Here is a 249,165-nt window from a genome sequence, read left to right on the forward strand (position 1 = left end):
GCGGAGTGGGGAGCGGCGGCGGCTAGTGCCGATCTATCGAATGCGAGCAGGTAGGTTTCGGTCAACACGGAGCCGAACTCGAGTAACAGAGTATCATGGGCTGGATTGGGCTCCGGCTTCTTCACTTATGGGCTGGCCTGGGCTGCTTCTGTACTGTGCTTTCTCAGCTCGTTAAGCTCGCGAGCCGGCTCGAACTCGCTCGTTATACTAACGAGCGAAAAGTCCTGCTCGGCTCGTTAGGAAATTGCAGCGAGCCGAGCCGAGACAGCTAACGAGCCATGAGCTTTTTGTCCAGCTCTAGTCATGGATACTATGCTAAAAGAACAATTGAAGACTACCATGGGACCCTCAAATAAGCTACTCTTGGGCAGCTTATTTCAGATTATATGTGATCTCAAAATGGTTCCAAGATAGTTATTTATCCTATCACCTTGACTATAATCCAGCTTATATAACCTAGAGTCAAACAAATATGGTCTTACAATGTAGAAATTACAAATTTTTTGAAAGAGCTTTCATGAACATGTAGGAGTTTCACAAACAAGCCGTTCTATGCCTACCAAACAGGAAATTTCCTGTTACCAAAAAGGTGCATTGATGTGCTACTAATTCTAAATGTACAGGTACTACTACAGTACTAGCCATAAATGAGTGCACATATCCTCCCGTGCACACGTGTGTGCTAAAATCATTACCCATTTACTTCATGGGCACCATACATAAACGAAAAGCACGAAAATGAGGGATATGTTTTTGTCCGGATCAGATGTACTTTTGAGCGTTTGGAGATTCTTGCAAAGTCGTTTGATAGCGACCGCTGGTCTCACTTTCCTGAAATTCTCATATCTGAATCGGTAAAGTGCACCTGGAAGTTTAACCGCAAATCCGCAATCAACACGAGTAGCTGAATTTTTTACGAGAAAATAAATCGCTAGTACTATGGGAGTATCACTGTATCAGTGGTGCGATACCGTCAAAATAGAAGAACAGAGGGTCCCAGACGAGAAAACCGCCATTCCTTTTCCTTTCCGGCTCTCTCCCTTCCCAGCCTGCGCTGTCGCCGTCTGACGAGGCCGAGCCCGGAAAAGCGGAAGGCAGCTACGCAAACGCAAGGCAACCCCCCACCACCACCCCCGTTCACCGCAACCAAAGCAATTAAAAAGCCAGCCGGAGGAGGCGAACGGGGGCGGGGGGAAATCGGAAGCGATCAGAGCGAGAGCAGCAAGCTTGCTTGCTTCGTCTACCAGAATCCCTAATCCCCATCCCCCCTCCCTCTCTCCCCGCCGATGGACCAGCTGGTCAATTTCATCATCCGCCCGCCCAGGTGAGAGCTCCCTCCCCGTGCCCTGCCGCCTTCCGTTTCCGCCGCGCCGCCGCGATTCGGGTGTTGTGGGTTTGGATCTGGGCCGCGCCGGCTCGGAGGTTCTCCGGTGGGGCGGGTGGACGGGTGGCTCGGGCCCTCCCGGGGTTGGTTTGAGCGGTCGGAGTTGTACGGCCCAGGGAGTCGAATCGAATTCGCTGGTGGCAGTCCTCCGGTTGGCAACGAGGCCGCGCAATTGAGTTGTGATCTGTGGTTGGTCTTAGGTTTACGTGTGATAGTGGTAGTACTATGCGTGTGTATGAGGGACTAGCAATTCGGTTATTCAGGCCTCAGGGTGGTCGTAGCTTCGTATTGCTCCTAGTGTGAGTTACCAAATTAGGATGTTCTGGTAAACGTGAGTGTTTTTGTATCTGTTCAGCCCACTAATGGTTCGCTGAGCTAGTAGGATATCTGTGCTCTTATGATTATATTGTTTGCAATTTTTGGAAATGGGAGGGAGTGCCTGCTGTTTTGGTGAGTTTGGTAAAGTTAAAACAGTATATACATCGAACATGCTGTGAGTTGGTCTAATGTGTATTTTCTGTTGAGAACATACGTGTGAGGTTCCAGTAGACTGACCTCTTAAAGTGCTTATTACTATGGTCAGAATTTAATGTTGCAAATGTTACTAAACACATTCCTGTCTTTATGACATTTCTTTCGTGTCCTTATTGGCCTGTTGACTTCTTCATCAGTACTTAAATTTCAAAAACATAAACTGCTGTACTCAAATTGAAGGGCTTCTGGAAGTTCTGTTTACCACTAATACAGAAGTTATTCTTGTTTTGTAATTTTCAATAGCAGACAAGATACTTTTACGATCCTTTGAGTATCTTATTGTTACTGGGATCACTGACTGCTCTTCTATTTTCGTTGGATGACAGAGCTGACTACAGTCCAAATGACGATCTATTAGAGCAGGAGTTTATGCTGAAGGGGAGATGGTTCCAGAGGAAGGACTTGGAGGTCATATGTTTTTATATACTGCAATATGATGATAGCACACTAAAATTAGCCTGTGAACCTCTAAATCTCTTGGCACTGTAGGAGTAATTTTGCACAATTTTTCGGAATAGGGGTCCCCTGTGGATGAGATGACATGCTAGACAAAACAACAAATATGTTGCAAATGCAGGAGTAACTTAGAATCTCATTATACTTGCTTTTCTGGATATCCAGTATTAATCCATATTGTTTGAGGGATTATAAAATATACACATTCATACATTATAATATTATACGTACATGTGTAGCAATATAGGTACATATATCTATATGGGATTTCTCTGCTCTACCTGTTTAATCAGTAAAACTTGTTGACTGATATTAAGTTGTTCATATGTTTTAATTCCATGTTGGGCAAAGAACTTTAAGCTAATCGGGATAAATTTTTAGGTTCTTCTGCAGTTCTCCATGATTCTTTCTATATAATTAAATATGCTCTGTATTTCTTTTTCAGGTCAAAAATGGTCTGGGCAAGAAATTGCAGTGTAGTCACTATATGCCGGTTGTGATTCCTGAAGGAAAAGCTCTCCCCTGTGTCATATACTGTCATGGTAACAGGTAAGGCCACATGTATGTTCACATTAATGTGAGTTGTTTTTTTAGTCAAAATGGCTTCCCACCTATAACAAAGACAAAGCTCAGTTCTTACACATATCTGTTATGATATTCTATCTGTGTTGGCTTGGCATTAATTGATCTGCATTATTTATTTTCCAGTGGGTGCAGAGCTGATGCTAGTGAAGCCGCTATTATTCTTCTACCAACAAACATTACAGTCTTTACACTGGACTTTTCAGGGTCTGGACTCTCTGAAGGAGAACATGTCACCTTAGGCTGGAATGAGGTGAGAACTTGTTCTTATTCTGAAGTTTCAGTTTGCTTTGGGTTGTTTTTGCATTTCATGTTAGTAGGAGTATGGCCAGACAACCTGAAAAAGGAATCATACCAAATATTTTGGTATCTATTCTTTGTTTTCTATTCACAAGTATGTATAAGTTTTTGCGTCCAAGAGTAATCAAAGCTATAGGGCATTTTTGCATGGAGTTATTCTTGTTCTCCATCTGAGTATCTGTTTGATTAGCATGTTGAAACCTTCCCTGATCCCTTTGTCTCTCACTCTGTTTTGAACTAACATGTCTTAGCCACGTCATATTCTCATTATTAGTTTCATTGCCATCGAAGAGCGGCTGCTGATGAACTCTTTCTTGCTCAACAGAAAGAAGATCTGAAAGCTGTTGTTAACTATTTGCGTACAGATGGGAATGTATCTTGCATAGCTTTGTGGGGTCGCTCAATGGGTGCTGTCACAAGGTAAATTCCTTATGTTCAAACGAGTGTGGTCCTGAATGAGTAAATTACTACATCACATCACTCAGCTTATAGTAGAGTAATAAGACTATCGATTTGAGCCAGTTATTAGAGGTGGTAAATCTAATTGGCATGTTTGGCAGAAGTGCCCTGTTGGATGGGAATCGAAATGTAACCTGGCCACCATTCATAAAAAATAGAGCCTTTTCTGTCTCTGTCTACCTTGAAAAAATATATTAAGGGGAAACTATTGGAAATTTGTTTTCACAGTTCAGTTTTGCTGCCGCTGGCAAAAGGCATATGTGGCACATTGGCAGCCAGGTCATGCCATCTTAGCGGGTGGTGTGAAAGGACCGCTTGCTTTTTTTAAGTTTGTATTCCCTCCGTCCCAAATTACTATTTGTTTTGGCTTTTCTAGATACATAGCTTTTGATATGCACCTAAATATATACTACTCCCTTCATTCCAAATTGTAGGTCGTTTTGACTTTTATAGGTTCATAGATATTATTATGCACCTAGATATAGTGTATGTCTAGGTGCATAATAACATCTATGAACCTAAAAAATTTAAAATGACCTACAATTTGGAACGGAGGGAGTATGTCTAGATTCATAGAAAAAGCTATGTATTTAGAAAAGCCAAAACGAATAGTATTTTGGGACGGAGGGAGTACCTAACAGTTGCCTTTGGAAACATTTATGTGTTCAGTGCCCCTCTCCATGTGTGTTCATCTTTCTTATCTTTAAAGCCTATTCACCCTTTGACTTTTATCTTTATTATTTTTAGTCTAATGTATGGAGCGGAGGATCCATCAATTGCTGGAATGGTTCTTGATAGTCCATTCTCCAACTTGGTTGACTTGATGATGGAGCTAGTGGACACGTACAAATATCCACTGCCAAAATTCACGGTAAGCTTAATCTGGTGATATATACTTTGCCGCTTGTTAGTTTTTACTGTTAATGTTTAAATGGCCTTTTGCTGACTCAGGCAGTTGTGGTAGTTACTGTGTGCTTTTACTTTTACTTTACAATGTTGTTTGTGTCATCATGTCTTACACATACTCATTATTGTATCATGTGCATAGTCGTGCAACTGTTAGGATGTGGCACCAATAGATTAAAACAAGAGATACATAGACAAGACAAGAAGATCAAGATGAAATTGCGACTCACAATTTCCCTTTTTTTTTTCTTTGCATGAGCATAGTTGTCCAATAGTTTTTTTTTCCTTTTTTAAAAACTGTATTCACCAATAGTAGTTAGTAATTTTGATTATGAACTGAACTATAAAAAACATGAAAAGTCTTCACATATATATAGAGTTATAGACTGCACAGATCCAACTTGCTAGTAGCTGGAAAGGCTAGGTAAAAGTGGACAACTTAGCATTCAGACCATTAAGCTTCTTAGCCAAACAATTACTAAGACCATAGACTCAAATCTCCTATTGGACTCATGCGTGACCTCTGCATTTTTAAACTCCAATTTTTGTGCCCTGTATGAACTAGTGTTGGTTCCAGTGCTGTATGCCTGCATATCTTATTACTGTCGGCCCTTCTGTTTACTACCCAGATTCATGTTTTGACTTATGTTATTTTGTAATTATAATTGTGCTTTAGTTTCTGTTGACTGCTATACTATTTTCTCCTTTTTACAGTAAATATAACTGCAGCTTTTCTGCATACTTCCATAAAGTGATCGCATTTTATTTATCGCTGTGCTTCTGCTTTTTGCTTAGGTCAAACTTGCAATACAGCACATGCGAAAGATTGTCAAGAGGAAAGCTAATTTTGACATCATGGATCTTGATACTATTCAGGTTTGTTATCATCTTTATGTAAAGTTATTTACTTGTATTAAATGTTGATATTGTCAGGTTTTGAGCAAGGTTAGGTGGTCTTAAAACATCAAATTTACTGCTGTGACCATGAATTCACTTTCCTTTTTACTTTTATAAAGCTTTTAAACATTCCTTTAACTTTAACTTTTCTAGATTACTATCACAGAACCTTTACATTTGGGTCAGTATGTTGCACTTTTTTCTTTATTCGAACTTGCTACATTAAAATTTTATGTTTGTTGATTCTCTGCTCTTCCTCAAATAATGGTAGTTGCTATTAGCTGCTAGGAGATTTCTTCTTGTTCACCTTAACAGTAGTGTATGTCCTGCACTGCTAGGTTGGCATCACATACATGCTTTCTTCAATTCCCTCCTTGTTTTCTTCCCACCTTGACTAAACAAGGGACTATGCAGGCCTTTTCTCATAAAATGTATATTTTGTGTACCAGCTGCCTATTTACTATGCTGCAACAGATAATTGGAAACTTATAGGATGTTCAGTTTTGAGGAATGGGATGGTGATGGATCATCCGATCTTGTGTCCTAAACCTTACCCACTTGTTTTATTTGAGGAATGGAACGGGTTGATCCATAACCACCCCCTCCCTCATAAGCATGAGGAGCAGTGTCATCCCACAAAAATTGGGATGATCTCACGATGGACCATCTCAAACAACCCATTATTTCTGGCTCTGTTTTGATGGCATGCAAATGTGTACTTACTACTGGAAATGTAACCTTGCAGGTAGCAAAACGTTGTTTCGTTCCTGCCTTGTTTGGACATGCAACTGAGGATGATTTTATACTTCCCCACCATTCAGACAAGATATATGAATCATATATTGTAAGCTTCCATCTTTCCCATCAATGTAGACCACACACGACATTTTGTCTGCCAAGTTGGTTATGGTTGTTTCAAATTCTGCAGGGCGACAAAAACATCATAAAATTTGACGGGGATCACAATTCACCACGTCCTCAATTTTACTTTGACTCAATCACAATATTTTTCCATAATGTGCTAAACCCTCCTGAAGTGCCTGAGGATCATTATTTCATGACACCACATGGCAGCCTTGGTCAGGTAATACAGAACAATGTTCTTCACAGCCTATTGAAATATGTTGGCTTTACTTACCTTAGGTTCTGCTGATAGGGTCATTGGGATACAGAGCATGACATAGAATATAGGTTCGCTCAGTCACCCACAGGTATAATTTATAAACTTTGATGTTCACTTGGATTTGGTATATGAACTATAGCAATAACCTCTGTTTTTTTTTTCAGGAACAGCCCATGCAACTACCACAGAAGATGCCATTGCGCAGCTGCGTTCTAGAAGGCTCATGAGTAGAATGGAGGTGGGTGTTTCAATTGTTGATACTCTAAATGATTTCTTAGATAAACACTATGCTTCAGAACATTATCAATTAATTTGCTCCATCTATTTTCAAATACTTGATTAAATGCATATAACTATTAACTAGGCAGTCATTCCTTGTATAAAATGTGACCAGAAAATCCGTAAATTAACAAAAATATTGGGCGGACAATAGAGGAATGAAAGAGTTAAGAGGGCCATTTTGAGACAATTCTCAGAAATTGCAAGTCACCGAATATCATGAACATAGCTTTTAGTCACAAGTGTCCTAGCATTGTTATCTCTCATAATGAGTAGCAAGCATAGTTTTGGCTTCTTATGATGGTTTTGCAGGTCCCATCTGGTGCCACCACAGAAGACCGGGGCGACCGAACGGAGGTACTTCTTGGTGCTTCTTTGTTTCACTTCTTTTGTTCTGTTGCACTGAAGTTTCCTACTTGATCATAGCCTTCCGAACTGCGACACTGTGGTACAAAAGCAAATCTCCCTTAAGTCAATCCTAGAGAAACTGCAATTTGAAAAACAAGTATAACATGGTTAATTGCAATCAATTACTGGCATACTCGCTCTGATAGGGTGTTACAGAAAATACCTGACCGGAGGGCGTATCACGATTTCGGAACTTGTTGTATTATATACTGGAGTATTTAGGGCAGCTATGAGGTTGGTGTTCAAGTTGGTATTGGTAAACTTATGTATATTTTTCGATAAAGGAATAGTTCAATATTCCGGCCTCTACATCACAGTGCGAAATATCCAGCCAATTGATGTTGCATAGCAAATTGCGTTAATATGTTGTATCTAATGGTTAGAACATTATTTGATGTTGCACTATGTCCATATGCTGGGTGCCATGCACCATATTTTTGCTGACCGTAATATATCACACATTATAACCATAATAAAGTCCGCCTTTCCTTTGTTGTTTCTACCTTTTTCTATTATGTTCTTTGCTGACTGGCCTGAACATGTTCCCAGAACATGCACTTGAACAGCCAACATTTTACTGAATGAAATGTGCATTATATAGTGAGTATTGAGTGCAGTCCATGTAAAATTTGAACTGTGACATAGAACTTCAGGTATTGTTTGCTTCAGAATTGAATTTCAGATGTTTGCTTTTGAGTTATAGTTAGGAATGCAAGTGGTGACACCATGGGTGTTAGTGGTGCAGTTAGATAGTTCATTTTATCCCACTCCCTCTGCTTTGAAATCTGGATTAGAGTTCATTTTAATGAGTTCTGGGTCGACCCAATGATTCAGACAAAATCACAAAACAAGCTTCCCTAGTTGTAGTTGTAATCACAATGGGTTTTAGACCTCATTTGACTTGATACTGGTGTGCCAAGTACATCTTGTCCAAAAACATATGTTGACCTTTTTGGTACATCATATTTGATATATTTTGCTGATAAATTTCATTGATCTGTCTGAATGCTAATCTTAGCAAAGCTTACAGAAATTTACACCTATCCAGCATGACTATACAGATTTTTTACTTGCATTCTGTCTGAACAGGGATTGGATAGTGATGTTGGTCCCTCCTCATCTAGCGTATCAACAGCAACTCCTCCCAATGGCCGCAACGGAAGGCTGCTCACTCCAACCTCTGATGATGGCGAGTATGTGGAGTACTCATTTGATAGCTTATCAGATATGCCTTATACCATGGAAGATGAAGATAGAGTAAGTCACATCTCAAATTCCTTCAGCAATTTAAGTTAGAATTATGCTGTTATGGTGCACTATGTTTTGTAATAGTAGTGTCCAGCCAAGCTTCTCGTAGTGGAAGGTTTGAAGCGCACGGCACCCTGGTTGAGCTTGTAGTAATACTGTCTTAGGACCTTTATATAGCTATAGTTCTACAGAGGGTGAAAATAGGTTCTGGAGCTGGGTGCCTGGATCATTGATTATAAGATTGTGGAGATAAGTTCGTACTGATCTTTGGTTGTTGAGTGAGGAGAGTACACCTCCCTAAGGACTATTGGTGCAGATGAGCACTCCAATTTGAAATGGGGATCTTAACAACTTGAACTTGACTTGACCTGTAAGGTATGAGATAACTTTGATGGTAGCGCTTTTGTTAGTACCATATATCTCATGCATGTAGTTACGCCAAATCAATGTCGTAAGGATTACAAGGATGAATTATAATTATGTTGAATGTGCTTCTATTTTGTAAGATTCATCCCTTTTTTTGTTGCTGAGCTTATCAGTGGTGAATCTTGTGTTGCTGTGCTAAATGCAGATGCTGATGCGAGCAATTATGGAATCGCTGAAGGACTATGAACAGTCAAATACAAAAAATGCGCAATCAGTTTCATCAGATGCTGCATCCAAAGAGAACAATACTGTAAAAGACTGCAACGGTGTGGCTGGTGCAGCATTGGAGCCAGATGCATCCTTGGTGCCCACTGATGCTCCTGGCAAGCATACTGCTGTCTGCAACAGTGGAGCAAAAGCGGGTGAAGTACAAAGTGTGGATACCCAAGCTGTAAACAACACTGCTTCAGCTAATGCTTCTGGCTCTTCAGAGCCCCTGGCGTCAACACAGATCACCAACGGGAAGCTGGTCTCAGCGGAATCCCAGAAAACGACACAGAACGTCAGTGGAGAGGACGGCACGAGAGCAACTCTGGTAGTTCAAAAGAGCCGGACCGGTGGCCTAATAGATGGCCTGACACAAAAATGGGGTTCCTTCTTCAAGAACAATGACTGAGACGAGCACAGTACACAAATAACTCCCTTGACAATACATGTTCCGGTGTGTTAATAGTCATAGAGTTGCTGTTGGCTGATGTCCAGCTTGATTCGTTTTACGTGTAAAATGGAAAGGAAACAGATGGTTTCAGGATGTTTGTGTATATATAGAACTAGGAAATTGTAGCGCCCCCATTGGTTGTGTATCATGTCTCACACTCGCAACTTTGGTTCTGGTGAATTGGCAAGCCCTTATTCTTGCTCATGGGTTGTAACATAATTGGAAAGCTCATTATCTTGTAGTTGTATTTGTGATTTTTTTTTAAATTTCTTCATTTAAGGGTAGACCGGTAGAGTTAGCGCATCGCAATGTGGATTCGAATTGTGTTGCCCGTGTCATATTAAACTTTTGTACTCCTCCATATTTGTCGCTGTTGACTTTTTCGTACAAAGTTTGACCAGTTTGACCATTCGTCTTATTCAAAATTTGTTGCAAATATATTAGAAGATAAGCCACGCTTAAAATAGCTTTGATAACAAAGTAAGTTACAAATAAAAGAAATGGTATTTATATAATTTTTTGAATAAGACGAATGGTCAAATGTCGTGATCAAAAGTCAACAGTGATAAATAAATATTTTAATACGTAAGGAGCGTGTATTTGGGTCTGTGATGTCCAAAATCATCTTTTTGGATTCTTGAGATATTTATTATGATCTCTCCTCTACTTTTGTCTGTTTTGTTCTAGCACATGTTTAAACAAGACGGGAGGCCTGATCCATTGTGTTGTTAAGCTGGAAGTCTGATTTTAGTCGGCGGGTTCGAGCACAAGTAACTTTAACCAGCTGTGCTGCTAGATTCAGTTGATCCTCTACTTGATGTGTCCTGATGCAATGAGACTGAAAGCGATCGCCGCTCGGCCGGTTGTGCTGGCGTGTTGCAACGGGCCCATCATCTAGCTCCGACGACGTGGAGGAGTCCGGCTGCTTGCCGACACGACGGTGGACGTCGGAGCAGGGAGGTGGGCATGGGATTGTTCTCATCACTCGCTGGAAGACAGAATGTGCTGAGGTATGGCACTATCTGCCACAGGCCGCAGCCAGCAAGCCCGTGCCGCTCTTCCCCTCTTTCCTCGGTCGTCGCCTCGTCGGTAGCCGCTCACGATGCCACGCATCTCGCACTGTGCTGCCCTTACTCGACGTGGTGCCCACTCGTGGCGTTCATGCCTCGCCCATCCAACGGTGGATGCGATTGCAATGCATGTTGTTAGGCTCGAACCACGCGCGGGCGCGCGGTAGGAGCGCACGCACTCCTCCCTCGCAGTTAAGTTGAGCGCGTGCATGCGCGTACTGACTGGATCCGGACCCAACCGAATCCCAACGGACGGACCCGCCCGCCTCCTGCGAGTGGATGGAGCAATGGACCGACCGGCCCATGCCCACCACCACCAGGCGTCCTAGTTGAATCATACCCGTCCATCTCCCCCTCGCCGCATAAAACCCGCGGCTCGACTCGCCCCTGCTCACCGGCGACGGAGGGAGGACGCCGAGGAGGCTCAATCCGCTCCCGACTCCATTGCCGCGAGATCATCACCTCGCAGCCGCAGAAGCGCCGCGCCGCGGCCGCCTGGACCCGCGCGTCGACGGCCGCTACGCCCGCCCGCCCGCCCGCCCGCCGCCACCCTTTTTGACGAGTGTCGGTGACCTCGGGTTCCGCGGGGAAGGGGAGGTCGCTGCCGACGCGATGAGCGCCTCCGCCACCCTGATCCCGGCAGCGGTACGGCTCCTCCACCGCCACGCTCTCTCTTCCTCTTTCCCCGCTAGCCCTGCGCCCGCGCGCGTGAAAACCCGTCCTGGTGATCCGCGCGTGCTTCGTCCACCTTCGGATCGGATCGGCCTTGTTCGAATTGCTCGCCCTCCGCGTGCCGTTTCGAACGAGGCGGCCGGCCTTGCGCCCCCTGCATTCTAAGTTGCTGAGCTATTGCGTTGATGCGTGCGCTGATTGATCTCGGTGGTGCAGGGAGGGAAATCATCCTTCACGGGGTTCACCAAGCTGTGCAAGGGCCTCGCCGTCATCCTGTTCCTCGCCCACATTCTGGTCCAGCTCTTCCCTTCGGCCGCCGGCTATCTCGCGCTGATACCGGCCAGGTGCCCACTGGATTCCTGAACCCACCTGGTTAACTTAGTTAACGGTCTTCTGAAGTTCTGTACATGGGGGACTGCAATTTCATGTAATTTGCACTCCCATTAAGCTGCTGCTCGGTTGCGTTCAATTGTAATCTCACTAATTTGCACTCGCATTCAGTTACTGTTCAATTTGCGTTAATTGAAATGAGAAAAAAAAATATGTGGTAAGTGTTATGGGTAAGAGGTACCGTTATAGTTACTGCTCATCGTGTTTCATTCGATTCTGTTGTAAATTTGGATGTTGATTTATACCCATATATAACTACATCTATCTGCCACTAAGATCCTTATTGTACCATTTCTTCACAGTAGATTATCTGGACAACTGTTTCCAGGTGATTAACTAACTAGAGCTGATTTCTGCACAGGACGATCCCATTTGCTTGGAACCTGGTGACTGCTGGTTATATTGAGCAAACAATTCCAGGGGTATGTTTTCCTCAACACATCTCCAATACACCCATACACCATTCTATGATTATGCTGACCAAACATTGAAACAAAAGATGGACTCTTAGTATGTCAGAAGATCGTTAGGGATGCTATGATACTGCAATTCTGTTTTCTATAATATTGTCTGATGAGACATGGTGCTTGAAGCTTGATGTACTCACAAAGAGTGTTACCCTGCTGTGTGTTCGTCTTCAGTTCTCTAGGAAATCTCTGTCTCCCTAGTTCACTAAATCATTATGCTCTCTTACCTTGGATGCTGCAGCACACCCTTCAACGTCTCGAAGGCTCATTATATGTTACATTAGGCAATGGCAACTGTATCTGACATGGTTCGTGTGATTCCAGGTGATTGTCAGCATAGTTGGTCTTCTTCTATTTGGGAAGGTGTTGGAGCCTTTATGGGGCGCTAAGGAGTTGCTCAAGTTCATTTTTATTGTTAATCTCTCAACTTCAGCATGTGTCTTCGCAACTACTATTGTTTTGTACTACATAACACAGGAGGAGAGCTACCTGTAAGTGTCACATTTCTTTTATAGCTTACTAGTCACATAGTTTTTCTATTAGATATTACATGGCCACTTTGTTATATTCTTTAGTGAACTCGTAAAAGTAATAGTTGAACAGGCAGCCTGCAAACTCGGCCATTACCATGATATGTGATCTGTCTCCTATCGAGTCTTGTACCCTTTGAAGTGGATTGCTGACCTCGCTCATTTAAAAATGATATTTCTATCTCAAAGAACTAGATTTAGCCCATTGGGGGAGATGCAGCAACATATTCTTTTTCTGATTCTTTTGAATACCTGATATTCACGCTATTTCAACATGATCTAGTTGTACTTCACCATGAAAATTTACATTACGCTATTTCAACATGATCTAGTTGTACTTCACCATGAAAATTTACATTACACCTATCATTTGCAGCTACACACCTCTTTCTGGATTTTATGGAGTTCTTTCAGGACTACTGGTGGGCATCAAACAAATTTTACCTGATCAGGAGCTTAATCTTTTCGTGCTCAAGATTAGTGCAAAGGTAATTCACTTCAAAATGAAAATTTTCCAATTTCACATTCAATTTTCATTCCCTTACAAGGTTTGCTGACAATTTATTTTTTCTGTTTATTCAGTGGATTCCATCTATTGTTGCATTTATCTCTGTTGCTGTAAGCTTCTTCCTGAAGGAATCAATGGTATATCTTCCGATCATATTATTTGGTATCTATGTGAGTTGGATTTACTTGCGATACTTCCAAAAGAGACTAGAAGTAGGCCTAAAGGGGGACCCAAGTGATGAATTCTCATTTTCAAGCTTCTTCCCTGGATTTTTGAGGTACTTGATTTTCCCCAGTGATCTTGCTGTAACCCAGTGGGAAATGTAATGCAATAATTCTACAAAGTGCAAACATTTCAGAGGATCCCTTACAGTAACCTTGTTGATCCTTTTGTTAATCTCTGGCATAGAAAGTTGGAAGCAAGTTTTAGGTTACCCTTGCGATATCTCCATCTCCAAAATTATGCGTAAAGAAAAGAACTACAAAAATTTAACTGTTGACAAATAGGTGCTCATCCAACCTGCTGTTCACCAAGCTAGGGGCAACTCCTGGCTCCTGGTAATCAATCAGAAATGTAGCACAACAGTTTCATGTTAGTTTTCGCTAAGGGTTCTGCAAAGAGTTTTGTTTAGTATTTTTGTGAAGGTTATCAAACATTTTTGAACCAGCTATGTAGGATTCAGCAGTGCTAGAAAGAAATAGATTCAAATTTTATCTTTTGTTTCATAAGTTTATAGTATGGGTTTCCTTCTTGTCATCCTATTGTTTTGAGAATACATCACTACTGCTGATACATTAACATGTGCAGGCCTATTTTGGACCCGATAGCTTCTATCTTCCACAAAATTTTCTGTGGGCGATCTGCAAGATATGAAAGCACAGGCCAGGCATTGGATGGCTCACAGTTCCCTGGTTCAGGCTCCATTGAGGCGAACAGGAGGAGGTGCAAATCCCCTTTTCTCTCATTATCCTAGCCATCCATCATTGGAAACCCTTTCCTATCTGTTGAGCACCATCACGAACATGATTTCCTACCCATTGATTAGCGTGATGTTCTTACTGTAGAGCTTGAGCCTCCTTGACTATCCGGTGATACCAACTTCAGTCGGCATCTCATCTGATTTCACCGTTGTCCATTCCATGCAGAGAAAGGGGTCAGAGGGCGCTGGAGCAGAGGCTGGCAGAGAAGCTGGCCGCAGTCAGGAGCGCAGAGGGCACGGACCCGCCACCGCCGCCTCAGCAGCAGCCGGAGGAGGATGCTTCTGATAAAGTCTGAGTCCTCTGTTCGGTTGGTGGAATTCACAGCCTGCATTGTGCATTTGCTGAGTGTTTTTGCGCATGCCGTCGTGTGAGCGAGACTCTGGAAAGTGGAGTAGCTCACAGGCATGACTATGACTAGACTCATGAGTAGTGTAGCAAAGGGGGAGAGGTGCAAGAAGGCAAATGCGACGCGCATGCGCGAACCAATTGTTGCAAGACAGCGAGCAGTTTTTTGCACGGGTGTTTCGTGTCCAGTGGTCGAGCCTTTTTTTTTAAGGAGAAATATATATATTCTCACGATAACCCAGCTAAATCGCAAGACATCCACTTGTCAAGTCTTGCCAAACACTTTATTATGCTTCATGTGCGATCTGGCAGAAATGCTACGTGCCAAACAACCCTGTATCTTGTGTTGTCTTGCCTGATATGGTGTTTATCTAAGATCCTTGTGCTTCCTGCCTAAAAACGTCTCGACCAGAAATGTTCGGTGATCTATGAGTTGGGCGATCTGGGCAGAGGTGGTCAGGATATGGCATATCTGCTTAACTGAATAACATGGTCCATCAAGTCATGGAGCGTAATCTGGCCATAGACAAGCATAAGCACAAACCTTAAAACTATAATGCTTCACCAGTGTTACATAGTTTGCATCCGTGAAAAATCGCATAAGAGCAGGATGGGGAAGATGGTGGCTAGTTAATACAATCCCTACTTTACACAAGAAGGAAACAAGGGCACGATGAGCGTGAAGGTGAAAATCAGGGTAATATTACACGAATGTACTACAGACAAACAAAGATGCCTAAATGTTGCTACAACAGAATAAGCTTTGCAAGCGCTACTTCTCTGCAAGTGGGTGATGGATGAGATTAGATGACATAAGATCTATTTTTCAAGGGCCTTCTGGATGTCCTTCTGCGAATTCAAACAAACACCAACCATAGATAAATTATGCAGAACATGTATGTGTGTGTGTGTGTGTGGAGGGACAAAGAGAGAGGGAGGGAAAGATACCTCAATTGACATCGGAGTGGTCGAAGTTGCGTATCTATCAATGACCTTCCCATTTTTGTCGACGAGAAACTTAGTAAAATTCCATTTGATTCTTGACCCAAACAAACCAGGCTTGCTCGCTTTCAGAAACTTGTAGACCGGTGCAGCATCTGGGCCATTTACACGCACCTGCAAACCCAAGTTTTAAAAGGTGATCAGCCCTCTTGATAAAAATAATGCATAGTTTGCTGATGTCAAGTCTATCCAAAATACACCTTTCCAACAACAATCACAACTGATTAGCTGTATTTTTATTAGGTGAGACATAGATGCAGACTTCATCTCTAAAAACATTTGTGCAGAGCAACTTAAACTTCTCTGATTATGCCAGCAAAAACCAAGATAACAATGTATCATGATGTTTTGTTTCTACTGCATGAAGTTAGTTTCCAAATTGATGTACTCTACCATGTGACATATACATACCGTGCCATCATCTAGAAATTAGGAAATTGGTAAAAAGCTTCTTAGCAACCAAGCAAGTTCGACAAACAGTTTTTACCTTCTGAAAAACTGGGTATTCCGCTTTAAATCTGGTGCAAGCAAAGTCTTTTATCTGATCAGCAGTCCCTGGCTCTTGCCGCAAAAACTGATTGCAGGGGAATGCTAATATCTCAAAGTCTAGAAATTTTGGAAGCAACATTAGTTTATGTTAGATCCAGATAACAAAGACAGAACAGTTTAATGGAATGGCACACGCAAAATAATTTTGATGCAAGGTTGGATAAGACGATCGGTTTGATAGCCACCCACAATGAAGTTAATTCAATGCAAATGCGTAACAGGGTATAGTACTTGATGCATAAGTAACAACATATCAACATCATTCCGACTTCCGGGTGTCATTTGAACTCCTTGCAGTTTTGATAATTTGATTTAACTCCGCTGAACACAGGCCATAATTTGATGTTAGGTGGCTGATAACTAAGTGTCATGCTTTTCAATTTATGGAGTTGTTCAACAATTTTTGGAAAATAATTCTTATGGGAGCAAATATCTTCATTGGAAAACAGAGTTCCCATTGCCTTCAGAACCTTTCGTTCACCTTCAAAAGGTCTCTGAAAGTTAGGACCACTATCCAAGTGGTCCCTGAAATTGGTTTAAATTGAAATTTTCTCACAAAAAAATTGGAAAAATGATCCTTACTCCTCTTAGAATTGTTCAAGTCTAATCATCTCAAAATAGTTCCAAGACAAAGAGAGGCTATGAAAGCTGACAAGATTAATGACTCTTGAATGCAGTTATCAGCAACAGCACTCCAGAAAACGAAAGATCACCACTCCTATTTGATAAGCTAACTCAATGAAATTGTATGCATCATGTACCTACCACATAGCTAAAACTAATAAAGGCATGTTGAAGAACACTATATTTGCAAGCAGCCGCAGGTAAGGCCACTGCTAAGCTATGAGTTCTGTCTGCCAGACAATGTAGAATCTCCCTAGATTAATCATTAGGGATGCAAGTTATATATATTTTGGGTCATTGGGTCGACCCAAAAAGTTGATAAAATGAACTAGAATAGCATTCCACGTAAATAATTTGGGAAGATAAATAAACTAGAGTGGCATGCCATCGTAATTAATCAGCTGACCCAGAAAACACTGTTGGGTACCCACTTGCATCCCTACTAATCATACACCTTTTTCAGGTGGAAACTTAGGTGGTTATTTGCCATTCCACTTCGAATAGGATACTAAAGCCACTATTCGAACAAGCATCAACGTGTTAGTGTGTTACTACTCCAATTCCAACTAGAACCCTTCTTGAATTGAATCACTCGTCCACAAAGATCCATGAACAAGCACAAAAATACGTAAGAACAGCAGCAAGCAAAGCACTGACCTTTGTCCCTGTACTTCTGATAAAGCTCCGTCAGTTGCGTGTAATTGACCTCCGTGAACCCACTGGTGGCATCAAGAACACCAACCGTTTCAGCATCTCAGAAACTAAGATACCACCGAAAAAGAACAAATTCTACAAGCTGCCAGGGGGGAGAGATGATACCATTTGGAGGCGACGTTGACGACGAGGAGGACCTTCCCCTTGTAGGTCTCCAGGCTCACTTCCTTGCCGTTGCAATCCTGCTCCGGAAAGAAATCCCCAAAAATTTTATTTCGGCCAAAACCAGCGAGAGAAAATAAAAACACAAACAGGATTACGCAGAAGAAACTTGATCTCGGGAGGAGTCGCCGCACCTTGACGGTGAATTCGTGTATGGAGGTCTCCGGCACGGACTCGGCCGCCCCCATCCCGCCACGGCTCCTCCTCCCCTTCGCTCCCTCTTCCCTTCCCTACCGGGCGGAGCTCTCTCGAATCCCCCGTCTCCTGATTTGATTCTTCTCGTGTTCTTTATTTTTTCCCCCCTAGGTTGGAGAGAGAATGGGAGGGGAGAAGCGCGTGTTTATTTATAGCAGGATCAGATCATCAGAGCTCCGTGTGTGTGGGCCCCGCGGAGCAGTGGCACAGGCTGTCTGGTCTGGCTCAGCTCTGGCGAGGAAAATGTGAACGGCTTTTGCGGCATGTGGGCCCACCAACAGCATTTATGTGACGGCACAAGCCCGGTGTACCGGCCTACCGGGGAACATGGACTGCTGTATCGGTGATTGCGGAGGTTGTAGTAGCAGCATAGCAAAGTGAAAAACTGAAAATTACGAGTCAAACTTTACCTTTTCAAAATGGTACTCCTCCATCCGCTTATTTTTTAGGCGTAGTTTGACTGTATCAAATCAATCTTTGACAAAAGTTTTAGTTTAAACCGTGATCATTGCAAGCATTTCAAAATATGACATATTGACATCCATTTTTTTTTTGCACTTACGTATAATCGGATTGACGGTTGGTCAAAGTGTGAACTGCAACTGCATCTTATAAAAATAACAAGGTTGCCCTCGACAATTGTTTATTGTTAAAATATACTTCTTGGTACCGAGAGAATTTGCCTCTATTCACATCTTTATATGCCGTTTCCTTCTTCCATGCAATAACAAAGATTTTATTTCCTATTAAATCCCAATGTACACCATAACAAGTAGCATGGAAGTCTTAAGATCAAGCGGAGGAACTTTGGTGCTGGCATCTTAGGATGGTACGGTGCTATGGTTGGTTGTGCAACAATGATGCAACGATCTTGAGTTGAGCGGTGTGTGTACGTGAGATGCGGCATTACTATAGATGTGTGCGGCCGTGTCGATTGTTCAATTCAACCAGCCTACGTTGTTTGTTGAGTTGAATGGTGCGAGCGTTGTGTGACGCGTGCTGATATCTCAATCCAGCCGGGGATGGTGTTATTTGATGTTTTTTTATTTTTGCCCAGTTTGGACTTCATCTTCTTTTTAATACAATCGGCAGCTCTCCTGCCTGGTTCATTTAAAAAAATAAGATGGCGCTAATAGAGGGCCTATCAAACAAGCACCGAACTAATAACGTTAGTAGGAAATATTGCTCTTACGCACGTGCCTAAGGATGAATAAAAACATATATCGCAATCGATCGAATTGAAGTGAAAAGCAATCCCTCCTTTCGTTCTTCCTTTACTTGTCAATAGTTAAAAATGTGCATTAAGAATAAAGATCATCGGAAATGCTTCAAAACCTTAGCCAGGTATGAGCATTGGTTAGTTTTTCCATGGAGTTCTCTGTTCTTTTTTTTAATCATACAAATACGGTATGAAAATTGCAAGTAATAGAACATCACTTGCCTATAGAAATAAAATAATATGCATAATGTGTAGCTTATACGAAATTAGTGTGATTTTAATTGAAAGTGAAAATATTTTCGCTCCAGATAAAAACAGAAATAGTCTCTTATGGAAACTTGGAAAACTTATTTTAAAAATATTGTCATAAGTTTACATACAACCTTTGTTTCCCTTTAGAGTCATCATCTAGGTATTATCACGAATAGAAATGAAAAATCATCTTGCTGATATCTCTTATTAAGAAACACTATGCTCAGACAAGGTGTAATTCGTAATCGTTTTCAATTTTCCTTATTTTCTAATACCACTGGCATTTCGCCATTATACTAGTGAAACTTTTAGAGTTAGAACTTATATAAGGCTACCGCTTAGCATCCTTTTAACCTGCATCTAGCTTTGTCCACGGTTTATTGACCAACTAGCACCTACGGTATTTCAAAAAAAGAAGAAAACATATAATTATGATTAAGAAATAACTATGTAAATATATGAAAACATGTTTAAGAATAACTATTCTAACAAATTAAACAATATAACTATATAAATATGCATAAACCGCATCAAATCCTAAGATAACATAGGCCTTGCATTGTTTGTAGGCTTGTAGCATCAATGCGGTGTATTCGATTAGCATCAATAGTATCTTCAGCAAAATGATACTAAGCTCGCGAAAATAGCCAAAACCTACATGCGCCTTTACATGTATCTAGTATTCCCAACTATAAACAATAACCTACTTAAAATAATGTAGATAGTATTCCCAACTATAAACAATAACCTACTTAAAATAATGTAGATAGTGATAAAAAAATCAAATAAAATATTATGAGTATGTGAAAGTGGTCAGCAACACCGTTGTACAAACCTTGCCCTTAGCTAGCACCTAGTTTGCCTCATTCTTAGTTTCCATTGTCAAACAGCACTAGTGATGTATCGTACTTAAAGATGTGACGGTCTATCCTTTTGCGGAAACACTAACAAAATTAGAAGATATGCATAAACAAGCTAGCACCCGGTTGGTTTCCAGCCTTTTTGCCATCTACTAGTGCTATACCATAGCTAACCAATTAGTTAGCAATATCCCCTCCATCCCAAAAAGAATGCAATTCCAGTTTTATCCTAAGACAAACAATCATAAGTTTAACCAAGTTTATGCAAAAATATATAACGACTCATGATACAAAACAATTATCACTAGATTTGTTATGAAATATATTTTCATAATATACCTATTTTGTGCATTTAAAGTTGGCACCCTTCCTTATAAACTTGGTCAAACTTGAAAAAGTTCTAGTTTGACTTAGGACAAAACTAGAATTGCATTTTTTTTGGATGGAGGGAGTATATTACATGGATTTTAGCAACACGACGAATACAAGCATAGCAGTCTAACGTCACAATGACCTCATTGTGTCTCATGATCAGACTCTTTTTGCAAATATCTACACCATATCTTAGGTCTTGAAACAATATTAATAAATAGGATAACATCATCCGGACATGCTTTAGACCATGTTTGGATCCCTGTAGATTGTGGAATCTAGATTCTAAAAGCTAGATTCAAAAATCAAGATTGTAGAAGTTTTGATGGATGGGGTGTTTGGATTCTATTTGCGATAGATGGTGATCAAAGAGCTTCTTCTTGCAGCGGGGCAGCTTGGATCAGGCTTTCGCCCATTGAAGACCTTGTCTTGTTGTGGAGCCCGGGATAGAGGAGTTTTCTCTCTTTCTTGGAGTCACCAAGAGTGTGGGGAGAGGTGGATCTTCAATCAAAGGTAGGAAGTTAGTCTTGCTTGCCATCGTGCCTCTTTTGAGGGTTAATGGATTATTGCTTTACACTAGGAAATGTCTACAATACCCTTGCTGATTGTGGGTAGGTCATCATGGGGATGTGAGAAACGTAAAGGCAATATCGCCAATTGTAACCTAGAATCAACAAGAAGCTAGGTTTGTTCAGTTTCTAGGATTCCAGAATCTATAGCACCTGGAGTGGAGTGTTTGGATCCCTAGATGAATTCTAGAAGCTGGAATCTATAGAATCCGTAGGGATCCAAACATAGCCTTAGTGTTATGATTTATTTGTTGTTGAGCGCAAGAACCATGTATTATCGCTTACACGATAGTATTTGGTTTGCGCTAAGGTAACGTAAACGCAAAGGGAATCAAATTACATTGTATTTGGCGGTGGAATGGGTGATCACACTCTTTATTTGGTTGCACTACGATAACGTAATCAGATTTCGGTATGGGCGTGTATCTGATTATGGTGGGGGAGGAGGAATAACAAGCTTGTATAGATATTATTTAGGTAAATGATTCGATTACAATATCAATTAATTACAAACTACCACAACCAAATATATATAATGGGATTCGTTACCTTTAGTAATCATATTACGTTAAACACCGTCACACCTGATGCCAAAAACACCCAAAACCAAAAGTGGGGTCCAACCCATAAGGCCTAGGGGCTAGAGCCCTAGCGAGGACCGAAGGTTGATTTGGGCATGCGGCGGCAAGCCAGTAGCCACTCCGTCCACATAACCGCGGCCGCGTTGCTGACGCGCACCGCCACCCCCACCACTTCGCCCCCGTCCCACTCCCACGCCCTCCTTCCTTCCCCACCGAACTACCAACCCTCCTCTCCTTCCTCGCACACAGACAGCACAGCGCGAGCACAAGCGCAGTCGCACGCTCGACGGCTGAGTAATAAACTAATAAAAACGCGCAGAAAATAATACCGAGAGGAAGAGAAAAAAAAAATCCCCAAAGCCACTTCTCCTCCTGCTCCCCCCACCTCCCATGCCTCCTCCCCTCGCCTCCGCCGCCGCCGCAGCCGTCGAGGGACGTAGGGCCACCGGCGGGTGGAGCCGTGGCTTCCTCCGTAGCCGCCGCAGCTCCAGGGGCGCAGGCGGTAGCCGTCGCGGAGGCGCCCTGTGAGCCCTGACCGGTGGCTGGCGGGGGTGGGGGGCGCCGGCGGGCTGGTTGACGGGTGGGGCGCGGGCGGGCGATGGCGCCGGCGAAGAGGAAGCGCGCGGCGGCTGCTGCCGCGGCCGCCGCGGCGGCCGCGGCCAGGTGGAAGGTGGGCGACCTCGTGCTCGCCAAGATGAAGGGCTTCCCGGCGTGGCCGGCCATGGTGAGTGCGTCCTGTACCTCCTCTTTCTGCTCTGCTCGCTGATCTGTGGCCTCCTGGTGGCCTGGGGTCCGGGGATTCTGGCCTTCCGGGCCATGGGCGGGGGGTTTCTCGCTTAGGGTTTCCAGGGGGGTTGGAGACCCTGGTCCCTGGACTTGGGGCTGTGCTTCGGCCGGTTCGGTTAAATCTTAGGTTTTCCCATGGTCTCCCTACCCCGATTTGGCCATTTTAGCTGCTAATCTCTGCTAATTTTGCCGTCCTGTTGCTGCATAGCACAGGGGCTTTCTGCAGCTAGGGTTTCGGTTACCACACGCTCAATATAGATAGGATCTTTGATAAAACAAGCCCCCTTTCCGTTACTTTCTGCTGAGCTTTAGGTAGTGTAGGTGCTGATTTCTACTGCAATTTTTGACCTAGCTTGGTTCAATTCTTGGTGATTTGTTTGTTGCCGGTTTCTTGCCGAGATTTGGTGTTGCTGGTGATTTATGGCAGGGGGATTGGGTGGGATTTGGATGATTAGGTGCAATCTTACCTGTGTTTGGATGTGCCAGTAAGATTTCAGCCCATTTTGATCTATGGATTTCATTATACAGATATGGATTTGTTCTTAGTGATCTGCTCTTAGTACTTGCCTGGTTACAAACTTACAAGTATAGAGGCGAGATGCTCTGTTATTTGTGACAGAGTTGACAGGTTTCCTTGGTAGCTTCTACATGTGAAATTACTGATTGCCTGTTGCCTGCAAGGGAAAGGATGGTTTTTAGGGTAGATGCGAGAACTTTGTCGTCTTGATTTTTTTCCACCTAAATTTGCATATGATAATTTGTTTTTTTCTATACTCCATATAGTAGATATCGGCATGTGGAATGTATTATATATATGCTTGCTTTTGTTGGTACTAAAGAGCGTTATGCAATTAAAATGAGTCTTAAGTCTTAAGTGTTCTCTCACGTTTTGTTTTAACTTTGGATCAAGGCAGGTTAATGAACTAATAAAAGGTGGCATCTTATGTTAGTAGGCACACAAGCAGTGTCATGTTCAGTAACTTGATTTGGGTCTTCAGAGTTTGTAGAGTTCTTCTGACTCCTCTACTGATAGGATGTCTCTGTCTATTTGCTGATATAAAATATCTAATTTAATTTGCTAGCACACTATTGAGTTTTTTCACCTTTTCTAGTTTTGCTGCCCCTTTCTGTATAATTTCTTCTTTCACTTCAAAACTCTTCTCATTCTCATCACATCGTTGAACCACTGCACATGTATTCTCAATCCTTGTAAGCACAGTGCCTTAATTGAACGTATAAAGCTGATTTTATTTCAGTAAATCTTCTGTTTGGTTCCTGTGATGGAATGTTTGGTAATGTGTCATTCCTGTATTCCGTTTCATTGCATGAAAAATAAGTATACAATTTTTTCCATCACACAGAATAATTTTTGAAGTTAATTTAAACAAAAAATCTGGCCAGCCATGTGTTTTATTTAAATTGGCTAGTGCTTGTTGCTCATGTCAAAATATTGCACATCCAGGATTTTTAAAGACTACAAAAGCTGGTCCTGCATGTAATATTCTTTACTACTTGCTTGACGAGTAGGAGAAAATGTAGGGCCCTTATTGCTGTTACTTGGATGTATGGGTTTGGTTAGAAATGTGTTCGCAGAGAGTGCGGAAGGCCAAAACTCGGGGCAACATTGGTAATTCTTAGGCTCCATGCGTGATGTTTTTGGGCCATTGCCAGCTTTGCATTGGTTGGTACATGAATGTTGGGATGCATTTAAGCTGGTGTTTGCTGAAATGGTTGGTATTTGGGGTGGAATGAAGTGCATTGACTTTGTTCTGTATTTTGTTGCAAACCACAGCCTCCCACAATTTCTTACCTGAACAAATAGAATGGATTGAGAGGTTTGGTTGAACATCTGTACTTGCAATATGTTGGCCATTCTTTTGATGCATAGTGTGCTAATGATGACTTTGGATAATAAAACACTTACAAATACAATATTCTTCATTGTTGAGGTGATGATAGTTAGTTATCTTTTGTTTGCATTCTGCCCCCTATTACCTAAAATGCTTAGGGTGACTAGGTGCATCCCGTCAGGACTCCTGTTACATCGATACCCCCCTCATCCTGTATTCATTGAGGCATTCTGTTTACTTTCTGTCTGCTCTTCGGCTGATGTGGACATTTACCCAAGATTGATTAGGGCTCCTAATAAATTCATTTCCCTTGGGGGTTTTATTTTTAACTTTAGCTGGTATAGCAGACTTATTCTTTCTATTTTCCCATACTTTAGGTCTGGCCACTCTAGTAAGGGGCAGGTGCTCATGTCAGCATGAGATAGTTGCTTGTATGAAATTTGATTTAACATGTTTGTAAGTTACCTTTTCTTGAGGAAATATGGAGAAGTCTTTACATTTTGTGAATTTTCATACTGTTGCAGATAAGTGAACCAGAGCAGTGGGGCCAGTCTTCTGCTAAAAAGAAGCCGCTGGTCTATTTCTACGGTACTAAACAGATGTAAGTGCTATGTTGCTGAACCATTCTCATTTTTATTTGAATTTGTGAGTTACTTTTGTATCTTCTTAACATCATGCTTTAGAAACACGCAAGTGTCATTAGCTTATATTCATAGGTTTTTTTTATAGTTCTTAAATATTGATAATCAAGTGTTTTTTTGTGTGAATGGATCAAACATAATGTATTTATTTGTAATTGCTTTCTTGGGAGATTATGTAGTGATAACATTTTACTTGCATATACCGATATACTTCTTTCTTGAAATAAACTAAGTTGTTCATGAAGCTACAATTCACAGTTCAGACAGTATTTGGGATAGTTAGTGTGGATATTGAGGTTTCCAAATTTCATTCCCTTCCTGTGATTTGCATGTAAGCTGTGTATGGTTCTTGCTCCATGCCTCATCTGCATTTTCCTCTCTTTTTTTGTGTGTTCGGTGGGGGGTCGGGTTGCTGTCTTCCTAGCTAGGCGGCTAGGGGCCAATGCGGTTTGCTGCACAATTTATGTTGGGTACCTGCATTCCAAACAGGCCTTATAATTACCTCCCTCTAAATGAACACGCTGGATTTGTGTACTGTTATTCATTTAAATTACGAAAGTGCCCTAGTATCCGATGAAGTCCATGATCCTAAGGTGAAAAGTTCCTTGAGAGAGTTGACTTGGGCTATTTGGAAAATGCTGATCAAATGAAGCATCCAAGCTAATTGAGCTCACCTACTTTTGGCCTTGGAGATTCCATTTACAATAAGTAGAGGAAACAAACTGCCTAAAAGTCCACCCTCTTGTGTTGGTTCATTAATACGTTAAAAGTATCGAGGGAACCTGGTAAAGTAATTGGTTGCCTGTATATGGTCCTTGCTGTCTGCCAAGTGCTGAGAACCAATGTAGGAAATCTAAAAACTGTTTGTTGTCAAGATATTGCCTGGAATGACCTCATTACTACAATACCATTATAGTGCTTCAGAGGTGGTACTGCTTGGGGCTAGGAATTGAATACATACTAACATGGCTATATGAAACTGCAATTGTGTGGATATTGCTTTAGGAAACTCCCAAAGACCCTATATCATTATGGTTTTGTACTTTTAGTCAGCAATATCTGTTTTATTATTTTTTTCTCGAACGCGCATGAGAGCTGCATGTCATTTCATTAAAGAAGGAAGTACGCTGTACAACACCAAACACACACCCACATAGTTATATTTTTCTTATAGGATAGACAAGTATGCAGTGTGACAATATTACTAAAACAATCATTGGTCTCTCCCTCCATCACTTCTCTCTGTTGTTTGCGCTCTTCATGCTGCTGTGCGCAAAATTTGTAGTACGGAACTAGATTACCTTTATGAAGAAATCTGCAATTATGTATGACTCAGTACTTCTGTTGCAGTGCTTTCTGCAATTATGCTGATCTAGAGGCATTCACTGAAGAGAAAAAAAGGTCTCTACTTGCTAAGCGACATGGTAAAGGGGCTGACTTTCTGAGAGCAGTTGATGAAATAATTGAAGTTTATGATTCTTTGAAGGACAAAGATAATAATAAGCTTGACTTGGCTGCTGATGAAGTGAAGCCAGGTGTAGAAAAGCTCGCTGAAAATAATAGCTGCATGGATACTGAAAATCTGGTCAATAGCTCAAATGTGCATAGTGATAAAAAGATAGAAGATTATTCTATCACTACCAGGAGTGATGATATGGTCAGTTCTGATGGACCTTCTGTCACTGTGAAGGGTGACGAACCTTGTGTTGTAAATTCTGCTCCTGATGAGCCTACTGAAAATGTATCCATCCTTGATGAAATGAGGGATATTCCTCTGTGTACTAATTCATTTTCAAATAAGCCAAGGGATGCACAACCGAAAAATTGTTATACACGTAGTAGGGTTCCATCGCTGCGGAAGTCAAGAAGTTCAGTAAGTGTTGAATCAAGAAAGGCTCAAGGTTCTGGCAATCTTTCGGATCGTCATAAGCATCCAGAGGATGACAAAGCTAACTCAGGTTCTGTTTCTACATCAGATAATGTTTGGTTGCATTCTAGTGCAGGCACCTTCAACCAATCTGTAGCTTTGGGGACTATTAGCAGCAATGGAAAGTTGAATCCTCCTGCTAAGGCGGATAGTACCTGTAATAGTGAAGCATCTGAAAATGGAGCTTCAGAGACAGAATTGAAATCAAATGGTACATCAATTCTTCCAATAGACCCTGCAATAATTTTCAAGAGAAAAAGAAAAGCAGATAGAAAGCCACCTCATTATAAAGATTGTACAGCATCAAACAAAGATGAAGAATTGCAGGCTGAGTACAGTGAAATCCTTCCAGATTCTCCAAATTCGAAGAATGACGTGAATAAGTCAGATGGAGATGAGCACTTGCCACTGGTCAAAAGGGCAAGGGTCCGAATGGGAAGGTCTCAGTTGGAGGATTCACCAGTTGATGAGATTGATGTTTCTAAGAAGCCAGAGTTTGCTATAACTGCAAACCAATGTGATATGCATGGTACCCCTGCAATACCTGTCAATGATTACCCAGCTGATCAGGTGTCGGCAGTGGTAAATACTGTTTCTAATCCATCATCCAAATTTGATATGCCTATCCTGTCAGGGGACGGTCATCCTTCATGGAAGAATAAAGAATACCATCCAAAGATTTTGGCATTGGATGTGGAAGCTGCTTTGCCTCCATCAAAACGCCTTCATCGTGCCTTAGAAGCAATGTCTGCTAATGTTGCTGAAACTAACAATAGTATACCTGAAGTGACAGGACAGAATGGTATGCTTCTAAATGGTTCTTTGTCGAGAGGAAACAACCATTCTAATATATCCGCAGATGCAGAAGTCACAGTATCTAATAAATCTGGAATAGTTCAAAGCCCTGGACCTTCATTGGACACACAGTCTGTGCATAGTCCATCTGGCAAATATACCTCTGGATCAATTTTACAAAATAACGCTGATTCTGATTCTGCTTCAGTTCCTTCAAAAGCAAATGATCATGACAATCATATCATGACAAAAGGCGATATTTGTGAAGAAACCCACATGGATAGCAAAGCAGCCAATTGTTCCTTGGTTTGTAATGAACTAGATAATGATGTCCGTGTGAAAACTTCAGCTCTTTGTATGGAATTGAATGAGCATGCTCTTGATGTTACACAAACCACTTCTGTACCTGACCGGTTATCTTCGTCTTTGGAGAAAGCTAGTGAAAATGTGGTGACAATTGATGTGAAAGAGACAAGACCTTCTGGCTCAGCTGCCTGTAATGTTGACAGAACTGATGAGCCAGTTGACCATGCAAACAACAGTGTGATCACCAAAGCTATATGCCATGGTGAGATGGTTGTAGCTGAATCCATGAACAATGTGGGGGATACGGCAAGCAATTCTTCATTGGCTACTAAATCATCCAGTATACAATCCGATGCAGATACCCGGACATCTGAAGTGTAAGATCTTGATTTTTATGCTAATGTTACCATTTATCTGTTTGTTTACCGTCATGTATTTTCTATCTACATGTCTATCTTTTGCTCTTCTATACAATTTTAGTACTCACGACATTTCTATTTTCAACGTGCTTCTCTTTCAAAATTGTGTTACAATGAGCCTTTTTTTTTTGGATAATATTAAAGTTGATTATTTCGCTGTAGATGTCTACTTTTGAAATCGCATATGCAAAAATAGGTCTATGTGATGGGTAACCTAGGAGAGTACCATATATTCTTCATCGTTCTGCTGGCATGTAGGTAGGGTATTGATTGTAAAAACTAGGACATGGTGGGGGCAGCCAAACTCTCTTCATTTTCTATAGATTAATTATGGGGATGCGATATATCATTGTAGACTATTTCATTTATGCTGCACAATGCACAGTTCTTTCTTAAACATGTGACATACTCCCTCCATCGCAAAAATATAAGCATCTATGTGTTTGTCCTAAGTCAAACTATTCTAAGCCTGGCTGAGTTTATAGAGAAGAACAAATAATACTTACAATATCAAATGATCACTATTAGATTAGATCCATTATAAAGTATATTTTCATAATTTAGTTCTTTGATCTGCTATACGTTAATATTCTTCCCTATAAACCTGGTGAAACCAATGATAGTTTGACTTAGGACAACAGCAGAAATGCTTATATCTTGGAATGGAGGGAGTAGTTGGGGACTGTTTTTTTACCTCTTCGTGGACCTGATGGTCTAAATATAGGAAAAAATAATTGAAAGATGACCACAAATTTCCCTTTTAGATGATCGGTGCTATCAACCTACATGCTTTTGTCACAACATTAAAGCAGGGTCGGGGAGTGGAAATATTGTAATTATTGTACCTGTTTTAAAAACTACACCATCATTTTCATTGATGGACAGACATTTTGAAATGTTGCTTCCCAAGAAGTTGGACAAATATTGTGAAATATAATATGGAGGTTTTTTTTTTCTTCAGTCAAGTTGTGAAGCAGAAGTAAGAATGATGTTCTCCTATGTGAATTTGGATGCAAGATCTACAGTTTTTATGGAGTATTTATTAATATTGTAGATTAGCTTCCTGAACACATTGTTGCCTTGCTGTTCTGATCTTCTGTTATACCTTCCACCTTGATGTAAATTTACAAGGCAGCCTTCTGAGACGGTATGACTGTCCTTATTTTGTCTTGCAGGCATACGTTCTCGTCTTTGGCATTGAAAGAACTGAACCACACAAATCTAAAGGACAAGAACACTTCCCCAGATTCAATGCCAATGAAAGAACTTATAGCTGTTGCACAAGCTAGAAGGTTCTCTCGATCAACTTCCTTTCCAGATAACTTCCTAAATGCCAAGTATATTCCTGAAACATCAGTAAATACACCCCCCAAGGAAGGATCACAGGGGCAGTTGTCACCTTCAAATTGGATAATCAGGTCCACCTCTGCAAACGATAATGTTCATTCCAGGAGTCCTTTTGATTGTATTCAGCAGAAGAAATTAGCAGGGCATGATGAAGCCAATGCAGCACGAAGGTCTTTCAAAGATTTTCTCGGTACAATGACAAGAACAAAAGAAAGTATAGCACGTGCAACACGTCTTGCTATTGAGTGTGCTAAATTTGGCATTGCTGGTGAGGTTAGACCATGCACGTCCTCCTCATTTGTTTATATTGTTCTCAGAGAAACACTGTTTTTATTGTGACTCCTAGTTCTTCGTCCATGTTCTGAAACTTATTTTTTCTACGAATTATCTTTATTTGTTTGCTTCTGGATGAAATGTAGTTGCTGTCATTGATGTACTGGATTTTTGGTGGATTGATAAGCAAAGATTTGTTTTGTTATTCTTTTGGTGATTTGATGTTCTGTATGCCCACTGCTAGTTTGAGGAGCAAGCGTTTCATTTTGATGTATGTAGCTAATTACCAAAGAGAGGCATCTATTATAGTTCTCACTTTCTTGCATGGTATGAGAAGCCATATCATAAACTTGACGATTTGGAAATAACAAGTGATAATCCTTTCAGACATACTTCTGAATTCTAGTGCCACCTATCAACATTTTCTGATACCTTTTTTGTTTCATTGTCTAGGCAATTGATATTATTGTTGAACACCTGGAAAAGGAATCTAATTTATATAAGAGGGTGGACCTCTTCTTCCTTGTAGATTCAATAACACAGTGCTCTCGCAATCAGAAAGGTAAGCGTATAGTTTTCCTAAATTTGTCTCATTATTTTGTATGATGGTATTTATCCTACCATTACAAATCATGCAGGTGGAGCTGGAGATGTATATCCCTCTCTTATTCAGGCAGTTCTACCTCGAATACTCTATGCTGCTGCGCCTCCTGGAAACTCAGCATGGGAGAATCGAAAGCAATGCCTCAAGGTAAGTGCCTTTGATGGTCTGATAGAACAGATATCATGTGCAGCATTGCCTTTTCTTTTGCCTCTTACAAGTTTGCCATTTGATTATTAGGTTTTGAAACTTTGGCTTGAAAGAAAAACACTTTCAGAATATATCATCCGTCACCATATTAGGGAAATTGAGACTATCAATGAGGCGTCATTTGGAAGTTCTCGCCGTCCTTCAAGAACAGAGAGAGCTCTAAATGACCCTTTGCGTGACAATGAAGGAATGCTTGTTGATGAGTATGGGAGGTGCGGTGCTATTCCTTTTTTGTGTTCCTGAAATGTAGAATGGTTTGATCTATATGGAACAGTGTGATAGTGTTACATGTTTGTGTCGTTCGTATGTTACTGGGCTATAAACACTAGTGTTTTATTTTTTGTTTACCCAATACATAAGAGAATTGGAGGTATGGGGGTGTACCTCTTTCATGTATTGTAATTGGAGAATAGTTTTAAGTTATATGCTATAGTGTCATATGTTTCCATTTTTTTCTATTGTTTCTTGCTCTATGTGTGCCAATGCACAGTTAGCATGAGGACCATATGAACTGACTGGCCATAGCTCTTGGTACGCCTGATTAGGGTATCCCTATACCCCTCCCGCTCTCTCCCTCGCCCCCTCCCTCGCTCTCTCTCAAAAAAAAAAATTCCACCAGTGTTAAATTGATTTGCTGCCCCTTTTTTATTTGCCTATTGGATTCTACATCAGCTAAAAGATGTAACAGAACTATCAGTGGAATTTAGGGAAGGACTTAGAAAGTTGATTGATTAAAGAATCACCAGCGAACACCTTTTTATTATAGATATGGGACACATATGGTAGTAAAATATGTGATGATGTGTTCAGGTCCATGCATCTGTTACATCATTGTGTCAAGGACCTTTGCATTTTACCTTATTAGTTTGCAAATAAGTTATGCACATAGAACATGCAACACTATCTATCGTTTGGAGAGTTTTTCTTAATTTCTTCTATTTTCCTCATGGTTATGCGTTTTATTATTTTCAACAGCAATGCTGGTTTTCAGCTACCAAACTTAATTTGCACAAAGGTACTTGAAGAAGAAGAAGATGGAAACTCCTCTGAAGATAGGAGCTTTGAAGCTGTTACACCTGAACAGGATGCCCCAGATAATGATAACAATGAAGAACCTCAAATGCATTTGGAGAAGCATCGCCGCGTTCTTGAAGAAGTTGATGGTGAACTTGAGATGGAGGATGTATCTCCACCATCTGACATTGAAGTTACCACCAAATGCCGACCAGAGCAAAGTGGTACCAATTGTACGGCATCTGATCAGCGCCCTTCAGATGTTGGTCCTCCCCTTCCTGTGGATAGGCCTCCATCACCTCCACCTTTGCCATCATCTCCTCCACCCGTGCCACCTCCACCACCTGCCCCGCCTCAGAGTGCGCAAGCGCAAATGCAGTCAAAATTACAAATGACATCTGATCCCAATGGGGCGCATCCTCCAAGAGCTACATATGTATGTATATTTTGTTCCTGTGCAAGAGATTATGCAATCATAATATCATGTACTTAACAGGTGCTTCTTCCTTTTTTTTCAGAATGTTCAAAGTCAACAACCACATTCTATTTCAGAGCACCCAGGTAACATGAATCCTTCTGTTGCACCATTGCCGCCTCCACCATTTAATAATTCAGGATATGGAGGTCAATCAAATCAGATTCCACCTCCCCCACCGATGGCACCACATCCTCCTGGTCCCCACAGTAATTTCCCTGCACCCCCAGCACCTTACCATGGAAATAACTATCACCGGCCTCCAACTACTTCAATTCCTAATGAGGGATATCATCTGCAACCACCACCCCCTCCACCACCTCCAAATCAATTCCCTCCTGTGCCACCAGAACACCAACAAAGGCCACATCACTGGGGTCATAACTGTCCTCCGTATCCTGAGAGATATCGGTACAATGGACATGATCGAGGTCATCACAGACATGATAGAAGGCATCATGGGCATGACAGACACCATTTTGATGATAGAGGATACCACTACGATGATAGGGGATATCACTATGATGATAGAGGCCATTATTTTGATGATAGAAGACATCATTTAGACGATCGAGGACATCATTTTGATGAGAGAGCTATTAGGGGGCCAATGCACCATGAGGCTGCTGATAGGGGAAGATATCCTTTTCCACCAGGTACTCTTCTTGGCATGGTCATGAACCTTTCCTTCTTTATAATGTCTTTATGATGAAAGACAACCTAATAAAAATGTCCGTGCCACTGTCAATTACAATTTTGATATTTGCTATGCTTATGTAACATTTAGAATCTTGCCACCATTGCGTAAAACTTGTTCTGTTAATAATGCCACTGCCGTACCAATTCGAGTGGCATGAATCGAAAAAGTTTTGCCACATGAATACAGCAGTGGCACAATGGAACAAGGTTTTACACAGTGGCGACCTGATTCTAGTTTCTTGATATCACAAAAGCAATGGGATTTGCTAGTGCGTTTTGATGAATGAGCTGTTGTTTGTTGTATGATGTATGACCATCCACATCGAGCACTGAGATGATTTGGTTTGTTGTTGAGTCATATGCAGGACCTCCTCCGATTCCAGACCATTTTGAAGCTCCACCAGCCCCAATGCACTATGGGCGGCCATCAGATCCTCCGGCAGGCCCTTGTACGGGCTGGTCTAGGCCCCCTAGGATATCTAACTATTCTCCCTCCAGACATTCTATGGAGCCTCCAGTTTCACATGCAGCTGGAGGTATGTTACATGTTGCTTTGATATGTTTCCTGCTGCAAGTTGCATCCAATTTTATGAATTTTATTTCTGAGGAATCTGGTTTTCTTGTATGGAATTGCTATTATTTTGCTGCTCTGGTAGAAAACTTCAGGTTTAAATCACACGCTTCTGTTAAAAAAAAACAGATGGGGAACACATGAAAGAGTATCATAATTTTGTTGATTCATCTTGGCCTACATTACTTCGAAAGTAGCTTTTATCAGTAGTCCACTAATTCTTATTCCTGTTACTTAACAAAGATGCCTTCATACTATTCGAAAGTAGCTTCTGTCAGTACTCCACTAATTTTAATTCCTGTTACTTAACAAAGATGCATCTATATCATTTGTTTGGTGTGAGATGCTAATTCAAAAAAGGAAGTTTGTTTAAATTTTTTTGGCGTGTAAAAATTTTGGATGCTAAATGTATGTCATATTGCAGGACATGGTGGCTGGAGACCACGATAACTTTTTGCAAAATTGAAATGGTATGCTATTTCTTCCATCAGCATTGCCCGATTGACATAGCCTTCTCTGCTTCATCTGACCTCATGTTTCTTTCAGGTGCTGATGCTTTTTCTTAGTATATGGGCCTGGAAGACTGAGGTAACTCCACCTCAGGGTGGAGGCACCCGCCAGATTCTCCAGGAAGTCGGAGCTGATACCTGCTTCCTTGTACATATTGTATCCTATAGGGGTAGGATGTCCGACATCACGGAGGGCTGAATTGTAGGGATAGGGCGTCTTGTATCAAGCGATTGTAGCCTTAGATTGTATTTGTTAGTGCCGCGGTCTTCGATTTCTCTTTTGTCAGAAAGCAGCCAGCTACTCTGATGACTTACTGAAACTGTTTGATTACAGCGTACATAAGCCAAAGAGTGAATACAAATCATTTTGCCCTAGCCCTCGCACTTGCCGGAGACTCCTCCGTAGTCATTGCATCAGCTAAATACCGCATAAAACAGCTCCAGTTCTCTTTCGACATCACAATTTTCGTGTATAGCAACTATACCTAGGAACTAATGGCTTGCAATTGGTAGTTATTTCTTTGTTTTTTTAGAGTGGACTCTCGATCTTGTGTTACAGTCTTCCCTGTTATCACAAAATGCAATTCCATGTATCGATTGAGGTCAAGTGCACTGTTTTAAATGCAATGTCTAAAGTAGACTCATGAGCAACCAAGAGATTCCTAAGCTGACATGCGATACCAACTTTGACTTCAGTAGGTTGTCTGAGCAGACTAGCAAATCTGTTATTATAGAAGCCCTAGAATTCAAGCATCTACACAATACCAAACCCTTACATGCGTGACCAGAGAGCCACTAAACTCTCACCAGCCACCATTGCTGCATCCATGCATGTAAACAAGGTGGCCATGGCTGCTGAACAAGTTGGCCTGGCTTGATGCATGCCACCGGCATGGAGCACCTAATCCAGACCATGCACCGATGACCCCGGTCACTCCTACCCGTCTAGCAGCTATGCACGAAGCACCTAATCCAGACCGTGCAGGAGCTGACCCAACTACTACTCGAAATATTATATATATAAACATGTCGCACGCCGCCAGCGAGCTAGAGACGCCAGGCCACAACGACGGCTGAGTAGCAGCAGCTAACTAGGCCAGAGATGGCGGCCTCCGCCTCGGCGACTCACGCCGCGGTGCTCGCCGCCGTCGTCCTCCTCCTCCCGTCCCTCCTCGCGCCCGTCGCCGTCGCGCAGCCGCCCAAGGGCGCCAAGGCGTTCTGCATCAGCCAGTTCGCCATCGCCAGCCAGGCGTGCTCCATCCTGCCGCCGAGCCCTCCCGACGAGCACCACCACCACGATGACGATGACGAAGACGACGACGAGCATGAAGACGACGACGAGCACGAAGATGACCACCACGACGACGAGCATCATGACCGTGTCCGCGTCCGCGACCGCCATCATCACGGCCACCGCCGCGCGGCGGCGGTCAGCATCTCGGCCCTGATCGCGAGCAGCAACGGCACCCGCGGCGATGTCGTCGCCGGGAACCGCACCGGCGGCCACCACCACGGCAACCGCACCCGCGGCGGGCACGGGCGCGGTCGCCGCGGCCGCCTGCGGGACGGCGAGGACGACGACCACCACGACGCCGACGACCCGGATCACGACGACGACCATCACGAGGACGACGACGACCATCATGAGGACGACGACGACCACCACCACGACGCCGATGACCCTGACCACGACGACGACCACGATGACGACGACGACGACGACGATGACGACGACCACCACGACGAGGAGCTCCGGGCGTACCGCGACTGCTGCCGGTGGCTCAAGGAGGTGCAGAAGGACTGCGTCTGCGAGGCGCTGCTGCGGCTGCCGCCGTTCCTCGTGAAGCCGCAGCACACGTACGTGGTCAGGGTCGGCAGGACGTGCCAGATCACCTACCGCTGCGGCGGCGTCTAGCTAGCTCCATGTCGCCGGCCGGCCAGCCGCCGTTCACGCAGCTGCCGCGCTTGTGGCCGGAGTTTGATTAACTGGGCGGCGCGGCGCGGCGGCGTCGTCCGTGTTTGCTTTACGATTACATGTTTGGTCATTTTGTTCACTTAGGTGATATATTAGGTACAGTAGTGCTTATGGGGTATGTCGATCTATATACCTATGGTTGAAATGTTGGCTGTCCAGTAGTTTTGAAGGATAATGTAGTCCCTGGAAATTTTTCTACTACATGTCACCGGGCGTCTGCTAGTGCTAGACACTACTGATTATCTACCATCTATAACATGTGTTGATGCATTTAAATGGAAATGATATTAGCAAAGTGAGCGAAACTCATTTGTGGTGGAACCTGCCCATCCGGATTCTAGCCCTCGGCCTATCTCAAGTGCTCGTATTTTCCTATATATTGAAGGAATTGACAATATAATGTTGCATGTGGCCGTCAACATCAAAATGTTTGTGGTAGGTTCGTCAATATCAAATCCTGTCAGTTCAGGATCCCAGTAGGTGCCGACATGCATTTCAAATACAAATTTAAATAAAAATGTTCTTCTCAACTAGAAGAAATCCTCGCGGATGTCCTTTTTAATTCAAAAAAAGGTCCCCCGAAAATGTTCCGTCTCGGCCCGGGTGCAACTCCTCACGGCCCATCATCATCCTCATTATTTTGTGCTGGTCAGGAACAGGCCCACTAAAGTCGGCCCGCACGTCGGACAACGCGCAGCCTGATTCGGGCCCGCTGAATGGACACGAAATGCACAGCGCGACGCCCCCGCCGTCGAAATTTCTTCCCGCCGGTTGTGTGGTCCAGTGGAAACCACAAAAACGGGCACAAGGACAAAACCCCCACACATCTACCAGGAACCGGTGGCCTACGTCTACCTACCCCCATTGGGATGGAAAGGCGCCGAACCTGTAGCTGCGTGATAGGATCGAGCACTGTTCGTTAGATGTGCGCGTGTGTGGTCATGCATGCCTTTACTCGTCGTGTGTGTGTATGTTTTCGCTGCTTCACCTCACCTGTCGATCTCGATCTCGAGACAATTCAAATGCACGCAGCAGTAGACACCGAGACGTAACGCACGCAGCTTCACACGTATAATCTACAAATATTCATGTGCCAAAAAGCAACACCGTCGTCGTCACGGCATGTACTCCGTATACAAGAGAATAGGACGAGACCCCCTCTGGCAGATCAGCGCTACAAAAACGAAGGAAGGCGCAGCGGCAAAAGCTCGTCAGGTGAACGGAATTATTGCTAGCAATGGCGGAAGCAAGAACCACCGGGTCTCTCCCCGTGGCCAACGTGCAGGAGCTCGCAGCGGCCTTCAATGACGGCGGCGTCGAGCGCCAGGTGCCCGAGAGGTACCTCAGCAAGGACCCTAGCGCCGAGGAGGTCGTCGTCGCCGGCGGTGGCGGCGACGACAGCGCTTGCGCGATTCCGGTGATCGACCTCCGAAGGTTGATCGACCCGCGGTCGGAGGAGGAGGAGTGCGCCAAGCTGGCATCCGCGTGCCACCACTGGGGCTTCTTCCAGGTACATGTAAACCGGCCACCTTGTTAATAATTTGCTTATGGATTGTGTATATTGTCAGTAAATGTGAACCCTATGAGGTGAAGCGCAGCTCATCAACCATGGAGTTCCAGATGAGGTGATCGGGAACCTGATGAGCGACGTGGCCGGGTTCTTCAAGCAGCCGCTCGAGGCCAAGAAGGAATGCTCACAGAAAGCTGACAGCCTTGAGGGCTACGGCCAGGCCTTCGTCGTGTCTGACGATCAGAAGCTGGACTGGGCTGACATGCTCTACCTCCAGGTCCAGCCCACCGAGTCCAGGGACATGCGGTTCTGGCCTACACGCCCTGCATCCTTCCGGTGACTGACTATGAGGCTATATCATCCATGATTCAAACTTGAATTATCCCATAAACGACTTCATAGCCTAATGCTCCTGTAATTTATTTTTTTAATCTGAACACAGGCAGTCCGTAGACGCATACTCCTCGGAAGCAGCAAAGCTAGCGTACCGGTTGCTGGAGTTCATGGCCAAGGGCGTGGGCGCCGAGCCGGCGTCGCTGCGCGGCGTGTTCGAGGGGCAGGCCCAGGGCATGAGGGTGAACTACTACCCGCCGTGCCGGCAGGCGGCGGACCGGGTGCTGGGCCTGACGGCGCACACCGACCCCAACGGCCTGACGCTGCTGCTGCAGATGAACGACGACGTGCAGGGACTTCAGGTCAAGAAGGACGGCAAGTGGTTCGCCGTGCAGGCCCTCGCCGGCGCCTTCATCGTCAACGTCGGCGACGCGCTCGAGGTACTTGCATTGATCCCGTCATCGCCGGAGATGCCTCGGCCGATATCTTATGGTGAATCCAATTCCACTGACGAAGAATTGATGATGTTGTCCTTGGTTAATTTGCAGATCATGAGCAACGGAGTGTTCAGAAGCGTTGAGCACAGGGCCGTGATACACCCGACCAAGGAGCGGATTTCGGTGGCGCTGTTCCACTACCCGTACCAGGATCGGATGCTTGGTCCTCTGCCGGAGTTGGTGAAGAAAGGCGACAGGTTGCAGTACGGACCAACGGATTACCAGGACTTGTTGAAGCGATACTTCACGGCGAAGCTTGATGGGAGGAAGCACCTGGAGAGATTTATGTTAGAGCAGTAGTAGCTACGGCTCTGCAAACCGAAATAATTACCTCGAAACAATTCCACCATGAACTACGTACACTACATGAGGATATTGTTGTTTCCCTTCACAATTTTCTAAAATGATTAAGAGCTTTGTACTCAAATTTAGACATTTCCAAAGTCACGTGTACCCATGGAGGCTGTTGGGGTCGGGACTTATCTGGGTGGCCGGAGGTAGGAGATGACGGGTATAGTTGTCCATTTGGCCCGCGGCACGGTATTTTGGCCTGGTCCAGGCATGGCCCAGCCCGGCGGCCTTGCAGGCCGGGCCAGCCCAGCCTACACCATGGGCTGGGTCTGGGCTGCTGCCTCAGCCCGTGGGCTGGCCCAGCACGACCTGGTCCATTTGGCCCGTGGGCCAGCACGGCCTGTTTAGGCCTAATAGGCCTATTTTGGTCTGGCTAAGAGGCTGGCCCATATGAACTCTCTGGCCCAAACGGCTTGTTCCTGCGGCGTGCTCCTCTTCTACCAGGTTCCAGTCGCCTCCTCCCGAGTCCCAACCCTCCGCCTCCTCCCGACCCTTCGCCTTCGTCTCCCCCGCCTCCTCCTGACCCTCCGCTTTCTCCCAGCTCCCGCACGGCCGCGCCCCTTCGCCGTCGCCTCCTGGCCCTCCCGACTCCCGCCGCTCCCGCCGCCTCCTGGGCCTCTCGGCTGGCCGGCTCCCGTCGCGTCTCGGCCCTCCCCCGCACAGCCGCGCCCTCCGCGGCTCCGCCGCTTCCCCCGCCAAGCCGCACGCAATTCGGCTGGCACCAATGCCACCAGGACCAGTGACCAGCGCGGTGAGGAGGAGCTTCAGGGTGGAGGCGTCGATGGGCGGGAGGCGAGGCCGAGGGAGAGCGTGTAGACGGCAACCGGCGACAGGGGGTATTGTACGGCGCACGGAGCGGTAATGCGGGCCAGCATGAGCACGGCCAGCCTACTAAGGCCCGCTGGCCTAGCGGGCTAGCACGGCCTGCCTAAGAAGGCAGTAGGCTGGGCCTGGGCCGCTCCTTCGGCACGTGGGCTGGCCCGGCCTGGCACGGTTACTGTGCGGGCCTAAACAGGCCGGGCCTATTCGTGCCCGTGCCAGGCCGGGCCGGGCCGCTCGTTTGACCATCTATAATGATGGGTGGATCTGAGGTAGGAGATGACAGGTGGGTCCTACCGCCAGAGAGACAGTGAGAGGGGGAGAGAAGGGAAACTAGCTCTGTACAGATACGAGCAGGGTCATCACGGTCATTTTGCGTGGATAATCCAAGCTGGCATGATGACTTGGCTTGCCATGTCAGCAAAAATGGCAATTTTGTTGTCTATTTCGTTCAACGATGACAAATATGTAGGAGCCAGGATGGTTTCTCAAGGAGCACCATCCAAAAGGATAGCAAATAGTTAAATATCCCTACTAATTTTATTTCTAATAGGGATACTAGGAGGTGTGTTGATTGGCACATGCTGTATGTCTCGACGTCTCCTGCACTTCTTCCTCCCTTGTTATTAAGAGGAGCGCAGCTTTAGCTGATTCTGGCAGCTTCTCAGTGTGAAAAGTCAGAAGCTCAAATAAACAACGAACTTCTCGTGCAGCTTCCGGAAAGCTAGAAGCTCATAAAAGCTGAGTTTATATGGAAAGCTGAAAAGCTTATTTTTCTAAGCGTTTTGTAGCCTTTTAAATTCAGGAAGCTAAACACATCTTTTAAAAGTTAACATTAGTTTTTTAGAACAAAAGCCAATAGCAGCTTTTAGAAAAGCTCAAAAGCTACCCCTCAAACAAACGGAGTGTTAATTAACACGGTAGTGCAGCTCGAGATGCAACAGAGGTTCTCACTTCTCAAGCTGCTTGGTAGACAGTACACAGCAGGACGGCAAGAGATATAAGATCTGATCAGACGACGGGAAGGTAGGAGGAAGGTTAATTAGACAATGACAAGTGGGTCCCATTATATATGTAATTGTATTTTTTCTGACTGGACTGCCACTTGGGAGCAGAATCCATGACCTGGACACACTTACATGTCAAAACCAGTTTGAGGTCAATGCCATGTAGGAGAGGAAAGGAAACCAATGTAAGTGAGCCGACACAAAATCTTCCACCCGGCTGCTCAACCGCAACAAGTAACGTGGTCGATCGCAAGACATGATCCGAAAAACATGGGAAACTGCGTTGACTTCCCCTGGAGAATAACAGATCTCTTTCCCTGTGCTAAGGATCTCTCCAGATAATGCATTGATCTCCCTACTTGTCCACGCTTCATCTTTCTATCAGACAATCACTTTATTTTGCAGGGAAAGAGAAAGCTTCATGCATCTAGTTACCACCAGAGTTGTTTGGCAGTTTGAGCAATAGCTCAGGAACACACAAGAAGGCGTTTCATCGTTTGTGCGCGCTAAACAGCACATTGATGAGCGAGTTACCTATTGCTTTCAGTCTCTGTTAGCTAACTGAAGATCTTGAGGCCAACCTTTACTAGTAATATGGTTGGCATAGGAAAAACAACAGTAAAGCTAGCGCACATTCTCTGGAACTCGGCCAGTAGAGGTCACATCAGGCAGTTCCCGGAGCTGGTGTGGCGCGGGAGGTTGAGTGCAAGTGTCAGGCCCTCATTTCTGATTAGTGATCGAAGCCATCATCTGATAGCTCGCGGTGTAGATGTATCCAACGCGCCGCTTAATGAGAACTTGAGAAGGATGCATCTGAACCTAGCTTTGTGCCTCATGAAAGCACGCCCCATGCCGCGTGATATGGAGCACGTGTTGTGGGACTGTGTATAATGTTGTGTACTTAGCCAACACAAATGAATTGGTCAAAAGAGAAGGATGCGAGCCTTTTTAATTTGAGTGCTCCCTGGAACCAACACGCATCAAATGCTGCTGATGTTGACCTGCATCTAACCCAGCTGCCTGATCCCTACCGCTCCTTGCACTAAAAGAATATAACACGTTTCGGTTGTCTTTTAAGTCAAAATTCTTTGATTTGATTAAATTCATAAAAAAATACATCAAAATCTGAAACATCAAATGATTTTCATCAAATTCATCTCACCCTTCACCACGTGTATGGTCGTCCATCGCCTTCATTTTTCCTTCACCGTCTTGTCACCAATCACCAAACCACGCACTGCACCTACACACATCAAGAGCCAAGAGACATATTTGTCCACCATTGTAAACTCATCAACTTCATAAATCAATATGAACCATAAGCGTAATCATGCATTGCTCAATTGAAATATGCTTATGCATGCAATGCCAAAAGCTTCAAACCTTTAATACAACCATCAATCACTCTTCATACTGAGATATAGACCAAGACACATCTTAACTAAACCTCCTCAATCTACGTACAAACCACAAAGTTTTTAAGTTGTATTTAGTCTTGTTTGTAGATGACATGGAGATGCGTTGTAGATCATCATTATTGTTACGTGACACTACTTTTTGGCTGAACCTAACTATGGCCAGTGATGATCTAAAAAGAAAACTATGGCCAGTGATTTTCAGCTGGATGTCCAGACAGTACGCCAAAAGAGATTTGTGCTGACACATCGATTTATAATTGCTGGCGGGCCTAATTGCTACCTACTAGCACAAAAGATCCCGGGACTGGCACGTTAAAATCCACCAGCACAGATGCATTTGAGTCGGTGGGCACTTATGCCACCAGCCAGCATAAATGCTCTTTCAATTTGCATTGTTGGTAAGAACAAAATATATTTAACGAGTCAAAAACTTTACATTACATATTAGAATATATTTTTTTATATATTAGAAGACATATGTGTTATTGTGGAGGAGTTTCAAAAATTTTAAAAGTCATTTACTATTTTATAATGATTATAAGCATACTTATTGATATTAATTGATATTTGAACTAAATCTTTCAGATATAAGATACAAAAAATTTCAGAAAAATGTTGTTAAGGACAAATGTTCCATTTTAGCTCAAATTATGAAAGTAATGAAAGGTTCACAAAATATATTAGGTGTATTTATTATTTCTATTTAAATTTTTGTGAAACCAAATTCTAAAAATATCTAAATTTGATGTCATATAAATTGGTAAAGAACCATTTTATGAGTGCACAACATTGATGCAAAAGTTTCAACATGTTTTAAGAAAATTAGACTATACATTGTTAACAAATGGTTACATTACTTATAATGTTTCATAGGACTCAACTCAAACTCTCCAACTTGTGAACTAACTTGCCAAAAAAAATCATCCTATATATCTGAATATAATTTGTACATATATTAGACTACATATATACATTATTTTGTAGGAGTTTCAATAATTTTGAACACATTCACTTAGTTTAAAAAAATTAAAAAGAAAAGAAAAAGTTTAGAAGGATTTCTGCTGGCGGGTGACATTGTGCCCGCCAGCGCAAATGGCGTAAATGTGGTGCGGGAAACGAAAATTTGCATCAGTGAGCGCGAGCGCAACACACTCCCTCTCTCCTTTTTATCTGCATGCTCTCAGTCTCTCCTATCCTCACATATCTTTCCTATCTCTCCCCCCATATCCCTTTCATTCCTCTTATTCACAGCGGCGGAAGCGGATGCATAGCCGCGGCTGATGCGAGCAGCGACCGGCACGGGTGGCTGGAGCCACAGCTGGCGGAGGTGGGGCCGGCGCGGGCTGGAGGAGCCGCGGCCATCGCGAACCAGCAGCGGCCGGTGTGGGCGCACGGGCCACGACGACGGCGAGCAGCGGCCGGTGTGGGCGGCAACCTGTGGATAGAGGCCACACGCATGAAGCTGTGGGCGCCTGGGCGGCACGAGGGCCTGCAGTGATCAAGCAAACCGCGTCAGGCCATGAACACTCTCCTCTCCTATCTCTCTTTCTTGTCTCTGTGCTCCGGCCGGCCCAAGCAACGGTGAGCAGCACCGGCTGGTGGTTGAGCAGCTGCCATTGCGGGAAGCAGCAAGCATTAGCTGAGCAGCGGAGGAGCAGTTGCCGGCGAGCGCGATGGCGAGCAGTGGCCAGCCGGCGGAGGAGCGGTTGCCGGCGTTGGTCGAGCAGAGCTTGGCGTGCGCGGCTGCTTTTTTTTTCCTAAAAATATCTTTGCTGGTAGACAGCATAAGCACCTGCCAGCACAAAAACCATCTGTGCTGGCAGGTGGCTTAAGAGGCCTGCCAGTGCAAATAGCTATTTCTGGTGGCTTAAGGTTGCTAGCGGGTGCGGTACCCGCCAGCACAGACCTCTTCTAGCCACCGGCACAAAGTTTTTCTAGCGAAGAGAAATCTTGTGGCCCATTTGCTTTGTTAACAATCACTAGAAAAATGGAGTGGGGGTTCAGTGAGGTGGAACAAAATTATCTGCGGCGGTGCCGCACCGTGCCTGGTGTGCGACACCGCCCAGGATTCGGACGCGTGTCCCGTTGCCCCAATCCAGAGCAGGCTTCAAGCCGAACAGGCCGTAGAGTCCGCATGAGGAGAGCTGACGAGCTGAACAGACGAGCCGACAAACGCCTCCTTTCTATGCCCGCATGAGGAGAGCTGCTGCCTTGAGAGCTTCGCTTTTCATCTCGTATATGAAACTTGAGAGCTGCTGCCTGACCAACCCTTCCAGCTTGCACTTTTCATCTTGCCCACTGAGCCGAACAGGAAAAAAGTATGCAGACTGTATTTTTGTATTCATATGTGAGTTTTGGATAAGCAGCAATAAAATGGCTATGTGAAAAGAACAATTGAGTAGATAAAATTGTTTGTGCTACTGGCTTAGTGAAAAGTTCATAATCGTCGAAATAGTGCAATTGGACCATTATAGTCTTACGGTGGCTACAAAAATTATGAAAGCATGACTACTACTCAAATGTTGTCGGATTTGACACTTCATCAAAATGTAATTTTCGGACAGCAGATGCATCTTGATGAATGCCAGCTAAAAGACTTGTAAATCCTCCTTGAACTGAAGGAGGAACCATATATCCTCTTTGGATTGAAGGAGGAATTAAATATCCTCCTTGGACTGGAGGAACCATATATCCTCCTTGGACTGAAGGAGGAACCATATATCCTCTTTGCATTGAAGGAGCAAACATATATGCTCCTTGGTTTGAAAGAGCAACCATAGCCGAAAATTCACTATATGTATTGGTCGAGAAGTCTAGTGGTACAATATCAGCTCCACTGCTTGCATCAGAAGAACGCTGCACAGATTCAAGAGATAAATAGAACTTCATTCTCTTTCTTACAATCAATTCTTTTGGATGTTGTGCGATGTCCCTATTGTGTGTGGCATCCTTTTGACCTCTTCCTGTAGAATACAGATATATAAATATATTACTAGCTATAAATATGAGATGGTAAAATACATGTTTTAATTGGTGGCAGTACCAGTTTTCTTAGTAGTTTTCTTTTTCTTCCCTTTCTTCCTTCTCAAGTACATCTTCTCTTTTTTTCTTTGCACCTTTTATCACTTCAGGAACTCTAATAGATACTTTACCTTTTAATATGTTTGTATCATATTCATTACAACTTTGGGAAACTCCACAAGATTTTCCAAGTCTTTGGCTCAGTGTAGTATCTGCTTCCAAGTCCAATTGAAGAAGCTCTTTTGAAACTAAGCACTTCAATGCAATAGATGTTGCCTTTCGAGCGATATGTGCTACTTGTGCTTTTGAACTTTCATTTTCAATTATTTGTCTCTTCTCACAATAAAACTCTCTTTTTTGCATACTTTGTCCATCTATTTAGTATATACTGAGATGGCAAGATAAAAACCTCATTGATAGTAAAGACTTGGATAGCATGCTTGCACAAAATACCTGTAATATAGGTACACGGATTTGAGCAATATATACTATGAAGTAGTATTAATTTGAAATGTGATACATACCAATGCATTCATCCTTTCTGCAGGAACATGATATGGTCATATCCTTAGAGTTAAAGATAATTATTGCTTCATCTTGAAATTTGGTAGGCGTAATCTTGTAGGTGCTGATTTTCCCCTCAGACCGTAATAGTTTGCATGAGAAAGAAAATTGCTCTTTAAATTGCTCCTCAAAATCTGAATAAAGCTTCGTTGTATATGATTGAGCTGCAGTCTTCAATATTGCTAAATGTGACATATAAAGAATTGGGTTAGTGGATCGTGATTTATAGTTCGCATCCAACTCGTTCTCACGAAGTCCAGCAGCACATTTCTTGCATTCTTCTGTGAGCTTAGAAAGGCAGAGTCTTCTTTGAAACTTTTTCTTGAAAATATTATTCATACCTTCACTCCTTTGGGTTGAGGTCATATCGGCAGTAAAAGAGTCACGGAAGACAGCAGCCCAGTGCGCCCACCATGAGTTCTTCTCAAGTTTATATTTGATCAACATTTCATGCCATAACTCATCGAAGTATGCCACAGAACTCTCTTGGTAGACACATTTCTTAAATTTTGCAAGAAATTAGGGATGGTCCTCAATTACATGACCGAGATGTTTAGCGGCATTTTGGAAAATATGCCACAAACAAAGACGATGCCTCATGTTAGGGAATACAATTCTAATTGCAGCAGACATGGCAGCACACTGATCCGTGAAAATTGTGCTAGAATGCTTGTTGGACATTGCTGTTAGGAATGTTTTAAAGAGCCAAACAAATGATTCAATGGTTTCATTGTATAATAGTGCAGCCCCAAATATAATTGTTTGCTTGTGATAGTTGGTTCCAAGAAGTGGTGCAAAAGGCATCTCAAATTTGTTGGTTTGAAATGTTGTGTCAAATGACATTGCATCACCAAAATATGCATAATCCATGATAGCTTGGCCATCTGCCCAAAAGAAATTGGCTATCCGACCATCTTCCTCATCTACTTGTATGACATAAAAAAAATGTAGATCCTCTAATTGCTTATTCCTCAAATCTTCTAGTAGTGTTTGTGTATCATTGGATGGTAAGTACTTCTTCCGCTCACGATCAATCAAATTATTACAATCCATTTGCGAGAAAGGTACATTCTCAACTCCTCTGTACCACCGCTTAAAAAATTCATACGCTTTGGCTGGTTGTATTCCAACTCGTATATGAGCAATTAGTTGTTTATCTGCCTCTATAATATTTCTTTGAGACCTCAGCTTGTTTACCTTATTTGGGCTAGCAAGATAGTGATTGTGATCAAATACAACCTTTTGAACTGTCCAAATGCCCTCTTGACTTATACTAAACTGAACCTGAGCATTACAATTTGTTCTTGTAGTAGCATTTTCTTTTGAAGTCTCATGTGATGAATGCTTACCTCGTTGTCCTTGGTTGCTGCAAACTATGTGCTTCTGATATATACTTCCATCCGGTCTATGCCTTGTAGTGCTCTTTCTTATACTAAAACCAATAGTTCTGGCATATGCATTGTACATCTCATATGCATCATCCTTTGATTTGAAAGACATCCCAACTTGAGGTACAACTGCAGATTGGTGGTACAACTGCAGATTGGTCATGATTACTACCCTCCTGCAGTCCAATGAAATAGTAATTAAAATATAAAACTGTAATATTGAAAGATATGTCAAGACTCCATCTTGTTACTTTTGAACTACCTGGAGGTGCCACTTCTTCCGGCATCCGTGAAGCTGATATAGTTGAATTTGGTGGCATCACCGTCACCTCTGGGAGCATGGACGCACCAGTGACCGGCTCAATGGTGGGGCTCGATGATGATCTCGATGGTGAAGCACAATGAATTGTGATCTCAGCTGGTGCCTCGACTGCGAGGGTTGAAGAAATCACAGCGATTGTGTCCGTGTTGGTTGTGGGCATTGATGTTAGAATTGTCTGGACCATGTTCCTAGAAGCTGCACTTGATTGTCCGGCGGCAGAATCCTCCATCGGCTCGATCAGGTTTTTTTTTACGGAGGGGCCTTAATCTGCGGAAGAAAATTCTGTGATGGTGTCGCGCAGGGCTTGGAAGCTGCGTGGGGCCTGGAAGCTCGAGCTGGCGCCCGACCGCCGGCATGCGATGCGGGGGCGGGGTGCTGCGGTTGGTGTCTAGGGCGGCCAGCATCTAGGGCGAGGTGCCACGGGACGGCGTGTGGATCTCTGCAAAACCACGGGATGGCGTGTGGATTGTTTGTTCGGCTCGTCAGCTCTCCTCATGCGGACTCTACGGCCTGTTCGGCTCGAAGCTTGCTCTGGATTGGGGCAGCGGGACACGCGTCCGAATCCTTGGCGGTGTCGCACACCAGGCACGGTGCGGCACCACCGTAGATAATTTTATTCCCTGAGGTTTACACATAACGACATTATTACAAATCACATCTCATAGTATCTGTTTGCAGATGATCTTCTCAAAAAGAAATCTGATAAGACGCAATAGCTTTCTGAACCTGGTCATGAGCCCATGACTAATAGAGACACATGCACGTGGATGCTGGCATGCAGAATTGAAGGCACCTCCTGTAGCAATTCCACTAGTTCAATCTCTAACGAACTAAAAAACCTAACTAAAAAAACAATGAATTTAGCCTGTCGCCGACAAAAACAAGTTTGATTCAAACTCTTCTTCCTCGCGAGTCCGGCGTACCCGTAGGAACAGGAAGCCAGGATCAAATGGGTCCTCTTGTTATCAATTTCCAGCACCGAACCCAATCTTTGATGGCTGCAGGTACCTGCACGCTTAATGAGCAGTGCTTAGCTAAACATTTTATTTGGGCTGTGCATGCCTTTGTCGATGTACGTACATGAAAGGAATCAGACGGGGAAGGGGTGAATTAGGGAATTTAAAACCTGAACCTATATCTTTCATTACTTTTGTATCAAACTTAAACTAGATCATGCTATCAAGATGTGCAACTATGGTTGATCTACCGTGAAATTCTCATCCTAAAATAAGTTTTGCAACCTAAAGATAATCCTAACAAGATACTAAAGGCACACAAGTTGCAAGTATGAAATGTGGAAACGTAAAGGATGGGATGAGGGGAAGCAAACTCTTAACACGATGATTTATCCCGTGTATCGGTAGGCACTAAGCCACCACTAGTCCATGTTGTTGAAGCACTCACACAAGAGTATTGCTTCCTTGTCACCAAGTCTCTCCCAGGACATCCCTTCACTTGCCACAAAAGTTTGGCCACTAAAGCTCACACCAAGTTTCCCGATCACCTTGATGCCGTCTCCACTAAGGAAGGGGTCTCCACGTTTCCCGCACATGGTCGTCGATGCCGCTCCACACCAAGCTGGAGGGTTGAAGACTTGCCGGCGAGCCACCAAGGCTCCAAGGCGCCGACACACCTTGTACAACTATGGTTCATCCTAGAACCGATCAGAAGGTAGGCACACCTTGCACTCTCCCTTCCTCTAGGTCTATTCTAGCACTAATCACTCTCCTAAGCTTGTGCTAAGCCTTAGAATAATCACTTAAGAACTTTTGGTAGCTTGGATGTGTTCTTGATAAGTCTTGATCTCCAATGGATTCCTGCACACTCCAGCAACTTCAAATGGGTGAGTGGAGGGGGTATAAATAGCCAAAAGCCTCAAAGAGCCGTTGCTCCAACGACTAGTTTAAGTGTACCATCAAATGTTCCGATGGTGTCATTTTGGTAGCATCGGAATATTCAGTGCAACTAGCCGTTGGCCTCCTCGCGCCCAAGTTCTTCATTGACACATCAAAAATTCATCCGACGCCACATCCGATGGTACCGTCGGAACATCCGGTGCTGAAGGACTTCTGGCCAAAACCTCTCTGGAACTTCGCAAAGTAAATATGCTTTGCTTGACGCCTCGAACTTCTGACCATCGGATCATCCGGCGCTATAGAGTTTTCTTCGTCTTCCAAACCTTCTCCTCATAATTCATCCGACGCTACAAGAAATCAGGACCTCGGAACATCCGGTGGTCTTAACTTAGACAGCCGCCTGCAATTGTACCAATTTGTCCAATGGTTGCTTCGATGTTTCTCAGGTGGACCATTAGAACATCCGATTGTTCCTTTTTCTCTTCAACTCATCCAATGCAAGCACCAAAGATACCGTCACTTGGATGCAATACCATAGAATAATCCTAGATACCATGGCTTGGTCGTTTGAATACCGTAGCTTGGATACTTGAATACCATGATTTGGACCTTGCCATAGTTTGATTTCAATACTTGGGATCTAGAAAATCTACAAGATACATGCTAGACAATCCATTAATCCCAATAACTATGTTGTCACTCAATCACCAAAATTACAAACTATGGTCTAATGGGGCCATTTTCGCCGCGGTACAGAGCTTGCTGCCAACCACCTGATGCTAGCTTGCTATGAATGAATCAATTACGGTAACCCTGTGTTGTAGCTACTAATAAGCTCGCCGGTCATCAGATGTTCTCCGCACACAAACCAACCATACACACACTGCAGCGTGACAGTCTCTGGTTCTATAGCAAGAATGGGTGCCCATGGCGCCAGCCCCCTCGCTCCGCCGCCGCCGCTTTCGATAGACACTCGCCACCGAGCCGGGGCATTCGGAGACGCTGACGACGACGGCGGCGAGCCCCTGAGCCCTACCGCACGCATGTTCCACGACTTCTACATCGTCGCCGTCGTCGGCCTCGGCGCGCCCATCGACTTTGAGCCCGCCCGCGCCGGCCTCGAGGTCACCCTCGTTCGCCACCCCCGCTTCTCCAGCATCCGAGTACGTTGCTCTCAGTCCCCATTCTTTAGGAAATCGATCTGCAACAAAAGTAATGCTGCACAATGATGAGCACGAGCGATCGAGCACTGATGTGTGATGACGTGAACCGTGCACCCAACTTTGGGCGATCGAGCAGGTGATGGACGGGCCAGAGCCGCGATGGGTCCCGACGACGGTGAACCTGGACGACCACATCATCGTGCCGGACCTGGACCGCGCCGCCATCGCGGCCGACGCCGACAGGGCCCTGGAGGACTACGTGGCGTCCCTGTCCACGCTCCCCATGGACCAGTCGCGGCCGCTCTGGGAACTCCACGTCCTGGACTTCCCGACCTCCGAGGCGGCGTCCGCCGTGGCGTTCCGGATCCACCACGCGCTCGGCGACGGCGCGTCGCTGGTCTCCCTCCTCCTGGCGTGCACGCGGAGCGCCGCCGACCCCAAGGCCCTGCCGGCCATGCCGTCGCCCGCGCCGGCCCCGGCCCCGGGCGCGAGGAGGAGGGCGCGCCCCGTCTACGGCGCCCCGCCGCGGCCGGCGTGGTCGGCGGGCGCCCTGGCCCTCGCCGCCTGGGTCCTGTCGTGCGCCCTGCTGGCCTGGCACACCCTCGTGGACGTGGCGCGCTTCGTCGCCATGGCGCTGCAGCTCGTGCGCGACCCGCCCACGCTGTTCAAGGGGGTGAAAGGCGTCGAGTCCAGGCGCAAGCGCTTCGTCATGCGCACCTTCAGCCTCGACGACGTGAAGCTCATCAAGCACGCTCTAGGCTGCGTACGTGTCTTCTACACTAGTACGACTCGTTAATGGATAGCAAGACGTGGTCTCTGACAGATTTCTCATCTTTTTTTTTCCATGCATGCCTTGACGCACGCAGACGGTAAATGACGTGCTAGTTGGAGTGACATCTGCTGCCCTGTCACGGTATTACTTCCGTAAGCTTGGTAAGTGATGGAACCTAAGCTATACCTACCCGAGTTCACAGTCTTCCATGGTAGTGCCAAGGAGACGTCTTTCAACAATCCCTCCTGAGCCGAGTCTTTTTATTTATAGCTAAGAAAAGTGTGCAATGTTGGCTAACACACTTTTCGTCAATCTCAGGTGATGACCAGGACACAAACAACAGAAGCACATGCTTTAGATCAGTCCTTTTCGTCAATCTAAGGCCAACGCCCGGCATACAAGTAAGCCCATCGATAAACATAACACATTTTCCTAAGAAATTCAGATTTACATTTTGTCTTTTAAATTCCAATTAATATGTAGTACTCGATCATTACTAAATTTCTATATTGGCCATGCATGCAGCAACTGGCTAAGATGATGGAGTCCGGTAAGCACAATGACTTGAAATGGGGAAATCGGCTCGGCTACATCGTGCTCCCCTTCGAGATCGTGAAGCACGACGACCCTCTTGACTACGTCCGCAACGGAAAGAAGACCGTGGACAGGAAGAAGCATTCGTTCGAAGCGATCGCCACTCATCTCATCGCTGAAACGGTCACCAAACTTTTCGGCATTGAGGTTGGTTCCGTCTAACACCATCTCGTGTTTGTTCCAGTGATCTAAGTACAATATCTAACGATCTTAGATGTGCCTTTTCATTGCGTACGTCGATCAAAATCGCAGGTAGCAACTGGTCTCTTCCACCGTATGATATCCGGCACAACTGTGCTGTTCTCCAACATGATTGGTCCTGCTGAACCAATAGAGTTCTACGGCCACCCCGTCGTCTACATTGCACCAAGCAACTTTGGGCATCCATCGGTAGGTTTTTCGGAACGTGTCGAATTCTATAGTACAATTGTACGTAACACATAACAATAACATTTGATTATTGTATGTAGGCGCTGACAATACACTGGCAAAGTTACCTGGACACTATCAGGATCATACTTGCCGTGGATGATGCACAGTTTCTAGATTCTCACGACCTCCTGGATGATTTCGCCGAATCCCTGGAAAGTATAAGAAACGCAACATCAGCAGCGTTCAAAGCACAAGTCGTCAAAGGTTGATCGGAGTACACATTATTCCCAGATGTGTCTGCATTACTATATGTAAAGAAATGAATGGCTACTCGCGAATTACTACCTAATAATGCGCGAGTTAAGATACTCCCTGTGCGTGCAGAGGAAACGTCAATCCTAATCCTAACTGCGTTGGGTGGATTCCTTTGGTGTTGAGAGTTGAGACTCAGCTTTCTGGAAGCGTGTGAGCTCCATGAGGATGTGACAATTGTGATGTTGAAAAACGTTGTATCTTTGGTCCTGTTGCGATGTATCTTTGGCCTCGAACTCTGAAAAAGCAGTTAATGAATAAAATTTCAAATTTATAAATGGCATTGAGAGACTATTTTCTTATTTAGTTTTGCGTATTGTGTTCAATAGTGCACCTACGGCCACCTAGCCAGTCTAATAAGCCTGGTGGGTAAAACAGGAGGGTGATAGGATTAACGAGCCAATGGAAGAAAAAGAAATTTTCCTAGATGGCATTGTTTTGAACCGGTTTTGAGTAAAAAGTATTATATTGCAAGCAAAGAATAAAAAGGAAAATTAGTAGTATATTTTTACAACATTTGTACTAACTACTAAGTAAGATCAAAGAAGAAGAAGAAACCTAAGAACTTTCATGAACTAAGTGAAATCTAACAAGTAATTAAATATTGTAAAAAATTAAAGTAGCAACAAAAATAATCCAAAAAATTAGCTCAGCTCAAGAAATAGTAAAAAGAGCAACAAAAGTATCCTGCCCTTGAAGCACTTCCACATCCTATCAAAACAAGCAGTTTTATATTTTGAAACAATCAAAGACAACTTAACTAAAACTAAACGAAACAAGGAGAAAAACGGAAGAGCAGACCCACTACTTACTAATTAGTGAAGGCCCTGAAAAATCAGGCCCACAGTCGAGCGCTCGATTGAAACTGGCCGCAGACTGTTGGAGATTTTCGGTGAAAAGACACTGCCCGAGTTTACCGCACCAACCACCATGGGACTATTCGAGTTTTCACGGGTTTTCCTCTCGAGATTTAACACTCGTTCCTTATTTAACTTTCAAATTTTTTTTCTTTCTTATTTAACACTAACTTCAAATTACATTCCCAAATAAACCCTCAGCCAACCGCCGTTAAATTCCCAAACCATCAAGAACGTAGGCCCCGTCACACACCCCCTCCAACACCAACCGGGACAAAAGGGTGACCTTTAGTCCCGGTTGTTAACACCAACCGGTCCTCTACGGATGGTTGAAAAAGACTAAAGCCCTCAGACCCTTTAGTCTCGGTTTATGTTACCAACCGGGACTGTCTTTAGTCCTGGTGGGTAACACAAACCGAGACTAAAGGGTTCTCCACGAGTTAATACAAAAAGATTACATCCCCTATATAGTCAGATGTGTTGTGTAGGTGGAATGGTAAGGAAGCTACGTGCAAGGCTTGAGGTCGTGGGTTCAAATCACACGCACCACGCACGTGCATATTCACGTGAAAAATTGCGTGACTTGTCACTTGCGATGTGCACGTGTGTGTGTGTGTGGGGTGGGGGGGCTCCTTGCGGCACAAAATTCTTTAATCATGTTTGGTTTTACCAACCGGAACTAAAAGTATGTCTTTAGTCCCGGTTGAGTGACCCGGACTAAAGACCCCCCCTCCCCCCCTCCGATCTCGATTACTATATCCCGGATGGATTTTTGGGAGATTTGTTCCCTACCAACCGGGACTAAAGACGAGTTTTCCACTAGTAAATGTTTAAACAATTTAGCGCATATGTTTGACAGAGAAAATTCGATGTAGGCTAAAAACACATGTTTGTGCCATTGTAGTAACTAAGTGTAGCCTAGGATCCATAATCGAAGTTATTAATAAAATCAAACTAGGGTATGGAAAATGAGCTACACCAAACACTAGGTCTTCAATTTTACATGCATAAGGAATACAATTCTTACAAATTGTGGTAGGAACACAAAAAGGAAAGAATCGGACACTAATAACCGAAATATATCAATTATAATATAGGAAATTGCTAACCTGTGTGCATAAGTACGGGTTGATGGACTAGTCAAATTAAATGCCGAGCTGGTGGGCAGCTAGCTTGCCAACTGCCCCGCGGTGACTGGTGTCCTCGCCAGTCGCCAGCAAGCAATCCATTGTTGCCGGTGCCGCTCTACATTACTAGGATATGCACCTGGACAACTCAGACGCACGACGACATACACCAGGTGACCGACCAGAATAGCTAGTCTCTGGTGCTATAGCAAGAAAGAAGAAGAATGGGTCCCCACGGTGCTAGCCCCGTCGTCGCTCCGCCGCCGCCGCTTTCGATGGACACTCGCCGCCGAGCCGGGGCATTCGGAGACGCTGACGACGACACCGGCGAGCCCCTGAGCCCTACGGCACGCATGTTCCACGATTTCTGCATCGTCGCCGTCGTCGGCCTTTGCAAAGCCATCGACTCTGACCCTGTCCGCGCCGGCCTCGAGGTCACGCTCGTCAGGTGCTGGACGAGCACTGATGAGATCTCGTAATTCAAATAACCACTGGACGAGCAGGTGCTGGACGGGCCCGAGCCGCGATGGGTCCGCACCACGGTGAACCTGGACGACCACATCATCGTCCCCGACCTGGACCCCGCCGCCATCTCGGCCGACGCCGACAGGGTCCTGGAGGACTACGTGGCGTCCCTGTCCACGCTCCCCATGGACCAGTCGCGGCCGCTCTGGGAGGTCCACGTCCTGGACTTCCCCACCTCCGAGGCGGCGTCCGCCGCCGTGTTCCGCATCCACCACGCCCTCGGCGACGGCACGTCGCTGGTCTCCCTCCTCCTGGCGTGCACGCGCACGGAGCGCCGCGGACCCCCAAGGCCCTGCCGGCCATGCCGTCGCCCGCGCGGCGCAGGGCGCGCCCCGTCTACAGCGCCCCGCGGCGGCCGGCGTGGTCGGCGGGCGCCCTGGCCCTCGCCCGCGTGGGTCCTGTCGTGCGCCGTGCTCGCGTGGTACACGCTCGTGGACGTGGCGCGCTTCGTCGCCATGGCGCTGCGGCTCATGCGCGACCCGCCCACGGTGTTCACGGCCGTGGAGGGCGTCGAGTTCAGGCGCGAGCGCTTCGTCATGCGCACCCTCAGCCTCAAGGACGTCAAGCTCGTCAAGCACGCGCTAGGCTGCGTACGTGGAATCTCTTATCGATACTCTCGATCCGCCAGCCTCTCCTTTTTTTGTAGTAAGACGAACGTCGTTGTCGGCCCTCCTTGCATGATCTTTCATCTGTTTCCATGGATGCCTTGACGCACGCAGACGGTAAATGACGTGCTAGTTGGAGTGACAACTGCTGCTCTGTCACGGTATTACTTCCGAAAGCTGGATAAGTGACACTGCTCAACAGCTCCTCAGTACGTCGTTCGCTTTCAAGGCAAGAGTAGTGGAGCTATGCAAAGTCTGCAATGTTGTTAACGCATGCACTTGCTTTCAGGTGACCATGACGTTAAGAAAGGCACATGCATAAGATCGGCTCTTTTTGTCAATCTACGGCCAACGCCTGGAACACAAGTGTGGGTGTTTTATACCCGACAACCTACCGAGGGGTATTCTGAGGTAGTTGATTAGTTGGTGGGGAATCATCGGACCTGCAACTCGAAGGTAAAAGCGAGGACACAAGACACGGATTCATACAGGTTCAGACCACCAGAGTAGCGTAATACCCTACGTCCTGTTTGGGGTGTTGTATATTGCGTCCTACGCTTGGGTGTTGTTTAATGTTGAGGATTTGGTTCTATGTGATGGTTCTCTATATGCCGATCTAGGTACCCCTACTCTTCTTTATACACTCCAAGGGACAGGATTACAAGTCGGTTACAAGATAGGAGTTTAGTAGGATTACCTGGGAATCCTAGCAGGAGCCCGTTTTCTTTCTTCCTTGCGGGTACTGGGGATCTATCCCCGACAAATCCCCGAGCGCTCCATAGCCGAATGCAACAGTCTTCGAGTACTTTTCATATCCTCACCGAGTAGTTTAATGCTTTTCAAATACTTTATCTGGCTAAATCTTTCTTCAAAGGTTTTCAAAGCTACCATGAGGCTATAGTGTGCTCAAGCCCTTGCGTCGTCACCATGGCGCTGCGGCTCTTTCGCGACCCACCCACGGTGTTCACGGCCGTGGAGGGCGTCGAGTTCAGGCGCAAGCGCTTCATCGTGTTCACCCTCAGCCTCGAGGACGTCAAGCTCGTCAAGCACGCGCTAGGCTGCGTACGTGGAATCTCCTATCGATGCTCTCGATCCGCCAGCCTCTCCTTTTTTTAGTAAGACGAACATCGTTGTCGGCCCTCTTTGCATGATCTTTCATCTGTTTCCATGGATGCCTCGACGCACGCAGACATATCGGTTGGAGCCTCCAATTGGTACTAACTTCCCTCTTATAAATTAAGCGTCTTCTTTCTCCTGCCCGAACTATTTCCTCCAGCTCGAACTTCATCCATTCATGGTGAAATAGGAGAGGTGCTGCCGGATTTTTGACCATTTTATGAGAATTTCAGTCATTCAAGTGTCCTAAATGTTAGAAACTTTATCCTCCCTTGATACATGGTTAGTATACTAAGTTTTATGCTTTAGAGTTAGAGTAATTTGTGATTTTTAGAACAAGGTACAATGGAGAAAATTTTCATTTATATGCATGTGTTATTTAGAGCTCATATTTGTGATTTTTAGAATAAACTATAATTTTTTGGATGCTATGTTTTGTATTAGTCAAAGAAATTGATATGAGGTTAGAGGAATAATTTCATAGTTTAGTCCTTTACCAATATGAGCTAAATAAATTATGGGAGAAAATGTAATTTGTTCATATTTTAGTCATTTGCAAATATGAGTGAGATAAATTGTGGTACATAGAGATAATAAGATGAAATAGAGATATGTAATTAGTCAATTTTAGAATAAGAGAAAAATTTTATTTATACGTTATGTTTGAACTAAATAAATTGTGGGGGAAAATATAATTTGTTCATAGTTTAGTCATTTGCAAATATGAACTAAATAAATTGTGATATATAGAGATGGTTGTTGCTGCTAGAGGTAGTGGCGATGGTGGGGGCTTTTCAAAAGAAGAAGAAAAGTGGATCAAGTTTCCATAGTTCAAAATACAATCCAACCAATCGATTGCCCCACTTCAGGTGTTTTCGGAGTTTGATAAGAACATGCTTCCATTCACCAAAGATACAGATCTTACCGCAACTCAACTTCGAGGGGAGGATCACATCCTAAAGTATCCTGGGGCTGGTAATTGAAAATTTGAGTTAGGCAAACAGCTTGTGTGGCTGCAGTTGGTAGACCGTCTTCCAACAAAAATGTACAAATTGCACCAATAGTACATGGAGGTTTCAGCCACCAGTTTACTCCTGCTAGAAGTTCGGATTGGAGATCAGCATTATTTCCGTGGTGATACCATTATAAATGTGCCGCTTGAGAAACTTTATTTCCTTTACAATCAAGACACACTTGACAAATCACTCATCAGTTCCTGGGTTATGTAAGTGTTTAATTTACTCTAACTTCAAAATCCCCGCTCTAGTCATTGTAGGATGTCTTAACTCCTATTCTATTTTGTATAATGCATGATGAAGATTTCAAGCTTGCCGAAGGATAGAATTGTATGACGTTGGCTTCATGGATCCGAATGTTATAAACGAGGCAAATGTAAGAGATAAACCAAATCGGACCTTAAAGAATATATATAATTTCTTGGACAAACAACGTTACAAGAAGTACATACTTCTGCCATACAACTTCAAGTGAGCGTGTTTCCCATCTCTTTTATTTTTTGAACTAGTAGTTAAAAATAAGACTAAATAGCCTTTTCCTATGCATATATGTACATTTTCCATTAGACACTTCTTGTTATCGTGGTTGATCGAAGCATGATCTATATCCTGGACTCTGTGAGGAGATCAAGAAATCAATACACCGACCTCATAAATATGCTTAACAGAGCATGGGCTCGCTTCCATCAACATCACTCAGGTAAATACAAGGAGCAACTTCATATCCACTCTGAATTCCCGGTATGTATTGAATTTGCATATCTCGTGCCACTTCCTTGAACACAACAAATATTTCATAACTTCTTTTGCCATATATATAATGTTGGAGATAGAATCCGGGGAATAATTTATACGGATACTACGTATGTGAGTTCATCCATGGCTTTTTACATCCTAAGCTGACCATAAATTCAGAGTATGTGTACAAATTTCTTAACAATAAATTAGTTCTAATTGTGCAGATCCATTGATCTAATATAATAACCTTTGTTAATGACATAGATTATGCACATGAAGGAAAAACTCCTCAAGATGGAAAAATCAGGGCAATTCAAGAACAACTTAGTGGATTTTTTCTGGACGAGGTAGTAAATCCAGGGGAGAGTTCCATAATGATGGATCAAATCTGCATCACTGTTAGGACTCAGGTTCAGAATCGTTGATCCAAAATGTTGAACTTGGAGAGTTGATGCAATGTAATATTATTCATATATGTGTATGCACAATATGTCTATGTATAAATTATCTCAAATGTAATATTATAGATTAAATACAATTTTATATATATTGCGTATTAGAGCTAGTATTAACTAATATAGAATAAAGAAACAGAAAAGAAAATGAGAAAAGAAAAAAGAATTTAGTACCGATTGGGGGACCAACCGGTACTAAATTGACCTCGGCCACGCGCGATGTGGTAGCTAATTTAGTACCAGTTTGGCCGAGGCTAATTTAATACTGGCTGGTCTCCCCAACCGGTACTAAAGGATACTTTTAGTACCGATTATTTGAACTGGTACTAAAGGACTCCTTTAATACCGACTTAGCAATACCGGTTGCACAACCGGTATTAAAGGGAAACGGTACTGAAGGCATTTTCCTCAACAGAAATTGACTTGGGTACTCTTGACTACGTCCGCTATGCAAAGAAGACTGTTGATAGGAAGAAACATTCGCTAGAAGCAATCGTTACTCATGCAATTACAGCAGCGATCACCAAACTTTTCAACGTCAAGGTATATATATATCCCACTACAACTCTACAAGATTCTGTTGGCAAGAGTTTTCTTTTTAAATAATGGCTGAGGGGATTGGACTAGGCCTGAGCAAAATGTGGGTTGAGTTGGGCCAACAAAAAACCCGGAATATTTTGGGGCTAGAAAAACGTGACCAAGCCCACCCACGATCATCTTTTGAGCAACCGGTCTTTTTTTAGTTGAAAAATAAATCAAAAAATTAATCGGGCTGGGCTGGCCCGTCTAATTTTTTGAGCTGGCAAAATGCGCGCATGCTCGGCTCTATAAAAACCACGGGCCGGGCTTAGCCCGGTGGGCTGGAACCGGGCCAAATTGAACACATTATATTATTGTTTCCTGCTCTAGTAGCTGACGGTATTCAAGAATCATAGGACTAATTACCAAGAGTAAAAGATGAATCAGCCGCGCCTCAAACTAGCACAAACCAAGAATTTCTGACTAGTAGTGGATAAAAATACAAGCGATCTCTGTCGGCCACTTGCTATAACCACGTACACCCAGAAATTTTGTACACCTGTACACCTATATGTCGTAGTGTACATACACATACTACCTATATCCATCTATCGATACCTTTTGCTTCATGATTTTAACAAATCTTAGGGTATAGAAATAATCCTGGGTAGTTATAGCACGCCAAATTAATGGTAAGTGCTGTAAAAATGGCTAAAAGTCAGTTAGCTATACGTGTCGTTCCACCGGATATAATCTTGGAGTTATGTTGATCATTTTATCATCTGAGGGATTAATCGCAGGTATCGACTTCTCTCTTCCATCGTATGGTGTCGAGTACCACCGTGCACTTCTCCAACATGATTGGTCCCACTGAACCAATAGAGTTCCACGGCCACCCGGTCGCCTACGACATTGCACCCAGCGTCTTTGGGCATCCAACCGTGGGCAGAGCAGGCTTAAACCCGTAGCCAAGCCTGAGCGTCTGGTGCGGTGCCCAGCTCGATCCGGTTGTGCTCTCATGAACACGTACCCAAACCCAATCAAGTCTCGACGACCCAACCAGTGTGTTCTTTCGACGCACTGCATTACGGCATTGTACCTACAGATGAGCGCGAGGAAGCCTTTCTTCTATGCGTAGGCGGCGAGTTTGTGACTTGTGTGCGCTAGCTCTGGCCCGGCGAGCATAGAGGCAGCGTGCCAAGGAACAGGGTTCCTTTTCGTAGGTTTTCACGAGATCTGCAGCTTTGTTTTAGTTGAAATTTTCTTGTTTAAAGTGGTAAATGTTTAGATGATTGAATCATAGGAATACAACTCCTGGTCCCGTGGATGTTAAGTTGGTAGTACAAAGTCTCAAAATCGCACGCGAAAATACGCGAGAAATGGAACGCCCAATCGGGCAGGCAGCTCAAGGTGGCCTGCAGGTGTTTTGAAATTTTTTTTTACTAGTTTTAGTTCACGGAACACGGTTACAGAAAGAAGATAACCACATACGGACATATAGTAGTAGTATTGCAAGGAAAAAATATCAAGGGGACAGACAGCGTAACGTAGAGCATCGGCATCGGCCAACTGTGCGCCGGGCGGGCCGGCGCTGGTTCTCCCTTCCTGGACCGGGTCTTCCTGGACGCCTGCACTACGGAGGCGTGTGTCCTGTCCACAGCCACAGTGCAGCGCAGGCGGCAGGCCGGCCGTCGCGTACTCGCGTGGCTCGGTGGTACGTACGCCTACCTACGCTTATCCGGCGACGTTACCCACGATGCGAGGCCGAGACAGCTTGGGTGCTGGCTGCTGGGACCTGGTCCTCGCGTGTCCTGCTCTGGCTGCTCTACTAACCCTGACGCCACCTCGTGCGGTTGTGCTGCTCAAGAGTCAGTCGTCTCCACCGGATCCGCCTGATGAATCTTGAGGTGAGCATGCCTCTCTCGTCTTCCTGCTCCCCCTCCTGAAGAAGAAGTTGTGATTTCTCGATCTCCTACCTGATTCGATGCTTCTTGTACTACCGTTGAATCCGGGGCATGGCCGTGGTAAGCTCGGGCCCATCTCGTTAGGACCCATCCGTTGCTTCTTGTAGATTGATTCTTTTCCCCCTCTGAATGAGATTAGAATATTACATTTGGTTCCTCCTTGACCTGTAGTATATGGTAGATCTGTGGGTTGTTTGCTGTGGGTTCTGATGTAGTTTTCAGCCCATGATTTCTTCTCTCACGAGTAGCAAGCCGTCCTCTGAATTAATGGCCACAACTTGATACGACTGTTCGTTGTCTGCTTCCCGTGCTCGCCCAAAAGACTGATAGGTTGCCTATAACGTAGGTTATTCTCCTTTAATTAAGCACCTTTGCAGTTGTTTAGTGGAGCAATGAAGTGACTACATCATTCTTGTCTCTTGAATCGAAAAATATCGATTTAATTGATTGATGTGCAGTAGAGGTGGAGAAAGAGTTATTTTTTTATTCTTGGATGCGAATCGAAGTGCAAGTTCTAGGGCTATCCCATCCATAACTTTGTAAACTTGGAACTGGAGATCTTAGTTTCACTACTGCAAGTTTTGATTTTTACCGCATCACTTAAGTTTTGCTAATGCTATAATGTTTTCCCCATTTTCTTGGGAATTGGGACTCCAAGAAATGTAACCAAGGGTCCTAATTTTCAGCAACATACCATATGTTTTGTTTACAAAACAACATTTCACTAAATCAGATTTTGACATGCTAGATGACATTAAAGATTCGTTGATGTATATTTCAATTGGCATGCTGCGATATAACTGACTATTGCCCTATTTTCTTATGCAACAGCTGATTAGGTATCATCACTTTTAGCGGCAACGAAAAGAAGCTGTGATCATGGCATCACTGAGTGCCGACCTTTTCTATGATATACTCAAGCGTCTCGATGCTGCAGCTCTGGCAAGAGCAGGCTGTGCTTGTGCTGACTTCCGTGCCATATCAAATGAAGAGGACTTGTGGGAGAATGCTTGCACATCTCTGTGGCCATCAACAAGACGAGATGATGTTAGGAGCTTGATTGTTTCTGTTGGTGGATTCAGGAAGTTCTATGCCGATTGTTTCACTCTTATACTGAACAAAGATGTTCCTGTAGTTCAGACAAATGAAACTAATCCCTTTGCAGAGGAATGGGCTGAGTCTGACTATTACTATGATGACATGGATGAGCTTGAAAACTCCCTGCCTTCAGACTTTGTATCTCTAATCGATGTATGGTATAAAGACCATGCACTCTACTCGAAGGTCATATGGGGAATTCCGAACTCAGACGGTGCCAACGGATGGTTCTATAACTGCCCATTCCGGGTAGACTTGTTTCATCACTCAGCTGAAAACAACGAGAACAATAATGGAGAGGTATTCCTATCAACCATCAGTGACTTACCATCGGTGCCCTCAATGGAGCAAGAAAGGAAAGATGGGAAACTTTGGAGGGAGCTAAATGATGGTATAAAGTTGAGTTGGATCATTGTCAACAGAAAGATGAAGCGTGCAGTGAACCTGACAAGTTGGCACCCACTGGGTGGGCAGAGGCACTGGCCAACTGATACTGATTTTGTTCTACGGTTTGGATCTGTCCTTCCAGCAAAGGAGGTCCTGCCGTGCCAGGTAGCAGAATGCATCCTGCTGATGAAATTCCGCATGATAAGCATGGGGAGTGAGGAAGCTGGGGAATCTTCCACCCTTGCATTGACAGAACTGAGTATGCAGATCGAAGACATGGGTGGCGTTCATCTCAACGGGCGCTGCAGCCTTCTTCTTCTCAAGGAGGCATTGAGCTGCCATCGGAGCAGGAATTACGATGAGGTGCTGGAGTCTTGCAATTTGTATCTGAAGGCACAGAGCGAGCTGAAAGAAGAGAAGATACGCAGTGAATACCGGTTCGACACACTCTGTATTGTCAGTGGTATTACAATATTTGGTGCTATCTGCACCATGTGCTATAGAAGGTTTGAGAACTTTTAACTTAATAAGGGTAGTTGCAGAGTTGCTGAATCCTACATACATACAGCATTCTGTGTAGCGTGAATTTCAGAAATGTTGTAATGCATGCTTGAGAGCTGGTAAAACAGCCGAGTAATTGTTGGTTAGTTATTCACCTTTAGATCTTTCAGGGGGGAAATAACCTCATTTATGAAAATGGAAAATAATGAAAATTTCCTTGTAGCAATATTCAGTTACTACAATAGATAGCAGGAACTGTAGTTCTCTTTTTTAAGGGCAAAGGAAGTTTTATCATCACCATACATATATTCATACGTAGATAATATACAACATTTTGACTGCTATTGCATTATGTTAGATTAAAGAGCTGCAACTCTATGAGTAATGTGACACTTTTCGGGTGACCTTTCTAGATTATAAAACCCCTATGCTGCTTATCCAACTGTGACAATTAAAAATCATAGCAATATCTAGCCCTGGGCATTCGGTATTACCGAACCAATTCCTCGGTACTTCGGTTCCCAGATACATCGGTACCGATCGATTCTTTCAAAGAATCGGTACTGACCGAATTTAGTTTCGGTTAGTTCAGTTCGGTTCCGGTTCTGACCGAACTAACCGACCAAAAGTCTCAGTGAGCAGGCGAGTAGCGTAGGGGCAGCAGCCGTGCACGCCGGGGCAGCCGCGCGCGGCGGCGGCGCGGGTGGGGATGCGACGCGGGCAGGCCGGCCGGGACTCCAGGAGTGCGCGCCGAGTGGGGATGCCGGATGCGGCGGGAGGACGCGGTGGAGGGGCCGGGGGGAGCCGAGACTTCGGGAGGCGGGAGGGCGCGCCGGCTGGGGTCCTGGGGATGCGGCGGTCGGCGGGACTGTGGGAGGACGCAGGGGGGCGCCGGCCGCCGAGACTCCGGGAGGGCATGTCGGCTGGGGATGCGCCGGTCGCTGGGGATGTGCTATGGGTGGGGAGACGGCGCGGGTAAGGAGCTAGGAGGATTCAGGGGGGCGCCGACCGCCGGGACTCCGGGAGGGCGCGCCGGCTGGGGTCCTGGGGATGCGGCGGCCGGCGGGACTGTGGGAGGACGCAGGGGGGCGCCGGCCGCCGAGACTCCGGGAGGGCGTGTCGGCTGGGGATGCGCCGGTCGCTGGGGATGTGCTATGGGTGGGGAGACGGCGCGGGTAAGGAGCTAGGAGGATTCAGGGGGGCGCCGACCGCCGGGACTCCGGGAGGGCGCGCCGACTGGGGATGCGCCGGTCGTCGGGGATGTGCTATAGGTGGGGAGGCGGCACGGGTAAGGAGCTAGGAGGATTCAGGGGGGCGCCGGCCGCCAGGACTCCGGGAGGGCGCGCCGGCTAGGGATGCACCAGCCACCGGGGATGCGCTGCGGGTGAGGAGTCGGGAGGCGGCGCGGGTGGAACTGGAGACTCGGCGCTTGGCGTTACGCTCGGGGTCTCAAGCAGAAGCAGAAGTGGGCCTTATCAGGGCTCGGTTCCTCGGTTAGTTCGGTTAACCAAGGGGAGGAACCGATTTAACCGAACTTTGTTCGGTTCCTAGGAAATAAGAACTGAACAGGGAACCGAGATTTCAGTTCTCGGTAAATTCGGTTCGGTTCTCGATAAAATTTGCCAATATCTGCCTTTTAAGATAAAACTGTCTTAGCATATAGATCCTTGATGTGCCATGAGCACTGCTGCACTGCTCAGCGGTTAAGATGGTTAGACCAGTAGAGCAGCACCAGACCAACAGAGGCTTAAGTCTTAACGAAAATATGTTCCATACACATTGGTGCCAATGCATCATTACCTTACAAAAATCTCACTAGTAAGGCCATTTTGCACCAATTCGAAAAACAAAAAAGAAACACGTGAACGGGCAACACCCGAAACGAGCTCAGAATAATGGAGGGGCCCATGGACCTACATAATGCACCCAAACCATGTGCAAATAAAAAGAGTACCCTATACAACTCATAAAAACAGGATAAGAGAGAGCTGCTAGTGATCATCCTTGGAACATGATGAGAATGCTGGACATCGTGGGCGCTCTTGTGAAAAAACAAAGGGGTAGGAGTGTGCAACTCTGTAGTCTGTAGAATGGAAGGGCTTTATTCAGGGCCAGCCGTGTTTCAGAAAAGATCGGCTTTCTTTTTCTGCAATTCTTGCTTCCACCTTGGCTGCTCGTAGAATTCCTCCTTAGTCATACCAAATACGGTCTGGAATTCGCTTTCCGATAAATATGTCTGCAGGATCAAAATGAAGTTAGCCTTGGAAATTGATTAAAACTTGAGGGGCAGTAAATGTAGAAGAGGCTGCCATCAATTGCAATACATATTCCTATGAGAAACTATAACTATTCAAAAGCATCATCAATTTAGGTGCATATCTGGAAAAAGCCCCAGCTTTGTACTTCAATGAGAAACATGCACTGCTTCTGTTCCACAGAACTGCTGATTGTGCTACTCAGTGCTTATCATTACTAAGAGCATCACTATCTTGGCAAGTATATATAAATCGGCATGAACTGAAAGGATAGAAGGGTTCGATTTTCTGGAGGTCTAAAAACAAGAATTTGGCTGTGATTATGTTCAGGCCTTGTCGCCTTGACCTTACTATTGTTCTTCCTTTCTAGTTCAGTTCATTTATTTTCCCAATGACCTTCTATACTTCATGTTCTTCCTAACTAGCAGCAATTGCGGCAAAACACCTAAAATCCTAACTGGTATTTTCCAGATTATAAGTCTGAGAAATTAGTAACCAGCAGTTAACTGTGGGAAATAAGACCTTGAAGCAGAGTTCATAATGAATTACTAAAGCAAAGAAATTCTACTAGCATGTCTTATGGGACGAGGAAACAGGATCCGATAAATAAAAAATCTCATGTAAAATGCCCAAAAAACTCCTTTATAATTAAGACAAATACTCAACCCTTTCACAAGGAAATGAGGTAACAAAGCAGAAGAACATTTTTAAGATGCAGAAGATACAAACCTCTCTGCGCTTGTAGTCTATCCCACTAACAGGGTCAGTGGACTTTGATATCAAGCGTTCATAGCTAAAGGTTGTCTGGCCTCCATTTTCATTAGCAGTTTGTTCCTGTGAGACATCAGGCTCTGTTCGGGCATATTCTGGGGCATCAGGCTCTGTTTCTGATTGAGGAGTAGCAGGAGCTAATTCAGTCTTCTCAGCATCTGCATCGAGTGAAGGTGTCAACCTTTGGTATCAAGCCAAAAGGGGAGGAAACGAATGTAACTACAGAATTCTCCTGACTTCATCTACTTCTTGTAGTTACTCAGCGAATCATGCTCATTATTGATAAGTAAAACGCAAAGAAACACATATAGTACACTTCAACAGATTCCAGATCTCCTTTTACTCTTCCAGAGCAAACCAAAAAGGGCACGGCTTTGAATATTTCTAAAAAAATGGTGCAGAGAGCTAAATATATCCAATATATAATTATTGGAGTTGCTGGTGGTACAGGAATAATATCAGTGGGATCTTGAGACATGTTTCTAGTTGTATTATCTTCCTAAAAGTGCCAGAACATTTACCTGCTGTTGGGGATGGCCTACTGTGGGGGCTATGAGATCCCTCAGCAGTCAAAACATTGGACAGTGCTGCAACAGCAGCGGCTCTTTGAGACCCTTGTCCTGAATGAGACTGTGGCTGTGTGCTGCTGGATTTTGACGATGGGTTAAGGGCGGAGGACAAGGCAGCCATTGCTGATGCACGCTGAGTATGTCCGCCGTCACCTGAGCTTGTGGGCCTCTCATCCGACTGAAAAAAACACAGTATTGAGTGGTTAGCGGATAAGAAAAATTGGAAAGGAAATTATTAGCAATACCTGTTTTCCTTGGGAAGATGGATTCAGTGCAGATGAAAGAGCTGCCAGTGCTGATGCCCTTTGAGTTGGCCCACCATCACCTGAGCTCTTAGGTCCACCCTGCAAGCAATTAAAAATGGCTTGAATAAAAAAAAAAGAAAACATTATGACTCGCTTAGTAAATTGAAAAAGAAACATGGACTTACCTCTGAACGCACTCCAAAAAGAACTGAAAGTTTCTTCTCAAACGAATTCCCATGAATCTGTTTCAAGGATGAAATCTTTTATGACACAGCATAACAAGTGCAAGTAAAGAAAACACTATGGCCAGAAAATATAGCGTATTTAACAGGAAAGTCCATTTTATTCCCCAACAAATATTCAAGTAATGATGGTAATGCCACTAAATATCCTTTGTGTAGGTGCACAGTTTATTTCATATAGATAAAGATATATGTTCTCTATTCTCTTTCTGCTACTTTCGACTTTGAAATGTCAACATAACCCTGCCCAGCCTCCCAAGCCACAGAAATTACTTATATTGTGCAGTACAGATCAACCTCAATTAGTCAAAAGATAAATATGGAAGGCAATGGTATTCATAAATTCATCTACATCAAGCTGAGCCCAAAGGTATTCTTTACTATAAACATGGGAAAGCTTTCTGCTTATACAAGTTCAAGTTCCCATTAAGTAAAAATGTAAAACCTTCAAAATATCCTATACATATCAATGATAAATATAACAGAATTAGAAGGGAAAGCTGTAAAGGTAAATTTTAAAATACAGAAGTAAATATCTAAGAGCATACCACAGATCGTGTGTTATCCCAGGAGAAGTATGTCCTGAAGAAGCAAGGTTCATTCCCTTCAATGACTTTATATAGAGGCACATCAGGAGAAATACCTTCAAAGGCCACTGCATGTTCTACGTATTTCTGGGAGGGAAGCAATCATTGATAGGAGTTGGACGATAGTCAAAAAATTTTAAAACGGAAAGGTTAACACTTGATGTTGTACCTGGCCAATGTCAAATGCTTTCTGTTTCTCTTTTGTATCCACACACTGACCCATCCAAACAAAAACCTCGGAGTGTGTATCAAGTATCATTGTGTCTTCTGTCAACAAATCATCTTGTGAAAAATTGTAAACTTCAGTAACCTGCATAAAAGTAAGCTTTCAGAATTTAAAATATAAAGATTGCTGGAACATGATAAATTTGGATCAAATAGATACAGCGACAAACCTCCAGCTTCCCTGATAAATGGTGAAGATGTTATTGTAATGAAGCCAAAAGTTAAAAATTAGAGTCAGTATAGAGCATAACAAGCAGAACGTGATAGCAATAGGAGAAAATGTGGACATAAGGGTTTGACTACTACCAACCATTCCTAAGAGAGAAGGTGTACAAATGAGGCTCTCTGATAGCAACATCAGCTGCAACATTTTTGCTTGTATAACTCTGCTTTCCTCCAATAGCAGACCAGAAAGCAGAGCTCTCAGTTCCCTCCTTGCAATGTTTGACAGCAACACCAGGCTGTAAGATTAGGGGTACAGATAATCATAGTGAGCAATAGTGGCCAGGATAAGGAAATATAAATTACTTTCAGTGATGTGACATAGTGATGTGACAGTGTTGAAGTTGTCACGTATGCGACAAGATATTACCACATGAAATCAGAATAAGTTTTAGAATGATAACAACGAAAAATGGATACTCACTCATAAGCAATTGTGAATAACAATCATAATTCAAATATACTATTTATTTCACACATAAGCAGCGGGTTTATATCATGTAAATACTATTCCTAAAAAGGAGAAAACAAGCAGTAGAAAATGTTAACTATGTATCATATCTTAATGTTTTACTGCTTTTAGCTCATGTATACAGACCTCAACCCTGATCTAGGCTGAATGCATATTGCAAAACCAAAATTTCCGTATAGTTGGTAACTTCACATGGAAATATGCATTCAACAGAGTAGAGGTTTCTATTTATCATTGACCAATTGCATCCAGAAAATATGCTTTAAATTCTAATCAACAATTAGCACATTCAAAGTTTGTGAATCAATAATTAACCTTAAATAGTTTGTGGTGAAACCACTATTTGTGGATACAACTATTACCTGGCAGCAAGGTGAACTTTTATGCTAATTCCTAAAGGTGATCTTGGTAGCAGCTTTCAACAAAATCATGGTTGAGATTTGCTTTGTTGCAAACAGGTTCACCACTGACTCTTAGCAAACTTTCTAATAAAGAAGAAGGAACATGGTACTTCAAAGAAACTTGAAAAATATATTCTAATAAGTGGTAAAAAAAAGATTTTTTTTCCTTAGTGACAAGAGAAGTACCACTTCCACTACAAAATTTCTTCAGTCAAAATTCAAAAACTTTTACCATTGTTATATATTAAATTGCTAAGACTTGTCTCATGAAAGCAGTATTAGTAGTAGTAGATGTAGATTTACATCCAAGGTATTCTGATATCAAAATTGATTTATTTTTGGTAATGCATACTTAAAAAAATATGGAAATATCAAAGTCATAAATGGTGAAGAACAAGCACATTTGAACAGAGGGTACAATGAAAAATAGGAATATCAAAATTGGTTTGATTGCTCCTTACCTTCAAAAACTCAGCAACTTTAATAGCCCATTGTTGTTGTTCAAAAGAACTTGAGTTGCCAATCCATGCAAACATCAAGTTTTTGGATTGCAAAATGAAACAATCCGTGGAACTCAAGGATGTTGGGACCTAGAAATAGAAAGTAGGAATAACAATAAGTTCAAGGGAGCTGCAGTTTGTATCTTCTTATAGTTCTTTAGTTCAGGTTTGTAGTAGCTATACAACCAAGGATAAAGCTGCCTTTCCAACTTGCCAAGAAGAACATTGTAAAAACAATGAGAATGCTAGTATGCAGGACCAATATGAGAAGAATATATAGCAATTCCATCAAGTATATTTCAATATAGTTTTCAAAAAAAAGTATATTTCAATACTTCAGTAACAAAAAGTGATTGAAGTATATTTGCCCACTTCTAGCCCATGCTACAGGCCTAATGGAAGCTAGGCATGAAGGATAGCACTGAAGTATTATTGCCTACTTTTCCTCATTAGCTTAAGCTTTTAGGATGGGTAGGTGAATGGAAGTCAACAAAAAGTTTAATCCCATTTCAATATCTTTATAAGAACAGGTAGAGGTAATAATACCGCATCGACTTGAAGTGTCTTATTGTTATGAACTGATGTTCCAGAAACTCGAATGAGAGCAACACCATCAACGCAATATGTTTCATCAGTCAGACCCTTTTCTTCAACAAATTTCTTGTAACCAGAGCTAATGCCACCCTGCATTATTTGCCAAATACTTTTATCTGATAATTTTTAAATGACATTACAAATCATTCTTCAGCTCATTAGACTGCTCCATTAGTTCCTTGCGGAGCAGCACCATTTGTTACTAAGTATGGCATAGTCACAGTGAGATCGTACCTTAAGAATAACCATTGGCTGGAAAAGAGCAACAAATTGTGGTGGCTCTTTTCCTTGATAAACACGACCCTACAATAATAAAACCAAGAAATGAAACTCCTCCATATGAAATATTGTCACATCATCAAAATATGAGTACCATACCAGGACAGGTCTTCCTTTCAGCGAATTCCAAAGGGTACTAGCTAATTGAAAAGCCATATCTTGATCTTCCTATGTCAAAAGAACAAAGGGTTAAGTTCATACATTACAACATAGTCATATAAATATTGAGTCCATCATGAATCCTTATAGTACATATAAAGTACTATTACAATATGTAAGGGATAACCATAAACAAACTTGCACAAGAATAGCTTCTATTTGGACGTGAGAAGAATTCATGAATACTGGTGCGCCATATGGAAACGATAATTACCCGAACACTATGTTTCCCAATCCAATAAGTTAGATAAAACTCTTCTTTTTTGTCACCAGAATGATATGTGTAAAGAACAACATAACAGTCTCCACTGTAGAATTTTCCTAGTTCCTCCTTTGGAAGAGCAGTCTTTGCACTGCCATTAATACACCAAACCTGAAATATGCAGAGACTGTTCTTACGGTTCCATTGCCATAAATGTGTTACCTATTGTACTTGATAAGAAAATACAACTTATAAAGTATGAAGCAGTCAGCTAAACCTCAAGCTTTCCACCACCCTCTAGCAAAGGAGGAACTTCATCATTTACTGGCGCGCTACTTTTTGAGATTCCTTTGACATCGACACCTTTCTGCTTCAGTAGCGCTAGATAAAAACATATATGCTATTAATAATGATGAAAGATCGATTTTAAGATACCAATAAATAAATATAGTACCTGTAACTTTCCCCCGGCCTTCGTCCGTGCTGGCATTCCCTGCCATGTTACTTACTGGCCATGACTCAAACTTAGACTTGAATGTATGATTCTCATAGCCTTGAATCACTTGAGTTATTCTTGTTGTCTTTGGCCTATTTTCTTTTATAATGAATTTCTACAGGAGGTAATCTTTCAATAAGGATACATTTTTTAACAAGGCAGCAAACCCAGAAATGTGGGTTCAAGGTTTTACCTCAACTGACGCACTGGCAGTTTTCCTGTCCTCCACTTGTGTTACCCGGCCAACCCACACAAACAGTTCAGCCCCACAGTCAAGTAAAAAGCATTTAGTGTTCTCCAGAATTGATTTTGTAAGAACAGTGTCTTCTAACTTCAATTGGCCGTTATTGATACTGCAAACATACAATTAACAGTATGGATTAAAACAGTTGGATTAATAAAAATAAGATGAATAATTGAAGAATAGTAAGGCAAACATACACAGGGCCATCAGACCTAAAGATAAAGTAATAGGCTTTATGAACCAAGTGAAGTCTTCAATTATGCTGAGCAACTTAGTATGGTAAAGTTGTGAAAACATCTTAATGGACCTATATAAAGCACTAGCAAACCGGCAAACTTCTGTACTGAATTGTTGAAAAGAATTCATTTGTGATTATGAAAGGAAATTATGTAGAAGTAAGCTGTAAATTCAGCAGAACATAATATATCTTACTAATTTTGATCCTAGCATCGAAATGTTCACCAGAAAGTTACAAGCAGTGACTGAACAAACCAAATACATTTTTTAACAATTCTCTTTGGGTTTCATATCCATAAGAATGGTCTGGTTTTACATTGGATTGCCAAACCTATCAGTACCCTCCTCCTTTACATGAGCATGGGCATTATAAAAATAGATTCACACACTTTCAGTTCACAGAAGTCATTATACGTGATGTCAAGTAATTTGTATAAGCCCCATCCCAACCATCCAACCCACAACTCAGTCCAGTGATCTCTTGCTGCCGACATTCATTGGGAGTCGTGTAAGCAATGCATTAGGCAAAATTCGACTCAGATATTTGATTGTCCTTCTTAAGTGTCACCATAAAAACATTTACATTTGGTACTCTTTCTTCTTCATAGAATGACACACAGCTCCCTTTCATGTTCAGGGGAAAAAAACTAACTGTGCATTCATAAAAGGTACATACCTGTAAAGCTTTGGTGGCGTAGTTTCAAGAACAATATCGTCATCACATACAGCCTTTTTCCCTATTGGTGCAAAACCTCCAAAAAGGACCCAGAATTCACCAGAATCTGATTCTGCTTGCAATTTCCCATCATCTATTATTAAGAAAAGAGGTATAAGTCAAGTGTGTGGACTTGCTGAGGTTTGGCATGTATGAAATTTATGTGATTCTTGTCTCACCAACAATTGCAACAGCACATACTCCGTCATGGTATTTCTCCTTTAAATGTTGAATCACTTCCAAAGCTTTGGCTCTTTCTTGAATATTGGAGTTTGCACCATTGAATTGATATATTTTCTTGTCAGTATCCAAGATAAAGACATCATCATGGTTCAATGATGAACGAGAAAAGGGGACCTGAATAAAGAATCCATTTAGTTGTAAATATCACAAGTTGACTTAAATAGTTTATTAAAGATATATGAAGCAAAGAGGTGGAACACAATGCACCTCTTTAACTCTGATAGCTCTCTTCCCTTTGCAAATGTACAGCCGTGTTTCAAACTTGTCCTCTTCTGGCTTTTTAAACCCAGAAGCAAATCCTCCCTCCATCGGTATGATGCATGGCTTAAAGTATGACAGGAATTTATCAGATTCATAGCCTTGTGGTTCCCTGTGCTGTACTGCGCGACCCCCAAGCATGGTGTCAAGCTCGACTGTCTTGATTGCTGCAGTTCCAGCTTCATCCTGCATAACATCAATTCAAGAAGTGGGCATGGAATGCCATTTCTAACATAGAAATTCTGAGGGGTTATAGAAAAGCTACCTGGCTAGAATCTTTTCCAATCCAGAAGTGGATGTCAAAAAGATAAGCACCTCCTTTGTTACAACTCGTCTAAAAAATGGACAGATGCATTAAAAACTTGTTTATGAAGAGAAACATAAATATGCCACTTAAAAAGGAAGGGAAATAAAAATTACCTGTAGAACTATATATGAATCTCCACAGTAGAATTTACCATAGTCTGATTTTGGTAAAGGAACTGGCTTAAAATCTTCAATCCTCCATATTTCTGTCCCTCTGCATTTAAGTTAAGGGGCATACAAAATAAAGAGAACAGAGAAGTCTTGCTTGGAAAGAGAAAAAAAGGCTAAAATCAACTGGAAACTTTTTTCAGGACATGTAAGTAAGGGTACGGTTTATGGCCAGCTCCTTGAAATGCAGGATCAAGCACCACTTTTGCATTTGACATTGTGCAGAAATCTTATAGAAGTTATTTGAAGACTACAGAGAGGCTCCCACCATCAAACAAGACCACAGAACACTAGAAACTCATGAACTGCAAAAGTGCATAGGATGAAATTAGAAACCATTAGGAACAATGGGATCCAGAACTTTTAGATACAGAGAACCTTACAAAGTCATGTTTGCAAACAGATTTGTTTTCAGTACAGAAATCAAAACATATAGCTAATTGGCCTTTTTTCCCCATCTTCTGATTAATATTTTACTCTTGGGCAAACATGGTGTGTCCAGTTAGATAGGCTTTCTTAATTACTTTAAAAAAATAAGATTATGATGTAAGGTTGAGAGATATCCCAGTGCTTCTGTAGGGCAGACCGGATGACATGCAGCAAAACTTATCCAAGCTATGAACGAGCAAATTAGAGGTCGTGTACTGATTTCACAGTGTTAGATACTCAGATCTGAAAGCATGTGATGCGTAGAGGGGATGCCTTTCCGGTAACACAATCGGTGCACAGTGACTCGGTCAGTGAGAAATGGTGGATTTCATGTAAGAATAGCAATCACAGCACTCTGCATTTCGATCGTGTTCCGTCGATGGCAACACGCTAAGGGCAGATCAACACGCCCATACCACTCAGCATGCATGGTATGGGCGTGTTGTGAGTGCGCAGGGACGCAACTCTAGGCATGAATGCAGCTACCGCCGTGCCGTGGAGCAGAGACACGTTAAATACACGTGCTAGATGTGTAGCCGGTGGCGGCCCAGGCCCCAGTGCACAATTAATAATGCACGCCATGAATCTGGCTGACGAGCGAGTGACGACGGGAACGGAGAAAATTAAGGAACATCCGTGACGCCGTCGACCGCGGCCTGAAATCGTGGAAAAACAGAGAACAACCCAACACCCGTGTCCGTGGGAGCGGTACCTGGGCGAAGAGCTGGGAGCTCGATCAGATCGCCGATGAGGAAGATCGAGGAGCCGGCCGGAGAGGGAGGTGGCAGGCGACGCTAGCTGCGGAAGAGAGGAAGCGAGGGCGTATCGCTGGCTGTCTCCGGACCGAGTTGGGATGGAATGGAATGGGAGGGATGGGGTCATGGGTGTTACGCGACGCCGCGCACTTTGCGCCTGCCCGGTTTTAGAATGGCCCCTATTTATACGCGGCAGGGGAGGACGGGTGGCCGCCGGTGGGACTATGGGAAGGGGCGCCGGGGCCGCGGGCGAGCTTGTACTCTTCTCGGTATGGTCTCTGGGAGAGAGGAGGAAGTCCGCCCAACTCGTAGGAGAAATGTTTGGTGGCGGTCCACGTGCCACCAGATGCCAACGGAATTCGACGTACTGTGAACGCTGCAAGCCCAGCGCACACGGTGGCACAGATGATGTTTTGTTCTTGTATTATTGCCTGACCGTCGCTTCCACTAAAAACAGCACACGGGCTCGGCCTCCGAGCTCGATCCTGCTGAGCGCCTGAGCCTCAGCATGCCGACGACGAAATACGAGAACACGCCGAATCGTTTCAAAACCTTGAACCAGGCCAACGAATCACGGATCAGCCTGCCGATTGCTTGATGATGCATAACAAGGCCGGCATAGCTCTCGGGTCTCGGCTCAGCTGCGCGCGCGTGGGACGACGGCCGGGCGACGCCAGCCGCGTCCGGGGACCGTGGACGTAACCGTACACCCTGAACCCTGAGCACCGGAGCAATCGCTAGAGCTTGATCGGCCAGCGGTGACTCCGTGACTGTACACAAGATTCTCTTCTAGCGCCGCATGATGATGATCAGACCGGCGGCGGCCATCAGGGGCCCAGCGGGTTCGCACGGCATGATCCCAGGCGCGCGATAATTGCGAGCTTTCGGTCGGTCTGGGCACCCATCAGGCGGCATCTGGAATCTGCAGGCGGCGTACGGGTTCACGCACGGGCGCCAGCTGATGGATGCCCACATGCCACCGGCGATCCGTGGTGACACGGCAGGCTGGGTCACTCGTGTGGGTGGACCGCAAGGCCGTTGGTGAAGAAAGGGGAAATCAGAGGGCCGTTCATGGCGGAGGACCCGAGTGTAGCCGCCGGCGAAGGTGTCGGCCTTGCCGGTTGAATTCAGCAACGCCATGCGTACGTGTCTGAGTTCTTGCGCCCCCACTGTACTCGGTGGAAGCCTCCTTCGCCGTCCTTGTGATGGCTGTGAGCAGTCCATGCGTTGGCGCCAGTGCCCTTGCCGAGGCATCCGAATCAACGTCGTTGCCGCCGTCCAAACGGGGCGCCAGAGGTGCTCGCGAGCGCTCGTCGGCGGTATTGAAAGTCGTGCCGCGGAACATCGGACCTCAACGCGTCGTGGAGGAGAACGGCAGTCGAGCGTGGGAGAGGGCAAGGGCTTTCGGCCTCGTGGGAGCGTGGGAGCATCGGTACTCCCAGTGGTGGAATGGTTGTCATGGGCTCATGGCCCTCGGGCTCTCGGTGCGGATCACGCCCGTCGCCCGGGGAGGACGGTAAATCAGAGTGGCTTTTTTCGAACTGGCCCTTTCAGAAAACAATTTTTACAAATAGAGTCTCGATAGAACTATTTCCAAAAATGGACAAAAACTCGGCGTGCTGTCTGTTAACGCCGAGGTACCACAAACTCACGCCAACTATTCCACCCACATCAACACCAGCGTGGGTTGCCTGAGCCCGTAGCTCAGCGTGGTGAGGCTTAACGCCGACCTGCCTTACCGTGGCGTCCCACAACGTAATGCCGAGCTGCCTTACCGTGGCATTCCACATCCTAACACCAAGATCTTAGCCTTAGGAAGCAACAATTGAACACGCTTTTGATGTCTTATGTAGCCGCTCAATGCAAAGAAGATATTGGACTCTAGAACTTCCTTTTGCTCAAATTGTCAAGGTATTAGCTGCTAGCCTGCTAAGTGCCTTTAATTTATCGAGAATGAACAAAGTCTACAAATTGTGGCCGAAGGAAAACTAGTAAGATGTGAAGAATTTTTTTTTTAAAAGGCAAAGCTAGTAGCTGACTAGATGGATTAACATATATATGAACTCCACAAAATCAACACCTCACAAACCTGAATGTTGAATCTGAACGGATTGAAACTTCATACAAGCCAAACATTCACCCATCTACATAGCAAGAACTCATCATCACTTTTCAGTACATTAAGAAATTCAACACACGATCGGATGCAAGCAAGTGTTTTTATTGCTTCATGCACACCGCGATGTGGAAACAGAAGTCAAAGAAATAATTCAGAATTCAATACATCTCATGAACGGAATCACACAAACAAAACTACACACGGAGCTCACTACGATGTCGGGCTTAGCTATGTCGACGCCGGCCTTGATGTCGCCTAGCTGGTCAGTGCGCAGTAGTTGTCTAACCCACCTTGTGTGCCCAGTTCACCACAGGAGGCAGCCAGGCCATCGTCGACTGTAGATTCTCGATTCCAAATACTCTGCATCGTGCGCAGTTGAGCCATCATGAGAACCTGCACCACCGAGCCTGCTCCATGACTCCATCGCCTTCGCTCTGGTTGTGTTCATGCTGTAGCACAGTTGGACAGGATCAGCTTGAACATAATCCCACAGTGTGTGTTCCATTTTGAACATTTGGCCATCGACATATTAAGAAATTTGGATTTAACATCTTGAAAGCACCTCCTGGCAGGACTCTTGTAAGGCCCGAGTTACTGTTAAGGTTCTAATAAGATAGCAGCAACATTGCCAAACCTACGAGTAGACAACTTTTGTAAGGTAAGGAATCTTTGATGTCAATAAAAAAATAAACATGGTTCACATCATAGAGACGTTGTTCACATAGCAGATAAATTATATAAGCCAACAGAAATGCCAAGTTTGCCAACACAAATGAGCAACAAGCTTAATCGGAGTCAGCAGAAGTGATGCAAGTTTTTGTTTAGAATTCCGGGGACAGAACCCTAGCTTGATTGCATAGCAAGGAACGTGAAGCGTCTCACGTAAGTAGAGACTAAATGTGATACAAATATCAGGTTCAGGAGGCTGATAACACATTTATTCAACAGATGGTTCATAAACCGTACAACTCCCGAGGGAGTGGGCGCAAAAGCCACGCCGAAACGATAAGTAAATAAACAACAGCAACGAGCCAAGCTACTGTCAAGAGTCAGCACTCGGGACTGCACGGCATCGGAAGCATTCTGCAAAGGCCAACACCACAGGCAACGTTGGGTGTAGAAGCAACCTCCTACTCGAAATTCTCGGCGATGAAGTCCGGGTCTTCCTCAGAAGCAACAAAATAAGGGTGAGTACAAAAGTACTCAACAAGTCCAACCCCATCCACGGAGAGGGATACAATCAAGAATATGCACAAGATATATCAATGATAAGGCTAAGGTTTATTTGCAATAAAGTTAGATTTTCAACACATGCAAGGATTCATTTTCAAGAGGGTTTTTGCAAAGCATTTCTTTTAGTAATCGAATTATTAAGTGGGGTTGATCCTATATAAAAGATCCAAGTTTTAATGCTACTGGACTCCCCGTCCGCAGTAGCTCACGGCACAGCTGCCGGACACTTCCAAAATCCAACACACACCATGAAAATCATCCATCTCCAAGCACTAGTTATGTGACCAAACCGTAACTCATCCAATGCCATGGGCACGGCTACCCGGATAGGTTTTAACTCTGCAGAGGTTGTACAGTTTACCCACAAGTAGGGTACCGCAGCACAATCACCTTAGTGCCGGTGCAGATCCTATCAAAGCCATTACCCACCTTAGCTAAGACTAACTAGCCAACACGGAAGCAACCAAGGGGTTAATGACCTACCAACAAGGTCTTAACCGGGACCTAAGTCACAAAGATCTTGCTCCTTCTCCATGGTGTCCCGTTGCTCACCAGCTCTCTTGATGACTAACAAACTAGCTAGTGGGATTTATGCTAAGCCGTTGCTGCATACAACGGTCGAGTGGTTGCATGATGGTTGGGTTAGGCAAGATGGCACATCAACTCGGTCCTTAATTTGTGACAAGATGGATATCTCCCAACCTTGCTCAACCACCAAGGTATGAGCCCAACTTATTGGCATATCACACATGAAACACCCATCCATCTCATCTAAGCATTTCTTTCCTTTATTTCCGAAAACCCATTTTCCCTTTAAAAAACACTCACACATTTATTATTTAACAAAACACATTGTAGTCATGATTGAATTGAGTAATAAGATCCTAAGCATTCTAGCAGTAATTATCATCCAAATAGAGCAAATCATATTTAGAGATAATTATAGGACAATCAACAAATAATCATAACAATCAAGGGGTGGCTATCCAACCATGTTTCAGCAGTAAAACAATATGCAATTTTATAAAATAGGTCAATAGGTTGTGTTTGAAAAATTAGGATAAATATGCATCAAAGGATGAGATTGGACTTGCCGTCCTCAAAGCCTTTCGAGAGTTCTTGCTCGCGGTGCTGGTCTCGGACCTGGGCTCACGGTCAAACTCCTCCTCGAGCTCCTCCTCGAGCACTCCGTGATCTATGGCACACACAATCGAGCACACAATAAATAAAAGAAAAAATAACGCTTTACCCATTGAGCTCGAACAGAGAACACGAACGAAAATTAGGAGGAATGGGTATTTTCATGGAATTTGGAGATGACTCGGCGGGAATATGTTGGAGGATACCGTGGTCGAATTTGGGATTAATTAGAGGAAGTTTGGCGCATGAAATGACGAGATAACCATGTATTAGGGGCTTAAAACAAGGCTTAGGACTAAACTATGAGAACCAGGGACCGCTGTCGGTGTTTTGTACCGGCAACCCGCCTAGGGAGTACGGTGTTTTGTACCGCCAACCCGCCTAGAGAGTACCCGAGGTGGTGTTTTGTGCGGTGGGTGTCGCCAAGAATCAAGGAGTCGATGGTGACGCAGGGAACACAATTTAGACAGGTTCGGACCTCTAGATCGCGTAATACCCTACGTCCTGTGTGTGGATTGTATTGATGAGTTGTGTTGCGTTGTGCTTAGTTGAGCTGCCGATCTAGGTACTCCTACCATCCTTTATATACTCCAGGGGGCAGGAGAACTAGTTGGATTACAAGGAGTCCTAGTAGGAGTACTCGTTAGGAGTTCTAGTCAGATTATAGGGGAATCCTAGTAGGAGTCCGACTTCTTCCTTCCTTGCGGGTACTGGGGATCTATCCCCATCAAGCACCCGAGCACTTCATAGTCGAATGCAACAGTCTTCGAGTAGTCTTAAGATATTCGACGAGTAATCTTGGTGCTCTTCGAGTACTTCGTCAGAATCTTCAAAGTTTCTCAAAGCTGTCATGAGGCTATGGTGTGCTCAAATCCTTTGATCATCTTGATATTGTAGTCTTCATATATGGAGGGTGGTGAAAGTCGCACTCCATATGGAGTAGCCCCCGAGCCTTAGGTTGAATCGAAGAATCAGGCTGAGATTCAAAATCTTGAATCTTCTTCTTTCGGCTTTGAAAGAAATCTTGGGTGTAGCTTATTAGCCCCCGAGCCTTAAATTGATTGAGTAATCAACTCAAGGATCTTGAATCTTCACTCAGGTCATCATCTGAGTAGTCTCGCGGTGTCCAGCCCCTAAGCATATGCACCAGGTGAGTCGTAGGAACCACGTCGAGTACTTGTTGGCGCTAAGCCCCCGAGCTTTGGAAGCTAAGCCATTGGAGATATTCCGAATACTGATTGGCGCTTAGCCCCCGAGTTTGGGAACTAGTCTGCGCTTTTGGAGGTACGCTGAGCGTAATGGAGTGTCGTCGCCAAAGTTTGATCTGAAAGAAAAGATGCATACATTATGTAGCATATTTGCAGAGTATTGAAGCTACTGAAATTTATTCAGTGATCAATATGAATATTGTGTGTCCAGCTCTTGTTTTGGCCATATTCTTCCCGAGTAGTTAGCCTGTTACGTTTAGGCTCTCAGTCTCTGCGTAGCCGTCGCCACTACGTGTGTGAGATCTTTGTCTCGTATACGCGTATGGGCACTTAGGCATGACAGATGCGCCTGAGGCTTTCACGAGTGAAGGTGTGTTGTGCTCGAGAAGAGTACTGACCTTAAGAGAAGACAAAAATGAGTAGTCGGCATTGTGACAAAAAGAGCATGCAATTACACGAAAGAATTTGCTGCCCTTCGACGAGTAGAGTGCAATTTATGCGCAAGCGGAAAGCAAGCTAAAAAATAATTAAAAAAGTGACTTAGCTTGATTCGTGGATGATTGTCAACAAAGCTGTGTCGATTGCCAATGAAGCCAACTAGCCGGAGTTGATTCCGACTAGTTGTCGAGGGTGCAAGACCCGCCCTCGACTAGTTTTCTAGTCGAGATGGGGAGTCAAAGTTGTCGTCGATGAAACCGTGAAGGTTGCTGGTGAACTCAGCTAGTTGGAGTCAATTCCGACTAGTTGTTGACGGTGTGAAGTCTGTCCTGACTAGCTTTCTAGTCGAGATGAGTAGTCGAAATAGTCGCCGGCGAGTCGTCTGTTGAAGTAGTCGTCGGCGAGCATCGCGACGTAGTCGGAGTAGTTGTCGGCAAGCGTCGCGACGTAGTCGGAGTAGTCATCTTCGACTAGTAACTAGTCGAGATGATTAGTCGAAGTTGTCGCCGGATAGTTGTATCCAACTTGTCAACTGACTATAGTTCGGATTGGACTCGAGTAAGGATTGCTTGATGGACCACGGTTGCATTGCGGAGTCTAAACCGAACACGACTTGGAGTTGTAGTCGGTCTGCGGGGTGACTTGATTGCCAGCTCACGCGGACTAATCCGAGCCGTGGTCGAGTTCGAGTTGTACTCGAAGTCGGTGTTTGAACAGATCGAAATTGTTGATTTCTTGACGAGATCTTCTCCTTCTTGTCGAAGAGAATTTTCATAGAGATGCTTCTTCTCCTGGTTGTTGATGATGCAGCATCGGAAGGATCCAGCACCGTAAGCAATGCAAAGCCAGGAGCCGAAGACGAAGGTTGCGCCCGCTTCGAAAAGCGAATGCCGGCTTGATGATGGTTGGTGCCATCGATCTCGCATGGAGAAATTCGGCGACTTCCCCTACCTAGCGCGCCAGCTGTCAGTGTTTTGTACCGGCAACCCACCTAGGGAGTACCCGAGGTGGTGTTTTGTGCGGTGGGTGTCGTCGAGAATCAAGGAGTCGATAGTGACGTAGGGAACACGATTTAGAGAGGTTCAAGCCGCTAGATCGCGTAATACCCTACATCCTGTGTGTGGATTGTATTGATAAGTTGTGTTGCGTTGTGCATAGTTGAGCTACCGATCTAGGTACCCCTGCCCTCCTTTATATACTCCAGGGGGTAGGAGAACTAGTCGGATTACAAGGAGTCCTAGTAGGAGTACTTATTATAAGTCCTAGTCGGATTATAGGGGAATCCTAGTAAGAGTCTGACTTCTTCCTTCCTTGCGGGTACTGAGGATCTATCCCTATCATGCTAGTGGGAGGGCGCCGGTCGGGGAGAAGGGAGGCGCCGGGAAGAAAGGAGAAGGAGGAAGAAAGAAGAAGAAAGAAGGAAGAAGGAAGAAAGGAAGAAAGAGAAGGAAGAAAAAGAAAAAAGAAAAAGAAAAGGGAAAAAGGAAGACAAAAGAAAGGGAGAATCGGCAAAAAATACGGAAAACGGTCGGGCACGCGTGACGGTTTCTGGTCAGGCACGCGGCGGAATTTGCAGAGGATGAAAATGATGGTTGTAGGCGTTGAGTGCCTGGACGACGAAATCGTTGGGAAGAAAAGGATTTTTGGGAGCTCAACGGTCAAAAGATTTTGAAAACGAATTTTAGCGGATGATTTGAGTTGGTAAATTTTACGGATGTTACAGAACCAAATTCATAGTTTTACAGTACAGTACTCATCTTTAAGTATCTCCTAGGAGCCTGCTGCTGTCACACAGTGAGGATTACAGACAACACCATCAGTGGCTGATCAATATCACAATCAAAAGTACACAAAGCACATACACCTAACGCAGATCAATTTTAATTCATTGATAGTATGTTGGCTAATTAAGTCCAGCTCAACGTATATGGCCAAATTACATGGAAAAAAATTTAGCGAACTTGAAAGTTAACCACGGCCTAGAAATCACAATTTGGTAGTTGGAAGAAGAGTAATTCTCGGCATTGATATTTGAGAAGATCAGAACATAGTTTGCTGCCAATCATATATCACATAGGAAACTGAGGGATATGGGTACCCCATAAGTCCCTACCGATCAGGATACTGGCTAGACCTGACAAGTGGGTCCGCCCGATCAAGACGTGCGGGCCAAGGACATGAAGATGCTTGAAGTACACGTCAAGGCAACTAGATAGTTCAAATCTGCCCGGATATCGTGGAACGCGTATTGTAGTCCGACTCAGATTACTTTCCATGTAACTACCAAGTAGATTAGATTCAAACCGACTTGTAACCCTAGGTCATCAGCCTATATAAGGTGGCCAAGGGAGCCCCCGAGGGTACCTCATGTCATACCAGCAATACAATCCACGCATACACGACGTAGGGTATTACTCTCCGGAGGCCCGAACCTGTCTAAAACACTCGTGTCCCTTGTGTTCTCGCGATCACCTTCGAGTTCTTGGTTTCACAATCGCCCTCACCTACAAACCAACCACTCTGGGTAACCCCTGGTGGGCTGCCGGGCTTATAAATCCGACATAAACCAAAGTCAAGAACCGGATAGATAGACGGATCGATCCTAGTATTGCAACCAGAGCTAAATCCAGATGACAAGAATGAAGAAATTGAGGGTAGGCGTGGTGACAAGGATGAAACTCACCGAGGTCTTGCGCTGCTTCGCGTGTTGGATGTCGAGGTGACATGTGGTGGCTGTGCGTGGTAGCGGAGATGACGCCGAGGAGCATCCTGAGGTCGTTCCGTGCGGCGTTGGCAACGACGGCATCGAGGACAGGGGCGCTCGTGAACTGGGGGCGCACCCCGCTGTCCCACCCTTCATTCCTCCCACGCGCTCCTCCTCATCTGTAGCCGCAGTCCCGCCGCCGAAATCCAGATTGGGTCCCTCCATTTGCAGTACCGACACCTCATTGCACACGCCGCCGGTGAACCTCAACTTTACCCGATTTGGGAGCCTAGGGTTTGATGGAGGAGAAGAGGAACTGAGGGGGCGGCCGCTTGCAAGAAAGAGAGGGGAAGAGGAGCTCCGGCGGGTTTAAATCCCCAGACGTCGGCGTGCGGCGCGACCACCCCGAGCCTGGGCGAGGGCTTAATCCGACGACATGCTAGCTCTAACGTGGCATGCCTCGGTGCAAGATTCTGTAACGCTGAGCCACATATCTGGGTGTACACACGTTGCATGCCGAGCTAAAGTCCATTTTCAGAAATTGTTTTGCCAAGGGTCTACTTGTAAAAAATGTTTCTTAGAAGGGCCATAATGAAAAAAACCCACGTAAATCAGATACCGTCCAGATCACCTACCGTCCACCTAGGTCTCTTTAGACCATCAGATCTCACATGGACGACAGAGATCGAGTCAAGTAGCAGGACTTTTACGGTTTCCTCACTTCACTATGGCCCTCCTTGATGATGCGCTGGGCTCCTGTGTGTGAAGCATCGCCCAAGGAGGCGGATGTCGGCGGCGTGAGAATTCTCCTGCAACGGTCGACAGACTTGTAATTGTCGGTGTGCTGCTAGCCGGCGTTTCCATCGATCACCTCCGGTGCCTTCGATGGCGCAAGTGGTCGTGCCGAGGCATCCGAATCAGCACCGCCATCATCCAAAGGGCATCAAAGGCCCCCACCACTGCTCACTCGCACGCGCTCGAGCTCGACGGCACTAGGTTGTGTCCTTTCTTTCCTGATCTGATCGCATGCGGACGTCTTGGCAAAGCCGAAGCCGACAGTTGGATGGGAGAGCAGAGAAGGTCGTTAGGACTTGGTGGGCGCTCCAAAACTTGCCAAGCAGCAGCATTGTATCTGCAGCCGTGGCGTCCAAGTCAACGTCGCGGCCGAAGCTAGCCACGGTGCCGCGCGCCCAACACTCTCTAGCAGCCTTCTACTCGTACTTTGTGACGGCCCTCGGCCCCTCGCCGTTGCCGGAGGCAGACATGCCGTAGAACGTCAAAACGTCTCTAAGCGCAGCTGGCCATCGTTGAGGAGAATGGTGGTCGAGCAAGGAAGGCAGAAGGCAGGAGCCTTCACAACCTTGAAAATATTCTAAGGTGATCGTGGCTGCACATGCTCGATTTAACAGTCGCGAGAGACTTGGGGTGGATGGTATTTCATTTACCCTTCACCCCCGAGTCAGACGGCTCGCGCCGCTGCCCCCTGGACTAGATCGTTGACCACAACCACACCGCCATGGCCACGACGACGAGCTCAAACCTGCTAATTGCACGTTCTAGGCCCCGTACACCATGCTGCTACATGGGCCGGCGTGGCTCATCGGCGCCATCGATGACCTCCACCATGAGCTACTGAGCTCCACAGCAACTGGATCGAGCTCCTCTACTACACATGCAGTACAGTCGCGCGCGCTTGGCGTCATCACTCATCGGCAATCCTATCCGCTGATGCCGGCTAGGCTGCATTTCCCGCCATCCTGGACTACTAGGCTGCTCGTGGATGCAGCTGCAGTGGCTGGTTTATGATGATCGATGAACATGAGGGTTGGGGGACACGGTCGCTGGCCCCGCCAAGGCCGCAAGTGTCGTCGTGTAACATCGGCACCGCCTTTGAAATGGTTCCACGGAAAGATAAGCGGCATCAAAAGTGGTTGTAAAGGTGAGTTGATGGATTGCCGAGGAGCATCCCAGTTTGCTGGTCATGACATTCTGCTGCCGCATTCAGTTTTTCCATGCTCATTTGCGGTCGCCATCCCTTATCCAGGCCGATGAGATGTGCATATGTCAGCAGATCAAACATATATTTGTCAAATATGTAGTAAGAAAAGCACTAATCAAGAGATGACGAGTATTATAAGTACAACTTTGGACTCAACTAATTGGTTGGTTACATATTGGGTTTACTAGGCCGATTCGCCCGCTACATCCAACTCATCCAGTCCAATTTCTCATAACCACTGTAGTGATATTGTGCATCACTGTGTGTCAAAACATAAATCAAGATAAAAATAAATTGCAAAAGAGGAGCAGTAAGAGGAGGAAAAAAAAGTGGTTCCCCCACTTACTCCGCCTCACTATAGTACTGCTACGTAGTCGAGGATGGAGCCGTCGGAGCCTGCCCAAAGGGTCCTTAGCTTCTCAAACCACTAATTGTCCAAAAGCATGTAGAATTTTAGAAGGGAGAGTCATAGTAAGTTTTATCAAGGAGCTCAATGAAGCGAACTAACAAGACACGAGTTTATTCATTTTTGAACACCATGAGTTTTGTCAAAGATGTAAGGTAGCATTTGATTGAGAGGATGTGTTGGGATGGAACCATTCCATCCCAATTTTTGTAGTGTTTGGTTGAAGAGCAATTGGGATGGAGCCGTCCCTCGCAGAGAATATTCTGCGAAATTCTGGATGGGCTTGCTCTAGAAAAAAAAAACCGGATGAGTTCATCCCATACTGACGTCGTATCTTTCCATCTTCTTCCTGCGCGCGCTTCGCCGTGTCACTGATGGCCGCCACTCGCCCACTCCGTAGATCTGCTGGCTTCCGCTAGCCCCGCTCCCCAGATACACCGCTATTAGCACTAGAAGAGGCGTCTCCAGCTGGGCCACGTACGAGTACCAGGCCGAAGAAGCCCAACAACAAGGTGTGTGGGCTAGAATGGATATGAGTACTTGCATGCACTGGTTTGGGCTCAGCCCGTGTAAGAGTGGTGTGAGAGAGAGTTGCGCTCTGGAGTATAACAGAGATGAGAGAGGGGGGAAGGACACAATTCATGTATGAACAATTATATCCAGAAATCTAATCCTTCCTTTGCCTCAGAAATCCTATTGTTCTTCTCTAGATTACTCAAATTCCTTTCTCCTTCCTATCTCCGCTGTTAACAATTGGTATCAGAGCCACCGATTTGTGGGATTTTAGATCGGATCGAGTTTGTACTCCATCGATTGGATTTGGCAACGAATTTGGTCTAGCATTTCCGGATCTGTGTGCTCACATGGATTTTGTAAGCCTGTAATTCCGGTTCACACTAGTCCAATTTGTGGGAGCTCGTCGATCTAGAGTTGATTCCTTGCCACGACCACTTCACAAGACTTCAGCGCTGCCGAGGAGCCATGAACCTGGAGACAAAAATCATCATCGACACCCTCACCAAGCGCTTCGAAAATCTAGAGTCCAAGTAGGAGACACACTTCACCGAGACTAATGACAAGTGGGAGGCGCGCTTCTCCGAGTCCGACGACAAGTGGGAGCGCAAGTTCGCCGACCTCAAGATCTCGCAGGACGCGCAGGTTGACATGTTGGAGCATGTGCCCACATCCTTCGAAGACTGGAAGCCGGAAGTCAAGGGTACTGTCGACGACATCCACTTGGAGGTGGGCAAGTTGTCCAAGCATTAGGAGTGAGCGGTGCTTGATCACCCTCCTCTACTCGTGGCTTCTACTCCCCTAGATGCCGAGCGCCCATCTGCTACGAGCACAGTCGACAAGCCCCATGGGCACCGTGGCGACAACTTCCACTGGGAGGATGGATTCGGGTCTGTGATGACTCTGGTTCATTCCCCAGTCAAGGGTGCGTGTCGTCTCCCTACTCCTCCTGTTTTCCGTGATTCCCAATGTCCTAGCCTTGGTAATCGTCGGAGATCTACTAGTCCTAGGGGTTCCAGTTCGGGGAGGCTACCTAAAGTTAATTTTCCAGTGTTTGATGGTGATAACCCCAAGCTATGGCTTAGTAGATCTGTTGATTATTTTGAGCTCTATGAGGTCGATCAGCCCCGCTGGATCATGTTTGCTTCTATGCACTTTGCTGTTCCTACGTCTCGTTGGCTGCAATCCGTTCAAACGAAACTTAAAACTTGTTCCTGGAAGGAATTCTCTGTTATGGTTTTACATTGGTTTGGTGAAGAACAACATGAGTTGTTGGTGTGTCAGTTGTTCCATATTAGGCAAACTAGTAGTGTTGCAGAGTATGTAGATCGCTTTGCAGAGTTAGTAGATCAACTGGCTTCTCACGAAAATAATCCTAATCCTCTCCATTATACTATGCGCTTTATTGATGGGCTTAGAGAGGATTTGTGTGCTGCTGTGCTTATTCAGCGTCCTTCGGATTTGGATACTGGCTTTGTTCTGGCCAAATTACAGGAGGAGGTGTCGTTGCCAAGCAAGAGGAAGGACATTTAGAGGAATGACTTTTCTTATCCTCACAAGCAAGATGTACCTGTTATGCGCTGATAAGCTATCCTAGTCATCAGCTGAAGACCGACGAGCACAAGATATAGCTAAGTCTCATTCAGCGGGTGAGCGTTGGACCGCTCTGAAGGCTTACCGTCGTGCGCAGGGTTTGTGTCAGAATTGTGCGAAGAAATGGTCCAAGGACCACATATGTGCTGACAAAATACAATTACATGCTCTACAAGAGTTGCTTGAGGTTTTTCATTCTGAAGACCAATCACAAATGATAGAAGGTGATTCTTCATAGTCTCAAGATCAGTTGTTTCTAACCCTTTCAGTGGTTGTTGTTTCTGGTATTTCAGCACCCAGGACCATATGTATGTTAGGTATAATTCAAGGGAAAGATACCAGAATTTTGGTGGATTCCGGAAGCTCTCACACATTCATTAGCTCTCAGTTGTCTGATCAGCTTCAAGGAGTTCTTCCTCTTGCCGCTTCTGTACACGTGCAAGTAGCCAATGGGCAGACATTATGATGCTCTCAATAGTTGTCTATGATAGATTGGTACATGGGTGGTTATCTGTTTCAAAGTGACCTGAAGGTACTTCCCTTTATCTTCATATAATATGATTTTGGGCTTAGATTGGCTAGAACACTATAGTCCTATGAAAGTTCATTGGAAGCACAAGTGGATGTCTATACCATACAATCATACATCTATCTTGCTGTGTGGGGAGTCGGCTGATCTGCCAGAAGGGTCAGTTGTACAAGTATGTTCTGTCCAAATATCTGTTGGTGATTCTGTTGAAGTGGACATTCCTGATGAAGTGAGACAAATGATAGAAGAATTTGAAGTACCAACTGAGCTGCCCCCACCTAGATCTTGTGATCATACTATTCCTTTAGTGAAGGGTGCTGCTCCTGTTAACATCAGACCATACAGGTTTGCTCCAATTATTAAGGATGAAATTGAGAAACAGGTTCACAAAATGCTCAAAAATGGTCTCATACAAAAGTTCCAGTCCTTTTTCATCTTAAGTCCTATTGGTTAAGAAGAAGGACAGTTGCTGGTGGTTTTGTGTCGATTACATGCATTTGAACAATGAAGATCGGAGAGACAGTTTGATGTCGGGATGTGGTGTTTTTGAAGCTTCGGCCATATGTTCAGTCTTCATTAGTTGCTAGATCCAATCAAAAGCTGGCATTTAAGTATTATGGTCCGTACAAGATTATGGCTAAAATAGGGTCGGTGGCGTACAAGCTGGACCTGCCTGCATCTTCCTCTGTCCACCCTGTGTTTCATGTTTCTCAATTGAAGAAGGCTATTACTAATGATGTGGAGGTCATTTCTGATGTCCCTACTGACATTGATCTTCCTAGAATCCCTAAGGTTGTTCTGTAGAGGAAGTCTGTCACTCGGGGTCTTCATCCAGTCTCACAAGTACTGATCAAGTAGTCTAAATGGCCCAAGTCGATGGCCACCTGGGACGATCTGGAAAGCCTGCAACAGAAGTTCCCATTTGCGTCGGCTTAGGGTCAAGCGGCATCTTAAGGAAGAGGGGATGTTAGCACAAGCAGAGAGGCGTCTCTAGCTGGGCCGCGTACGAGTACCAAGCCGAAGAAGCCCAACAACAAGGTGTATGGGCCAAAATAGATATGAGTGCTTGCATGCACTGGTTTGGGATCAACCCTTGTAAGAGTGGCGTGAGAGAGCTGTACTCTGGAGTACAACAGAGACAAGAGAGAGGGGGAAGGACACCATTCATGTATGAACAATTATATCTAGAAATCTAATCCTTCCTCTGCCTCCGGAATCCTGTTGTTCTTCTCTAGATTACCCAAGTTCTTTTCTCCTTCCTATCAGCCGTGTAGCTCCACATGCTCCTTTGATGCGGCGGAGGTGTCCTCCCCTCATCGCAGCGACCAGCGGCTCGAGTGAGCGTAGGTGGCAGCAGCTCTCTCCTCTCTGCTCCTTCTTATCCACGACACCAAGCAGCAGAAGACCCTCTGTATGCGAGCAACAAGCTAATCCAAAAGTAGTTGTTTGTCTTCTCTTCTCTCCCTAAGCAAGTACAGGAATGAGCTCCTTCCTTCTTTCGTTTTGCCATCTTAGGCACACACATCGGAGCTGCTTGTCTTCATGGAACGGTAGTGCTGCGCGGCGCAAGCGGCGTCCCGCCGCTCATTTTGCCATCTCAGGCACACACATCGGAGCTGCTTGTCTTTATGCAGCGGTAGTGCTGCGCGGCGCAAGCGGCATCCGGCGGCGAGACGCAGGCATTTGGGTTGCGGGGCATCTAGAGGGGGAAGGGAGGGTGATGTTTGAATGACAAGCGGGCCCCACATGCGATGGCTAACGGAAGCTGTTATCCCATCTGTTCTCGTTAGGATATTTAACTATTTGCTATCATTACGGATGGCACCTCTTCAAAGTCATCCTTAAAATGACAATACATATATGAGCATTCTTGCGTATGTGACGTGGCAACTCATCAAGACAGCGTGGATCGAGTTTACCATGATGCCCCTGCCACGCTCAAGTTAGTTGTCCCTTTCCTTCTCTCCCGCAGCTGCCGTGTTGGACCCGCACGTCAGGGTCATCTCCAACCTCTCGGAGGAGCCTCGCGTGCGTCCATCGCTGCCAGCGCGGCCCTGCGTGTCCTCGCCTGCCGTGCTCCGGTCGGCCCCCACGCGCCCCGCGTGTCCTGCGCCCTCCGCTCCCCTTCTCTCTCCCCGTCCCCGGCACTCCAGTGGCCGCCGCTCCAACGCTGCCCCCGCCGCGGCCCGCCTGGTCGTCCCTGCTCCCTCCAGTCGCCCGCGCGCCGCTTCAGGTGATGAGCTGCCTCCTGTTCAGGCGCGCGAGGGTGCTTCGGTTGATGGGCTTGCTCAAGCTCCGTTTGACTTGTAATGGTCGAGCTTCGGTTGATGGCCTGGCTCAAGCTCCTGAACATCTCTCCTTCTCTCGTCTCTCTCTTGCTGGCCACGCTCGAGCTCCGATTGATTTGTTTCACTTGCTTAACACGATGCATATCAATACAAGCTTCTTGAGCCAGACATCAAATGCGCTTGGAATTTTTATCCTTTTCCGGCATATGGATGTGTCTGGGGAACGCTTGAGCGTGGCCTTGCGGAAGTGGCGTCCATCTCCAACAGGATCCTGACGAGCGGCGGCATCTCCTCCCGGCGTGCCGGCATGCGGTCCACGCCGCCTGCGTCGACGCCTGGCTCCGCACCACCCCGTCGTGCCAGCTCTGCCGCGCCGCCGTCTCGCTCCCGCACCCGCCGCCGCCGCCACGGGCCCGGGCGCTCAGGAGCCGCTCGACTCGCGGGTCGGCAGCAGCAACAACAACTCGAGGAGCTTCCGCGTCGAGATCGGCAGCGTCAGCAACCGCGGGCGACGACCGCCGCCTACTCGCTGGGCTCCTCTGACTACCGCGTCGACGATGGGATCGGAAGCCACGAGAAGGGGCCCATGTCCCGCAGCGTGGAAAAGGACGGTGGGTGGGGGCCATTTGTCATAGAGAGGAGGAAGGGAGAGTGTGGCGCACTTACAGGTGGGGTGCAGCTGTCGGAATAGCTTGCACTAAACAAAAAGAGAATGGGACGGGGGCAATGTTGTCCTTACATGTCATTGCCACGCTGTACATCTGAGCTGGGGTGCCACGTAGGCTATTTTGGCAAATATATAAGAATCTTTTCTCTTCGATAGTAAATATGTGGGAGCATTTGTAAAAAGGGCAAATATAGTTGCGGAGAGGTGATATCCGTAAGAACAACAAATAGTTAAATATCAGTTTCGTCCTCCTAACCAAACATCAATGTGGAATCAATGTGGAACCGTTCCATTCCTCCAACCAAACGTACCTCCAGCACGCGAAACCGTTCCATCCCTAAAATCATGGATGAGAACACATCCTAAGAGCAACTTCAAGAGTTCTTAAAAAATTCTTCCATAAAACGAGATATTGGGAGCTATACTAAAAAACTTTTTCCCCCAAAACATATCAGGTCACAGCAGAACGCTAAAAACTACTCCCCAATATTTGCCACGTCATCATAATTGGGCCTACCTTCAGAACAGACCCCTCTACCTCTAGAACAGAGCTCCATCGCTCCTTCGAGCAGAGCTCGCCGCCGGCTCTGCCGCCATGGATCCTTGCCTCCTCCTGCTGCTCCTCCTCGCCGCCACCGCCTCGTCGCAGTCACCGGCCGCCACGCCATCCGTCTCCGGCACCGCCGCTCAGTCTCCCACATCCTCTTCCTCCTCCTCTACCGCTGCCGCACCAGGCCCCTCCTCATCCTCCTCATCCTCTTCCCCCACATCCAGCAACACTCCTATTTCCATCTCCATCGCCACCATGCTCTCCCTCTCCCACCCGCGCGCGCACCCCGCCGCGGTGCCGCGGCACCAGCGCGCGCCCCGTCCCGCTATCACCGCCACCCCTTCGTCGTGCTGTCGCCACGCCAGCCACATCGCCGCAAGCGCAATCCTGCTCCCCGACGGCGGCAGCACGGGCAGCCGCGGCGACCGGAAGCTCCCCTTCACCCCTCCTCCAATGGCTCCGCCAGGCCAGCTCTACCAACCCTTCCACCCGCCGTCGTCCCCACTTCCGTCCAAGTTCTGCACCCTCGACCTCACCTAGCGCCTCGAGGTCCTCCACGACCGCCTAGGCCAGTGGCACGAGTACGCGCCCCTCATCTCCGCGCTCTCCCGCGACGGCTTCACCCTATCCTCCATCAAGGAGGCCACGGGCATCACCGGCGTCGAGCAGAACTGCCTTGTCGTCACGTCCCAGGTCCGCGACTCACTCCTCAACGAGACGGCCGCGTTCCCTCCATCTCCACGTCTAGCAGGCATGTGGCGAGCGGCGCGGGGCAACCGACGCGCTACAGACGGCGTGCGCATGGAAAAAAAATGAGCGTGGGAGCGGGATTGGGGAAGATCGCATATCGCGAAAATATGCGGGGTGAGGGGGCGTTTGTTCGTGTCGCCAATCTTTTGGGGAGTTTTGGGTGGACTGTTGGAGTTCGTTTTTTCTATTTTTTTCCCTAAAGAAGGTATTGGGGTAATATTATCAGCTTTTAAAATTTCTGTAATGGGCGGAGAAAAGTCCGAATCGGCCGTTAACCCCTCGCCTGCCAGTGCCTCGTCCAAATGGAAGAAGATTCCAAGTCTTCGGTGATAAACACAAAAAACTCGGCCGACTGCGTTCCGCAGGCGGTCCAAATCGCCGCCGCTCCGCTCCATCATCCACGCTCGCATTATCCATCGCTTCTGATTAATTAATTCCCCGTGACGCAATCGCCGTGGATTCTTCAGTCCTCACTGCTCCCGCTTCAATCCTCATTGCTCCTGCAAGTCCACACTGCTCGGTGCTGTGTGCGCGGTAAGGCGGAGCGAGAAGCCACCGGCCGGAACTCGCCATGGGGCCACCACCGCCTCTTCCTCTCCTCCTCTTCGTTCTGCTGCTCGCGATTCTCCCGTCGCCTCCAGCGGCGGCGGCGGCGGCGGCGGGCGGGCCGTCCGCGTGGGGGGCGCTCCGCGGGGCGGCGGGCAGCCGCAGGGCGTCGCCGGCGGAGCAGGAGCGGGCGGCGGCCGGGGTGCTGCTTCGGCTCCTCCCCTCCCACGCGCGCAGCTTCAACTTCCAGATCGACTCCAAGGTTGGAGGATCGTGGTGCTCGTACTTTTGAAGTTGCTCCCTGCTTGTTTGGAGGCGGAATTCGTTGACTCCTTTCTGGTGCGCCCCGTTTTGCTCTCGTCGCTGCAGGGAAGCGTGTGCGGTGAATCGAGCTGCTTCAGGATAAGCAACGTCGTTGACAATTCGGGCAAAGGCGGAGCGGAGATTCTGTATGTTGCTCTTTGACCACTTGTTTGTCACACGCAATTGTAGCTTGCTTGCGACGACAGTAGTAGCCCGGTCCTTGCCATGAACTTTGGCCGTTTAGTACAAGCAGTTTTGAAATGGTCCATCTGATAGCAATTCTTCCTGTCTGCATTAATGAGCTTGATATGCAGATATAGTGAAACATGATGATCATCAGTCCTGTTCTAGTTCTAGATTTTGCTGTCCAGTGATCATTCATTGTCTACCATCATGTTGGTGCAGTGGTTTGCTTAAAATTCAAAAAATTATCTTCGATTTTGATTCCTTAATTTAGAATTAGGAATGCATGTAATGCAAGAATTGACAAAGCTGACCCTTTGCTCTGGCTCTGTTATGAAGGTTAATGCAATCACCTTATATGTTTATGGTGTACAGGATCCAGGGAACCACAGGTGTTGAGCTCGTTTCCGGCCTCCACTGGTACTTGAAATACTGGTGCGGCGTGCATATCTCTTGGGATAAGACTGGGGGCGCACAATTGGCGTCGGTCCCTTCACCTGGGTCTCTGCCTCGTGTGAAGGGCGAGGGTGTGAAGATTGAGCGTCCTGTTCCTTGGAATTACTATCAGAATGTCGTCACCTCTAGCTGTGAGTCATTTCTTGCTTAGATTTCTGTTTTGATAACCCTATTTTTTATTTATTCAAAAGCTATTCATTTCTTCAACATCAAGCTCTGAGTCCCTCATCATAGTCGGCACCCTACTGTCCTGAACTCCTGGTGCCTGGAGAGTACATATGCTTATAGTTTTCAAAATATGATCATGCCATGTTTTGTATTGATCAGTATCAATCTACTATTTCTACTGCCATACCAAATCATTGTATCAGCATCTAGTCTCGTACATCCAATTCTACTGACTTTTGGCCAACATTGTTCTTGTTAACCTGTAAATTGCAAACATATAACATTTCTATTGAAAATTAAGTTATAAATCCTAATTTTGAAAGAAATATCTTTGAAACCTTCCCACTATTTACAAAGATTCCAACATTTTTATCTCGCTAAAATTCATGTAGTGTTTCTATAGACTCTTTTGTGTGGTGGGACTGGAAAAGATGGGAGAAAGAAATTGACTGGATGGCACTTCAAGGAATTAACTTGCCTTTAGCATTTACGGGACAGGAGGCTATCTGGCAAAAGGTTTTTAAGGTAGTGTAACAGACATCTACAATGCTGAAATGTTCTAAGTATTGCAACTTATTTTTCAAAACATTTTCCTACTTGTGTTTACACTTTAGAACAGTACAGTATTATGAATTATTCAGAATAATGTCAATGATTAAGCATATGTTTAGATCTGAGAAAAGTCTGCACCAGCGTAAAAACCAGTTCTATTCACATGTGTTGCCTAATTGTAGCCCACTAGGCTACTTCGGAAAGTAAAGCTAGGTTGCATGCCCTATTATTAGGAATTGACCGTTGAATACATAAAATTTACATGCTGTTCTAGAAAACTAGAATCCAAGTGATTTAATAACAGAACAGCTCAAAAGATAATGATATACATTGAACCGATTTAGTTCTGTATGCGTCAAACTATTGAGAGTTGGGATAATAATGTGACAAATTTCAGTGTTTTTCTCCTTTGCCTTATATAACTAGACATCAATATTGTCTTAACACCAGAACAATGAGGAATCCTCATGTATATTGCAGACTTGGACTTATTGCAAAATTACCATCTCTACCAATTTGGACCATCTGTAATCATCAAAAACCTAAATGTTACTTTCTTCCTTCTGTTGGGTACTGTCACTGTTTTCCTTTTCTTGTCCTTGTCATTTTGAACCTTTGCTATGATTTTGAGTTTCTTTCTAACCTCTTGTTGCAATCAGGGCCTTACTAATTATTGAGTGTTATTCCAGAGTTTTAATGTCACCGACAGAGATTTAGATGATTTTTTCGGTGGACCAGCTTTCCTTGCTTGGGCCAGAATGGGGAACTTGCATGGGTAAGTGAGGACTAAAATTTATTGTCTATTCCTGAACTTGGCAGAAATTGTGAGAATGTGAGATAAACAGTATATTGACTATAAAATGAACAAGGCTATATTGTCTGATGTAGATGTTTGGTTATTAGTTCAGATAGGATGATTTTTTTATCCTTATGCATAAGAAAAAGAGGACCTCTTGTTCAAACGTGTCGACATCATGACATCACCACCCTGATTGGTTGTTTGAGGTTTTGGTTCAATGAAATTTCGTTCATGTTGCTACATTGTATATAGTTTATTAAGGATTTCTCTACCTGCTTGATTCTTTTCTCTCTGGAAATCAGGTGTTACCATACCACGTGACCAATGATTCATTTAACCATTATTGCACTGACTAAACCATTGCAGTTCCATAGTTAAAATTGAAAAATGAGGCTTTTTGGAGATAGGATCATTTGGTGGTATGTATTTGTTGGTCTGACATTAAAGAGCAATGAATTTTATTTTTATTTTTTTTCCAATCTCTTAGATGGGGTGGACCACTCTCACAAAATTGGTTGGATCAACAATTGGCACTGCAAAAGAAAATACTATCCCGTATGATTGAGTTTGGGATGGTCCCTGGTATGGTTTGTTTTACTATTCTTATATATTTAACATATGCCATCACATTTGTACCACCTTGCCACCTATCTTTCAAGATTCTCACATTTGCAATTCTGTTTATCTTTTTTTATGTGTTTATAAAATTGAAAGACCATTGCACTTTTAGTTCTCTCTTAATGAAATGACACGCAATTCTCCTACGTCGTTCAAGAAAAAAAAAGACCAATGCACCTTTTACTAGTGATAATCTATTACTACAATGCGGTAAATACTGTTTCAAGCTTTTTACTTACCGTGCACTACTATTTTGCAGTTCTTCCATCGTTCTCAGGAAATGTTCCAGCTGTGTTCTCAAAATTATTTCCATCTGCTAACATTACCCAGCTTGGTGACTGGTAACATACTTTCTTATAGAATTCATAATGTCTCTTGAAAAGTAACACGTGACATGTTAGCTTATATATTTTATTGCCTACGTGATATTTTCTGCTTCAGGAATACTGTTGATGCTGATCCTAGGTGGTGCTGCACTTATCTTCTTGGTCCGTCTGATGCATTGTTTATAGAAGTTGGGCAGGCTTTTATCAAGCAACAAATAAAAGGTATATACCTGTCATTTGTTTCCTTGCAACATATGAAACTTGATTTTTTTCCCCTGAAGTTTCTGAATCAAATAACTCAAGTACCAAGAGTGGACTTTTGGTTTATGTTTCCATGACCTTAATATAGAGATTCACTTTTTCTTTTGTGTTTTTGGATGTATGCAGAATACGGCGATGTAACTAACATCTATAACTGGTACAGCCTACTAATCTGCTTCTTTGGAATTTCTCCTGAATATGGTGTGATTACTCTGTTTCCTTTGCATGTTGGGTCACAAGGCTTTGCTGTGGTGCTATTAGTGGGGATATTTTGTCTTTCCTTGTTAACAAAGAATGTGTATGTAAGAACATTCTGACTCTTGGTGCAGGAAAGTTTTAGTGCAAAACAGTTCAATGTCTTAAGATATTTGACATGAGTACAACTTGAATGTTAAAACTATGAAGGGAAAATCTCAACAACACAGCACTACGATTATTCCTAAGTTGTAAATGAAGTAATGCTTTAGCCATGGAAGATGTCACAGCACATACTATATTCTTATAGGTCCAGTTTGAATATTATGTGTTTTTTTTAAATGGGAATATTCTGTGTTTTTAGTATAGAGTACATGAGGAATTACGATTCTAGACCAAAAATTAGCATGGTGGTAAACTTAACTAACATGTCTGCTCGTTCTTCCCTCAGTTCATTCTTTGTTTAACTTGCAAGTGTAAACTTGCTATCCCGAGGAAAAAATGGTTCTTGATTCTGTTTGAAGTATTGATATAATATACATATCATCTGGTTTAAGGTACTAATAGTGGATAGTTCAAAATTCTTGATTCATTGGTGGTTCATTATGCCACTCTGGTCATATCTCATTGGTTTACAGCTTAGCACGCTGTTAGACATTCCGTGTATATATGTTATTTGCTCACTTGCTGTTTTTACCTTTTACTTTCTACATCCTGTACACATTGCACATTTTACAATTATGGCTGCTACTTTCAGTGACACGTTCAATGAGAATACCCCACCCACAAATGAACCAGCATATATTTCATCACTTGGTTCTGCTATTTATGAAGCAATGTCAAGAGGTAACAAGAATGCAGTGTGGTTAATGCAGGTGTGCTCACATCCTCCTTTTACCTTTAAAATGTAAATATTTCTGCATTTTCTGTTGCATGGCAGCCATATGTCCTATAGATGGTAGTAAATTGTCCAATTAAGAAGATGGAGCAGAGTCATTGGGCAGGAAAAGGAATGTGAATCCATAGGAAGTACTATATATGAAGTATCATTATAAATAGTGACTCCTGTCCGAGTTTGTTAAAAATAAAGCTATGTCTTAAATGGTGTCTGTTAATATTGTTGCATACTTGCATTAAGCTACCGTTTGTTATCAGTCACCATCTAATGACTGGAAACTTTGAGCATAATTAAGTGTGCTTGATGCAGGGTTGGTTATTCTATTCAGATGCTGCGTTCTGGAAGGAACCTCAAATGAAAGTAAGCTCCTGTCTTGATTTTGATCGGCATCACTTTGAGCTCTAAAATAAATGTGATAACTCATAGAATAAATGTTCATGCAGAATTTCTTTGCCCCTTTAGAACCTACATGCAAATAGGTTAATCCCCTTTAACTTTCAGGCACTACTTCACTCTGTTCCAATTGGTAAGATGATAGTCCTTGATTTATTTGCTGATGTCAAGCCCATTTGGAAAATGTCTTCTCAATTCTACGGCGTACCATACATCTGGTATGTCTTCTTTAAACCTCCCTTCGCATCCTGTTATTCCAAACCATCATTTTTTTTGTTCTCATTTCTATTTTTAAAATCCACATGGAATTCCCCTTTCCTCAACCTTATTTATGTATTAATTTGCTTAATCTAGGTGCTTGCTACACAACTTTGGTGGGAATATTGAAATGTATGGCATACTTGATTCAATTGCATCTGGCCCTATTGATGCCCGTACGAGTTACAATTCGACAATGGTATGTACACCCTTTTCTCTAATGGAGCAAATATACCAATTTTGGCATTTTCATGTCTGAGTTAAAAACATTTATTGTCTGCTGGATCAATTTTGAAGTGAATCAATGTTATTCTGTCATATATGCTCATTATTCTGATTAGTTGGTCGTTCATCTTTCATGATACGGATGTAGATTTTCGAAACTAATGCATTTTCTATGATGCTTCTAATGAATACTTATGGAGTTATGTTTGGCACTTAAATCTTTTTTTAGATTGGCGTTGGCATGTGCATGGAGGGAATAGAGCAGAATCCAGTTGTTTATGAACTTACGTCTGAAATGGCATTTCGTAATAAGAAGGTTGAAGTTGAGGTAAATAGTACAAATGCAAACCTAGCCTTTTTGAATTATGTTTCACTGCTCTTCTCACTTCTTTATTTTGAAACTACTATAGTTGTATAAAGTATGACGTGCCACTCTATAGAAAGTTTGCACTTTAATAACCAATGTGCCACTACACAAGGTTTTTATTTGAAATGCTGAAGAAAACCAATATGATCAAAAGGTTACCTCAGCCTTCTGCTAATAGTTCTTCCTTTTCCCTCATTTGATTTTAGAAAGACAAGGGAATTAGTTGAAATTTCCTGTCTTGAGTAAAACATTGACAGGTGTAGTACCAGAAAAGGATTATAAAAAAGTACCAAAATTTTATTTTTGTAGTTTCTTGGTTGACATCCTTTATGCGGTCCTGTTAACATGGGGTGAATGAAGTACACACGGTGCTGTCTTAATACAGATCATATATGTCTCTTTTCTTTTGTGGCAAACTCACTATGGCTTTGTTCAATATTACTGCTTTAGATATTGTCTTACATCTTTAAATTTGACCATATATTTTGCTTTGATAGTAGGTTGATTACCATCTAACATTTGTCCATAACCTTCCAGGATTGGTTAAAAACCTACTCAAATAGGCGATATGGTCAAGCAAATGCTGAAATAGAGAAAGCTTGGAGATATTTGTATCATACAATATACAATTGCACTGATGGAATTGCGGTTTGATTTCAAACATGCTTCTTTGTTGCAACTATCCAGTGCCTCTCCCTAGAGTAATATGCCCTTCCATATGTTGGTTGCAGGATCATAATAAGGACTACATAGTTGAATTTCCGGACATAAGTCCAAGTTCATTCAGCACTCAGCTTTCTAAACGAAGGGGTATGTCAATTTCGAGTAACCATAGGAGGTTTTTCTTAAGTGAGGTCTCTGGAAGCCTACCACATCCACATCTATGGTATTCCACAAAGGAGGCCATCAAAGCCCTTGAACTATTCCTCAATGCAGGAAATGATTTTTCAAAAAGTCTCACATATAGGTACGATATCTTGGGGTCAGTTTGTTCTTTTTCAGCTGTTGCCAATTTTGTTCCTGCAGTAACAGTAGTTGATATGTTCCATGCCCAATTCAGGGTACCAAATTAACGCTCAGTTTTTCATTTATTTCAGTTTAGTGAAAACAACTAGTTTATGCTACTTAGGCGTGATTTTGCTTTAACTGAGTATTACTGATAAATTGTGACTTTTACCTCAGGTACGACCTTGTTGACCTAACTAGGCAGTGCCTATCAAAACTAGCAAATGAAGTGTACCTTGATGCAATGCGCTCGTACCAAAAGAAAGACTCGAATGGCTTGAATTCTCACGCAAGGAAATTTCTCGAAATCATCGCGGATATTGATACACTACTAGCTGCTGATGATAATTTTCTGCTGGGCCCCTGGTTGGAAAGTGCAAAAAGTCTTGCTATGACTGAAAGTGAACGAAAGCAGGTATGCTCAATGTTCTTCATCAAATATTTGGATCTGGATCCTAAACCAACCCTTTTTTTCCTGTTAATGAGGACTGAATCGAAACTCTTTCTATCAGTACGAGTGGAATGCCAGAACACAGGTGACGATGTGGTATGACAACACGGAGACCGAGCAGAGTAAATTGCATGACTACGGTAATTCCAAGCGCAATACTCCTAGTTTGCAAGTTGTTACCCACCAGTTGTATGGTCCAGCTCTGCATTACTAATCCTCCTCTTCCTTGTTAATGCCAAATTACCAGCCAATAAGTTCTGGAGCGGGCTGCTGAAGAGCTATTACCTTCCAAGGGCGTCAAAATACTTCGCATACTTGACGAGAAGCCTGCAAGAGAACCGGAGCTTCCAGCTGGAGGAATGGAGGAAGGACTGGATCTCGTATTCCAACGAGTGGCAGTCCGGGAAGGAGCTGTACGCCGTGAAGGCCACGGGTGACGCTCTGGCGATCGCCAGGTCACTGTACAGAAAATACTTCAGCTAGTCGCGGCCGCAGCGTTGCTGCTTTGGTGTCTCTGTTGCCGGGGGGAAATAATGCACTCGTGTGAGAAATTGACCTGTATTCTGTGTAATCCTTTCAATTCACCCTTGCTTGGTTCAGGAGTGCTTCCGAACAATGCGGATTGCAACGTAAATGTGATGCGAAAGGCAGACGCATATCGCTGTACATACATGCGTAGTGGCCGTAGGTTCTCATGGTTGTTCGTCGAGAGGGTTTCCAATCGAAAGCCGGGGAGAAAGTGTACGTTTGCCTGTCGCGTTGAATCGCGAGTCACGCCTCCGCCCAACTCCATCTTCTACAGCAGAAGATCGAACCGCGAGCCCACGTATCCAACCGCGTACAGAAACCGGGGCAAAGCAAACCAACGGCCCGGATGGCTTCGTGGCACGAGCGGACCCCACCAAGGAGTTTAAAGCCATCTCCAACGCAAACACCGCGACGCAAATGCAGCTTGGTCGGACCCGGCCGCCCGCAAAACCCCGACTCGTAACGGCCAAGTAAAACCCAAACCCCCTTCGCTTCCTTCCCGCGGAAGTTTGCAATTGCTCTCCACGCCGCAGTCGCCACCGCCACCCCCCGACCACCGCGGCCGCATTGGAGGGGTAGAGGCCCGATGGAGTGCGTCAAGTCGGTCCAGCGCGCGGCGCTGGCGGCGCTCCCGCCGGACGGCCGGGCCCTACCTGGCGGTGGGCACGGTGGCGGGCGCCGTGGACGCGGACTTCTCCTCCGCCTCCACGGTCGAGCTCTTCGGCCTGGATTTCCGCTCCGACGCCGCCGACATCCCGCTCCTCGCCTCCACGCCCGCCCCCGACCGCTTCCACCGCATCCGCTGGTCCAGGCCGCTCGCGCCGGGGGCGGGCTCCCTCGGCCTCGGCCTCCTCGCCGGGGGACTCGGGGACGGCACCGTCGCGCTCTGGAACCCACGCGCCATGATCAGGCAAATTCCGCCGCCTCCCAACGAAAACCGCCCGTGAGGTTGGGCTCGGTTACGTACGGCGGTGTCTGATATGTAATATGTTTGTCGTGTCTGCAGCTCGGAGGGGGAAGGAGCGGACGACGCAATGGTTGCTCGCCTCGAGAAGCACAAGGGGCCGGTGAGCGCTGCGGCACTGTCCATTTGCTGATTCGAATGGTGGGGTTGAGGTCCTGGGCTTCGGTTTAACGATTTTATGCTGGGGATTTGTAGGTGCGCGGGCTGGACTTCAGCGAGTTCAGGCCGCACATGCTCGCGACTGGTGCTGACGACGGAGAGGTGATCGTCTGGGATCTGAAGAACCCTGCCATGCCCGCCGTGTGTTGCCAGCTCAAGGTACACAAAGCATTCTCGCCCACACCTCACTGTGTACCATCAGTCCCATTGCTGTTATACTTTTAGGATCAACTGTATATACGAATGATGCTTGCTATTCTGCCTTTGAAGAATCACACTCTATAGTCAGTATGTGTAGCTTTTGGTATCACAGTAAGATGAAATTTACATCGCTTTGTGTGGTTGAACTACAATAATTTGCCTTTTTTACCTTAACCAGAAATTTTTTATTTACTGTTTGTCCTATGTTTTTCTTTTCTCTTTTACTTGTTATCGCGCAACTTAAGTTTGATGATTGCCACTATTTATGTAGAACACTGGCTCAATTGCGCAAAGTGAAATCTCTTGCAGATCCTGGAATCCACGGCATTCCCACATTTTGGCATCCACTTCTTATAATGGGATCACAGGTAAAGCATACTGTATCTTGTTTGCCTGTTGAAATTGTTCAGCATTTACTCTAATTCTTTTTTCTTATAATCTTTTATCAATTATGCTGTGTGGGACGTGGATAGTAAGAGGCCGGTGATTAAGTAATTTTGTCTGCTGTTTGAGTTATTCTCTAATTGTTATATTTGTCAATGCAATATTTACTTTTTATTAACTTTGTAATCCATTCTCCATTGTCTTAAACAACTTATCTGATTCCGAAAGCAATTAGGGTTGCATGGAATAATAGATTGAAATTTGAATTGATAGGAGATAGAGGTTACAATATATAGGGGTGAGGAGATCTTAGGGCTTATAGAAACAGAGCCGGATAAGATCTTCTCATTTCTCTAATCAATCAACAGGGGCCGGCCGGGCTGAAAGCCATGGGGCACAGGCTCATATACACGCAGGACATATATCTGCTAACACGCCCCCACAGTCAAATCATCGATGCGTCGAACATTCAGACTAGACCTGAACTCCGAGAAGACCGAAGAAGGCAGCCCCTTTGTGAAGACATCAACAAACTGAGAAGTGGTGGGAACATGAAGGACTCGCACTTCTCCAAGCGCAACACGCTCCCGAACGAAATGAAGATAGATCTCCACATGTTTGGTGCACTGATGCTGAACAGGGTTGGAGGATATGTAGACCGTGCTGATATTGTCACAATACACCAGGGTAGCCCGACGCAATGGTGTGTGCAGCTCACCCAGTAGCTGACGTAGTCATGTGGCCTCGTCAACTGCGTTGGCGACAGCTCGATACTCAGCCTCTGCACTAAAGCGGGAAACTGTATTCTGACGCTTGGAAGACTAGGAGACCAGGTTGTCGCTAAAAAAACTCAGCATGGCCCGAGGTGAATTTGGGCGTGTCAGGACAGCGCCCCATCAACATCATAGTAAACTAGACTTTTGCCATTTTTATGTACATTAGTCAGGCTGACATTTGCATGACTGTATTCTTCTGTTATACTTCAGAATTACTGTGTCACCAGTACCTAATGAGCAACTCCCCAAAAAAAATAATGAATAAGGGTTGCTGCATTCTAGGACTGCAGATAGTAGGATGCCTTTTTATTGGAAACGTGTCTTTGTAAACAGATTTGATTTTCGGTGCCACTCTTCGTGGGTGTTGGCAGCTAAGCCTTGATTGATTGATTCCCTTGCTTTGAGCTTCGTTCCGTGTTACCAAGTGTTTCAGTGTATATTGTCAGTGTAGCCTGAACGGCAATTGCACAATTCTATTCTCTCTTCCATTTTCTTTCTAATCTGGGCACCGGCTCCTGTACAATTGCAGGTGGTCCTGACGACAAGTGACTGGGATGAGTGCTTCATTGTGTTTGGATCTTTAGTCCAAACTAAAATTCATATCACATCGAATATTCGGAGGCTAATTAGGAGGATTAAATATGAGTTAATTATAAAACTAATTACACAGACGGAGGCTAATTCGCAAGACGAGTCTATTAAGCCTAACTAATCCATCATTAGCACATGTTTACTGTAGCATCACATTATCAAATCATGAAGTAATTAGGCTTAATAGATTCGTCTCGCAAATTAGTCTCCATCTATGCAATTGGTTTTGTAATTAATCTATATTTAATACTCCTAATTAGTATCTAAACATTCAAGTGACATAAATGTTTAGGAGATTTTAAAGAACCAAACACCCTCTAATTATTTGGCTAGCAGCATTGAGCGGCTGATCAAGGCAAGGCAGAACTTGAAAACATAAAGCAAAGCCTACCTTTCTGCGGCTGCTATTGTATACATATCATGGCCTTTCCCCGTCGAATGTGAATGCTGGTAGTATAGATCCTTGACCTCGAGCTCCACTTGCACGGAAGCCACGGCCGTATCAAAAGCTTGACTCGAATCATTCGGCTGTGACTGGTTTCAAAACTAAATTTAGTAGATCGGTAAACTGACCAATGTATGTGGACTGAATGGACAGTACCCTATCAAAGTAGCTACAGCAGTGACTTCTGTTTTTACATAGTACACACACTAATCCTTGCATCTGTTCGCACAGAAAGAGATCGATAAACTGAGCAGGAGTCATATTGTGATTACGAGCACTTTACATCGTGCCCACCTGAGGTGACATTTGCCTTCTCAAGGGATTAATTGTAAAGTGGTATCACGTGTAAAACTGTACATTGTGCCATGTACAATACCGTGCATTCTTGAAAGAAATCCTTTGCAAGAGGTCCAGGGCAGGCAGCAAATACCGGGACATAACCTCCACTGATTTCCAAATACCGGGACATGTTTGGTAGTTCGAGTGACGACCTTGTAAAACAAATACCCTCGCCAACCATAGATCACTGTTGTCACCAGGGCACTTGGGCACGAACCTTCGAGCTTGCCCCCTGCAAAGATCATAAATTCAACTGAAATGCTCAAAAGTCTTGCAGTTGCAGGTGGGCATGGAAAGGAGAAACACTTCACATGTCCAAGCGTGAGTGTGCTTGCTGGTCCCTTGTCCGGGCCGGGTTTGAGACGGCTGACTTTGCTACAGGGCCTCAAACCCGCTCGGCACGGCCCGGCAAACCCAAGGCCGGCCGGTGCCTGATGGTACAGTGTAATAATAACTCCACCCGGCAAACGAGAAGAACTCCAGCATGCCACGCCTGACCTCGCCTAATCCACCCACCCCTCTCGCCCTCCCATAAATTCTCTCTTCCCCTCCGCGGATCAATCCCTCCACCTCCCCCCACCGCGTCTCCTCTCTCTCCTCCCCGGCTCCCCCCGCCTTCCCTCGGGACCTCCGGCCGCGCGCCTCTCCTCGTCACCCGCGGCCCCAGCTCTGCCCGGCGCCGTCTCGGCCGCGGCTGAGGAGACCGCCCCCCGTTGCCGATCCGATCGGGAGCCGGAGGTTAAGGGGGCGACATGGCAGCGGCCGGCGCCGACTCCGATCCCGCCTCGGCTGTCCCCGCCGTCTCCACCTGCGCGCACTGGTTCGTGGCCGCCCCCCGTTTCCGATTTTTGCCTCCCTTTTGCTCCGTCCCTCGCGGCTCCCGGTGTCTTGGCGGGTGCACGTGTGTCATGTGTCGGTGATGCGGTTGGTCTCGTGGGCTCGGATCTGGACTTGGGAAGAGTCCGATTGGATCGAGGGGAAGGAATTTACGTGGTGGCGGGAGGAGCTGTCGGCGTATCGCGTGATCAGGATGTTAATTATATTGGTGTTTCAGCTGTTAATGATATTGGTGTTCCAGGTGATAGGAACATGAAATTTAGAGGCGTCCTACTCGTAGCGACATACTTAGATATGCGCATATGCTTTTGCATTTCAAGCAAGCAAAACAATAACAAATTGGAATGAAAAATGACTTGTTTGATTATTAGCAAATATGTATCTTTACACAAATTGTAGAATTTAACAGAAGAGATGGCATTGTGTTTTTTATCATCAATTACCAGGGCACTTTTTATGCATTTACGTAAGGTTAGGACAAACTGCATTTTACATGTTTATTCTTTTTGGGCTCATTTGTTGATTATTAGGTTGAATCAGATGTGGGAGAGATTCAGTCTCTGAACAGGCTTAAATCACTTAGCCATTCTTTCACCTGGGATCAGCTATTTTTCATTCTACAATGCGACCAAAGACCATCGCTAGTCAAATTTATGCAATTTGTGACTACTTTTTCCATTGTAGTTTGATGAGCACCGTGTTTCATGCGCTTATGCAGTTATGCTCTATTTGTGAAATCAGATGTCAGCCATCATTCGTTATAAGTTTCTTTATCTTTGTTTTCATCAGTCAGCGTGAGATCCCATCTTCCAACATCGACTTGCATTCTGTACACTGTGCCCGTAACCTCCAAAAGTGCCAGCACTGTGGAGAAATGGTTCCAAGGAAGCTTATGGATGAACATTATGATGAAAACCATGCACCGGTATGTTTGCTACCATCCCAAGTGTAATGTTTTAGACTCTTATATCATCATGCCTGTTTCTCGTTGTATGATGAGCAAAATGTGTTTCCATTTTAATGCTGCCATTGTCTTATCTCGCATCATTGTAGATACTCCCTCCATTTTTATATATATGATGTTTGTGAACTAATTAATTAGCTCATCCTCAAAAGGAGGTAGTAGAAACATATGCTTAGTTGCATAAGTTTTAGTTAATTGCAGAATGCACAGAATTAGAATCAATGCTATTGTCAGTTACGGCACTGTTTCTTAATATTACCATGGTAGTGTGGTAGCTTCTTTTTATACTCAGGAACTGTATAGTGTATTTCATTTTTGTGTTCCGTTGGCCAAAGTGAAACACTTGTGATCTATAGTGACTAGAGGAGTAAGGTGCATTTTGTTCCCAAGATATAGGACATCTGCTTTAGTATTCCTTAGTGCATTTCCTTAAAATATCTTCTTGCATACAGATGAATTGCACTCTTTGCAAAGAAACAATAGAACGTGAAAGTTGGGATCTTCATAAAAGTGAAAAGTGCCCACAAAGAATGGTTGCCTGTGAATATTGCGAGTTCGAACTGCCTGCAGTTGATCTGAAAGAACATCAGGTATAATTTGTACCTTTGAAACCATGTAATCTTGAAATTTCATTTTAGATGTTCAGTTCACATCATTTTGAGATGCAGGATGTATGTGGAAACCGAACGGAATATTGTCAAACATGCAGAAAGTATATTAGACTGCGTGAGTGGATAGGGCACGAAATACAGTGCCATACAAACTCAAATGGCTCTGCAGAAACGTCTAGGTATGGACAGACATCTTTATTTTAACTATATACGAACTTTTTGCATTCATATATATAAAATTTATATGATCCAACATGTAACGTACTCTAACTCTGTCTAATGGACCTAGATTTTCTTACCAAGCCATATTCATGAATTTATCATTATACAAATAATATACTAGCCTTCCTGACTGTATGTTCAATCATTCTTGGGTGATCTTATCAAGATGATAATGTAACTCGAAGGTAATTAAGTTTGACCCCTTGTCAAGATGATAATTTGTTCCCCACCCCACCCACCCACACACACACCCTGCCGCACCAAAATAAAAATGACCCTCCATTTTGAAATAGTTTGATGCCAACTCGTGTCCAATTATGAAGTACTATGACACTTTTGTGAAGTAATAAAGCTCTTGAGCTAATCAGACACTTCTTTGAAGTGCCAGAACGATTCCAGAGAGAGAAGTACGACCTCCGCCACCAGTACGGCCAGCGCGTCCTGCTCACGGTTCACAACACAAGCGGCTCCTCTTCACAATTGCGGTAACTGGAATAGCAGTCATGGTTGGCTCTATACTGTTCCAAAGGGACGAGGGTTTCTAGCTCCAGTAGCCACAGGCATCCTTTGTCGAGTTGTATTTTGACAGGGAGAGATCTGTTGATGTATTTCAACAGGGTTACCATAAGAGATCTGTTGATGTATAATAACCCCTTGTAATCAGTGGATAAATCGTATTTGTTTGAGAGTATAGTCCCAGGGTAATGGATTTGTCAGAAAAGCAGAATAACCATGGATATATCTGTTCTCAGTTCTGAAACTTATATTTTGTTTTCAAACTTTTGCTGATCGTCTGTAAGTTGAGGTGAGTTGTACAATCCGGGTTATCACATCTGAACTTGTAACACGGAGCAGCAGTTAATTTTTTTTTTATTGTGGTTGGGGGGGTGGGTCGTCCTTTCGCGGTGTGGAGGCTGGAAACTTTGCGGTGGGAAGCTGCTCCTTGTATTAGTTGGATATATATTGCTTTATTCTGTGCGAAACCAGACTATTTTGGAACGCTTGGTTTTGACTGCTGGAACTGTATGGACGTCATAATATCCGAATCTACTATAGTCACAGTAACTTGTGGTTTCCATGTGATAAAGAAGCAACCATTGCCAAAACTTGAAATGCATGCACTTCATGCCTTGCAGCCCTACCATGTACTGCTCGGCTTGGACATCTAGATGGCCCCAAGCTACAAGCCGGTCCAAGGGCAACGGACCAGAGACAGGCAAACATGTTACATGCATCTTCGTGCAGTGGCAGCTGCTCATTCATGGCGTACTGTACCTTTTGTTTGTGGAGAGGTTTACTGTGTGTGGGCCATTTGGCATCGACCAGATGGAGGTATACAGTTGCCCCTACTGCTACCAAGGTAGCAAGGGGTGTTTGGATCATGAAATTTTATTAATTCGGGTCACATCAGATGTTTGGATACGGATGAGAAGGATTAAACTAAACGTGAACTAATTATAAAACTAATTGCATAAGTCGTGGCTAATTTGCGAGACGAATCTATTAAGCCTAATTAATTCATTATTAGCATATATTTACTTAGCATCACATGATCAAATCATGGACTAATTAGGTTTAATAGATTCGTAACGCGAATTAGCCTTCATCTATGCAATTGATTTTGTAATTAACATATATTTAATACTTCTAATTAGTACCGAAACATTCGATGTGACAGAAACTAATGGGGTGTTTGGTTCCTCGAGCTAAAGTTTAGTCCGTGTCACATCGAATATTCAGAGGCTAATTAGTAGGACTAAATATGAGTTAATTATAAAGCTAATTGTACAGATGGAGGCTAAATGGCGAGACGAATCTATTAAGCCTAATTAATCCATCATTAGCAATGTTTACCGTAGCAGCACATTGTTAAATCATGGACTAATTAGGCTTAATAGATTTGTCTCGCCGTTTAGCCTCCATCTGTGCAATGGGTTTTGTAAATAGTCTATGTTTAATACTCCTAATTAATATTTAAATATTCGATGTGATAGGTGCTAAAAATAAGGGTGAACCAAACGGGACCTAAATCCTGTCTCCAAACGGGGCATAACTTACCGTCTTGGCCTTGACGGGAATGGTTAAATCTACTGCTGCGATCTCCTTTGCAAAAGCTGCCTGGGTCTGACGCTTCCTGAGCAGGTCGTCGAGATTGGCTGCGACGATCATGAGTCCATGAGGGTTGCAGCATGTGATGCTTTACTGTTACGATTGTCTAGTGCTGCTACTTCCAGCATGTGATGCTTACTGTTTACAACTGTCTAGTGGAAAGGGAGTAACTAATATTGCGCATATACATAACTACCAGGGGACCAAAGGGAGGCACAAAAAGTTTCAAGCGGGGTGTGCAACTTTAAATACCAGCTTTCTGGTGGATGGAGGCCTAGGATGATCCAGATCTGCTAGGCAATCCCCGATCAGGCCGTATTCCACATGCGCCGTACAGATACACAACCTCGTGCCCTCGTCTACACACCTCGTATATACGGCGAGGACATACGTACGTGCCCGAACAAAAGTACGTTCAACGTGCCGATCGACGGTTCTCAATTTCTCATGCTCCGCCGCGCAGTGGATGCCCACCAGAAATGGACGCCGGAGAGAGCGCTCCGCTGCGGCTGTGGTCCCACGCGGGCCGTTGTGGCCGGACACAGCAGGGCGCGGAGGTCGCGAGACGGTCCGTTCCGTTCGCCCGCACCGCACGCCCGCACCACCCAGCACCGCATCGCCGGCTACTGAAGCAGGTAAGGTAAGCAAGCGAACAAACCAAAGGGAAAGCGAAAGGGCTCGGGGGGCCACACTTCTCAACGGCCCACCAGGCAGGCAGGCAGCCCACCACCCCCACACTAGTAACACACGCATTAACTAATACGCCCTTGGCTGTTTAAAAAATGGCGAGGCACTGACCACGAGCTAAAGCACTGTATTTTCTTTTTGTATGTTATTACTGTCGCCCCCACTTGTACTCCCTCCGTCCAAAAAAGAATGCAACTCTCGCTTCTCCTTAAGCAGTCATCAGTTTCAAATTTAATCAAATTTATAAAAAATACTAACATTCACGTCTTCAAATACATTTAGTATGATAATGTATTACATGATTAATCTATTGATATTTATTTTGTACCATAAATATTAGTATTTATTTTGTATAAATCTAGTTAAATTGAAAACTGGTTCACTTTTCAGAAAGTGAGAGTTGCATTAAGGATTTTAGTTACACCCACTTGTTACTACTGACGAAGGACACGGTGAAGTCCACTGTAAAAGGGTACATCTGAGTAAATAAAGGTCACGGGCATGTACTTGCATGCTACTACACACGGGATTCCGGTAGGAGTAACCATCAAACGATTGTATTTTGCATGCAGAGATGTGTGCCACTAATGAATCAAGCTACGTACGTAACTTGACGGGCCTAATGCTACCCATCACTCACCAGTAGAAACGTTTGAATAAGGGATTTCTTTCACTCCTATTATATGATACTGCCTTTATTTTACTCGTCATTTCTGGCCGACAGTCATTAATGACCATGCTAAATTGCTAATATAAGTTTATGCAACATCTTCAGTTTTCTCTCTTCTGATATCCCATTCTTGATCTTTTTATGTGTCATAGATGAATGTAGTTTGACATAATAAAGATCACATCATGTGTGCTACCACTCGCTTCTTTCTTCTTTTCTTAAACTTCTTCCTCTCCTTCATTTTTCAGAAACACCTCTGCTGTCACGCCCCCACCTCTGCATCCCTTAACCTTACCATATTCATTGGCTCCACGGTCGCTAATGCTGTCACTTCCTTACTGCCACTAGTGATCGCTGCTTCCTAATCCTAATCCTGTGCTACCGCTGCCACTTGATGGATGCTGGCGTGGAACACGAGTACACGACAACAGTGCGGGAGCAAATCTACCCATTCCCGGTTTCAAACCAGGCGAAAAAGAAAAGATTGGAGAATGGAGAGGGCCCAATATACATGGGCCAGGGGGCTTAACCGAAAAATTAACACGCATCACCTACTCCGAGCGCTGGCTTAGCTTACGGAGAGAGAAAGCAAGCGTAGAGAGCAAGCCCCCGCACCACCGCCCGGGAGGCTCCAAAGCGGCCAGCCCGTAGCTGGACCTGGACGAGACGAGAGAGAGGGGTGGAAAAGACGGACAGCGCCATTGCTGCCATCGCATTCACAGCGCCACCACCTCTGTCGCTTTCCTCTCCTCCCCCCTTCCCTCGCCGTACCACCACCACCACCACCACCACCTCCTCCCTCCTCCTCCGTCTCCGCCTCCGCGTCCTCCCCGCGGAAGCCGCCGCCCAAAACCCAAACCCTAGCCGCCGCGCCCCCTCCGAGGCGCGCCAGATCGGCGGCGGCGGCCGCCCGCTGCGGCCGCCCCGGATCCAATGCCGCGGCTGCCGTAGCGCGGGGGCGGCCGATCTGAGGCGGCGGACGCGGGGATGTCTTCCGCGCCGGTGGTGGGGGCGGCGTTCGAGCGGTACCAGCAGCAGCGCGGAGGTGGCGGCGCCGCGGCGGCCAACGGCAGCACGGTGCGTTCCGCGCGGTTCCTTGCGTGTGCGTGTGTGCCGGGGTTGGGAGGGGGGTTTGGTGCGGTTTTGGTATCCGATGCTGATGGTTTCGTGTGTCGGGTGGGTGGCCGGTAGCTTGCTTTGCTTGTTGAGTCTCTCATGGCTTGAGCTTCAAGGATGCGCTCCTCCACTGTGCTGTTGGCCTGGAGGGGTTGCTGCTTCAATTACTATTAATAGGTCGGGTTGGACCTATGTTGGATTGTGTTGGAGGTGACAGCTCGTAGAGTTTCTGCCCCTTTGGTCCTCACTCCTCAGCACCTACGCTCGTCTGGATTGGTGATGATACTGGTGGATTACTGGCAATGCAGCTCAGGTTCGGATTGCGTGTAGGTGAATTTACCATCGGGGTGTGGCAACAAATACAACATAGAAGTGCATTTCTAGAAGGGGTTTTGTTGGTTGCACGATGGCGAGAGGAGCACTGTGGGTGTGATTCTGCCTGGAGAACTGATATGCACTGTCATTCCAGTTGAATGGTGTGACTGCGCTAAGGATGCCATAAGGTTTTCGACGTGTTGTTGAGATAAGTGATATTAATAAAGTTGGCAGGCTGGGAAAGGCAGAACAGGCATTCGGGTTAGGGTATTCGTGGTATGCAATGTGGAGCAAAAAAAATGGTAAGAATATATGATAAAGTATATGGAAAATGAAGCAGTGTGCGATGCTGTGGTTGGAAGAAGCAACAGTACAGGGAGGGGGGGGATTTATGGGTTGATATGAAAATACACTTACCGCTGCAGACCTGCCATCAATCATCTAAAATGTGTACATTCTTTATGGATCAATGGGCTTATAGATGCAAAACATGCAGGCTTCATGGAAATACGAAAAAAGACATTTGGCGTTAATGTGCCAGCTAAGATACTTAATACAACAATTTCTTTTGAAGAAGCACATACTAGAGTCCACTTCAGTTACTCCTAAGACCTAAAAACCTGTTCTTGCTTGCCACATTTAGCATAAAGCAGGACGTTTCCCGTTATTACTAGATCTCAAGTAAAAATAATTAACTGAGCAGGACGTTTTCTTTATTGCTCTGGCCATGCTACTTACACTGGATTGGCCTTTGATGGTACATGATTAAATACTAGGATTTTGGGGTGGGCTGCACATTGCAGTCTTGTTAACTCTATTCATCATTTGCTGTTTGTATTACTACATGTCTGATGCTGTAACCATTCCAATTTCCAACCAGGTTTTCAAGAGTGGGCCTCTCTTCATATCATCCAAAGGTAAACCTTTATCCCCTATCTGTCTCTCTCAACAGTGTTTCGCACACAGAGCTCATGTCAGGTTATTTCCTTGATGGAGCAACCGGGTTTAAGTATTTTATCAATCACATGTGCACCATGAACTAATTTTTTTTCCCTGAATGGCACGTAAAAGGCTACTTCACGCATGAAAAGGAATCACTAATGCTTGTATCAAGATTTTTTTTCCTCCTGTTCTTCTCCTAAGTCATTTTAGCAACTTAAGTGGGAAATAAAAATGGAAATCTGTTATCATGGATTAGACACTAATTCTTTGAATTGTTTTTTGCTTGACTGCAAATCAACCAACTAAATGACCCTTCCATCTATTTGCTCAAGCAAATTGATGTCTTGAAATAATTACTTAGGTAAATCATGTGAGCAAAACTTGCTCTAAAATTTTTAATACATGCTGTGAGACACTAGTTTCTTTGGCTCAGTTCCACTTGGTTTGTTGTGCTCTTGTATGAAATATTTACTTCTATCGATACTTCTTAGTGTTTATTGAGAAAGAGAACTCATGCATCTGTGCTTTTTAGGGATTGGATGGAAATCATGGAAGAAGCGTTGGTTCATCCTCACACGAACATCATTGGTTTTCTTCAAGAGTGATCCTGTTAGTACCTCTTTACTTAACTTTATTTATTGACAGAATTTTATACTTGGCCTGATTGGAACTTCTATATTACTCATTTCAAAGAGAAATTCCCGTGACATGCAACATCTTAGTTCTTGCAAGCGTACAACTTAAAACATAATTTGAGGGTAAATGTCATAGACTTCCAAAACTGGTACAATGATACTACTTATTGATCTGGTAGGTTAGGACTTGGATACTTCTCTCCACATTGCATCCTTGAAATTCATTTTTTGTCTGCATGCATGCAGAAATTAACAATACGCAAGATTCTCCTTGTAGCAGACTGCTTAGTGATTGCACTAGTTGATATCTTTATAAGTTGAGGTCTTTTGCGCTATGTATCTTCCACGCAGCAAATAATTTTATCATGTGCCACAGCTTCTTTTGTACTGTGCTTCTTCCTTGCTTTAGATGTATAATAATTCTCTTATGTTTTCGGATTTGATAGTTCTGCATATTCATTACATCAAATGCCCAGTTATCTGGGAATTATAAACCACATGCTATTATAATACAGCAGCAAGTCCACAATGAGGATTTGTTTATTGCCTATTAAGTTAGCTAAATTAGATGAGGAAGCTAGAAATTTAATTCTTTAATTAGACTTGCATTCAATTGATCAGTTCCAGATTCTTTAAAGAGAGGACGATGATTGAAACAGAATAAGCAGAAGTTAGAAGTACATCTCCTCGCCTCAGCCAGACAACACCACCCTCATGACTGCTAGCCTTCACCCTTGGCCTGCAACCACACCCTCTGCTCCAATTCCACTCTAGCCCATGGAGCATGATTCTTAGCTGTCCCGAGCATGGAGCAGTTTGTTCTTGTTCCCTAACATTCTTATTGGAATTTAGTTGAGCTATGTGATAACCATTCCCTTTTTCTTCTCTTGTTATTCTACCCATCCAATTTGTATCTTGTGTAAGAACACCTTATGTCACTTGATAAGTAACTTACTGTTGGAATTGTAGAATACCTTGCCCCAGAGAGGTGGTGAAGTGAATGTTACTCTAGGAGGAATTGATTTGAATAATTCTGGGAGGTATTTATCTCATTCTTGTTCTTCCTTTTTTATCTTACTTTTAGTCGGGGTTGTGCATCAGTAATATTGTATTAAGAACACTTCTAATTCGCAGTGTGGTAGTCAGAGAAGACAAGAAGTTGTTAACTGTCCTTTTCCCAGATGGCCGTGATGGTCGTGCATTCACTCTTAAGGTACTCGGCATTTCTTTTTCAACTTGATAATTAAATTCCTCCGATGAAAAATGAGAGTTTAAATAACAAAACATACTTTATTGCCTTTGTATATCTTTTCAAAATGTTCACCGCTGCGTAAATCGTAAAACAGGCTGAAACTTCTGAAGATTTATTTGAGTGGAAAACAGCATTGGAAGAAGCTCTTGCACAAGCTCCAAATGCAGCTCTTGTGATGGGACATAATGGGATATTCCGTAATGACACAGCTGACACATATGAAGGATCTATTCCAAATTGTTGGTGTCTTAATCTGTCTCATTTAGTCCTTCTCAAGTTTGGACTTTCAATGATGCCTTTCCCCGTTGTCCGCAGGGAGAGAGAAGAGACCAATCAAGTCATTGGTGACAGGCAGGCCAATTCTGCTTGCACTTGAGGATATTGATGGCAGTCCTTCTTTTTTAGAAAAAGCCCTGCGCTTTCTTGAGAAACATGGTGGGTGACAAAAACTATCTTGAGCCTGAAACCTTTACATGTTGCTATGTTAATTTCTTTGTCATGAATTTTGATTGGTTTTGCAAATCTTCTCTTGCAGGAATAAAAGTGGAAGGAATTTTGCGGCAGGCTGCAGATGTGGAAGAGGTTGACAGGAGGTTGCAGGAATATGAGCAAGGTTGGCATCAATTTATTTTGAATCGTATTATCAAACAGTGTTCCTAAGGTGTTGCTAGGCGACAAGGTGGTCATGAGGTCTTTGGCGTCCTTGACGCCTTGCCAAATTCAGTGAGAGTGAAGGAGGGAGGGAGGGAAGGGAGAAGAGAGGAAGGTAACTGGCCAGCAAATCGAAGCTGCCTGTCCCTGCTGACTCCCCGTGGGCAGAGGTGGGCCCAGGATTTTCGGAATGGACATTCAAGATTTTCAAAGGGTGGAATTTTTTTTTGACAGCTTAAAGTACTGATTCGTAACGAATAATTGATTCATAACACAAACTAGAAATTGACATGATATAGATGAACTAAATGATCAATACGGCATCATCTCAAATCAGTAGTGGCACTATCTTCATCTTCATGTTTCAGACCTAATAAAACAAACAATCGCAAATTGCTCAATCAATATATCAATATATTGCTGAAGTCCCGCAGTTTGTAGAAGTGTTGAACTGTTGATGGTTCGATGCCGTGGCTTGCTTTGCCAAATTGCCGAAGCTCGGAGAAGAGAAGAGAGAAGGCAAAGGTGCAGATTGGTAAAGGAATGGAGCGCTCCCTGCTCCGTCACTGGTAGTCCTGCTGCCGCCGCTGCTAGCGGCCGCCCACGGGCTGCGGCCTGCCGCTGTTGCGCGGACGCGCGGAGTTCACCGTGCGCTTGGCCTCTGGCCCGTGCAGCGGTGTCGGATTCCCCTTGCTGTCCGGCCGTCGTCGCTAGGCGAAGGGCATGCTGCATGCCTCCGGGCTCTGGCAGTCCGGCCTCCCCGCCGCCACCAGCATTAGGAGATGAGCACTCTGTGTGGGTGTGGATGTCTGTGTGTGACTGTGTGAGTGCCTGGCTGTGACAGTCAGGGGGAAGGGGAATGGCTGGATGGGCCAATTGAGGATGCGAGAAAATGGGCCATTGGGCCAGCAGGAGTGGGGTAGTAGAGAGGAGGGAAGCAGGTGCCCCGATGGGCTTTTTCGGTTTGGATGGAACGTTAGCCTGCTTTTTTTTATTTTTTATACATATACACATGGATATACTATATATACAAAATCTTTTTGCAAAAATAATGGGTATTCAGTTGAATACCCTTGAATACATGTAGGCCCGCCCCTGCCCGTGGGGCTAGGCAGCATACTTTCTAGTCAACCGCAGCTGCAGTTTCTCGAGGGGAGTGGTGGTGGAAGTTAACCTGAAAGGGAGCTGTGGTGGTATCGTTTTTTTGGGGGGTGGGTGGTGGTGGTGGGGGGGGGGGGGGGGTTGGCGTCGCAGGCGTTATCCGCATGGGGAGTGACAAGGAGGAGCTGTTGCATGAGAGGGAGATAACAGCAAGCTAGCATTTGGCACTGCTCTGCAGAGGAATGGGGAAAGAGTGGCGGCAAAGGTACAGAGAGGTATCGAGCGATTATCGTTATGAGAGTGGATGAACTAAAGAGAGATGGGGTAGATATGGGCTGTCTTAGGACTTTGGCGTTGACAGCTCCTTATTGTTGTAAGACAACTTTTTATTGATTAGCCTGTATATCATTTCAATTCTGTACCAGGAAGGACTGAGTTTTCAGCAGATGAGGATGCTCACATTGTCGGTGACTGCGTTAAGGTACCTATGCCATTGTAGTTTCAACATTTTTGGTGCTCCGAAGACCACGAATTGCTTCTCACTAATTGTGTTGGTTGGAATGCCTCTACAGCATGTTCTCCGAGAGCTACCTTCATCCCCTGTGCCTGCTTCTTGCTGTACAGCATTATTGGAAGCTTTTCGTAAGTATTTTGTTTAGAAGCCAATTGTTCTTGACTATGTATATGTTCTGGCATGTGATGTATGTCTTAAATTTCGTTATGGATGGTGTGGTGGTGCTGATGATTGTCTATGCATTATGTTCTTTATTACTGTAGTTAATAGGTACTCCCTCTAGTGACATGAGTGACGGTTTAGGTTGTGTGCAGTCAGCCTATCAAAATTTGATGATCATTACTTTTTATACGTTAACATGAACATTTGAAAGGGTATTGGGTAGATTTGTCTCAAAAAGTTATATTCTTAATCATATATTTTGCTATGGTTTGTAAACATATTATAGTAGAAATTAGTAGTCAAAATCCATGTAAACAACACTTGTGACTGGAGGGAGTAGTTCATACCAGATACTACCACCCTTGTATTCATAAAAAAGATATTAGGGAAGGGAGCCTCTGTGTAATTTTTTGGTATGAAAATAAGGTAGCTCTCTTCATAGTCAACTCGAGTGTGGGTGTTGGGCACATCAAATTTATTTGGGACATGCTATCTACCATTTGGAAGTTGGAACCCAACGTTGGTGTGGCTGTCCAACTTGGCACAATTATTTAGGACTCACGTATCTGAATCACTGGTTACTGTGGCCATGGGTGAAATATAATTATAGGAACCCACGCCTATGGATTTCTCTATGATGGTGGTTCATGTTTGGTTCATTGCTAGCCTACCCCAACTTGCTTGGGACTAAAACTCCGTTGTTGCATCTATAGATTTCTCAAGGCTGTTAATTTTTCCTAAAGCATTTAGTAACTCAATATGGACGTAGCCAAGATTCTACACGCATTCCTATTCTTTTGATGGTTTCTTTATGGCTAACTGTTCGTACCCTTATTTACTTGCCTAGGCCTGGAAACTAAGGATGCTAAGATAAATGCTATGCGTTCAGCTATATCTGAGACATTTCCTGAACCCAATAGGAGGTTGCTGCAGAGGTTAGTTTTACTATCATAACAATATCTTTAAGCACTGATATAACATCTATATTCTTTCTCTTTTTTTTTTTGGGGGGGGGGGGTGCAAGCTATCTTATCATTAGACTTCTCTTGGTCAGCCAACTTATGCTAAATTCACTACGGAACACATTTATGTGTGGCATCCAGTTACTGAGGAAAAAAAAAGAAAAAAAAAGACATCCAGTTACTGAGCCTGAGCATGCTATCATTATCTTGCAGATGCCATTTGCACTCAAAATAATCACCAATACTCCTATTCTTCCCAATATTTGTCTAGTTTATTCAAAGTAACAGTTTCACAATGTTTCTTTGTTGTAGTTGTTTCATTTTTGTTCATCCCTGCTGTTAATGATGAAAAGCATGTTTTAAGTTGTAATACTTTCTTTTTTTCTTTTGCTGTAGAATTTTGAAAATGATGCACACTATTGCATCTCATACTTCTGAAAATCGAATGACTGCATCAGCAGTTGCTGCCTGTATGGCACCTCTTCTGCTGCGTCCACTTCTGGCTGGTGAGTGTGAGATGGATGAGGTATTTGATATGGATGGTGACGATTCTGCCCAGCTTCTTGCTGCTGCAAATGCTGCTAACAGCGCTCAAGGCATCATCGCAACTCTCTTAGAGGAATATGAGGGCATTTTTCATGTAAGATTCTTCCACTCTACAGTATTGTTGCCCCCTTGGGTTTAACCTTTGCAATTATCCGCATTGAATTTAGCTCTAAAAAATCGAATCTATTCCATTTGAGCATAAATCTTGTTAACAGCGCTTACAAATTCGCACATGAGAGATAGAAAGAAAGCATCACTCTTTATAATCCCTATTGATCATCTGTGATAATCATTTTTACAGGATGAACACCTCAGATGTTCCTTGTCACCCGAGTCTCAAATTGAAGATAGTGGCACTGAAGCATCAACTGATGATGGGAATTTGGATGCCAAGGGCAATGGATACCATGATGCAGAAAATGATGCAGATCAAGAAATGGATGATGACAATGGTGCGGAACGTATACTTAGTGGAAAATTGAGTGAAAGCAGTGGTTATGCTGGCAGTGACCTCTATGACTATAAGGTTTGGTTTTGTCCCCTTCATTCTTGTGATTTTTCTGATGCTTGGTGTTCGGTAGCTTTGGTACTACTGCAACTGAGTCCTTAATCTGATTTTGCACTGGTGTATGTTATGAATTGAGCGAAAGGGTCTAGCTGAATTGGTTAGATGGCCTCAGTAGCACTCCTCAGGTCCTGGGTTCAACTCCCCGTGGGAGCAAATTTAAGGCTGGGGTTAAAAAAATCCCCTCATCTGTCACCATAACCAAAGCATAGGTCAAGGCCCAGCCCAGGTCGTAGCTGTGGTTGGTTTGGGCCCTCCTACTTGGGGGTAGTTGTAGTGGTCGCCAGCCCAGTGGTAGTCTCACAAGGGTTACGGGCCCCTGTGTAAGGGTGGGGCAGAGGTTCGGGGGGTTTTCTCGGCCTGCGTGAGAAGGTCTTCTTAGCAAAAAACCCAGGGGCTGTCTTACCCCTGCAGGTCGAGTTTTTTTTATGTTATGAATTGACTTTTGTGTGGTGGAAGGGAAGGAGAGAGATGGCTGGGCGGGGGCATTAGCCCATGGCACAGCAAGAAGTTACTTTTCCTTCTTTAAATAGAGAATTTACTTAAAATTACCAATTAACTAATAGAAACCTATTTAAAAGGAAATTAATCCCTAACAATCTCTAACTTTAATAGGCAAGCTAACTGATCGTATCTTTGGTGTGGGCACTGCTACATGGATTTTGCTAGTGCTCATGTGCTTTGTCTTCTTCTTGGGCCTTTTGTAACAAAGGTTATGTGTCCTATTGGTATCGATCCATATAAATACAAACGACTTGAGTGAAATTGTTGTCAAATTTTCTTATTGCCTTTGCCTAGCAGCATCTAGTGTGCATGCAAATAAATGACAGTTTGTGCTAGAAGCTTCATTTTATTGTGTTAAATTTTGGATATATCCGTGGACGAATTGTGTTCAAGGTTTGACAGTGGATTTCCGAGTTTTATGATAGCACGTTTGCTTGTTAGATTCCTTTCCGGCTCCAAAATTCCCTTGTGTTCACTGTTGATATTTCTAGTTATTTTTAGCAATTTCTAATACATTCCAATATTTAATGCTTTATTTGGCCACTTGCTAGTTTCCATGCTGTATCTTGTCTGTAGCTTACTTTCTCCTTTTCTTGATTGATCAACAGGCAGTAAATGCTGACGAGTCAGATGCTGAACGCCCTGTAGACGTGTTGGAAGGAAATGTGGATTTGAGCAAAGTACAAAATAGTCGTTCAGTTGAAAATGGTTCAGCAAATGTGAACCCATTACTCAGTGAAAACAATCCTTCTAATCCACCATCTGGTCATGAGACTCCTTTGTCTATGGGCGAGATCCTTTCTTCTTTTGATCCTGGAATTTCTGTACCTAGTCAAACTTCTGAATATTCTGTAGAGAGACAGTCAAACAAAATTAATGGATCTCACCCACATGTGAAGCGGAGCAACTTTTGGGGACGTAATAATGTAAGCAAGAAATCTAGTTTATTTTTTTTTGTCTGTTTCCCTTCGTTTGCCTTATTTTTAGCATGAATAAAGCCTCTCTCTAGCTCACTGAATTCCATTTTGTTCTTGGGGTTTTTGTAAGTATAGTCTGGTTTGAAATTCTGATTCACATGCATGATTCATGCAGGCAAGAAAGAGCCAACACTCAGAATCAGTTGATTCATCTGGTGAAGAAGAGTAAGCTCTTTGCCGCTAAAAGCACTAACCATATGTGTTTACACTAGTTTTCATGGAGTAGGTTTTGTTGGTATTTGCAACTATGAGAAGTAGTATTGCATTGAGGGCATTTTATACCACCATATATGACAGTTCTTGTCCTGTAGCATCTATATTGTCCCTGCTTACTACTTTGTTAGAAAGATGGAAAATATTGTTTGTATTTGAAGATCTTTACTTGATAATGAAGGTAATTGTATCTTAGCTTTCTGATCATGTTGCCACAACTTTCTAAAGAAATTTACAAACAAAGCACACTTTCTTTTGGTAGTTTCCTGGTCTTTTCTCGAATGCATGTAACCATAATTCATTTTATTTACTTCAACGCTAATAAACATTTCAGGCTTGCTATTCAAAGGCTTGAGATTGCGAAGAATGATCTGCAAAACAGAATTGCCAAAGAGGTAAGTGAGGAAAGTGCCCCATGTGCTCATTAACCTTGGTCTAGTGGCTTCCTGTAGTCTAATAGTAAGTGCCTCTCAGGCTAGGGGGAATGCAATTCTACAAGCGAGTTTGGAAAGAAGGAAACAAGCGCTGCATGAACGCAGATTGGCTTTGGAACAGGATGTATGCCCTCCATTCCCTTGCCTTGTCAATTATGTGTTTTTAGGATGAAAGTATAGTTTGGTCCCTCAGCCCTATGGTTAGGTCATGTTTACCTTGAACTCTTAGGTATAGACCCCCATCTCTAGGAGCGCAGGATATTCAAACACTCAAGAGCTTTTACTATGAACTTGTTTGTTGGCAGATGAGATGCCTGATGTCTTATTCATTTTCCTGCTGCTTTCATTTGGTTTGCCTTTTTCATCTTCTTTTTTAGTTTTGTATCACTCTACCTATGATACCATAATCAATTTCTATGATTCTTTTGAGTAGCGTGCAAACACTCAGGTCTCACTGATTTTAGATTTCTCAGTCCTAGCTAGGATTTCTGGTAACTACTAACCAGAAGGAACCAGGTTCAGGCTGGGTTTCGATCCTTTCTGGTCCTCCCTATAGATGAAAATTATAGATGGGCATAGTTTGTTGGTAACTTATAAGCTAGCTATATGGAAGGTTTGGATCAGACAACTCAAAAGTTAAGGGGTAAAAAATATTGCCTGTGCTAAATTCAAGGCTTCAGCTACACATTCTAAAGTTAGGGGTCAAATTGGTACTTTCCCCTTTATTTTTTTCTGATGCTATTATTGTTGAATAGTTCAGATCTATAAATGGTTTTATAATTGTTCTGAAAAGTACTTTCTGCAACTGTTTATAACTGTAGGTGTCCAGGTTGCAAGAACAGCTACAAGCTGAGAGAGATCTTCGAGCTGCATTGGAGGTTGGCTTGAGCATGTCTTCTGGACAGTTTTCAAGTGCGCGTTCGATGGATGTGAAGGTACCTTTCTACCTTGAACTGTTCCTACACTTTCTGGCTTTATTTGATGGAGTCTTATTTTCTTCCCTGTTGACCTTAGACAAGGGCAGAGCTTGAGGAGATTGCTCTTGCTGAAGCTGATGTTGCAAGGTTAAAACAGAAGGTTGCGGAGCTTCACCTACAACTAAATCAACAACGCCAGCACCAGCATAGCTCCACAGTGGATGCAAATGATCGTCATCACCGCCTTCCTGGTCACTTCTCGCAGCAGTAAGATACAAATTCTATTACTTTAAGTTCCTTTGAGATGTTTCTTGATCTCTGGCATTGTTAGCTTTTGGTTTCTTGCAACTTTCTGAATCCAAAGGGACCTGCCAATAGTTTTATGCCATATAAGAAAATTCCCTTCTTACGTATCAGTGAATTATGCCAAACCTGGTTGTAAGGTGTAACATAGACTCTATGCATGCACTCTCATGGACATTATTTTTCATAATTAACAGTTCGATGCTTGTAGGCATCTGTTATACATGCCATGTTCCCTAGATATATTTCCATTTTGACATACTACTTTTGTCCTGCCAGGAACTTTGTTCAACATGGATTTGATATGAACCTTGCTTTCTGCAATCAAGAGAAGCAGAGAAACGAGGTACATTATGAAATTCTCTTTTGCACCCTGTTCTGAATGATAGTAACCTGTTGAAATCTCAATCCCAACATCTTGGCTTGTCCAGTTATCTGCATCCATGATTCAGTGCACTGTTGAAATGCTATGTCGATTACAAACTTTCAGTTTGAGCGGTACTGTTGTTCGTGCCTGGTAAGCAGAAAATTAAAAACTGTCCAGCTGGCAGCGTGCCTTGATTGATTAAAGCTTTTAGTGGTCAAATATCCCAGAAGCAGCCATTGGAGTTTCATGCTTGTAATTCTAAAATTAACTTCAACAGGTTTGCAATGTTTTTGAGCATTAACTTGGTCTTCACAACATGTTACTCTACGTATCCATTCATTATCAACTGACTGGTTCTAACTATTGAAAATTTCAATATGATAAATGACTGGTTATATGTGCCATTCCCTTTTAAATCTGATGAAAAGTTGGTAGATTATACAGCATCTAGCAATAGTTACATTGGATCATGTTTGCAGGAGAGTTTGATGGAGTCATCACAGTGGAGAAACATCAAGCAGCACGTGCTACCTTATGGTTCTTCAAGGCCACTGACCCGTAAGCTTTCATTTGATGCCTCTTCGAGTGAATCAAGAGGCACAGAAGCCTCAACAAGCATGTCAACAGAGAACACCTCTGTGTCCATCAATGTCCCAAAGTTAGCTGAGGTAGGTGAACTCACAGCCCCCTTTTGTTAAATATAGTGCCTAAATTTTAAGGTGACTTACATTTTTGTATGCCAGGGCATTGAATTTGGGAGGCAACCAATGGTGGCATCCTCCACTTTGGTAGAACTAACAACTAGACTAGATTTCTTCAAAGAGCGGAGGTCGCAACTGATGGAACAACTCCATAGTCTTGATTTAGGGCATGGATCTGCTTCTCAGGGTTTTCCATTCAAGCCACCCTCTCCTTGGAACCACCCAAGGTAGGATGAGCATTCAATTCCATGATTGTATATTCTTCGGTAGTGGTTCTTTTCCCCGTCTATCAATTGTAGAAAACTGCCTATGCGAGTGTAAATCTGTTTTTTTCTTCAATATGATTTTGCTGTCGTGGTGCGAGAGATGTGATGCAGTATTCTGTATGTAATGTTGTCATGGAGGTACCTTTTAGACAAGTTTTTCCAGTGTCGTGGCGGTGTATATGTATTTTCTGCGTCTTCTCATAGAAACTGGATAGGCTGACTCCTTGTATGGCGGTTTGATTCATACCTAGTGCAAAAGGATGAGGAAAACAGGAATCACATGAGAATAGGTTCCCAGCATGAGTTTATAAATAATTTGGTGAAGGCTTGAAGCTGTGTTCTCCTCATAATTATTGTCCATCCCATGTAGCATGGTTCTGTGACAATTCTATCTTCCGTGCCGATTTATGTACACGTTCCAGTATGTGTGTTGGCAAATGGTATGTATACTGGTTCCTATTTATGAGTTTAAATCCAATGTCATGGAAGGCAGGGCAAAATGTATTGACGGGAAAAAAAGGAACGATGTTCACGAACAAAACTGAATGAAATGTTCTCTTTCCCTTAGGAACACAGATGAATATAGATGCAAGCATACACATACACAAACGCATCGGAGGCTGGAATGGTATATCTTTAAGATTGAGAAAGTCGCATGTGTCGAGTTGGGTGAAGTCAATACCATGGATGCGTGTCGTTGCTATCTTGCTGATGAATACGGAGACTTAAAACTTAGGTGAATAGGTTTAACCATAGAAACCTATCTGAGCAGCTGGATAAATGTTTTTTTTTTGAAACTAGCAGCTGGATAAAATGTTGATTCACACAATAAAATTTGGATAATGAAATTTGCGAATCAATCATTACCGACGAGGCGACGACGTTCATTATGCGCTGGGCTGAGGCTGTTACCGTCAAATGGGTGCAGGTGCTATGCTACCCTAGCCCCAGGGTCCAAGAACTGCCGCACGAAGAAATGTGGCCACAGCAACCAGGTAGATGTTAGTTCATTATTCCATCAGGCTCAAGAGTGATTTGGGTCCATGTTTGACAGTCTTTTTTCTTTATTGGCGTCAATGTGCTCTAGATTGTTCTCGAAAAAGAAAACTGCGCTCTAGGTTCTCACGCTCACACGTAGACCTCGATCTATGTTTTACAGTCTCATCTTTTTATGTTATGCCTGCTTTAGATTTAAGTTTATGGTGGATAATATCTTACATTTTAAATTTTGGGTACCTTCTAAGTTTCGGGTTGTGGCGCGGTACCTCGACAGAAAGGCTCTTCTCATTCAATATATGCTCGGAGTTTCCCATTGTTGGTAACCGCTATGCAAACAATAACAGTATTACTCCTTCTCATTGTTTGATCTAATGCCCAAATCTATTCTTCTCAGCTGAGGCGAAAGAAGCTGGGACGCTTCAAGTACTGTTTCAAGTCCTACACCTGATGATCCACCAGTTGAACCATCTGTCTCGGTTCGACATCAGAGTATCAGTCTTTTAAAGCTTTGCTGCGGCATAAAGTTCCTCCTGGATACTGAACAGCGATTACTCGTCTGAATGCATTGGTTATCTTGAAGGCACCCTTAATTCTAGTTGATATGGTAGCTTAATTCTCTTGACTGGAATGAGCACTTCCCTGCTTTGTATCCTGCTCCTTTTTCTGTCTTTTGAAGTTCCTGCTTCCGTGCCATGCTTCGGACGGTAGAATGATGTGTGTTTGGCTGCGGTGAATGATGTTATCACTAAAACTGTGCTATAGTCAAGTACTCGAGTCAGTATGGTTGCATGGTATGTAATTATCATGTTACTCCTAGTCCTCTTATATTTAAATAACCTGGTGCGAAGTAGAAATATTGCATTATTTCCATGGGTTACGCAAATGCTACCAGTTAACATGCCATGTCACTCAGCAACCTCTCAGGAGCTTGAATTCACAAGAGAACTGAATCATGAAAACTTCCGGGTTTCAGGCACCTGCAGGATCACCACTTATCAGAAAGTTGAGAAAAAAGAAATTGGGGGGACCAGCTGGCTGCCTTATAATCCAGATGCTGTGACATTAGTGTGAGAACTTGAGTAGTGGATTAAGAAGGCTGGAATGGCAACAATTACCATTGGCCACCGTCACATTACAGAGATCAAATGAATACCCCAGGCGAAACACAAAACTACACAGAAAGGCAGGGACATGCATGCACCAAGCAAGAGGACCAGCAAACTTCTTATAGACTCAATCCATGAATAGATTGCTTGATGCAGTGAGAGATTTATCCTAGGCATATATGCCGGATAATTTCATTCTTCAAGGCAGCCTGACAGACTTGGCGTTTTTCCTTCAAATATTGCATTATTTCGCTGATTCCAGATGCACCGAGCTGCCATGATAAAAAGTTCCACAAAAATGTTCAGGCCAAAGGATTCTTTTCCTTGTTGGATCATTGAAAAGAAGTCACTCCCATTTTGTGCCAATGGTAAACCAATAGGATATACTTGTAGTGCCATGGAAACATAAATGCTCCCTGGTTTCCTCCTCATTGCACCTGGTATTAAGTCTAACTTGCATCAGTAACAAAGCACAAAAAAAAAAAAGTCTTAGTATACATTTGCTTTTCCATATGAGCTGCAAAGGCTTGGAAGCATGTCATGAGGTAAATGAAAAGGCTCAGGCAAATGCACGGTTTTTTCCTGATAAACAGACAGCAATTACACTAAAGACTCTGCAGACGTCTCTCCACCAAAGAGAGCCTTTTTCCTTAGCCATATGAGGTACTTCCGAAGAATAATATGTATTCCAAATTAGCTGTACCCATTGGATGTCTCTCTGATTATAAAATTTAACAGATGTTTCAAGAGTAATGCTTTATTCTAAGTGGTTAGCTTGCTTACACCTGCCTGATATTGTCCTTTCCTGTTAATTTCAGAACCCCTCCATAGGCATTTTTTCCTATAAATGTCAACTTCCTTGATGATTGCATCTGGTAACTTGAAAATGCAAGAGACATGAGTTTACTGAGCAGTAATTACTGAGTTAACCAATTGAAGTATGCCTGAATAGGTCAGGAACATAGAACTTTTTTGAAATAACAGGAACATAGAACTAATGAACATGATGGCTATAGTTCCTTCCAGCAGCCATAGAAACTTTGTTCATGAAACAATCACTGGATAACAATATCGATCAACCGCAAGATTACCATTCCGAGCAGAACATCATGCTGCCCATGGGCTATGGCTGCTGCCTGCTGCTTGTCAACCGAAGTCTGACGAGAGAGTTCTCTCTAGGCGGAGCAGAGCACTCTTCCATTCCGCGCCAATCGCCTATAGGCGGCGCTTGCCGCTTGGTGGTGGCGGCGGCGGCGGCGGCCGGCGTCGTCGAACAAGCTCTGTCCGAGGCGGAGCGGCACAACCACGTCCCGGAGCCGCCACCGCGCTACCTGCGGAGCTGGCCCATGCCCCGCCTGTGCAAGATCAGTCGTGCAGCGAACGGCGCGCGCCTCCGGGGGGCGAGGTGGGTAGGGACGACGGCGGCAGCGGCAGGCCATGGCGGCGGCGGCGCTGGACGGGTGACGAGAAGACGACCCGAACCAGGGACTTTTCTGAAAATAATCGGATCGCGATCGATAATTGCGATCCCATTTAGGGGGTTATTTGAAAATATTAGGGGGTATTATGAAAATATTAGGATCGAGATCATTAATCGCGATCCATATGAGGGGGTTATTTGAAAATGTACAGGGGTGCGTTCTGTAACTATGGATCGCGATTCCATCCCTCCGCCGCGGCTCGCCGGAGCGCCGCCTATCGCCGGCCGTCCCTCGGGTACCTCTTCCTCCTTCCGCACGGTTCGCCCCCCGCACCGTCTCTCGTCGACGAACGATCTCCGGAGCCCTAAGAGGAACCTTCCGCCTGCGCCGTGGTGGCTGTCAGGTCTGGACTCTTGACTCTCAAGCCTGAACTAACTGAAGATGGCAGACGTGATGCTGACCTGGAAGAAAATGGCCTCGCTGTGGCCGTAGGCCGCACGGCGGACGGACAGAGTGGGGGCGGAGGCGACGCCTCGAGCGTGAACTCGCCGGCGGTATGGTCCACCACGCCCTCCAGGCAGCAGAGTGCCAGGCAGAGCTTCAGACAGGTGCTTGTGCTCGCACGGCCATCGCAAGTTCAGAACGAGAAAGCTGAGTGCCTGCCGTTAACTTCAGATGCTGTAGTTCCTTTTGCAGAATTTAGAAGATGATTTCAAATCTTTGAGCGAATAATGGAATTCAGGAGAAGGTAAATGTGGAGAATCAGTAAACCTGATCTCCCTATCTTCCTTGGGATGCGTGCCGAATCGAAAAGAGAGCTTGCTCATGAACCAATCTGCCGATATGATAGTTCATAGGCTAATTCAGATATTATCAATGGTCATTAGTGTGAGAACGTGAGTCGTGGATTAGGAAGGCCGGAATGGCAACAGTCACCATTGGCCACCGTCATATGGTTCCAAAAAAAAAGCCATTGGCCACCGTCACAGTAGTGAAACCTGGAGCATTTTGCATTAGATCACCTAAAGAATTCGTGTGACAGTATGGACAGGATTTCCTACTGCTTTCAAGATCCTGTCCTATGGAATTCACAAGAGAACCGAACCATGCAATTGCAAACATCAGAAAGATAGGCCAAGCAAGCACGGTTCCAACAAAAATTATCACGTCAGAGATAACAAGATACGAATACCCATTGATGTGCCATCTGACTCTACTTCATCTTCAAGAATTACTGTCCGTTACTGCAACTAACTTCGGCCGAATTTGTGAAATTTTGATCTTTTCGATGGTGACCAAAATCACTGTTTGCTTGAAATTCCATTCTCTTCGTCGAAAGATTCACTTATTAGATCAAATTTCGGCCAAAATTTCGCGAAATTCGGTGTTTTCGCAGCGATCGAAAAAATTTGAAAAACGAAATCCTAATCCCTGTTGATAGTCCTAAAGTAGAGAATTTTCTCCTGTTATTGGTGCGTCTACTACTTTCGTTAAGTCCTTACATCAAACATACGTCATATTGGTATTTCCATTTCTCAAGTGAACGAGACAACCAAGACTGCATCTTCAAGAAGCGGCTGCAGAGAGAAGCCGTTGTGGGGTTTCAGGCACCTGCAGAGCATCACCACTTATCAGAAAGTTAAGAAAAAAAAAATATTGTGGAGACTGGAGAGCAGCTGGCTGCCCTATGATTCAGATGCTCTGGAGCAACAGCAAAATAATCTTCGCGATTTTAAAAGACACTTTGAAAACTTCTAGTGGTAAATTATAGAAGAAGGAAATGTACATGTGGAGAACCAGTTCAGACAAATTCTCTGCCATCTCAAACTTTCAGAATTGAAAACCCCAGCATTTTGGCGGGTTTCATCTTCAGCGTCACTACACGATAACTCCTGGTTGAATTCATCTTGAGCAGCCTCTAAGTTGGGGTCACCTCACCAGTGTATGTTGCTTTGACCAGGCCAACATGCAGACGCTGAACCTCGCAATGCTCTAGAGTCCAGAGGAACGATCTCTATCTCGCCAAGTCGCCATGATTGGTTTGGTTGCTTGCCTCGCCGGATCAGGAGCAACCCGACGGGACGACGATGGCAACGGCTAGTTCCACGAGGGAGTTCCAAAGCTCCAGGACACCAAGCCTGACGGCGGCGGCGTTCCGCAGCGCGTAGCGGAGCACTCTGCCGTTCTGCCCCTCTTGGCGGCGCTTCGTGGCGGCGGCGGCGGACGGCATCCAAACCAGCTCTGTCGCAGTCCGAGCGGCACAATCACGTCTCGGAGCCGCCACCGTGCCACCTTCGGACCTCGACCATGCCCCACCTGAGTGCCGCTGGGGTCCGGCGAGATACAGCTGGAGGTGCAGATGGATTGAGAGCTTAGATGGGGCTTTTCGGCTTTGAATGGCGAGGCGGGCAGGGACGACGGAGGCAGCGGCGGGCGGCGCTGGACGGGCGGGAAGAAGACGACCCGAATTAGGGTATTTTTTGCAAATAATCGGATCACGATCAATAATCACGATTTAAGTTAGTGGGCTATTTGAAATTATGGGGGTAGATCCAAACGAGAGGGTATTTGAAAATATTTAGGGGTGCATTTTGAAATTCTGGATCACGATCCGATCCGCAACGCTGCTCACCGGAGCGCCGCCTGACACCGGCCGTCCCTCGAGTGCCTCTTCTTCCTTCTGCCCGGCTCTCATCCGCCCCAGCTCGCGTCGACGACCAACGGGGTTCCGAGCCCTAAAAGGACCACACTGCCTACGCCATGGTCACTGTCAGGTCTGGAGGACTGAAGTCTGAACTAAGTGAAGAAGACAAACATGATGCTAACCTCCACCTAGATGAAGACGGCCTTCACTGTGGCTGTAGGCAGCGCGGCGGATGGACAACGTGGGGGAGGAGGAGCGTTATTATCCTTATTACGCCAGCGGCGCACCGACGAGCTTGGACGGAGTTACGCCGCCGCCGCCGCCGGCTTGGACGGGAGGAAGAAGAGGAACAATAGGGTTCGGAGTTTTTAGTTCTTCTCTAATTGCCTTCACCCCACAGGCGTTCGGGTCCTCAAACCGCGACACAGGCCACCGTGGTAGCTCAATCATGGGCTTAGCCCAATTCGATACATGGCCTCGGGCCCAAGCATAGGCCCATACGAAGGTCTTGACATCCCCTCTCCATAAGAACCAACTCGTCCTCGAGTTGTCAATGTAACTGCTTACTTGGTGATATTGATGTTGTTGATAGCTTCCCATGTTGTCCAGGCTTCTGGTAAGTTGTCCCATTTGATCTTGCCGAAGACTTACATAGGCGAGTCTCCATTACCTGTACAGGAACTGATAGAACAGTAAATGTTATGCTGTGTAAATCATCATTTGTGCTCACCACAGTATTGGATGGAATGGCCTGTTTTAGTTGAGACACATGAATGACTGGATGAATTTGGCTGGATAGTGGAAGTTGTGATTTATAAGCCACTGGACCCACTTTCTAGATAATCAAATATGGCCCAAAGAACTTGTAACTTAACTTCTGACTGGAGCACTTGGCAACTGACGTTTGCACAAGCAGTTGAAGCTTAAGATACACCCAATCACCAACTTGGAATTCTCGCTTTTGCCTATGTCTGTCCGCTTAATTTTTCATTCGCTGTTGAGCTCTCAGGAGATTATGTTTGATCACTGTCTGCATCTCTGCTCTGTCTTGCGACCATTGCTCTAGATCAGGAACAGTGCACTGAGAAGTTGCAGAAATTCCAAAGTATCTAGGTGGATATCCATATAACACTTCAAATGGTGTTTTCCCATGAGCTGAATGTGGTGTTGTGTTGTACCAGAATTCAAGTAGTGCTAGCAACTGTGACCATTTGCTTAGACACGATTGAACCATACATCTGAGATAGGTTTCCAGCATTGGTTGAATCTCTCTGTCTGGCCATTGGTTTGAGGGTGGTAAGATGAGCTCATGTTTAATGTGGTTTCAGAGAGTTTAAAGAGTTCCTGCCATAGTGCACTAGTGAAGATTCAATCCCTATCAGATATTATAACTTGTGGCATTCCATGATAATGGTAGACATTGTTAAGGAAAAGCTGGGCCACTGAGAGTGCTGTGTAGGGATGTTTCAGTGAAACGAAATGACCATACTTTGTGAGTTTATCGACCACTACTAGTATAGTATCAAATGTTTGAGATTTAGGCAGACCTTCTATGAAATCTAGGCTTATGATCTTCCAGGCTTGATCTGGTATGGGTAGAGGTTGCAGTAGTCCTGATGTTCTTGTCTTGTTGAGACATACTCCTTCACCGTTTGTTTCATATGTTTCCAGGCAAATAATGACTTCACTTTATTGTAGGTGACTGTAATGCCACTACGGCCTCCCAGTCCATTAGAGTGCAAGGCCTTGAGCACAGCCTCATGAGCTTCCTTATGATTGCCCAACCAAATTCTGCCTTTATATCTGATAAGCCCATCAGTTAATGAGAACCCCTTGTCATTAGAACCTGACACACAGAGCTCAGTTAACAATTGTTTTGTCTGTTCATCTTGTTGGTAACCCTCAATCACAATCTCCAACCATCTTGGTGTGCTTGTTGAAATGGCACACACTTCTGTTAAGTGTTCTCTTCTTGACAGTGCATTGGCTGCAGAATTCTCACTGCCCTTCTTATATTTCACTTGATATTGTATACCCAGAAGTTTGACAGAGGCCTTGTGCTGAATGCCATTTACTAACTTTTGTTCCCCCAAGTGAACCAAACTTCTTTGATCAGTGAGGATGGTGAATGGTTGGTGTTGCAAGTATGACTTCCATTTGTCAACTGCCACGAGTATTGCTAAATATTTCTTCTCATAAGTGGATAAGGTTTGGGATTTTGAACTCAAGGCTTTACTTAGATATGCTACAAGATGCCCATTTTTCATTAACACTACTCCCACTCCTTTATCACATGTACCAGTTTCAATAGTGAATTCTTTAGTGAAGTTAGGTAGTGCCAAAACTGGAGCTGTTACTAAAGCATCCTTCAAAGTGTCAAAGCATTGCTGTAATTGTGGTGTCCACATAAAGGTTGTGTTCTTTTTCAGTAAGTCAGTTAAAGATCTGCTGATCATTCCATAATTCTTGATGAATTTTCTGTAATATCCTGCCAGTCCCAGGAATGATCTCAATTGCTTGCAATCAACAAGCGCTGGCCATTGCTGTACTGCTTTGATCTTTTCTAGATCAGTGGATACCCCTTGTGCACTAATGATGTGACCCAGGTACTCCAACTTGGTTTGAGCAAAGGAACATTTGGACTTCTTCAAGTATAACTGATGTTGTTGTAGTAGTTGAAACACCTCGTTGAGATGTGCTTTGTGTTCTTAGAGTGACTTGCTGTAAATGAGTATGTCATCCACAAACACCAGGACACATTTACAGGATAGTAGAGCAAAGATAGTGTTCATGGCAGATTGAAAGGTTGCATGTGCGTTTGTGAGGCCAAAAGGCATCACTTTAAACTCCCAATGCCCATTATGTGTCTTGAAGGCCGTCTTATGCTCATCAGTTGGGGCTAATCTTATCTGATGGTACCCTGACCTCATATCAAGCTTGGTGAACCACTGAGCATCATGAAGTTCATCCAACAATTCATCCACAATTGGCAACGGGTACTTGTTTTTGATTGTCGGTGCATTAAGTTTTCTGTAATCTACACAGAACCTTCATAAGCCATCTTTCTTTTTGACTAGCAGTACTGGAGAGGCAAAGGGACTAGTACTGGAGAGGATTTGGACAGCAGCGCGTCGTAAGCGACACGGCCTGCAGAACAACGATGATTGCACGCTTTGCAGCCAAGAATCAGAGACAGCGGAGCACCTTCTTGCTCGCTCGCTGCAGTTATGCCCAACAGGTTTGGTTTGCTGTTGGTCAGGTGATTGGCATACCCCAGATGGCTCCGACAGCAAACGTCTCTCTGCTGGATTGGTGGCTGCTGAAAAGAGAAAGGCTTAATAGCACCAGAAGAAAGGGGATTGACTCCACCTTCATGCTAGTTTCTTGGATGATTTGGAAGGAACGTAATAGCAGGGTATTCAATAGAGGAGAAACGAAGACGCCACATCAGCTGATAGAGACAATTGCGGCTGAAGCAAGGATGTTGTGCTCGGCCGGGGCAACTAGTATGGCGGCCATAGGTTGGCCAGGGTGTGCAATGACAACCTAATATTAAGAATCTAGTTGTTGTGGGATGTCTAAGTTGGTCGTGTAATCCTTATTCGTAATCTTAATCCGTGTGCGTGCGCTCAATTAGCCCGTGTTGTAAAACAACTTTTTTTCCTCTACTTAATTTAATTGAATGATATGTAACTCTCCTGCGTATTGTAGAAAGAAAAAAAGAGAACAGCACCAGGGCCAGGAGGAAATCAGAGGAAGCGCCGGCGCCGGCGCCGGTGATGATGACCGGGACGCGCCCGAAGTCCTCCCTGTACTCGTTCAGGTCGATCGGGGGCACCAGGTGGAGCTTCTCCTCTCGGGTGTCGTGGACCAGGTAGTGACCGGACGAGGCGAAATCGTGTAGCTTGGGGCCGGTGTTGGGGACGATGAAGTGGTGGTCGGCGCCAACCACGGTCACGCCCTCGAGATGACAGGCAATCTCGGCGGGGGTCGCCCGAAGGTGGAGGGACACGGTGAGGATGTCCGGGAGGCGGGTGGGCTCGTCGACGGTGACCCTAACCAGGCCCTCCCGGACCCACCTCACCAGGCCGCCCTCCGGCTCGGCGTCGTCTTGGACATGGAAGGAGTTGCCGGTGAGGCTAACGAGGCTGCAAGGGGGAACGGGAAGGGGTAGGAAGAAACTCTAGTTCGGGTGAAGCCGGTGGATGGTTGGATGTCCAGGGACGGGCGCAGGTCGTGGTCTTGTACTATCTTGGAGTTGAATTGAATCGATCAAGAGTTCAAGATTCCGTCTCGCGCGCGCGAGAGAGTTTGCAAAGATTGGGTACTTTCCGCTAAGAGGACTTCCTCCAATCACAGATGAAGTCTATATTTAGAAGTTCGTCATAAATCCAATATTTTCACACTGATTAGAAATATATATCAAATTATTTAAAAAAGTAACAATATAATATAATATATTTGTATGATGAATTTAATAATGCTAGTTACGTGTGTTGTCATTTGCCAATTTATTTAAAGTTTTTTAGATATTAATGGAGTTAAGAAAAATGATTTAAGGAGACTTCTCCATGCCGTCAATAATTCGGCGTTTGTCAAGGTAATTAAGAATCTATATGTCAATATTCCTCTTCTTGACGCGATGCGGGTCTGGACACACCAAGTAGCAGAAGAACATCCTCAGAAACAAATAGCTAATGTCTCTACCACGGAGGTACTCCATCCGTTCTAGATTGTACGTCGTTTTGGCTTTTCCAGGTTTATAGATATTATATGTCTAGATGCATAATAATATCTATAAATTTGGAAAAGCCAAAACGACAACGGAGGGAGTAGTACAGTTGATGGAGGAGCTCAACACTCTCTCTGAAAAGGAGGATCCAGGGTGCACTATGATGTTCTGTGGGTTAAAATCATCCAACCCGACAATTCCATTAGAATATAGATTCCATGTACATATTTACTAGCAAGTACTATACCAGATAAGCAGAACAACTGTGACCTGTCCGCCTCATGTAAAAAAGATTTACATCCCTGAACTGTCATTACAAATTTCTCTGTAGGTTGTCAGCGTCTACACTAATATCAGTGATTTCTATATGCATGTATACTTTGTCTTAGGCATAGCTTGGCACCGCTGCGCTATGCTACATTGCTATACAGTGCAGTGTAACATAGCAGCTGTAGAAATGCAGCAGAGCTGAAGCAGTTTGCCAAGCAACTATTTTATGAAAAAAATACTGTTGAACCTGCTTAATTTGAAATGCACCGATATCTCGAGTTGGAGCCTTATTTCTACATGAGAGCCAACTGAATCCCCCCAGAGTCCGCAAGCAAGGGGCTTCATCAACCTGACGCCTTCTGCTGAAGCTTCTGTCCTGCGCTGCAGTCTGGTGTTGAAGTAGCAAGCAAGGTCACCAAAAGCTCTGCTACAATGCGAGCAGCACCATGTTTGTATCTATTTCAAGCTGGTTGTATCCATGTCAGCAGCAACGGTGGCTCCTGAGCTACCATGTGTTTTCACAAGTCAAACTTGTCTTCCTGGAACGCTTTGAATACAAAGTCTCTGAAGCGTCTCGCGTACTGTTTTGGATCGACTGCTGAAATGGATGTTGGGTCATATTGGAAAGACTTGTATGCATGCTCAAGCTTCTTGCTGATATCATAATCCTGAAGTATGTCTATGATCCCGAAATATAGTACAACATCGTAGAACTCCCCAGTAGGCTCTCCAATAATCTGCGGCTCAATGTCGGTCTTTCTTACTGTCCGTTCAGCTCTTATCGGCATGTTTGACCCAAGTTTTATCTTGGCAAACCTGTCCAAACAAACAGTCTTTGTTACATTAAGATTACAAGGCATTAACGCAGCCAAAATTAGCAACTAGAGCCAAATCAGCCAGCAAACATGAAGGGAATGCAAAAATGTTGGCCTCGATGTTTTGACATATGGGTAGGATCTGTGGGAGCATACCAAGCAGATTTACTCGGGAAATAGATCAAGGCACGATGAACCAAAGGGTGCAAATGCTGTTACATCTAGCAAGTGCTTCAATTGGTACCTTCTTTTACTAAAGTCAAGAATAATTGAGTGTCTTGTGTTACCTGTTTGGATCCGTATCTCCTCTAGACAAGTGAGGTGATGATCCTCTGCTGCTGTCACTATCAAATGAACCTTCAAGTAATGCGGCAATGCACTTTGTAAGGTACATGTACATGATAACCATGTAAAAGATTATTAAAAAGTAGTTTTGTTTCAACCAACCTCCGGTCAATAGCCTATCCCTAGTATCCCTAAAATGTACACCAACCAAGAGACTATAATCCATGATATTTTCCTGCTCAAGAAACTCGCAGTCCCTGTCGACTTGCCTGCTTCAACAGTTTTAACATCCACGTTAATATCTGTAAAGTTGTTATGATTTCTTGTCAGCTCTAGCATCTCTCACCTTTGGAACTCTTGGTACCAATGTTTTTGCAATCGAAATATAAAGTTGAGGTCAAGATCCTTCAGAGTAGTGTACTCATCAATCTCTGTCTGTGGCTTATCAGTTGTACGTCCAAGGGATGAACCTTTCAGGTCAAATCGCCTATGAATAGAGTACTCAGAGCAAAACAGATTTCCCATTATGACAAAACGGACCTGGGTGATAGTACAACAGCAAACAGACAATCAGGATTCAGCAAACATAAGTAAGGTAAGAAAGCGTAAGTCTACTAATCATCGCAGCTAACTAGCTATACCGTGATACCTATGTAAATAATAATTTCTGACCTTCTTTTGGTTTGCTCCAGCTAATTTGACACAGTGAAGACCGAAAAACTTTGTGACTAGAGTGTTCTCAAATGCCCTGACATGATTATAATAAGCTCGAAGCATCTTCAAAAATATCTATATGATATTATGACAACAAATGTTCAGTTGATTAAGAACAAAATCACTGCAGAGCTTGGAAGTTAAGAGCTTAGACAAACACAACAGACAAACCTTTACTTCAGCTTTCTTCATTGTCTTTATCATGTACTGGTCATTGCTCGTGAGATAAAAGAAGCTTCCACTCTTACCAGGAGATGAGAGCTCCCGGAGAGCCTGGTCTCCACAAAGGGATAACATATAGTCTGCAGCATCAACCTTGAACAACTTGCGCAATGTCCTGAGATTCAGTCCAGAACAAATTAACTGCAATGATCATGCATGCCACCACAAGGATGGTGTAACATATATATTATGGCTGGGAGTGATGACCAACCGGAATACTTGTGGGCAGTAATCCTTCCATTTGAAATCGCAAGAACTGTGCGGAGGGGTGTACTTTGAGCCTTCCGGAGGGAACCTCGTCCATACTTTCTCCTTTGGGTCAAAAGCTGATGATTTAAGATCAAGCGTAATTGGACCTTGCTTTCCTACCGCATGCCTGTTATGCAGCAAAGATGATTGGGCACATACTTACATTCAGATACTAAAAGGCGTACATCATTCTTAATGTGAAATAATATGCATGTCTACATGACAACTGAACTATCAAATAGCAAATAACAAATATTCTCTTCTGCCACATGGTAGCCCATATTTCTTATTATGCTACACCACTTAGGCCCTGTTTGGAACTGCGGCCAGGAGAAGCGGTTCTCAGATAGTATAAATATTGAAATAGTGCTTATTTGAGAAGCGGGTCTGAATCAGCTTCTGCGTTTTAGTACAAATGGAGGTGGTGGGGAGAAGCACGGCCAAAAAAAGCTGCAAAAAAGCGCACCATTTGGCTTCTAATTTCAGCTTATTTTGGCCATAAGCTGGATTTAAGCTGTTCTAAACAGGGCCTTAATGTTCTCAGCAAAAATTATGCTGTTGAAAACTAGAGTGCAGAAGGGCTGATCTCTTGTACTATTTATCAGCTAGCTGCTGCGCTAAGCTGAAATGCCAAATTAAAGAGCATGGCGCCATTATAGATCATGTTGTAGTCTCCTTCCATCTGGACTTCTCTTTGTACAATCTGCTAAACTCTTATGTTTTCAAGTTATATGATTGAAAAATGGGGGCTCCCTCATATAAAAATGACTTTCCAGCCATGAGCGTCCAACCAAAAATCATGTGCCAAGCTCTGAAGTACTTGTCTGCATTCATCCCTGCCAGTTAATTTTCAGTAAAAAGGCACACGGTGTTATCATTCATGCCCTCCGAATCAATGCTCTCTTCTACGTCATCAATGTCCGGGACATTAGTGATTAGCCACCATTATTATAGCTCTCAACAGTTGCAAGATACCGCATCGGCCACAAGGTTATATATACTTGAAATCCCATATCGATGACTGGATGGGGAAAACAAAGCGTTCATCAATCGTTGCTTGCCATTGTTTAGGAACCGCACATGTTCTGTTCAGCAATCATATATGTTCTCATAAAAAAAGGGGGGAAATCTGTCAACTTTTGCATTGCCATTGAACCAGGATGATCTGATTCTCCAATGATAAACGTTGGATCACAAACCAAATGCAAATTCCTCGGCCCTCATGGCAATGGCATTGCATTGCATATCAATAATCAAATGTAAGAACAATTTCCCAAGTCGAACATTGACATTGGATACCTGACGAGGTGAACCAAGAAACATTGCCTTTTTGCTTTGGAAGGGATCATCAGCAAGAACCAATGAGACACGGGTGAGGTGGGCACCTACCTGATGCCGAGCTGCAGATTGAGCATGAGCTCGTAGTTCTTGTGGCCCTTGGCGATGGTCTCTCCCTGCCGCCGCGGGCCGCGCGACCTGCCGCCGGCGTAGGGCCCCGTCGCCGGCGACGGCGGCGGCAGCCCCCTCCCATCGCCGGCGTCCTCCACCCTCACCGTCGCGGCGCGCCCCCTCGTCGTCGTCGTCGTCCTCGTCCTCCCCCCGCGTGGCCCTCGCACCTCCTCTCCGCAATGCCGCACGTGTTGTTCCCATCCAGACCCGCGGCCCCGCAAAACCGGATCTTTTCATAGTTTCTCTCTCCTCCCCCGCCCCCGGAAGTTTTGCTCCGCCACGACGCCGAGCTCGCGCGCCCGCTCGCTGCCCGCCCCGCCGAGCTGTGTGCTCTCCCGGGTTCGTCTCCCCACCACGTGCCCGCCCAGCACCCACGCACGTCACCCTGCTCCAGCTTACTGGAAAAGCCTCGGATTTTGCATGATTCCGGCCACTTTCGACCCTTTTTTCTAGACTCCAACCATGTGTCTATTCTAAATTCCCAAGACAATGCATCACCAGCAGCGTCAGTTCATTGAGCGTTCGGGCTGGACTTATAAGCCGGGTGAAAAGCTAAAACGGCTGGTTTATTATGAGAAAAACTCTATTCGGTGGTTGCGTTCCAAATTATATGTCGTTTTAGCATTTTTAGATTTGTAGCTTTTGCTATGCACCATAGCAAAAGCTACGAATCTATTTAAAGCTACGAATCTATTTAAGTGCATAGAAAAACTACGAATCTAAAAATGCTAAAACGACCTACAATTTGGGACGGAGGGAGTACATATGAACATCAATATTATTGCACTAAGTTGTTCGCATTCTTTCATTTTGATGAATAAAGGAACCTGGTTGGTATTAACCAATTTTTATCACCTCATTAGGTTTTATATGGTTTTTTTAATTATCAAGAATGGCATTTCCTTTTGTCTTTTCATTTTCTAAGGATGACAAAGGTGTTGTGATTTTTCTGATTTAAGGGTCTTTTATGCTTGTAGATGATTGACCTACACAATACCACATCTGACCTTTTACTAAATTTCCTAATTGTCTGACTATTCTATGTGTTCCTTCTTTTTATTGAGAAAACATTTTTCCCTAAAACTTATCGAATCTCTCATTGTTCTTTACTGCCTTTCCTTTGCATTAAATTCGCATAATATAATACATGTATCTTGTGTCTTTATATATTTTTAACTCAAAGAAACAATCTTTTGGTGTCAGCAAACCTACATTCTCGGCCCTTAATTAATTTGATTTTTGGTAATGGGACATAGTTTCTTAAGCTCATTGCTGGTTAATTGTTTTCGATACGATTCAAACACACACCTGCAATGTAGTCCGCACGAGAATACATTTAGACCACTGAACACATACATGTTTAGACGTCCTATTCCTTTCCATAATAAATGAGTGTCTACGGTGTGTTTGGATCCTGAAGCTAAAGTTTAGTCCGTGTCACATCGAATATTCGGAGGCTAATTAGGAGACTAAATATGAGTTAATTATAAAACTAATCGAATATTCGGAGGCTAATTAGGAGACTAAATATGAGTTAATTATAAAACTAATTACACAGATGGAGGCTAAACGGCGAGACGAATCTATTAAGCCTAATTAATCCATCATTAGCAAATGGTTACTGTAGCAGCACATTGTCAAATCATGGACTAATTAGGCTTAATAGATTCGTCTCGCCGTTTAGCCTTCATATGTGCAATAAGTTTTGTAAATAGTCTATGTTTAATACTTCTAATTAGTATCTAAACATTCGATGGGACAGGAACTAAAGTTTAGCCCGGGGATCCAAACACCCCGGGCTATGCTGTGGTCATCGTTAAATGATTTTCATCATTGATTGTGGTTCATTCTTAATTAGTGACAATAAGATAAAAAAAGGGGGGATAGACGATTCCCTTTTATTAGTTTCAAGATATTATTTCTCTTTTCTTGACAACCATGGAGGGCAAATTATTAACTGAGTGTTGAGGCTATATCTTCTCTTTTCCCTTAGAACAGCTATAATTATCAGCTCATAGTATACAGTTCCACTGTATTCTTTTCTTTTTGTGCTTTGCAAGTTATTTTCCTCTATTGTTCAACAATTTGCTAGTATGTTCCACCTTGACACTAACTGATCGATGAATCTGACAGCCTTCTCACTCTTAGACTCACAAAAACCAGTATAGATCCTCGCTCTTGGAAGCATCCAGACATTCAGATAATAACTGAATGGATACATTCATATTACTGGAGCTACAAATACTTAACGCAATGCAATGTTATGCAGTTCCCCAGTGTGTTCCGGGGGGGGGGGGGGGGGGGGGGGGGGGGGGGGGGGACAGAGTAAAGTGTGGAGCGCAAAACTGAGAATCTCAAAATTTTCCCCTCAATCTATTGGAAGGTCCCCAAACAAGAAAAGAATTCACGAGGCAAAGAACATTTACAACCCCTGAATTGCTTTGCACTTTTGGTTGCATTTTTCTATGTATAACTTCATTCTGTCAGTTACATTTCCTACTGTTCGTGAATATTGCTGAACTCCGTATCTGTGCACATTGCTTGTATTTACATGACAGCCAGTCCGATTCCTGGAAACCGAGGGTCCACCATGAGCATCAGTAAATATGATATTTTTGCCTTGTAAGGAAGCTGCTGAACTGCTGTATGGTGCAGTAAATCAGTAATGTACAAGCCTATCAAGAAAATGTCGCATTGCACTGTTCTCAGCCTGATCTCTCTCCTTTTGGAGTCACAGACAATATCAACCACAAGGTCTGAAAATGCTTTCAGCTGTCTACTTTATCCTCTTGAAAAGCTTTGTATATGAAATCTTTGAAGCGCCTGGAATACTGTTTTGGATCGACTGCTGAGATGGATGCTGAATCATACTGAAAAGATTTGTACGCATGCTCTAGCCTTTTGCCAATGTCATAGTCCTGAAGTATGTCAATAATCCCGAAATACAATATAACATCACAGTACTCCCCAGTTGGCTCTCCAAAAACATCACCATCATTCTTTCGGATTGTCAGCTCAGCCCTTGACAGCATGTTTGCCCCAAGTTTAATTTTCGACCACCTGCTCAACCAAAGAAAATTAATAACCTTACTGTTAGAATGCATGAACATAACCAATTATCACATTAGAAGCTGAAGAACAAATTAGCTGAATGGTTACTTGAGTTCTGGTACCTTATACAAATTGACTAGATAAAAATGGATCAATAATTGCAATTTTTCTATAGCTTAGGATCATTACCTGTTTGGATCAGAACGAAAGTGATCCCTGTCCCATCTTGAAACACGAGGTGTTGCAAGTTTTTCACCATCAACGTCAATGGCACCTTCAATGAACACACATAACCAAGTCAGGATTTGAGTTTTCAACCCACCTGCAGAAGCAGATATGTCTTTCTTACCTCTAAAATGTACACCCACCAATAGACTGTAATCCATAATCTTCTCCTGCTCAAGGAACTCGCAATCCTTGTCCACTTGCCTGCTTCAAGATATTTAACATCTACATTAGCACAAGGGTAAAAGTAACAAGGTTACTGACCATGCACATGTCATAATGATATGAGAATCAGGGATAAGATGTTCACACCTTTGAAACTCTTGGTACCATTGTTTCTGTAACCGAAAGGTAAAGTTAAGATCAAGGTCCTTCAGAGTTGTATACTCGTCAATCTCAGCCGGTGGCTTGTCAGTTATACGGCCAAGAGATGATCCTTTCAGATCAAATCGCCTATGGATAGGATGATCAGAGCAGAACAAATTTCCCATTATGACAAAACGAACCTGAGTAGTAAGTATGAAGGACACATACAATCAGCCACAGAAATGATGCTTCAATACTAACATGTTCAGTTCATAGACAAATGACAAGAATAAAGCTTTGGTATTTGACTCTGTGTTTCCAGTGTTTAGGTGTTGGTGTGAAATTGGTGTGTCAGTGTTTATCCGCCTGGCAAAACCACTTGTTGTCAGTTTTATACCTTTAAAACTCTGTTTTTATTTTGAGTGAATAGTAGCTCCTGCCATTCGTTTCCCAAAAAAAAAAGAAAGAAACTAGGATAAATGAAGAGGATGAACTGGACAATAATATAGTTTTCTAACCTTCTTCTGGTGTGTTCCAGATTTTACACAATGTAGACCAAAGAACTTTGTCACTAAGGTATCCTCAAATGCGCGGACATGATTGTAGTAAGCTGGAAGCATCTTCAGAAGCATCTGTATGGTAATATGTGATCCAAGCATTTAGAACAAAACTTCTGCCAATCTAAGAAGCTTAGAAAGCGTTTGGAAAAAGACAGCAAAAGATATACCTTCACTTCAGCTTTCTTCATTGTCTTTATCATGTAGCGATCATCATTCGTCAAGTAAAAGAAACTTCCACTCTTGCCAGGGGATGAGAGCTCACGAAGAGCATCATCTCCGCAGAGGGACAACATATAGTCAGCTGGGTCAACCTTGAACAATTTACGGAGTGTCCTGCAATCGGACAGATGTGTGCTTTGATGAGCATAACACTATCCACTGATTAAGAACAAATACTATGCATCTTTATTATGGGGATGATGACCAACCGGAACACCTTTGGGCAGTAATCCTTCCATTTGAAATCACAAGAATTGTGTGGAGGGGTATATTTTGAGCCTTCAGGAGGGAATTTTGTCCACACTTTCTCCTTTGGATCAAATGCTGATGATTTGAGGTCTAATATAGCTTGACCTTGTCTTCCTACTGCATGCCTATTCAGGAAACAAGAAATTTATTTCTGTTGTCAGAAAGAAGTATGACATTCTGAAGATAAGAACAAATCCCCTCTCCTAGAGAATATATGAAAAAGGAATCTGTTGCGCTTACGTAATATGTAGTAAAAAGGTATGACTATAATAAAGTAAATTAGGTAAGGTATATTTCATTGTCATCTTGATATAGAATTTCTTCACAAAGCAGAACCAGTACCAACTACCGAGTCAATCTAAATATAATTTCATTCAGGTTTGAACTAATGATGACAATTCTGAAGGCAGTACTATGCTGATGAAAATACAACGACCAAGCCCCTCTGCTTACTCATCAAAATCTGGAACATGCAATGTTGTTCCTGTTTGAAGCCATTACTCTACACTACAAGGCTTTAGACCTTTCTTTAGAAAAGTTTCGCATTCACAATGCAAGATGGAAAAAATTCAAGGCTTGATACTCATGGTTGGAACTGTTCAGAGAGAAGTGCTTCATTTGGCTCCTCCACTATCAGCTTGAGCTGCAGTTCATACCAAAAAGATAAAGCAGATAATCATCAAGGCCAAGAAATGCACCTGATACCGAGCTGCAGGTTGAGCATTAGCTCGTAGTTCTTGTGCCCCTTGGCAATGGTCACCCCCTGCCGCTTGAACACCCGCAGGGGGGCGCCGTTGGTCAGGTGCGGCACTGGGGCCAGCGATGGTGGCAACCCCCTCCCTTCCCTGACGCTCCGCCGCCTCCAGTCGTCCCCAAGGTCACACTTTACCTCGCCATCGGACCCCCAGAAGTGCACGAGGCTGCCTGCCGAGCCATTGCTCCGGCCGGAGGAGCTGCTTCCGCGCCCGCTGACAGACCGCATCAGCCATTTGAGCGATCTAAGAGACGTGAGCGCCGATTGAGCCTCGGTGCCGGAGCGCACGCACTCCGGCAGCTCCCGCGCGAACACCTCCCTCGGGTCTCGCGCCCGGGGGGAGCCGCTCGCCGCCGCCGGGGACGGGTAGTACACGCCCTTCTGGTGGACGGCGCCACCGGGCGCCTCGCGGCCCCAGAAGCCAACATAGAGGCTGCCGTCGGCCCAGCGGAACGTGCCCTGCCCGCGCGGGCGGCCGCCCTCCCAGCCGCCGTCGTAGCGGTTGCCATTGGCCCAGACGAGCGCGCCGCGGCCGTGGATGAGCCCCGCGTGCCAGCCGCCGGCGTACTCGGTGCCGTCGCGCCAGGCGTAGTGTCCGCAGCCGTCGGGGAGCCCCGCGCGCCACTCGCCGTCGTAGCGGTCGCCGTTGGCGTAGCGCTTCTCGCCGGCGCCGTGCTCGAGGTTCTTGGCCCAGGCGCCGCGGTAGGTGTCCCCCGCGGCGCCGACGTAGGTGCCGGCGCCGTGCATGAAGCCGTCGAGGAACTCGCCCTCGTAGGTGGCGCCGGACGGCCAGGAGAACCTGCCGCGGCCGGTGGCCTTGCCGCGCCGCCACTCGCCCTCGTACATGCACCCGTCCGCCCAGAGGTACTTGCCCGCGCCATGGGGCACGGCGCCGCGCCACTGGCCCGTGTACATGTCGCCGTTGGGGAGCGACCGCTCCTGCGGGTCGCCCTCGTCGGCGGAGCCGCTGCAGGAGGGCGCCGCGTCGGCGTCGGGGTCGTCGCCACCCGCGGGCGGCGGCATCGGTGACACGCGGGTCGCGTGCCGGGCGCGCTCGCGCATTGGTCGGCCTGGGCCCGCCGGGATGGTGGTCGGGGGCCTCTCCTCCGGCCGCGGCGCGGCGTGGGGTCGCGCGGGGATCCTAGCAACGCCGGCGGCCGCGCGCCCGCGCGCGGCGCGGCGGCATTGTCGGTGGGGGTGAGATCGGGAGGCGGCCCACTTCCACCAGGGAGGAGGGAAAAAAAAATTGGGCGGCGTCGGAGGGTCAGGAGTGGAGGAGGAGAGGGAGGTGGAACGTGCAACGAGGTGCCTGCTTTTTTTTTTCTGTTTTCCTCGTGATTTTTTAGGTTTTCTATTCTGGAATATTATCTCCGGATCTGTAATATCCCTACAAATAATTCCATTCCATCAAGGCGTCAACAACTAATATTTTGGCGTGTACATCAATCAATGAAAATGTTTCTAGACGCTGGACGATGGTTTATATGGGCCGAAGATTTGCTTCAATTACACTAGAATGATGATGCTTCACTTCCACAATATAATAAGAACAATAATGGATAATAATAATTTGTATAAGTATTTTATATAGCATTTGATAAGATGGATAAGATTTTGTATTTGCAGACCCCAACATGCACTCTATTTGCAGGCCTCATTTGCCGATGAACATAATTTGAGTCACTCCTTTTCTCAAAAAAAAAAATAATCTGAGCCATTACCAAGGAAGGTTTGACTACTGGCAGCGTGGCAGCGCGAGAGAAGGTTTGACACGTTGGAAAAAAACTAAAATGTTGGAGAGAACTAGGCAACAAGACGTAGAACTAACAAAGCCCCAAAAAGATAGCGCGACGTAGTGGGCAAAACTCAAAAAAGTATTATTTGAAAACAATTTTTCTATAAGCAAGAGGTATAAACTATAAGCATGATTTCTTTTTATCGAATAAGCCATTGTAGGATTATAGAGATTGTTATTCATGCTCTATGGAGCAAAAAGTAGCGAACCTACAGAGGAGCAAGTGCCTATATAAACCTTTGCCACAGCATAGCCTAATTTCTCCTGAACGGAGTTAGCAGAAATGCTCCCAATATAGTATATTGGTTGGGAAAGAGGAAACCAAATTGCTGGGTAAAAACGCCAAGGCAGCACTAAAAGAAGGCTAGTTTCTTGATTCCCACCAAAGTCCATACCAAGGCGAAGTTTATTGGCACTTGGAAAGGGAAAAGGAAAACTTTGGCCTAGTGCTCCAATGTCTTCACGTCTCCCCTCTTCCCATTCTTAAACCCCGTGATGTGTTTCTCCAGCCGATCTTGATATGAAACATGCCATGTTTTTACTTGGAGTTCAAAGATAGAGATTTACAATTTGATCGCACATCCTCTGTCCTGTAACACGCGGTGCGTATAAATCTTCCATGGGAGGAGGAAGGACAAGAGTACATCATGTGCCATGTGAACGGGACGGGACGGGACGGCGCGTAGCAAAGCCTAGCAGCAGACACGGTCGGTTGGCCTCCATTAATCCACCAGCTCGCAGCTGTGCCCGGGAACGGACGGCCATTGGCATGGCATGGCGCGGAAAAGGGAGAGAGGGGAGCGGGCCGTCGCTGGTTAATTGCCGCCGGGACGGGAGACACGGTGGCCGGCCGGGGCCCCGCCGGGTGCTCCACCACCCCGACCCGGTGCCCCCTCGCTGTCCCCGCCCTGCCCCGCCTTGCGCCGGCCGGCCTCCCCTCGCTCTCGGCGATGCTGGGACTGGGACGGCGGCGATCCTCATCGTCATCGATTGCGTTGCGTTGCTAAATTATTTTCGTAGCAACTGTCTCCAGCCCTGCTTGGTCGCTCGTATGATTGATTAGATTAGTGTCTGATTAACCAGAGCAGGATTCTGTGCCGTTCGTCGTGTTCAGAATTTACACGGCGCCATCACAGGTAGCCTTCAACTGTCACGCCACAAAGCTGTGCCGATTTTGTGATTGAGAGGGACATTAGGCCTAGGTATTTAGGATAATGCCGCATACGGAGTATATAGCTTGACTAGGACCGGTATGTTTGGGGTTCAGATAACAATGCAAGGTTTGTTACCTTATCCTAACCTGGACAGCCTAGCTAGGTTGATAGTACCATTTTCGTTTTTGACCATAGACCACCTTTTTCGGTTTTGCTAAATCTAAGAGCAAGATCAATAATAGAGATAAGTTGTTATACTGCACTCACTCCATTCTCTTTTCATAGTCCTATTTCATCTTGACACAATGACTAAGGAAAACTATTCTACTTATCATCCATTTAATTATACCATTAGCTATTCATCGTAAACAAGCGATTAATAAAGGTCTGGACTTCTAGATGCTCACATAGCCAATCTCGTGTGGAAGAATGAAGAATTACGCACTAGGCACGAGACAATCATTAAGTGGACGTGACTATCAAAACAAAAATTTTCTGATTTGGAAATATCCCTATTATAAGAGAATGAAGGAAGGATAAGACTAGCCACGTTAGGCCACCTATAATGGCTAGAGATCGATGGTTTTAGCTCTAAGATTGTACATATCATCTAAAAATTTTTACTCTATATATATATATATATATATATATATTACTGTTTTATTGATGATGCATGTGTCAAACTAAAAGACGGTGAATAGTTGAGTCAGCAGTCGACAATTTTGTAGTCTCATTTACTAGGCGAGATTAGCATGGGGACTAAGAGATAACTTGATTGTTCTTTTTGTTGTGAAATATTTTAATTAGTGATCAATTAATATTAGATAATTGTAGAGGATCTGGGTGTGGACCTTTTATGAAGGGGCCAACTCCCAAGGGACATGATGCCCTTTAGCCATGCCATTTCCCCTCGTATAAATATGTAACCAGACCATTCATTCAATCCTTAGATTCATTCTCTATGTTTCTCTTTCTACTTTCAACACGTTATCAGACATGTATGCTCTCCATTGGGCACGAAGAAGGAGACAGGGCCAGAAGGCCTCAACACCATGGGGTAAGATGAATCCCGGAGACTTTCGTTTCGTTCCACTGTACGGTCCTGGTGTCGGAGCATTGGACGTTGGTTCTTGTCTTCGTAGAAGGGGTGGCTGATCTTTACAACGCCATGGTCGTTGTCCTACAGGACGTCACGGAGGCATGGTCACTGCTTCTATGGTTGCTGCAGACGTCACTGTTTTCGCCCGAAGGGATTGATGGGGACCTCGCCATTAGACTTCACATCATGGATGCCAACTCCTCTCTCTCCACCAATGGGACAGGTCTAGCAACCTGGCCCAACAACGCTGGTACCATAGAGAATGCTGACGACCACCAGCAGCGGAGGAGTTCCTCACCGTCCTCTGGTGCTAAGGACTTGCCACCTAGGGGCACCACGTCGCTCTTCCAAGGTTGTATCAGCGGCGACACTCCCGCTCGACCGAATCGTCGGGCACGCGGCGGCCATGGCCTAGGCGACGGCGCCCACGGCAAACCCCAGCCATAGCCTAGTCGTCGCCACCCTCGGCGGCCAGGCCCCTCGGCCACGTTGCAGCCGTAGACCAATGTCCGGGTATCCGCTGCGGACCTGGCCTCTCCAAACAGCCGGCCTAGGCCAACGGCCGGCAAAGGCCAGCAACCGGCGGCCGATGCATGGGAGCGGCACAACACAATGGCTCATACAAAATATTATTTTTTTCTTAAAAGTAACCATAATGACAAATCCCACGTTTATCTAGTGGTTGTACATTTCAGTACACATTATTTCCAAATTAAATATTTGGTTCAACAATACCTCCACTTCTTTGGAGGCAAGCGAATTCATGGGATCAATTTGAAACTCACTTCAAAAATGAGACATCCAAAAATCTCCATATTATCCCTAGAATTATCATCATTAGTTGAATATTATACTACTATATATGTGTAGTATATTATCCATCATTAATATCATATATCTCCTACATAGTATTCATTTTGGATCAAACCAAAAAGAAAAGGAATTTCATTTAGTGGATCATATAACCACTATCACAATTATGAAAGATATATACTCTCCTTATGGGTATTCAATTATTAAGTAGATGCACTCATGTATTCTACAAATACCCAATATGATTTCATGACATACATTTGTATGGTTTCATACAAAATCTATTACTAAGAGTAATGATGAAATATCAGCACTCTACTTGGTACAATAGATATGGAAATTAAATATTCATAAAATTCCTTTCTGGGGTATGTTATATGTACATACATCAATCCTGTATGACATGTTGCATATAAAACAATTTTTCAATCTTGGTTATATCAAGAATTGGCATGATAGCCCTGATCATTCTAACTCATAGATGATAAGAAAAATTATTATCAATTCTATTGGTTATAGCATACATTCACAAAATCCTCAGATTTTGTGCACCGCATGTGACACAAGAAAAATAATTTTAAGACCCTCTTACCTTAAAATTTTAAATAATCAGCCACTAAATTTCTTGAACACATTCAAGATAATTTGGCCATATTCAGTCATTTATGAACTATCTAGGCACTCTAAAGTGCTCATGAATGCATGAGCAAATAGTCCCAAGTGTGTCCCTTATTGATCATAAAGCACCACAATTTTTACCAAATTAATTGCTCGGATTTTTCAACTTAGAGCAAATTTTCCTGGACACATGATCAAATTCATTCATATGAAATTATTTGGTTTTGGGAACTAAATCACTAAGTCCCTATGTTCATACCAATTATGGCTTAATTGAATCTCTTATTGAGATAACTCATTTGTATGACCATCCAAATAGAATTGAATTTATTAACATTAAGTTGATAATATGCGGACTTACACACCGCATAATATAAAATCATAATACTGCAATCATAGGGCTCCCTTCGTTGCAGTAGCCACAGCTAAATATTTCTCATCCGCATGTTGGTTACGTTTTACACATAACAATATCACCACCTCAACATACATCATGGGAATTAGAGACCTACAAAAGGTATTATTATCCGTCATTCATATAATACCGTATCTTATGGGGATTTACATACAAGCCCGTATGTTGATAACACTTTGAGAATTATTCTAAGCATTAGGGAGAGATTAATACTACACATAGAATACCATGAATCCAAAATGAATACTACATACATTCAGTCCTCACATCTATGTACATACCAAAGAATATCTGAACCAACAGTTCGGAACATCTTTTATTTGTAACACATTACAAATAACCTGCCAAATGCATTTGCGTCATCTTATACAATCCCTATAATTAATGTGCCAGAAAGAGTGATAATATATCTAACAGAATCACTCAACTCCCAGATTAAAATAAGAGGGAGGAGAAGTATGGTCACTAGGGATATAGCTTATTACAAGCATCCGCGGAAATAGGGGAGACATTCTCCAAGATAGTAAATGCAAATTAACATCATACATATTGTTAGACACTTTATGGATATTGAAATCCAAAGCCTATGAATGTTCATCATTCAAAAACCCAGTACATGTGCACATAAATTTAGGCACTGGATCATTGGAACACCCTAACTCTATCGTAGTGGGACATGAGATAAGAGTTCTAAAGCATGCTATATTGGTTCCATTGTATCAATTATACAAATACTACAAATTGTCGATATAAACTCCTCAAAATTGCTATACACCTTAAACTGGATCCATACCAAAAGTCTTAGACAGAGTGTATCAACACTCAAATTGGGTCAAAGCAAAGATCGCAATTATGGATAATTTCTCTTGTTCACTGATGAGAGGTATTTACCACAGTAATATCATCTTCTCACAAATACATTCTTTTGAAAGCATGGTGGTGAGATAATGAGAGATTGTAGCAATGGTTTCACGCAGAGACCGAGCAATATACCTTCGTGGTATATGTGAAAATCACGTTCCTATATGTAATCATTGGCGGATCAAACAACTTTGATAGATTTGGATATACAAGTCTTCAACAGACTTCACATTCTAAATCTAAATAGAAATCACAACATATATTGTATATAACTCAATACATGGTTTGAAATAGTCAAGTTGATTGTGGTACAACTCACTAAGAGAGTATCTTCCATAGAAGGAGTACTCCAACTATGATCCGACTTGGATTTTCCATCATCTCAACACACAAACAAACAAGCAAACATTTTATGATGGAATTTGAGATGGAAATTTGGGTAAAACTAAACTATGCATATATATATATATATCAGTTTATCAATATTCAATTCATATTGTATACCAATATTCAAATTATATTAGACAAGCATATCCATCAATACTTATGGTCATTCACTCCCTAATGATGGATCAATATCCATTTAGACCCTGGGATGATAAACTTAGTGCCAACAAAATGCTTGTGTATTATACAAATTGCAACAGGCCTGATATTGCATTTGTAGATACCTTACTATAGCACAAATTAGTGCAACTCCAACAACACCATACTGGTGGGAGTCAAAAAAGGATATCCACAGATATCTAAATGGTACTAAAAAGTCTTGATTCATTATTTCGAGACATGACAAAGTAGGACATCAAGATACTGGCTAACTGATCCCCATATTGCCAGATCATAGACTGATATTGATAATAAAGTTTTCATATGAGTCATTAAAATTGACTCTAATAGAAACTTTTATCTATCATTCTGAAGCATCACATGTATATGTATTACTTCAGTGAATGATAAAACGTGATTCCATCAAATCACTAAACATTATCCATAAATGATAATGCAACTTGTATTGCTCGGATGAAACCATATTACATATGAGCAATATCATTAACTGATTGTCCAAAATGTTTATCCTCATTTTTTACAAAGTGAGGGAATAAACATCAAAATATATTCACTAATGTACTTATCCACCTCTACATCGTAGAATGGTGTTTATGGTAAGTGGTGGGTGACAACTTTAAATTTTGCAAGGCTCAGGGGGAGACTCTCCTAAAATTCTAATCTATCCAAACATCATATTATACTCTTTTACCTATATGAGTTTTTCCTCACAAAGGTTTCTCATAAAAGGTTTTAATAAGGCAATATCAATACAAGAATATATGTCATATCACCTATTTTCCCCACCGAGGTTTTTAAAGGTGGTATTCAAGACATATTATGTCCTATCTTATGTTTTCTCTACAAGAGTTTTTAAGGAGATATAAAAGATATACAATTCCTTCTGATATTTTCCCATTGTGTTTTGGGGAAGGTGATTCGAATATGATCCTCAGATTATAATATGATTGATCTCAAACTTACTTATGAGTTTTCCTTTTCAAAAGGTTTCTCATATGAGTTTGCAATGAGATAATAATCTAAATATGCTATATCATTTTCTCCTTATATTTTTCCCACTGAGTTTTCAAAGAGTTTTAGTGGCATATGGACATACAAATTGGATTCTCCTCAATATTTTTCTGATAGGATTTTTGGAGGAGTTTTTCCCATATGATAATCAAAGATGATTGAACAAGGATTACATGAAGCTTACAAGGAGCTAATTGATCATGGGGAGTGTTGTGAAACATTTTAATTAGTGATCAATTAATATTAGATAATTGTAGATGACCTTTAATGAAAGGGTGTGGACCTTTCATGAAGGAGCTAACTCCCAAGGGACATTTTGCCCTTTGGGCATGCCCTTTCCTCTTGTATAAATATGTAACCAGACAATTCATTCAATCAATGAAGAGAATCCTCAGGTTCGTTCTGTGTCTCTCTCTACTCTTAACACTCTTTTTCCTTTCTCGTTGATCCACATAAGACTTTCTTATTTCATCTTTTTCTTATTAGAGCTCTGTGCTCAATCTGTCAATCATATATTAGATCTTTTATTACATGCACCGCCCACTCTCATCTACTAAGAGATCTTTTACCAATATATGTATGTAAGTATATATGTTCTTCTGTTCGTTCCTAATCACTACTATACTAGCTAGCTAGTATATATCGATCATGATTGACAATAAAATTAAACTTTGGCAGCATGCACTACGGTCACGAGTCCGGTTTGTGTGCTTTTGTCTGTGATCCCAGTGTTGGCCGTCCCTCCGACCATACTATCCATGTTGGTGGCCGTCGTCTGTCAAAAAGAGACTGCCAATTAAGCTGTGCGTGGGCCCCACCCTCCTTCCTAGGATTCTCATTATCATCGGAGCCCGGGTGAATCAGATTCCTGTACCAAATTAATCTATTATTCTTCGTTTTATAAGCCAACTAATTAGTGAACCCGCAGAAACTAACGGTACTATCTTTATTACCGTGGCAGTACCGTGCCGCTGCCGGACCAGGATTTTACATCAAAATAGGTATACATATTTAAAATACACAACAAGGTACAAAAAAATTGAACAGTTTCATTGGTAAATATAAAATAAAGGCACTCGCAAAAAAATATAATAAATAAAGGCGACGTCGTGACAAACCGATCGATCGATTGCCGCTTTGTGGGTTTTGCGTTGTGGCACACGAAGCATAATAAACGACGACAATGGGCTCCCTTCGTGGTAAACAATGCAAGGAACCGGCCCGGTCCGGGCGGGGTAGGCCACGCGTGGCCTTCTTCAGTCAGGCCCATTCCAAGTAAGTTGCAGTTGGAGCACGAACTGATCTCGCTGACAAAGAAGGGAAAGGAAGGAAAACCTGAAGGAGAGATACTTGCGGGGTTCGTGCTCGTGCATGCATGCGGTGACCACAATCCTTCCTTGCACGTACTTCTTCTGTATATGAGATATGACGATGGGCTTAAATTAGCTTACACCTGGGCGGACGGATGAGAGGAAATTAGTAAACTAATAATTAATTAATAGGAAGAAGCTAGACTGGGCAGCTAGTTCTCGTACCCTGGCATATGCATGCATATATCGATCACTACACGCCGACAACCGCGACGTTACGTGACAGAGCTCTTGTCTGCTCGATCCATGGTCTCTCATGCATTGCATCCCCTGTCGTCCGTCGATGCCCGATGGTGTACGTAATACCAGCCAGGTGCGATGCACCACCCAACAAAGTCAACGTTATATCTGTGCATTCACTCGAATGATCTGGTGACCGGCCCACCGACGATACGGTGCCGTACCGACTCCAGACTCACATCGCATTGCATGCATGCATGCAGGATTCGCATGCTCTTGGAGGGAAGAACGAAGAAGAGAGCCTAAGGACACGTACGGTTAGTTTGGTTTGGTACGCCTCTCTCACTTGTCGTCTTAGCTGCTCTTGGGCTAGATGGGTGCCATGATGATGGTGGGCTTTATCCACATAAATTTTGGGCCGTATACTTTATTCTCGGCCCCGTTTCAACCAACCCATCATCCCTCCCTCTTGCATGCCGCGCGGCCGCCGACCAACGACGACCGCCAAGGCAGCCCCCGCGCGCGCCGTCGCGTTCCCGTGCTTCGCTTCGACCGCAAGTATGCAAACCGCGCCGCTCGCACCACACGATCTGGAGAGCCCCGCGAGCCCGCAACGCGGACGCTCCAGTGCACGCCGCTCGTGATCGCCTCGCCGGCCGGCGGCCACCGCTAGGGCGCGGGCGCGGCGAGCTAGGCATGACCGCGGTGGCGGGAGGCTTCGAGCGAGTCCCGCCGACGCGCTGGTACTACATGCTAGTATTAGTCCCACATCTCATCGTTGTATTCTGAAAGGTTTCGGAGCGCCAGCCGATAAGGTACAGCGCTTGTACTCCGATCCGATGTTCTTTCCTCACGAGCTTTCGACTTGCGCCGTACTAACCTTGAACAGCAGCCGTGCGGCATGCACGGTCACTAGCAATATATCAAATGGCCAAAATGCAGGTTTGTGTCCGGGTAAATTTAGGCTTATCTCCACTATACGGTAAGCTACACATTCCAACATCCTCACCGGTTCTTACCAATTTCGTCACATTTTAGTTCTAGTTGAGAGTATGCTTGCATAACTAAATTGACATGTCACTTTTCCATCCAAATAAAGCTGCAAAAGGCTATGCTGGCTCTCACTCACTGACACATATTTTGGGCAGAATTATTTTGGATGCTTCTACTTATTCCAATCATCAAGCCATCAATTTTTTTTTTCATTCAAACCGAGATGGAGCTGACGAGGGGCTGGGGCGCAGGGCAGGGGGATGGCAAGACGACGCACGTACAATGCCATGACCCAACCACCGGGCACCAGCACCGTTCCGGCCGCTGCCATCACGCCCAAGGCATTGCCTTGCATGCACCGCCCGCCGCGCGCGCACGTACAAATCAATCCCTCCATCGTCTCGCGCCAAATCAAGCCCGCCATCTTCCCACCGCTGGTCGTCGTCTCCCCCGGCGACCGCGTGCCTCCTATGGGCCATACATGCTGGCCGGCGGCCGGCGGCGCCGCCGTGAAGGCGGAAGCGGTAATAATCTGCGTGCTGCTGCTGCTCCTGCCGGCGGCCGCCGCGCAGCAGTCCCCGACGGCGGAGGGCGCGGCTGCGATCGACGCGGAAGCCGACGGCAACGGCACCACGCGAAGCGGCGGCGGCGGCGGCGGCGGGCGAGGCGGTGGCGGGCGAGGCGGGGGCGACGGCGCGCGGAGTAAGCTGGTGAGCAGCATCGACTGCCAGATCTGCGAGGCGACGTGCCGCGTCAAGTGCCTCATCAACAACCTCTTCCAGTGGGGCGTGTGCTACCAGCGCTGCAAGTCCGACAACTGCAACGACTGGTGCAGGTAGCTAGCACAGCAACACGTACGTGCTTTCGATCGATCGGGTTGATCGGACGGTTCAGAGCATGCCACGTACCAAGCCTTCTTCTGCAATCTAGCTAGCTAGATCCAAAGTATATATATACTGGTATATACATACACACATAAATGTGCCGCTGCACACTCATACCTACATGTATTTTGTCATTACCCAAAGTTTGTACTTGTAATTTTGTACTGCTATTTTTTGAATAACGGGTCGAGAATTTTATGCACACGTGCAACGATTTCTACGTGCTATTAGTGAGTCAACTTGTTCTCATCTCAAAGAAAAGAGAGATCAATTCATTATGCCTTTTATTATCAACAACCGCAGCTACGTACTCCGTATACTACTATTTTAATTAGGAGATCAAGATGATCCACATGCGTCCCAAATGCAAGTAGAGAGTACTAATCTACCGATCAAGAACCGTACGTAGACCAGCCTCCCTAAATTAATTACGACAAGCTGCAGATTGTTTATTAATTGAACCACACGTATGGCGATCGCTGAGCCACATCTAGCACTAGCAGGTAGCCTGCTGCAGTAGTCTACTACCAGTACGAAACTGTCGCAAGGAGTCCGTGGTAGCTGCAGGCGAGCTGCATTGTGCATGCTCAATCCATGCATGGTTCATGTATCCATCATATCGGACTTTTCCAAGACTGGAGTCTACACTAAATTTTTCTAGACTTTTTGCATTTTGCACATTAAAATACACATGAATTCGGACAAATAATCATCCGTGCAGCGCAAAAAAGTCTAAAACGCTTACGAACCACTTAATCTTGAATAATGGATTGGTTGATGAACAGACGCCAAATTAAAAGCAGATCTGGACCGACGACGAGGTCATAATTAAACAAATGGAGAGCCGCTAGGCACACGGATCATGGATGATCCAGACGAGAGACAGATAGATAGATGTCGCTACTCCAAAACGTACCAGCTGCTGCAAGGTCAAAGTTAGTAAGCAACTGACACGTACAGAGCAATTAGCATAGATGCCAACGCAAAGAGAGATTGCGAGGACTGACCGTTGAAAAATCGCACACTTGTTTTGTCAGTGCGTATGAGCTCATTGTCTGAAAGGGAAATGCAGTTAATGGCCGTGGTGTTTCTTCTCCTTCTTCTTCTTCCGATCCCTTTTCCAAAGGGGCTGACGTGGCGTGCACATTCTTCACTAATCATCATGGACGCGAAGGATGCTTTGCAACTGGTCGATCTATACACTGTCACATTCCCGTGTCTTACTTGGAAGCTAGGGGCCTGTCGCTGCTCGAGAACCTGGACTCGAACTTGTGGCTAGAAATTAAGAGAATCCTTAGATGTTTTTATAGTACGCAAAAATTAAGTTCATTTGCAAATTTCTCCGATCCGATCCGATCCCCACTCGTTTTCCTACCGAGATACGCAATTAAGGTAGCGTTTGGTCCATGCGCGAGTAACATAAACGTTAACGTAATTTGATTGTGCTCGGATTTGAGTTGTCACGCAACTACTTCCACACATGAATTGTTTGGTTCCTGCTGCGTAAGTGGTAACGGAATCGGAACAGAGCTAGGAATGAAGATCTTCTGTTAACGCCAGGTGTGAAGCAAATAACGGCCAAACAGTAAGAAAGCAGGTGGACAGATCTACCCAATTGCGCCATGATCCATTTCCACCCCACGAAAAACAAACAGGTGTATCGTTAATAGAATGCACTGTAAATAGATATTCATTCCATGTGAATTCAACTGCAATTTGGTTGACTGAGCATGCATGAAAATGAATAAGAGCTGTTTCTAAATTATGAACAAGATTATATTTCGCCTTGGGAAAAAGCTCATTAAAAGGCTCGATAGTTTCGATGTGGGGTTTCAAAATTAAAGCTTCAACTGAAAAAGAACAATAACCTACACGCATAGACCATCAGTGCGAGGTTTATTTCTGATTAGTCTGATTTAATACGCATGAACTTTAAAATTGACGGAACCTGTGGAAATGCGTGATCATGAATTTGACCAAATAATGTCGAGTCCCATGTGTTCCTCGTTGGAACATATAAATGCTCTCCTAATCTTCTTCTCTCTTTTTTAATCTAGCTCCCATCCTTGTAAATTAAGCAAGAATAATTCGTTTTCCGTCTGAACTGAGACTTTTTGTCCAACCACCATGTGAAGACTTGGGACCCCGGCCCGTGCTGTTTCTTTTGTTCTTGTGACGGCTCTGACGTATCACTCGTGACCTCACTGATCGTGACGTCTGACCAAAAACAGCCAATCGGGGTAATTAGTTTTGACTAATACTGTTTAATTTTTCCGGGTACTTTACGGACCTGGCTGGCCTGATCAAAATCTTATGAGACTGACCATTGATCGTTTCAGCTCAAATAAAACATGCAGAGTTGAGTAAGTTTCTAAGTTGATTGGCGGTTGAGTTTACCTAAGTTTGCCTTTACTTTCAGGTCGTTTAACTAGTCCTGGAGTGACAATGTAGACAAATACCGATTCGTAACAACTAGCTACTGTCAACGGATATCAAGTGATTAATAAAAATAGAGGTGGCAGGGATTGCAATTCCAGTGAAATTTTGCTGAAATTCTGTGAAACTTGGTGCTTCTAGCCATGAACGGAAAATATGCTTTCTACAAAAAAAAATGTTTCGTTTGAATTCTTTTGGCCAGCAAGTGTCTGTATGACAGAAAACACCCTTCCGCGCGCAAACATAAATGCCATGTGCTAGGATTTTTTATCCCAGCCATATGTATTCGGCTATTCCCATTTTTCCTTTTTGATGATTGGTGGTTCCACGGTTTAAGGAAAAAAATTATGACTATTTCAGGTTAGAGCAACTCCAAGAGTTCCTCAAAAAATTCTTCCCAAAACGAGGTATTGGGGCTTATGCTAAAAAATTTTTCCCCTAAAAATATATCAGCCCACAACATCATTAAAAATTACTCTCAATAATTCAAAATAGGTCACGTCATCGTAGCTGGGCCCAGCCCGGGCCGCCCCGCTCTCTCCCCGTCTAGCCTCCCGCAGGCGCACGCGAGGCCGAGCGACGGCGGCGTGCGGCAAGGCAGGCGGGCACGAGGCCAAAGTGGCGTCTGCGAGGCAAGGCAAGCGGCCGCAGGGAAGAGTTGCTTCGGCGAGAGTTGCTCCCAAAATTGAATTAAAAAATAATGGTAAATTAGCCATTGTTTGTTGCGTGGGAGTTCAATTTGTGTGTTACTGAGAGAAAACAACTTCGATTTGCTTTTGCTTCTGCCGCAGCCACTTCCAATTGCGATGCCGCCAGCCACCTCCGCACGCGAGGCAAGCTTCGACAGCGCTGCGCTGCAGGGGATCTGCTTCGCCGCCATCAGCAGCGCCGGCATGTAGGTAGATGCGCTCGCCTTGCCCAGCGCCGGCCTTGGGTGGAGTAGGCCCAGGCAGAGCAGCGGAGCAGTACGCGGGGGAAGGAATCGCTCGGGAGGTCGATTGGGGAAGAGCGGGGGGCTGCGAAAATATGCGGGATGATGATACCCTTTTTCGCGTCCCCGCAAAAATGCGGACAGTTTGAGAGAGCGGTTGGAGTGTCTGATTTATTCCTCATCTCCCTAATTGAGGTATTGGGGTTGATAAAAGGGAGCTCTTGGGTTGCTCTTATAGACCCAAATTACATACCACAAAAAGTAGGACTATTCTCATTCTTTTTGCGAAACATACAGTACACATGTCAAATTTGATTAAACCACAACCAAAATTCAAAACAAAATTCCAGAAATAATCCATGCATGAATCTTATACTACTTCCCAGATATGAAAGGGAAAAAATTCGGAACTGAAACCCTGGAGGTGAGGGCTATGTGTACTTTGAACCATGGATGCGTACATTTGCCAATCAATTACTTTTTTCCCCTTTATTTCCCTTCTCCAGCGTATCGTCATTTTTTTTTTTTGCAAATCACAGAACAGATGCAAACGCTCACAAACGCATGCACGCTCATCCCTATGAATACACACATGTAGCCTTACTCCCATGAGCACTTTCGGGAGACTGAGCTGGCAGATCTTTCAGCATATCGTCATGGGAGAGGTGCAGAGGCCAGAACGATTTTTCTTTACCTATAAAAAAATATCATCATGGGAGAAACATTTATTAAACCCAAGAACTGTTGACACATGAATGCTTTATTTTAATAGAATATCTGAACCACGAAAGTGAGATCGCGTGAGATAAAAAAAATCCTTTACAAAATAGTGTGCTGTGAAAGCCAGTAGTTGATCAATCGCAAGCATGCACATGGATGTCTATTTATTTCAGTTTTTTTTTATCTCGCTTGTGGTCAGCATACACAATGAACCGGATCTGGCTATTTTGGTTCAAGTTTCGTTCAGGGAGCTCAAATAGTGTATCTCAAAACTCAAATGGGACTGGATAGGAAATGGGCAAAAACTTTGGCCAAGGATAAAAAAAAAGAATCGAAGACCGATTGGTTTAATATATTTTCTTCAGGTGTTTTTTTTATTGAATTTCCATTGTGAGGAGGGGGGGAAGCACCGGAGTTCACCGTCACAAAAAAGAAAAAGGGAAAAACACCACTAGAAGTCCAGAACCGAAAGGAGCAAAAGCTACCCAAGATGTAGCCCTGTTAATTGGGTTGTAACCCATGTTGTAACCACACCAATCTATTCTCATAAGAAAATAAATATAACCCACCCTAAACCAAACCTCCACTATCACACACCACACCACCCCAAACTTACCATTGCATAAGTTATACAAATTACTTGTCAAATATGGTTACAATCCAATAAGAACCCATTAGGTACCCAATAAAAACCCATTAGTTAACTTTTTTTTTTGAGTTTGTATGTGACTCTCAACGTGGGGCCCACATGTAAGTCTAGCCATACTACTTTGCACAAAGTAGCGGACTGTCAAGCTAATTCATCTGCAACAAGTTTCGGTCAATTCATCCAAAATTTTAAGGTGTGAACACGAGGTTTTAGTTTTAGGGTCCGACTCTTGACGCGGGCCCCACATGTAAGTCCAGCCGTACTACTTTGCATACAGTAGCGGACTGTTAAACTAATTCATCTGTAACAAGTTTCGATCAATTTATCCAAAATTTTAAGGTGTGAACGCGAGGTTTTATTTTTAGGGTCCGACTCTTGATAGATGAGGCTCCAGGCTTTTGAGTTCTTAATGGGTCTCAACCCACGGGTTGAGAGTCTTTTAGATCCAAAAATAATACCACACACCCCAAACACCTTCCAAACTATTTATTTGTAAAACCCAAACCAAACCAAACCATCTAGCAGGCCAACTCATTATAAACCAATTCAAATGAACTTATTATATAAACCAAACCATTAAAACCAATAAACCCAACCCAATTAACAGGGCTACCAAGATGTACGCAAGGAGTCATGAGCTAGTAACCGTGATATGCGGCAACTTGGCTAGAAATGTCAAAGGAAGATCTCGTCTTAAACCCAGCTAGTTACGCATAGACTACTCGAGTAATCCACACTAGTACGGCATCTGCGAGTAGATGGAAGCACCATACAAGTTACAATGATGTCTGATTAATTTATCCATCTACCCTACACTTGACACGTTTGGGGACCCAAAACACCGAAATAATATGTGGATCACTTCTGAATCAATAACCAACCAATGCATAATTTAAGGTTGCTGTTTCATAGGATCCACTCGCATTTAGTTAATAATTCATCAAGATTCAAGAGTTGGTATCAATTTTTCTACGTGCTTTCATCTAGACGATCTTCCTTCTCTTTTTTCCGATTCGATTCGAAATATAAGCATGCTAATTACTTATTCTGTCCGTTTCAAATTGTAGATGCATAGTTTTTCTATGCAGCTAAATACAGTGTGTATGTATAAAAGTAACGAGAACGAACCTTCCAAGCCTATAGAAATCACACATCCCTGCTCGATCGATCGCATTAAAGGCGCAAATACGACCTTGCTCGGACCGGGCCGACCGACGAGTCATCACACATTCACACTCACGCAAACAGTACGCCTGGTTAAAAAGGGTTTCCTTGGACTTTTTCTCGCGAGAAAGCAACGCAAAACGGGCGAGAGGCACGCGCGCCGAACGCCGTCGACTTTGACCGCCGACGAGCTGCGGCCCGGCTGTTTTTGCTCCCGTACATGCACTGCGCCGGTCAAACCTACCCCTTCCGCTTCCGGCCATGTCCACACCCATAGCAGATATATGCAGCAACCAGCCCGGCCGAACAAGCTAGCTAGTGTACAGATCGACCCATCCATAATCCATCCATCGCCAGCAATATAAACCCTACTGCCTGCCGGCGGCAGCTACTGTTCATCGCCGATCACCTCTAGCTAGCTGCCGGATATAATAATGGCCAATGGCGGCGGCTGCCTCCTGGCGCCGTACTTTTGCGCGGCGCTGCTGTCCCGTCGCGGGCGGCGGGCGGCGCGGCTGGTGCTGTGGGGCGGGGAGTCCCGGGCGGCGAGGCACGGGAAGCTGGCGGGGCAGGTGATGCTGGACTTCGCGGGCACCGTGGTGTGCCGCGCCGACGCCTTCTACCTGGGCCGCCCCGCGCCCGTGCTGGCCATCGAGGACCGGCTCCTCGCCGGCGGCACCTACCTGGTGCTCCCCGTCGAGCGCCTCCCGCAGGGCTACGACGCGCTGACTGCGGCGTCCCTCGCCGCGCTCTCCTACGACAGGGCCGCGGCAGCCGGCGGGGGGCCGTCCATCGCGGGCGGGCCGAAGAGCCCCTTCGAGTACGTCAAGGGCGACGACGGCCGCACCGTGATCAAGGTCACGCCGGAGTTCCTCATTGGGGCCATCACGTCGTCCAGGGCCGCCGGAGCAGACAGAGAGGGCGGCGGCGAGGAGGCGTGCGCCGGGACGCTGTGCAGCACCCCCGAGCTGCGGAAGCACTACGAGCAGCTGGTGGGCGCCGGCAGGGGCGCCCGCGCGTGGTCGCCGCGGCTGGACACCATCAAGGAGCGCAAGGGCAGGCGGGGATTCGCGGCGGTCAGCCCCGGGAGGCTCTCCCCCGTCGCCGTCAGGCTCCTCAGCCGCCTCGACGGCAAAGGAGATAGATAGTAGCTGCTAGCGTGCGGCGGAGCTGCACGTATCTAGCAGCATGGCCATGGAGGTGCAGTGGGAAGCTTGCTCGATCGAGAACAGCTAGCAAGCTTGGTGATCCGTGCCCGTGGTACTTGGTCGCCGGTGAAGCAATTGGATCCGGAGGGAGCGATCAGCAGCAGCAGCTGCTGCTGCTAGATGATTAGGTAGTTTAGTGTGGAGTATGTGCAAAGTGCAGGCCGGCAATCTCTCTTGTTTTGTCGGAGGAAATCAGCTGTATAGATGCCGATCCGAATTCCATCATGAATACACATACAGTACAGGCATGCACGCATGTGGGCGTGTCTCTGCTGCGACCGGATCGGAATCCCAACTTGGCTGGCGTCGTTGATGTCCATCGAGCCCAAGTAAGCAGCTTCCTCGTATGTCTGAGGCGGCGCTCCTCGGCCGGTCGCGCGCGCTGCTGATTGAACGAGGGCCGGGCAACGCACGAAACGCCCGCGCGGATCGGATCAACCCAGTGGATGGGACGTACGGGTTCCACTTCCAGCAGGGAGGGGAGCCCTGGGCGGGCCAAGCACGCCCGCCATCGATCAGCAGGCGCCCAGGGAGAGGATCCTCTCACGCGGCCGGGCCGGGCCAGCGCCACTCGCGCGGGCGGCGACGAGACGTGCGGAGCGCGGTGGGGGGGCGCCAGCCGGCCTCGAAATGCATTGTCGTAGCACGACACAAAATTGAAGGCTTGCTGTCACCGTTACCATTTCGGATGCGACGGCACAAGTAGACAACAAACAGTGGCAATGCGCACGGGACTGTCCCGTGCGTCTCGCTCGCTCTAGCTGCCTAGCGTGCGGCCGGATCATAGGAACGAGGTGCACAAAACCGAAGACCAAACGCGATACGCATGCATCTGCATGCACGTACTCCATCTGCTCACCCGGATCGGAGCATGAAACTGCCAAGCAACAATTCATCAAGACAAGATCTGACTTAGCTTTCTCGTTCTGGAGTAAATTCAACCAGCGGCTACTACGTTATCAGACACCGTCATAGTAATCTTTGTACGTGCTCAGTGCCTCGCGCTGACACAGCCAGGCCCTTTAAGCCAGGCAACTAACCCTCTTCTTCTCTTCCGATAATCCATGCTTATTAGTCAGCGCGGTGGTTCCAAGCACGCACGCACGTACGTGCAGTGCGTCGTGGAGACGACCGACGAGATCGATCCGGTCTACAGTTTATTATTATATATAAGGCTGAATTAATTAACCAGCCGCTTGTTGGTTGCATTGCGGCTGTATTTGACATACATGTCTGGATTAGTTAGTAGGACCAGTAAGCTGTGTGGTGCTGCTAGTCAATCTCTTGTGGAGCGACGACATTATTTGGGGTTCCAGTTTGACATAGCTATCGTGTTTTGTTACGTCGTGAGCTTCATTCGCGTATGTATATGCTTTTCACACGTGCGACGCATGCTCTATATACGGAGTGTGGTATATAAGAACGAGAACGTAATATAAGAATGAGAACGTGCTGTTCCAAATATATATAAATCATCGTTTTCATTTTATCATAATTCAAACTTCTCTAATCTGACCAAACCTATACGGAAATACACTAATATCCATAACACAAAATTGGCCCAGTTAAATCCACCACAAAATGAATCTTGTTATTGCATTCCTTTGTTGTTGTATATGCGAGTAGATACTTGTTAATTTGATTAAAATCAGAGAAGTTTAATTAATTTAGAACAAAGGTGGAATGACATAGTGCATATATTACATATCTCGGAATGTATATGCAGTAACAAGTGATATCAAAACGTACCACATGCATGTATGTTCATCTTGCACGCTCAAGTGGAACTGCTAGTACCGTATACACGCAGCAGTACAGCACACGTCATTTTTATCGGAGGACGGTTGTTACCTCCTCCGTTCCAAATTGAGAATATTTGAACTTTTTATACATCTAAATAGCTAAAATGATCTATAATTTGAAATGAAACGAAGGAAGTACGGATTGGTCAGCACGTTTCTGATTATACATGTGCGCACCGCAAGTCAGAAACAAGCAGGTTGATGAACTACACCAGCAAATTGAATTTGCTTCCTCATTACTAATAAATTAAGTAGTGGCTAGCTCGAGCGACGCGATGGCGGACAAATTAAAGACGCACGCGGCGGTTGCTCAGTGCCTTTCCCTTCCCAACGTCGATTCGTGCTTTGTCGTACGCCAAACCGGACATGTACGTAGCGTACGTAGGCATCTGCATGCCGGCGCGACAGGTGCTGCTGGCTGGCCCCTCCTTTTGGAATCGTCGTTTGACTTGTACGTTGGCACACGCACGTTGTACACGTGCAGGGATATGGTATCGACCCTCGTGCGCCACGCGCGCACGGATGATCTCATATCGCCTCGATCGTATGAGTGTCCATATGGTCGAGGTCGGATAACTAAACGACCTAGCTCATGTGAACGGAAGAACCACGCCGCCGGCAGGAAGCTCAACTGAAGAACGACGTGCTTTGTGCAGTACGTTGTGCTTGCTTCCGCAATGGTATAACTGTCGCCAAGTTGGTCACCTTCCAAAGAATCGGTAGAGGTTGTCGTAGCATGCATGTTTCCAACAGACATCGACTGGGAAATAGTCCATATGTTTGTCGTAGCGCGCACCGGCTAGTCGGCGGCTACAGCAGACTCGCAGTAATTAGGCAGAGAACGCAACGGGCAGGTGCTCCATGCGTGCACGGGCCGTCTTTTTTGTTTTTTTTCTTTTTTGAAAGATTCTCACAAATACGTCTCTCACGAAACCATTTCAAAATCTAGACCCTTAGCTTGGCATCAAGCTTACACGTCTCGGCGCCAGCCATCCTGACGTTAAGGTCCATGCGCAGCTGCTGACGCGGATGACGGGTGGCGGGGCTTGGCGCCATCCATCATGGCGCCGAGCAATTTACCCATACCTCTTCGCGTTTCGAACGAAACAAGTATAATTATTCCGAGGAGTGTACAACAAACTACATTGCAGTTCAACTGGTTAGGACATGGGCTTTTTATCCCAGGGGTTTGAACTCAAGTCTCTGAGATAATAAGCCCATGTCCTAACCAGTTGAACTGCAGCATAGTTTGTTGCACACTTCTCGGAATAATTATACTTGTTTCGTTCGAAACGCGAAGAGGTATGGGTAAATTGCTCGGCGCCAAGATTTACGGCGCCAAGGCTTGGTGTCATGATGGATGACACTAAGCTCCCGCCACGTCGGCATCCGCGTCAGCAGCTGCGCATGGACCTTGGCGTCAGGATGGCTGGCGTCGAGATGTCTAAGCTTGGTACCAGCTGGATGGTGCCAGCTAAGAGTCCAGATTTTGAAATGGTTCCGCTAGGGACGTATTCGTGAGAATTAAAAAAAAAAGGCTAAAAAAACAAAAAAATCGGCGTGCACTGGCGCCAAAGGGGAAATGCCTGGCCGCGTGCGTCACGGCCCGACCGTCATCCTGAGCCTGCGGGTGAGGACGAACGGCCCACGTGATGGAGCTGGTGATATGGGCTGTGACCGAGAGCAAGAAAGACGAGGACAGAGCATGTCTCGGCCCGCGGCCTGCCCCGCCGCCAATCCTATCCTCTCCTCTCCTCTCTGGCCCGCCACTGACCTCCCCACGCCGCCTCCGCCTCCCGCGCCGTCGAGGAATCCAAGCCCAGTGAAGCGGGCGGGAGGTGGGGAGCGACCGGCGGCGAGGTCGCCGGCGGCCGGGGTGGTGGTGGAGGCGGCGGCGGGGTTAGGGTTAGGATTCGGGGTTGCTGGGGTGGGGACTCCAATGGCCGGCGACTATAGAAGAGGAGGAGGGTGGGGACGCCGAAGGACCGGCGGTGGCGGCGGTTCAGCCGGCGACGGAGGCGAGGCGGCGCGGTAGCGCCGCGGGCCGGGCGGGGTGGACGGCCGGTGGGCTGGTGACCGACGGCGGGAGCGAGGATGCCCATGGGATTAGGAAGGGCGGGCGAGCGGGCAGCGGTAGTTGGTGAGGGGCGGCGCGGCAGCCGCCGGCCAGGATGGAGGAGGAGAGAACGGGGGTGGGGGAGGAAGAAGATGAGGTAGCTGGCTTCCGTGCTCCACATAGGAGCCCCCCTGCCCCGCGCCCGCGCCGGAGCTTCGTCCACCACTCCACCACACCACTACTGTGGGCAGTCGCGGCGGGATGTCGAGCATCTTGCTTGTGTGTAAAACTAATAAAAATTGGAGACTAGGGTAGTGTTTGGTTAATAATCTGATTATGATTACTGAAGGTAACGAATCCCATTACATATGTTTGGTTGTGGTAATCGAATCCCTTACTTAAATAATATCTATACAAGTTTGTTACCCCTCTTCCCTCACCGTAATCAGATATAGCACCCATACAGTAATCTGATTATGTTACTAGAGTGCAACCAAACAAAAAAGGCAATCACATATTCCACCTCCAAATACACTGTAATTTGATTCCCTTTGCGTTTACATTACCTTAGCATGAACCAATCACTATCTAGGTATCAGCCCGGTAATCCTGCAAGAGAACAGTCTGGCATCTGCACGGCTGCGCCATCACCAAACATGGCTCCAGAGTTGGAGGACCACGAGATAATAGTACCACCAGAGTTTTACATGTTCCATTCCAGAGAACTTGTATGGGTCAATCCACTCTCTATCCTATGTACATCGTCATCTCCACGACCGCGCTCCTGGGTGCTGTACTGTACTCTACTCGTCGCTGCCAAGCGGGCAGCACCACCGGTGGATTGGAATTGGATCACTTGTCCTTGGTCACCTCAACGCCGATCCGCTCAGCCACCTGCACACCGAGACAGCAAGCGGGCACAGGTATCAGACGCCTTGCTTTGCGGCAAACTGCTGCTTCTCATCTGAAAACTACAACGTTGTACCCCCAAAAAACGAGCCAACATTTGAAGATGTAAGTGTGGGGAATAAATGTTTAATTCTTGCATATCCAGTTATCCACAATTTCACATGCCGGTCGCATCTGGACTATTCTTCAGACCGTGATGACAAATGGTACTCACTCGGCCACAAATGCAGCCATCCATCATTTCCCACTAGTGCGTGGCAGTCTGACGGAGCTGCCGTTACCCATTCATCAACAATCAGAGCAGCCAGCACAGCCCAGTGAGCCGTACCGGCAATAATCCTACTGTCACTAGACCAACCAACGAACGAACGATCCAGGCATGTGCTCCGATGGTGGAATTTATTAGCTCGCCAAGGGATGAAACCTCTCTCTACCCATGCCACCAGCATAGTGATACCAACACCAATTACCAAACCACTCTGCATTCTCGCAAGTTGCAACCAACATAACAAGAAAAGCGAGCTACTTTGCCCAGATAAAAGAAAATGGTAAATGCTTGGGGGTAAAGTGTACAGAAAAAATAGAAATACCTCCTTGAAGGAGTGAACGTCGCTACCCCAGAGCCAGGCATCACAGCCTGCATCTCTAGCTCCCCATATATCATTTCTGCGATCGTCGCCAACATGCACAGCTTCTTCAGGCTTCACACGTAAAAACTCACAGGCCTTCAAGAATATTGTTGGATTTGGCTTCTCTGCTGCAACCTGTTTGTAGAGTATACAGAAACAAGAGTTTTCAATACAGTACATTTCCTGTAAATAATAAATATACAGCAATAAAATGAAGCTGAAGAATGACAATATAAGTCAATAGACCTCTGCAGAGACAGCAACTGCATCAAACCAGTGGTCACATTTCAGGGTCTGCAGAAGTGGCCGTAGGCGGGTATCAAAATTGGAGACTACGGCAGTTTTAACACCAGCTTTCCTTAAAGCTTTAAATACATTTTCAGCATCAGGATCACAAAGCTTCCAAGCCTAGCGAGCATAAAAGGCTTCTATTAGACTGGCCCAAGTCAGAGACAACAAAGACAATATTCTAAGTTATTTTTGTTTGCTGACTACTCCCTCCATCCCAAAAGACAAGTCATTTTAGGATTGTCCTAAGTCAAAACTTTTTTAAGTTTGACCAAGATTATTGAAAAAACTACATATATTTATGGTACTCCCTCCGTCCCAGAATATAGCTACGTTAAGACATTTTCAGACAGATTAAGAAGTCTGACAAAAAGACTCAATTGCCCTTAGTCAACTTCCAAAGCTTCTTTATAGGATAATGATGTGCTAATTTGGTGGTGCATACATGGCATCAGATGTGGATGAGCCATGCACACCAGAGTTTCTTTGGCGTCTGATTTGATGGAGGCTAAAAAAGCGCTTGGGATTCTGATTTATTTGACACCATGCAAGCAATTGCGACATGCAAACATTGTTTCAGCATGGAAAATCTTACCGCCAGCCCATACCAAATTGATGCCAATCAACGTATTAACGCTAATTACCGTGGCCTAAGTCGAGGGACGATGCATGCGGAGAGGACCGTCAATTCGTTATGCGCGTGGGGAGATGTGGTTTGAGGGTATTTTGGTCCCTTCATATGTAAAATGTGGTGTTGTAACTCTAAATGTAGTTATATTTGGGACAAAATTTGAACGCTTAATGTAGCTATATTCTGGGACAGAGGGAGTATGAAATAAGTGACATTAGATTTATCATAAGATATATTTTTATAATATACCTATTTGATGCCATAAACATTGATATTCTTCTCTATAAATTTGGTCAAAGTTAAGAAAGTTTGACTTAAGACAACTCTAGAATGACTTGTTTTTTGGGACGGAGGGAGTACATAGTTAATGTAACCTTTTCTGTCATAAAGTATTGATACAGTTCCTCAAAGTACTGTGCATCTGAACAGCCTGTAGAAGAAGTTACTATGTGCTGCCAAAAAGGTCTCCCATCATCCACATACCTGGTCCATGTTGGTATAATAACTTAATCTCAAAATGGATCAATGATAATATATAGAATAGGCAGTACACAAAAAAAAGAAGATAATTTAGAGAAAAGAAGGAGCATGAAGTACTACAGCACAACGGGTACAGCACTAATAGGGAATGGGTTTGCAAAGACAACATAAACAAATGAGTGAATAAATAAAAGGCCAGCAATGATCAGCCCTGACCCACATCCAAACATGTCCAGAAATAACATTATCTCTGGATGGTTTCCCTAAATGGGTGCTGCCAGTAAGTAATCATGAAAAAACAAATGAGTGCAAGAAAAAAAGTGAACTTAACAGCTTACTGGATGTCTATAACAGGGAAGCTCTCATGGTAGTTCTGAAGAGGGCCCATTTAGCAACAAAAAACAATCAATGTATATAAGTAGAGCTACTGTACTAAGTAATGGAAAAGCAGAAGAGCATGAAGTCAGATTAAATGTGTCAGGGTGCACCTTCAAGGTAAGGTTCTGATCACACTATCTGATTAGGGAAAGAAACAAATTAATGTGTTTACATGAATTATGAGATCATGAAACTATAACATTAGAAAGTAAAGAAATGAACAAAATGATAACTTAGGATGCAAATAATAAATAAATAATCGAACTGTAATTCCCTTCTAATTTTAGAGCACTCAATAAGATTAAATAACACTGCAGTCTTGTTCTAATACACAAGCATTGGCTTCTCCGCTAACTATACAACTTCTTTTGAAACAAAATAATTTTGCATAGTTTGTTATCTGAGCATGCATAAAAGACATGCCTAACAATATGCGCCTGGGAACGTAAGGATATGGAAGCCTTAAGCAGAAACCTGTTTGGTGAAAATCTATTTTAAGGTTGAAGCTTGAATGCTTGATGCTCAAATAAATGGACTGAAAAAAATGGCAAAGCAATGCAATAGTATGCCTCATCTAAACACGTCACTATTTTTAAATCTTCCCTTTTCTTTCCCAATTTGTTTTGCGAATCTAGGGTTGCCAATAAGTACCAGCTGAACTGAGAGCCGTTATGCATACAAGTGATTCTGATTTGTCGTTCAGCGTGTTCGAACGGCTGCCGCTGCCGCTGCACGCTGCCTGCTGCTGCTGCTGCTGCAGCTGCGCTGCTCTCACCCAAGCAGCAGCAGGTAGCTGCAAAGCAGCGCCCCGAACACGCTGGTTATTTGCGAATCTAGGGCTGCTAATAAATAACAGCTGAACTGAGAGCCGTTATGAGTGATTTTCCCAATTTGTCGTTTTTGCAAATCTAGGGCTGCTGAAAGTAACAGCTGAACTGAGAGCCCTTATGCGTACAACTGGCAAGGCTGTCGTGTACTAGGAGTCCTTAATCCTTGTATGGACCGAGCACTGTTAAATGTCGTTTTACGCAACATGCATGGCACCACACACCAATTCTCATGCAGGTTCATGGAGTTGACAACATAGAAAACTTGCATGAAATCAAATAACTGAAAAAGGAAGAAGAGTAATCCTCAACGTCAGCAAATTGACCTTTGAGCTAATCAACTTGCATCACACCAACGAACACTCACTAAGTCTAACCAAAAAGAATATGCAGACAGGAAACAGGGCAGTACGGCATAACAATATCTAAGGGATTACTGTCAATAACCAGGTCTTCCTGCACAGGCATCAGGCAGAGTGAGACAAATTTTCAGCAAATGGCATGTATATGCATCAGAAGTCCGCACCTGAGACGAGATCCGCCCCATGGTTGCTCATATGCCCGCCTGTACCTCATTAAGATCTCATCTTCTGAGTATTTCACTCCATACTTCTCACCAATGCTCTTATACACCTAAACAGAGGCAACAAACAACACGATTCAGAAAACATACTTTTTCAGGCAAATTCCATCATGAATACCAGGAGCCATATTAAGCCAGACAGGCAGTGCAAAACTGAGACCCAACAATTCAATCCGAGCAGCATTGATCAGAAGGCAACCCTATCGTGCTACAGGAGCGCAGCGCAATCGCCACCCAGACTGCACATCACAGTATCACACTACTCCCTGAGGTAAAGATCACTAACGCAGCAAGTCGCTAGAACCTGAAGAAGAGGGCTGGAAGAGGAAGGGAACGGCGAGTCGCACTGACCTGTGCCGTGGGCTGGGCAGGGACGATGAGGGTGCCGACGGCGTCGACGAGGAGGGCGCGGTGCGTGACGTCGCCGTAGATGGACTTGCGGTAGTCGTAGTACTCCCTCGCCACCGAGAGCTCCCACCCGGCCCCACCCTCCTCCTTCTCCTTCCCCCTCTCCCTATCCCTCTCCGTCTCCGCCGCGGACGACGTGCCCAGCCACCGCCCTCCCGAGAACGCCGCCGCGCGCGCCCTCGCCGCCGCCGAGCGCAGCGCCGGCGCCGCCATTTCCGCGGGTGCGGTTGTGGAGGACTGGAGCTGGGGGCCCAGCCGGGCACCAGGAAATGTGATGGGCGGCGGCGCTGGGGGTGGAGATGTGATGTGAGAGATGTGCGCGGCGAGGCGAGGGAGGTCAGAGGTGCGGGCGTGTGGCGGCAGGCGGTGGCTTTTCTGTTGCTCTTTCCTTGCTGGGTGCCTGGGTGTGGTGTCTGGTGTGTGCTGCTTCGGTTTCTTTTCTTTTCGGGAAGGGTTTTCGGTTGGTTTTGGACCACTTCGCCACTTGGGTTCGGGACTCTCTGGAGAATGTTCACCCGGACCTCTTGAATGCTTGCCTCTTTGGTAAGCTTGTGGCATGACCACGATGATAGACCAATTTTAGATTTAAGCCTAAATCCTATCTAGATTCTGTTTGGATCCACCGTCTAAAATTTAGCTAGCTAAATTTAGTAGTTATGGATCCAAACAGATCCAGCTAAATTTTAGCTAGCTAAAGATTCATTTAGCTACTCCAACCCAACTAAATTAGTAAATGACTGAACTACCCCTCCACTTCTCCTCGGGAAAATCTCCTCCCGCACAGCATGTCCTGCTGCCCGCCACTCCCTCACTGGGGGAATGCTGCTTGTTGGGCTCACCACCGCCCGCTCTGGCCACCGCCCCCTCCCCTTCGGCACCACCTCCCCGCGCGCCTCCCTTCCCTGCATGCACTGCCTTCCCCGCGCCCTTGGGCTTGCCGATGCTGGCCCGGTCGCCACCCCTCCCCGCGCCCCCTCCCCTCTGGCGCCACCTCCCCGTGCGCCGCCCCTCCCCGCACGTGCCGCCTCTCCCCACGCGCTGCCCCCACCCCGCCGGCCACCGTTGCCACGGGGAAGCGGCCACGACTGCCATGAGGTGGTAGCCACCAGAGGAGGAGGACGAGCCACCGCCGCTAGGTGCGGTGGAGGAGGATGGCGACGGGCTAGGGCTACAGGCCATGTTGCCGACCTCCTCGCCGGGTGCGGTAGTGATGGGGGCAAGGACCGGGATCGGGACTGCGACTTGGAGAAGAAGGGCAGCGAAGTTCCGTCGAGGAGCGGGCAGGAGTGGCGGCGGCCACGGCGACCCGGTCGGCGGAGGTGAGGTCCTCCCGGCCGACAGCGAGGCGGTACGCCATGTAGGTGGCGGTGGGCGTACGCAGGCGGCGGTGGGCGGCAGCGCCAACCGCTCACTCGGTTCTTGGCTCAGGCGGGCGAAGAGGAACAAGGATGAAGGGTGAGCTAAGGGAGATGATAAGCCCACCAGAGGGTAGTATGGTAACAAGTAGCATTTAGTATTTAGCTAGAAACAACCCTACTAAAGTTTAGACGTAGCCAGTAAAAATAAACTTCAATAAACTTCTAAACTTTAGATGGGTGGATCCAAACATGCCTTTAGCTTAAGAGTTTATTTAAATATTATCTAAAAACAACATTTTGATTTTGTTATGAGGAATATTATATTTTCATATAGATTCATTTCTCATAAAAGAAAGCTTGAACGGAAGATAAGAATTTAGTATAGTTCGTTCGAAAATACATATATTTTTCATGTAAGCATGTTGTAGTTAGCAAGTTTTATAGTTCTTAGAAATTCTATAGTAGAATACAGATGTACAAATCAACATCTTGATTTGTGATCAAATTCTCTAGAAACGGACTGCATGAATTATGGTTGGCATTGTTTTAGGTGTAGTTTTCAAGACCACGCACAATGTAGAAGTAGGACGTGTTATCCTACCATTTTGATGGTGATGTTTAGATTTAAAATGACTATACGTCGCACTCAATAAATATGAAGATTCGACTACGTCACATATCATTTATCTACTTTTATAGTTATTACATTGATACGGTTAGTAATTAATTTTATTTACAGTAATTTAGGATAGTACATCTCAAAAAAATTTATTAATAAATATACCTCTAAAGTATAAGAAATTGATAGAGTATACACCAATTTCACAAAAAGGTAAAAAATAAGTTAATATACAATGTTCTAATGGATGGAAACAAAGGTCTCTGTAAAGTTGTCGGGTAGATGACTATGTAGCATATGATAAAGGATGGAACGCAAGATTTTCTATAGAAATCATCAAAAAGATGACCCACCATCAGAGAGCAACCACTCTCTGATACAAGCAATAATATACATAGCATAAAAAATGAAATTCCTCTATAGGTCACTTCCTCTTAGTTAGTACAAATTGAAGGAGTATAACATTGGCAAGATAGTCAAGAACTATAGCTACAACAATAGAACCCAAAAATAGCAAAGGCTGCACTATATTTGCTCATGATGAAGAAAAATGGCAAATGCATACCCAAAATAAAAAATGTAGATGGAATATATATCTTGCAAAAGTTGTTAGCAGGAGACAAAGGGCAATGGTGGTTTATGCCAAAAAAAAATTGTTATAAATAGATATTATGAGAGCAATCTGCTTAATACAAATAACTATCCTTTTTTAGTGGACACTCATCTTAGCTCCTACTGAAGGTTGTCGAAGAAATAGTTGTTAGAGGAGGTATATACAGTACAGCTCAGAAAGAATTAAACACATCTCCATGATCACTCGTTCATTATTAAAAGAGAGAGTAAATTGGGTGGGTTGTTCAGTCATACCACCACCTATTTCTTTTGGTATTACTTCTCGACTCTGTTCATGGGAGTTTTAGGATGGCTAACGATAGGATTGTAACATTTTCTTTACGGGAAGACATCAACACACCTTGCAGTAAATCTACGAATTTAACTCTCCACTAATTAAAGTTTTTTCTAATACAGTCTGACTAATTTAAGGTTAGCCATGATGCAATTGAGGTCTTAAAATCATTCCACTGCCACTTCTCTTTATCATGTTTCAACTCATATTATATTTGCAGCAAAGTAATATAGAATATATTACAAAATAAAACATGACAGACGGACCAATTATAATTTTTCTCTGATTTCTTTAACATGAAGAATAATCTATCTCTAACACTTAATATACCGTGAATAAAGTTATATTTGCTGAACATTATAGTATGGTTAGTAGTTACCTCCATTCTTTTTTGATAAACCTATGTCACATTAGCACAATGATCAAGGTGAATATTCTTGCTTATTATCCAATTAATCATAACATCCAATTTTCCACGAGCACTCATCGATATCATCCAATATTTTTCTACAGAAGTTACTCTGCGTGCGAACTGAAAAGTTATTGGTGCCATGCTCCAGACGGCGACTCAAATATCACTATAAAAAAAAAGAGAATCTATCCAAAGAGAATAGAGGAAGTAATATCGGCATAAGCATAATCATTGTTTGTGTCGTACGATTATAAAAATTTCTAGTGTTCACACGGCAGATCGTCGTTAAGGGGTGTTTGGTAGCACTCCACCTCACAAAAATCAACTCCACTTCACCAACTCCACACTTTCCGAGCTCCACTTCACCAACTTCAGAAAAACATGGAGCTGATGTACGTGTTTGGCTGATTGCAGTGCTCCAGCTCCAAAAACACGAAGACTTGTTGTGAATAATCTATTTTACCCATTGTAAATAGATCAACATGTCATCCTCTTTTCTTTTCTCCCCTTCTCTTCCTCTCTCTTCCTCTGCTCGTGCTCGCCTTGGTCGCCTCCCCGCCAATCTACTCCACTCGGCGGTGACGGCGTTAGGGCTACAGCGTGGGGCGGCGGTGGCGGCGAGGCCACAGCGCAAGGGCAGCTTTGGAGGGGCCAACGCCCGGCGCGCGGTGGCAGATGGTGCGGCAGTGCCGGGCGGCGGCGGCCGCCCCGATGAGCGGTAGTGGAGGGGGCGACGGGCGGGCGCCCGTGCCGGGCGGTAGGCGAGCGACAACGTCAATTCTTTTGTTCTGCGAACCGGTAAGTTGTGTAACAAGTGACAATGGTGGGTAAATAACCCACAACTCCCCCAGGATGTCTAAAACGAGTATTTTTGGAGCACTCCTTGAGGTACTCCACAAAAAACGTGGATATGACCCTAGCTCCACTTTTTTTTCTGGAGCTGGAGTTGGTGAAGCTAGACGTATTTAGCCATGTTTGGCATGGCTCCACTCCACAACTCCTGCAACTCCAGTAAAAAATCCAGCCAAACACCTCAACTCCAAAACTCCATGGAGCTGTAGTGCAAATAGGGGTGGAGTTTTGGAGCACCTCTTTTGCTACTCCAAAACCCCCTCTTTTGAACCTCCTCGTGGAGTTGGTGGGTAATTACCCACCAATGCCACTGATTACACAGAAAAACGATTCGTTCTTTTCTCCTTCGAGACCCCCCGCGCCTCCGTTTCTTGCCGCGTCGCCCGCGCCTCCGTTTCTTGCCGCGCCGCCCGCTAGGGTTCTGGCGACCCTAGCCCCGCCGCCGCCCTACCTCCGCCGGCGGCCGGAGGCCCGCCGCCGCCCACCCTAGCCCCTTCGCCGGCCCCATTTCCCCGCCCACCCATCGAGCTCCACCGTCCGCCACTTTTCCGCGGTCACCCGCGCGCCACAGCCGCCCTACCCGCCGCCGGTGGCCGGAGGCCCGCCGCCGCCCGCCCTAGCCCCTTCGTCGGCCCCTTTCCCCGCCCGCCCCCCGCCCTAGCCCCTTCGCCGGCCTCCTTTACCCGCCCGCCCGCCGAGCCCCGCCGTCTGCCGCTGGCGCGCAGTCACCCGCGCGCCACAACCGCCCAACCCCCCGCCGGTGACCGGAGGCCCACCACCGCCGTCAAAAGAGATCCACTGACGGTCGCCTAAGCTCCGCCGTCCTCCCCATCAGGAGGAGATCCCCGCCGTCCGCCCGCGCAGGAGGAGTTCCGCCGGCCACAGGTATGGCAGAAACTTGTTTTTTTTTCATTAACCGAAAATCATGTCAAACCAATGTAGAACTCGATCGTGTTATTGGAATTGGAGTACACATTTGATTGTGCCTTTGCATCAGGAGTTTCGCCGCCATCCACCTCTACTGTGAAGTGCAATTTTTATAAGCACGAGTGAATCCTGAGAAAGTAAGGTATAGTAGTGCTAATAGTAGCATATATTTGCAGATTTGGCATTTAATTCATGCAAGAATACAAGTATCTATGGAGATCTTCACAACCAGTACATTATTTTTTTTTTGTACAATTCAATGGAACAGCTAGAGACAAACATGTATGGTTTGCTGTAGCTAAAAAGATGCCATTTTATTAAGTGCTGGAAAACGACGATCTAGAGAAAGAGAGGTTCATAAAGTAGTGCTACTATCTGTATATCTTTATAGGTACGGCATTCAGTTTATGCAAATAAATATGCATATATCAGCAAGATTTTGTAAGCCAACCATCACATTCGATTTTTTCCCCTACAATTCATTGACATACACGGTCTGCTATATTGCTATAGCTAGGCTGATGTCCTTTAAGTGCTGAAAATAGGATTCATAGAGTAGTGCTATTATTTGAATACATTCACAAGCCTAATATTCGATTCACTCAAATAAAGAAACGTATATCTACGAAGAGTTTTCAAACCAAACCATTATGTTCATTTTTTATACACAATTCATTACCGATTTTCCACTGCTACAGATAGAAATAAATGAATGGTCTGCTATATAGCTACAGTATATTTGTCATAATAATGTCAAGTGCATGGTAAAATGAATGGTCTGCTATATAGCTACACTATATTCGAAGGTGATTGATTATGATTATGCTTGTGGGTTGTGCAGGGGCTGGGGACTGGCGCCGTGATCCTATTCGCATTGAGCGGGAAGTACTTGCGCGTGCTGGTGTTCAGCAAGGATCTCTTCTTCATATACCTGCTGCCACCGATCATATTTATGCAGGGTATGGTGTTTATGCAAGCGATTGCTATGCGCTGCGATTGTTTTATGTCGTTACTTGGTAATTTTCCTCTGTGCCCATAAACGAAAATAAGATAGAAAGAGCACAACAATTAATAAGAAGTTGAGTTGGGAGACATACTGGTGGTTAAGGAAACTGTGGTACAATTGTAAGAACTGTGTCCCCTTTCCCCCTTTTAATTAAGATAACAGCAGACATCAGATGCTTTTGCATGACGCATATAATCATCATTACATCTATATTTGGTTCTTTATATTGCTATTTTAGGACCTGTTTGGATAAAGGATGTTTTTTGGAGGTTGCTTAAAGTAATAAAATCTCAAAAATATTTACTCAGTTAAACACTTCAATAGCAAAAACAACTATTGTTTACTGACCTAGGTGGTGTGTAACTCATAATTGTCCTTTTTTTATTCCATAATTCAGGTTCCAAGTGAAGAAGAAACAGTTGTTCCGAAACTTCAATACTATTACGTTGTTTGGTGCAGTTGGGACCTTGATCTCTTTCACTGTAATATCCCTTGGTAGGGGTTTATTCCTACATTATTTTTTTTGTGATTTATATCTGTTTCCGGTTGCTTCACTCACATGTTTGATCACAGGAAATACATATACAATGGGATAAAGGATTGGTGCATAAGCGAGAAGCTGAGGCTAGAATAAAAGAGATTGAAGTGTGTATGAAATTGATATACTCTATTGCTGTGTGTATGAAATTGATATACTCTATTGTTGTGTGTGTATGAAATTGATATACTCGAGGCCTTCTAATATGAAATTTGTGAGTTCGATAGATGCCTGAAATTGATTGGAATTCGGAGAACACTCGAGTGCTGTGTGTGTTGTTTGCCGAACAAGTTGAAAAAGGAAATCGGCCAAACACACACTTGAATGCCCTTGGTTATGCTGAGGTTGAGAAGGGGTTCAAGGAAAGGACTGGAATTGTGGCTACCAAGGGTTAGATCAAGAACAAATGGGACAAGTTGAAGGAAGATTTCAAAGCATGGAAGAAACTAATGCTAAGGCAAACAGGAACTGGTTGGGATCCTATAAAGAAGACTATTGCTATGGATGATGAATGGTGGAAAAAAGCTAGAGATGTAAGTTGGTTAAAAAATTTTGCTATATTTTTTTTGCATATGTCAAACCTGTTGGTAATACTTATAATAATATTATGTGCTTATTTCAGGACATTCCGGGTTGTGGCAAGTTCAAAAAGAAGGGTCTTGAGAATGAAGATGAATTAGCCAAGTGTTTTGCTAACATTACTACTATTGGTATTGATCATTGGTCTCCTCATGTTGTGAATGTTGAAGCAACCGAAAATGTTGATGTGACACAAGATGAGGCAACCAATTTTGAGCCAGAAGGTGATGATTTCATTCCTGAAACACAAGAGGAGGATATTGGTATTTCTCCTTCACCTGCGAGTGGCAAGAGACTGGCAAGGCTTGTTGACAGGAGTGGTAAAAAAGCGAAGTCTGAAAATGCACTCCTAATTCAAGAAGCAGTAACAAGTATGGCAAGTTCAGCCAATGAATATGTTTCGAAGAGACATGGAAAATATTCTATTGAGGAAGTGATGGAGGCTGTGATTGCTTGTGGGGCCGGCTATGATAGCAATGAACATTACATGGCGTCTGAACTGTTTGTGAAGAAGGAGCAAAGGGAGATGTCCATGACCTTGCCTACTAATGAGATTAGGTTCAATTGGCTTAGGAGGAAGTACAATGATAAATATGAAAAATAGAAATTGGCTTAGTGAGAGTGATGTCATTTGTGTATGCTACTATTTTATTTTTGTCGCATGTGTGGTACATTTTATTTTATTGCATTTTATTTATGTATGACAGTTGTATCTTACATTTCATTTATGTTAATGTTCACAGATGTCTTCAAGTGAGTCTGATGAATCTAGTGATTCTGATGGTGAATATTTCTTTAAAATGGTTGAGAGCTGTGGTAAGCTAGCACAAAGTTATCATGATTCATATATGGATAAGGCACCGCCGAGATTTATGTTTTCACAACAAAGTGGAATGGGATGGCTGATGGAGACGGTAAACACTCCAGGAGAGTGCCATCGAATGCTTCGGATGAATGAGGTTATTTTTCAGGATCTTCATGATGTGTTGGTTGAGAGGTACGGATTAAAACGATCGAAGCACGTGAATACTTATGAAATGTTGGCCATTTTCCTATTCACATGTGGTGGGTGTGAGTTAAATAGAAGAGGACAAAATAAGTTTAAACACTCAGGTGAAACCATTAGTAGAAAATTTCATGAAGTTCTAAATTGTGTGGTTGCCATGGCACAAGATTTCTTGAGACCAACAGATCCTAATTTTCGCAATGTGCACAAAAGGATTAGGAATGATAAGAGAGCATACCCACACTTTAAGGATTGCATTGGTGCACTTGATGGAGTCCATATTCGTGTGTATTTATCACCTGAAGAACAAGTGAGATATATTGGTAAGACTGGAATTGCAACTCAAAATGTGCTTGCCGTTTGTGATTTTGATATGCGCTTCACCTATGTGGCTGCGGGTCAACCGGGATCTTTGCATGACACTAGTGTATTGTACCATGCATTGGAAGCAGATGTAAATATCTTCCCACATCCTCCTCAAGGTAAAGATTTTTCCTTATGTTCCTTTTCATATTTGTATGCACAAACTTATCTTATTTTACATATGTGTAGGCAAGTACTATGTTGTAGATGCGGGCTATCCTAATCGTCCGGGGTATCTGGCTCCATACAAGGGTGAAAGGTACCACTTACCCGAGTGGCATCGAGGTATGGAACCAAATACTCCAAAAGAGAAGTTCAACCGTATACACTCATCTGTTTGTAATGTTATTGAGGGATCATTTGGAGTATTAAAAATGAAATGGCAAATCCTTTACAAGATGCCCGGTTATTCAATGGTCACACAAAAGAAGATTGTTGCTGCTACTATGGTTCTACACAATTTCACACGTGAACATGCTAGCGTTGATGTAGACTTTGCTAATTTTGATAGAGATCCTACATACATGCCTACTATTCCGGAAAGATACAACAAGTATGCCGTGTCTCAACATGCCTCCGATGGATCAACTTCGGAATCAAGCTTTGTGACTATGGACACTTTTCGTGATAGTATAGCTACATCAATTGCCCTAACATGGAATTAGTGCAATGATTATTGTAAAGACCTTATTTTAGAACTATAAATTTATTTCGAAATTTTAAATTTTTGGAACATGTAATTTATTATTATTTTGGACTTCAATGCATGTGCTTTCATTTTATATTTGTGATAAGTAGTTCAAGTCGAACCAGGGGCAAGAAAGACAATCTACCCTCAAACTCCTCTTTTCTGGAGCTAGGGACACCCTCTCAGCCAAACACCCTCACCAGACAACTTCAACTCCACCCAGAGCTGGCTCCACCTGGAGTTCTGGAGTGGAGCAGCTCCATCTAAAGTTGGAGTCATGCCAAATAGGACCTTAACTACGAGTTTTTTTAGAGTTAGTGAAATGGAACTAATTTTCCGGAAAAAAGTGCTACCTTTCGTCGCACGACCACTGATTCGGTGCCTCAGCTCGCTAACGGCTTCCTTTCTTTGCTTAGCCTCCAAGGTTACCTCGGTCCATTCCTCCGCCGCACCGAAAACCCCGTATAAAAGCTCGCACCGTCTTCCAACGGATCAAACCACCCCTCGAAAAACCTCGGAAAAGGGAAGGAAAAAGAAGGGAGGGCCGCGGCATGGACACGCACATCGGCAAGTTCATGGACTCGGTGGGCTCCATCTTCCGCGGCGGCGACGTCCTCCCCTGGTGCGACAGCGACATCATCGCCGTAAGCGCCCTTTCCCCAGCTCCTCGCTCCCCCTCTTTCCTCCTCGCTTCTCACCGAGTTACCATGTCTCGGCCTCCGATGTATCCCTGGGGAGGCCTGGTGGTGTTCTTTCTCCGCCTTCTTGCCAATTCGTCGTGGTGGCGAATTTGGGGTGGAATGCGCGCGAGGGGCGAGGGGTTGACGAATCGGCTCGGGGTTCGTGCCTTTGCTGCTGACTTGCCGAGTCGCTGGTTCCGGGCAATTATGTGGACAGATTCCGTGCCGTCATGGGAATTCACTAAAACTACGTTAGATGTCTGCTGTTGAATCAACGAATCAGCTTCCATTCCGCTGTCGCGCAACTGCGACTGCCGAGGAAAACGAAACTATTATCCGATTGTATCATGTTATCCGGTCAATTCGTGTGTAATCATTCCGTATTGAGGCATAATCCGTGCCATGCATTCTTATCATCAATTTTTTTTCTTATCAGGGTTTTGAGAGGGAGATTGCTGACGCCACAAATGAAGAACAGAAAAATGATAGCCTTATGAGGTTCTCATGGGCGCTTGTTCACTCTAGACAGCCTGAAGATGTCAACCGGGGCATCGCAATGCTTCAAGGTGATATATCCATATCCTGTTAACCTCCCAAAGCATTAGTAGTTGGGAGTTTGTTTGTGAAATATGACTTGAGATTTGAGAACATATAGATATGGAAATCTACTGCTCTCAACATATGAATATTTGCCCTGTTTCCTGATTATGTTCATGAAAAATTGTTAGTATTCTCAGGTGAACAATACAGAATTTAGTTATTACACAGTTGTTTGACCTGAATAAAAAAGCTCCACTAATGGCACAAGAAATTGTTTGCATTCCATGCTTGTTTTCTTTATTTCTCTGGTTTCGGACCATTTACCCATGTTTCAATAATCGGACCTCACAAGTCACACCTTTTCATTAGCGTGCTTAGAACATTAAAACTTGTGTAAACATCATCATTATCATGTTGAAACGTGGTGCTAATGTAGAAGGAAGGGCCTACATGCCATGTTATACGAAATGTCTTACTCGACTTCCTACACACTCCACTGGAGAGACCCAGTTGGCACTGTCATGAACATGGGGTCTATATTGCTGGGGAAGCTGCAAAATTTAAAGGAACTAGTACAAAAGAGTTACAAACAACGAAAACTGCTATTCTTTTCAATCTAGGCTAGTCTCATCCTAGGCTCAGAGCCATGCACAATTCACTTAAATTAAGCCACTCTTGACTCTTGTTCACTGCAACATATTTTTTCTCTGTTGGCCCTCTAAATTTTCAGTCTGACCTTTCTCCTTTCACTCACTGGGAGCTCATGATTGTATCTGTTGCCAGCTTCATTGGACAGGCCTAGCAGCCCGCTGCAAACAAGGGAGAAGCTCTATTTGTTGGCTGTTGGACATTACAGAACTGGGGATTATACAAGAAGCCGACAGCTTTTGGAAAGATGCTTAGAGGTTTGATCACAAAATTCATTCTCTGTTGTTGTTTGCTTGAGATCTTCCAAATCTGTTTTTGTCTACTCATGTACCGTTAACCAAGACGCTCTTGAATTTGATGCCCGCATGTTGACTAAGGCATTTTCATGTTTTCTTCAGATTCAACCTGACTGGAGGCAAGCCCTGACTTTGCAGCGGCTTGTTGAAGAAAAAACCAGAAGAGGTGTGTATATAGTATTTATGCTGTCCATTTTCAGGGTAGGAAAATGATTGTCCGTGCATTTTTCCCCATTCCCTCCTATAATGGCCACTATCAAGGTAGGAAAATGAATGCCCAATAAGTTACCATTTCCTACTTTAGCGCCCATTGACAGGAGATCAAGTGTATTGATCAGGAGAGAAGTTTCACATGTACCCCAATCTGGGACCTCCCCACCCACTGTTGTCAGCTAGGGACCCATAAAAGTTGAGATCAAGACAGAATAACTTGAACATATCTTAAAATTGTATCTTCCATGTTTGACATATAGAAAAGTTAAAATTTTTGAATTGTTTATTGTTCGTCTGACTTGGGTTAACATTACTTGGTGGTGCTTGAATGCAGATGGTATGATTGGCATGGCTATCATCACTGGCGCCTTTGGACTTGTGGGGCTTGTTGCTGGTGGTATAATTGCTGCTGCCTCGTCCTCGTCATCTTCATCCAGGAAGAAATGAGGATCTCTTGTGTGAAGTGATAAGAAATCAAGATGGGCAAAAACTTGATGACAAGTCGGACATCACTTTTGTGCTTCTTGTGAAGGGACGTTTTTTGGTAGTGTGAGACCAGCCTTGCATTGTGTGTTCAAACGAGAGTTATGTATTGTTAATAACATGATAGTTGTCAGTAGAGGGTGAGGCACTGTGAATCGGAGTATCGGATTGTTGTACACTTGCTGCAGAACATGCTGTCACCATATAATAAGAGAATTCATAATAACCTGAAGGAGATTACTTCATTCCTCGTTGCAAATCACAAATTTCTGTAATTTATACTTGTTGCAAATTGTTGTATGGCCGCATTACATTCTGCTTATTGCCCTTTCGAGCGGAAAAGGAGCTTTTTGGAACTATCAAATAGCTACACAAAAAAAGGTAGTTTTGGTTGATCTGAACGACTGAACATTATATGGTCCTTTTGAAATCTTGAAAAGAGCAATGTTGTGTTTTTGTACATCTTCAACACAGTTCCATGTTTCCAGTGCAAGATAAATCCTTAACACACAGCATGAACAATTAAAGATGCATTCTGGATCTCTGACGAAACCTTTTTATTTTGTGGCTGCGGATACACATTGTCATCCTGTGCGGCTATGCCCAAGTGCCCAACAGAAGCAGGCTGTCTACTCTTCACTCCCCACCAAGGTCAGCAAGAAGTCCTTGTAATACCCGGAGGTGTCGCCGACGATATCGCTGGTCACCGTGGTCTTGAACCTGACTTTGTACTCCTCTTTGATCTTCTCCATGCCGATGTCGGCCCCGGACACGATCGCCCTGGTAAGTGTGTCCTCGTCCGTTCCAAATCCTAAGATGGAGTATCTGATAGCCTGACGAACAACAAAGGACACACACAAGATCCAGTCCAGTCACAACATTTCACCCAATAAGCCTATCTATCAGCAAGGTCTATAATCTTTCCATCGCGAGTTTACCTCTGCAAAGTGCTTTTCCGGCGATGTCAGGCACCAGATGGCGCTCCTGAGGATCTTGGAGAACTGGCTGCTGCTATGCTTGGCGATGTCCTGGCAGCAGGGCAACAAGGAGTCCAGAGTTCAGTGGCTGCTGTTTATCGCCGGCGAGTGGCTCACGGATTGGGTAACGGCAGGTACGTACCTCGTCGATGTCGGCGCCGTGGTCTCGCTCGTACCGCTGGAACGTGGCCCGCAGCTGGCGCTTGCTCCTCGTGCTGACGATCCGTATCACCTCGTCGGCGTGCGGCTGCTTCCTCTTCCTGATGGCCTCGGCCAGCTGCGCCGCCTCGAGCCCCGCGACGTCGCCGTCGACGAGCTCCGTCTCGCAGCGGTACGACCTCACCAGGCTCACCAGCAGCTTCCCAAGCGGGTCCTGGAGCGCCGGGCAGGCGGCGACGTCCTCCTCGAGGGAGCAGCCGAAGAGGGAGCGGTACGCGCGGCGGACGGCGACGAGGTGGTCCGGTGCGGAGGCGCAGGCGACCTCGACCAGCGCCCAGGCGTGCTGGTCGCCGATGGTCTTCTTGCCGGCGGCGAGCGCGCCGTTGGCCAGACGCGCGCCCCGCTCCGCCGGGTCCATCGTCCACAGCATCATGGCGTTCTGAGTTCGTTGGGGAGGAGGAGAAAACACGTTGACCCGGACAGAATAAGCCATGGATCATCGACAGGTGAGTAGGTGCCGCATTCCGAGGAGGAAGGAAATGAAGCTTCGTGCTGTTGCGCGTGTGTACCCGGAAGTCGCCGGAGAGCTCGGAGCGGAGACGGTCGAGGAGCGACTCCCTGTAGAGCTCGGCATAGGCGCGGCGTACCTCGGCGCGCTGCGCGGCGGTCCGCCGGCCGAGGATCTCGATCAGCGCCTGCTCGTCCGTGCCCCACCCTGCACCGGAGACCGGGCCGCGCGCGCAGCAGCAGCCAGAGAGCTCGATCAGAGGCTAAGAACGAACGATGAGAGATCGAGGCGAATGCGCGTGCAGATCGACGGGCGTTACCCTGCACGGCCTTCCGGAGGCTCTCGGCGTCGGCCGCCGCGGCCTGCGCGGGGCTCGGGATGGCGGCGGCCGCGATGGGCGCCATCTCTTTGCTGTCGCGGGATCGAACGGCCGCGCCGGACGTGGAGGAGGGAGGCGATCGGTGAGGGTAGGTAACGTGCAAACGTGGAAGGAATGAAGGATGAACAATAATGCAGGGAATTAGGCAGTCGAGCAACGTGAGTCACGACCCTGCACCAGACCAGAGCAGAGTGCTCGTGCCGGTAGGTCTCTCCAGGCTGGACTTGCACCAGACCAGAGCAGAGCATCAAGGAGCTGCCGCCTGCCGGGAGGACTCTGTTTCCTTGCCCTCCGTGACCATGGCCGGTGGAAGCTGGTAGAGTCGTGGAGACACAGGGAAAGGCCGTATCGTAAGGGGGTTCAAAGGACGCCAGCGGGACGCGGCGGCTCTCCGGCGAGCCACCCGGGGTGGACGGTAAATGAAATACCGTCCACCCCCTGGGTACCTTCCTGGGATTCCTTCCTGGCTTGCGAAGGAAGGTCCACGGCACGCCGCCGGGGTTAAGCGAAGGTCGGCGGCGGCATTGCCGGCTTGCCGTGTGGCCGGCCGAGCATAATTTGTAGAAAGCCCCTTAGATTGGATAGTTGCGACCCGGAATTTTACGAATAACCCCCTAATTTGGATCGCGATTATTGATCGCGATCCGATTATTTACATATTGTCCCCTATATTGGATAGCAATTATTGATCGCGATCCAAATATTTGCACACAGCCCCCTGTAACTTTTCAAACAAAACCCTGGATTGGATTGTCTCCTCCTCCCGCCCGTCCGCCGCCGCCGTCCACCCACGCCGGAACCACAACCTCATCCGCTGCCGCTGACATGAGAGGACACCGGAGGCGCACGGCGCCATTCGCCGCATCGAAGCCGCGCGACTGAGCTGGGCAAGCGCGATGGACCGCGCCGGAGTGGCCCCTCACTCATCAGCTAAGCAAACGCGCGTGCAGGCGCATCGCGAAACGCTCCCTGGCCGCGTGTTGCCAACCTGGCCAACGCGAATTTAATAGACGCCATGAAACTTTCATTAAATTCTGCAGCGTTTCTGTATGTGAATTGACTCGGTGGCGTGCAATGCAATGCATCAAGTTATTTAAATTGCTGCAGAACATATGGAGGAACCATACCGGCCTGGAGAACCACCCAGCCCGAACCCGATGCCGCAGCAGGTCCTCGCGCAAGCCAGCAGCAACAGTTCGCCGCCGGCGTCGCCCCAGCCGCCGCGTCTCAGGCCGGCGCCGAGGAAGCAGGAGAGGGACCCGCAGCAAAGGGAGATCAGGGAGGCGCCGCCGCCCACCATGGCCGCCGACGAGCAGCAGGACCTCACCAGGGCCTTCGCAGGTACGTATACATATATACTTCTTGTCCTGTGTCGCGCATGGAGATATGTTCGTGCGCATACGCGCGCGAAATGCTGACACGAGTGCACGTGTCCATGCACGGTCAACAACAAAGGCCTGGGCGGGCTGGGCGTGGACGAGGCGGCGCTGGTGTCGGCGCTGGGGCGGTGGCGGCGGCAGCCGGAGCGGCGCGCGCAGTTCCGCCGCGGCTTCCCGGGCTTCTTCTCCGCGAGCGCCGGCGCCGCCGCGGGGATCGAGCGTTGCGAGGACGAGTACCTGCGCCACCTGGAGGACGAGTTCGCCCGCCTCAAGGACGCCGCCGTGCTGTGGGCGCTGCACCCGTGGGAGCGCGACGCCCGGTGGGCGCACCACGTCCTGCACGGCGGCGACGGCCACCCGCCGGGGGTCCTCGTGGAGGTCGCCTGCACCCGCGCCGCCGACGACCTGCTCGGCGCCCGCCGCGCGTACCAGGCGCTCTACCACCGCTCGCTCGAGGAGGACGTCGCATACCGCGTCAACGACGCCACCGCCGCCGTGCGTGCTTCTGCTTGCTGCTTGCCCTTCCGCCAGCACTCGCCATTGTTGGTCGGTGACACACTGACAAGTCGCAACTGCTTTGCCTGGCTGCAGCTGCTGGTTGGGCTGGTGACCGCGTACCGGTACGAGGGCGCGCGCGTGAGCGACGAGCTGGCCGCGGAGGAGGCCAAGGCGCTGGCGGCCGCCGTCAGGGCCGCGCCGGCGGCGAGGCTGGTGCAGAACGAGCAGGTGGTGAGGATACTCGCCACCAGGAGCAAGCCCCAGCTCAGGGCCACATTCAAGATCTACAAGGAGCTCCACGGCAAACCACTGGAAGAGGTCTCTCTGCTCCATTCTCAATTCCTTTCTTCTTCTTTTTGTTCCGGAACAAATGTTTACATGCTCTTTATTTCCTACATTAATTTCTCGCTCGCACATAAATCTGACCAGGACTTCGCCGGCGAGCCGTGTCTGCAAGAGACCGTCAGGTGCCTGGACTCGCCGCCCAAGTTCTTCGCCGAGGTGATCGGCAGGGCGTTGAGGGGCGACGCGGACAAGCAGGCCAAGGCGGCGCTCACCCGCGTCGTGGTGTCCCGCGCCGACGTGGACATGGAGGAGATGAAGGAAACCTACGCCAAGCAGCACGGGGCCAAGCTCGCCGACGCGGTGGCCAAGAACACCCACGGCCACTACAAGGACGCGCTGCTCGCCATGATCGGCAAGTGAAGGACACCCAGGGCGGCGGCGCTGTGGCCGCTAGCGCCTCACAAGAATAAGAGATGCTATACATTTGGATACCACATTGCGGAGGCTTCTCAGGTCGGTCCGTTCATGGCGATGGCCTCGGCTGATCGTGTGTCTAGAGGTTTCGTTTGAGGCGGCCACATCAGATCATCCAGCGTTGGAACGGCCTGCGTTGCCATCATCAATTAGTCATCATATATATTTGCTGAAATTTTCTCCATTCATGACTAATAATCTCTAAAACTCGGACTAGATGCTCCAATAGCCGCGGTTAGCATTAATAAGGAGATAATGCGTGAACGTTGGAGCCTCGTAATTTGAGTTTTACGTGCCACTGCATATGACTCATTGTACTTCTTCTTTGCTTTGCTACAAACACCTTTTCATATATTGTTTATATTATCTGTCATCCTTTTGTTGGCACAGATTGATGAATGAAATACCAGGGAAGTAAGGTTAAGGTTAGGTTTTTGCCGGCCCTTCTCCAATTTTGATCAATTGTTTTACCATTCATTTATAAAATCTTGCTCACAAGATGTTCATTTCACTATCCATTTATGAATGAACACCACTTATAAAAAGGAAGTAAGGTCATGTTTCTGTAAGATTAGGATTCACCGGTCCTTCTCAGATTTTGATTTCACTCGGAGACGTCACAAAGACATGCAATCGTCGTTCCGGTCGGAATCTTAAGAGCCAAACACCAGCCCCGGCCCGCAGGATGAAGGCAAAATTGTGATCCTGCTGTCCAGTGCCAGCAACGTGGTATCTCATCGTAACTTTATTTTCATGTGGTCCTTTTGTCTCCAAGTCGCGTTGTAACTGTCTACAATTCAGAGTGTTTTTTGCTGATGGAGAGCTTGCTCAGAGACTCAGAGGGAACGTAAGCGGCAAAAGGCATCGTCGGAAGGCCGAAAGACGAGCATCCAACTTGAATCAGGAAACGTGGGGTACTACTTCGTCAATAATTGCCCAAACAAACAACCCAGCTCCCACCACAGGTACGTGTGTGAGTTAAATTTTACTATGTTTATTTGTTCTGTATATGTGTGCATGCTCTTTATAGCAAGTACCAGTCTACTGCACCACTGAACTACTAATTGTTATGTTATATAGTAGGAGAAGAAAGGAATGGAACTTTCTATGTGCCAAAATGTGCTTCACTCTTCCAATCTGCTTGGTCGTTAACTCTTCCAATGTAGCATGCTTATTTGAAAACCTCATTCACTTTCAGAAAGCATTGATCACGTTTGTCCTTTTGCATTTTGATGACTATAGAGCAGAGACGATGGTTAATGAAAGGCATTCTATTTCATTTTTAAGTATCTAAAGGCATATTGTTAGCTCTGTCAGAAGTTTCCATATGCTGAGAAGGGATAACTTATTTCATGGCCGATGGTTATTAAGAACAATCATGTGCATATCTTATTCACCAATTTGTTGAAGTTCCAGTAAGTGCGCATATCTTTTTCGTTGATTCCTTGAAGTTTCAGTCAGCCTTTGTTTTTATCTCTAGGGGCTTTGCATTTATGTGGTTCACTTATGCGATATCCTATAAGACCTTATTCTTATATATATTTGTTAGGTTATTTTCTGTAGTCGCATGTCGTGTCTATGTTGGTAATACCCCCAACAAAGCTTAGTAGTTCCAAAATTTTGGCTATGCTCGTTTTAATAATATTTTGTTAGTATTTCTGAAAGATATTCCAGGTTTTCACAATGTATATTTCATATCCTCAGTAAGACGGAAGAACCTGTCACAAGTGATCCCAGCTATGGTTGCCATGACAATAAACAGTTAGGACACCCTATTGAAGATATAACAAAACAAATTTCATGGTTTACTGAATGAGGAGGTGGATGAATGTACCAACAAAATGGTTGCAATTATCCTGATCACTACCCAATGCCCATGAATCAGACATCTCTTTTCTCGTAGAATTTTAGGGGACAAAGTGTGAGAACTGCAGAATTAGGAATGGGACTGCAGAGAATTTAGGGAAAAAGACCGACAACTCAGGAATTAGGAAGGGAAAATCAGTGCAGTAGAAAAGATAGAACCATATTTCAAGCACTAGCCTACTAATTTATTGATTTTCATTCATTAGAACTTTAGTAGATTAGTAGATGAATTGCTTCTTAAAAAATTTCTTGATGATAATTTAGATATGATAAAGGTTTGCACTTCCTGGATATTTGGTTTCTCATAATTGGCTTTATTATTTTAGATGGATCTTGAGATATGAGGGTGGCCTCGGGTTCATAATGGAACCGGCTAGGTAGCCTTGTTGAGAGTACCGCTATTCAGGATTGGTATGTGAGAATTTGAAACCGATCTGTGCTGTGATGCGAGAATTTGAAGCCAATCTATGATGTGAGTATTTGGAGCCAATTGGAAACCGTAAACTCAATTAATTCACTGAGTTGCTGGTTGGTTTTTCATTGTTTGACTATGGGCATCTTTCTTCTTTCAGAACTATTGAACAATTATGAGAAAACAAATGATAAGTCAATTGGACTACATACTGAAGCACATTTGTGCTTATCTCACTCTCTCCAATTGTTCACCTTGAGCAGAAAGAAAAATTAAACCCTGTTGTGGTTCTTGGACTTACTACTCTAATGCAGTACAGCCTTGCATCCACAAAATGCAGAACTTGCAGTGGAAAAAAACGAAGATTGCTTAGATTTTTTAATTTAAATCAACATTACACTAAATAGTGCTTCTCTCTGACCAAGCGTCTAGCTGTTTTAACAAACCAAGCGAACAAAACAAGCCACCTTTTCTTCCCTGTAACTTCATACTCCAGTTTGCCCAAGTTCCTAAATTCCAATCATTGAACTGAGCAACTTGCAGTTCCCTCCACATTTTTTGATCTAGGCTTGGGACTGGCAAAGATAGTGTTCAATAGCAAATAAACAAGCAAATTAAACCACAAGAAAAACATGGAGTTGGATAGAATGAGAGGGAATGAGAGAAAGAGAGAAAAATCTCTAGCGGATTAAGGCCCCGTTCGGATACCTCATCCTAAAGTTTAGCATCTGTCACATCGGATGTTTGGATGCTAATTAGAAGTATTAAATATAGGCTAATTAAAAAACTAATTGCATAGATGGAGTCTAATTTGCGAGACGAATCTATTAAGCCTAATTAGTCCATGATTTGACAATGTGGTGCTACAGTAACCATTTGCTAATGATGGATTAATTAGGCTTAATAGATTCGTCTCGCGAATTAGCACAGGGTTCTGTAATTAGTTTTATAATTAGCTCATGTTTAGTCCTCCTAATTAGTATCCGAACATCCGATGTGACACTACTAAAGTTTAGCAACTAGTATCGAAACGCACAAGTAGCAGGTCTAAAAGCTAGGCTACGATATGATATGCTGAAATTAGTTTTTTTTTCCAACACACAGAAGAACTGCATATCTTTGTATTGAAAGGTTCAATTACAAAAACAATCTCACCTTGGACCAGAGTGAGGGATGTGAGGTTTGAGCATATAGGAACCTTACAGAAACACAGCTAAAGGATATGATATGCTGAATTGGGTTTGATTGTTCCTCTCTGAATTTAAGGTTGAACCACTCCGTAGAATCGAATGCTCAATATCAAAGTCAATCAGATTTGTTTTCTTACTATAAAAAGAAAGGATATGTAGGATATACATAATTAGGCCCCGTTTGTATCCGCTTATAAGCGGCTTATCGGTGGAAATAAGCGAGAATCCCGCCAAACGCTTTGCTTATTTCCACCGATTCTCGCTTATGTGGTAAGCCGCTTCAACGATTTGAACTACGAGAAGCGAAAAGCGAGAAGCGAGAAAATCTTCGCTTAGATTATAATCCAAGCGTGGCTAGGAAAAGCGTATACAAACAGGGCCTTAATGTTACAAAGGTGGACAGATTCTCTAAGGAATGTAGAGGAATTTATGGATTCCTTTCCGAAAAGAAAATCAAGACATGGCACCTGAAATTTCATGAAAACCCTACAAATGATCCGGGCTGGAAATTGGATCCAGACAATTTTGCCAATATGATTTTCTTACATGCACCTCAACGATTATATTCCTAACTCTTGACATGTGGCACGTGCATCTCCACTAGTTTATACAAAACATCACGTGTGTCCAAGAGAACCATTCTTCCGTCACAACGCACAAGGGCCAGCAAACCTCCCAGGTTCTTTGTTAAAATTGACCTACTCAATCCCGTAGTAATCTACTGTAGAACTAACGCACAGAGTGGCCAAAACAAAAGGCGTGACGTTCAGCTCGCCACACAAGAAAACTAGAGACGCGGCAAACGGCTCGATGAGAATGGAAGCAAGCAGTTATACATCCACTTCAGGCGTGACACGACGATCATCTTGTCTGGCATTCCCATGTTGAGCTTTGCCAGATCAAAAATGTCTTCTCTCAAGCTGCATTGCAAACAGTTCCATAAACATCAGATCAGAACTAAGCTAGAAGAGAGGTGAAGGGCTTTGTACGGATAGACTGACCTTAACCATTCCCCTGTTTCTTTTGCGTGTGACTCAACAGCTTTGCACAGCCTATCAAGGGTGTAAAGTACTAATCCAAACTTGTACCGTGCCTCTTCCTCCTAGAAGACAAAATTCAAGGAATTCTCGTATGATGATATCAACAATCACAAGGCTTACAAATTGGTTCAAAAATTTTGGTGCCTACTGGATTAGTAAACACGCAAAACACTAAATGGTGGTTTTGGACTTTTGGCACTTTATATGGTGATAGAACAAGATGAGGCAGAGGAAACTCTGAAGTCTTAAGTGTTATAAGTATAGTAAAGACAATCACAAATAGAAGGCTAAGTGCGCCCTAACACTGAGCAATAAATATGTTAAACTCACAAGAACAATGAGAGTAGGACTGATTTTCAGATGTAGATGAAATTACCATTCCGTTATCCCTGTAATGCTGAAACTCCATAAGCCTTCTCTCTACATCGACAAGGAGCAGCCTCCGTTGACATCGTGCAATATTACCTCTTCCCTCTGCGCCATGGTCCTGTTGAACAAGTACATGATTAGTTAATCAAATTTAACATACTTGCCTTTCTAGTTCCTACCCTCCATATCCACTTTCACACAACATAAACCGTAAAGAGAAGACTAACAGTTTAAAGAAAAAAAGTCCCAAAATCTAGTAGGCCTACAGCTCCTACAAATATCCCAGAAGTGAAATTGTAAACGACAAAATGTTTTTAATGGTCTATATACATATATACATACACGCTGAATCCATGTTCGCAGTAACATGAGCAGCAGAAGCGAAAGACCAAAAGCAGGAAGAGCTGCAAGAACGGCAAAGTTTATAGCATTTGCCCTAAGAATCTGATCCATTTCCAGAAGTCCCCTGTGTAAGATCACTTCAAGTATCAGTAACAGTGAATGATAGACAGGACAAAATATATCCTTATTTAATAGACAGCAAATTTTCAGCGATTAGTTAAACTTACGATTCAAGATCCAGTTTAAGCTTTTGAATCTGAAATTTCAAAATTGAAGGTCAGTGAAACACTCAATTTCAATGAATGCACCTGAAAACAGTAAGAAGAAAAGGAACCTGAATAAGCATGGCACGGGCTAATTCTCCACTGAACAGATTTTTCATTGGGTGTATCAATTCCTTTTCATATCTGCATAATGCACATATAAATATAATACACTTCAATGCTTAAAGAAAATGATCAAAAGATACTAGCGAAAACGAGCGTGGTCCCTAATTTCATCACTCAACAGGTTAATAAAATGTGAACGTTCACCTCTGAACGAAAGGAGACTACCAAACTTAATGCATTACTAATTTCCCAAAACCAGAGAAACTCACATATCAGCCAGTTGACTCAGTAGAAGTACAGCAGCTATAAAAACATACATTTATAAATAATCTCAATCTTGTGGGTGCAATACCAGATTATGTCATGCAACAATGCTAATTAGTCATAACAAGTGGCATGACTAGGACTAAAATTTGATATTTATCCCCGAATCATAGAAGCGATTGCCTATATGGCAATGTTGGTTCCTAGTTACTGAAGCATGTGGCAACCAGCAGTGGGAAGTTTCCTCAGGATTTTTACATGTAACCAAATGTAAACAAAAAACTAATGTTGGATAAAAGTCAACTTTTTTCTGCTACTCACTATTCACATATGGGATCAAATCTGCTCCAAATTGATTTTCAGAACATGTTGAGGTCATGCCCATTTTGAATTTTGAGATCTCCGACATTAATTTAAATCCACTGTGAACTTGTAACTTTCAGAAGGAACCTATTTGATCACCAGTTAAAATTGGAGGGCTGATAGTGTCCAGGTCAGATAGTATTAGAATGAGTCAACCATGAAGTTGAAAGGGGCAAATTGTGTATACGAGTTTCTGGTCGATTATTTGCTTTAGTTCCTGGAACAATACAACATAGGTTCATAAAGCTACTAAAAACTTCAATAAGATATATAACGTACCACACGCCAAGTTTTCCTTTTGTAAACAAAGAAGAATATATTCCTTTAAATGCGGTAGAATTTATAATTTGTTAAACGGATGTATGGAACAGAAAAAATTGCTCTCTTGAGAACAAGGAAATCATTATAAAAAAACTGGAGCATATGAAATATTACTGAGATTAGAAACGGCAACAGCTACAGCTAGTGAGACGGGTGTCAAGTTTGTCAAACAACAGTTGGCATAGTTCAAACATTTCTACCTCTTCGTGAGAATCTCCAACATTGCCTGCACAGATGAATCTTCTGGCAACTTTTGACCTTCTGTTTGCTCACAGAAGGCTACTAGCATCCTACAAATGACAAACCCAACATGTACAATGTAACTATTGGGGTTAAACAATGCAAAACATACTTTATGAGAAGCAATAGTTCACAGACAAGGAAAAAAGACATTACTTCAGGAGCACATGTTTATATGAACATTGTGCAAATAGGTATACTTGGCGTGAAACTGTTACACACATACATGCTAGTGTTTGAATTATAAACCAAAAGTACCTCACAACAGCAAATAAGACCAATTAAACGAAGGGAAATGACCTAATAACCAAAACATTACAGAAGAGTATGATAGTTGCATACAATCAGGTGTGGTAAAGGGCCCAAAAATTTAGCCTAGAAATTTGAAGGATTGGACTCAAAAAGGGCCGGGCAGAAATTTTATATGTTTGTGAGATAAAAATGGTTAAGGCCTGAGTTGGATTGTGAAAGGGAATTAGGGCCATTTGTCATTTTCCCCACTGTATTTGCTTAAGTCAGTTACGTTTGGTACAACATTGAAACGACATATACTGATAAATAGACATACCCATTTCTAAAATCATAAAACAGGTATATAAAGCTATCCTGAATTTGTTCAAATAAAACATTTGAAGCTTAAAGTAGGCCAAATAGATAGAAATTCAACAATATTGCTGTATTTATTTGATGGTTAAGTAAAAGCAGACATTGGCTTCAAGAAATCAGCATGTCGGTAGAAATTAGAGAGATAGCATTTGATGGATAACCTGCGCAATGAATCTTCAGTTAGTTGGACCTCTTGATTTTCCATTACACCTTTATCTCTTTGCTTGAATGTCTCGAAAAGCTCATCTCTAATGGAAATGATCTAATGAGTGACAAATGCAGAGCAAACAGTCACACAGTGAGCACAGTAGTAAAACTAAGTTCAAAATTTTAGAACTCCATAAATCATGATTAATCGAGCGATTTGAAAACACTCTCACATAACTTCTTATATGGGTACTAGGGGAAAAGCATGTATAGACAATCAGAAAAGCATCTTACTATCTTCCCACTTCTGATTTACTTCAGTGACTTACACTAGAATACTAGGGGGAAAATGTAGAAGTGCATATATATATACAAAGTATCTTACAGGTTTTTCAACATGCTCATCCCAAAATCCAGCCACAGACTCCTTAGCGTCTTGAATCCAATTATCAATATCAGGACTTCCCATCAAGCTGCTATGGCGTAAAAGCCATAGAGAACATACAGAGAGACCCAATGCCCCACATGTGTAGGGTAACCAGTATACGGTCAATTTGTTTGGTCTTTTATGGCTTGTGAGCTGCAATTACAGAACTTCTTTTCAGATAGTTAATCAACACATTACTTTAAATAGATTCATAAGGAACAAACATATCTAAATTGTCAGCACTATAAGAGAAAAAGGAACTACGGCAGCCAATTTAGCGATCAAGCCAAATTTATTTTTCTAGCAAATAGCCAAGTACCACAGAATAATTACCTGTAACAGCACTAAAAGAGCAGGAGAAAGTGCCAATTAAAAAGGTTCATAAAATGGTACACTAGTATTCCAATAATGAGATACAACTATAGAAATCCGACTCAAACGCATGATCGTCAGCTTATATAGGTGATGAATTTTGGTTTTCATTACTTGTACATTGTGCTTGCTGGTAGCTTTCGCTTTGATCCTACCAATGTTTCTAATCAGCTAAGTCAGTGGCTGTTGTGTGCATTTAAACATTATTTACAGGCAGCACGAACAGGTGGCGTCAAAAGTCAAACTTTGTTAGTATAACCATAGATCAAATATATTGCATTGCACTCTAAATGGTTTTCAACAATAAAGATCACTGGTCTTGAACCTAAGCAGAAATTTCACATGTGTGGTTATCTTAGGAATATAGAGTTGCTTACCTGAGAGGACAGAAAACTATCTAACTTCTGCAGGTTTTGATAGATTAAACTTATACCATCTGTTGATAAGGCCTCTGTCCATTCTGGACTCTCTACATCAACTTCTGGCAATTTCTCAAACAGTTCATATGAGTTTCCATCATATGTAAATAGTTCATCTTGCCCCTGAAAGCACCTAGTCAAAAACAACAAAAAGTCTGTTGTGCATAAAACATCAGAAGATACGAAACATAAGCATTGCATACCTCGCCAGCATTTCTAAGTGATACCTCCAGCTTGGAGAATGTGGTATTTAAGACAATGAATAATGTATGCAGTGATTTATCTGAGTTTGCAGTTAACCCTTCTCTGCATCTATCAACTTCAGAATGAATCTACAGAAGAGGCAAGTTAGAGTTAAAATTAATGTGTGTGAAATGTATATGCCTGTAACACAATGCATTATAATCCACGATGAAAACTGTGAGTTTGAATTTTGAGCAGAGCAGCACATCAGTTATGTTTGAAAGTACCCAAAAAGTTAACACTGAATGTAAGATAAAATTTTACTCTACTAGGCATAAGCAGAGCTACCGCAATTACAGGATTACTACTGGTCTGTTATAATAATTGCAATTAATGAAGTGAAGTAAATGAACTCGAAGTATAGTAAACAAACCTCTGCAAGAAAAGCAGCCAAGCAGTGTTGCATACTTGTCAGGGCAGCAAGTTTTATTGACACCATATCAGATGCAGAATGCAGAATGTATTGGACTGGACGTCCATTGCTCCCAAGTCTAGTGAGTGTTTGATATGTTGTGTCAACAAAGGCCCTCGGACCTCTCTCAAAGATCATAAAGTACACTTTCTGAGAATTTGTTCCCTGAGAAGAAGTATTCCACAGGTAAAAGTAAATAATACAAAGAATAAGATGCATCTCCCTAAATACTTAGATCTTAAAATTACTTCAAAGGCCAATGAATTAACTCAATACCTCAGCTTTGGCCTGCCAAAATAGTAAGCTTTTGTGAATACTGTGCAAATTAGTCAGGGTGTGTTGCACAACATCATCTAAGATGACAAACGCTTTGGGCATCTCTCCAGCAATCCTAAAAAAAATAAATAGTCATATACAACTTAAGTAATCATGCTTTATCACGGTTACCAATTGCATACGAAAAATATTAGACCATAGTAAATAGGTCAACAAACTATTAGCTAAAGAAAAATCATGGGTTGGGTTGGCCTTTGCTTTTACTGAACAATTTCTAAGCAATAATACCCCGTTCTAAGAACCCCACAACTTGTAATAGCCCAAAACTCGCACAAGTTTGAGAGCCTAGTCGACACTCTGCAGTTTAACATAAGAACACAAGCAAAGCTATATCCCACAGAAGGACCTGGGCGACATTGTTCCAACAAAAGTTCGTAGTGACACTTCCTAAATGATCGACCTCAGTGACTTTCCTAGGTCAGCTAACAATTCAGAGTTCGAATCCCAAGCACGCGGGTAGCTAGGAACAGCATCAAGCGCAAACCAATCGTAGCAGGGAATTCTCACCGAGCGGAGTGTGCGGCCGCAGGGCGTAGCGGGAGAGGCAGAGCTGCGCGCCTGCGCCGGCGGCGGCGGCGGACGCCGAAGTAGCGGCGCTGGAGGTCGGAGACGGCGGCAAGGAGGCCGGAGGTGTCCGGGAGGTGAGGGATGCGCGCGACGAGGGATCTCCATGCGCGCGCGGACACGTCGAGCGCGGTGGCGGCGAGGCTCGAGGGGTCGGAGGGGTCGCCGGAGCTAGGGTTCTGCGGCGGCGATGTCGCCATCGGGGTCGGGAATTCGGGGGGACGGCAGTGGTGGGTTTCGGGTTCGAAAATTTTTCCTTGGGGTTTTGAGTTTGACTTTTTGTTTCTGATTCAAGAGGATGTCTACAGTTCTTCTTGCTGAACAAGTTTTTTTGTTCGTTAAAAAGTTTTTTTAGCAAATGTATGAAACAATCCCGTAATAAAAAAGAAGCCCACAGCAGCTGAGTCCATTTAAAATTTACTCTCTCCAGTCATAATTAGATTATTGCATTTTGGACAGCAAAAAGTAACTAATCACGAGTCAAATATCCAAAACGTTATAAGATTAAGACCGGAGGTAGTACTCTGCAAATATTTCATGCAAATTAGTTATATTCTGTCACTTTTCAAAAAAAAAAATAGTTGCATTTGTATTGTTGTTCAAATATGCAAGTTCTCAGTATTTGTGTGTGGAGTTGGATTTCACTCTTTGACAAAGCAATACAAACCAAAGTCAGACACTACAAAGTAAATAAAATTTTGAAAAAATAAATCTAGATAGAATTACGAGACCATTGAATTTTTTATAGCCTGATTGCCTGAATATTAATATTTATCAATCTTATGAAAAGTGAGAGTAGCACAAGCAACAAGCCGTGAAGTGTCCAAGTCACATTTTCTGTATGTGCCTGTATACCAACTTCACAAAAGGATTGTTACTGATAATGCATAGTGTCTGAGCGATTATTCATGCAAGATTGACAATTGGAGGACGTACGTCTTTTTAGCAACCGCCGCCAAGTAGCATATTTCTTTTTAGCCCAATTGCATATTTCTTTCCCATTCCTTATTTTCTTTTCTTTCTATACTTTTCTTTTACCTATATGAAGCTCTGTGTAATATATTGTTCCAAGCTATCATCCCGAAAAGCAGGTGGTTCATGTTCTAAAAAGTCTCGATCCATCATGTCGAAAAGATATACCCCTTGTACTAAGAATTTAAAATGTGTCGACCCACGCTCTGCATATCCATTCTTGAGCTTAGTTGTACGGGGAACACGATGACATCACAATTTGGCAAGTATAAGAAATTTTTTGCCATAATTTTTTAAGTCATGAACATATGAAAATTAGTGTCAGATTTATAAGTTCGGCAGTCCATCAGAGAGTTACCCAAGTGGTTGATTTGATTGTGAATCCAAGAACTCGAAGGTGATCGCGAGAACATGAGGGACACGAGAGTTTTAGACAGGTTCGAGCCTCCGGAGAGTAATACACTACGTCCTGTATATTGGATTGTATTGCTTTGCGCTGGTGCGTGGAATAGTTCGGATACCCTCGGTGCCCTAGGCCGCCTTATATAGACTGACGATCTAGGGTTACAAGTCGGTTTGAATCTAATCTACTTAGTAGTTACGTGGAAGGTAATATGAGTCGAACTACCATACGTATTCCACAATATCCGGGATGGTTTGAACTGCCCGATCTCCTTGGCGTGTACTCCAAGTATCTTCATATCCTTGGCCCGCACGTCCTGGTTGGGTGGGCCCACTTGTCAAGTCCGGCCAGTATCCTAGTCGGTAGGGACCCATGGGGTACCCATATCCCTCAAGCCCCCGAGCGATGTGTAGGCGAACAGGAACTTGAGGTCATCACAGTGAAGTTTGAAATGAAGTCGACTGAAGCTACGATGATGTCATGGTGACGAAGAGGTTGCACAGTGCTCCAAAAAGAAGAAAATCCGAGCGAACACAGAGCCATCGCACAGAGCGAAATTGAGTGCCGAGTTGATGGATGCTGGGCATCTAGCAAGTCGAAACGAAGGATATAGACGGCGTCGCAAGACGCACTCCATAGGAGTAGCCTTCAAGCATTGAAGCGATTAGTATAATCGATCCAATGGTCAAAAACGAAAAAGTTGATCACAAGTCCAAGTGCCTGAACACAAGGAAGGGTGAAGCCGCGGAGGCATGCCAACCATAAGTAAGCGCCTAACCCCCGAGGACGAGGACTGACAGGGCCACGGAGGCACGCCGACCTGAAACTAGCATCCAGCCCCCGAGGATGAGGCCTGGCGGAGCCACGGAGGCACACCGACCTGAAATAGGCGTCCAACCCTCGAGGACTAGGACTAGCGGAGTCGCGGAGGCACGCCGAGTCGTCCGCGGCGCCCAGCCCCCAAGCCTGGGAGCCGGATAAGTCGAGGAAGCACGTCGAGTCGCTTCCCACCCCGAGCCATAGAGGTCGGCCGGGCGACGGGAGGCACGCCGAGTCATCTGCGGTGCCCAGCCCCCGAGCATGGGAGTCGGCCAAGCCACAGAAGCATGCTAAGTCGCCTCCCTTCCGGAGCCAAAAAGGTCGGTCGAGCGACGGGAGGCACGCTGAGTCATCTGTGGCGCCCAACCCCCGAGCCTGGGAGCCGGCCGAACCACAGAAGCACGTCAAGTCGGAAAACGTCGTTAAGGAGCTGGACCTGTAAAATGAAATTTGTAGTGTATCAAACTATATGATAAGACATGTGATGTAATTGATTTAATCGTATGCGGAGAAAAAAGAGGTCTCCTTTGGTGTATATGACAGGACAGCGTGTAGCTGAGGCCTGTAGCCCCTAAGCACCTATCGTTGCCTGAATAGCATCCTGCTGAGAGCGGATCTCGAGCTTGTAGGAGGGGTGAACACAAGGTTGTCTAGATTTCGTGAGCTAGAACGCTAACCACACGAGTTAGTCGTATTGCCTTGAGAGGGGGAGGAGATGGATGCAAGACCCAGAGGTTAGCGCCTAGGGGAAGCCTCCGAGCTTGAAAGCGAGTGGTCTGTCGAACAGGTCGGACAACCCTCGAGCGCTAGGAATAGCTCGATAGAGGAACAGTAAGGCAGTAGGTATGTAAAGAACCTCAAGTTTTATTCATTCAATAAAAAGGAAAAAAAACACATAGCTTTTAAGTCCAAAGGGTAGAAGCATCGTAGGTGCTCGATGTTCTATGGATTGGATGCCTCAGCCGTCCACTCGACAGGTGCCTGGCTGGATGACTTCTTTGACGACGCGATCTAGCCCCGCAATCAGGTCGGAGGGCACAGGTGAGCGGGTTGCCACGAGAATGTGTGGGACCCTCTCTGAGAGAGAGATCGTCGACCTGCTGGGCAAGCGGCGTGATGATCCTTGGGTATAGACCTTGCTCCGTCGAAGTAGATTCGATGGATGCTGAACTGGCGGTGGACGCCGATCATCGAAGAAGGTGGTGGAGTCGGAGTCCACCGGCATGCTTCCGAAGTGAAACTGGATCGGATTGGCGAGGATGTCTTTCATGCTCTCGGGGAACACAACGCCGGGGCGAGATGCTATCGAGCTCGCTGGGGAGGATCTCACAATGACCCCTACCTGGCGCACCAACTATCAGATTTATAAGCCTGACATTCCACCAGGAGATTACCCAAGTGGTTGATTTGTAGGTGAGGGCGATTGTGAAACCAAAAACTTGAAGGTGATCGCGAGAACACGAGGGACACGAGGATTTTAGACAAGTTCGGACCTCCGGAGAGTAATACCCTACGTCATGTATATTGGATTGTATTGCTTTGCGCTGGTGCGTTGAATAGTTCGGATACCCTCGGGGGTGCCTAGGCCGCCTTATATAGGTTGACGACCTAGGGTTACAAGTCGGTTTGAATCTAATCTACTTGGTAGTTACGTGGAAAGTAATCTGAGTCGGACTACCATACGCGTTCCACAATATCCGGACTGGTTTGAACTGCCTGATCTCCTTGGCGTGTACTCCAAGTATCTTCATATCCTTAACCCGCACACCCTGATCGGATGGGCCCACTTGTCAGGTTCGGCCAGTATCCTGATCGATAGAGACTCATAGGGTACCCATATCCCTCGCTTAGTTTGCTGATGAGAAATCTTATCATAACTATTGGTGTAACCAAACCGCTACCTAAACTTGTCAAACTTTGTCAAACTTTGCTGATTTTAGACATGGCCAGGGAGCCAACAGAGGCTGGCAGGGCCGCGGAGACCATTGCCCCTTCCTGGTCCAATATTTTCATTAAAATTCTTTACATAGAGAAAATGTTAATTATATTTAAACCATGAAACAATTTTAATTGACTTCCACATATTTCACATGACAAACCAAATACGGAGTAATCCCTAAATTAACCACAAAGGCACAGAGTAGGAGAGTTGTGGACATAAATCAAGAGAATGGATCAAGCGATTTTGATGCACTTCATTTCATACTGCATTGGAAAGAAATATATCATTTAATGAGATGATAGAATTTATATTTAAAAAGGATAAAATAGAAAGACGAGAGAAGTGCCTAGAAATTATAAAAGAGAAAATTCCTTACTTGACACCAGACAAATGACTGGTTCCTTCCTTGACCCTCAAAATTTTTTCCTTCCTTATTTGACACTGACTTCAACTTTCGTTCCCAAATTGACGCTCCGTTTGATTTTCTGTCAAGCTACTGTTAGATGCCATGTGAAAAGACCATTTTGCCCTCCCCTCTCTCATGGCTTGAACAACCCCGGCCGTCCCTGCGACTCTTTGTACTCACGCTCCTCATGTCGGAGCTTCCCTCCTCGGTGGCCGTGCCTCCCTGCGACGCCGCGCCGACGGTGCCGAGACGCGCGAGGGCCTGGTGCACGGAGGCGACTTGCTGCGCAGGACAAGGCAAGCCTGGCAGCATGGACGCGCTTCCCCAGAAGCCACCGGCGTCGTCCCTGTGCAGCGCCGCCATCCGCCGCCTGCAGCCGCAGCGCCGGGGCCGGCCGCACGCTTGCAGCGCCGCCGCCGCCGGCCGTGCCCAGCCCGAACCCCGTTCGCCTCGGCACCACCTGCCTCCCGCCGCTAGGCCTCGGGACGGAGCCTCCCGTGCGGCAGGCCCCTTCTTGCTCGACCGCCAGCACTCCAAGTCGGAGCCCGGGCGGGCTGGGGAGAGACCGCCGGAGGCGAGCGAGTAGCGCGGCGCTGCGGACTCGGCGCCTGCGTGTGCGAGGCACACCGTGGTGGCCAGGAGCGCGAGGAGGAGGAGCGTCGAGGACCTGTGCGGTGTGGAGCAGAGGAGGGAGAAGAGTGGTGGGGCCTATAGGGTCAAAATCATCTTTTCGCAAAGGCATTTAACGGTTCTTCGGACGGAAAATCCATCAGAGTGTTAATTTGGGAACGAAAGTTGAAATCAGTGTTAAATAAGGAAGGAAGAAATTTCGAGGGCTAATAAAGGAACGAGTCATTTGTCTGGTGTCAAATAAGGAATTATCTTATTATAGAATGACATGCACTTCAGAAGTCTAAAATGACATGGTAGTATATTTTTATACGGGGAGTATTTTTTTCTTTTATTTTTGTTATAGTAATGCTTCTTGTTCGTTTGGACGGGCAAAAAATAATGGGGCCCTCGTAGCTACCAGGTGCCTATCACCCAGGTAAGCTGGCAATTTCAATCTTTGCCGTCGGGCGTGGGCGACGCCTTTTACAGGGTTGGCGAGAAGGATAAGCGGTCAAGGAGGCCGGCTACATCGCTGAAATAAACACTTGGATCATGACGCAAAATTAGTCAAAGTTTTCCCAAGAGAGGGGTCAAATTGACTGTTTGCAGACCATACTAGTACCAATTTGTTTATGGCTCTTTCTTTAAATTAAAAAACTATTTATTTTAATAATAAATATGGCTGAATAAATGGAAGGGCGAGTCCCGAGGCGCCGGAGGATCCAAACAAGCAGCGCACGGAACGAAAAAGCTTCACGACTTTCACGAGACAACAACCAGAGGAAGGAAACAAAAACAACCAGAGGGCAGAGGGGACAGGGAGTGAGAGAGAGGGGAGCATTCATTCGAAATCCCTCGCCTCTCTCTCATCTCGGCCGCCGCCTCCTCACCTCGCCAGCCATCCGCCGCCAAGCGGGCGAGATCAGGGCGGCCGAGCAGACCCATTCCGCATTTCCGTCCCCTCTTCCGCCGAGGTAAACCCCTGCTCTAAGACTTTGCTGCTTCATTTTTCTTGGGGAATTTTTTATGGTTTTCCGGGCGAAAGATTGGGTTTTTAGGGAAGGAGGGTAGGGAGGAGTTGCCGAGGTGACTCCGCCTCTGCTCGAGCGATTCGAATGCGGCCGAGTGGATGGAAGCGAAGGGGTTTAAGATTAACTGCGTGTTTGCCAGGGTTTGAGCAGGGTTTGTTTTGGGGTTTAGTTTCTCGATCTGATGCGATTTCGTGCCGCTTCGATGCGCTTCTTCCCTTTGTAAATCTCCTTGCTTCCTCACCAGGATGCGATTTTTTTATCAATAGGAGATCAGAAAAGAATAAAGCTTTGGTTGTTAACCACAGTGTTCAATTCGAAGGAACTGAGATTACACGCAAACGAATGAAAAATGACTAGCACTGTACACCTTTTCTTCTTGTGAAAGGCATACTAATAAAAGCTCGATATGAGGTCTACCCGGAAACTTTGAACAAGTCCATGGGACTTGTGAGATATTTGTTGCGTAAGTAGGAAAACCTGCCTGGTCAACACTTGAAAGCGTCACTTAGACCCTATAGACCGTTCTCCATCTATTTCAAAATCTTTTCTTTTTTATAATTTATTTCAAAATATTTTAACAGTGCCCGGTCATGTAAAATTATGCTTATACTCAAGAGATGGTAATGAAATGATACAGACTGCTGACTGACTGAATGTATCTTTCCCGTGCTTTTTAAATAGTATTGTGTAATGTAATATACTAATATATCTGTCCTTTTCTCTTAGCAGGATATATAATTCCAAGACCCTGATGATGGCTACAGCTGGTTATATTGATGATTCCTGTTCTGAGGTTATTGATCCCCCAAAGACTGAGGTACTAGACGTTACAGAACTCGCTGGCGACCATATTCAGCATCCACCAAAACCGAATGTGGTGGTGTCTAGCAGTGTGCGTGAACTTCTGGAATGTCCAGTCTGCTTGAGTGCCATGTATCCTCCTATTCATCAGGTGCACATGCGTACCGATCCATTGCATGTTTACATATATGCCTGTATTAAATTAACCCTCTTCAAATCTAGTCATTTGGATGGAAATTATGGTTTACTGGTTCAAGAGTTGCTTTCAGTATTATGAACTGCTATCACATTTTTAGTCTGGTCCATCTCAATTCCTGGAGATGTTCAATCTACAGTGTTTAGAAACCACAAATGTGTTTTCTGTTAGGTATATGGTGCGGAACAGAAAGATGTTCTGCTGTATATCTCCTATTAACCTAGTAAAATCTTATTTCATATGATAGTAATGTCATGTTTTCTCTGTGCAGTGCTCCAATGGTCATACATTGTGCTCTGGATGCAAACCAAGGGTTCATAATCGCTGTCCAACATGTAGGCATGAATTGGGTAACATAAGATGCCTTGCTCTCGAGAAGGTGGCTGCATCTCTTGAACTTCCATGCAAGTACCAGACCTTTGGGTGCTCAGGCATATATCCTTACTACAGCAAACTGAAGCATGAGTCACAGTGCCAATATAGGCCCTATAGTTGTCCATATGCTGGATCTGAATGCACGGTTGCTGGTGACATTCCATACTTGGTAAATCACTTGAAAGATGACCACAAAGTTGACATGCACAATGGCTGCACCTTCAACCATCGTTATGTCAAGCCAAACCCTCATGAAGTCGAAAATGCCACCTGGATGCTTACGGTATTACTCGTTTCATCAATGTGTTGATTAACAATTTCTATTAGGTGTTTTTTTCGAAACTTGTTTTCCTTCCGCAAAGATTGAAGTTCAATTTTCTATAGCTTTTTGTGGACATTTCTGAAGTGAAACTTTCTGCATATTTGTCAAATATTAGTGTGGCATGTGTTTATCAACCTGCAACTAGTTGTCACACATATAGAAATACAATAAAGGTGCTGATCATCACACACTTTTTGGGTTGAAAATAATTTTCTTATACAAAGGCACTGCTTGTACAGATCCATGTTCATCTAATTTTGATGAACAGTCTTTGACTGTTTCAAGTCAAGAGCGCAAAACATTTCAAATTGCTTCTTTATCTGAAACCTTCTCTCATGGATTTCTTCCAGTGCAACAAAAATGTGATGTCTATTAATTTTGTCATTACCATTGAATGAATGATGAAGTAAACAAACTAATTATAATTATCTCATGCAGGTGTTTAGCTGCTTTGGCCAATACTTCTGCTTACACTTTGAAGCCTTTCAGCTGGGCATGGCACCTGTCTACATTGCCTTCCTGAGGTTCATGGGAGACGACGTGGAAGCGAAGAACTACAGCTACAGCCTGGAGGTGGGAGGCACTGGGCGCAAGATGATCTGGCAAGGAGTGCCCCGTAGCATCAGAGACAGCCATCGGAAGGTCCGTGACAGCTATGACGGGCTGATCATCCAGCGGAACATGGCCCTGTTTTTCTCAGGCGGTGACAGGAAGGAGCTCAAGCTGCGGGTCACCGGGAGAATCTGGAAGGAGCAGTAGGATAATCAGGAGCCCACCCTCCTCGTGCTGTCCTGACCTCTTGAGGTCATGAATCACATTAGCAAGAGCTGTAGCTGCGTGCAGGAACTGACAATTCGTAATTTTTTTAGCCTGCTCTAGTTTGCTATTTGTCTTCTGGCTTCTGTAGCCTCCTGGTTCTGGTGGATGTAGCTCATCTCATGTAAACCAGCACGGTACTGATGTAGAATTCGTAGAGATCTCTTCAGCTTGAACTGTCTAGGAGCTGCCATTCTGTGGTATAGGAGAATCTAATGGCAACTCATGAGATGCGAATGATATATGCTAGAGAATTAAGTATTGTGAAATGCTAGAAAGGACCCCTTCTGGAGTGCCACCTGTTCAAGATTTTTTTTAAAAAAGGAGGGTTCAACACATCTCATGCCATCTTCCAGAGCAGATAGGAAATGAAGTGCTAAGTAAACTGAAAAAAAAAGGAGAAAGGTTTCAAACAGGTAGGCTCCAGATGTCAAGATTTTGAAATGTATATTGCAAAAAGTTTGAATTATGCATCGCGGGAGACAAACCCCTGGAGAAACAAATAGCTGTACTACGAGCAATTACTCAGCACCGGGCATTCAGACTTCCGTTCGAACTCTTTATTGACCTTTACATCCATCACATACTGACGTACACAATGAAGTTTGTCTCAGCAACATGATTTGATCCTTCTACAGATCTTGTTCGTGTGAATAGTGGGATAGTTCAGAAACTGAGCATGTGTCCCAAAAGCGTAATCACAGTTACAAGGGAAAAAAAATAAAACATGTACTTTTCTATATGATGTCATAACAACTACGCAATTGTTAAATCCAAACTTTCAGTTTATTCACATATAAAAGACAAGCAATGCCCCTATAAGAAATATCATCTGAAGTTCGTGATTTCTTTTCTGTACAATCGGAAATTATAAATCTTCAACAGGAGCAGCCATTACAGACAAATATGAAAGAAACAGACAAGCTTTTTATTTCACACAATGACCATATCTTTACAAGTTAAGAACTCCTTCCATGTACAAGACATGAGCTCACACGCTCAGGTTACTCAAGCTCATCCAAAGTTTCAGTTGAAGATTGCTCGAAAAAAAAAACTTTCAGTTGAAGAGTCACTACAATTTAGTTACTGGTTTCCTTCCTGTGAATTGCAATAAAACACCACCTTAAATGATGATGAAATTATCGGTTCATTCTATCAATATGATTAGTGGGTCGCTCTGTCTACTTCATACATTTCACCAACTCGAATTAGTATTCTGGGAACAAAGACTCACAATACTGATCTTCTACTAGTTTAACTTTCTGAAATGTTGAGCCATCTATATATTGCCCCCCTCCCCGCCGCCACCCCAGCTGTCATGTGGAAAGACTTCTATCAGGCTAAAGGGCTGGCTCCATCACAACTCACTACACAGCAGATTCTTCAAGACAAAAGTGCGGATTGCAGACTTTGTGGTTACAGATGAGGTTCTTGAATATATAACTTGACTATTGACCTGCATGATCATAGTATTGCAAACCACAGCACTAGGGTTCTTCAAGACAAGCGATGCTTCATTTTTTTGTGTAAAATAATGTGTCACTACTAATCTAGGAATAACATAAGCGTAAAATCATATGCACATGGTTTTAGAAGAAAAAAATGATGCACATCACATCTTTCAGAATTCAGAGCACAACAAATGCTTACCTAGGAGCCAAGCAAACGTCTAAGACAGAACAGCAAAATAGGGGGATATATATACAATGAATAATGTTTAGCACAGCCTCCATTACCTACATTGATCAAACCCACTCCAGACATCAATTTTCAATGTACATTTCATAGACACACAAATATACATCAGATGGCACCTTAATCACCACTTGTGATTCCCCATTCCACAGATTTTATACAACTATACAGCCAATAACCCTATTGGCATATTGGTATCTTACCGAAACACTAACGCCATTCACCACACCCAATCTCCAACTCTGTACACAACCACAAGGTTTACAATATACAACAGGCAACGGAAACAAGGAAGGCTCCACCTTTCTTCTATGTACATCCTCTAAATCTCTAATCCTCTGGTTCATCTTCTACTACATGAAGAAGGTTCCCCGACACATTTCATAGACACAACACATGTATAGTATTTTGAGATGGCACCTTAATCACCAGGTGCGATCATCGCGCTGCAGATTTCACAAGTGCAGGGCCAAGAAACCATTCGTTCTCCTCCCAAACACTAACAGCACACCCAATCTTCAAATGTGTGCAGGGCCAAGGAAACAAGGAATTCTTTGTTTCTCTCCGCATGTCTAACTTTGGTTCTCGTACTACTGTTAACATGGTGGATTCATCTACTGAGCGATCAAGAACAGCAATTGGGGCAGCGTACCAAGCCATTCTCGTTGCACTCGATGCAGCGGCGGGCGCGCCCCTCCGCCTCCACGAACACCTTGCGGGAGCCGTCGCAGGCGTTGCAGGGCACAAACCGGAAGCCCCCGCAGGCGCCGCAGACGAAGGCCGGGTCCTGGCCGGGTGCGCCCTCGAGGACGCGGCGGAGCTCGCCGGATTCGTGCAGGTGGCGGACCTCGTCGGCGCCGCCGACGAGCACGCCCCCGACGAGGAGCTGCGGGAGCGAGAAGCCGCGGCCCCGCGCGGCGAGGATCCCCTGGAGCTCCCGCCGGAGCGCGGCGTCCATGGAGACGTCGCGCTCGTCGACGGCGACGCGGAGCCCCCGCAGCGCGGCGCGCACCGCGCAGCAGTCCGCGAACGTGCGGCGCACGCCGCGGAGCGACGTCGTGTAGAGGACCACCGACTGCGGGCGCTGCGGGTTGGGCGCCGGCGACGGCGGCGTTGGCGGCAGGTGGCGCCCCTGGTACGGGTGGTGGTAGGTGAGCGACCGGGCCAGGTGCCGCGACTTCTTGTTCTTGGAGCACGCCCCCGGTGCGCCGCCGCTGACGTCGTCCATCTCCGGCTGCCTCCTCCCGTGAAGTGTACTGTGTAGGGTTCCGAGCTCCGACGGGAGGAAAGGGAAGACGAAGTGTGGGGAACGAGAGGATTGCTGGTTTGGTGCCTTCGTGTTTGTGACTTCTGACTTGGGTTATTGGTGACGAACTGACGATGACAACGAAGCTTTCCGCTAACGATATTGCTCCTGGGGTCCTTAAAAAAACCCATACACACAAGGTTGACAAAAGGTTGACAACTAATCTCTTCCCTCCATTTTAAATTTTAGATCATCCGTCATACGTAGTTTCTTCTATATATCTGAACATAATATACATATATACTTGTATAATAAAATCTATAGACAAAGAAGTTAAAACGACCGATAATTTAAAATAAAATGGAGGTAATAATTGCCTTACTTTTTTTTAATGTACCGTGATCGTGATGTATTGAGCGTCGAGAGAGAAGCTTTTGCGAATGTGAAAAGATCTCCTCTCATATTCTATTGAATTTAGGAGCCATTGCCCTTCTTATAGGTTAGTTATCTCAATCCTCTTTTCAATGTTTTTATAGAGCCAAGATTAACGTCTTACATCATAAGATGTTCCAATCTGATATAACTTTTAACTTTTCCCTCCCAACAAATCCACCTGTACCCATATCCATCTGTACTCTCTCTTTTTTATTTTTATTTTTTAAAAAAACTTCTATAGAAATCTTAACGGGCTGTTTAACCTTGGCGCATTAACGGGCTGAGCCCATATCTATGTCGGGCCTGGTCTGAGCCCACCCAGTACCCAGAGTTGTGTTCTACCTGGATAATAGAACAAGGCAACCGGTTGTGTGCTATCTCCCACCGAGCGTCAGGATAAGAAAACAGCGCGGCCCTGCACGGAGGGCGACCGACCGACCGACCGAGCGGAGGCAGCTCCTCCGGCGACTGCGAGCGCCCGAGCATGGCGTCCCTATCCCCTTCCCTCCACCTCCCTTGGTACGCCCCTCCTCGCCGTCTCTTCTCCTTCCTGTCAGTGCCCCTCGCTGCCTCGGGCTCGTAGGACAGAGTGGTTTTCTTCTCGGCCCTCCACTGACACGCGCCAAGTGCTGCGGTTCCAGCATCGTGGGTCAAGGATTGCTGCGTGGCGTATGTCCTCGTTGCCCTGGATGGATTTTCCGGGCTTCTTGTTTTCAAGAACCGACATTTTCTTGGTTACTGTCTTGCTGCTCCGCCATCTAAAGGAGAAGGGTGGACTACTGGACTGTTGGAGTGCTGGTGGTGAATCCAGACATTCTTTATCCTGATGCAGTTGGAGTGGGCGCCTGCCAACAATCGGACTAGTTTTGTAGGGAAATTCCGTTAAATGCAGTCAGCCACATCTTCCTGCATTACCGCAGGAGGTCGCAGGCTCCTGATGGAAGCGCTGTATCTCGAATGGGACAGCAATTTGGATGGGTTTAGTGTTCTGTCTTACAGAAATGTTACCTATTAGTTCAGTGCCTATAGCTTGGATGTAGGACCTTGTTTTGCTTCCAGGGCTCACTGATTGATAATCTACTGCTATATGATCCTCATTAGCACTAGCACATATGACATGGTGCCTTGGATTTGCACTTACAAAGTTCAAGGTGAAGGCACAGTTTAGCAACCGGTTTTGGGTTGGTAGCTTTTACTGTTTGGTCTTTAGAAGTAGAAGATCCCATGTTTCTAGTTAGTAGCAAACGTTGTGCTGAGCATTCATGTTCTTAATTCATTTTGGTCTAATAAAGTGTCTAAATCAAATTGATCCATTATTGTCTAATAGGAAGGATTGTTTTTCTAAAATATAATATAGAAATTTTAGTGGGGTTCTTACTTTCTCTGAAATAAACCAGCAATTCAAGAACTGGCTTCCTTGGAAAGACACAAGGGATTCGTCCTCGTGTTATCCCTGCTGGCAGAGTTGGATTTGTCAGAACAGTAGTGGAGTGCAAGGAATCTAGAATTGGAAAGAAGCCCATCGATGTTCCATCAAATGTTACTCTCACATTAGAGGAACAGTTTGTCAAAGCTAAGGGTCCGCTGGGGGAGTTATCACTGAGCTATCCAGGTGAAGTGAAAGTTGTGAAAGAAGAATCTGGTAAGCTAAGACTTTATAAGACTGCGGAGACTAAGAGGGCGAACCAGATGCATGGACTTTTCAGGTAAATGGCAACTGGAAACTAAAAATGAGTTTTCCCATATCATTTTTTGCTGATTTACTTCCCATAATGTGTTTCACTACATTTATTCTTGTGTTATATATCTTCTCCCGGTATTCCTAAATTTAGCTGCCAAATCATGAGCTCTCTGTTCTTGTCACAACTCTTATAGTCGAGCTATCACTTTGTATAGTCTGGAGCTGAGGAGCAGTACTGATTCTCATGAATATTTCATTGTGATACCACCAGTGCCTTGAATAATTTGTATAACACATGCTATTTTCAGTATATGCGTAGATAAACAGTCCTACAATGTTATTAGCTCTTACAAGGATTCAGATTCTAGATAGCGATATTGTGCTTCATGTATTTATTTTTTTCTCTGACCTCTTGTCTTGCCAATAACCAGTAAATGTGATGGCTTTGCTTTGTTCTAGACCTGAGAAAAAACACTTAAACGATCTGCTTTAAGCAAAATAGCCGCATTCTAGTTGGTCTGAAAAAGATTTGCATACAGATGTCTATCTTCTTGCATTCACCATTCTCTGTCCAGTATTGGTGCCAAGGAAATAGACTATGCTATTGCTTCTTTCTGGTATTCAGGAACTGTGAAATCTCTTTTATCTATAACAAACATCATCAAGTGTCTGTACCACTTGGGCTATAATTTATCTTGGCATTATCTTAATGAATAAAAGGAGCAGAGATATCGTGGGGAAAGTACCCACCTTGGCTAAGATACACACATAAGAGTACTTTATGTACGGTCAATAATTGAATGTAAAGGTGTGATACATCACCATATTCTCTATCTGTTTTATCCTTTGTGCTTCGTTTAATCTTTTGCTAGTTCACTCAGAGTATGTACATTTTGTTTGCCTTAAGCATCAATGATCTCCTTACCGAGTGATCTTTGAAAGTTTCTTAGAGAAATCATATTATGGATTCTTTATCTTGTCTGTCCTTCACGTCTTCCTCTAAATACTTGGGTGCAAATTTTCAATGCAGAACATTGACCGACAACATCATCATTGGTGTGTCAAAAGGATTCGATAAGAAGCTTCAATTAGTGGGTGTTGGATATCGTGCTGCGGTGGAGGGCAACGATCTCGTGATGAATCTGGGATTCTCGCACCCTGTCCGGATGGCTGTTCCAGAAGGCCTGCAGGTCAAGGTGGAAGAGAACACCAGGATCATTGTGAGCGGCTATGACAAGAGCGCAATCGGTCAGTTTGCTGCTACCATAAAGAAGTGGAGACCACCTGAGCCATACAAGGGAAAGGGTATCCGATATGCTGATGAGGTTGTCAGAAGGAAGGAGGGCAAAGCTGGGAAGAAGAAATGAAAGTGTTTCTTTGTTTTTTTTGTGGTTTTACACTGTAATGATCATCACGTACTAAGGCCGCCCTTAGAAAATCCCGTCCTTTTCTTATCTTGGCATGTAGATCTACACTTTCACCATCCCACGATTTCCTGGCCTTCCAAGCATTTTATGCTACTCCACTGAAAAGAAAGAACAGCAGCATTGATGATACTTGACCTGCAATGCCTGGGACCCTGATCAATGTGCAAGTGGTAACCAAAGGCTAAGATGGGTAGGAATATCCTTTAGGCACCTTTTGGAAGCAAGGAGGAGCAAAATTCAGGGATGGAAAAACTCCCACTAAGAACTAAGATGATAATTAAAATTATATCCTCATGAATTACCTATCCAGTGAAAAGTCCGGGATCCTAGAGGGATTGGAGTTTTCAAATTAGACCTTATTGTAATGTGATACCTGTTTCCTGTTTCCATGGGTTTAAGGCCTTGTTTAGTTCACCCCCAAATCCTAATTTTGACACTATGTAAAAAGAAGATTCCCCATCACATCAAACTTGCGGTACATGTATGGAGTACTAAATGTAGACGAAATTAAAAACTAATTGCACAGTTTTGTTGTACTTTGCGAGACGAATCTTTTGAGCCTAATTAGTCAATATTTGGATAATAATTCACAAATACAAACGAAACGCTACAGTGTTGCTACAGTAATTTTGGCACCCCAAGGTTGGGCAACTAAACAAGGCCTAACAAGTTTGATTAATTCCAGAGGCTGTTCCAGAAGTTCTAGGGAAGGAGGGCTGAAAGTTGAAGTGAAAGGGAACAGCGGGATCACTGTGACAGGTTGTGAGCGGGGGCGACGAGAGTGCGCTCAGAGCATGGCTTACTTGTGTCCATATTTGTTCTTATTCACAAGCCTGATCGATCTGTGTCAACTGAGCCCAGAACGTACCGACTGAGCCACTTCAAGACTGAAAGCGGTCTGGCTAGGTGACTGGCTGAACCGGGCGTCCTCTCTCATCATCCTAGATTTGTGAATCGCTAGAAAGTCGTGCCGATCACAGAAGCTTCATTGGTTTGGATGCTCTGGCAAGCCTAGAGTGTGATGAATAGCATGGGTCTATTTCAGGGTTTGCTAGCTGAGGAAGTAGGAACCCAGTATGTGAGGGGTGCTTTCGATGCTAGGCTCTACCAGGAAAATGGTAAACAAGATACTCCGATTATCTTTATTTACGCTGCGCCTTGTATTGATCGATTGCTTCCAACCAATGCGGAAGCTGCAGTGGAGAACAGCCCCACGTTGAATCAATTGATGCCCAAGTCGCTGTGCACATTGGATTAATCGATGATCAGCGGCAGGACGCGAACGACACGGGTGGCCCATATCGGAGCCCTGAAAGCTTTTATATAAATGTAAGCGCAATTGGCAATTGGTCGGATGAGGGGGTTTTTTTTTTCCAAACGCTACCAAAGCAAGAAGTAGAGAACTGGTTTCTATGTTTCTTATGGCTTTCATATATTTATTTTATTTTTCTTTGATGTAAAGCCTACAATTTGATCTATGATGCTAGATCTATAACATAAAATTTGTTAGAATCCAGAAAGCTAAAAAAGGCTTGATTTGGAATGGAGAAATTGTTCATTTGTATATGTTGTGGCTTCCATATATCATTTCAATTTTTTATTGAAGTTGTGCAATTTGCAGCATCTATGCTCCATAACATGAAAAATGACAAGGAGTATTAAGGATTATCCTGACTACGATTTTGAATTGTGAGAATGAAAAATGCATGAATAGGGCCTTCCTATCTTATCATCCTATAAATGTGATGGATTGTCCTGGCTATGATTCTGAATTTGCCAGCATGAAGAGTGCATGAACAGCGCCTCCTATCTTTATCGTCTTATTACAAAAATGTGAAGCAAGCACTAAATTCAGGCTGCTTGATAAAGTCTGCAACCAAAGCAGATGAGATATTAGAAGGGAAATGAAATGTATATTTTTTTAGCAAAGAAATGTATATGTTACATATTAACATGATCCTGATAAAAAAGATTGGCATTTTATTTGCATCAGTATCTTCAAACATTCTAGATGGGGTTGCAACATGGTGCGTTTGGAGATCAGATGTTAAAGGGTTCAAAGTGTAGTTTTAGATTTTTTTTTTTACCCGATTTCATTTCTAGAAACAGAGACCAATGCCATGTGCCATTTTATTGCACAAGAAAACAGTTCATGTTTCAGTTTGGAAAATTCCAACCAAACAACATGCTGAAACACCAAACTCATTGTGGCAATTGACAATCTAATCACCTCTAACATACCGCAGGTAACATCAAGCTATACTTTAAGTTGAGTTGAGTGGTGCGGCGTGTGCTGATGTCCCAAAATACTGACCGATGTTATTTGTTACTCTCTGGGACTTATTCTTTTTTTAATATAATCATCAGCCCTTCTACATAGTTCATTAAAAAGGTATCTACTTTAAACCCTGAGAAAGGGCCTGAAAGTTAACATCGGGATCACTGTGAACGGCTACGACAAGAGCGCAGTCAGTTAATGGTGTACTTGTTTCCTGTTTTGGCCCATGTCAGTGTGTTTGTGATATACTAGAGTGGCATGGAATGGTCTGACCAGATGTTATTGGAGGCCTGAAAGTTGGAGTGCAAGAGAACAGCAAGATCATGGAGATAAAATTGGAGGCGGTTTGAGTCCGCTTGCTGTAGCCTGGGGTGAAGTCGTGAAGATGACCCTAACACTGCAATAGTTGAATGCCCATGCCATGGCAGACTGCCAGCTCCTCTCGGACTAACAAGAGAATGGGCCACATCTAGGTTGTGAAAGGTGTGTTTTTGAATTTGTGAGAATGAAGAATGCATGAAAAATCTGAGGCACAATTACGGAACACTAGTCTGTGGGTCAGTTGCGTGCCTGCGTCTCGTCGTCGTCGTCGAGCCACTCACCCGCACGGGCCCCACCGGGGTGTCCGATGCCTGGCTGGACTGCGGCCAGGTGGCCGCCGCCGCATCCGGTGGCTCGCGTCCCCTCCCGCCTCGGCGCCTCGCCTTCCCTTCCGATATCTTTTGCTCCCGCCGCCGCCGCGCCGCGCACGCTTGTGCTCTCGTTCGTTTCTCTACCCGCTGTTGCTCTTGGCCCCACGATGGCGGTGGCTTGCTTCAACTTCAATCCCTTCCTCTCGCCGCTCGTCGCCGCCCCGCCGGGCAGGAGCGGTCGAGCGGCGTTCCTGCGGTCGCGCGCGGCTTCCCTCGGACCGCTCGCGTGCGGCGCGGTGGTGGGTCGCGGCAGGTGGCGGCTCGCGGCGGCGGCTGAGCCGCGGGCCGTGCAGGAGCAGCCGGCGCGGTCGGAAGCGTCCGGCGAGACCGGCGCCGCGGTGCCCCCCAAGGCGTCCTCCAAGCTGGTTCTTGTCGTCGGGGGCACCGGCGGCGTTGGTAAGACAGAGATACCGCTGCTCTCTGTCTCTGTTCCAGCATTGCTAGTATTTCGGCTCCTATACAGTAAAGCTGCAGAGCTCATTTATCTCTGAATTTTACAATAGCCTAATATCAACGACCGAGTTTGAATCATGCGGTATACTAAATACTGTTGGACGAAGGATGGCATGTTTGAGTTGCATTACATCATACGTTTTCTCCGACTTGTGTTGCTGTGTCCTGCAGCCTTAGTTCTTGTGTTGCTTGCGAGATAAATTCTCAAAACATTAACTGAGTACATCCTTGCAGGGCAGTTGGTTGTAGCATCTTTGCTCAGCAGGAACATCAAGTCAAGGTTGCTCCTAAGAAACCCCGAAAAGGCAGAGTCTCTATTTGGCAAGCAGGATGAGAGTGTGCTGCAGGTACATCTGTAGTTTTAGCATTCTTTTTTTCTTCCCAGGTGCTCTCGAGATAAAATAATATGCGTTGTGTCGTGACTTGAGCTAGAGTGACTCCTGCCAAAGTGCTAATACAAGTTTATCTTTTATGACAGGTTTACAAAGGGGACACAAGAAATCCTAATGATTTGGATCCACAAATGTTTGAGGTTGAACTCTGTTTCTTTGAGTTCTTACAATTTATCTGTTTTATGGGCTATATTTCTGCAATGATTGAATAAGTCAAAATATAGGGGTCTCTTTTCATAGGGAGTTACACATGTGATATGTTGCACTGGAACTACAGCATTTCCTTCAAAGCGCTGGGATGGAGATAACACTCCAGAACGTGTAGGTATGCACTGCCTGATATTCTGCAGTTGAGGTTAAATTTTCACCCAAGATGCTGCTGTAATGCTAAAAAGAACGTGCACTTAAACTTCTCTTAAATACTCTATCACGAAAGTTAAGTAAATGAAAGAGTTTTTGCAAGGATAATCTTGATGTAGGAGACTTTCAATTCCAGAATGAGGCAAATAAAAAAAACCTGAAATGTAGATGTGCTAGAGGGCTAATGAGTTGCTTGTTTGTCTCACATTCTAAACATCCATTTAAGTTTTTATTATGTACATTCTGCTGGTAAGATCATGCATATTGATGATTATTGCTATATCCATGTTTGCCACATATGCAAGCTAACAGTGCCAGTGATTAATTAATGGGTGAGAGTTGAGACAATATCTTACTGCTTTCTCACTAATTACCACACATTTCCTGTTGATAGATTGGGATGGCATCCGAAATCTTGTTAGCGCTCTTCCACGGACAATCAAGAGACTGATTTTTGTGTCATCCATTGGTGTTACAAAATACAATGAAATGCCATGGAGGTATACCTTACAATTCTTAGGAAGAATTTCAGTATTTACAATTGAAGTTCATGACATCATAGTAATGGTAAATGTTATGATACCTGTAAAACAATATGCAACACGTCTTATGTGTAGAGTTTATATATGCAAAATCATACTAGTTTATTTAGCAATTGATTTTCTGTCAGGAAGTCATAAATATTTCTTGTGCGAACCTAACATTATGACTTGTTAATTCTACTTTCTACAGTTCAGGTCTCCATTCTTTTCACCTTGATAGCATTTCTATTCTATTGGGTCCTATGTTACACATAATTTGAACCTTGGTCCTTAAGCGATTATGCTGTGCATTTTTCAGTATCATGAATCTCTTTGGTGTGCTCAAGTACAAGAAGATGGCAGAGGACTTTGTCCGCAGTTCGGGGATACCGTTCACCATTATCAGGTTCATCTTATACACAGGAAATTGTATTGGTGGACAGTGGACACATCATGGATATATTATTCTGACATGATATGAGCTGTTTACAGGCCTGGAAGATTGACTGATGGGCCGTACACTTCGTATGATCTTAATACACTTCTTAAAGCCACAGCTGGAGAGCGGCGAGCAGTAGTCATAGGCAAAGGTTATTCCTTTCGTTATTCTGCTGCATCTTATGGTGATTTTAAAAAAAAAATAGGTTTTTTGGTTCTTCTAACACTTTCCCGCTATCCTACTAGGTGACAAGCTTGTGGGAGAAGTTAGCAGGCTGGTGGTGGCAGAGGCCTGTATCCAAGCTCTAGATATTGAATCCACTGAAGGACAGATATACGAGATTAATTCAGTGAAGGTATTCTTGGGCACGACGCAATTGGTGCTTATGACATGCTATGCTTATCATTCTTCCCATTGCAAACATAAATTGTGCTTCCTTTCAGAATCGCATACCAAAAAATGGACCTCACTGGCTACATAGTTGTGCTTTTTTTTTTCTGGCAAGCAATTGCAATAATCTCTTTTAACTTGGACTGAGATGGGAGTAATCATGTTCATTCAGGGCGAAGGACCTGGGACGGACCCGGTGAAATGGGAGCAGCTATTCAGTTCTGCCCAATCAACATAGTGGCACTCACGGGGAATCTCTATTGCACACTGTATATTATACTGTAGCGTGCATAATTCCGTAGAAGCAGGCAAGCAGCATATGTAGTAACTATAATTGTAGCAGCCGTGTACAGAGATTTAGGTCATTAGCCACACGCTTGCGAGTTGCAAGGACTATTTATTTGGTCGTTTGCGTGCAATTGTACTGGATGACTGGATGGATCTTCTTCTGGATGGTTCGTACTTGACCTTGGTGCTCCGGAGAGTCTGGAGCCTCGCCGGAGAACGGCAGGCGGCGGCGCGGCGCGGCGCTCATCGGTTGCAACCCGAATATCATGGATCCCCCAACCGTGAGCCGTCGGATCTAAGCCCAACGGCCCGAATTCGAACGCTTTAGGGCTGTGAAAGCATGCGCCGCTGAAAAGTCGGAGGACAAACCCACCCCGAACACGCGAGCCGCCGCCGGCTACACCAGAGCAAGGCAGCGCAAACGCCGCCGGGCACCTCGCTCGCCGATCCTCCTCCTCCCAATTCCTCGGGTTCAACGCCCTGCACGGGGAGGCTTGCCCCCTCCGGCCGCCACTCCGTCCTTCGCCCACCCACCGCCGCCGCCATGCTCTACATCGTGGGCCTCGGCCTCGGCGACGAGCGCGACATCACGGTGCGGGGGCTCGACGCCGTGCGCAGCTGCTCCAAGATCTACATGGAGGCCTACACCTCCCTCCTCTCCCTCGGCCTCGACCCGGCGGCGCTCGCCAACCTGGTACGGCTCCCTTCTCGTGTCCGCCCACCACCTGTTCAATGAAATGCCTCCGTGGTCAGTCCGCGGAGCTGTTGCTCACAGGCGTCGCCGCGCGCTCGTTTGTTGCGTCCAGGAGAAGCTGTACGGGAAGGAGATAACGGTCGCGGACCGGGAGATGGTGGAAGAGCGCGTCGACCAGGTGCTGCTCGAGGCCGCCGACGCGGACGTTGCCTTCCTCGTGGTCGGCGACCCGTTTGGGTAACTGTTGCTTTGCTTCTTTCCCGTTTTTGAGCTGGCTGTGCTGGAGCTTCTGTAGATGGCAGATGCGTGCTCATCTCTCAAATAGAGTTCTGGATACGAGTGACTGAATTTGGCGTTCTGTTGTTGAGTTGGTGTCCATGAACTTGAGGATACCAATGATGGAGCACACACCGAGCACTGTTAGTACCAAGATGTTCTTGGGTGGATTTGTATGCATGAATTTCGTCTAAATTTGTTGGATTGTGTCACAGCCCATGATTCATAGATGTCTTTTAGGCCTAGAGTTGATTGGTTGTCTCCTTGAGGCTTGAAATCTGTTCATCATGCCAGTTCCATGTCTATACATGATAAATTTATGCCAGATACATATTTACACCTACCTTTGTTGAACAGTAGGCAAGAGCTTCTTTGTTTTCTGCTTATGTACAAACACATGTATGCCATTGCACATGTTGGAAGTCTGATTGGGATTGCTTGTAAGCTTTTGTTAGTGTTATGAGTAATTTCTTTTTCTCTGTTTTCATTGGGATGGGATTTTCAGGGCAACTACACATACCGATTTGGTTGTTCGTGCCAAGAAAATGGGGGTAGAAGTGAAGGTGATTCACAATGCATCCGTCATGAATGCAATTGGAGTTTGTGGGTTGCAACTTTACCGCTATGGAGAGACTATCTCAATACCATTCTTCACAGAGGAATGGAGACCAGATAGCTTCTACGAGAAGATTCAAAATAATTCCCGGCTTGGGCTGCACACGCTTTGCCTACTTGGTTTGTGATTCTCGCCTGACCGTTTCAATGTTATATTAATCCATTGTTAACAAGAAAATAGGCAAGTGATCATTAGTTCATGGCCATGTGTAATGTGACCTAAAGAGTTAAATCTCAGCACATGATATACTGATAAGTGATTAGATCTTGGTCTTGTATCTTGTAAGCAAATACAAGCAATGCTTAAACTATTAGACTGCCACAAAATTAAGGTATAGTTCTGTTCAGTCCCTCATCTATGTGATTTAAAGCACAAGATCTTTCTTATCATGTTCATTTCTGTTCCTCTATATAAGATTAAAATGACACATTAAACAAAAGCATGGAAACCGCTAGTTTATCTTTGTTCTTGTACTGCTATAGCTTTTTCTTGTAACTATGAGGGCTTGGTTCAGTGATATCGTTGTTAAAATATTTGATTTAATGTGTTCAATGTAGATATCCGTGTGAAGGAGCCGACATGGGAATCTTTAGCCAGGTAATAATGTAATATAGCATACTTCGCTGCCTCTGGATTACCATTCTCATTACCTTGGAGTGCATAACTGCATCCTAATGAGGATCAGTTTGGCACTGAAAATGTTCTGCCAATGCATTTGTTGTCTCAAGGCTTGCTCAGTGTTCAGTGACAGTGAGATGGAAGCGGTCCTCGCTAGCTGTGGTTCAGTTTATATTGCTATTGGATAAGTGATAGGTACATCTTTTGCTCATTTATTTACTTTGAGTGCCCACTTGCAGAGGGAAAAAAGTCTATGAACCACCAAGATTCATGTCTGTAAACACTGCAATAAGTCAGCTTTTGGAGGTGGAGGAATCGCGTGGGGGATCTGGTAGAATATCTGAACTTCATTTCTTTAGCTTGCTTTCTTTCCAAGCAGTAACTTTCTGCCTGTTAAAGGAAAAGATGTCTTTATTCTTGCTATGCGAAAATAGTAGTTTTCCCTTAGTGCTCCATTAATTGACAAAGATCATTTGCCTCCAGCATATGGCAGGAATACACTGTGCATAGGAGTGGCACGCCTTGGAAGTGATGATCAGAAGATTGTTGCTGGGCCTATGGAGAAGCTATTAGACGTTGATTTTGGCCCACCCCTTCACTGCCTGATTATAGTGGGGGAGACTCATCCTTTGGAAGAAGAGATGCTAGAATTTTACAAGATGTAGTAGTTTCAGAATTTTTTTAATGTGTGTTTGACATTTTGTATCGATGAAGGGAATCATGGGACAATTTCCTGTCAGCATTGTTAGATCAGTACATGTTTTCTCACTTAGTTGTCAAAGGAGCAACTTGTAGCCAGGTGGATAGAAATGCCCTCAAACAACACTTTCAAGGTTTGCTCCATCTCTTCGATTGGGTGCACTAGTAGTTTACTTGCTCAGATTACAATTGTTATACAAGAATGAAAGAGGGGTGGAGTGTATGTTCTTCTCAATGCAAAATACTTTTGACTGCTCATATAATTCCTGTTCTTACATTGTGGCGCTGGTCACCTAAGCTTGCGATTCATGTTGCATTGTTACATTCCATTACTGAACAACACTTGAACCCTCCTGGCAAGAAAGGTGAACAAACAAAAGAATGTGAACAGGGAACTGTATCTTCACAAAAGATGAGCCACCGATGGACTGACTGCACGGTTGGGTGGGTATGGCATCACAAAGCAAAATCAAGGCACTCCAGTTTTGTTTCACCGAACTGGTGTGTAGTGCTCCATCTGCAGCTGGTGCAGTGCAGCCTCGGAGCCGAAGCTGTGGTGGCTCGGCGACCTCCGCGAGCGCGACCTCGCCGGCGTCATGGGGCCCTTAACCCTCGGAGACCGCTGCGCGGCGGGCGGTCTGGTGGACCTGGCGAAGCCCATGTCGCTGGCGATGGAGGGGATGGGCGACATGGACGGGATCGGTGAGAGCATGCGGTCGGCGAACGGGAAGCAGTGCTCGGAGAAGGCGTCGGTGCCCGCGGATCGCTCCTTGGGCGTGCTCATGGAGCGGAACTTGGCCTTGGCGGAGGCCGTGGACGCCATGTACCCCGGGAACGGCGCCGGCGAGCACGGCGCGGCGTCCTCGTAGTAGTAGTCGCCCGCCCGCGCCGGCGCGCGCCTCGTCCGCACGAAGGACCGCCGCGCCGAGCAGCCGAGCCGGTCCGCGTCGCCGCCGAGGCCGGCGAGCGCCTGGCGGGCCTTGGCGGTGCCGTCGGCAGCGTTGTAGGGCGACTGGTGCGCGACGGGTACGTCCTTGTCGAAGGGCTGGGAGCCGACCCACTCCTCGAGCCAGCTCCAGCGCTGGGTGAGCGCGTCGGCGGCCTCGTCCCTGGACAGCGGCGGCGGCCGCCGGATGCCCAGCTTCTCGCTCTGCAGGGAGGCGTACTGCAGCGCCCGCACGCGCTTGAGCGCGGCCTCCTCCCGGCTCCGCGACATGGCGCTCATCTCCTCCTTGGAGAAGATGCTGCTGTCCCACCCCTTGCTGCCCGCCTGCTGCTGCTCCTGCGCGCAACACAGAAGACAACACTGGATCAGAGAGACCATACCACCCGAATCATAGGCCGCCATTCTTCCCCTACCGACACCGTGCAGAAGCCATGCACGGCGGCCGCCACGGCCGGCGGCTGGCCAAACTGTGAACGTGGTACACGATCGGATCGCACTGTGTACGCGTCCTCCTCTCTGCAACATCTATGCTAGCAGTAGATCCCGCGGTCCACACACACACACCTGCCACTTCCAGTACGAGGCCGCGGTCCACGCCCTGCACAGGGAGCAGCAAGTAGCTGGCCACAGCGCAGCACGGCTGGAACTACTCCGGACGCGTCGAAACAGACCAAGGAAGGCAGGTCGCGCGCTACTGTGCTCTACTGCTACTCTGCAGCTTGCGACCCACGTGCACGGCGACCAAAGCCCGATGCAGACCTATACGCGGGGGGTAGAGTTGGAGTAGGTTCGGTCCCGGGACACGAGGCGCGTGTCCCGGCCGGCAACCCCAAGAGGAATCACCGCACCTCGCACGGGCATGTGGCGTGCGCGCCCATCGGACGGCACGCCGACGCGACGCGCCTCCGCCTTGCCGGCCGCCCGCCGACCCTTCTACGGTTCTACCCACATGCCGCGCATGTGCGGCGCCAATCATTCGCACGTTCGCCTCCGCGGCACCGCTTCCGGCGGCCAGCGGAACCGGAACCGCCTGGAGCAGGACAGGCGTGACTTACGTGGACCGCGGCGGCGTAGAGCTCCCGGCTGCGCCGCAGCAGCAGGGCGTCGTCGTCGTCGTCCGCGCCGTCGAGCGCGTTCAGGTGGTCGGGGCCCCCGGCCTTGGAGCGGTGCCGGGCCTGGATCCTTATCAGGGACTCGAGGCCGCGCAGGGTGGCCGCCGTCTGACGGCGCACCGCCTGCCCCCGAATCAGCGCTTGCAGCCGCACCAGACCCTTGAGCGCGCGCAGCGCCCGCCGAGCCTGCATTCAGAGTGACCAGCGTCAGTCAGTGACATGGATGTTGCCCCCCAGAAAGCATGGCAAAAGCGGTCCAATTCACTAGTGATCCCCGTTACAAAATCGAGAATTTGCATTGCTGGATCAACTAGCCGTGTCACGTACCAGGTACCCGCGGTAAGCAGATTGGATCAAGACGGCGGCATGCTCCTCCTGCTCAAGCGGCGGGGGCGCGGGCTGCTGGCCGGTGAGGCGGACGACCTCGGCGGCGGCGTGCGCAGCGGCGACCGCAGCCTCGGCTGCCGCCGCGGTGGCAAGGGCGACGGTCATGGCGTGCTTGCTCTGCTCGTCCTCCGCCTGCCTGATCTCGTGGTCTGCAGCCGCGGCCGCGGGCGCCGGCGCCGGCGCCGGCGCCGGGAGGGCGAACGAGTGCTGCGTCCTCAGCTTCCCCGGCAGCCACCGCTTGCTCTTCGACTTCTGCGCAGGAATCGATCGTCATCATCCGCCATTGCCATGGACACCGATCGACAAAGCTTGCCTCCTCGATCGAAACACAAGGCTAACACAAGAAAAGTGACATGAGGGGTGATCGAACCTTGTCAGCTCTCGGTTTCTCCTTGGGCTCGGAGGAGGTGAAGAGCCGTCTGATGCGCTCGAACCAGCTCCTCCTCTTCTTCTCCTTCTCCATGTCGCCGGGCGAGCGATAGTGGCTACTGGGGACGCTCTATCTGCCGAGTGATGACTATCTGAAGCAAAAACACGCATCACTACATCAGCATCACCAGACATGCAAAAGAAAACTCAAATAAAAACTAGAGGATTAAAAAGAAAGAATAAAGAAGCGGTTGTTCACACGTCTCGATCGCGAGATCCACGGAAATATAGACTGAAAGTGTGGCAGGACGGAACTTTGCCGGGAACACAATCCACACTAAATGCCCGCGCAAATCAAGAAATCAGCAAGGAATTTCTGTCCTTGAACCAAAGAAAAATCAGGAGGGTCGCCATTGCCGACGCCAGCAATCCGAAGCCTGAACGCCTCCGCTGGTGACACAGATGCGTCATGGCAATAAACAAGAACTGAACAGACACCAGAAAGAAACAGGCCAGCAGTCAAACATGACAGGAACTCGTCGCCCCTGAATCTGAGCTGCTCTGTTCCCCTCCGGATCGAGAGGGATTGGGAGACGCGACAGAGGAACAAATCGCCATCGGGACAGGAAGGAGCCGAAAATCCATCGAGCACCTACCTGCCTGTCCTGATCGACTCCTCCCGGGTCTTGAGGGGATCCAATCCGACGCTCTCCGCTTCCGGCGGGGAGCTAGCTGGACGGACAGCTGAGGACACGGGACAGGCGGCTCAGATAGACGAGAAGCTGTCGCGCTCACTCGCGCCACATCGGAGAGGAGAACAGGGGAGTCCAGTGGGAGGCCAGCGGGCCGAGCTCCCCATCTGAAAGAGATGGACAAGGGAGGCAACCCCACATCCACACGAGAATCTCTCGCGCCTGTCCAATTTATTATATACTAGAGAATAGAGATGGCACGTTTGCAGAGAGGGAGGGAGCCCTCGAGATGGGGCAACTCTGGCGAGGCACCCTTCGCCTTCCGCCATGTCTGCTCGCATCGTCGTCATCATCACGACCCTGACCTGCATGTGGGTTGGTTTGCCCAGCTTTGTTCTTTGACTGACGGGATGGGGGAAAGAATACGAGAATACAGGTGGCCTGTTACTGACAGTAAAATGGGCATTCGACGGGTTCTTCGAATTCCAGCGGTTTTTGGACTCGTGCGGTCACTCGCTCCTCCTGGCCGGCAGTGGCCAATGCAATCGAGCACTGGTACTAGCAGCACTGCAGCACAAACAAGGTGGGCCCCGCTGGAGAGGAATAAAGAAGGAAAAGCAGGCAGCGAAAGTGACTCCCTGACGCGGCGAGCGCAGTGCCTGAAAGTCGTTGCGGCCGCGCACCGGCGCCCTGCATGGGGAGATCTGATGAAAAGCCGAGAAAAATACAGGACTCGCTTTCGTGCGGGGACGCCAGCCAGCATCCGGGTCCGGGTCTCCCGTGCACATGTCACTCCACAGTCCGCACTCGGCAGCTCGATCAGCCCCCAAAGTACAATAATAAAACAAAATATAGTCCATTAACTAATAACTAGAACATTCGATGGACGAATTAACCGTGAGTAATTCAGGGCGTTGATCGATTCTTCTCGGCTAGAGCTGGGATCCCATTGAATAAAGAGGCATTTGCTCCATTCATGTCCAGGAAAAGTGCCCAATCGACTCGCTTTCCGCCGGGCAAAGCTGGGCCTTCAGATCCAATCCGCCATGTGGGGGCAGGCAGGCAATTATGGCATCAACCATGTGGCAAGCCATGCTCCTCCACTGAGCAGGAGACCCAGGGCACAGGGAAATGGATCGTCAGATGACCCGAGCACAGAAGCAGCCGTTCACAAGCGCTAGGAAGTCATCTGTTCTGATGAACAGAACACTGACAAGCTTGTTTTCCAAAAAAAAAAAGGGAACACTGACAAAGCTCAACATGGAGAAAAAGGAAGAGACAGGCTCTGACGTGATTCGTGCCAAATCGCCCCGCCACAGGCTTCCTCGGCCACTGATCCTGGATTACGCGACGCTAAGGAGTGTTTGGGACTAATTTTTAATTTGAATCGCAATTAGAAGGATTAGATGTGAAATAATTATAAAACTAATTGCATAAGTTGTGGCTAATTCGGCGAGATAAATGTATTCAACCTAACTGGTTAGCACATATTCACTATAGCCTGGACTAATTAGACTTAATAGATTCGTCTCGCAAATTAGCCTTCAATTATGCAATTGATTTTAAAATTGACCTATATTTAATACTCCTAATTAGTGCAGTGTTGTTTGAGAGGTTGGATGGAATAGGGAACTGAACTGAAGGAAACGGTGACACTGCATAAACTAGCTGGTGTTCTTTAGGTGCTGATCTGCAGTGTACTGATATACTGTCGCAGTGGAGGATAGGGGTCATTCAGGGTGGATGGGTAGCCAAATAGCCAGTCCAGAAACAAGGCTGCGTCCCACACACGCATCACAGATCAAGCGGGGGCGCCTTATCCCCTTCCCTGTAGAGATGCAAGGTCTCTCTGCAGTCTGCACATGCTGAGACCTGCATATGCATCCAACTTGCGGTGTGGGGCATGTGGAGCCTCCTACAAACATCCTCGCAACATGTTGCAGGCCCTGCTGGTCTCTGCGGCCAGTTGTTCAGGACTTGGGGTCCCTGCCAGAGATTTTGGCACCCCCAAATTGTTGTGGTTCAGAGAAGTGGCCACTGGTTGCTGGTGGTTAGTGCAGTGAAACTGAAGTGGATAAATGGAATCGAGTTGATTTTTGAAGGTTTGGTACTTGCTAGTCCAGTAGTTAACTGATGTTGTCTGGCTCCAAGATCCAACGGCCAACTCTGGTTGACTCTGAGCTGAACTGGGAAATCTAACTCCCTCTTGAGAACTTAACTCCATTGGGTAGTGGTAGCATCCTCCTGTTACTACTGTGCTACTGAACATTTGAATGAAACCAAGTGGTGCTTGTGGTTGGCATGAGGTGCACTACATTTTCAAAGCTCAAGGTGTAATTTTTGTGCTGCTAATCAGTGCTCTCATCGTTAAAAATGCAATGCACATTTCATTTCAGAAAGCCATTTCCTCCTGCATCTCAATCGTACCGAATGGTTCCGGAGAACAGTTAACAAGAATCCCTTTCGTTGATCGAATTTACGTAGTTGGCACGTACAAAAGTTGATGGCAAAGGTTGTTAGTTGCTCACTCGCTTGCTCCGTCCACATCGTTTCACGGAAAAGTACCCTATCTAATTCTCCTCTCATGGGCGCAAAAAAGGGTACTATAGGCTGGCCTTTTCCGTGGTGAATCAAAGAGGCGATGCTAACACGGTGCTAGGATGACGCATATGCTATGTCCTGCTCCGAGCCATCAGGTGGCTGCTAACCAAACCAGCTGGATCTCTAGGTTTTCATTAAGTTCAGTGCCTTTCCTGTCCGTGAGGATCGGAATGCAGTCAATGGCAGGGGCCACATGGCTAACGATGTTTCAACGAAATTAGCCTGCACGAAGTGATAGTACTCCATCTGTTTTCTTTTCTGTGGTTAGTCAAAGACCTGCAAATCTGCTTAGCCACCGCTACTTAGGAGCTATAAACCGGAAGTGCAGGGCTAAATTGTTCAGCTACAAGTACTACCTCCGTATCGAAAAACAGTATTAACTTTTTCTTTGACCATTTGTCTTATTTTAAAAAATTATGTAAGTACTATTCATTTTGTTTGTGACTTACTTCACCATCAAAGGTATTATAAACTTAACTTATCTTTCCGTGTATTTACGATAATTTTTTTAATAAGATGAATGGTCAAAGATCACAAGAAAAAATTAACAGCATAGATATTTTGATACGGAGGGAGCTGCATAATTTTCTGCAAAGTTTGCAAACATGCTGAGGAGATGATGCTTGAGATTCGTGTCTGTCCACGCGTGATGACAATGTGGGCCGGCCCATCGTACGGACGCTCGGAAATCGTCGTCGTCATCGGCTGAGTGAGACTGAAGGAATGGGCCCGGTTTTGGGAGAACGAACAAGGGCCACGCAGAGATACAGAATTTGTGAATTGTGACCGGCTGACGGCCCAGTTACACGCGGCAGCCGCAGCAGTGCCCATCCTGCGTGAAGGGGACGACGGCAGCTGGCTGACGGCGGTGTTCTCTCGTGCGTGGAGAAGCCTAACGTAAGGCCAGAGCAGGCGGAGGGATGTTCACCATGTTTGTGGCCTGGAATAGCAGTCAGCAAGCTGGCTATCAATTGCGACTGCCAAGCTATAAGTTTCTGTAATCATGTTGCTTGCTTCCCTTGCTGTGCTCAAACAGCTGCCGCTCACCAGAGGCTCGGTGAAATGTCCGATAGGGGCTTGTGTTGTGGTTACTGTGTCATTCAAGATTGATTGCTGCTGATTTGATTCCAGGTCAATTCTGTTTAGCAAAGCATGCTCTATTTCTTCCTCAAATCGGCAGGACCTCCCTCTCTACTTTTCTGTCTATTGCCCGCTCTCTCTACCGTATGCTCCTAACATAACATGTATAACAACATGGTTTCGATTGTTTCCATGATCCTCCTCATAGTATATGTTTTAATTTTACTTTGCTATTCAGTGAAACGCTGACATATATGTACCTTACAAAAGTATATTTGAGGACATGCAATTGGCGTGCAGTGCTGAAATTATGGTTGACATATACTTTCTTTCAATTTTTATCCACCATTTTCGGCACGAATCTACATAATTTAGTAACAATGTAAAAAGTATCTCTGTAGATTTAGCTATGGTTTTTATTTGCATTAATTTATTTCAGGTTCACAATAGTTGTATAAAGAGTCTGTGATCTTTGCAGATTTAGCTATGGCCTTTCTTTGCAGTTGGATTCGAAATTAATAAGAAATAAACATTGTCAATTCATATCAGGCATGCTGGTGTGGCAACGACCGCACCAAGTTTCTAGTTTTATATTAGTTATGTCTGTATAGGGATAAGATGGTGAGGACTGAGGACCAACCTATTCTATTCATCAACTCAAATAAAACTTAAGCAGTAAGCAGTAAGATAGTGACGAACCACCTCATTCCTCAAATTAAACACCACCTTATAGTCCCATCTTGTTCTCGCTTAAAAGAAATAGACAATTTGATAGATGCCATTGCAAAGGCTCATTGAGTTGTAAACTACCATGACAAAGAAGTCAGAGTAGGATGAACCTATTGCAAATCTATTTCATTTAAAGATCATTGTTGGCACATGGAAGAGGCTAAATTCCCTTGTTGTGTATGCGAACTATGGTACAGACATAGATGCTCTTATGTCCTCGTGTATGCCCGTGTGTTGTGACATATCAAAAAATTGTGCAAAGATTTTGGAACATAGATATATGCGGTTTTTATATGGATTTTGGAGGGGGGAGCGAGGGTGTGGTGGACAACTGGGTGGAAACATGATTATCTAGATGGTTTAATAACAAGCCAAGAGAAGAGAAGGGCTTCATGGCAATGCGAGGTGAGACAGTGGGTGCCAATAGCACGAGTTAGAGCTAGTGGAGGCATGAGAGTTATGATAGTGAACTTGTGTCAGTAACCACTGCATCTTGTCAAATAAATAATAATATTTCTGATGCAACCTTTTTGTCATGTTTATTATGTTGCTTCGAAAAATAGTAGAGTAGTCAAATTGGTTAAAAAAAATGGAATAACATTACCTGCCCATTTAGGGATCGGCGGGTAGGGGAGCTTGAGCCCCCTTCCCTCTTTGTGCAAGATTTGGCTCCACATGTGGGAGGAACTTAGGTTATATTTTAACATATTTTTCTGTTATTTGAAGGTAGACTTTCAATCCTTATCTTCTAATAAAATATATCACTTATGGTTACAAAAACGAGTATTTTAGAAAACTAACGGTAGAATTTGTAAACACTATTCACACTTACATACAAAATGCATAGGTATTGACATAATTTATTTTTTGTTGAATGGCCTTTGTAGTTGATGAACTTTTGCTATAATGTTAACATGCTTGAACATTCTTACCTTGCTTAGTCTTATTGGATGCTCTTGGAATTAAATTTCAATATGTTTGGTTAGCCTAAAAAGTTCTTTCAAACTCTGTACATAGTTGATCCAACCTCAAATTTTGACTTTGTTAGTCTTGATGAATCAAGTCAAAGAAGCCATAGTGAAAAATGATGAGCCATACTGTTATCAATAAAAAAACGTTACATATAATCCTTTTTTTTAGAGAACGTATATAGTCCTCCAAATGTTACATTTGTATCAAAATTCAACAAAGCAAGTGCCAGTAAAAAGAAATCAAAACCTTTTTCTTCAAAGCTGGTAAGTATGATTTTGATGAACCATGTGACAGCTAGTTGAGTCTATAACACGCCACTAACTTTATGATCTGCAAAACAGATTTTTTAAAAATATATTTTTGACCTTATCGGTTGTCCATAATAAAGGAATACTCATAAAAAGGTCGCAGTTCAACACTCGTATTTACTTTTTAGTTGAAGATCCTGAGAAAAAAAATACTATATTTGTATCACGACTAATTACTCTTTAAAGTTTGAACCTTCAAATACATGTCATACGAATAGAAACATAGGGTCATACTGTCATAACTACATGTGAAACGGAGGGCAGTGATTTTATGAAAATTTCTTCTTAAAAGTCTTATGACTTCGAAAAGAAATTTTACATGAATCTGTGGGGAAAGAAAAACAAACGAAACTGTTTTAGCGCGGCACGGCAGCAGCCGATCAGATCTCCACCGTCGTCGTCGTCGCCCCCTCTCCCTCCTTCCCGATCTCTCAAATCGACAAAATCCCCGAACTCCTTTCCAGCCTCTCTGCCCTCCCCACCCACCCGCCCACGCGCGCCAGATCACGCGCCCCAGCACCGCGACCACCGGCGCCGCCGCGGCGTCCGGAGCAGGCGGCGAGCGTCGTCACGCAGCGTAGGCTCGTCTCGCCGGGGCGGGCAAGATGAGCGGGCACGACTCAAAGTACTTCTCCACCACCAAGAAGGGGGAGATCCCCGAGCTGAAGGAGGAGCTCAACTCCCAGTACAAGGTGCCCCCACCTTAACACCCTCTCCGTCCCTGCCTCGCTCTCGTTCCGTGACCTGCTACGCCTGTGGATTGGTCCCTGCGCGTGGATCCAGATCTGGGCGCGGCGTTGGGGTTCCAGGCGCGGCCACTCCTAGATCTGCGGGTCTCGGTTGGTTTCTTCGTGGGGTATGGGCGTGTTGGGAGATGGGATTTTGCACCGAAAGTGCACATTTCGGTGCTATGTTGGGATGAATGAGCTGGAATTTGGCAATTTGCAGAAGTCAGCGCTGATATGAATGGGGCTGCTCGAGCTACGTTAGACCTGTTCGGACAGAAATGGGGTTGGATTAGAATGATATGAATGGATTGATCTCTGATCCATCTGAAGCTTGGACTGTAACCACTCAGTAGGAACTTGTTTGGATCATCTCATGGTTCAATTTATGCTTGGATGAATTAGCTGGAGGTTAGGCTGCTTCTTTGGTGAGTCGCTTTGGATAAGTGTAGAAACCGCAAAATGTATGCGCATGGGTTCATAGCAGTTCATTTCATCTACGATGTCTGGACATACTCTTTTTATATCCACGTACACATCTTCTCATTTCATAAATTTTAAATGATGTAGAGTGCACATCTTGTTGCTCAATAAACTGTTTTCAATTATTTATCTATGCTTCATGTGCAATCATGCACATGTGAAATAGTGACACATTAAGGTGTGCTTGGTTGGATTCACTACTTTTCTGTGCCCCAAGCAAACACACGCTATTCCAATTTTTTGGTGCTTGGTGAATTCAAGGTGCGTTTTGTATCCAGTGGTGATGCCAAAGTTGTTTCTTTGTCTGTGTATTCGTCTTTTTGGCTATACATTGAAGTGTTCCACATATGCTGTAAATGATGTTTATGGCTGAACGAAACAAAAAAAACTTATCCAATAGGTAAGCAGTCATACCATGTGCCCTCACTGTTCACAAATTAGTTGGCTCAAGATGATGTCAAATGTCATGTTCTCATCATGGTACCAATTTATGTATTATTTAGGCGTTTATTGTGAGATTACTTGGGGAGTCAAATTACTATGTACTGTGGACCATGGTAGTTGGGCCTTGTACACTGTTATTAAAAAATAAGTACCTTCACTGAGGTGCTACCAAAATTATCATTGTTGTTGCAAACAGAAACAAATTAAGGATTCTATAATTTTGGGCTGTTTTATGCCATCCAAGTTTTTTTATTTGATTTTCGGTAAGTATAATGTAGTTTCTGCAATTTCTGATGTCTAAGGTTTGAAATGTGGCTTGCAGGACAAGAGAAAGGATGCTGTCAAGAAAGTGATTGCTGCCATGACTGTTGGAAAAGATGTCTCATCATTGTTCACTGATGTCGTGAACTGCATGCAGACTGAGAACTTGGAGCTCAAGAAACTAGTATATTTGTATCTCATCAACTATGCTAAAAGTCAACCTGATCTTGCCATACTTGCCGTGAACACATTTGTTAAGGTAAGAAAGTATAGCCATACTTGCAATTAACATTTGTGCAGGGAAGAAGATTACTGTATGCAAACTATGGGGCTGAGATATCATCTAATAATTTGCTTGATGACTTGACTTCTGCAGGACTCGCAAGACCCAAATCCATTGATTCGTGCTTTAGCTGTTAGGACAATGGGTTGTATCCGTGTGGACAAAATCACAGAGTATCTCTGTGATCCACTTCAAAGATGCCTCAAGGTCTTTCTTCATCTCCTAGACCATTTTTGAATCAAACTGATCCCACTTCCATCTAATGTTCTAAATGACCATATATGTAAATTGTTCCCACAGGATGATGACCCCTATGTGCGGAAGACTGCAGCTATTTGTGTTGCTAAGCTTTATGATATAAATGCTGAGCTAGTGGAGGACAGAGGGTTTCTAGAGGCCCTTAAGGATTTAATATCTGATAATAATCCTATGGTTGTTGCAAATGCCGTTGCTGCTCTGGCTGAGATTCAAGACAGTAGTGTTCGTCCAATCTTTGAAATTACCAGCCATACACTGTCAAAGCTTCTGACAGCTCTGAATGAATGCACAGAGTATGCTACACTTCTTGTTATATTGAGTTTTGAATTTCTTGGTAATTTACTAAAGCAGCCCCTTTAACCTTTTGGTAAACACGCAGGTGGGGCCAAGTCTTCATTCTGGATTCTTTGTCAAGATACAAAGCAGCAGATGCCAGGGAAGCAGAAAACATAGTGGAACGAGTTACACCCCGTCTCCAACATGCAAATTGTGCGGTTGTTCTTTCTGCTGTCAAGGTATGTTATTACCTGATTTTTGTCTACTGGAATATCATAAGGTTTAGGCATCCTCTTGTGTAGTTTGTATATATGTTTATTCAGTACCTATAACTTATTACGAGACTGACTAGAGGTACTTTCTCGTTCTCATTGCATGGGAGGTAGATTGGTAGACTTGTTTCTTTGTTCAACTTGAATTTATACCATGATGTTCTGTTGGAACCAATGAACCTTGCCCTGGATTTATTTTTTTATTTTTTGACCTTTCGAGTGTGTAGGATTACTGGTACACTCTCATTAGACTGTGATGTCATGTAGCGACTAATAAAGCACCATTTCCTTTTTTTTTCTGAAATAGTTTTGCTCATTTGTTTTTTTTAAGCTTAGCCTATCTGTTATTCTGTTCTACACAAGATGGGAGCTTTTGTTAATGCTTCTTTTTCTGTGTGTTTTTAGATAATCCTTCTACAAATGGAGCTCATTACAAGCACGGATGTAGTCCGGAATCTCTGTAAGAAAATGGCGCCCCCTCTTGTTACTCTTTTGTCAGCAGAGCCTGAAATTCAGTATGTGGCCTTGAGGAACATTAATTTGATAGTTCAAAAGAGGCCTACAATACTTGCTCATGAAATTAAGGTGACATTTTTGAGCTCTTCTTATTCTTCGATCATGCAAGTGTGTTCCATTAACTCAGTTGTGTATTTTTCTCTAGGTCTTCTTTTGCAAGTACAATGACCCTATATATGTTAAGATGGAAAAGCTGGAGATTATGATAAAGCTTGCCTCAGATCGAAACATAGATCAGGTACAGAATCAAACCTTTTTGCTTGTATGCTACTATTGATTATTGTTCATGTTTGATTGAAGTCAAAGATCATTTCAGCTACAGTTTTAGTCCTTACTCCTGGCCTCTCATACACAAGAGAAGTATAGAAATTGACAAAAGAACGTATTCTGGAAATACTGTTCAATACCTAGACTTAAAAATTCAATTGCTAAATTAGTTGAACCTGATTTTGATGTTAGAAACTTAAGAGTTCTGTTGGTACTAAGTGATTTCTGTTCTTATCTCCGTTCAAGAGCTTACAGAGCTTCTTGTAGGTGCTCTTGGAGTTCAAGGAGTATGCCACAGAGGTTGATGTTGACTTTGTGCGGAAAGCTGTTCGTGCTATTGGGAGATGTGCAATTAAATTGGAGCGAGCTGCTGAAAGGTGCATCAGCGTTTTGCTTGAGCTGATTAAGATAAAAGTTAACTATGTTGTTCAGGAAGCTATAATTGTTATCAAAGACATCTTCAGACGCTACCCTAACACGTGAGTTGCTTCTGCATAGATTCATATTACGTATTATGGGACTATCGAAGTAATAACTCCCGTTTTGTTCTGCACAATAATTGATGTGTGCGTATAATAACTGTCTTTTGTGGATATTTACAGGTACGAGTCTATCATTGCGACACTTTGTGAAAGTCTGGACACCTTAGATGAACCAGAGGCTAAGGTCTTAGTCAATGCAAATCTTATTCATTTATTGTATTTTCATATGGAAACTTATTTTGTTTTTCTCACACGTGTCTTAATTTCTTTAGGCATCAATGATCTGGATAATTGGAGAATATGCTGAAAGAATTGACAATGCTGATGAACTTCTTGAGAGCTTCTTGGAAACATTCCCTGAAGAACCGGCATTAGTTCAACTGCAGCTGCTAACTGCTACTGTTAAGTTGTTTCTTAAGAAGCCAACTGAGGGACCGCAGCAGATGATACAGGTTGCGATTTTCAGATGCTACCTTGTTTACTTATGTGTGCAATATTGTTTAGACATTAGAGAGCATTGAGTACATGGCAACTTTCCACCTGGTTTAGTGTGTCTCTGGATATTTACTTATTTGCTACCATGAGCTCGCAGCCTATCATGGATGACATGGTGGTGTCTTGAGAGCACTGATAATAATGTTGGTTGTTGTTGGAAGTTTTTTTCTTCTTCCTATAATGCCTTCCTTCTAAATGTTTTGGTTCATCTTCAATGTTGTGATGAACATTTGCGTTCAATGCCTACCACAGTTCACTGCTAAATTGCATAAATGTTGCCTGTAGGCTGTTCTCAATAATGCAACAGTTGAGACAGACAATCCTGATTTGAGGGATCGAGCTTACATATACTGGCGACTTCTCTCTACTGATCCTGAGGTATTTCATGTTTGCTCTTTTCGATCCAATGATTTATGAGATATTCACCCAACCACTGAGCTATGTTTGGCTTTTAACAGGCTGCAAAAGATGTTGTTTTGGCGGAGAAACCTGTGATTAGTGATGACTCCAACCAGCTTGACTCATCACTTCTTGATGAGCTGCTAGCCAACATTTCTACCCTTTCATCAGTTTATCACAAGCCCCCAGAATCATTTGTCAGCCGTGTTAAGGCAGCGCCTAGGGCGGACGATGAGGAGTTTGCTGATACAGCTGAAGGAGGGTATTCGGAATCACCATCACAGGGAGTTGATGGGGCATCACCTTCCTCAAGTGTTGGCACTTCTTCTAATGTACCTGTGAAACAGCCAGGAGCTGGATCCCCACCTGCTCCTGCTGCAATGCCAGACCTTTTAGGTGATCTGATGGGTATGGATAATGCTATTGTCCCTGTCGATGAAGCTGCAGCACCTTCCAGGTAAGCTTTAATGTTTTTTTAATCTGATTTCTACTCTGGTACTTATCCATTGTGTGTCTTGTACAAGTATTTAACCATACTGATATGTCATCCTATACTTTTGCAGCCCTCCGCTACCTGTGTTGTTGCCTTCAACTACTGGCCAAGGGCTGCAGATTAGTGCACAACTGACGCGGCGTGATGGCCAGATATATTATGATATATCTTTTGAAAATGGAACCCAGGGTGTCCTAGATGGATTTATGATTCAGTTTAACAAGAACACATTTGGTCTTGCTGCTGGCGAAGCACTTAAGGTGCCACAGTGATTATATTCGATAAATTACACCAGTAACCTTTTAGTTTCAGTTTCATGGACTGAGCTTGATGTCTTTCTGTGATTAAGGTTCCTCCACTTCAACCGGGAGCAACAACAAGGACACTTCTTCAAATGGTGCCGTTCCAAAATATCGCCCCTGGTGCACCAAACTCGATACTGCAGGTTGCCGTGAAAAATAACCAGCAGCCAGTGTGGTACTTTAATGACAAAATTCCATTGCATGTTTTCTTCGGTGAAGATGGAAAAATGGAGAGAGCCAGTTTTCTCGAGGTAAAGAGCAAAATGTTTGTGTGGTTTTCCTTTTCTTGTTTGGGCAGTGAAATGGTTTGGGTAGGGCATTGCTTGCAGTGCTAGTTGATTTAAGTCAGTCAAGAGTTGATTCAAGTCACCCACGTTTTGATTCTTTCATATGAAGTTTCAAAAACGATTTTGTTTCTGACTGCAGGGCTGGAAATCTTTACCTGATGACCACGAGTTTACAAAAGAATTCCCTGGCTCTGTCATCAGCAGCATAGATGCAACTGTCGAGCGCCTTGCAGCCGCAAATGTGTTCTTTATAGCCAAGCGGAAAAATGCAAACATGGACGTTTTGTATCTATCCGCCAAGATGCCCCGTGGAATTCCCTTCCTAATAGAGATTACAGCTGCGGTCGGTGTTCCTGGTGTAAAATGTGCAGTCAAAACGGCAAACAAGGAGATGGTCCCTCTCTTCTTCGAAGCTATGGAGGCTCTTACCAAGTGATGACAACGTTAACGGATCAGTGTGTCTACAAAAGTCGATCGGTTGATGAGCTGCCATAGGCCTTTGAATGCGGGAATTTTTTTCACGGAAGCTGGTGTGAGATGTATTTGTTGTTTTGTATTAGATTACAGTATTTAAACTGCTAGTTTCCTGGTTCCAAAGTTTTCCCCCAGAAATACTGGAGATGTTCCGTTCCTGTCTCAGCATGATTTGTATATTTGCCCATTTGGGCTCGAACCTTTTCTTCTTGTTAATGCATAGCATATGAAATATAACTAGTTTTCGACATAGCTGATGTAACAGAGGATACAATGTTGTTTTGCTTCACCCCTGACTACCTTCTGCTACCATTTCTTCTATGGAGTAAGAATTTAAGACGTTTTCTTGCCACAGGTGCGGTGCATGATTCTGAGAAGCATTATTAAACTTGAACTTGGTCTGTACAACAAAATCAATCGGAACATGAAATCTGGTAAGACAAAACATCTCAAACATCGAAACAATGCAAACGTGTCCTATGAAATCGAAAAGAACCGGAATTCAAAGCTACCCCATGCTTCTGTAGCCGGGCCCGGGCGCGCATCACTGCCGGGTCGTGCCCGTGCTCGTGCTGCCAGTCGCCGCCGTCCGACCTGCCGCGGCTCCAGGATTCCTCGTCGAGCTCCAGGTCGCTGCCGGTCTCCTCCTCGCAGTCCGGCTCGTCCTCGTCGTCGAACGAGTCAACGAGCACGACGCGGAGGCAGAACTCGGCGCTGCCGAGCCCGTCGTCGCCTTCCTCCGCGCACCGCGCACGGACGCGCGCGGCCGCCTCCCTGGCCTCTGGCGCGACCTCCCGGCGCAGCGTCGGGTGGTCGAGCCCGGTCAGCAGGTCCTCGAACGCGCGGTCCACCGCCGCCGCGCCGCGGAGCTCGGACGCGGCACGCTACGTCCTCCATCGTGTCCACCTCCTCGGCGCCGCCGCAGCGGTAGCTCTGCTCGACGACGAGCCGGAAAGTAGCCTCCGTCTCCGCCGCCACCTCCGGCTCGGATGCGGTGGGCGACGGCGTGATTGCCGGTATTACGGCCAGGGACACCGTCTTGTCGTCTTGCGCAAGCAGCACGAGCTCCTCCGCCGCCATCGTCGTGGAGCTCGCGGCAGCCTAGCGCTTCTAGTTTTTTTTTTGTTTTTTTTTGAACCAGCACTCAGTAGCTGACGAGGCGAGGCGGTGAGCAATTCTATAGACAGGTTTGGCCCAGTGGTGTCACCCGGATCCGATTCAAATATTCGCTTTCACCGCCGGTAGCATTGCTCTCCGATCCCTCGCAGAGTCAGATTTGAATATTTGTGGGGTAACATTTTGGCTTGCGGACTGGGATCCGATTGCCGGCTCCGGCTGGAAGAATGTGTTCTACTAGCTGACAAGACATGAAGAATGCAATGGTTAGGTAATGTCAGTTGCCTGTATCAAGTTGCTCCATTTGTGGATTTCAGTGATGTCGTTCCTGCAATCCTGCCAATGCTATATGAGAGCATGGCTAATGATTTAGCCAGCTGAAAGCTAATTGCTGTTGCCATGTCATATGGAGGCAACAGTATAGCTTGTTCAGCCCTGTTCGCTTAAACTTATTCGCCCGGCTTATCAACCATGTTACAGTGTTTTCTCTTACAACAAAACAGCATCAGCCAGCTTATCAGCCACAGAAACCATCAGCTGAACAGCCCGTGAGCTGTATGGTTGGCTAGTGGAATGGATGGGGGAGTTGTTGGAGGTATTTTTTTTTTATTTTCTCCCTAAATAAGATTTTGGAGCAATTTTAAGGGAGCTTTTGGAGTTGCTCTAACAACAGATAACTTTTATCTCGGTTCTTGTGTCTCCACCGGGCGCCTCACAAGCAGCCCGCTCCACACTCTCTCTCTCCCTCCTATTCTCTCACCTCCAGCTCAGATTCCGTTGATGTGGAGCCTCGTTTCGCCGGTTGAGTAAGTACTACGGGCACGTTTGGCAGCCTATATAGCTTCAGCCGGGCCCGTGAGTAAGGCTCGAGCCAAACGGGCCAGGCCCATGGGGCGCAGAGATGTTGATTGGCAAATCTGCACCCCATGATGCTGGCTGGGTCCGGATTGTGTTTGTTATGGTGGGCTGGCTGTGGGCCCCTCATAACCACCCCAAACTATCATCTAGAGATGGCGTTTAGTAGCCTGCACAAGGGACAGGTACCCTCACCATGCGCATGCGATGGTGAAGGTTACCACCCAGCCATAGGTGCACAGAAATGCACAGAACAAATGATGAATGCATAACTCTTGTTCAAAACACCTAATTAGGAAGGTCATCAGTTTAAATATAACATAAATTTACGTACAAAGCTAATCACATCAGTTTTAGAAAGTAATTAACAAGTATGGTAACAACATTAAGAGGTATGTTGCATGACAGTTGCATGTGAACCAAGAAGGAACAATGTACACTTGCACACATGACTTGAATAAACGAAATTAGAACCACAATACTAGGAAACTTGACATGAAATTAGGTCAACTGATCTTGTGAAGACCTCCCACACATAACTCCAACAGGAACAACAGAAGAAATTGTGCATGCAATATGATTGGAGCTAATCTTCTTGAAACAAATACTATGAAAAATCATGAACTTGGGCAGCAGTGGGAAACATCTCCAAGAACCATTGACATCAGTCGAAACCACCAACATGGGGAATAGAAACAAAATTCACAAGTCTGGGAAGCTATGTAGGTTTGAATAAAAGCCTCAGACAGAAGGTATTTGGGAAAAAGGAAATTCTGCCATCATTGGGAAAAAAAGTAAAGCATGGCTCAGGTGAAGTTGAGTACTTGCCTACCAAATAGGACACATGAATGAGTTGCCTCCTAGTGAGGCAGCTAGAGGAACCCTTGACCGCATCATTAGGAGCTAACACCTGCAAGGATCCTGCAGTTGCTAAGACGTTCGGTTATCGCCGTGCATCATCATCACCATGGATATAAACGTCACAACTGATGAAAAATAAAAAAGGTAGCACAATAAGTGACATGGCTTCTACTTTAGGCTCAGCTCAGGTGCAGATGCACGCGCCAAGGAGCTGCCTAATAGTGAGGCAATTAAGGCAAGATATACCTCGTTTGCCTCAGTACGTAGGAAGCATCTTGCGGCATGCATGATACCCACCTTTACATCATTGCCACCATGAACATGGAGGTGTCAGAGAGAGTTGCTTGTGTCCTACCGAGAGGTCCTACTCGCCAAGCTCGAGTGGATGTTGGTGAAGTTACCATATGGCAACATGACCAAGGTCCACATCGAGCTTGGGGAATACAACCCTAGCTCGGCACTTGCAAGCTAACCTATCATCATCCACACACATGAGGAAGACATGCAAAGAAAGTGGCAAAAAAAAGGAGCCTCACCATGCTGAAAGCAGTTGCCTCACTAGTCTGAAATCATTCCTCAAATAGTTGGATTGAAAACTGCAATTCAATCATAAAAAACCTCAGGGTTAAATCAAGAATATGCTAGGTCAGAGCACAAATAACTAAGCTCATTTTTTCCAAATAAGCAAACATAACAAAACAACAGCCAACATGAGATTGCCTCAGTACAAGTGCATCACATGCATAAAAATAAGTTTGAGGGACCTCAGATCATAAGTGAAATATCCACAAACTGCCATACAGACAGGTGGACTCCAATGCGTGTAGACGCTCACTATTGACACACTTTTACCCCTGTTTATCTTCAATAATGACATGAATTTGATACCTAAACTATTGATTACACCCAATAAACCGGTCATTTTCACATATGCAATAAGATGTTGTGTTTTTGCAGGAAATTGGGCTTAGAAATATATTTTTGGATAAAGCATTGAACGAGCATCGAACCAGACGAAGATCAAAGGGCCTAGGAAGGGGCTAGGCCGATCAGCCTTGATGAGCCCAGGCCAATCGGCCTGGCACCCTCTGGTGCCCCTTGGTGCCCATCTTTGGCAAACAATCCTCCAAAGTTACTTAGGGGCTAAATTATGAAGATATGACAAGGACCAACTCAGGATCAAAGAGGAATCGGAGAAGATCAAGCAGAGATTTGGAAAGTCATTGAAGACCAATCTTATCCCGAAGCTACCGACGTGCCAGGCTCACATGCAAGTGAAAAGAAGATTCCAGAGCACCAGAGGAAACTTGGAGATGAAGCAGGACACGAGGGGCCAAAAGGAAGGCCCAAGCCGATTGTCCTAGACCCTCCCAGGCCGATCATATTGGGGGTTTCCTTTTCCCCCTCACCTTCCATTTTTTGTCACGCGCTCTCTGGGCTATAAATACCCCGAAAAATCCATCGAGCCCCATATCCAAGATGACGTACTCGACATGAAGCAGTAGAGAAGCAGAAAGAGCTTGAGGGACACTTCTTTGGAGAGCCGAGGGCCATGCAGTTGTCGGGGGCTAGCGTAGGCGAACCTCTGCCGGCGTGATCACCGTGCGAGGAAGATCACGCTAGAGTTCTAGAGCTAGAAGTCATCAAGATCAAGGTAGGATCCCAGTGGTAAATCTTATGATGTACAATCATTCATGGTGAAGTAATAGATGTGCTCATATTCTTAGCGACCTAAGTTTCTCCTTTGATGGTTTTATAGTTCATCGGGTTTGCTAGCTTTTCAATCTATGAATCGATGATAGATTGCCTAGGGTGTTATTTGGTCGTGATGACTAGATTTGCATGTCTGATCTACCGATGAGTATGACATGTTCTTATGATCATGTCCTTAACTTGCTTGCGCTGATAGAGGTGATCGTGACAGGATCTTTCTTGTGTAAGGTGGCGGGTTTCGGAATCCGAACCGGAGGTGTAGATTTAAAGATGCTTTTTACTAAGATCATATCTATGTTGCTTTGCTATCCATGCTCTGGATTACAACATATGTATACTCTAGGTTGCTCTAAATTGGTTACCTTTGCTCTATCTGTTATCTATCTGTACATGCTTAGCAGATTGGATCTGTATCTTTCATAAATACCAAGTTAATACTAACAATACTAGTTGAAATAGATCTTGTGCTATAAGTTCCACAGATTGATAAACCTTGGGGGAATACTCTGAGGGAAGAGCTACAACTGATCCGTACGCTTGCGGTTGATAAATTGGCGTGCTGACAGTCGTGAACAATGTGGCAGTAGAAGAACAGAAAGAAAGAGTAGAATAGAGGCAATAAAGCTAAAAGACACCAAATAAAGAACACCATGTACAAGAACCATAACAGAAATGGGACTTCATCGTTGCCCAACCCAGTATTAATCATTACAGGCCAAAGGAAAAGGGGAAAAACATCAGCAACAAGGTACAAGTCAAATAGATCATGAACAACAGAAAAATGGTATCAAGTTCCACACATAATTAAACAACAGAAGGAACATGATCATAAGTTAAATAGCAAATTAAAGAACAGAACCAGCATGTGAACATGGAAACAAGTAGGTAAGTAAGAGTAGGAACTTTCACCAAGATAAATATTAAGTTAAACAACAGCAGTAACATGTCAACATGGCAAAAAATAGGCTAAGATCATCCAAACAAAACAAATACCAAAGTAAAGCAGATCAGGAAAATATCAAGATGGCAAATTACTAAAGTAAAACAAACAGGCATCTGATGTAAACAGGCATACATGGCATCACATCACAAGCATCACAGGCATATAGCAGTACAATAGTTAGTTTCAATTTACTTACCATGCAGTTCCTTAGCAAATAATTAGTTTCAATATTCTTAACCTTACCATGCCGCCATAGAACTTAATTAGTAATTAGCCACCCCCATGTGAATCCAAAATCCAACCCAAAAGGTCAGGTGCAAGTGAGGCTACATCCTAATCGGTAAGACCTACGTATATAGAGATCTGTGCAAAAGAAGGGAGTGGTCAGGGATGAAGACTTGCTCAACTGTTTTCCCTGAGCTAGAAGGCAGTAGCAGCTACTACATCACATGTAGTAGTGCTTGCCTAGCCAGGTCGTGAGCCAAAGGGTGTGGTGGTTCTCTCCCATCTTCACAAACGTATTGCCTTGGGACTTGATGTCCAAGAGGTGGCTAAAAGCAACAATGAGGGCCTCCTAAGAGAAGCTAGGGGTCAGCATCACAACATTGTAGAGGTCAGGGTGCACCTGCTCAGGCCCAGTCTCCCTCAGTGCAGCAGCCACATTGTTGACAGCATCTGTCATGTTGGTAAGGACAAGTACCTACTCTGACATGGCAGCTCTCTTCCTCTTGTTCCCAGCATAGAATCCAGGGGCCTTTGAACCCTCACCAGAGCCAGTTGGCTTGGTGACTGTCTTCTGGTCCACCTGCTAAGTCGAGGTGAGGTCAACCAGCTGCTGCTTGTCCACCTTCTTCTCTGTTGTTTCCCCAAATCCAGAGAAGACACTCAGTGGCTCTTCAGAACCCATGGTCCAGCGGCCCGTGTTGTGCTGCTCTTACGGCCTCTAAAAGCAGCCTACATCAATAGCTCCAATGCAGTCCTAGGACAATTAACATGCATGCATCAGTGTACCATGTATTATGTAAATAAAAGCGCAGCAATAATGTACAATACAAACTACCCAAGTACCTTAAAGTATAGGTTCCATCTCTAGCTCCCAAGAATTTTAGGATGGGTGGCACCATCAGGGGCTCTGATCATCTCACCCCTTAGCTCCCCAACTTCATCCTATGCAAAGTACCTACTGACAGTCTCTATGGATCTCCTAAAGGTGTGATGGACCACCCCAGGAGGTGTCTCTCCCTAAACAGGTTAACCAACTGAAAGAAAGGAGCTATATGCTTACAGACTTAGCCTCTGTGCGGTTATATATCTTATCTAGGTTTGTTTGCCTCTCAGCATCAACCACTACCCTAGGAACCCAAACAGAGTTCTCTTCCTCATCTGAATCAGACCTGCCCCTCCTAAGCCTACTGTATAGAAATGCAATGCATACAACAACAAGAGAAACATCTTGAGAAACCATCCTAGCATGGTACTCATGCAAGTCCATCTACATTATTGCATGGAAATAAAGAAATTTTAGAATTTGATTACTGAAATGGAAGTAAAGACATCCTATAGTGTGGCGGTATACGGCAGCATGGCAACAGAGGGATCATTGCCTTGGCTACTACCAAAGTAGCCTCCTAGAGACTCCTCCTCAACACATCATCGACCAAAAACCACCCAACAAACAAGTCAACAGGTCCAACAGGTATCACTGCCTTGGCTACTGCCAAAGTTGCCTCCCAGGAGCTCCTCCTGAACACATCATCGACCAAAAACAGCCAGCATACAAGTAAACAGGTCCAACAGGTATCAATGTCATGGCTGCTACGAAAAGTAACCTTCCAAAGGCTCCTCCTCAATGTCATCCAATAAAGAAAACCCCACAACAGCATCATTGCCACGGTTGCTACCCAAGGTAGCCTCTCAGAGGCTCAATAAACATCATAGAATAACTATATTAGCCATGGGCAGGCTCCTCGTCGGCAACACAGACCAACAATACAACAATACAGACAGGTTCATGGCAACAAGTCCACATCCGCTTGATAACTACACATGAATCGTAAATAACATCCTGAATCAACTGTAAACAACAAGCCAAGGCATAGAAACAAGGACAATTGAAGAAGTAGACATGCAGATCCGACGAGGATACCCCACTAACCACACAAATAAATCTTAATCTCAGATCCCCTCCGAGGGAACCATAACCCTTCACGCGTATAACCGGATTTCATCTAACAAATAGTAAAAGATCGAACAACAATAGCAAGACTCCATCGTAGGAGACCCTACCCCATCGCAGACAAGACGAACTGCTACCCTAAGTGCAAGAGAACTGTAGTTCCAGGCCATAGCTCCGCGAAGATGAAGACGACCATCGTGGGGAAGATGAGGAAGTAGCGCATGCCGGTGGAGGACCCGAGGGATGACTGGAATAGCAAGTAGACGAGGCAGATCTGCTCGGTGGAGAGGAAGAAGGAGGTCACGTCGGGGGCGAAGAGGATGCTCAAGTGGCCGGGGATGAAGAGGTAGCATATCTGCTTGGTAACGAAGATGAAGCACGGATCCAGTGTTCGTTGCTGACGAAGACCAGGCGCTTGCTGGTGAAGAAGTACCCACGCTCGCTGGTGAAGAAGTACCCGCACCCACTGGTGCAGGTGACCACAGACGCCTCTGGATCAGGCGCCCCGCCACCAGCCGCGCCATCGCCTCCAAGTCGCCGGGATGAGGGGAGAGGAGTGGAGGAGTCGAGTGCGAAAGGGAGACAGGAGAGAGGAGTGGAGGAGTCGATGGAGGCGATGCGTCTGCGGGGGAGGAGGCAACACGGCTGGGAAGGCTACCACTAAATACCAACAGGAGGTAACCCTAGCCGGCCCAAATTCTGGCGCCAGCCCGCTCGGTCTCCCACCCTTCCCTCGCGTCCATGAAAACACACTCGCGCGGGCCTGCACCACGTGAAATGGTTGACTTTTGCGTTACGCACGGTGCAGGCTGGTGGGCCATTTTTGCACCGTGAGGATCTGACATAGAGACCAGGTTAGCAAACATAGCTGGTTGCACTAGCTGGGCTGGCCCAACCCTAGTTAGGGCTAGCAAGAGGAGTGTGCATCCTTCGCAAGGAGATGCCCCTGCCCTTCACAGATCACAAGTACGTAGTTCCACGAAATGTAGGTTTTTCTATGTACTTCTCTGGCAGCCGGACGGTTGCTGCACGATGCAACCACACTAGGCCATGGACAGCTCCGGTTTTCATAATATTGGTTGCATTATAAGCCTCCAGATGTAACGAAGCATCTCTTCCTAATCCAACTAGCATATTGGGAGAGGTAATAAGAAAATAGTGCCATCTCCCTTTATCTTTCCCTTTTCCCAATAATAGACAACCTAATAATTCACCCCAACTCTTCTTAAATAAAGGAGGAGTTGTTATTCCCAATACGGTAGTTGGATTGAGATGAGATTATTGGGAGATTGCAAAAGCAACTCTCCCAATAATAATGAAAATGATATTGCGATATCCATATTAATTTATTGGGGATTGTTAGAAATGCTCTAATGAATAAGGAGATGGCAGATGAGAGTAAGAAACATAGGGATCAATTTTCGATTGCTTTGCCGTTTCGAAGTATCTGTTTGAATTGTTGGAGATTGGAGATGACTATTTTTTAATGAAGGAATACCATTATTCTTTTGTTACAACAACAAAGAATGCACAATGTGCATAAATCAGAGATGACTG

General features: G+C 45.0%; 29 protein-coding genes, 1 long non-coding RNA gene and 3 pseudogenes across 45 annotated transcripts; 22 read left to right on the top strand and 11 right to left on the bottom strand.

The window, feature by feature from the left end:
- The first annotated feature begins 1,074 nt into the window (after window positions 1-1,074).
- On the top strand, window positions 1,075-9,926 carry LOC117838448 (uncharacterized). Of its 2 annotated transcripts, XM_034718484.2 has the most exons (14): window positions 1,075-1,324; window positions 2,245-2,326; window positions 2,820-2,923; window positions 3,083-3,209; window positions 3,582-3,676; window positions 4,463-4,586; window positions 5,417-5,497; window positions 6,264-6,362; window positions 6,447-6,602; window positions 6,675-6,729; window positions 6,806-6,879; window positions 7,233-7,277; window positions 8,418-8,585; window positions 9,148-9,926. In XM_034718484.2, exons 1-14 carry the CDS (start codon window positions 1,287-1,289, stop codon window positions 9,616-9,618), a joined length of 1,719 nt encoding a protein of 572 aa, XP_034574375.1. In that variant the 5' UTR covers window positions 1,075-1,286; the 3' UTR covers window positions 9,619-9,926. The 2 variants fall into 2 exon arrangements, with proteins under 2 accessions (XP_034574375.1, XP_034574376.1); XM_034718485.1 differs by lacking the exon at window positions 1,075-1,324 and having other exon boundaries at window positions 2,300-2,326; window positions 3,163-3,209.
- A 1,137-nt stretch (window positions 9,927-11,063) lies between these two features.
- On the top strand, window positions 11,064-14,961 carry LOC117839297 (rhomboid-like protein 19). Of its 2 annotated transcripts, none has more exons than XM_034719602.2 (8): window positions 11,064-11,375; window positions 11,619-11,746; window positions 12,154-12,214; window positions 12,584-12,750; window positions 13,166-13,277; window positions 13,372-13,574; window positions 14,105-14,239; window positions 14,443-14,961. In XM_034719602.2, exons 1-8 carry the CDS (start codon window positions 11,343-11,345, stop codon window positions 14,570-14,572), a joined length of 969 nt encoding a protein of 322 aa, XP_034575493.1. In that variant the 5' UTR covers window positions 11,064-11,342; the 3' UTR covers window positions 14,573-14,961. The 2 variants fall into 2 exon arrangements, with proteins under 2 accessions (XP_034575493.1, XP_034575494.1); XM_034719603.2 differs by having other exon boundaries at window positions 11,354-11,375; window positions 11,619-11,829.
- A 194-nt stretch (window positions 14,962-15,155) lies between these two features.
- LOC117839298 (probable glutathione peroxidase 4) lies at window positions 15,156-17,988 on the bottom strand. The gene is made up of 6 exons (XM_034719604.2): window positions 17,808-17,988; window positions 17,617-17,693; window positions 17,455-17,516; window positions 16,112-16,230; window positions 15,571-15,738; window positions 15,156-15,471 (listed from the first exon to the last, which is right to left on the bottom strand). The coding sequence occupies exons 1-6, from the start codon at window positions 17,859-17,861 to the stop codon at window positions 15,442-15,444; spliced, it is 510 nt and encodes a 169-aa protein (XP_034575495.1). The 5' UTR covers window positions 17,862-17,988; the 3' UTR covers window positions 15,156-15,441.
- A 3,923-nt stretch (window positions 17,989-21,911) lies between these two features.
- Window positions 21,912-34,519, top strand: LOC117840755 (protein HUA2-LIKE 3). 2 transcript variants are annotated; one of them, XM_034721276.2, is made up of 12 exons: window positions 21,913-22,445; window positions 24,882-24,958; window positions 26,349-28,403; window positions 29,621-30,065; window positions 30,519-30,627; window positions 30,704-30,816; window positions 30,907-31,088; window positions 31,852-32,326; window positions 32,409-33,021; window positions 33,430-33,600; window positions 34,060-34,105; window positions 34,182-34,519. In XM_034721276.2, exons 1-11 carry the CDS (start codon window positions 22,320-22,322, stop codon window positions 34,083-34,085), a joined length of 4,392 nt encoding a protein of 1,463 aa, XP_034577167.1. In that variant the 5' UTR covers window positions 21,913-22,319; the 3' UTR covers window positions 34,086-34,105; window positions 34,182-34,519. The 2 variants fall into 2 exon arrangements, with proteins under 2 accessions (XP_034577168.1, XP_034577167.1); XM_034721277.2 differs by lacking the exons at window positions 34,060-34,105; window positions 34,182-34,519 and having other exon boundaries at window positions 21,912-22,445; window positions 33,420-33,540.
- Window positions 34,520-34,668: 149 nt separating this feature from the next.
- Window positions 34,669-36,440, top strand: LOC117840756 (uncharacterized). Its single transcript, XM_034721278.2, has one exon. It carries the CDS (start codon window positions 35,247-35,249, stop codon window positions 36,057-36,059), a length of 813 nt encoding a protein of 270 aa, XP_034577169.1. The 5' UTR covers window positions 34,669-35,246; the 3' UTR covers window positions 36,060-36,440.
- Window positions 36,441-37,000: 560 nt separating this feature from the next.
- LOC117839848 (2-oxoglutarate-dependent dioxygenase 11) lies at window positions 37,001-38,894 on the top strand. The gene is made up of 4 exons (XM_034720277.2): window positions 37,001-37,629; window positions 37,718-37,965; window positions 38,072-38,402; window positions 38,511-38,894. The coding sequence occupies exons 1-4, from the start codon at window positions 37,357-37,359 to the stop codon at window positions 38,757-38,759; spliced, it is 1,101 nt and encodes a 366-aa protein (XP_034576168.1). The 5' UTR covers window positions 37,001-37,356; the 3' UTR covers window positions 38,760-38,894.
- An 11,157-nt stretch (window positions 38,895-50,051) lies between these two features.
- Window positions 50,052-52,696, top strand: LOC117836723 (wax ester synthase/diacylglycerol acyltransferase 5). The gene is made up of 7 exons (XM_034716201.2): window positions 50,052-50,368; window positions 50,505-51,131; window positions 51,235-51,301; window positions 51,459-51,541; window positions 51,666-51,881; window positions 51,987-52,124; window positions 52,205-52,696. Exons 1-7 carry the CDS (start codon window positions 50,123-50,125, stop codon window positions 52,373-52,375), a joined length of 1,548 nt encoding a protein of 515 aa, XP_034572092.1. The 5' UTR covers window positions 50,052-50,122; the 3' UTR covers window positions 52,376-52,696.
- A 1,760-nt stretch (window positions 52,697-54,456) lies between these two features.
- LOC117840398 (wax ester synthase/diacylglycerol acyltransferase 5-like) lies at window positions 54,457-58,947 on the top strand (annotated as a pseudogene).
- LOC117835707 (wax ester synthase/diacylglycerol acyltransferase 11) lies at window positions 56,460-60,344 on the top strand. Its single transcript, XM_034715045.1, has 4 exons — window positions 56,460-56,594; window positions 58,232-58,364; window positions 59,273-59,400; window positions 60,177-60,344. The coding sequence occupies exons 1-4, from the start codon at window positions 56,460-56,462 to the stop codon at window positions 60,342-60,344; spliced, it is 564 nt and encodes a 187-aa protein (XP_034570936.1).
- Window positions 60,345-62,253: 1,909 nt separating this feature from the next.
- Window positions 62,254-63,480, top strand: LOC117840906 (probable F-box protein At2g36090). The gene is given in 2 exon segments (XM_034721448.2): window positions 62,254-62,296; window positions 62,299-63,480. Coding segments are annotated over 2 exon segments (1,077 nt in total). The 5' UTR covers window positions 62,254-62,268; the 3' UTR covers window positions 63,348-63,480.
- Window positions 63,481-65,059: 1,579 nt separating this feature from the next.
- Window positions 65,060-75,139, bottom strand: LOC117835118 (villin-2). The gene is made up of 24 exons (XM_034714490.2): window positions 74,858-75,139; window positions 73,879-74,021; window positions 73,663-73,762; window positions 73,508-73,576; window positions 73,192-73,428; window positions 72,921-73,098; window positions 72,703-72,835; window positions 71,739-71,898; window positions 71,504-71,660; window positions 71,327-71,430; window positions 71,062-71,220; window positions 70,788-70,856; window positions 70,644-70,712; window positions 70,362-70,499; window positions 69,777-69,905; window positions 68,531-68,681; window positions 68,391-68,401; window positions 68,165-68,305; window positions 67,957-68,082; window positions 67,352-67,408; window positions 67,167-67,265; window positions 66,874-67,099; window positions 66,311-66,510; window positions 65,060-65,562 (listed from the first exon to the last, which is right to left on the bottom strand). The coding sequence occupies exons 2-24, from the start codon at window positions 73,932-73,934 to the stop codon at window positions 65,449-65,451; spliced, it is 2,883 nt and encodes a 960-aa protein (XP_034570381.1). The 5' UTR covers window positions 73,935-74,021; window positions 74,858-75,139; the 3' UTR covers window positions 65,060-65,448.
- Window positions 75,140-93,338: 18,199 nt separating this feature from the next.
- Window positions 93,339-101,640, top strand: LOC117839187 (alpha-N-acetylglucosaminidase). The gene is made up of 19 exons (XM_034719462.2): window positions 93,339-93,845; window positions 93,953-94,032; window positions 94,445-94,656; window positions 95,097-95,218; window positions 95,935-96,020; window positions 96,532-96,626; window positions 96,922-97,003; window positions 97,104-97,210; window positions 97,376-97,406; window positions 98,202-98,319; window positions 98,652-98,702; window positions 98,844-98,953; window positions 99,090-99,192; window positions 99,448-99,546; window positions 100,123-100,233; window positions 100,317-100,552; window positions 100,768-101,005; window positions 101,103-101,181; window positions 101,289-101,640. Exons 1-19 carry the CDS (start codon window positions 93,609-93,611, stop codon window positions 101,522-101,524), a joined length of 2,433 nt encoding a protein of 810 aa, XP_034575353.1. The 5' UTR covers window positions 93,339-93,608; the 3' UTR covers window positions 101,525-101,640.
- Window positions 101,641-105,937: 4,297 nt separating this feature from the next.
- On the top strand, window positions 105,938-108,928 carry LOC117841100 (uncharacterized). 2 transcript variants are annotated; one of them, XM_034721672.2, is made up of 5 exons: window positions 105,938-106,248; window positions 107,055-107,190; window positions 107,682-107,819; window positions 107,898-108,019; window positions 108,445-108,928. In XM_034721672.2, the coding sequence occupies exons 1-5, from the start codon at window positions 106,181-106,183 to the stop codon at window positions 108,605-108,607; spliced, it is 627 nt and encodes a 208-aa protein (XP_034577563.1). In that variant the 5' UTR covers window positions 105,938-106,180; the 3' UTR covers window positions 108,608-108,928. The 2 variants fall into 2 exon arrangements, with proteins under 2 accessions (XP_034577563.1, XP_034577564.1); XM_034721673.2 differs by having other exon boundaries at window positions 108,451-108,928.
- Window positions 108,929-112,139: 3,211 nt separating this feature from the next.
- LOC117835596 (rho GTPase-activating protein 7) lies at window positions 112,140-125,303 on the top strand. Its single transcript, XM_034714952.2, has 22 exons — window positions 112,140-112,605; window positions 113,840-113,876; window positions 114,434-114,510; window positions 115,506-115,576; window positions 115,671-115,749; window positions 115,883-116,027; window positions 116,104-116,223; window positions 116,324-116,401; window positions 117,966-118,021; window positions 118,113-118,182; window positions 119,064-119,151; window positions 119,575-119,818; window positions 120,026-120,250; window positions 121,402-121,719; window positions 121,886-121,935; window positions 122,318-122,378; window positions 122,458-122,541; window positions 123,239-123,352; window positions 123,432-123,601; window positions 123,917-123,983; window positions 124,484-124,672; window positions 124,748-125,303. Exons 1-22 carry the CDS (start codon window positions 112,516-112,518, stop codon window positions 124,934-124,936), a joined length of 2,622 nt encoding a protein of 873 aa, XP_034570843.1. The 5' UTR covers window positions 112,140-112,515; the 3' UTR covers window positions 124,937-125,303.
- Window positions 125,304-130,240: 4,937 nt separating this feature from the next.
- Window positions 130,241-135,498, bottom strand: LOC117835708 (uncharacterized). 2 transcript variants are annotated; one of them, XR_011897296.1, is made up of 3 exons: window positions 131,324-135,478; window positions 131,130-131,250; window positions 130,241-130,936 (listed from the first exon to the last, which is right to left on the bottom strand). It is a non-coding gene; the product is annotated as an uncharacterized lncRNA (long non-coding RNA). The 2 variants fall into 2 exon arrangements; XR_011897295.1 differs by having other exon boundaries at window positions 130,241-131,250; window positions 131,324-135,498.
- A 539-nt stretch (window positions 135,499-136,037) lies between these two features.
- Window positions 136,038-139,973, bottom strand: LOC117835709 (phosphatidylinositol 4-phosphate 5-kinase 4). Its single transcript, XM_034715047.2, has 8 exons — window positions 139,818-139,973; window positions 138,391-138,555; window positions 138,129-138,294; window positions 137,916-138,032; window positions 137,590-137,783; window positions 137,406-137,512; window positions 137,246-137,315; window positions 136,038-136,959 (listed from the first exon to the last, which is right to left on the bottom strand). The coding sequence occupies exons 1-8, from the start codon at window positions 139,841-139,843 to the stop codon at window positions 136,662-136,664; spliced, it is 1,143 nt and encodes a 380-aa protein (XP_034570938.2). The 5' UTR covers window positions 139,844-139,973; the 3' UTR covers window positions 136,038-136,661.
- A 2,250-nt stretch (window positions 139,974-142,223) lies between these two features.
- On the bottom strand, window positions 142,224-146,567 carry LOC140221399 (phosphatidylinositol 4-phosphate 5-kinase 6-like). Of its 4 annotated transcripts, none has more exons than XM_072290987.1 (8): window positions 145,186-146,556; window positions 144,448-144,612; window positions 144,187-144,352; window positions 143,978-144,091; window positions 143,466-143,659; window positions 143,278-143,360; window positions 143,118-143,202; window positions 142,224-142,937 (listed from the first exon to the last, which is right to left on the bottom strand). In XM_072290987.1, the coding sequence occupies exons 1-8, from the start codon at window positions 146,301-146,303 to the stop codon at window positions 142,646-142,648; spliced, it is 2,217 nt and encodes a 738-aa protein (XP_072147088.1). In that variant the 5' UTR covers window positions 146,304-146,556; the 3' UTR covers window positions 142,224-142,645. The 4 variants fall into 4 exon arrangements, 3 of the variants coding, with proteins under 3 accessions (XP_072147088.1, XP_072147089.1, XP_072147090.1); XM_072290988.1 differs by having other exon boundaries at window positions 143,278-143,357; window positions 145,186-146,553; XM_072290989.1 differs by having other exon boundaries at window positions 143,118-143,357; window positions 145,186-146,547.
- Window positions 146,568-155,901: 9,334 nt separating this feature from the next.
- LOC117840613 (uncharacterized) lies at window positions 155,902-157,205 on the top strand. The gene has a single exon (XM_034721136.2). The coding sequence runs from the start codon at window positions 156,378-156,380 to the stop codon at window positions 156,954-156,956; it is 579 nt and encodes a 192-aa protein (XP_034577027.1). The 5' UTR covers window positions 155,902-156,377; the 3' UTR covers window positions 156,957-157,205.
- A 5,787-nt stretch (window positions 157,206-162,992) lies between these two features.
- LOC117839057 (uncharacterized) lies at window positions 162,993-164,404 on the top strand. Its single transcript, XM_034719300.2, has one exon. The coding sequence runs from the start codon at window positions 163,336-163,338 to the stop codon at window positions 164,047-164,049; it is 714 nt and encodes a 237-aa protein (XP_034575191.1). The 5' UTR covers window positions 162,993-163,335; the 3' UTR covers window positions 164,050-164,404.
- Window positions 164,405-168,455: 4,051 nt separating this feature from the next.
- Window positions 168,456-173,515, bottom strand: LOC117839056 (uncharacterized). Its single transcript, XM_034719298.2, has 6 exons — window positions 173,044-173,515; window positions 172,636-172,742; window positions 170,799-170,907; window positions 169,752-169,913; window positions 169,467-169,640; window positions 168,456-168,861 (listed from the first exon to the last, which is right to left on the bottom strand). Exons 1-6 carry the CDS (start codon window positions 173,311-173,313, stop codon window positions 168,820-168,822), a joined length of 864 nt encoding a protein of 287 aa, XP_034575189.1. The 5' UTR covers window positions 173,314-173,515; the 3' UTR covers window positions 168,456-168,819.
- A 6,431-nt stretch (window positions 173,516-179,946) lies between these two features.
- LOC117835047 (L10-interacting MYB domain-containing protein-like) lies at window positions 179,947-180,949 on the top strand (annotated as a pseudogene).
- Window positions 180,950-182,789: 1,840 nt separating this feature from the next.
- On the top strand, window positions 182,790-185,460 carry LOC117840851 (mitochondrial fission 1 protein A). The gene is made up of 5 exons (XM_034721387.2): window positions 182,790-182,999; window positions 183,472-183,601; window positions 184,359-184,480; window positions 184,622-184,685; window positions 185,067-185,460. Exons 1-5 carry the CDS (start codon window positions 182,907-182,909, stop codon window positions 185,177-185,179), a joined length of 522 nt encoding a protein of 173 aa, XP_034577278.1. The 5' UTR covers window positions 182,790-182,906; the 3' UTR covers window positions 185,180-185,460.
- A 160-nt stretch (window positions 185,461-185,620) lies between these two features.
- Window positions 185,621-187,903, bottom strand: LOC140221280 (annexin D3-like). The gene is made up of 5 exons (XM_072290686.1): window positions 187,179-187,903; window positions 186,921-187,066; window positions 186,335-186,790; window positions 186,154-186,243; window positions 185,621-186,048 (listed from the first exon to the last, which is right to left on the bottom strand). The coding sequence occupies exons 1-5, from the start codon at window positions 187,261-187,263 to the stop codon at window positions 185,845-185,847; spliced, it is 981 nt and encodes a 326-aa protein (XP_072146787.1). The 5' UTR covers window positions 187,264-187,903; the 3' UTR covers window positions 185,621-185,844.
- Window positions 187,904-188,348: 445 nt separating this feature from the next.
- Window positions 188,349-190,303, top strand: LOC117840850 (annexin D4). Its single transcript, XM_034721385.2, has 4 exons — window positions 188,349-188,579; window positions 188,694-189,112; window positions 189,209-189,433; window positions 189,545-190,303. The coding sequence occupies exons 1-4, from the start codon at window positions 188,351-188,353 to the stop codon at window positions 189,818-189,820; spliced, it is 1,149 nt and encodes a 382-aa protein (XP_034577276.2). The 5' UTR covers window positions 188,349-188,350; the 3' UTR covers window positions 189,821-190,303.
- A 3,512-nt stretch (window positions 190,304-193,815) lies between these two features.
- Window positions 193,816-200,414, bottom strand: LOC117840511 (protein DGS1, mitochondrial). Its single transcript, XM_034721023.2, has 14 exons — window positions 200,080-200,414; window positions 199,513-199,627; window positions 199,198-199,401; window positions 198,785-198,913; window positions 198,540-198,704; window positions 197,749-197,943; window positions 197,378-197,478; window positions 196,571-196,660; window positions 195,428-195,500; window positions 195,321-195,349; window positions 195,094-195,217; window positions 194,759-194,869; window positions 194,344-194,444; window positions 193,816-194,262 (listed from the first exon to the last, which is right to left on the bottom strand). Exons 1-14 carry the CDS (start codon window positions 200,334-200,336, stop codon window positions 194,130-194,132), a joined length of 1,827 nt encoding a protein of 608 aa, XP_034576914.1. The 5' UTR covers window positions 200,337-200,414; the 3' UTR covers window positions 193,816-194,129.
- Window positions 200,415-205,965: 5,551 nt separating this feature from the next.
- Window positions 205,966-209,129, top strand: LOC117837612 (E3 ubiquitin-protein ligase DIS1). 2 transcript variants are annotated; one of them, XM_034717333.2, is made up of 4 exons: window positions 205,966-206,264; window positions 207,048-207,273; window positions 207,590-207,976; window positions 208,454-209,129. In XM_034717333.2, the coding sequence occupies exons 1-4, from the start codon at window positions 205,981-205,983 to the stop codon at window positions 208,772-208,774; spliced, it is 1,218 nt and encodes a 405-aa protein (XP_034573224.2). In that variant the 5' UTR covers window positions 205,966-205,980; the 3' UTR covers window positions 208,775-209,129. The 2 variants fall into 2 exon arrangements, with proteins under 2 accessions (XP_034573224.2, XP_034573223.2); XM_034717332.2 differs by having other exon boundaries at window positions 207,051-207,273.
- A 1,379-nt stretch (window positions 209,130-210,508) lies between these two features.
- On the bottom strand, window positions 210,509-212,674 carry LOC117837614 (uncharacterized protein At5g39865). The gene has a single exon (XM_034717335.2). The coding sequence runs from the start codon at window positions 211,752-211,754 to the stop codon at window positions 211,152-211,154; it is 603 nt and encodes a 200-aa protein (XP_034573226.1). The 5' UTR covers window positions 211,755-212,674; the 3' UTR covers window positions 210,509-211,151.
- On the top strand, window positions 212,566-215,444 carry LOC117837613 (large ribosomal subunit protein uL6c). Its single transcript, XM_034717334.2, has 3 exons — window positions 212,566-212,726; window positions 213,605-213,913; window positions 214,919-215,444. The coding sequence occupies exons 1-3, from the start codon at window positions 212,692-212,694 to the stop codon at window positions 215,253-215,255; spliced, it is 681 nt and encodes a 226-aa protein (XP_034573225.1). The 5' UTR covers window positions 212,566-212,691; the 3' UTR covers window positions 215,256-215,444.
- A 2,790-nt stretch (window positions 215,445-218,234) lies between these two features.
- LOC117837862 (uncharacterized protein At5g02240) lies at window positions 218,235-221,259 on the top strand. Of its 2 annotated transcripts, none has more exons than XM_034717657.2 (9): window positions 218,235-218,747; window positions 218,973-219,085; window positions 219,217-219,270; window positions 219,371-219,455; window positions 219,885-219,990; window positions 220,331-220,417; window positions 220,504-220,601; window positions 220,696-220,805; window positions 221,013-221,259. In XM_034717657.2, the coding sequence occupies exons 1-9, from the start codon at window positions 218,393-218,395 to the stop codon at window positions 221,076-221,078; spliced, it is 1,074 nt and encodes a 357-aa protein (XP_034573548.1). In that variant the 5' UTR covers window positions 218,235-218,392; the 3' UTR covers window positions 221,079-221,259. The 2 variants fall into 2 exon arrangements, with proteins under 2 accessions (XP_034573548.1, XP_034573550.1); XM_034717659.2 differs by having other exon boundaries at window positions 218,244-218,681.
- Window positions 221,260-221,405: 146 nt separating this feature from the next.
- LOC117837863 (probable diphthine methyl ester synthase) lies at window positions 221,406-224,306 on the top strand. The gene is made up of 6 exons (XM_034717660.2): window positions 221,406-221,822; window positions 221,935-222,059; window positions 222,604-222,833; window positions 223,272-223,311; window positions 223,572-223,663; window positions 223,816-224,306. Exons 1-6 carry the CDS (start codon window positions 221,673-221,675, stop codon window positions 223,995-223,997), a joined length of 819 nt encoding a protein of 272 aa, XP_034573551.1. The 5' UTR covers window positions 221,406-221,672; the 3' UTR covers window positions 223,998-224,306.
- On the bottom strand, window positions 224,255-227,771 carry LOC117837861 (protein IQ-DOMAIN 11). Of its 6 annotated transcripts, XM_034717653.2 has the most exons (6): window positions 227,502-227,771; window positions 227,107-227,295; window positions 226,847-226,997; window positions 226,417-226,728; window positions 226,033-226,275; window positions 224,255-225,313 (listed from the first exon to the last, which is right to left on the bottom strand). In XM_034717653.2, the coding sequence occupies exons 3-6, from the start codon at window positions 226,937-226,939 to the stop codon at window positions 224,522-224,524; spliced, it is 1,440 nt and encodes a 479-aa protein (XP_034573544.1). In that variant the 5' UTR covers window positions 226,940-226,997; window positions 227,107-227,295; window positions 227,502-227,771; the 3' UTR covers window positions 224,255-224,521. The 6 variants fall into 6 exon arrangements, with proteins under 6 accessions (XP_034573544.1, XP_034573546.1, XP_034573547.1 ...); XM_034717655.2 differs by lacking the exon at window positions 227,107-227,295 and having other exon boundaries at window positions 226,847-226,993; XM_034717656.2 differs by lacking the exon at window positions 227,107-227,295 and having other exon boundaries at window positions 224,255-225,307.
- Window positions 227,772-233,692: 5,921 nt separating this feature from the next.
- Window positions 233,693-240,194, top strand: LOC117838276 (beta-adaptin-like protein C). The gene is made up of 15 exons (XM_034718231.2): window positions 233,693-233,919; window positions 235,202-235,399; window positions 235,517-235,630; window positions 235,724-235,974; window positions 236,061-236,196; window positions 236,635-236,814; window positions 236,891-236,983; window positions 237,280-237,491; window positions 237,615-237,678; window positions 237,767-237,946; window positions 238,275-238,367; window positions 238,448-238,845; window positions 238,952-239,141; window positions 239,231-239,434; window positions 239,610-240,194. The coding sequence occupies exons 1-15, from the start codon at window positions 233,833-233,835 to the stop codon at window positions 239,904-239,906; spliced, it is 2,697 nt and encodes an 898-aa protein (XP_034574122.1). The 5' UTR covers window positions 233,693-233,832; the 3' UTR covers window positions 239,907-240,194.
- Window positions 240,195-240,290: 96 nt separating this feature from the next.
- On the bottom strand, window positions 240,291-241,266 carry LOC117838277 (uncharacterized; annotated as a pseudogene).
- Between the last annotated feature and the right edge of the window lie 7,899 nt (window positions 241,267-249,165).

Source organism: Setaria viridis, chromosome 9 (assembly GCF_005286985.2).
Source record: "Setaria viridis chromosome 9, Setaria_viridis_v4.0, whole genome shotgun sequence".
Lineage (NCBI taxonomy): Eukaryota > Viridiplantae > Streptophyta > Magnoliopsida > Poales > Poaceae > Setaria > Setaria viridis.

Coding starts and splice junctions, on each gene's coding strand:
- LOC117838448 (XM_034718484.2), top strand. CDS start 1,287: ATGGACCAGCTGGTCAATTTCATCATCCGCCCGCCCAG. Junction 5,498..6,263: donor TGGATCTTGATACTATTCAG/GTTTGTTATCAT, acceptor GTAACCTTGCAG/GTAGCAAAACGTTGTTTCGT. Junction 6,880..7,232: donor GGCTCATGAGTAGAATGGAG/GTGGGTGTTTCA, acceptor ATGGTTTTGCAG/GTCCCATCTGGTGCCACCAC.
- LOC117839297 (XM_034719602.2), top strand. CDS start 11,343: ATGAGCGCCTCCGCCACCCTGATCCCGGCAGCG. Junction 12,215..12,583: donor TTGAGCAAACAATTCCAGGG/GTATGTTTTCCT, acceptor GTGTGATTCCAG/GTGATTGTCAGCATAGTTGG. Junction 13,278..13,371: donor TGCTCAAGATTAGTGCAAAG/GTAATTCACTTC, acceptor CTGTTTATTCAG/TGGATTCCATCTATTGTTGC.
- LOC117839298 (XM_034719604.2), bottom strand. CDS start 17,861: ATGGGGGCGGCCGAGTCCGTGCCGGAGACCTCCATACACGAATTCACC. Junction 17,517..17,616: donor GTCAACGTCGCCTCCAAATG/GTATCATCTCTC, acceptor TGATGCCACCAG/TGGGTTCACGGAGGTCAATT. Junction 15,739..16,111: donor AATACCCAGTTTTTCAGAAG/GTAAAAACTGTT, acceptor TTGGGTTTGCAG/GTGCGTGTAAATGGCCCAGA.
- LOC117840755 (XM_034721276.2), top strand. CDS start 22,320: ATGGCGCCGGCGAAGAGGAAGCGCGCGGCGGCTGCTGCCGCGGCCGCC. Junction 22,446..24,881: donor TCCCGGCGTGGCCGGCCATG/GTGAGTGCGTCC, acceptor ATACTGTTGCAG/ATAAGTGAACCAGAGCAGTG. Junction 33,022..33,429: donor AAGATATCCTTTTCCACCAG/GTACTCTTCTTG, acceptor AGTCATATGCAG/GACCTCCTCCGATTCCAGAC.
- LOC117840756 (XM_034721278.2), top strand. CDS start 35,247: ATGGCGGCCTCCGCCTCGGCGACTCACGCCGCGGTGCTCGCCGCCGTC.
- LOC117839848 (XM_034720277.2), top strand. CDS start 37,357: ATGGCGGAAGCAAGAACCACCGGGTCTCTCCCCGTGGCCAACGTGCAG. Junction 37,966..38,071: donor ACACGCCCTGCATCCTTCCG/GTGACTGACTAT, acceptor ATCTGAACACAG/GCAGTCCGTAGACGCATACT. Junction 38,403..38,510: donor ACGTCGGCGACGCGCTCGAG/GTACTTGCATTG, acceptor GTTAATTTGCAG/ATCATGAGCAACGGAGTGTT.
- LOC117836723 (XM_034716201.2), top strand. CDS start 50,123: ATGGGTGCCCATGGCGCCAGCCCCCTCGCTCCGCCGCCGCCGCTTTCG. Junction 50,369..50,504: donor CCCGCTTCTCCAGCATCCGA/GTACGTTGCTCT, acceptor GCGATCGAGCAG/GTGATGGACGGGCCAGAGCC. Junction 52,125..52,204: donor GCAACTTTGGGCATCCATCG/GTAGGTTTTTCG, acceptor TATTGTATGTAG/GCGCTGACAATACACTGGCA.
- LOC117835707 (XM_034715045.1), top strand. CDS start 56,460: ATGGCGCTGCGGCTCTTTCGCGACCCACCCACGGTGTTCACGGCCGTG. Junction 56,595..58,231: donor TCAAGCACGCGCTAGGCTGC/GTACGTGGAATC, acceptor ATTTTCCATTAG/ACACTTCTTGTTATCGTGGT. Junction 59,401..60,176: donor CCAAACTTTTCAACGTCAAG/GTATATATATAT, acceptor GATTAATCGCAG/GTATCGACTTCTCTCTTCCA.
- LOC117835118 (XM_034714490.2), bottom strand. CDS start 73,934: ATGTCAAATGCAAAAGTGGTGCTTGATCCTGCATTTCAAGGAGCTGGC. Junction 72,836..72,920: donor ATGTGCTGTTGCAATTGTTG/GTGAGACAAGAA, acceptor TCTTAATAATAG/ATGATGGGAAATTGCAAGCA. Junction 67,409..67,956: donor GGGATAACACACGATCTGTG/GTATGCTCTTAG, acceptor TCCTTGAAACAG/ATTCATGGGAATTCGTTTGA.
- LOC117839187 (XM_034719462.2), top strand. CDS start 93,609: ATGGGGCCACCACCGCCTCTTCCTCTCCTCCTCTTCGTTCTGCTGCTC. Junction 98,703..98,843: donor GGAAGGAACCTCAAATGAAA/GTAAGCTCCTGT, acceptor TTTAACTTTCAG/GCACTACTTCACTCTGTTCC. Junction 100,234..100,316: donor ATTGCACTGATGGAATTGCG/GTTTGATTTCAA, acceptor TGTTGGTTGCAG/GATCATAATAAGGACTACAT.
- LOC117841100 (XM_034721672.2), top strand. CDS start 106,181: ATGGCAGCGGCCGGCGCCGACTCCGATCCCGCCTCGGCTGTCCCCGCC. Junction 107,820..107,897: donor TTGATCTGAAAGAACATCAG/GTATAATTTGTA, acceptor TTTGAGATGCAG/GATGTATGTGGAAACCGAAC. Junction 108,020..108,444: donor GGCTCTGCAGAAACGTCTAG/GTATGGACAGAC, acceptor ACTTCTTTGAAG/TGCCAGAACGATTCCAGAGA.
- LOC117835596 (XM_034714952.2), top strand. CDS start 112,516: ATGTCTTCCGCGCCGGTGGTGGGGGCGGCGTTCGAGCGGTACCAGCAG. Junction 114,511..115,505: donor TTTTCTTCAAGAGTGATCCT/GTTAGTACCTCT, acceptor TTGGAATTGTAG/AATACCTTGCCCCAGAGAGG. Junction 121,936..122,317: donor GATTCATCTGGTGAAGAAGA/GTAAGCTCTTTG, acceptor TAAACATTTCAG/GCTTGCTATTCAAAGGCTTG.
- LOC117835709 (XM_034715047.2), bottom strand. CDS start 139,843: ATGCTCAATCTGCAGCTCGGCATCAG. Junction 137,784..137,915: donor CTGGAGCAAACCAAAAGAAG/GTCAGAAATTAT, acceptor ACTATCACCCAG/GTCCGTTTTGTCATAATGGG. Junction 136,960..137,245: donor GGAGATACGGATCCAAACAG/GTAACACAAGAC, acceptor TTGTTTGGACAG/GTTTGCCAAGATAAAACTTG.
- LOC140221399 (XM_072290989.1), bottom strand. CDS start 146,303: ATGCGCGAGCGCGCCCGGCACGCGACCCGCGTGTCACCGATGCCGCCG. Junction 144,092..144,186: donor TGAAGAAAGCTGAAGTGAAG/GTATATCTTTTG, acceptor ATTACCATACAG/ATGCTTCTGAAGATGCTTCC. Junction 143,358..143,465: donor TGGTACCAAGAGTTTCAAAG/GTGTGAACATCT, acceptor ATCTTGAAGCAG/GCAAGTGGACAAGGATTGCG.
- LOC117840613 (XM_034721136.2), top strand. CDS start 156,378: ATGGCAAGACGACGCACGTACAATGCCATGACCCAACCACCGGGCACC.
- LOC117839057 (XM_034719300.2), top strand. CDS start 163,336: ATGGCCAATGGCGGCGGCTGCCTCCTGGCGCCGTACTTTTGCGCGGCG.
- LOC117839056 (XM_034719298.2), bottom strand. CDS start 173,313: ATGGCGGCGCCGGCGCTGCGCTCGGCGGCGGCGAGGGCGCGCGCGGCG. Junction 169,641..169,751: donor CAGTTGCTGTCTCTGCAGAG/GTCTATTGACTT, acceptor CTCTACAAACAG/GTTGCAGCAGAGAAGCCAAA. Junction 168,862..169,466: donor ACGTTCACTCCTTCAAGGAG/GTATTTCTATTT, acceptor CTCGGTGTGCAG/GTGGCTGAGCGGATCGGCGT.
- LOC117840851 (XM_034721387.2), top strand. CDS start 182,907: ATGGACACGCACATCGGCAAGTTCATGGACTCGGTGGGCTCCATCTTC. Junction 183,602..184,358: donor GGGCATCGCAATGCTTCAAG/GTGATATATCCA, acceptor ATCTGTTGCCAG/CTTCATTGGACAGGCCTAGC. Junction 184,686..185,066: donor TGAAGAAAAAACCAGAAGAG/GTGTGTATATAG, acceptor GCTTGAATGCAG/ATGGTATGATTGGCATGGCT.
- LOC140221280 (XM_072290686.1), bottom strand. CDS start 187,263: ATGGCGCCCATCGCGGCCGCCGCCATCCCGAGCCCCGCGCAGGCCGCG. Junction 186,791..186,920: donor AGCTCTCCGGCGACTTCCGG/GTACACACGCGC, acceptor CAACGAACTCAG/AACGCCATGATGCTGTGGAC. Junction 186,049..186,153: donor CGGAAAAGCACTTTGCAGAG/GTAAACTCGCGA, acceptor GTTGTTCGTCAG/GCTATCAGATACTCCATCTT.
- LOC117840850 (XM_034721385.2), top strand. CDS start 188,351: ATGGAGGAACCATACCGGCCTGGAGAACCACCCAGCCCGAACCCGATG. Junction 189,113..189,208: donor TCAACGACGCCACCGCCGCC/GTGCGTGCTTCT, acceptor GCCTGGCTGCAG/CTGCTGGTTGGGCTGGTGAC. Junction 189,434..189,544: donor ACGGCAAACCACTGGAAGAG/GTCTCTCTGCTC, acceptor AAATCTGACCAG/GACTTCGCCGGCGAGCCGTG.
- LOC117840511 (XM_034721023.2), bottom strand. CDS start 200,336: ATGGCGACATCGCCGCCGCAGAACCCTAGCTCCGGCGACCCCTCCGAC. Junction 197,944..198,539: donor ATAGTTTTCTGTCCTCTCAG/GTAAGCAACTCT, acceptor CTGTAATTGCAG/CTCACAAGCCATAAAAGACC. Junction 196,661..197,377: donor ACTGAAGATTCATTGCGCAG/GTTATCCATCAA, acceptor TGTCATTTGTAG/GATGCTAGTAGCCTTCTGTG.
- LOC117837612 (XM_034717333.2), top strand. CDS start 205,981: ATGGAAGGGCGAGTCCCGAGGCGCCGGAGGATCCAAACAAGCAGCGCA. Junction 206,265..207,047: donor CCGTCCCCTCTTCCGCCGAG/GTAAACCCCTGC, acceptor CTTTTCTCTTAG/CAGGATATATAATTCCAAGA. Junction 207,977..208,453: donor ATGCCACCTGGATGCTTACG/GTATTACTCGTT, acceptor TATCTCATGCAG/GTGTTTAGCTGCTTTGGCCA.
- LOC117837614 (XM_034717335.2), bottom strand. CDS start 211,754: ATGGACGACGTCAGCGGCGGCGCACCGGGGGCGTGCTCCAAGAACAAG.
- LOC117837613 (XM_034717334.2), top strand. CDS start 212,692: ATGGCGTCCCTATCCCCTTCCCTCCACCTCCCTTG. Junction 212,727..213,604: donor CCTTCCCTCCACCTCCCTTG/GTACGCCCCTCC, acceptor GAAATAAACCAG/CAATTCAAGAACTGGCTTCC. Junction 213,914..214,918: donor CAGATGCATGGACTTTTCAG/GTAAATGGCAAC, acceptor TTTTCAATGCAG/AACATTGACCGACAACATCA.
- LOC117837862 (XM_034717657.2), top strand. CDS start 218,393: ATGGCGGTGGCTTGCTTCAACTTCAATCCCTTCCTCTCGCCGCTCGTC. Junction 218,748..218,972: donor AGTATTTCGGCTCCTATACA/GTAAAGCTGCAG, acceptor ACATCCTTGCAG/GGCAGTTGGTTGTAGCATCT. Junction 220,418..220,503: donor ATACCGTTCACCATTATCAG/GTTCATCTTATA, acceptor AGCTGTTTACAG/GCCTGGAAGATTGACTGATG.
- LOC117837863 (XM_034717660.2), top strand. CDS start 221,673: ATGCTCTACATCGTGGGCCTCGGCCTCGGCGACGAGCGCGACATCACG. Junction 223,312..223,571: donor ACATGGGAATCTTTAGCCAG/GTAATAATGTAA, acceptor GCCCACTTGCAG/AGGGAAAAAAGTCTATGAAC. Junction 223,664..223,815: donor GGAATCGCGTGGGGGATCTG/GTAGAATATCTG, acceptor ATTTGCCTCCAG/CATATGGCAGGAATACACTG.
- LOC117837861 (XM_034717655.2), bottom strand. CDS start 226,939: ATGGAGAAGGAGAAGAAGAGGAGGAGCTGGTTCGAGCGCATCAGACGG. Junction 226,729..226,846: donor AGAAACCGAGAGCTGACAAG/GTTCGATCACCC, acceptor ATTCCTGCGCAG/AAGTCGAAGAGCAAGCGGTG. Junction 225,314..226,032: donor TCTACGCCGCCGCGGTCCAC/GTAAGTCACGCC, acceptor TGTTGCGCGCAG/GAGCAGCAGCAGGCGGGCAG.
- LOC117838276 (XM_034718231.2), top strand. CDS start 233,833: ATGAGCGGGCACGACTCAAAGTACTTCTCCACCACCAAGAAGGGGGAG. Junction 236,984..237,279: donor CAGATCGAAACATAGATCAG/GTACAGAATCAA, acceptor AGCTTCTTGTAG/GTGCTCTTGGAGTTCAAGGA. Junction 238,846..238,951: donor GAAGCTGCAGCACCTTCCAG/GTAAGCTTTAAT, acceptor ATACTTTTGCAG/CCCTCCGCTACCTGTGTTGT.